General features: G+C 43.4%; 2 protein-coding genes and 1 long non-coding RNA gene across 9 annotated transcripts; 2 read left to right on the top strand and 1 right to left on the bottom strand.

Moving 5' to 3' along the window:
• Positions 1-46,046: 46,046 nt before the first annotated feature.
• Positions 46,047-128,555, top strand: LOC120940144 (ATP-binding cassette sub-family B member 5-like). 4 transcript variants are annotated; one of them, XM_040352812.1, is made up of 28 exons: positions 46,047-46,153; positions 60,237-60,358; positions 63,890-63,947; positions 65,663-65,813; positions 68,920-68,962; positions 69,610-69,801; positions 69,895-70,066; positions 76,513-76,637; positions 76,726-76,900; positions 85,249-85,362; positions 89,661-89,771; positions 92,623-92,748; positions 92,865-93,068; positions 93,522-93,692; positions 99,633-99,794; positions 102,467-102,616; positions 105,528-105,671; positions 105,798-105,902; positions 110,459-110,536; positions 110,629-110,712; positions 112,321-112,524; positions 114,479-114,579; positions 116,153-116,293; positions 120,355-120,511; positions 121,371-121,568; positions 124,027-124,233; positions 126,346-126,492; positions 128,248-128,555. In XM_040352812.1, the coding sequence occupies exons 1-28, from the start codon at positions 46,112-46,114 to the stop codon at positions 128,443-128,445; spliced, it is 3,882 nt and encodes a 1,293-aa protein (XP_040208746.1). In that variant the 5' UTR covers positions 46,047-46,111; the 3' UTR covers positions 128,446-128,555. The 4 variants fall into 4 exon arrangements, with proteins under 4 accessions (XP_040208746.1, XP_040208750.1, XP_040208747.1 ...); XM_040352813.1 differs by lacking the exon at positions 46,047-46,153 and adding an exon at positions 46,167-46,264; XM_040352815.1 differs by lacking the exons at positions 46,047-46,153; positions 60,237-60,358; positions 63,890-63,947; ... (3 more) ...; positions 69,895-70,066; positions 76,726-76,900 and having other exon boundaries at positions 76,552-76,637.
• An 11,232-nt stretch (positions 128,556-139,787) lies between these two features.
• LOC120940141 (ATP-binding cassette sub-family B member 5-like) lies at positions 139,788-265,331 on the top strand. 4 transcript variants are annotated; one of them, XM_040352809.1, is made up of 29 exons: positions 139,788-139,968; positions 140,057-140,102; positions 176,402-176,518; positions 183,346-183,406; positions 183,694-183,844; positions 187,078-187,120; positions 189,100-189,291; positions 189,401-189,572; positions 192,330-192,454; positions 192,544-192,718; positions 193,150-193,263; positions 217,384-217,494; positions 219,996-220,121; positions 222,579-222,782; positions 228,260-228,430; positions 228,519-228,680; positions 228,785-228,934; positions 236,676-236,819; positions 240,636-240,740; positions 242,561-242,638; positions 242,729-242,812; positions 248,426-248,629; positions 250,062-250,162; positions 250,748-250,888; positions 252,959-253,115; positions 253,208-253,405; positions 257,696-257,902; positions 261,083-261,229; positions 264,917-265,331. In XM_040352809.1, the coding sequence occupies exons 3-29, from the start codon at positions 176,436-176,438 to the stop codon at positions 265,112-265,114; spliced, it is 3,804 nt and encodes a 1,267-aa protein (XP_040208743.1). In that variant the 5' UTR covers positions 139,788-139,968; positions 140,057-140,102; positions 176,402-176,435; the 3' UTR covers positions 265,115-265,331. The 4 variants fall into 4 exon arrangements, with proteins under 4 accessions (XP_040208743.1, XP_040208742.1, XP_040208745.1 ...); XM_040352808.1 differs by lacking the exons at positions 139,788-139,968; positions 140,057-140,102 and adding an exon at positions 167,992-168,079; XM_040352811.1 differs by lacking the exons at positions 139,788-139,968; positions 140,057-140,102; positions 189,100-189,291 and adding an exon at positions 167,992-168,079.
• Positions 173,767-181,295, bottom strand: LOC120940143. Its single transcript, XR_005749392.1, has 2 exons — positions 180,943-181,295; positions 173,767-174,117 (listed from the first exon to the last, which is right to left on the bottom strand). It is a non-coding gene; the product is annotated as an uncharacterized LOC120940143 (long non-coding RNA).
• Positions 265,332-283,967: the final 18,636 nt, after the last annotated feature.

Genomic DNA, 283,967 nt, shown 5'->3' with positions numbered 1-283,967 from the left:
CATAGGATTCAACAGAAGTACATCATTTCGATTTATTGATATGTTAGCGGATGATCATGGTCGTTTTCTTTTTGTCAAAGGCTTTATAGGCAACACTAGCTGTACTCTGGCCAATATTTACTGTCCCAATCATAATCAACCTGCTTTTTTTACCCAAACCCTTACAAAGCTTTCTCGTTTTGCTGAGGGAATGGTTGTCCTTGCGGGAGATATAAATATGCCCTTAGATCCTACGATAGACACCTCACTAGGCCGTTCGAATATCCCATTCAAAAGACTAACACAAGTAAAGAAAAAACTTTTAGATCTCCAACTCATGGACGCTTGGCGTCTACTGCACCCTAAAGGCAGAGACTATTCCCATTTCTCTAAATCCCACAACTCTTACTCCAGAATAGATAATATTTTTCTGGATCACTTCCACCTCCCCCTTTTACGTTCAGCCTGCATAGGGACTGCCACTCTCTCTGATCACGCTCCTGTTTCTATCTGCTTGACAATACCCGATTTGCCTCATCGCCCTAATAATTGGAAACTCAATGATTCACTCATTACAAATCCGACAGAGGTCTCCATTCTAACTAAATCTCTCTCTCAATACTTTGAAGAAAACTCTGGTTCAGACACCTCCCCTTCTCTATTGTGGGAAGCGCATAAGGCGCTAATAAGAGGTAATCTTATAGAATTGGGTGCGAGGAAAAAAAGGGAGCATGGTCAGCAGCTTAAACAGGTCTTGCATCAGATTTCTGAGTTAGATAAACAACATAAACTTTCCTTACACACTTCTCATTTGGAAGCTCTCACTCTTAAGAGAGAAGAACTTAAAAACCTCCTTGCCCTCGAAACTAAGCGAAAATTTCACTACGTATCCCAGAAGATATATGAATGGGGTAATAAACCAGGTAAAATGTTAGCTAGATCCCTCACGGCCAGAAAGACCCTTTCTTTCATACCCAAAATAAAACTACCATCGGGAGATTTAGTACACACCACTCCCCAAATCTCGAAGGCTTTCAAGGAATTTTACGCAACCTTATATAATGTTGAAGGTGGTTTGGCCTCTTTACCACTCTCGGAAAAACGTAAACGGATCCTTACTTATCTTAGAGAGGCCAACCTTCCTAAACTGTCTAGGTCAGCCCTTAATGACCTTGAAGCCAACTTCTCCATAGAAGAATTTCAATGTGCACTGAAATCCTCTTCTTCAGGTAAAGCCCCTGGACCTGATGGTTTCACACTCCTATATTATAAAACGTTTGGTGATATTTTACTTCCTCATCTTGTGGCCTACGCGAATTCCGTTTCCCATAAGTCTGCCCTTCGCCCTGAATCCTTATCTGCCCACATCACAGTCATTCCTAAACCAGACAAAGACCCTACCCTATGCAGTAGTTATAGGCCCATTTCCCTTTTAAATACCGATACCAAACTCTTTGCCAAGGTTATAGCGAATAGGTTACTTCCCCTTTTACCCAAATGGGTTTCGGCTGATCAGACTGGTTTTATCCCTAACAGAGAGGCCAGAGATAATTCTCTTCGCACTCTGTCCTTGATCCATTATGTTCGGAGGTGCTCCCAGCCCACCCTCCTTCTTTCCACTGATGCTGAAAAAGCATTTGACAGGGTGGACTGGGACTACCTTAAAACTACTCTCCGTCATTTTGGTCTTGGCCCTAAGATGTTTTATCGCATTTTTTCTCTTTATTCTAACCCCACTGCACAAGTACGTATCAATGGCTCCCTAAGCGACTCCTTTACATTACATAACGGAACTAGACAAGGCTGCCCTTTATCCCCTCTTTTATTTGCTATCTCGCTCGAACCCTTCTTAGCCACAATTAGAAATAATAGGAGCATTAATGGCATTAAGGTTGGCACTAGAGTTCATAAATATGCAGCTTACGCTGATGACATTCTATTCTTTATTCAACAGCCTCGTATCTCTTTGCCAAGTTTGATGTCAGAATTCTCCTTCTTCCAGACTCTTTCTAATTTCAAGATTAATCTTTCTAAATCTGAGATTCTAAATATAACAGTTCCCCAACCTATAGCTGATCAGCTGAAACCCCTATTTCCTTTTCGTTGGGAACCAGCACGCATGAAATACCTTGGCATCTACCTGACCCCTCACCTTCACTCCCTCTTTAGACATAACTATATCCCTCTCCTTAACGCCATTAAAGACGATCTCCGAAAATGGTCCTCTCTTTCACATTCATGGTTAGGTAAAGTTAACATAATCAAGATGAACATACTTCCCCGCGTTCTCTTTATATTGCAAATGATCCCCATAAAAGTTCCTATGGATTTCTTTACTCTTTTACAGACCATGATCACCCGCTTCATTTGGAGAGATGGGCGTCCTAGGGTGTCCAGAGAGACTCTTTTTAGGGCCAAATGCTCCGGGGGACTATCTCTACCCAATTTTAAAATGTACTATCAAGCAGTCATACTTTCACGTTTGGCAGACTGGAAGTATGCTTCTTCCTCCAAACTATGGGTTCAACTGGAGCACTCCCTGAGCGATTCTGATCTCTCTGCGACCCCTTGGATTCCACGCTCTTTTAGAACTTTTTCCCCTAATACCTCGCCTCTTACTCTAATCTCCTTAGAAGTATGGGACGGTCTTCATAAGAAATTCACATGGTCATACGATTCTCCATTAACCCCATTAGTATTCCATAAATACTTTGCACCAGGTTCCATTGACCCAGGTTTTCAAGCATGGTCACCAGGTGGACCTCTCCTTCTACATCATGTTGTCTCTGCCAATTGCCTTAGACCTCTGTCCGAGATTTTAGGTCATGGTTTACCCTCATTCTTGGACAGATGGAGATACAATCAATTGAGTTGTTTCATCCGATCCCTTCCACATCCACTACGGGGTATTCAGGATCTCAATGGTATAGAACAGGTCTTTCTCCACAAAGACCCCCCTATACATTGTATTTCCCAATTTTACAGGGCCCTTATTGATTTGCAATACCCTGTATACCCGGGATACTTGTCCAAATGGGAGGGAGACTTGGGAGCTAGTATCTCGGATAGAGCAAAAGACAAAGTGCTTAAACTTACACATGTCTCCTCTTTGGCTTCTTCCATGGCTGAATCTAACTTCAAGCTCCTAACTAGATGGCACTACACGCCTGTTAAACTCCATCACATGTTCCCTAATAACTCTCCACTTTGTTGGAGGAACTGCGGTCAGAATGCTACCCATGCCCACATCTGGTGGCTCTGCCCTTCCATTCGGCCTTACTGGGTGGAAATATTAGATATGATACACCAGATCACCGAAGTGAAATTGCCCCTTGATCCGTGGATAGTTCTTTTTCATGCCACTTCAAGACCCATAGGTAAATATAAACGTTCACTTGTCCCACACCTCCTTAATGCAGCTAAAGCTGTCATCCCCCGTCTCTGGGGCCAACCCACAATCCCCACCATCAAATCATGGTTACAAAGAATCTCCGAGATTAGACTCATGGAAGAACTCACCCATATTGCCAGAGACACTAGTGAGCAATACTCCAAAACCTGGACCCCCTGGTCCTTATTTATTTCTACTCAACGCTATAAAGATATAATTTCCCTACCCCCTCATGATTCTCAAACTTCATAAAACCTCATACCACTGACTTGGGTCCCTGCTTGTACTAAATGTAGTGGCCCTGCCCTTTCACTGAGGTTTTACTGAATATAATGATTCTGCCAGTTGTCCATTACTATTGCCATGTGTGCCGGCTTCACCCCCCCCCCCCCTCCCACTCCCACTCCCCCTGATACCTCTCTCCTTTATCTCTCTCCTTCTTTCCCTCTCTTACTCTGAATTTAATTTTAATTATTTATTTTTATTTTTATTTTATTTTTATTTTCCTGATAAAAACTGATTTTATATAGATATGAGCCGCTATGGTTCTTTGTAATATTATGTTGATTGCATTTATCAGTATACTTTTTGTATGCTTTATTTCTCTTGTATTTTACTTTGTTGTGGTATTTGAATGTACCTTTCTTTCTCTTTCAATAAAAACATATTAAACAAAAAAAAAAATAAATTAAATGGAATTAGATTAAATAAAATTAAATAACATTTAAAATTAAAATCGGACCCATGTAGTGCAATAAATTAAATTAAATATTTGTTTATTTATGTGCAGACAGATATGTTCAATGTTTGTATAATATAGTCATGCCTATGATGTAATATGGGCAAACCCCTACAAGCATGACGAGTATACATGAAGAGAAATAATTTGTAAACAAAAACATAATATAATAAGTTGCTAAAATTTGTATAAATTAATATACTAAAGTTGTTATAATTACTACCAACAACACTTGTCATATAAACTAATCCATTGCATCTAAAAGAAATATAAAGAACAATGTCATTAACATAAATCTATGGACAGCAAAGGAATACATGGAATAAAATGACAAGTGTGATGTCGGTCGAGCCCTAAACACTGAACGTTAAATATTAAAGGACGTATCTACGTGGTGTAAATATGTATTTCATAACCAAAAAAAAAGGTCTGTTTTGATTTATTTCATCCCAAACAAAGGGAGTATATATAAACCAAATATACGTCCTGAAACTAATCCTGGAACAAGAAAACTTGTGTGCATTCAAAGAAAAGTATAATGCAAACAATATATAATCAATATATGAATGAGGATGGTGGAAATTACTAATAAAAATGTGATACATCCCACTCAAAATTTAATCCTGAGGGGCGTCTATTATTCAAAAGAAATATCCACCGAACCTCTTGGTTACACAATATATTGGACTTATCACCACCGCTCGGTAGTTTTACAATTTTTTCTAGTCCCTGAATAACCAAACTGGAGGTGTCCTTGTGATGGACCTCATTCCAATGCCGTGCCACGTTAGTCATATGATCCTTTTCGATGTCATAAAGATGATCATATAGACGATCCCTAAGGCCGAGTACTCACGACCAAACATGTCCGTTCGAAATGTCCGACGGGCTGTTTCCGGCGTACAAGGCTGTTTTTTCATTTGGCCCGCTGGCTTGTACACACCAGCGGACGATATTTCCCTGCGGACCTGAACGCGTGCACGTAATCCACGTTTGACGTCACTATAAAGGGAAAGGCCAAAGTCAATGGCGACGCCCTCTGTTCCGCTTTTGCTAGTTACGGCTTTGCTCGTGTTAGTGAAGGTTTGGTTAGAGCTGATTCGCGCTTCTCGGTCTCCAGGCTTTAGCAGGTAGTATTTTCTCGTTCAGTGCGTGTGCTTGTGGGTACGTAGTTGGCATTCGGGTACAGGCGTGCAGTTCGTTCTGCTTAGCAGATTCGTACTGTGCGTTCGTATCTGTGTGTCGTGCGTTCTTTGCAGGTACCGCTGGATTTGATTGTGCTTTCTGTTGGAGTGTGTTCTTGACTGACCAGCCGGCCGGTTTGAAGCCATGATGGAGCAGCAGCGTCAATTTTCGCGAGTTGGTGCTGTTTATGGGATGGCTGCTGGATATGTTCATTATTCCAGTACTTTGGCCAGAAACAGGGGGCGGAGGCGTTTCTGGACCAAGAATTGGTTGCGCCAGCGTGACCAGTTCTCACATATGCCTCTGCTTAGGGAACTCCAGGAGAATAATCCTAATGACTATAGGAATTTTCTCCGCATGACGGACCCCGTATTCAACAGTCTGCTGGAACTTCTGTCCCCCTATATCACGAGGCAGGACACTGTGATGCGCCAAGCCATCACGGCCGAGCAGAGGCTTATTGCCACGTTGCGGTACCTGGCGACTGGGAGGAGCCTGCAGGACCTCAAGTTCTCGACAGGCATCTCTCCGCAGGCGCTTGGGGTCATCATACCGGACACGTGTGCTGCCATCATTAAAGTTATGCACGAGGAGTATATGAAGGTAAGTTTCCTCATTTTAACCTCACAATGTGTCTTTAATAATGTGGCAAACTAACTTTTTATTTTATTTCCCAGATATGCTGTGTGTTTAACTAACGTTCCCTTTTCTCACTATGCATGTTGATATCAGCTTTTACATGTTCTTTTTATTTTGGCCTACCTGCATATTTTGATCTTACCCAATATTAACCTGTCCAGCATGCTATCTTCGGGCCAACCCCCACCATGCCACTTTTTATATTTTTTTTGGTTTTCTAAAAACAGTTTAAACACCCCCCACCCCCCCTTCAAAGTGTTTTTGTCCCCATCAGAGGGCTGTGGAGTCTCTTATTAATTAAGTGGGCCTATCTATTTGTGCCCCGAAATTCTCCCTTCATAATTTGCAAATGCTATTTTAAAAATGTAAAGTTTCACAAGGATGCTTGTAGGATTATGTTTGCAATGTTTATGTGCCAAAGTACTAAATCTCTTTTTTTGTTTGTCCCCACAGCTACCCTCCACACCACAGGAATGGCAGTCTGTGGCTTCCCAATTTGCCGAGCGGTGGGATTTTCCTAACTGCGGTGGAGCAATAGATGGGAAACACGTCCGCATTGTGCCCCCACCCCACTCGGGGTCCTTCTATTATAGCTACAAGGGTTATCATAGTATTGTGTTGATGGCGGTGGTGTCGGCACAGTATGAGTTTCTATATGTGGACGTGGGGAAGAACGGCCGGATGTCAGATGGGGGAGTGTTCGCACGGACTGATTTCTATGATCGTCTCCAAACTGGTGGTCTGGCATTGCCACCAGATGAAGATAATGTGGAAGGACTTCCGTTTGTGTTCCTAGCGGACGAGGCTTTCGGCCTTGGACCTCACCTAATGCGGCCTTTTCCCCAGAGGACCCTCACCTTAGAGAGGAAGGTGTTCAATTTTCGGTTGTCCAGGGCTCGGAGGGTAGTCGAGAATGCCTTTGGGATCCTCAGCAACCGGTTCCGCCTGTTCCTGACATCGATACATTTGGCGGAATATAAATTGAACACCATTATATTTGCCTGCTGCATTTTGCACAATTTTCTACGCAGGCACTCCCAGACGTACCTAGCCTCCATGGGCTCTGAGGCAGGACTACCCTCAGAGAACATTCCTGGCCTGGACACTGGTCGCGCTGGCTTGGCCCCCCAATCTGCTCGTGAGGTACGCGACAAATATGTTGAGTACTTCATGGGTCGGGGGGCCATTGCTATGCCAGATCATATTTCTTTCTAATTCGGCCCCCAAAGAAAGGAATATTCTCACAACTAATAAATAATTAGACCATTGGACTTTATACAGTTGTTTGTCATTACTGCTTTTTCTCTATTTTTCTGTCTTCCAGGTTCACTCCAAAAATAGTGCACTTATAGTGCCAGATTTACTTACTCAGATGTATTAACTAACCACATTTGCACATTATTCACTCATCTACTAACTGGGTATTCAGTCTAGAAATAAGAAGCCACTCATTTTTTTGCTTTTGATGTCACATTTTTAATATTTTTTTTTAGTCATTTTTTAACAAGAAATGTGTATTTTTAGGCAGAAAACATTTCCTGCAAATTTTGGTAACAAAATATTGGCTTTGAATTATTTAGTTTTTTGTCTTTATTGACAGTGATTAGCAATAATAATGATCGAAACACAATGTAAGAATAATTTCACTGAAACTATACGCAAGAATTTTTGGGCTTGTCTCCTATATATCTATCTCTAGAGATATATATAGATATATATATAGATATAGATATATATATATATATATATATATATATATATATATATATATATATATATATATATATATATATATATATATATATATATATATATATATATACACACACACTTCTAAACATAATTTTTTTAGACTTTGGTTCAAAATTAAAGTTCTTATTTAGTTTGGTTTTCAATAACCCAGACTAATTTATGTTAAAATTTGTGGGGTTATTTTTTATTTTCTGTTTTTTTTTGGGGTATTTGTTTCGAAGACATTTATTTACATTTAGAAATGTTTGTGTATTGTTTTTATACAAAACATTTTTTGGCTTTGTATTTGTTTGTGTCTAATTTTTTAAACAAGATTTTAAGACAACACAAATTTTTGTATTATTTTTATAAAAATTAGTTAACTTCTTTCTTTAGGTGAGATTTCTTGTTCGTTTTGTGATCTGAAACTGGAAACATTTACAAACCAAAAAAGATCAACACCAAACAAAAAATTAAAAAAAGAACAGCAGTCAGTCATATGGATGGTGTGCTTTCACACTGGAACACGCCAAAATTTCTAAATGCACACATTCAGTGCAAACTCGCCAAATGTCATTGGTTAAACAGACAAATGGCCACATGTGCTATCTGACATCATGGGTGATCAATGTCTGTGTTTTGTGGGAGCAAACCCTTCCTCTCAACTACTTGAGGATCGAGGAGGGGTTTGTACCCACAAAGCACAGACAATGGATAGTCTGTGATGGCAGATAGCACATATTGGCACACTGTGTGTGCATTTAGAAATTTTGGCGTATTATAAAGTACAAAAATTAAAAAGGGTTTTGTGGGCGGGGGATGGGCGGGGGATGGGCTTCTGTGGTTCAGTCTTTGACACGGCCCATCATGTCAATGATATTTTTGTAATTTTGTTCGATGACTAGCATCCTTTGTCGCATGTTCTCCATTTCCGTGCTACACTCTGAAATGACATTTCGCACATTCTGCTCCATGACTAGCATCCTTTCCCGCATAATGTCCATTTCCGTGCTGCACTCCATTAGTTGCTGTACAATTATAGAAGCACTTGCACGTGAAAAATGTGCTACACCATCTTCATCCCCTAAAAAGAAACAAATTGGCATTCAAAATATGTAAATAATTTCCAGCCTATCTGCATATGTTTGGCCCTATTAATATAGGGGTGACACTGACCTGATGGCCTGATAATTTCCACATCCCCAATTTCTTCATCTTCTATCACTCCTCCTTCTTCCACCACCTCCCCATCATCTTCTATCACTCCTCCTTCTTCCACCACCTCCCCATCATCTTCGACTCCTCCTTCATCCATCAATCCACCTTCTTGCAATTCGCCAAATTGTTCTTCCGCCACTTGCCCTTCATCTGCTATAAATTCTAAGTCCAAAATAACTTCTTCCTCCTCTCTTCCTTCCTCCTTTCTTCCTTCCTCTTCTCCTTCCACATCCTCTTCTCCTTCCACATCCTCTTCTCCTTCCACATCCTCTTCTCCTTCCACATCCTCCTCTCTTCCTTCCCCAGCCTCCTCCTGCTCAACATGTGGAGGTGTTTGATTTTGGGGGTGTCTGGCCCTCTCTGCCTCCTCCAATTGCTGGCGTCTTCTTTCCCCTATAAGAAATAATAAAAAACAAAAGGTATACTCATCAGCACACAGATATTGGATATCATAAATCGCACACATTGCATAGACGATACATTTATGATGATTTTTGGTTGTTTATTCTTTCAGAAATCCTCCATTTTTGGAGTAGTTCTAGGCCAAGCTCTGATCCTGCCCCTTTTTTGCAAAGAAGTGACACACATGGATGTCCCCCCAAAACATTAATTCTCGTCGACCCTCCAAATAAATATACTTTGATTTTTGAGACACAGGTGCTTTGCATTTCCAGATGTTAAAACATCAGCTTTATTTGTATTTTGGAGAATGAATCTTGTTTGCCTGTCACATGCACTCAATTTAATTTCTGTGATTTTGCTATTCAACAATGTTTGAAAACCAAGTTTGGGGCCAGTCAGCCATGTCCAGGTGTGTTGTTCGTGGAGTAACGTCACATTTTTGCAAAACAATGTCATATTACGCGTGTTGACTATTTCCCAAAATTTGGTAAGGGTTGTTATTTGACATAAACACAATACAGTATCTACACGTGTTCAAAAGTACAAGCAGGCCAAGGAGGCAGATGTGAAAAAATACATGTCAACACATTCTTGCAGACATTCCCCCCCCCCTTAAATAATATGGACTTACTTTTACGCAGAATTTTGAGTATCTTCTTCATGTGATGTGGCTCCCTCAATTTTAAATCTGACCAACGCTTCCGTAGTTGCTCCTTTGACCTGGTGACACCAAACATTCTCCTCATTCTCCTTGCCACCTTGTCCATTATGTGTGACTTTCTCCGGTTCGGTGTTTTGTAGGGCCCACATTCACCATCATAATCCTTCCTCCTCATGATGTAAACCAACTCCACCATTTCTTCGAACGCCATATTAGTGGCTTTATATCTTTTAGGCCTGGATCGGGACGGTCCTGCCTCTGTCCCTTCACTTGCGCCATGAGAGCTCCGTGCCCGCTCGTGTGACATCGCCATCTTTCCTTCCCACAGAGATTAGGGGCGTGGAAACGAGGAAATGTCCCGTCAGGGGCGGAGATGAGGGCGGGGATTCTTGCATATGCGGAGTGTCGCGAATGCCAACAACGTATTGACGTAGGTTACGCGGAGAATATTCGCGCGATTCCAGAACCTACACAGTTAACGCCATATTTACTTTTTCAATTGATTAGGGGCATGGCAAAGGTGACGAGGGCGGCGTTTCATACATACGCGGAGTGGATAAAAGGCGCTTGACGTGATTACGTAGGTTACGTGTTAATTCAGCGAGCGTAACAAACGAGGATTTTGAGAGAGGCAGGTAAGAAATTTAAACATGGGATCAGCAGCGGGCTCTAAAATGTAGAGCCATGGGATGGGGGTTTGGTCTGTTGGTTGCACAGTTTTATTAAGCTATTATGTCTCTTGGATACCAGAATGTGATTTTCGTACCCAAATGCTTTTGTAGACATCACAAAATAGAGAGGTCCAAAATGCTGTGACTCATTATCAATTATGTAGGGTGTATTCAGATCAGGCCAAGTATTGTTCTGTGTTGGTTGGACAGAGGTCATTAGGAAGTTTCTTTCATGTAATCAATGCTGAGGGGCAGGATATCTACACATGCAATAGTGCCTTGATGAATGCTGTCATTTGTAATAATTGTGTATGGTTGTAGATTTCTATTATTTCCTGCAATGTAACCAAAGGGGCGGCATGTATAAAAAAAATGTTAGCTAAAACAAACCAATGGGGCAGAGCTGGCCAGCATTTTCTAAACAAGAGACACTGTGTTTGTATTTCTATATAGGTACTACTTTTTAAACAACATATTCTATCAATGTAAATGCTGAGGCTTTTTTTAATAGTGTTTTTGGTTTCTTTTTATTTTTTCAATCTAGAAAAAAAAAGAGTAAATCCTAATTTCCCAATGGATCTCCTGCAGAGCCAAGAGATTATCCAGCACTTGCTGGATAAATTTAGGGAAATGCCCATCCTGTGGGATTCAAAGCAGGACCATTACCACAATAAGGACGTACGAGCGGCAGCACTTGAACAGCTAGCAGCATACATGAGGACATGGGTGCCAGAATGCAGTGCCAACATGGTGAAGGATAAACTTGCCAACCTCAGGGGCACATATAGGAGAGCGTACAAAGCTCACCAAAAGCAGCTAAGATCTGGAGCAGCAGCAAGACCACCAAAGGAACCCAAGCTGTGGTATTACAACCAGATGTCATTTTTGCGGGATCAACTGGAAGGCAGGCCATCAATGTCAAGTCTGAATCCCAACCTTTCCTCCACGCTACCTCCCAGCGGGACTTCCCCAGATCACCACAGCCCTGCAGAGTCAGATGAAGAGGGCCTGGCTGACAGAGAGGCAGATCTGCGCCTCTACGATGATGAGGTATAGTAGTTTCATAACTATTTATGTAATAATCTTAATTATTGTTTGATTCTTGACTTGATATTGGTTAATAAAATACAAGCTGGGAAGTAAAAATCTAAAATCCTGGGCAAACAAATAGGTGTCAGGGATGACAACTGCAGGGGTCAGAGGGTGAGTCTGTTTTCAAGTTTAAATTCAAGGCAAAAAATAAGATTCAAGCATGAAAATGTGAGTGATTATATTCCTAAATATATTACAACATGTCCCTTTTTTTTACACAGGAAGAAGAGACCAGCCAGGAGGTGGCAGATCCTCTCCTCACTGTCAGCCAGGACGAAGGGGTCAGTGGCAGCCAGGAGGAGGCCGGGCCCAGTGGCGTTCAGCAGCTCCCCAGGACAAGCACCACCAGCCAGGCTCCTCCCCTTTATATTAGGCCACCAGGCCGTAAGAAGAAATTGGGGGCAGTGGAGGAAGCCAGCCTCAAAATGATTCAGGAGGCGAGTGCCATCATGAGGGCCCCCCTCAACCCCACTGAGGCCTACAGTGCCTCCGTGGCACATGACCTCAATAAAGGCACGGAGGAGCAGAGGCAATTGGCCAAGGGCATCATCAACCAGGCCCTTTGGTGGATGCAGAGGGAGATGCTGACCCCAGACACTGGGCTATGTGACCCGGCCCAGCTTGCTCAACACCATACTCCTGCTGCCACATCATCCCCACCTGCAAGGGCCCAGGGAAGACCCGCTGGAAGGCAGCCTGGAAGGAAGGTTGCAAGGAAGAGGAGACGTTGATGCCCTGCCTTCCATTTGATCCCCCACAAATGGCATCTTGTTTGGACTACCACAGCTTGGGTTCCTTTGGTTATGTGCTGCTGCTTCAGATTTTATTTTGTGTGCTTCCTGAGGTTGGCTAGTTTATCCTTCACCATGTTTGAAATGCAAGTTTGCATGTATTTTGCTAGCTGTTCAAGTGCTGCCATTCTGTTTTTGATCCTTTTTATAATTTGCTCAAATAAAAGCCTTTTTGTTGATTAGAAAAACGTGCCTATTGTTTGTAATACTGTGGGTATTATTTTAGGCATCAAACATTACAAACAAATAAAATGTTTAATCTAAAATATTCACTAACTCATGGGGGGGGGGGGGGCATTTGGTGTGCCAACATGGTAGACAATTTAAACAACCTTCAAAATAATCCAGTTAAATATACAAACAAAAGCAAAATCAAAACTATTTCCTATTAAAATATTCTAAATGGTGACATAACTATAAACACCTAAATAAAGTGGGAAAGATAACCATTAAACATTAAAAGCAAAAAATTTGAAATGTGGAGGACCACTAAAAATATGATACGTCGGGCCAATAAAAGTTTGCAAAAATCTTACTACATCACAGCTAACAAATGTCACTTTTCAGTATGGAACCACTCAGTTGAAATAACATGAGCTAAATAACTGATTAGTTATAGCAAGAGAAGAATGAATAAAACGACGGCATCAAGCGTTGTTTATTGTGTGGTTTGCTTCAGTGTTCTATTGCTAGAATTAATCTTTCTATTGACGAATGTGCCATATCCCAAACAAACGTGAGTTTTACCTGAACGAGCGCTCCCGTGGCCTCATTTAGTCTGAGCATGCGCGGGGTTTTTGTACGTTGGTTTTGTGTACTCACCACCAAACATGTACGTTCGGACAGGATTTGAGCGGACGGTTTTAAAACAAGTTTGGAAATAAATGTCTGCTGAAAAACGGCCCGGCGGGCAAATGTACGGTGAAATTCTGTACGCTCGTAACTACACACGACCAAACATGTCTGCTGAAACTGGTCCGCGGGCCAGTTTCAGCAAACATGTTTGGTCGTGAGTATGGGGCCTAAGACACCATTGTCTCTATGTCCACGAAAAAGACACACAAGCTGCATTATTTTATCAATTGTAACACACGTTACGTTGTATATGCCATTACATGCAGGTTGTGTTCAGTTCAGTATGTAGGTAGAACTACATATTTGTCTGCACATAAATAAATAAACAAATATTTAATTTAATTTATTGCACTACATGGGTCCGATCTTAATTTTAAATTTTATTTAATTTTATTTAATCTTATTACATTTAATTTATTTCACTTAATGTTGGACCATGTTTTTATAACTATATATATATATATACACGGATCAGCACCGTATTTATAAACAACTCCATATATATATTATTATTATTATTATTATTATTATTATTATTATTATAATTAAAAGGGCCAGAGATCCCCAATTCCCCCGGATGGCAACCCCCCCCCCTTTTTTTTTATATTATTGTATTTCTTTTTTTATTTTTATTTCTTTTATATATATATATATATATATATATATATATATATATATATATATATATATATATTATTAAAGGGCTCAGAGGTCCCCAGGGCCCCATGTGGCAAACCCCCCTATTTTTGTTTATATATTTTTTTTATTATTAAAGGGCCCAGAGGTCCCCAGGGCCCTGGATGGCAACCCCCCCTTTTTTTTCTTTATAAATGTTTCTTTTTATATATATATATATATATATATATATATATACATAATATTTATTTATGTATTTTTTATTAAAGGGCCCAGAGTTTTTTTTTATTTTTTTTATTAAAGGGCCCAGAGGTCCCGAATGGCAACCCCCCTTTTTTTGTAATTTCTTAATTTCTTTTTCTTTTATATATATATTTTTTTTGTAAAGGGCCCCCCCCGCTTCTCAATTTCAGGCAGCAGCACCCCCCCCCGGTTCTCCGCTCCAGGGGGCCCATACCTGAAGCTGTGTAAGGGGCCCCATAATTCCTGATGGCGGCCCTGCACATACACATGTGTGTTTTTGTTTTTGATTGTGCAGATGCTGTTCTGACCATGGGTTGTGTCAGTTTCAATCAGGTATCTAATTTTCTAATGCTGTGCAGACCAGCTTTAATTGGTTTGGATGCATTCAAAGTTTTCTATTTAAATCCTTTCAGATCCTCACACAACCCAGCTATGACTAAGCATATATCCATGATGTGAAACATGTTAGCTTTTTTTCCCTCTATGTCCCATTTCTACCTTCTTTGGGATTTATCCTTTGTTCATTTTGTTTCAATAAATCAGAGTGCGGCAGTCCAGGAACATTTCTTTTTTCAACGTTAAAAACATAGTGAAAAATTAGAGCATGTTCTAATTTTTTAATGGCCATTTTTTACATTGTGAAAAATGCTCTGGAGCCCACACACGATCGCTTATAATGACATTAAAAAAAACCTTAATTTTTTACAACCCGAAAACGGTCGTGTGTATGCGGCATAAGGATACAAAGTTAATTACACAATTTAACTATTGTTTCTGGCCTACTGAAAGGGTCATCAATAATAATTGGCATATTATAATATAGGACTCTAAAAAAGCACCACTACTCTAGAATCATCTTTAGGGAAGCTCATAGCATATGCTACAAAATGGCAACTAGTAAAATAATATCTTGCAATATGAAATCTTTAACCAAAAGTTTCCTGAATGATTTTAAAGGAATTCTCCAGTGTCAAAATGGAAAATACCTTAAAGTGTTACTAAACGCAGGACCCTGCATTCACTGTATCTGAGAACAAAAATGTGTAGCGCTACGGTCAGATAAATGAAAAACAATGTGAATTGTGGTTCCTCATGTGAACACAAAAAGTGGTAAAATATAAAAATTCCTGTAAAGAAATTGTGAAACAAATTAAAAAAGTCCAATATGTGCAATGAAATAACATAAAGTCCATATGAACAGAAATCACCACGTGCAAAAAATGGAGCGAATCTTGATTATACTCCAATCATAGATAATCCAAATGTGAATGATCACCGCCACCAATGAGGACAAATAGAGGCTTACCAGAGCTGATGGACTTGAGATGACATACGTCATACAAGTCTAAATAGGCTTATGGTACCAGGCAGGGTACACAAAATCAAAAGTCATCCAAGGCATTTGCTAGAAGCTTGATGTTAACATTTCATGCATATCAATGTAACGGAAAACCTTAGGTCCTTTAAACTCTGCAGTGAGCCGGATGGTTAGAAGAGGCAAGAGAAGAAAAATGGCCACATAGTGTAAACCGGTAAAAAACTATGTAATTTATTTAAAAAATTCACTGTATCTGGTCTCCCACAGAAATCCCATAGAAATGCAATTATTTTAGTAAATATAAACTGATAAGTACCCTTTCTCATTAGCAGTTTTAGCAGTCTTGTGACTTCTATCAGTGTGATCAGTTGCTGAGACAAAGGTCTATGAATTCTTGTATAATAGTGTCTCCCACCACCAGTGAATAAAGTGTTGTGTATACACACACTGCTTATGAACTTCTTCGGTGATACACCTCTGTGTCTGCAATCAGCTCATCTCACTGCTGTAAGATACACAGCAAACGCAGATCACAGGGTGTAGACAAGGATGGTATAAATGACACGATGTGGTAGTCTCCTTTCTGTTGCTGCAGTCACTTGAAAAAGAAGCGCGCAGGTCGGTTCCTTTGCGCATGCTCTGAAACGCGTTGTGGTCCCTCTCGGCCTCCGTCCAAGCTGATGCTACATTCCACCAGATGATTTCCCTGCTGGCAGTGAGACATCCACCACGGACATAGCCGGCTCCCCCCGGCTCTCCTCGGGTTCTAGCAGGTACATTCCATCTGGATACATGGTTTACTGATCGTCAGACTTGTGCCAGCTTCCCTGACTGCAGCATAGTGTATTATGATGTAAGTGCTGGATTATTTTATACATTATATTAAAACACAGTTTACTCAGTGGCGCTTTTGTCCTTACTTTTTTTCTTGCGTATATTGAGCTGACTTCGCTCTTGGACAGCTGCCTTCATTAACTGCTCATCATCTGAACTGGCCGTCCACAGCCTTCTACAACATCCTATTGGTATCTTGCTGGGACTGATCTCATTACATCCTAATATGGACTCATGAACTCTCAGACTACATACGTCGCCGTTGTGGTTTGTCCATTTATGTTAATTTATTTTAATTTATTTTTATAGTTTTAAACTCCTAATTGGTTGCTTGTGCTGACAACCTGATCGCTGTACCCCATTGCCAGCACGGAGAACAGCGCTGATTATGCAGGACACTTCCACATTCCACGCTTGAACACACAGGGCGCCGGGCAATGGCGTCAGTGCGTGGTCGCCGTATGCGCTCCAGCGTGGAACGCAGAATGGCAACGAAGACGTCGCTTACAAGGGGAAACATAAATATGTATAACCCAGCATTATTGGATCCTCTGCAGCATGCAAAGTCATATAACACTGGACTTGGGAACAACCGGGTGAATGCAGAACTATCAGTCTCAACTTAGACTAAATACAGTTAAGCAACACTAAATTTAAATAGTCACTCATGCTTTCGGCAACATAGCTATATATTAAGGCCTTGTGCACACTGGGCATAAAAAATACTGCTTATACAGACGTTTGTCCTTTTTTCTTTCAGCCTGTAGAAGCAATTCTACATTAGCCTATGTGTCGATGCACATTTGGGCATTTACAGGCATATTTGCAGAAGAGAGTTTACGAGCGTTTACGTGGAAAAAAACCCATCATAAGTGTATTTCTGGGTGGAGCTTTTGGGCAGAAAAATTGCTGGATGTGCCTAAATGTACTTAAAGCGGAGTTCCAACCAAAAGTGAAACTTCCGCTCATCTTATTCCTCCCCCCTTTCGGTGCCACAATTGGCACCTTTCGAGGGGGTGGGGGGGGACAGGATACCTGTCTTTGACAGGTATACTTTCCCACTTCCAGGAGTCCCTGCCGCGGAGCCGTGATGTCACTGCGGGTTCCCTCCTCCTCCCCCGGCCGCCGGGCCAATAGGAGAGAGAAGCAGGGTCTCACTCATGCACAGTAGGGTTCCCGGCATGAAGCCGAAAAGGCTACACTGCTGGGTTCCCATACCGGCGGCGGAGCACCCGACAGCTGATGGAAACATCAGCTGCGGGTGCCGACATTGCTGGACTCCAGGACAGGTAAGTGTTCATTTTTTAAAAGCCAGCAGCTGCTGTGAATGGGAAAACTACGAGTAGTGACAGCCTTTGCGGCTGTTGGCTTGTAGTTCTCAATGAACTACAACGACACTATTGATCACTCTAGGTAGTTCATTGAGCTTCCTGTCAGCGTGTAACTGCCTGCCCATATTGGAGGTAGTCTGGCATTACACCCACAATTTGCTGAAAACAGGTGCAATGCTTTAGAGGTTTCTAACAAAAAAAATTATAAATGCATATTTTTTTACATGCAAAAACGTGCATAAGGTGAAGTTATCCTTTAATGCTATAAAATATGCTATTAAATATCCTTCATACTATCAATCATCAATGTGCTACCTTTATTTGGCCACTGGGTGGCACTGATGTCATTTAAAGTAGCCTTTGGTTCTTATATCTTCCAAACACAACAGGGTGTATTGTATTAATAAGGCCATTTGTTTGGTGAGTGATAACAACCAGTCTAATTTCCGTTTATTTTAGGGCTGCAAAGAATGCTTATTTTCATATTTTCATTATTGTTTTGATTAATCGATTAATCAGACAAAAACCTAAAAAAAAAAAAAAAATACCTTTATGTAGTGGTAAATATAAACACCCATCTATACGGTTAGGTAACAAAACATTGAATCCACTCTCAGACAGTGGCGGTTCGTCCATAGAGGGCGCTGGAGCGCCGCCCCCTCTGGCTCCGCACCGCCACTGACTAATAACATAGATTCATTGCATTGCATGAATCAATGTTATTGTCACCGCTGCCGCTGGTCTATTCAGATGGCTGGACCTAGAGCGCCGGCAACCTGAATAACGGCAGCTGGTTGGCTGTACGGAAGTGCCTATCAGAGCTAGCGGCTCTGATATGGCTTTCCGAGTACAGCCCTCAGGCTGTAGTCGGCTTCCGAATGCTTATCCTCGGGACGTACCGGCGGTGCGTTCCTTGGATAAGACTGACAGGCGTCTCAGCCAATCAGGTTCACTGGTTCTGGCTATTGGTAACCTGATTGGCTGAAGCGTCATCGAGGGCGGGAGAAGACATTGAGGGACGTGGATGGCTGACTCCAGTAAAGGTAAGTGTCGGGCGGGGGGGGGGCGGAGGGGAATTTTACAGGGCACAGCAGCAATGAAGGGCACAGTGACATCAATGGGCACAGTGGCGACAATGGGCACAGTGGCGACAATGGGCACAGTGGGGACAATTGGCACAGCGGCGACAATTTGGCACAGTGGGGACAATTGGCACAGCGGCATGAATGGGCACAGTGGTGACAATTTGGCACAGTGGCGACAATTGATGGGACAGTGGCTGCGTTTGATGGCATGGCACAGTGGTGACAATTGATGGTACAGTGGCTGCGTTTGATGGCATGGCACAGTGGCTGCGTTTGATGGCATGGCACAGTGGCTGCGTTTGATGGCATGGCACAGTGGCTGCATTTGATGGCATGACACAGTGGTGTGAATTGATGGCACAGTGGCTGCGTTTGATGGCATGGCACAGTGACTGCATTTAATGGCATGGCACAGTGGTGACAATTGATGGCACAGTGGCTGCGTTTGATGGCATGGCACAGTGGTGACAATTGATGGCACAGTGGCTGCGTTTGATGGCATGGCACAGTGGTGACAATTGATGGCACAGTGGCTGCATTTGATGGGCACAGTGAGGCTGAATTTTTTTTCCTGAAGTTTGGAGATTAAGCTGCAGGGATTTCTAAGCCCCGGACATGTGAGGCGGCTATAGGGGCTGAGGTAAAAAGTCCTTTAAGCTTGTCAAAGGCCCTTTGGGCTTCTGGGTTCCAGCGGAAACGTAGGTTCTGTTTGGTCAGTTGTGTGATGGGAGAGATTATTGCAGAAAACCCCCTGATAAACCTCCTATAGAAGTTCACAAACCCCACAAAGCGTTGCACTCCTTTCTTATCCAGGGGTACCGGCCAGTCGAGTATAGCAGACACCTTTTGGGGATCCATTTTAATTCCTGTAGGGGAGATCACCAGGCCCAGGAACTGGATGGTTTGCTGCTCAAATTCACATTTCTCCGCCTTGGCATACAGTCTGTGTAGACGGAGACGGCTGAGGACTTTACGGACGTGTTCCCGATGTCTGTCTAGTGATCTGGAAAAGACTAAGATGTCATCAAGATAGACAATCACAAAGATGTCGAGGAAGTCTCTGAACACATCGTTGATAAAATGTTGGAAGGTGGCGGGTGCGTTGCACAGACCGAAGGGCATGACCAGGTATTCGTAGTGACCGAATCGGGTACGGAAAGCTATCTTCCACTCATCCCCATCCCTAATACGGACCAGGTTGTAGGCTCCTCTCAGGTCCAACTTGGTGAAGATGATGGCAGATCTTAGCTTTTGGAAGAGCTCAGGTATCAGGGGTAGCGGGTATCGGTTCTTCACCGTGATGTTATTTAACTCGCGATAGTCCACACAAGGACAAAGGGACTGGTCCTTCTTGGTAATGAAAAATATACCAGCGCCCGCTGGAGAGGTAGAGGGCCGAATAAATCCCTTGTCCAAATTTTCATCGATGTATATCTTTAGGGCCTCTTGCTCTTTTTCCAATAATGGGAAAATGTGCCCAAAGGGAATTTCGGCCCCCAGAAGGAGCTCGATAGGACAGTCATAGGGGCGATGTAGCGGAAGGGAGTCAGCCCCCCGTTTACTGAAAACGTCCAGGAACTCGTCATAGGGTTCAGGAACAGACTGAAGCAGATTTGGGTCAGAGTCCATGCATAGCAGGGTAGCAGGCGAGCAAGAGGGCCCGGGCATACAGTGTTGCTGACAGTAGGGGGACGGAAATGACACTTCTCCGGATACCCAGTTAATCAGAGGGTTATGGGCCTGGAGCCAGGGTAGGCCTAGGATCACCGGAAACAGAGGAGAGGAGATGACGTCCAGGATCAGGATCAGCAGTTCCTTGTGTTGAGGGGCGATTATAGCAGGCAGAGGAAGAGTCTCCTGGGTCACCTGCCCTGAACTAATGTGGGAGCCATCGGCCAGAAAAACAGAGAGTCCATGAGCCTTTCTTGTAGGGGGATATTGTGCAAGTTGACGAAGGCAGAGTCAATGAAGCAGCTACATGCGCCGGAGTTGACTGGAACCGTCCTTCCCAGGCACTGTAATGAGAAAGGGAGAGCAAGGTGGGTTGCGTTGGCAGACAGAGCTGAAAAGTTAATGGGAACTGAAGGAAGGCACTTACGCATCTTAACAGGACAGTAGTGACCAGCCTCGCCGCAGTAGAGGCAAAGGTTCAGTTGGCGGCGGCATGCCCGTTCTTCGGGTGGTAGTGTTGGTCGCATAAGACCGAGTTGCATGGGCTCGGAGGTGTCCAGAGTGGTGCTGGGAGGATTAAGGCAGGTGGGAGGCAGGTAGCGAGAAGCAGGCATTGGTACTCTTGTGGTCATCCAGGCGGGGCGACTTGTCTGAGAGAAACGCTCGGCCCGGCGTTCACAGAGCCTGCGGTCAATTTGAATGGCCTTGGTGATCAAATCTTCGAGGGTCTCAGGTACCCCAACTCGAGCGAGCTCATCTTTTAAGCTCTCGGAAAGGCCCAGGCGGAACTGGTGCCGCAGAGCCGCGTCGTTCCAAAGAGTGTCTGCGCTCCAGCGTCTAAAGTCTGTGACGTAGTCCTCGGCCGCTCTGCGACCTTGCTGGAGCGCGAGCAAGGCAGACTCAGCGGTAGCAGCTCGTTGTGGGTCATCATACAGCTGAGCCATGGCCTCAAAGAAGGCGAACAGGGTCTGCGTCTGGTCACCGTTCTCTTCGAGCAGCCGATGGGCCCAGGTCTGGGGTTCACCTTGTAGTAGGGAGATCACAAATCCCACTTTGGTGGCTTCTAAAGAAAAAGTCCGTGGTTGCAAGGTGAAGTAAAACTGGCAGGCATTACGGAAGTCCCGGAATTTAGCTCGGTCTCCCGCAAACCTTTCTGGTACTGGAACTCTTGGTTCAGGTGGAAGCATTACTACCGAGGGAGCAGAGGCGGCAGATGCGGTCCTGGCAGTAGATGTAGGAGCTGTATCGCCGGAAGCGGACAGATTTTGCACTTGTCCCTCTAGTCTTAAATAGCCTTGCTGTAGGTTCTTTACTGCTTCTGTGAGGGATGCCAGATGTTTGCAGATCTCCTCCATGGCAGGGGCTATTCCTGCAGGCTCTGTCATGGCTGTCTGATACTGTTATGTACTGGAACGTACCTTGTAGCCAGAGCCTAGTGTGCAGGAAGAGGCCTCTCTTACAGCCCCGGCTCTGGAGCTGCTGGAGTGGGGACAGCAAGCTCGGGAGCGCGGCGAGGTAGGAGTGCCTGGTGATGACAGCAGCCCGGCACGGTAGGTGGTCCTTCAGGACGGTTGGTGCAGGAGACAACGTCTCTGGAGCTGGCACAGGTACTGGATAGCAACAGCTGGTGGAGCAAGCCAGGTTAGATGCAGAACAATAGCTGGTATCAGGGTCAACAAGCCGGGTAAAGCAGGTAATCATGTGGTTAATGCAAGCGTGGTCAGAGCAAGCCAGGGGTCGGATTGGAGAGGTTCGGATGATGACCATTACAATATCAATCTTCTTGAGTCCCCTGTGCAGTAGCACTCAGATTAAGCCCAGAAGTTAATCAGGCTTTGCTGCATTGCTCATACGCGGGTAGGTAATATTCTGATGGAGGAGGAGAGGACAGAGCCTGACCCTGCTAGGTGTGATCCTTCTCCTTTACTGTCCTATCAGCAAGCTTGGGGTGTGTTTTCACCAAGTTGTACTGTACTGTATTGTCATGGTTTCTCAAACACTGGGCCATGACCCACTGCCTGGCAAAGGCCTCCACCCTCACAGGTCTCCAGTCACATGCAGACCTCTCAACTCCCCACAATGCTTTCCAGCTTCCACAGTACTCCTAAGCTAGGGTGACCAGACATCCCCGGTTTCAGGGCACAGTCCCCGGATTGAGGACACTGTCCCCGGACCAAGTCTGTCCCCAGTTTTGTCCCCCGGATTGGATTTGAACAGGGGCTGGGGCAATTTCAAAGACAGTCAGTGCTCCTACTAGCTTAGGGGGGTGGAGGTTTTTCCATTATCTGTCCCCCTTTCTGATCATGTCGGAGCAGATAGAATATTTCTTCAGTTTCGGGTGCATGCCCATTCCGCTCCGCTTGCATGTTCTTCTGCCTTGGCTCAAGTCCCGGCCAGCCGCCTGCCTGCTTATCTTCTTGCCTTCGATGGCAGAGTGATCTTCCTCTGCTCCCCACCCAGTAGTAGCCAGGGCCCAGAGAGTAAGACTTGATAGGCTGTGAGGCGGGCGGCGACTGTCAGAGAGTCGCTGATTGCCGCTATTACTAGTAAAAAAAAAATATGTCCCCGGATTTCATTTTAAAAATCTGGTCACCTTATCCTAAGCTCCCATTGTGGCCACCAGTGCCCCCAGACCTCCTGAGTTCCTTCAACTTCCACAGTGTCCCCCAACCTCACCAGTGTCCCCCGGCCTCCCACAGTGCCCCCCAGCCTGCTGAAGAGCCTCCAGCCCTCCATAGTGCCCCAAAACTCCAACAGTATCCCACATAACTGTTGGGACATGAAAGATTTTGGAAGAATTTACTGGGCCCTGGTTTCAAAAAGTTTCAGAACCACTGCTGTTGTGAAAAAATGTCAACGAGCTGGCTGTGTTCTATGACAAGGACATCTGGATATTTAAACTGCTTTCCAGTGGCGGCGGGTGGTATATCATTGGGGGGGTGGCAAAGAATGCACACCCCCACCCCCGTCGGTCAGTCAGTCGGTCATCAGCCCCACACTTACCCCATCTTCCTCCGGGTGATGTGCTGGGGCTTCCTCTAGGTCTCCTCTTTCTCTGCATCACGGTGGCATCTCCTTCATCTTCTGCCTAGGCAGCAAATAGGATCACTTCTCCTATTGGCCAATCGGGTGAAGGTACTCACGACCCGCTTCCTGATTGGCCGGGAGGAGAATCAGGAAGACAATAGCGAATATCAATTCGCTATTGTCACACAAGAAGTTGGGCTCGGGGCTCAGTGATCTGCGCCCCGAGCCCACCCTTTTTTGAAGCCTATTAAAGCCTTTGACTCTAATCACATGCTTAAAAAACCTCATTGGAATCCATGCGTCCGGCTCCCCACATGTAGATTAGGGGGTCGGACACATAGTTGGGGGGGTGGCCCCTGTGCCCTACATTATGGGCCACCACTGCTGCTTGCACAGAATTACAAATCCTTTGGTTGGTAAAACAGTTAATAAACATGCATTTAGATGATTATTTAACATCCAGCTTTAAAAGGGACGTATGGTTAAAGCTTTCTTTGTCATACTTCTCTTGTAGGTCAGAGTGCACTTACTTGTGCTCTTCTGTGACCCAGAATCAGCTGACAGTGGGCTAAAGCCTGCTGTTGGCTGATGTCACAGAGCTGATCCAGGCACTGGAAGGATCCTATCATTATTGTCAGGATCCACCTAGCTGAATGATTGACAATTGGTTCTCATTACGCGGCTGAGAGCCAAAGCCAGCTGCACCACCCCTCTCCATCCTGGCGTCCCAGTGAGTACTGGAGAGGCGATGACATCATGAGCTCCACTGTGGTGTGTCCTTCTAAATCCCCTCTGTTGTGTGTCCTCCTGAGTCCCCCTGTTCTGTGTAGTCCTGAGCCCCCCTGTTCTGTGTAGTCCTGAGCCCCCTCGTGGTGTGCCCTCCTGAGTCCACTACCTCCTCTCCCTCCCGAGAGGGAGGCACAGTACTGTGCCCTCCTGACTCCCAGTACCGTACTCTCCTGACCCCCTCCGGGCCAGGCCCTCTTGAGCCCCCTGTACACTGCACTGCTGACCCCCTGTCCTCTGCTTTGCTTTTCCCTGCCCTACCTACTACTGGCCTCTGTATATTGCCCTACATACTATTGACCTCTGTATATAGCCCTACATACTACAGACCTCTATATATTGCCCTATTTACTACTGACCCCTGGACACTGCCTTACATACTATGTACACTGGCCAGAACTAAGAGCAGACAGCCATGCCTGAAACTAGTCAAGCAAGTCAGCCTGCAGCACCAAATGTTCTGCCTTCATGATGGATTCTTTCATCAGACTTTTGGGGGGGACTGATTACTTCACAAACATTAAAAAAAAAATTGTGAATTAAAGAGAATGCTGAGTTTCCTGCTGAAGTTAACTTGAGCTTGAGTTAAGTTGATATTTTAGGCTCGGTTCACACTGATGCAGTGCCTATTGATGCAATTTCACAGTGTGATTTTTGTTTTGACAGGTGCAAATTTATTGCGATTTCTGAGGGGACTGGGCATAGCTGGACATTAAATTTGCACCAAACTCGCACAGGACCCTTTTTTTAACCGAATCAAAATCGCACCGCATCGATGTGAATGGCTTTCTTCCTTGATTTCTGTGACACATATTTATGTTACACATTTCACAGAGCCTGCCTTCTAAACTATAGAGGTGAAGAGAGGAGTTTCAGGTGGCAGAGTCAGTACAGGAATTGCAGCTTGCAGGCAGCAAAATACCATCGGATATACAGTATAGTCCCTAGAAATTAAAAGTAAATAGCAGATGAGAATCTGCAAACAATGCAGGGAATCCAGGAAGTTGTGGAAAGAGATGGCCAGCAGGTAGACAGAACTCACAACATAAAAGGAGATTTTTCAAGTAAGCGTATATTGAATTGTCAAATATAACTATTGTTTGATGTATTGCTATTACAATGCTGATGTTATGGAATGAAGGTGTATGGTGTTAAAGCGGGAGATAGCCAGGAACGATTCCGGGCCATCTTTATGTCACATTGGCCAAAGTGGCAATCAGCCCGACTCATGCCAGAGCCAAAATGCCCCGTCTATAGGTTTTGACAGTATACATATAACTTGCAATAACATCACACATTTCCTGTAAGGCCCCGTACTCACGACCAAACATGTCTGCTGAAACTGGTCCGCGGACCAGTTTCAGCGGACATGTTCGTTCGTGTGTAGGCAGTAACGTACAGGATTCCAGCAAACAATCGTCGGCCAGACCGTTTTCCAACGAACAACTGTTTCCTGGTCTTGCTTTAAAACAGTCTGCTGGAATCGTGTCCGTCAGACATGTTCGGTCGTCTGTACACAAAAGCAGCGTACAAAAACCCCGCGCATGCTCAGTCCAAATGAGGAGACGGGAGCGCTCGTTCAGGTAAAACTCGCGTTTGTTTGGGATATGGCACATTCGTCATTAGAAACCTTTTATTCTAGCAAGAGAACAATGTCTTAAAAAGGCGCACTAAACCACATTTTCTTGCCTCGTTTTATTAATTCTTCACTTGCTAGAATAACCCCGTTCTCTTGCTGATGCAATTCCAATAGAGTTGTCCCATACTGAAATGTCACATTTCTTGCTTGTGATGTAATCCTTTAATAATGTTTTCTATGCCAGACGTGTGTTTTGGTTGGTGGTCCTCCATAATTTATAGTAGTCATTTTTGTAAAGGAATGTGGATCTTTTTTTGTTTTTTGTTGTTTCTAGTTATGTCACCATTTATAAAAAAAAAATTTAACATTTTTTTTTATTTGTATTTTTTTTTTTTTTTTTTTTTTGTGTTTCATTTGAGAATATTAAACCATGTTGGCACACCAAATGTCCCCCCCCCCCAAGGAGTGTGTCCTTTGTAAATGACCCATTGTATATTTATTAAAGGTTTGCTGCCTAATAATCCCCACAGTATAACAAACAATAGACATGTTTTCAAATGAAAGCAAAAAGCCTTTTATTCAGGCAAATGTCATCTCAAAAAATACACAGAACGGCAGCACTAGAATAGATAGCAAACTATATGCAAACTTGCATTTCCAACATGGTGAAGGATAAACTTCCAAGCCTCAGGAGCCAAACCAAAAAATATGAAGCAGCAGCACATAAACAAAGGAACCCAAACTGTGGTAGTCCAAACAAGATGTCCTTTATGTGGAAGGAAATGGAAGGCAGAGAATCAACGTTTCCTCCTCTTTCCAGCCTTCCCTCCAGGCAGCCTTCCAGCGGATCTAACACGGGGTCTTGCAGGTGGGGTCGATGTGGCAGCAGGAGGATGGTGTTCCGCAAGCCGGGCCGGGTCACATAGCCCAGTCTCTGGGGTCAGCAGGCCCCTCTGCATCCACCAAAGGACCTGGTTCATCAGGGCCTTTGCCAGTCTTCTCTGGTCCTCCTCCCCTTCATTTAAATCGTGGGCCAATGAGGCACTGAAGGCCTCTGTGGGGTTGAGGGGGGCCCTCATTATGGCGCTTGCCTCCTGTATCATGCGGAGGCTTGCCTCCTCCACAGGCCTCAACTGCCTCCTTCGGCCTGATGGCCTCACCTGGGGGGGAGAAGACTGGCTGGTGGTGGTTCTCCTGGCCGGGGGGACCTGCTGCAGGCCACTGGGCCCAGCCTCCTCCTGGCTGCCACTGACCCCGGCCTCCTCCTGGCTGCCACTGACCCCGGCCTCCTCCTGGCTGACAGACACCTGAGGATCTGCCACCTCCTGGCTGATCTCTTCTTCCTGTGTGGAAAAAAAAGGACATTTTTTACAATTTCGCTAAATAAAACCACACTCATTTTCATGTTTTTAGTTTAGTATTTTCTGTTCATTATTACTTGAATACACTCTACTTCTGACCCCTGCAGTTGTCATCTCTGACACCTATTTGTCTGTACACCTTTTTTTTTGCTTTTTCCCAGCTTGGCTTTTCTTTTACAATATCAAATCATTAATCCACCAAGAATTATTTACGCCAGAAATATAGAGGAAACTACTATACCTCCTCATCGAAGGGTGGCAGATCTGCATCTCTGTCAGCCAGGCCCTCTTCCTCCGACTCTGCAGGGCTGTGGTCATCTGGGGAAGGTCCGCTGGAAGGTAGCATGGAGGAAAGGTTGGAAGAAAGACTCGACATTGTTTTCCTGCCTTCCATTTCGTCCCGCAAAAAAGCCATCTGTTTGTAATACCACAGTTTGGGTTCCTTTGCTTGTCTTGCTGCTGCTCCCGATTTTTTGCTTTTATTAGCTTTGTATGCTCTCCTGTATGTGCTTCTGAGGTTGGCAAGTTTATCCTTCACCATGTTGGCAGTGCATCCTGGCACCCATGTTTGCATATAGTTTGCTAGCTCTTCTAGTGCTGCCGCTCGTACATCTTTATTGCAATATAATGCGTGTTTTGAATTCCACAGGATGGGCGTGTCCTGATATTTTTGTAGTAAGGCCTCTATAGCTTCCTTGGTTTGTAGTTGGTCCATTTTACTTTTTTAAATATGATATTTTTTTTTGAGTCTAGATTCAAAAAACATAAACCAAAGAAAAATAAATATTCAAAAGGATCAGCGTTGACCTTGATATAATATGTGTCTTCAAATTTATTACCTATATCTAATTACAAACACAGTCTCTCTTGTTTAAACAATGATTGGCAGCTCGGCCGCATTGGTTGTACCAAACATTGATTTGCTAGATGCAGAGCCATTGTTAACATTGCAGTAAATATTTTTAATATAGAAAAATAAACAATGCTTACAAATGACAGTATTCATCTAGGCACTCTTTCATGTGTAAATCTCATGCCCCTGACAATGGATGACATAAAAGACACTTCCTAATGACCTCTGTACAACCAACACTTGAACAATACTTTGCCTGATCTGAATACACCATTCTAAAACTTGTCAATGAGGTACAGCATTGTTCACATCTCTATTTTGTGAGGTGTCCAAAAGCATTTGGATACCAAAATAACATTGTGGTACCCCATAGACAGAATAGCTTAAAAAGGGTGCAACCAACAGCCCAAACCCCCATCCCATGTGTCTACATTTTCAAGGCCTCTGCTGATCACATTTTTAATTTCCTTACCTTCCTGTCTCTCGCTCCTCGTTTCTCACGCTCGCCTAATTACCGCGTAAGATGCGTAATCACGGCGTGCACCTTTTAAACACTCCGCGTATTTATTAAACCCCGCCCTCGTCACCTTTGCGAGGCCCCTAATCAATTAGTTTAGGAAATATGGCGTTAACTGTGTATGTTCTGGATGCGCTCGAAGATTCTCCGCGTAACCGACGTAAACACGTTGTTTGCATTCTCTACACTCCGCGTATGTATTAAACGCCGCCCTCTTCTCCGCCCATGGCGTAAGAATTCATCTTTTCCACGCCCATAATCTCTGTGGGAAAGGGAAGATGGCGATGTCACACGAGCGGGCACGATGCTCTCATGCCACAAGTGAAGGGACAGAGGCAGGGACGTCCCGATCAAGGCCAAGAAGATACAAAGCCACTAATATGCGGTTCCAGGAAATGGTGGAGTTAGTTTACATCATGCGAAAGAAGGACTATGATGGTGAATTAGGGCCATACAAGACCCCTAACCGCCGAAAGGCACATATTATGGACAAGGTGGCGAGGAGAATGCAGAGGATGTTTGGGATCACCAGGTCCAAGGAACAGCTGAGGAAACGATGGTCAGACTTAAAATTGAGGGAGCCACATCAGATGAAGAAAATACTTAAAATTCTGCATAAAAGTAAGTAAATATATATTGGGGCTGGGGGGGGGGTGGGTGATTGTCTGCAATAATGTGTTGCCATGTATATTTCACCATCTGCCTCCTTGGCCTGCTTGTAATTTTAAAGACATGTTGTCATTTATTTTTTATGACATAAATACCTACATATTTACAAATAGTGTTCTTAGTAAACCACGTAACATCACATAGTTTCTCAGAAAGGCTCGGTTATTCCAGGAACAACACACCTGGACATGGCTCACTGGCCAAAAACTTTGTTTGTAAACATTGTGTAAAAGCTAGTTCTAGAAAATAAAATTTTGAGAATGGGAAAGGCAAACAGGATTCATTCTAAAAACAGTGGTAATAAAGCAGATGTTTTCACATCTGCAATGCAGAGCACCTGTGTCTCCCCAAACCAAAAAAGGGTTTTGGTAGGGTCTCCCAGAAATACTGTTTAGGGGGGACATCCATGTGTGTCACTTTGCTAAAAAGGGGCAGGATCAGAGCTTGCCATATAGAAGTAATTGCAAAATGTAGGTTTGGTGAAAGATAAAAGTAACTAAATGAAAGCATTTTCTAAGCAATGTGTGCGATTTATGCTCTCCAATATCTGTGTGCTGATGAGTCTACATTTTTTTTTGTTTATTTCAGGGGAAAGAAGTCGCCAGCATTTGGAGGAGGCAGAGAGGGCCAGACAAGGCCAAAATCTGCCATCTCAACATGTGGAGGAGGAGGAGGATGTGGAAGGAGAAGAGGATGTGGAAGGAGAAGAGGATGTGGAAGGAGAAGAGGATGTGGAAGGAGAAGAGGATGTGGAAGGAGAGGAGGAAGGAAGAGAGGAGGAAGAAGTAATTTTGGACTTAGAATTTATAGCAGATGAAGGGCAAGTGGCGGAAGAACAATTTGGCGAATTGAAAGAAGGTGGATTGATGGATGAAGGAGGAGTCCAAGATGATGGGGAAGTGGTGGAAGAAGGAGGAGTGATAGAAGATGATGGGGAGGTGGTGGAAGAAGGAGGAGTGATAGAAGATGTCGAAGAGGTGGAAAGGAGAAGCCCATCAGGTCAGTGTCACCCTAGCTTGATTAAAAAAAACATATGTAGATAGGCCTCATCGAAAAATAATGTTGTAAATGACAATTTTTTTTTTTTTTTTAGGGGAGGAGGATGGTGTGCCAATATTTTCACGTGCAAGTGCTGCTATAATTATTCAACAGGTAATGGAGTGCAGCACTGAAATGCACAATATGCGTGAAAGGATGGTTGTCATGGAAGAGAATTTAACAAATGTCCTTTTGGAATGCTGCACGGAAATGGACAATATGCGGCAAAGAATGATGGTCATCGAATCTAATTTTAAAAATATTATTGACATGATGGGCCGTGTCAAAGACTGAAACACCCCCCGCCCATCCCCCGCCCCCACAAACATTTTTACTGTTTTAATAATGAATACGCCACAATTTGAAGATACACACACAGTGTGCCAACATGTGCTATCTGCCATCACAGAATATCTAGTGTCTGTGCTTTGTGGGTCCAACCCCCTCCTCCATCCTCAAGTAGTTGAGAGGAAGGGTTTGCTCCCACAGAACACAGACATTGATCACCCATGATGTCAGATAGCACATGTGGCCATTTGTCTGTTGAACCAATGACATTTGGCGAGTTTGCACTGAATGTGTGTATCTTGAAATTTTGGCGTGTTCCAGTGTGAAAGCACACCATGACTGACTGCTGTTGTGAGTTTTTATATTTTTTTAATTGTATTTTGTTACTTTTTGACCACGTTGAACATTTTTGGATACTATAAAGTTTAGACCATAAAGAATAAACAACGCCAAAAAATTAAAAATATATATATATAGAATTATAAATCTCTCTAATCACTGAATTTAGTGAAGTCGAGATTTGACTCCTAAATCTCAACAACAAATTTTCTTATTGAAAAACACACCAAAAAAAAAATAATTGTTAAAAAAATATTGGTTTTTGTGCATAAAAAATATGCCGAAAATAAAAAATACTAAGGCGGTAAACACCCCACCAAAAATATTCTATATATATATATATATGTAAACAATAAATCTAACTATATTTGATAAACAAAAATGTGAACTTGTTAAAAAATTTATAATCTGCATAAGATTTTTGGTTGAATTACCTGAAAAAAAAAAAATATATAAAACATTTTTGTAGACTCCTAAGTACAAAAGCAGGGAGTAATGAAAAAAATATAAAATAATTTTTGGGGTCATGAACAAGCAAAAATTAAAAAACTTGACCTCAAAATTTACAAATGGAGTTGCTTCTTATTTCTAGACTCAATACCCTGTTTGTAGATGAGTGAATACTGTGCAAAATGTGGTTATTTACTAAAAGTGGAGAAATCAATTATGCAGTAAAATTGAAGAAGTTAGTTAGAGAACCAGGAAGACAGATAAAAAGAGAAAAAGCATTAATGACAAACAACTGTATAAAGTCCAATGGTCTAATTATTTTTTATTTGAGAGAATATTCCTTTCTTTGGGGGCCGAATTAGAAAGAAATATGATCTGGCATAGCAATGGCCCCCCGACCCATGAAGTACTCAACATATTTGTCGCGTACCTCACGAGCTGATTGGGGGGCCAAGCCAGCGCGACCAGTGTCCAGCCCGGGAAGGGGATCTGAGGGTAGTCTTGCCTCAGAACCGATGTCGGGTAGGTACGTCTGGGAGTGCCTGCGTAAAAAGTTGTGCAAAATGCAGCAGGCAAATACAACGGTGACCAATTTATATTCCGCCAGATGTATCGATGTCCTGAACAGGCGGAACCGGTTGGTGAGTATCCCAAAGGCATTCTCGACTACCCTCCGAGCCCTGGCCAACCGAAAATTAAACACACTCCTCTCTGAGGTGAGGGTCCTCTGGGGAAAAGGCCGCATGAGGTGAGGACCAAGCCCGAAAGCCTCGTCCGCTAGGAACACAAACGGAAGTCCTTCCACATTATCTTCATCTGGTGGCAATGCCAGACCACCAGCTTGGAGACGATCATAGAAATCAGTCCGTGCGAACACTCCCCCATCAGACATCCGGCCGTTCTTCCCCACGTCCACATATAGAAACTCATACTGTGCCGACACCACCGCCATCAACACAATACTATGATAACCCTTGTAATTATAATAGTAGGACCCCGAGTGGGGTGGGGGCACAATGCGGACGTGTTTCCCATCTATTGCTCCACCGCAGTTTGGAAAATCCCACCGCTGGGCAAATTGGGAAGCCACAGACTGCCATTCCTGTGGTGTGGAGGGTAGCTGTGGGGACAAACAAAAAAAGAGATTTAGTACTTTGGAATAAAAACATCCTACAAGCATCCTTGTGACACTTCAAAGTATTAAAATTGCATTCGAAAAATGTGCATGGAGAATTTGGACTTTGATGATGGCAGCACACGTGTCCGGTATGATGACCCCAAGCGCCCAAGCGCCTGCGGAGAGATGCCTGTCGAGAACTTGAGGTCCTGCAGGCTCCTCCCAGTCGCCAGGTACCGCAACGTGGCAATAAGCCTCTGCTCGGCCGTGATGGCTTGGCGCATCACAGTGTCCTGCCTCGTGATATAGGGGGACAGAAGTTCCAGCAGACTGTTGAATACGGGGTCCATCATGCGGAGAAAATTCCTAAAGTCATTAGGATTATTCTCCTGGAGTTCCCTAAGCAGAGGCATATGTGAGAACTGGTCACGCTGGCGCAACCAATTCTTGGTCCAGAAACGCCTCCGCCCCCTGTTTCTGGCCAAAGTACTGGACAAATGAACATATCCAGCAGCCATCCCATAAACAGCACCAACTCGCGAAAATTGACGCTGCTGCTCCATCATGGCTTCAAACCGGCCGGCTGGTCAGTCAAGAACACACTCAAACAGAAAGCACTCGCAAATCCAGCACTACCTGCGACAAACGCGTGACAAACAGATACGAGCGCACAGGATGCAACTGCTAAAGCAGAAACAACCTGCTAGCCTATAGCCGAATGACAACTACGTTACCGCAAGCACACGCACTGAACCCGTGAATACACGCTGTCAAAGCCTGGAGACCGAGAAGCGCGAATCAGCTCTAACCAAACCTTCACTAACACGAGCAAACCCGTAACTAGCAAAAGAGGAACAGAGGGCGGCGCCATTAAGTTTGGTCTTCCCCTTTATAGTGACGTCGTACGTAGTTTACGTGCACGCGTTCCGGTACGACGGTAATTTGGTCCGCTGGTGTGTACAAGCCAGCGGAACCAAACAAAAATCAGCCTTGTACGCCGGAAACTGTCGGGCAGACAGTTTCCAGCGCACAGATCCGGTCGTGAGTACAAGGCCTTACTTTTGTGGTTTCCTTAAAGCGGGAGTTCACCCGAAATACTATTTTTAACATTAGATTGAGGCTCATTTTGTCAAGGGGAATCAGGTGTTTTTTTTTTAAATCAAAGCAGTACTTACCGTTTTAGAGATAGATCTTCTCCGCCGCTTCCGGGTATGGTCTTCGAAGACTGGGCGTTCCTATTTGATTGACAGGCTTCCGACAGTCGCATACATCGCGTCACGAGTAGCCGAAAGAAGCCGAACGTCGGTGCGGCTCTATACGGCGCCTGCGCACCGACGTTCAGCTACTTTCGGAAAATCGTGACGCGATGTATGCGACCATCGAAAGCCTGTCGGAAGCCTGTCAATCAAATAGGAACGCCCAGTCCCGCAGCCCATACCCAGAAGCGGCGGAGAAGATCTATCTCTTAAACGGTAAGTACTGCTTCGATTTAAGAAAAAACACCCGATTCCCCTTGACAAAATGAGCCTCAATCTAATGTTAAAAATTAAGTTTTTGGGTGAACCTCCACTTTAATTTACATATTTGTCTGCTTTATGCATCAGATAGCGAGGTGAACTTCCTATAATGTGTGGGTGGCTGTCTAGAGACAGGTATTAGTGTTCTCTATATGACCTTACAGATATACATAACGTGTCTGAAAAAATTCTCCACTTTGTTGCAATGTCCATCTTGTCCAAGCTCAGCCATCTTGACCTCACTGGGCCCTACTACAGGCCCTACTACAGTGTGAACCATAGATCACCTTTAAATATTTTTCAAATTCCAGGCTCTGCTATGTTTTTTAAGTGAAGTCAACTGTAAACACTTTTGCTAAATCAGTTTTCAGCATGCTTATTTCAGTGGTCACGAGTCTGGTGACAAGACCTGGGCATAACTAGTATTGAGAAATAATCTACTCTTTTGGCATGCAAATTATTTTTATCCCCTTTGGTATGAAAGGGATTAGTTCGTTTTCTCTAACACATAGCTCACATTTCAGATGAAGTTGATTTCAGGAAAGCTCCAGTGATCCTGCTGAAAATAACAGAAAGTAGAAAACCATCACATGGTTTGGTTTTGTTGCTGTGCAACCTTTAGGTCCTCATGACGTGAGCTGTATATCATGCATGACACGTCATGGTCACTTTTAGCAGTGAATTCCTGCTAAGTGAACAGAGACTGTGTAAGTGCTGCAGTTTCACCTCATTGAGACAAATATAGAGACTGTTAATGATTTCATGTTCCTGTTTGGAAAATACTTTATGTTGGATGGTTCACTGAATGTTATTTCTCCAATACATGGACTTTCAAATACAATGCTGTGTGGAGTTCTGTCTATGTGGAGATATATTTCTCAATTGGGGTTTCACTTTCTATTCCCAAGCCCCAATTGAGTGGAGTCACTGTGCTTGTAAGGCCTCGTACACACAACCGGTTTTCCCGAAAGGAAAACTGCCATGAGAGTATTTGGCCAGGAATCCCGGCCGTGTGTATGCTCCATCGCAGTTTTCCCGACTACTGGAAAACAAAGAGAACATGTTTTATTTTTTCCAGACTTTTTCTCCTCGGGAAAACCGGTCGTGTGTATGCTTTTCCAAGGGGAAAAAACCATGCATGCTCAGAATCAAGTATGAGATGGGAGCGCTCGTTCTGGTAAAACTAGCATTCGTAATGGAGATAGCACATTCGTCACGCTGTAACGGACTGAAAAGCACAAGGCTGAAAAGCGTGAATCGTTTCTCACCAAACTTTTACTAACAGGAGTGTCAGAAAATGCCGCCCAAAGGGCGGCGGCGTTTGGATGGAACTTCCCCTTTATAGTCCCGTCGCCGAGGAAAAACAGTTGTGTGTACAGGGCATTAGAGATCTTATCCTGATCACACAGATTTTGAAGACTCTGCTCCTAAAATACTATACAGGTGGCGCCATCATACCTCAGTAGCTGCAGAGAGAGAAAAGAATAGTGCTACAAAATAAAATTCAGCATAAAACGAAATAGCTAGCGATCCTAATAGATGCAATGACAAAGATCTGCAACTCAGCCCGAATGCTTCCATCTGACAGGCAGGAGACTGCTTGTCAGATATACACACAATCCACAACACATGGATCTGGCAGCTAAAGGGTTAATGGTAAACAGGTGTGAAATTACCCTTACCTAATTACCTAAGGCCCCTTTTACATGTGTTAACCGTATGTCCGTATTTTCATCCATCCGTTGTGGATGAAAACGGGACATACATTGGTCCCTATGTGATTGCGGGTGTCAGCGGATGACACCCGTAATCACCTGCCTCCGCAAAGCTCTGATTTTTCGGACGGAAGAAAATCCTATTTTTCTTCCATCTGGCGGATCGGATCGGGTGAACACGGACATACGGTCCATGTTCATCCGATCCCCCCATAGGGGAGAGCGGAGGAAAGACAGGGCGGTCCCTGCACAGTGTGCGGGGACCGCCCTGTCAGTCGACGGCTCAGCAGGGATTTTACGGAGGATCCCCGCTGAGCTGTATGGACACAAGGAGGCGGATAATTAGTAATTATCCGCCCCGTGTGAAAGGGCCCTAAGAAGGAAGGATAGGGAGGGCACAAGGCTAGCTTATACTGGGAAAAAACAATAGCCGTTGGCCAAGAAAATCAAGTGGACAATCAGTTCTTCTCACTAGAGGATATCTAAAGGAGTCACAAAGTTCTCAAAAAGAATGTAACACTTACCCCGAAAGAGCCAATACTATTTTCGGGTCTCCTTTTCCCAGAACCCATCACTCTGTAAGTAGCACCTGGGCTGAAGATGCACCATTTACTGTGGCTATATATATAGTATATATACAGTATGTAGCACCCAGAGAAATGGAAATGGCAACAACCCCCAAACAACTATATAAAATAGTAGCAAATAGAATATGTAGTTGGATAACCAATATATATATAAACAGCAATTAGGGTATACAGTTGGTAGTAAGCCGGTGATCAAGAGAATGTCTCCTAAACGCTATATTAGGGAGGGTCCTGCCTAAGGGACAATGTTAAAACAACAGGTTGTCAGTTTGCATTAAAATCTTTCCCTGCTGGCCAACATCTTGGGGCCCAAATCTGGCTTTAAGGCGTCAAGATAAATTCCTCCTAGTCTAGGTATAGTCACCTGCATTGTGTCCCAAGCAAATACTGTTCCGCTTTAATAGAATGCAGTGGGGTCTGGCCAGCGGCCTCTCACCTACTCCTGGGGTGGTTTCCCTCTGTTCTCCTGGGGCAGCCCAGCAAAGTCAGTGGCAGTGGCATTCTCCCCAATGATCAGTCAGCAGCATCAGTCTGGGAAATCAGCTTTGTCCCAAATGATCAGACAGCAGCAGCAGTTAGCCACAATGGCATTCTCCCCAACAATCAGGAGGCAGCAACAGTCAGCGACAGTGGTGTTCTCTCAACTGATCTCGTAAAAACAAAGGCTCAGTCTGCCTGGGCACTACATCGCCCACAAGTCATAATTTCTCCCAACATTCTCTGTCCTTCACACATCCACATCAGTCCATATCCTCTCCCTCTGTGTTCTTCTTCAGCCAATCATAATCCGCATACATATTACTCACACAATTTGGCCACCCCCGGGGGTTGAAGACACTCTTTACCCAAGCATTGTTCATAGTCTTCACCAAAATGGTCACTGCAGCTTGGCATTGCAGGCAATACTTTTAATCTACCCTTGTGCCACAGGAAAGGAGCAAAGCTTACAAAGAGGGAAAACATTTGTAACTACTGCAAACCTTGCTACAGATATAATAATCTGCCAATTTAAAGGTGTTGTAAAGGTTTGTTTTTTTATTTTCTAAATAGGTTGCTTTAAAGTGGTTGTAAAGGTAAAAAAAAAATTCCCTAAATAGCTTCCTTTACCTTAGAGCAGTCCTCCTTCACTTACCTCATCCTTCCATTTTGCTTTTAAATGTCCTTATTTCTTCTGATAAATCCTCACTTCCTGTTCTTCTGTCTGTAACTCCACACAGTAATGCAAGGATTTCTCCCTGGTGTGGAGAAAGCCTCTTGAGGGGGGAGGGGGCGAGCAGGAGGGTCAGGATGCTCTCTACTTTGCAGATAGAGAAAGGAGCTGTGTGTTAGTGGGCGTCCTGACACTCCTGCTCGCCCCCTCCCCCCTCAAGAGGCTTTCTCCACACCAGGGAGAAAGCCTCCCATTACTGTGGTGAGTTTCAGACAGAAGAACAGGAAGTGAGCATTTCTCAGAAGAAATAGGGACATTTTAAAGCACAATCGAAGGATGAGGTAAGTGGGACTGCACTAAGGTAAAGGAAGCTATTTAGGGATTTTTTGTTTACCTTTACAACCCCTTTAAGCTAGTGCATTGTTGGTTCACTAACCATTTCCTTCGATTTCCCTTCTAAATGTTTTTTTTCTTTGTTTTCTTTGTCTGAATTTCTCACTTCCTGCTCCTCCTCAGTAAGCTGTTCTGGCTGACTAACCCCCATGGATGATGGGGGCAAGCTTACTGAGGAGAAATAGGAAGTGAGAAATTCAGACAAAGAAAAAAAAACATTTAGAAGGGAAATCGAAGGAAAAGGTAAGTGAACCAACAATGCACTAGCTTAAAGGAACCAATTTAGAAAATAAAAAACAAACCTTTACAACCCCTTTTAACTGTACAACCTGGGGCAATGATCATCTTATGTGTATGAGCCCTTTTACTATCTCCAGTATAATTTGACTTCCTTTGTATACAGATTTCTGCTGTTACCAAGTCCAAAGATAACGAAAATCCTACAATAAAAAAGCAAAGCCTTTTGTGAGCATATCCCAGGAAATGGCATCAAAGCAAAATGACTTTTGGGCAGGATATGAAGAATTCAACAATCAGAACCAAATGTAAATTCTCACTGTGAACAGAAACAATAGGTGTTTCAGCCCAATTAAATACATTCTAGTGCAGTGTTTCTCAACCTTTTCCCTGTCAAGGCACCCTATAAAATTATAGACAATCTTGAGGGACCCCTTCTAAAATATAAAAAAACACACGTCAGACATCTAAAAATTAAAGGTGATTTATTCTTTCAAAGTAAAATCTACTTTTGCACACTGATACTGACTGGTATTGCAGCATTTCTTCTTCCTCATTTTCTCTTCCCCAAGCAGCTAACGTGACCCCATTGCTAAAAGAGAGGGGCGGATCAAACAAGGATGCTGTGCAGTTGCCTTCCTTATCAACCAATGATGTCAGTGGTTGTTAGAATGCTGGAGGCCGGTGATCTGCCGTGCTGGTTCCAGCTATCGTGGAAGTTCCAGCGCATGCGCAAACTGATGTGCTGAGACGGTTCCAGCTATTGGTAAAGATCCTTCAAGGACTGCGCAGGCGCAAACTTGCTGACGGAAATCCCCGAACCGCGGCCGGCATCCAGGGCGACGTGGATTTCGAGGTAAGTGGCCAGTCGGCCTCACGTCCTCGCTGCGCTCAGACGGCTCGCTCCGCTCGCTCGGCCTCCTGGCTCTTTTTTTAACATCCTCCAATCCACGGGGATGTTAAAGAATGAGCCTGGATGCCGGGCGAGGTTCGGAGATTTCCGTCGGGAAGTTTGCGCCTGCGCAGTCAGTGAAGGAACTTTCCCGTTAGGGGAACATTGAGGACAAGTCACCGGCATACACAATGCTCAATGCTGCACAATGGAAACCTGTGGCTTTGTGAAACACAAAAAGCAGGCTTGGTGCCCCCACAGTGCAATTTTTAGGCATTTTTAGGCATTTTGCCAAGGCGCCCCTGAAAAACCCAGAAGGCGCCCTGGTTGAAAAAGGCTGTTCTAGAGATTGTGTACTAGTGTTTTAAAATTGTCAAACATACTGTAACCTGAAACTGAAACTATGGTAAAGGGTCTTTATTTTTAATTTAAAACTAAACTTTAATGACTATTAATAACATATATAGCCAGTGGTACTTTAAATTGATTTTAATGGAATACAAATTACTTTAAAAATAAGAAATATGTTATACTTACCAACTCTGGTTTTGCACAGGTTAGCCCCACTCCTCCTCTTATGGGTTCCCTTGCTGGTGTTCCTGGCTCCTCCCCCATTAAAGTTGCCAAAAATACCAAGCCGCTTGCCAGGGGGTACTTGTGCAGGCTCTATCCTGAGCTGGGCTCTGTATGTCAATGATGCACAGCCCTGCCCCCCACTTCCTCTTCACCCATTTGTGATCCTAGTGAAGACATAGACCAAATATGGTCATATTCATATATGATCAATGATGTGAGCCAGAAGACCCCACCTCTTTGCTTATATTGTGGCAGCCAGAATCAGAAGATAACATTTGGTCGGAGTAAGGAAAGGGGTTTGGGCGTGTCAGAGGACAGCCAGTTGGCAGACATTGGGCATTGTGATTGACGTGGATTTACATAGCGGGACTTTTTTATTATTATTGTGTGCATGTTTACTTACTATGAGTACTCTTTACTCATTTATGTGGGTAGGGGTGGAATCTTGGATTTCCTTTATTTTTAAAGGGAGCTTCCAGATTCTGATGAGGCCCCACCCACAGACTATCACAACCACTAGGCCAGGATGGGGAAGAAGCCCATTCCCCCATCAACATAGGGACAAGGTGCTTTGCCCCCCCCCCCCCCCCATGTTGAGAGCATGTGGCCTGGTATGGTTCAGGAGGGGGTGCTTGCTCTCTCACAACAATGTTTATAATTTAGTAAAAAGCAAAAGAGTACAAGGCTAACTCTTCACAAGCAGAAGCTCTAAATAACAATAACAGCAGTAGGGTCAGGTTTAAACAAGTGGGCAAAGGGCCTCTCACCATTCTCAATGATCTCAATGCTTCTTCTTGAGGCCCGGCAAGTGGATTATGATGGACACTAGGGATGAGCTTCGAGTTCGATTCAAACTCATGTTCGACTCGAACATTGCCTGTTCGCCTGTTCGGCGAACAACGAACAATTAGGGGTGTTCGCGGCAAATTCGAAAAGCTGCGGAACACCCTGTTAAAGTCTATGGGAGAAATCTAAAGTGTTAATTTTAAAGGCTAATATGCAATTTATTGTCCTAAAAAGTGTTTGGGGACCTGGGTCCTGTCCCAGGAAACATGTATCAATGCAAAAAAAAGTTTTAAAAACGGCAATTTTTTCAGGAGCAGTGAATTTAATAATGCTAAAAGGGAAACAATAAAAATGTATTATTACTTTAAATTTTGTACCTAGGGGGGGTGTAAAGTCAGCATGTGAAAAAGCGCATGTTTCCCGTACATAGAACTGTCCCTGCACAAAGTGACATTTCTGAAAGAAAAAAAGGCATTTAAAACCGGCTTTGTGGCTCTAATGAATTGTCGGCTCTGGCAATTCAGAGATGATTCATTCATAAAAAATAAAAATAAAAAAGCTGGGGGTCCCCCCAAATTCCATTAACGGGCCCTTCAGGTCTGATATGGATATTAAGGGGAACCCCGCCGTCAATTAAAAAAAAATGACGTGGGGTTCCCCCCTAAATATCCATACCAGACCCTTCAGGTCTGGTGTGGATTTTAAGGGGAACTCCACCCCAAATTTTAAAAAAAAATGGCATGGAGTTCCCCCAAAAATCCACACCAGACCCTTATCCGAGCACATTAACCTGGCCGGCCGCAGAAAAGAGGGGGGGACAGAGTGCGGCCCCCCCCTCTCCTGAACCGCACCAGGCCACATGCCCTCAACATGGGGAGGATGTCCCCATGTTGATAGGGACAAGGGCCTCATCCCCACAACCCTTGCCCGGTGGTTGTGGGGGTCTGCGGGCGGGGGGCTTATCAGAATCTGGAAGACCCCTTTAACAAAGGGAACCCCCATATCCTGGCCCCCCCCTATGTGAATTGGTAATGGGGTACACTGTACCTCTACCATTTCACAAAAGGAAGTGTAAATAATAAAAAAAAAACACACAGACACCGTAGAAAAAAATCCTTTATTAATAAAAATAAAAAAAATCCAGCGATGTGAATCCACTCTCGGCCCGGCCGTCTTCTATCCAGCGACAGATGATCTCTCCAGCGACGAGTGATCAGCGTCCAGTCCAGCGATGCAGAAGATCCATCCGTAAAAGAGCGCAGCAGGCAAGCTCCTCTCTCCGCTGGACACAGCCCAGCGGAATGACGCGCTGGAGCTGTGACATTTCTTATATAGGGGAAGCGGCCACCCGTCATGTGACTCCGCCCCCTCTGACGCACCCTCGTACGTCACTGGGAAAGACCTGGAAAGACCGGGCTTATATATATATATATATATACCAGGACAGCATATACTGAAGTGCAATAACCTGTAGTTTAGAAATAAGAGAAAATAATGAATAATAAACAAAAAGCAAAAAAACACAAACTACATATCATGCAAGTTTATCAAGAAAAATACTACCAAAGATAGTACTCCCAAAAGGACAACCCTGTTATTCAGCAAATAACAATAATATTAAATAAATATTGAAAAAGACAGAACTCACAAAAATGGTGGTGGTACATTTCAGCAAAAGAGAGGTATTTTGGAGATTCCACTTGAAAACCCGAATTCCACAAGGGCTGAACCACAAATCCACAAATGGGGCATTTCTTATTTTTTAGGAGTAATTATGGTATTACATTTTTTATTTCATAGCTATTATGATTTATATATACATTACCTCACAAAAGTGAGTACACCCCTCACATTTTTGTAATTTTTTTATTATTGTTTCATGTATACAGCTTGTATAACAGTGTAAATTTACTGCCCCCTCAAAATAACTCAACACACAGCCATTAATGTCTAAACCACTGTCAACAAAAGTAAGTACATACCTAAATAAAAATGTCCAAATTGGTCATAAAGTGTCAATATTTTGTGTGGCTACCATTGTTTTCCAGCACTGCCTTAACCCTCTTGGGCATGGAGTTCACCAGAGGTTGCCACTGGAGTCTTCTTCAACTCCTCCATGACGACATCACAGAGCTGGTGGATGTTAGGGACCTTGCCCCTCTCCACCTTCTGTTTGAGGATGACCCACAGACAGGGCTGGACTGGGACAAAAATTTGGCTCTGGACTTCATCCAGACCGGCCCACTTTAATTCAATAAAATGCTGCCCCCCCCCCCCCCCTCGAAAAATCACGCCCACCAAAAGGCCCCTACATCCATTATTGTATATCATGAGAGGGTGAGAGAGAGGGAGGATTGAGGGAAAGGGTTTTTTTAGGCGCTTTTGGGCTGAAAATAGCGCCTGTAAAGCGACTGAAAAACGCTTCCGCTGCAGTCCCAGTGTGAAAGCCTGAGTGCTTTCACACTGGGGCGCTGCCAGGGTGTTAAAAAAAAGTCCTCCAAGCAGCATCTCTGCTTTAAAAAACGGCCCACTGAGCCATCGGCCCACCGGGAAACTCCCTGTAGTCCCTATGGCCAGTCCATCCCTGCCCACAGATGCTCAATAAGGTTTAGGTCTGAAGCAGTGGTGGCTGGTGCTCAAACCTTTTGGGGGGGTCAAAACAAACTGAACAATTCTGAAGAAAAACCCATCAATTGCAGCCTCATTGCGCCCATCAAATGCTGCCACTGTGCCATCAAATGCCGCCACTGTGCCATTGAATTCCGCCACTGTGACCCCCTCCACCCACTCGCCGTCTGCCCGTCACTTACCATGGTGGGGCAGCAGACGTCTCCTCCCATCCTCTCCTCCCATACTCTCCTCCTGATAGGCATCCAATCACAACGCCTGTCGTTTCAGCCAATCAGGTGATGGGTAACAGACTTGAGAACCTGATTGGCGGAGAGGCTGTTTAGAGGCTGTTTAGTGTTAGGAAAGCGAATATTTAACACATCTGGGAGGCCAAGCATGGCCCTCGCAGTTCACCTATTTTAAAGCCTATTAGAGCCTATGGCTCTAATCAGGTGCTTCAAAAACACCCCCTGCCGCTGCAATTCAGGGGCACGGTGCCCGAAAAGGGGCCGGGCGCCTGAATAGGGGGTCGCAGCGGCGGCCATGGATAGATTTATGCTATGCATAAATCCATCCATTGGTCATAGAGGGGGTGGGTGGAGGCTGGAGAGAGGGGCGGCGCACCGCCACGGGCATGCTTGGCCAGTCCATCACCTTTACCCTCAAATTTTCGAGTGGGGACATTACAAAAATAAGGGATAGATTTATGGCATTTTTATTTTTTTAATAGGAATGGCGGCGGACCATTCACATTCATACAGCGATTAGTGTTAAAAAAAACTGCACTGATTACTGTGTAAATGTGACTGGCAGGGAAGGGGTTAACACTAGGGGCGATCAAGGGGTTAAATATGTTCCCTGGGAGTGATTCTAACTGTAGGGGGAGGGGACTCACAAATAAGGGGAGGAGACCGATGTGTGTTCCTCTGGGAACACAACATCGGTCTCCTCAACTCTGACAGGACGTGGATCTGTGTGTTTACACACACAGATCTACGGTCCTGCTGTGATCGCGGGTAATCACGGATGCGCATCTGACGTCCTGCCAACGTCATTTTACAATGACTCAGTAAGGAAGGGGTCAAAATCATATATAAAATGTTTGGGAGCTCTAACTAGTTTTCTAGCAAAAAAAAAAAGATTTTCACATGTAAACAAAAGGTATCAGAAATGCCTGGTGTGTTTAAAGAGGTTGTAAAGGTTTGTTTTTTATTTTCTAAATAGGTTCCTTTAAGCTAATGCATTGTTGGTTCACTTACCTTTTCCTCTGATTTCCCTTCTAAATGTTTTTTTTCTTTGTCTGAATTTCTCACTTCCTGTTCTTCTCAATAAGCTTGCCCCCATCATCCATGGGGGTTAGTCAGCCAGAACAGCTTACCGAGGAGGAACAGGAAGTGAGAAATTCAGACAAAGAAAACAAAGAAAAAAAACATTAATGCTGCGTACACATGACAGTTTTTCGGGTTGTAAAAATTAGTTTTTTTTTTGTAATGTAATTAGAAACGATCGTGTGTGGGCTCCAGAGCACTTTTCACAATGTAAAAAATGGCCATTCAAAATTTAGAACATGCTCTAATTTTTCATGTAGTTTTTAACGTTGTCGTTTTTAATGTCGTAAAAAATGGTCGTGTGTGGGCTTTAACGACGTAAAAAAAATGCGCATGCTCAGAAACAAGTTATGAGACGGGAGCACTCGTTCTGGTAAAACTACCGTTCGTAATGGAGTAAGCACATTCATCATGCTGTAACAGACTGAAAAGTGCGAATCGTCTTTTACTAACACAAAATCAGCAAAAGCAGCCCCAAGGGTGGCGTCATCTGAATAGAACTTCCCCTTTATAGTGCCGTCGTACGTGTTGTACGTCACCGCGCTTTGCTAGAGCATTTTTTTTTTGCACGATCGTGTGTAGGCAAGGCCAGTGTAACGATCGGGTTAAAAAAAACTTAATTTTTTCTAGACCATTAAAACCTCCGGGGCAGATCCTCAAAGAAATTACGCCGGCGTATCTGTTGATACGCCACGTAATTTAAAATTTTGCGCGTCGTATCTTTGTTTTGGTATCCACCAAACAAGATACGACGGCATCTGTGTTAGATCCGACAGGCGTACGCCTTAATACGCCGTCGGATCTAAGATGCAATTTTTCGGCGGCCGCTGGGTGGCGTTCACGTCGTAATCCGGGTCCAGTATGCAAATTAGCTTTTTCCAACGATCCACGAACGTACGAGCGGCCGTCGAATTCTTTTACGTCGTTTCCGTTTGGCTTTTTCCGGCGTATAGTTAAAGCTGCTATCTGGTGGCGTACTCAATGTTAAGTATGGCCGTTGTTCCCACGTATAATTTTGAAAATTTTACGTCGTTTGCGTAAGTCGTCCGTGAATGGGGCTGGACGCCATTTACGTTCACGTCGAAAACAATGACGTCCTTGCGACGTCATTTGGAGCAATGCACCCTGGGAGTTTTGACGGACGTACGGGGCATGCGCAGTTCGTTCGGCGCGGGGACGCGCTTCATTTAAATGAAACACGCCCCCTACTCGCGCATTTAAATTCCGCGCCATTACGCCGCGAGAGATACACTACGCTGCCATAACTTACGGCGCAAATTCTTTCAGGATTCAAAGATTTGCAAGGTAAGTTACAGCGGCGTAGCGTATCTTACATACGCTGCGCCCACGCAAATGTATGTGGATCTGCCCCTTCATTTTTTAAGACCCGAAAAAAGATTGTGTGTACGCGGCATTAGAAGGAAAATCGAAGGAAAAGGTAAGTGAACCAACAATGCACTAGCTTAAAGGAACCTATTTAGAAAATAAAAAACAAACCTTTACAACCACTTTAAGTAAGGAATTGCAGGAGAGTTTTTGCATGCAGAAATCCTTGTTATACTTCTTTTTCTGTATACAGTGGTATACTATATTGAAGTATATTTGGATGTCACACAAGGACAGGGTCTCTTGTTGACACTTGACGCATGTTACCTGTTGCTGGGATGTGACTGATGTCGCAGGTATCTGGACGTACACATTCAGGAAGCAGAGCTCTCTCCAATGAAAAGGATCTACATGAGAAAAGCATCCTGGAGGGCTCCTCCCTTCTCCCCAGCCTGGCAGCGTACAGCTTAATCACTTCTGGGACGTTCATGAGACAGGATGGCAGCGAAGAGAAGGCAAAGAAGTACGGTGCGCCCAGGGGTAAGAAAAATGCAGATTCACGATGCTGGAAATACTAACTGAAATCACAGCAGATAGCTGAAGAGACAGAACCATGGCATGATGCCATCTGGAGAAAGAGGGAGCGTTAAGGTCAGGCGGTTATATTTGTATGATCTATTATTGCAGATTCACTCACATTCAGATTTTAGACGAGTTCCTCAGGGCCTGGGAGAGGACTAGACAAAGAGGAACAATTAACCCCCCCTTAGTAAAAATCATAATTGGCTAATAACTGTAAAGCACACGTATTATATTGCATGTTGTCTGACAGGATTTTTACTTTAAGAATGCGAAGCAGCTAACAGATTTACTATAAAGTGGAACTGAAGCCGGTGGGCAGGGAGGGGGTGTTTGCTGGCAGAAGCACTTGCCTGGAGTACACATGGGACACATGGGAACAAACAGTGCCAATCCTGACCTCCCTGGGGCCCTAAGCAAAATTACATGTCACATTAAAGTTGAGAAGCGCGCGTGGGGGGGCACTGCCGACAGTGGGGTGGATTCAGGTAGGGGCGCGCAAAACTGCGGCGGCGTAACGTATGACATTTACGTTACGCCGCCGCAAGTTTTACGGGCAAGTGCTTGATTCACAAAGCACTTGCCTGTAAACTTGCGGCGGCGTAGCGTAAAAGGGGCCGGCGTAAGCGTGCGTAATTCAAATGATCCCGTAGGGGGCGTGGATCATTTAAATTAGGCGCGCTCCCGCGCCGGACGTACTGCGCATGCGCCGTCCCTAAAATTTCCCGACGTGCATTGCGGTAAATGACGTCGCAAGGACGTCATTGGTTTAGACGTGAACTTAAATGGCGTCCAGCGGCATTCACGGACGACTTACGCAAACGACGTAAAATTTTTAAATCGCGACGCGGAAAACGATGGCTATACTTAACATTGGCTGCGCCTCCAAATAGCAGGAGCAACGTCCTGAAGAAAACGACTTACGCAAACGACGTAAAAAACAACCGCCGGGCGCACGTACGTTCGTGAATCGGCGTAAGTATGTAATTTGCATACTCTACGCTGACAACTATGGGAGCGCCACCTAGCGGCCAGCGTCAGAATGCACTCTAAGATACGACGGCGTAAGAGACTTATGCCAGTCGTATCTTAGGTTAAAGTCGGCGTATCTAGCTTTCTAAATACAGAAAGTAGATACGCCAGCGCAACTTAGCAATTACGCGGCGTATCTATGGATACGCCGGCGTAATTGCTCTCTGAATCTACCCCAGTGACATATCACATTAAAGATTAAAGTTGACAAGCGGGGGGAGGGGGTGTTCTGCTGTCGGAAATTACATCTTACATTAAAGTGAGAAGCGGGGGGGGGTGCTGACTTCTTACCTCTTCTCCCATGCAGCCAGCGGGTTGAGAAGCGGGGTAAGGGGCCAAAAATGACTTCTCACCAGGCGCGGCCTCTAGTAATTTGGGGGGCCCTCCGCAGCTTTGCGGGGCCCTAAGTGTTTTGCATAGTCAGCCTATAGGGCGGATCGGCCCTGGGAACAAATTGCGAGTACACGAGGAAACACCATTTTTCTACCAAACAATTCTGGGTATCAGCAATTTTTAAGATATGACAGCAATAGGCATAATAGTCAGTGGGTTCGGTATCGTAAAAACACATCAATCCCTCCACAGATAACCAGGGAATTAGTTGGAGGTCCAACTAGGTAAGTATTGCTTTAGCTGGCTATAGACAAATCTTTTTTTTTACTTTTTTTATTAGACAGTCGGCTGATCAAAATAACTAACAGATTCCCCCATCCACACATTCGAGGTGGATGGAGGAATCCTCCCCGCTTTGCTATTGTATTCTGACAGCAGGACTCCTCCGCTGTCATAATACACTGATCAGTGCTGCAGCCAGATGACTGCATGCACCGATCAGATGAAAACTTTCCAACATTCTGCTAGAGAGAAATCAGCCTCATACTCACGATCGGATTTTCAGCGGACAAAGCGTAGGACTTTTGTCCGAAGGGTGTTGGCCATGAACTTGTCTTGCATACAAGCGGCAAAGAATTGTCGGCCAACAAACACGAAACTACGTGTTTTTTCAGCTCTTTATAAATAAATGTGTTTCTAAAAAAAATGGATACATTAGTGCAGCGTTCTAAAACTGGTGGACCTCCAGCTGTTGTGAAGTCCAAACTGCGCTGGGTTCCCGTCGTAGGTGGAAGCCATGCTAATGAGGCGTGACTCCATGCAAATGATGGGCCGAGTACCACACAAGTACTTAAAACGAACGACGCATGCGCCGTCCCATGGACGTATCCCAGTGCGCATGCTCAGAATCACGTTGGAACTACTCCCTAAGATACGACGGATCACTGCCTACGACGTGAACGTAACCTACGCCGGGCCCTATTCACGTACTACGTAAACGACGTAAAATACAACGGTTGTGTTCCCTGGTCCATACCTTTGCATGGGTTGCGCCTCATATATGGGGAATAACTTTACGCCGGACTTACGCAAACCGCGTATATTATGCGCCGGGCGCAAGTACGTTCGTGAATCGGCGTATCTCCCTCATATGCATAGAAAATCAATAGGAGCGGCAAATGCGCCCAGCGTAAATATGCGCCCACGATACGACGGCGTAGGCAAGTTAAGACGGTCGTAGGAGGCCTATTTTTAGGCATATCTCAGATTGTGGGCATGGCGCATAGATACGACGGCGCATAGTTACACTTACGCGGCGTATCTCGAGATACGTCGGCGTAAGTGCTTTGTGAATCCGGGCCATAGTGTATATCAACAAAAGTCCATATATAACTATAACATATAAATCATCAAATATGCTCCCTCATATGATCCCACACTCACCAAGTGTTGTTGACTTCAACAAATAAATGTTAGACCTTAGGCCCCTTTCACACGTGCGGACCGTATGTCCGCTTTTTCATCCATCCGTTTGCGGATGAAAAAGGGACATACATTGGTCCCTATGAGATTGCGGGTTTCAGCGGATGAACATTCGCTGACACCTGATCTCGTCCACCTCCGCAATGATCCGATTCTGCAGACGGAGGAAAACTCTATTTTTCCTTTCGTCTGCAGATCGCATCAGATGAACACGGCCATGCGGTCCGTGTTCATCCGATCCCACCATAGGGCAGAGAGGAGAAAAGACAGGGCGCTCCCTGCACAGTGTGCGGGGACCGTCCTGTCATCCGACGGCTCAGCGGAGATCAACGGAGCGATCCCTGCTGAGCATACGGAGGCGGATCATTACTGATCCGCCCCGTGTGAAAGGGACCGTAATTGCACTTTAGATTGCAGACTCCCAGAGCTTGCTGGGATTTACAATCCTCCTTTCTATTATGTTTTCTCAGTTTACTTCTCCAGGCATATAGGATTAAAGAAAACACTGGTGCTTGTGTGCTGCGCAGTATAAACCAGGGGTCTCCAAACTTTCTAAACAAAGGGCCAGATTACTGTCCTCCAGACTTTCAGGGGGCCGGACTGTGGCCATCAGGAGTACAAAATCCCCTATCATTGGTCTCATTGAACCCCATCATTGGTGTCATTGGGGGGAATTCTGCCCTGTCATTGGGAGGAATTCTGCCCCGTCATTGGGAGGAATTCTGCCCCATCATTGGGGTCATTAGGGGGAATTCTGACCCATCATTGGGAGGAATTCTGCCCCATCATTGGTGTCATTGGGAGGAATTCTGCCCCGTCATTGGGAGGAATTCTGCCCCATCATTGGGGTCATTAGGGGGAATTCTGACCCATCATTGGGAGGAATTCTGCCCCATCATTGGTGTAATTGGGAGGAATTCTGCACCATCATTGGGGTCTTTGGGAGGAATTCTGCCCCATCATTGGGGTCATTTGAATGAATTCTGCCCCATCATTGGGAGGAATTCTGCCCCATCATTGGGGTCATTGGGAGGAATTCTGCCCCATCATTGGGGTCATTGGGAGGAATTCTGCCCCATCATTGGAAGGAATTCTGCCCCATCATTGGGGTCATTGGGAGGAATTCTGCCCCATCATTGGGAGGAATTCTGACCCATCATTGGGAGGAATTCTGCCCCATCATTGGGGTCATTGGGAGGAATTCTGCCCCATCATTGGGAGGAATTCTGCCCCATCATTGGGAGGAATTTTGCCCCATCATTGGGGTCATTGGGAGGAATTCTGCCCCATCATTGGTGCAAACGAATAAAAAAGCACCCCAAGGGCCGGATAAAATCAAGCAAAGGGCCACATCTGGCCCCTGGGCCGCAGTTTGGAGACCACTGGTATAAAAAAATTGGAACTGCTGATCTTTGTAGGCACTCCGCCACTTGGTCTCATCTCCTCATTGATCATATATAGAACAAATAGCAAAAAGGACCGACATAGCGTGACTCCATTTACTAAAGTCTTTTACAAAATTGGTTTACACTGACTTAAAAAACGTAATAAGATAAAAAAAATAGCTCTTCCACTCTTCAAACCTTGAAAAATTAGATAAGCTCCCCTCATACAGGGAGTGCAGAATTATTAGGCAAGTTGTATTTTTGAGAATTAATTTTATTATTGAACAACAACCATGTTCTCAATGAACCCAAAAAACTCATTAATATCAAAGCTGAATATTTTTGGAAGTAGTTTTTAGTTTGTTTTTAGTTTTAGCTATTTTAGGGGGATTTCTGTGTGTGCAGGTGACTATTACTGTGCATAATTATTAGGCAACTTAACAAAAAAATATATATATACCCATTTCAATTATTTATTTTTACCAGTGAAACCAATATAACATCTCAACATTCACAAATATACATTTCTGACATTCAAAAACAAAACAAAAACAAATCAGTGACCAATATAGCCACCTTTCTTTGCAAGGACACTCAAAAGCCTGCCATCCATGGATTCTGTCAGTGTTTTGATCTGTTCACCATCAACATTGCGTGCAGCAGCAACCACAGCCTCCCAGACACTGTTCAGAGAGGTGTACTGTTTTCCCTCCTTGTAAATCTCACATTTGATGATGGACCACAGGTTCTCAATGGGGTTCAGATCAGGTGAACAAGGAGGCCATGTCATTAGTTTTTCTTCTTTTATACCCTTTCTTGCCAGCCATGCTGTGGAGTACTTGGACGCGTGTGATGGAGCATTGTCCTGCATGAAAATCATGTTTTTCTTGAAGGATGCAGACTTCTCCCTGTACCACTGCTTGAAGAAGGTGTCTTCCAGAAACTGGCAGTAGGACTGGGAGTTGAGCTTGACTCCATCCTCAACCCGAAAAGGCCCCACAAGCTCATCTTTGATGATACCAGCCCAAACCAGTACTCCACCACCACCTTGCTGGCGTCTGAGTCGGACTGGAGCTCTCTGCCCTTTACCAATCCAGCCACGGGCCCATCCATCTGGCCCATCAAGACTCACTCTCATTTCATCAGTCCATAAAACCTTAGAAAAATCTTTCTTGAGATATTTCTTGGCCCAGTCTTGACGTTTCAGCTTGTGTGTCTTGTTCAGTGGTGGTCGTCTTTCAGCCTTTCTTACCTTGGCCATGTCTGAGTATTGCACACCTTGTGCTTTTGGGCACTCCAGTGATGTTGCAGCTCTGAAATATGGCCAAACTGGTGGCAAGTGGCATCTTGGCAGCTGCACGCTTGACTTTTCTCAGTTCATGGGCAGTTATTTTGCGCCTTGGTTTTTCCACACGCTTCTTGCAACCCTGTTGACTATTTTGAATGAAACGCTTGATTGTTCGATGATCACGCTTCAGAAGCTTTGCAATTTTAAGAGTGCTGCATCCCTCTGCTAGATATCTCACTATTTTTGACTTTTCTGAGCCTGTCAAGTCCTTCTTTTGACCCATTTTGCCAAAGGAAAGGAAGTTGGCTAATAATTATGCACACCTGATATAGAGTGTTGATGTCATTAGACCACACCCCTTCTCATTACAGAGATGCACATCACCTAATATGCTTAATTGGTAGTAGGCTTTCGAGCCTATACAGCTTGAAGTGAGACAACATGCATAAAGAGGATGATGTGGTCAAAATACTCATTTGCCTAATAATTCTGCACTCCCTGTATAGTCCCACACTCACCTAGTGTTGTTGACCCTAACAAATTAATGTTGGAAGTGAGATGTGTTTTAGATTGCAGTACTAGATGTTCTGCCTTCATGATGGACACCGGCATCAGCCTTGTAGGGTGACTAATTATTCCAAAGCCCTGAGAAAATTGTTTTGAAAGGGAATGCCGAGTTTCTCACTGCAGCTAACTTTTAAGTTCATATTTTTACATCAACATTCATATTATTAGCTTTTTTCTGAGATTTCTCCTTTAATTGGGGACTTGTTGGTGGCACTGCACCCTGGCTTACAGGTATCATAGGATCAAAAGAACAGATCCACTGAAATTGGACACTGCATATGCCAGTTGGTTAAAAATAGAAGGCAAAAGCTATTAATATTGATCCAACCCATCCAGTTTATAGTGTATTTGCCTCCTCACTATCTGATTTAAAGGAACACTAAAGGTTCGTTTTTTATTAGATCAATTGATTGCTGTAAGGAAGAGCATTTAAATATCACTTACCTCGTTTTTCCTTTTGACCTCCAAAATACAGTAATCCAGGTTTGAAAATGCCATTTCCTGTCTCTCCTCTTCTTGCTTTCCACCAGAATCTGAGCCGTTTTGCATGGTGGAAAGCAGAATGTGCTCACCCCCTCCCTATGACTACAGCCCTGCGTGAAGATGCTCTCTTATCCCTCACAGGCATGGAGGCTAAGCCTAATGGGTACTGTAGTTCCCATTAGGCCGTGATGTAACAAGAATGAATGCGCACCGCAAACCAGGAAGTCAGTGAGAATAATGATTCAGGAGTGACGGAGGTGAATAAAACAGCTCGATTTCAACAGGTATCAAACTAGTTATAATGCAAAACATTACTTTTTACTTTATCAGCTACTGTCAGACTTTAATTTAAGAGGAAAATATTTTTGTCTTTACAACCCCTTTAAACCCATGATTGCCATGCAATGCATGCAATTGCGACACGGTAGTACAGCAATTAAAGGATTCAATTTGGTGTGAGTAGGGAACACTGTGCCCGGTGATCTCTGACTTCTCCCATGTAGCCTACCCCTAGTTTAGATGGATTAGAATGCCTGTCAGGTTTTTATTGCTGTCTGTTTCCCCATAAGGCCCCTCTCACACCTTGCAGGCCGTATGTCCGCTTTTTCATCCATCCGTTTGCGGATGAAAAAGGGACATACATTGGTCCCTATGAGATCGCGGATGTCAGCGGATGAACATCCGCTGACACCCGATCTCGTCTGCCTCCGCAATGATCCGATTCTGCAGAGACGAAAGAAAACCCTATTTTTCCTTCCGTCATCGGATCAGATGAACACGGATACACAGTCTGGGCCAGATCCACGAAGCAGTTACGCTGGCGTATCTATTGATATGCCGCGTAACTGCTAGGTTGCTCCGGCGTATCTTTGTTTGGTATCCACAAAACAAGATACGCCTGAAGCTGGGCTAGATCCGACTGGCGTACGTCTTAGTACGCCGTCGGATCTAAGGTGCATATTTACGCTGGCAGCTAGGTGGCGCTTCCGTCGATTTCCGCGTCCAGTATTTTAAAATTAGCTAGATACGCGAATCCACAAACGTACGTCCGGCCGGCGCATTTTTTTACGTTGTTTCCGTAAGGCTTTTTTCGGCGTAAATTTACCCCTGCTATATGAGGCGTACTCAATGTTAAGTATGGACGTCATTCCCGCGTCGAATTTTGAAAATTTTACGTTGTTTGCGTAGGTCGTTCGCGAATAGGGCTTTACGTAGAATTACGTTTACGTCGAAAGCATTGGCTTGTTGCGGGTTAATTTGGAGCATACGCACTGGGATACCCCCACGGACGGCGCATGCGCCATTAAAAAAAAACGTCATTTACGTCGGGTCAAGACGTATTAACATAAAACACGCCCCCATCTCATTAATTTGAATTTGCGCGCCCTTACGCCGACAAAGTTACACTACGCCGCCGTAACTTACGGCGCAAATTCTTTCAGGATACAGAAAATACGCTGTAAGTTACGGCGGCGTAGTGTATCAGAGATACGCTACGCCGGACGGAAAGATGCGCTGGGGTACGTGGATCTGGCCCTCTGTGTTCATCCGATCCCCCCATAAAGGAAAGCGGAGAAAAGTTACTATCTCTGGGACTACATTTCCCATAATGCCTTTCTGTTTCTTCCGATTGGCTGCTGTTGTGGGGACATCTCCTCACATGTGCTGCCGAGTCCCGACAAGAGAAGGGGAGGGGGTGAGCGGGGGAAACGTCCTGCCAGCAGCCTGCAGCTCTCCCACTTGCCCCACCGTGCAGACCGTGACATCTTGGCTGTAGGAGGAGGAGGAGCAGTCCCTGGGAGCAGAGGAGCGGAGCTGTTCGTATCGGCTCTGAGGCTGGGCTGTGTGTGTGAGAGACACACAGCTCAGCCGATGCAGCCGAAAGTTCCGCTGAAGGCACAGGCACGGCCGCATAGCGGTATCGGCGAGCGGCGGCCGCGGCCTGTGTTGACCATGTTCAGGCCGCGGTCGGCGCTTACCTACCGCTGTGCAGCCTGAACAGCAACAGGCTACGGCGCGGGTGGCCCTGGCCGGGTCGGCCCACCGGGCATATGCCCGGTCTGCCCTATGGCCAGTCCGGGCCTGGCCTGGACCATTCATACAAGGTAGGATGGATCCATGTTTTCATGTTGTTTACGCCAAATTCTGACCCTACAATCTGAATGTCGCAACTAAAATCGAGACTCATCAGACCAGGCAACGTTTTTTCAATCTTCCATTGTCCAATTTTGATGAGCCTGTGCAAATTGTAGTTACAGGTTTCCTGTTCTTAGCTGATAGGAGTGTTATTTTCTCCGGCTGTAGCCCATCTGCTTCAAGGTTCAATGTTTTGTGCGATCAGAGATTCTGTATACCTTGGTTGTAATGAGTGGTTATTTGAATTACTGTTGCCTTTCTGTCATCTCAAACCAATCTGCCCATTCTCATCATCTGAAATCAACAAGGCATTTTTGTCCACACAATTACTGCTCACTGGATATTTTCTCTTTTTTGGACCATTCTCTGTAAAGCCTAGAAATAATTGTGCTTGAAAATCCCAGTAGATCAGCTTTTTTTGAAATACTCAGACCAACCCTTCTGGCACCAACAACCATGCCATGTTCAAAGTCACTTAAATCCCCTTTAAGGGGATGCTCAGTTTGAACTTCAGCAAGTCGCCTTCGCCACGTCTAGAGACCTAAATGCATGGAGTTGCTGCCATGTGATTGGCTGATTAGCAATTTGTGTAACCAAGCAACAAGAACAGGCGTACCTAATAAAGTGGCCAGTGAGTGTATAGAACTGTCATCATCCAGCCAAGAGTGCATAGGTCTGGATCATATTTTATAAACATTCATAAACATTTTGAAAATCACAGTACAGGTCTATCATGATGCAGTCCGAGGAAAGTGGAAAAATAGCACTTGACCCATAAAGTTATCTTATTGGTTTATCTATCTTAAAGGATTACTGTTGATGTAAATTAATTGGTCCCCGTGCAGACTACACCCCAGAGGATCCTCACAGTCTCTTCTGGCTTGTAGTGTAATGTAACAGAAATGGAAATTTACTAAGATACAACTTTATTCTAGTAAAAGTCAGCAGGACAATCCAAAAAGTATCCAGCTGTAGCGTTACTCCCAAACGGGCTGCTGGTATTAACTCATTCCTGCCCAAAAGTACAAATACTGCCAACCACTGCAAGCACCAATCCATTCACACCAGCTCCAATACCACAGACTAGGAGATGTATTTTTAAGATTTATTGCTTGTGATACTCAAAAAAGATCAGAGGACAATCTTCTCCTTGAATAATCATAAATGTTGGACAGTCTAAGCCTCCACAGCTGAAGTCCATGAGGTAACTTTCTGAACAGGCTAATGGCCCGTACACACGATCCGAATATCGGACGAAAACGATCGTTCGATGAAGGATCGTACGATTTTCGGATCGTGTGTACACTACTTTCGAGAGCCGATCACGACAGTTCATCCGATATTATTTGATTGGACATGCACGAAAATTTTCCTCGTACGATGTCAGATCGTACGATTTTCGTTTAGTCAGTACAGTTGTCGTCCGAAAATACAATACAAATACATTACAACACATGACATCACTTCCAATTATTTTATATTTTATTAACCTATTTCGTTTTACTTGCGACTATTAAGCGAAAAAAGTCGTACGATATTTGGATCGTGTGTACGGGCCATAAGACCTCACAGCTGGGGACCATGAGGCAAATTTCAGAGCAGTCTAATGGCCCATACACACGATCCGAATATCGTACGACGGATCGTACGACTTTTTCGCTTAATAGTCGCAAGAAAAATGAGGTTATTAAAGTCATGAAAATTCTCATACGATCGAAAAAAATCGGAAGTGATGTCATGTGTTGTAATGTATTTGTATTGTATTTTCGGACGACGACTGTACTGACTAAACGAAAATCGTACGATCTGACATTGTACGAGGAAACAATGTCATTGATTGTTTCCTCGTACAGCCTTTCGACCGTCGAATACAGCGCGTCACCAGTTTCCGAAAGTAGCCGAACGTCGGTGCGCAGGCGCCGTATAGAGCCGCACCAACGTTCGGCAACTGGTGACGCTCTGTATGCGACCGTCAGAAGGCTGTCAATCAAATAGGAACGCCCAGTCCCGAAGACCATACCCGGAAGCGGCGGAGAACATCTATCTCTAAAACGGTAAGTACTGCATTGATTTAAAAAAAAACACCCGATTCTGCTTCCCGTAATTAGGCCCAATCTAATGTTAACATTTTTTTTTCGGGTGAACCCCCGCTTTGAGTAAAATGAATAAGATGTGTTTGCTATAAAGAGCACACAAATCTGAAGAGACTTGTAAGTGGGCATTGTTCGACCTCCCTGTATAGGTGGTGCTGTTCGGCAGCCACCATGCAGAGAGAGAGCAGAAGACAAGAGGACCTATGTTCCTCTGAGGTCTCTGTAGGTGTCATCAGGAGAGCAGTTATCCGATTGGACGATGCCACCCCAATTGACCTCTGTGGCCATCTTTGGTGTGGGCAGTGCTAATAAATAGCACTGTTTTCCCTCAGTTGGCACGCATTTTGTGTGGTCAGGTCAGGGATAGAGACCCTGCTGGAAAGAAACAGAGTGCCTAGTGTAGGGAGAGGGAGACTTTCCTCATCCAGGTGCTTTCCAGCCACCTCCTCTGTCAGATGCCGTCGGTGTCAGTAGTGTGTTTAGGTATCCTCTACAAAGTTCTCTATAAGTGCTGTTGGGCCGTTGCGGCTGTGTATACAGACTTTGTACTACTTTCTCTGAACTTTCACATTAATACAAGCCTCTGAACCATCCCCCCCCCCTGTGTGTTCTCTCCTCTCCAGGTACTGAGCCCTTGGTCCTGCCAACAGACTGTCAGTGGGTGTTTTTACTAACTCTATAAGTGATATCTCCTGGAGGGCCAAGTGTGCTGACTAGAGGTGTCCTCCTGTCCAGAGCAATGTTTTTCACAAGCCTGTAAATTGTGAATGTTTTTTTTTATATATTTATTTTATATTTTACAACACAACTGGCATGTCACATTGTGAATGGTGACAACTTGGCTTTTAGTGTGCACATGCTGTTTTGGGTTGTTTCCTGTGTATGGATTGGGGAATGTTTGGTTCATGTGATAATTGATCAACTTGCTGGTAAATTTTCAATTCCCAGCAACTGCCAGTTATACGGGATGTCGTCCAGACTCCCCCATCCCTGTACCTTCTGTAACCCCAGTTCATGACAATGACTATTTAATTATTCATATCGACTGGAAAAAGCATAATTGATTTTAGCAAGAGTGAGCTATTGCAGATTTTTTTTTCTCAACAGTTTCAGGTTTTTAATGCATTTAGAGTGGTTTCTGCTATTTTGAAAGCACATGGAAAATCTACAAGGATCATGTTGCAGTGATACAATGCAAAAGAGCCGAAACCACAAGCAAATTAAATTTGAACTGCAGGCAGATTTAGAAATCAAAGTAATGCAGTTTGTATTTTGAATTTATTTTTTATTCAGCCAGTATACTGTACAGTATGTACCTGAATTTGACTTAAAGGGGTTGTAAAGGTAAAAAAAACATTTCCTAAATAGCATCCTTTACCTTAGTGCAGTCCTCCTTCACTTACCTCATCCTTCGATTTTTGCTTTTAAATGTCCTTATTTCTTCTGAGAAATCCTCACTTCCTGTTCTTCTGTCTGTAACTCCACACAGTAATGCAAGGCTTTCTCCCTGGTGTGGAGTGTTTTGCTCGCCCCTCCCTTGGACAACAGGAGAGTCAGGACACTCTCTACGTTGCAGATAGAGAAAGGAGCTGTGTGTTAGTGGGTGTCCTGACTCTCCTGTTGTCCAAGGGAGGGGGCGAGCACTACACTCCACACCAGTAAAAAAGCCTTGCATTACTGTGTGGAGTTACAGACAGAAGAACAGGAAGTGAGGATTTCTCAGAAGAAATAAGGATTTAAAAGCAAAATCGAAGGATGAGGTAAGTGAAGGAGGACTGCACTAAGGTAAAGAAAGCTATTGAGGATTTTTTTCCCTTTACAACCCCTTTAATATAAACTTATTGCAGCAGAGCTTAAAGGGGAGGTTCACCCTAAAAACGACTTTCTATTATTACATTGGCCCCCCACATTACAATACAATTAGGCCTATTATGTTTTTTTTTTGTACTGTACATACCTTGATACAGCTTATTCACCCGTGGCTCCTGGGTTGCGAGTCCTGCGGGAGTGGGCGTTCCTAACATGCTGTTGATTGACGTGATGACCAAAAACGAGCTCCCCCCGTCGCGTAAGCTGCGTCACGATTGCCGAAAGGAGCCGAACGGCGGTGCGCAGGTGCAGTATATCGCCGACTCGCGGTTCGGCTCCTTTCGCCAATCGTGACGCAGCTTACGCGACGGGGGGAGCTCGCTTTTGGTCATCACGTCAATCAACAGCATGTTAGGAACGCCCACTCCCACGGGACTCGCAACCCGGAAGCCACGGGTTACACCAGCGTAACTGCTTTGTGGATCTGGCCCTAAATGTTTTCTATTTTCTATTGTGAATAATATATGTGTTTGTTTGTTTTTGAGATTTGCAAATGATTGTATTCTGTTTTTATTGAGATTTTACCCAGCGTCCCAACTGTTTTGGAATTGGAGTGGTACATCTGAAGCTGGGGAATCCACTGGTGTTACAGGAATTACCCTTTGTGTGTTGTGCATTGGTTGTGCTCCTTTGAGCCAAGTCCCGTGAAACTGGGTTAAAATTTAGCACTCAAAATGGAGCCTTTAAGGTGGGTGGTGTGGCCGAGGGCAGGGCAAAATATATTGGTGGTTCATCTTGATGTGCTTTCTAAAATCCCCATCAAGTCATGGTTCCTATTTAGGTTTACTTTTTAAATGTTTGATATGGATCCTTTGGTATTTCTTTAAGTGTTGTTTATAAAAGGGCTGCTGTGGTCATCTTTAAAATAATGTCACAAGGTAAGGGTTATTGTGTGGGTTTGAAGAGGGGGTTGTGGGAATATTTGATGAAACCCTCATGCCGCGTACACACGGTAGTTTTTTGTCTTGGAAAAAAAACGTTGTTTTTTATCATGAAAAAAAAACAACGTTTTTCAAACTTCATTTTTAAAAACGACGTTGCCCACACACCATCGTTTTCTGAAAATGCTCTAGCAAAGCGTGGTTACGTACAACACGTACGACGGCACTCTGTTCTATTCAAGCTCGCGTCATAACTTTCTTCTGAACGTTTTTAACGTCGTTTTAGCCCACACACGATCATTTTTTATGACCAAAAAATTTTTTGGGTCGTTTTTTAGAAGACAAAAAACTATGTGAAACTCACACACGATCATTTTAAATTACGTTTTTAAAAACGTTGTTTTATTTCATCACAAAAAACGACCGTGTGTACGCGGCGTAAGACATGTCTGTTGTTTCAATATTTCACTGCTTTTTCCACATTTATTTTCATAGTGGTTTTCGTGGTTTTCCAACTCAAGGAAAAGGAAAGCGGATATCAACGAATCAGATGGAGAGCTTAACAATGCTCACCCTACTACAGAGACTTTACTGGATGAAAAAGAAAGACAAAGGATGTATGTATTCTGATTCTAAGTTCATTTTCTCATATGAAACTTTTTAGAAAATCAGATTAAAAGCAAAATTGTAGCAAACTGGTTTTAAGAAAAATCTTCCAATACAATTTTTTTTTTTTACTGGGATTAATAATAGAAGCTTAAACTGGAAAGTGTCTATCCTGCTGAAGGATTTATTGTAATTGCCGTCGTTCCTCACCTCTCTGGACTGTCTCAAGGAGGAAAGCATTTTCAATCCTGTGAAATCCATAGATGCCCATCACATCTAATGTAATATATGTGGATAAGGGACAGCACAGGGTGTGTCAGCAATCTAACTACACATGCTAGTATGGATAGCTAATACCTCAGGCCAATTATTTGGACTAGAAATTGGCAGCTACCCAGATTAATGGCATACACAAAAAAGAAGGTTGGCAATTTTATGATCTTTGCAGCCAGGATGACTATCAGTGCACAAAGTCTTAAACTCATGGAATCTTGGTGGTTACATAATAGTACAACTTCATGACTAATGCTCAAAATACTGTTCAAAGCAGACGTAACCCTATAGATTACATTTTCACCCCCCCCCCCTGGCTTTCCCTACCTAAGCAGCAGGTGGCTGCCTCACACTGAACCTTACTGGAAATATTGAAGAATCAGTGGCCCAGTAAAACCCAGAGGCAGTGTAATCCAACTGATAGGTTCGTTTTTCAGTGATCTTATGCATATTTTTAAAGCGGGAGTTCACCCGAAAAAAAAACTTAACATTAGATTGATGCTCATTTTGTCTAGGGGAATCGGGTGTTTTTTTTAAATCGAAGCAGTACTTACCGTTTTAAAGATAGATCTTCTCTGCTGCTTCCGGGTATGGGCTGCGGGACTGGGCGTTCCTATTTGATTGACAGGCTTCCGACGGTCGCATACATCGCGTCACGAGTAGCCGAAAGAAGCCGAACGTCGGTGCGGCTCTATACGGCGCCTGCGCACCGACGTTCGGCTACTTTCGGAAAATCGTGACGCGATGTATGCGACCGTCGGAAGACTGTCAATCAAATAGGAACGCCCAGTCCCGCAGCCCATACCCAGAAGCGGCGGAGAAGATCTATCTCTAAAACGGTAAGTACTGCTTCGATTTAAAAAACAACACCCGATTCCCCTTGACAAAACGAGCATCAATCTAATGTTAAAAATTAACTTTTTGGGTGAACCTCCACTTTAAGTAAATCAGCAAAGGACATAGAGGAGGAAAATGTGACAGTTGGGCTTAGTTCCACTTTAAAAGACATACAAGCATGTTAACATACAGTCTCTTAGAATGTACAGAGTTAGACAAATTATCTGCTAAATTAACAGCCTTCCCAGATTTTAATGTTCTGGGTACCAAGCACTAATCAGAAGCCAAACAGACATTACCATCACCTTTCTGTATCATCCACCTAAAGAGACCCTGTCACTAACTTGAAAGATTGCAGCAGTAGTCAGGCACATAGGGTTGTGCAACTGCCTTCAGGACATTGGACATTAGCAAACAAGAGCTGTAAGGACTGTCCAGTAGAACCCCTCCTACTCCCATGCCTCAGAAATATTAGGAGCTGATCATCGGAGACGGAGTGGGGAACATGTGTCCTTTTATGTACCCCAAGAAAAGCATTTTACAGTAAGTCACAAGTATTTATGCACAAATGCAATCCAAAAGCAGTCCAACTGAGGGGTGGGCAACACAGCAAACAAAAGCTAACAGGTAAACAGATGGGGCTCAACAGCTTACTAATCCACCTGAAGAACCCTATGACCAATGCTGGCATCAGCTGAGGCCTAGAGATCCACCTGATACACAATTATACATACAGTAGTGTAAAGTTACACATGTCCATCCAGTTCAACCAATAGAAGGGAAAAAAAATTATACGATCCTTTATACACAATCTTTAGGTGATTGTGCAGGAGCAGCAGTAGTTAGATGAAAATCAGAGGTGGACTGCAGAGAAGGGGATGTGGTTGCTCACTTCTGGCCCCTGCATTCTGAGTCCACCACCTACATAGTTTAAATATTCCCCATAGTAGTAGCACAGATCTCCTCTCTAGATAATCAGGAGGAGGAAACCACCCTTGAAGAGTTAAAGAGGCCCTTTAAGATGGTAACCACTTATATAAAGGGGAGAGATCCAGGCTAAAGATGTCAGAACCACTGGGGGGGTACACTACAAAACCTTCTGAACTATGAGCAGGGCCACCACCATTGCACTTATAATCCACCTTAATATTGCTGCAAGTGAAGGGTTCTCACAAGAGGTGCTCATCATACACTGAGAGAGTAGGAAGGGATAACACTGTCTGTGATTAGTTACTTGGAGTCAGAAGGAAACCTAATCGTGTCCCAGATCAGAATACTGGCGCTGTTGAGCAGATTGCTCGTGAGAGTAAGCCGCTCCGCATGTGTATCTTAAAGGGCACACGCATGATCAGTACGAGCCCTCAGAAAGGAGGGCACACAGAATTAATAAGGGCATCTGGGCAGCGAGCCCAGGAAATTGCGCCAAAATTAAATGTGTTACGGCACAAAACAAAATGTGCTGCAGCGCCTCTCCTGTCACTGGATTTGTGACAAAGTGTCGCAGTCAGTGCTCCTAAAGTTTAAACCCTTAGGAGACTCAGGTCAGCTATCCAGGTTTCCAGAAGGGCCAAAGCCATGACTTATGGCAGTGGTGGTCTTTAGACTCCTGCAAACCCCAACAGGTAGATAAGCGGGATCCAGAGGACATTCCCCATCCTGGTGGACATATACGCTTCACTCTCCTGGTGGGTATACTTTCTAAGGAGCCTTCAGGAACAGAGTTCTCCTAGATGGGTTGACAATGGTCCTTTACCATATAACTCATCATGCTGCATCAAGGGTGCCCAGGTCATCACCTATTGCAGAGTTCAGTGCTCAAAGGCACACGACAGGACAACCATGCTTCTTCTTTCAGGCAGGGTTATGATACAGCTTCCAGGACAAAGCTGATGATTAGTCTATCCGGAAACGGCAAATATAGCCCCAGTGGCTTTTGCACCACCGTGGATCTAAAAAAAAAAAAAAAAAAAAAAATCCGGACGGAGTTTGGTGATTCTGAGTGGCTTTAGATCATCACAAGAGTGAATGGCATTACTGTTTGGTGAGCATAATTCCTAAGGGAGTGAAACTTGCACTGAACACTGTGGTGGAGGATATATGGTGTAAAGCTTCAGATTCTTTTCACAATACACCACTTTTTTTATACTTTATTGGACTTTTATATCTTATGGACTTTTTTGGTTTGCACATAGATTAGAAATTTCACATGGTTTGGGTATGATTTGTTTGCAGTTGGTGTGCGGCTGTGAAGTGTTTGTTGTATTTAATTTCATCTTTATTGTTTAATTTATTTTATGTCAAGTAGCAGCACAGAGAGATTATCTATCATTATTTCAGAAGCGCAGTGCACATATATTAATGCTATTCTTTTTGCTTTTCTGGATTTCTTGCTATAAAGATTCTATATAATGTGTTTTAATTTTTTCTTAAAGAGAGGAAAATGAAAGAGAGAAGAAAGAGAAAACAAAAATGGTTGGTGCAATTAGCATCGTAAGTAATATATATATTTTTTACATTAGGTTTTCCAAAAGTACAGAGAATGGAAATAATATTGTACGACCCTAAAGGGGCTGTAAGAAGAAGTGCAATACCATAATAATTATACACTAATAGTACTATGATAAGGCTCATGACAAATATCAACAGTGTCTTGTCATCTGATGGTAAAATATATTTTTTTTGTGTAAAAATGCAGTTTTTAAGTGGAAAATATTTCAACTGCTTATGGAGTTTTCAATAGATAAAAGAAGTATTCCATTCAACACGACTTTAGATCTTGGTGCTAGGACACACACCTTTGCATTTCTTATTAAGAGATCAGCTGCTAATATGAATCAAACTCTATCCTATCCCCATTTGTAGTTGCCACTCTGACCATGCTCTAATATTTACTTAGTGGAGCTATTCTTTATTTATTCCTATGTTCAGCTCCAATACCTGTTTAATTGAAAACACTTTATGAGTTAAAATGAAAAAGGGAACATTCAAATGTTATTTGACAAACAAATCTATTCTGTTTCCTGTTCCAGTGCTGTTCTGTTATCATGTATCCTTATTGTGTTGGTCATATTTATTATTCTCATAATTTGGCAATAAATCTCCAATGTTGTGTCAAACACATAAATTATATTAATTAAAAACAATTTTGTAAGAGAAATCATAGAAAACAATCAAGGATAAATTCATTTAAAGTGTAATTCCAGCAAAAACTTTTTTTTAATTTTGGAAAGATTTGGAGTGGATGGGAACCTCTGTCAGTTTGTATTGCTGGCTTGATACCCATTGGGAAATGTTACCTTACTTCAGGAGTGCCCAACCTTTTGAAGAGTAAGGGCCACTTGAGCGACTTGGTAACCGATCGCGGGCCACAATGAGCAGAGCGGGTGGACAGGATGTCCATGTCACGTACTCAGCCCACTATACTCTATTATTTTTTAGCGGAACGGATTGGAGGTAGGACACAAGTCGGTTTACGTCTGCCACTCCTTGGAGGTGCATGGAAGGTCGAATTGGGTCAGACTGACTGTGTGAAAGGGGCCCAAGGCTGCTTTTACACTGATGTGCTGCAGTTTTTGCCGCACTGCGGGTGCAACGCAGTGTACCTTTGGCTTTCCTGCACTTTGCAATAGACTTCTATTATATTGTGCAGGTTTGGTGCACTTTCAGAAAGCTCACCAAACTCGCAGGTAATAACAGAAGTCTATGGCTCAGTGCAGGTAACCCACAGGTAAACTGCTCTGCACCTGTGGATCAGTTTGAAAGAAGCCCAGTAACCAGTACAGAAAAGATATGCCTATATATATATATATATATATATATATATATATATATATATTTATATATACTGTGATTTTAGCAATAAAATTACCTTAAATAACAGTATTCTATTCTATTCCGATCCATCCCAAAGGAGGAGGTTGTGGGCCGCATCAGAGGGCTCCGCGGGCCACATGTGGCCCCCGGGCCACGGGTTGGGCACTCCTGCCTTACTTCCTGTCTCAGTGACCACCACCACAGGGGAAGAAAGTGATGGAAAGGCTTCTAACTCTTCCTAATTCCAATCCAAAAAAAAGTTTTAAAAACCACTTTAAAAATACAGAAGAAATGTTAACTAATTGAAATGCAGAATTATATTATTCAGCTTCAATAGCAGGTCTATAGTATATTTTTTGTTTAAGTTTTTTTTTATTTCTGTCTTTATTTAGTTCCGCTATGCAGATGGCCTCGATATTTTCTTCATGATTATAGGTTCCCTTGGAGCACTTGGGAATGGGCTCTGTCTTCCCTTAATGCACATTGTGTTTGGTGAAATGACTGACAGTATTCTATGCCATAACTCATCCCTACAAAATTCATGTAAGTTTACATAATATCAGTTTATGTATTGTGTAATATATCTGACATAGTGATTCTCCAATGGGAGAAGATACTGGGTGTTTCGTCTCAACTACAGGGGGCAATGATGATGCATAGATTAAGGTGGACACCTACCTGGACAGCCTATTTTTTGTAATCCTGCCTGGTTTTCTGATCTTAATCAGGTTTATATTTTAACCTGAACATTATGCTTCTACAGAAAAAGTACCGTATTTATCGGCGTATCACACGCACAGGTGTATAACATGCACAGGCGTATGCACCCCAAGTTTAGGAGGGAAGTATAAGGAAAAAAACTTTTAGGAGGGAAGTTTAAGGAAAAAAAATTACATTTTAAATGTCCATCAATGCAGCCTTATCAGTGTCCACCTGTAGCCTTTCCCATCATTGCAGAATGATCAGTGTCCATCTGCAGCCTTGCCCAAAGGTGTGTCCATCTGAAGACTTGTCCAAAAGTGTGTCCATCTGAAGACTTGCCCAAAAGTGTGTCCATCTGCAGCCTTGCCCAAAAGTGTGTCCATCTGCAGCCTTGCCCTAAAGTGTGTCCATCTGCAGCCTTATCAGTGTTCATCTGCCTACCAAGGAGGGAACGAGCGCTGCCGAGATAGACCGAGCCAGATATCCTGTGTACACGGCTCCTCTTGGCTTGTCTCGCAGTCCTGCCCAGTCCCGCCCCTTGGCCTGGCTCCTATGATGGACATAACACCGGTCCAATGGTGGGACATAAATGCTAGGAGGCGGGACTGGGCGTGACTGCGACTGGAGCCGAGTACACAGTACAATCGGCTCTGTCTTTTTCTGCAGCGCTTGTTCCCTCCTACCCCTCCGAGGCAGCCGTTTGGCATATAACACGCACCCACGATTTTCCTCTGATTTTAAGGGGAAAAGGTGCATGTTATACGCCAAAAAATACAGTATGTACATTAGACACCAAATAAAATTGTTTGTAAGGTACAGATCTAGTTCATCAAGGACCTGATTCATTTATCAGTTTCAGTGCCCATATGATTGAAGTGCTAGCCAACATCCCATGAATTAGTTGACCTAAATATGAAGCCTGTTTATCTTTGTGCCCTTGATATGTTCCCCTTCCTGTATAGTAATAGTAAGCACAGTCTCTAACTTGATAATTCCTGCTTCATAATGCTGTACAAAGTTTAACTTTCTGCGTTAAAGTCACGCTAGGATAATGGATCCCTTAGCTATTGTATATCTGATATATATATGTATATATGATCGGCATACATTATTTCAACCTGTTTAAATCAAATGTCGGAGGGATATAAACATTTACAATAGTATAATATACATCCAAATGACATCATACCAGAATCAACACAGTAGCACTTCTGTAGTAGGAAGAATAAGTTGCATGGAAAGAGGCCTGAGAGGTCTTGAGAGGAGTACTAATGCATGGGCCTATGATCTGTTCAGGAATCTATTTACAATGCCCTTCTGGCCCCTCATACCAGCCATGATTGGTTCCATAGCAAAGCACAACACTTTCTAGTGTGTGCTTGATGTAGTATAGTAAAGACATTTTCCTCAAATTGGGATTTTTAAATGGACCACACACAGGTAGTAATTTATAAAAATTGGTACAAATTCATTAGTGAATATACAACAATTTTAACAAATAATCAGACACAAAAAAAAATATTAAATTGGACAATGATAAAAACAAACACATAAAATTGGGGACAAGTATGAAACCAGCTGAGAAAGAAGCCCAGGAACTATCAACCGACAGAGCGTCCAACGCATTTCAAAAAACACTGAAAGGGCTTGAAACTTCCAAAGTTGGGACTTAAGTCCCAAATGTATCGTTTCATCAACCAATGGACGATAGTTCAAAAATTAGAGAATGAGTAGTTTCTGGATGGGATTCACAGGCAGCTCTGTCAACTATCTGGGGCAAACCCTTTTTCTTACTAGATGTAGGATAGGTTTTTGTAGTGTAAGGTTTGTTAGTGTAGGCAAATTTAGTTAGCTCAGGGTTAAGTCTGAGCTGTGAATCTGGGTCAGGGTTCAGTGAGTCAGGGCTGGATGACTCATCCTGACAGCTCCTCTGGTGCCACCCAATGGTCTAGAAGGTTGTAGAAACTTCTAGAGCTAGTGGAAGGAGGTTAGGAGGGGCTGCCTGGAATATTTATGATGGCCTAGGCCAATCCTCAGTAAAGAGCTGGCAGGGGGCAAGGCTTACCTCATAGACATGAGCCATGCCAGCAGGGGTAGTCAAATGGAAGATTGAGCAGGCTGTTGGTGGCCCTCTGGAGCAGCCCCTAGTCTGGGGGGTGACCTTGGGCTGGAGGTCGGGGGCTGGAAGAATCCTGCCACAAAACATGGAGGAAGCCCTTGCTGGAACCACAGGAGCAAGAGAATGGACAGTGTGAGAGCAACGCTACTGGGGACTCTTAAGGGGGAGATTGACACATGTAGCCAGTTCTCCCTGAACACAGCAGTGTGCCAAGGCTTCTTCCCTTCCCTGGGAGATCTCATGCAGAGGCAGTGCCTGAAAAGGTGGTACTGGGACCAGTAGCCAAAGGAGGGAAAGTACAAGCTGATCACTGTATTCTGCTACACAACAGGGGGCTTCAAGTTCCTGCCTGCAAAGGGTCATTTCTAAATCTGACTGTACCTGTCAGATCCACTAACAGTGATCTAGCTGGAGACTGCAAGCAAGTGAAGTGCAGGATGAGTGTCAAGGAGGCTGTATATAGAATGCATATAGGAAGATGTCTCTGAAGTTGTTGCCAAGGTTTTGTTGCTGAAGTCACGGACTGTTCTCTGTCTCTGAAGTGCTTGTGAAAATTTGGTGTGCCTGGCTGTGCAGGATGGGGGTTCCCAGTTCACCAGCAGTCCCTACAGGGTTGTGCTACATAGACAAGCACAGAGACCCAGGGATTATGTCACGTGGTCTAAAATACAGTACATAATGAAAATGCAAAGGTTGTATTTGCTTTTCCAACCATATCAACATGCTAAAAAAATGGAAGTATAAGCAGATTACAGCTTTAATTATGTGAGCTGGAAATGTTCAGCTGCCTGATTTTCTCTTATTAAATGTTACATTTTATACTTACAGCTGAATGTGCAAAATTTAAACCAATAGAAGAACAGATGGCCGTGTAAGTTACAGTTTGTATGTGTGCAAGTATACTATACAGTTGTATCTTAGAGCTTTCCATTTTCCTCTGCTCATTTAACTACTTATACTAATCCATGTATGCTATTATGCTATTTGCCAGCAAGCACCTTTTGACCCTTTTTGTGAGTGAATGTTATATAACAAGAGTCTGCAACAGCACAGGGTTTCTTTCCTCGTTATCACTGATCATCTCTGGCCCCTATTATGGTCACTTTGTGGTCTGGGTACAATGATGAATGTTCTAAAGTATGTTCTATATATCTGTTTATATCTTTGAGTTACAATAAAGGGTGTTTTTGGTCAAAAAATGTAAAGTCTCTGTTTGTTTTATATGACAGATAGCCCTCTATATACATGTTGAGTTTCCGTGGGGTTAAAATGGGTAGTTATAGTTTTTAAGTGAAGCGCCGTCTGCTGATACAGTCTCTGATGTGTTTTTTTTTTAATTATTATTTTTACTATATTACAGAATAGGTTGATGTTCTATGATTTCATCTTTTCAGAAAGTATTTGTGTAGGTTATCAGTATTAGCCAAGTATTTGGTTTATGATAAATCTATGTTTATATAGTTGAAAATGCTGATTTTCCATGATATTGTGATTAGGTAATTTCTCTTGTTTCCCCAGGTTCTCCTTGTACTATGTTGCTATAGGTGCTGCTGTTTTGGTATGTGGATATGTTCAGGTCTCATTTTGGGTTCTTGCTGCTGCAAGACAGACCCGAAGAATGAGGAAAACCTTCTTCCACTCAGTATTGTCCAAAGAGATTAGTTGGTTTGATGTCACCAAATCAGGAGAACTTAACAGTCGTCTTACAGAGTAGGAAAACAGCATAAGTTTAATCTAACATTATTACACGTCTACAGACCTGATTCATTTTCTAAACATCATTTGTTGAACCTTATTCCCCAGAGACATCAATAAAATTAACGACGGCATTGGAGATAAAGTTGGTCATTTTTTGCAAAACTTCTCAACGTTCGTAGCAGGACTAGTCATTGGCTTGGCGAAAGGGTGGCAGCTTGCCTTAGTGTACATGTCAACCAGTCCGCTCATGGCATTATCATCAGCATTTTGTTCTAAGGTAAATGCCCCATAGTCCACCTATGCAGTGGATGTAGCCCTTTTATATAGTGTTTTGTATCATTGAATGCGAATAATAACTTTTCAAGTAAAGCACATTGATTTCTAGGATTGGCTACACTAAAATATAACTAGCCCAGGTGCACATGCATGTACCGTATGCCTCTCTGTCTATATTTTAGCCGTCTCACTGATATTTTACTTGTTGGCCCGTAGTTAGAAAATAATTGTATTCAATAACCATGCAAATTCTAATATAATATTGGGCTACTACTTGTTTTCATGCTTTTAAAAAAAAAAAATTCACGATATTATTTTCTTTTAAATATGTAAAATGAGTGATTTGGGCTTAGATATAGAAATCACATCTTAATTTTTCAGTAGTGGTATTAATTATTTTGGTAAGAAGTATGGTGGTGGCAGCGGTGGGTTTTACAGACACTCCCAGCGACTGTCTGCTTTCCAATGAAAGTGATCTGACAGCTGTACAGCCGCCCGGTCACTTTTGCCCTTAGTGGAGGGTAGGTGAGATGTCATGGGTCTAAAAGACCCCTGATGTCTCATTAAAGTGGAGTTCCACCCTAAAAAAAAATTACACCAAAAACCTGCAAAAAAAAAAAAATGTTACTTACCAGAAATGCCGGTTGCTATGCAGATGTTCCTAATCTGCCTCTTCATAGTCCGTGGCAGGTCTTCTTCCTCGTCCTCCTCACGGTGTCTTCTGGGGAATGGTGTGCGCTGCCTTCTGGGAACTGTGTGTATCCCAGAAAGCAGATGTCCATTCACAAAAGTGCCGCGAGACTCGGGCATGCGCAGTAGGAAGCACACAGTGAAGCGGCAAGGCTCCACTGCCTGTTTCCCTCAGTAATGATGGCGGCGCCAGGAACTGCCAGGACCAAGGGATCGGCCTCGGGGGGCCGACATCACAGGCGCCTAGGACAGGTAAGTGTCCTTATTAAAAGTCAGCAGCTACAGTGTTTGTAGCTGCTGACTTTAAAAAAAAATTGTGGGTGGAACCCTGCTTTAACGTTGACCTGTTTTAAAAATGGTATATCACATAGGAGACTTTTTCTCTCCTATGTGATATAAATAAAGATTTAGTGAAAGTAAAAAAGTCAAAAACTAAAGCTTAACCCAACCACTTAAAGCCACCCCCCAAAAAAACTGTTTAGCCTGCTCCTACATACGGACACAAACAAATGCGTCAGGTGGCACCTAAATTCAAAAATGTTTCCTGTGATTACCGTATTTATCGGCGTATACCGCGCACTTTTTTCCCCTGAAAATAGGGGGAAAATCACGGGTGCGCGCTATACGCCGATAGCATACCTCGGAGGGGAAGGAGGGGGACGAGCGCACACGGAAATCACCGAGTCGTCATCTCCTCTCGGCTCTCACTCGGCTGTCACGTCACACACGCACAGTCCCGCCTCCGCCACCAGCATTGGACCAGTGTTCTGTCTGTCACAGGAGATGGTCCAATGCTGATGGTGGAGGCGGGACTGTGCATGTGTGCCGTGATAGCCGAGTGAGAGCCGAGTGGAGATGACGGCTCGGTGATTTCCGGCGGGCGCTCGCCCCCCTCCTTCCCCTCCGAGGTAATGGCTGCCTCAGTGGTCAACAGGAATGTGTGTAAGGTGGATGGGGGAGCTCCAGCTTTTACCAGGAAATACCTAAGCGCTACCCAATCAGGAAAGCCTTGCATTTAGGCAAACTGGGAGGACAAAAAGTTCCAGCTCCCTCCCTTCCACCATTGAGTGCTGACAACTAGAAGCCCTAAGGTACTGTGTATCTCCTTGAACATAGGAGCTGCTCTCTGAGTTGCTTGCTGTACATTGCTGCTTATCTTATTTTTAATTGTAACTGCACTTACTAAAAAAAATTGTTTTTCCAGAAAATTCCCTCTTAAAATTGGGGTGCGCGTTATACGCCTGCGCGAGTTATACGCCGATAAATACGGTACATATCCCCACGCACATCGGAATGACATCAGTAATTCTACAGCCAATATTTATGGTTAACGCTAAACTGATGACCTGAAGAGGCCTTTAAAGCGCGGCCTTTGGAAAATATAGAGTACAGAAGTTCATCATTATTTTGTGGACTAGTGCAAATTTAAATTAGATAATATATTCCATTGTGTGCCCTAAAGCTAATTTTGCGCTCGATAAACCATTTTACAAATATTGTGTGACATAAAAAGTTGGAGCTGCCCTCATTTTATTATACAAGGTGTCTGCTTTCAGAAAATATATACAGTTTGGGGGTTTTAACTAATCTCCAGGCCTAAAATGTTTTTTAAACACGTGTGCAAGAAAGAAAAAACGTCACTGGCAGTGAAAGGGTAAATCTGCATGGGAAGTAACTGGGTGTGGTGGTTTAATGGAAGTGAACAGGTGCACGGCAGATGGTATTGCTTGCTTATGAATATCTTCTTTATCTCTTGTGATATAGATGAGTAATGTTGTCACAAAATCATCATTCCTAAAACTCATTACCTATGAAGAGGATTAGGGATGTCATTAGCTAGTCACTAAATGAAATGTTAGTCCAAGCTTGGTTTGAATTGATATTCACTTCATTTGTAGACTTTGTTCACATTAGAGCTGTTCTAACCCCAGCAGTGTGCCTACAAATAATCATACTTACAGCAGTATTAAACCCACAAGCAAACATTTAACATATTGCAGCTTACTATTTCTAAGATGTAACAGCTGCATTTCTTTTCTTTTTTAGGCCAGGTTCATACCTATGCGAATTGAGTGCAGCTTAAACCGCATCCAATTTGCAGAACATTTTAAAATACATTGTTTTCAATGAGGCTGGTTCACATATGTGCAATGCATGCGCACTGCGCATTGCAGTAAAACCGTGTGCGTCTTTTAGGCATTGCGGTGCGGCTCAGGTTGTGAATTCAAGCCCATTATCTTTTATGGGTACGCAGCTGATTCGCAGATGTGTTAAGTTCTCTTCAGGAATTTCTCTCATTCAGCTCAATACACTTCTCCCCCACTCTCCTCTCACCTGTAACTTCTCCCAGGTCTCCAAATTCGCATCTAAAACGTTGCTAATCTGCTGAACACTTCTCGTATCTCTCTGCAGAGATAAGAGAGCTGAAATTCGCACGGCACTAGTGTGATTCCGGCCTTAGGCTTGCTTTCTTCTATTTTCTTCTGGTAATCCAGCCAGTAAGTCTGTTTTTTAAAAGAACAGACCAACCATTTACCACTGCCAGGGGTGCATACAATGATTAGATTTTATCTATTTATGTAAAACCTTTATCCTAAAAGAAAAAAACTGTTTGCTGTAAGACCCCTTTCACACTGCAGAGTTTTTCAGGCGTTTTAGTGCTAAAAATAGCGCCTAAATACCGCCTGAAAAACTCCTGCCATTCAGTCTCAATGTGAAAGCCTGAGGGCTTTCACACTGGATCGGTGCGCTAGCAGGACCGCTCCAAAAGTCCTGCTAGCAGCATCTTTGGAGCGATGTGTTTACCGCTCCTCCACCGCTCCTTCCCATTGAAAGGAATGGGAAACCACGGTAATACCGCCGGCAATGCGCCTCTACAGAGGCGCATTGCCGGCGGTATTTACCCTTTTCGCCCCACTAGCAGGGGTTAAAATCGCACAGCTAGCCCGAATACCACTGCAATTCTGCTGCAATTCCGACGGTATGGCACCGCTAAAAATAGCGCAGCTATACTGTCAGCGCACCTCCCGCCCCAGTGTGAAAGGGGCCTTAGGCCTTGTACACACGGTCGGACCGAACCGATGAGAATGGTCCGACGGACCATTTTCATCGGTTCACCGCAGAAGTGGCCTGATGGTCTGATGTGTGTACACACCATCAGTTCAAAATTCCGAGCGGGTCAGAACGCGGTGACGTAAAACACACGACGTGCTGAAAAAAAACGAAGTTCAATGCTTCCAAGCATGCGTCGACTTGATTCTGAGCATGCGTGGGTTTTGAACCGATGCTTTTCTGTACTAACCATCGGTTTGGTCCGATCGGGCAGCGGTCTATCGGTTCGGTTTTGAAGCATGTTTAGAAATTTTGGACCAAAGGAAACCAGACCGATAGCCTATACACATGGTCAGTTTGGTCTGATGAAAATTAACTTTGGTTCATTCTCATCAGACCAAACCGACCGTGTGTACGAGGGCCTTACTGAGGAGGTGGTGAAGATGTGTTACTGGCCAGATCACCATGTGAAAACAAAGGAAAAAGCCTAAAAAAAAAATAAAACAAATGCAGCCACCACATCTAATGATTGGTAAGCTGCAATATATTATATTTTTGGTCTTGGGTTTAATACTACTTTAAATGTGTGCTATGATCCAGCATGTGCACCCTGATCCGGTGCTCAGCAGTTTGAACATTGCATGTGACAGCCAGACCTTGGCTGCCTATTACTTGTATTGTTTCCCCTGTTGGAGTGTATGGTACCCCAACAACACTTGTACTCTTCTATACCCATTTAAGTGTGAATATAGCCTTACCTTATTTTGTAAACTAGTGTTAGCAAGTGGACACAACAACCCCATTCCCTTTCAGTTTGACAGGGACTGCAATTAAAATAGCCTGTAATAAATTACTGCAATATTCAAGGTGTCTTTCCTTGTAACACCTCGAGACTCTTCCTTCAGTCTCTTTTAACTTACAAAAGAAAAGTATTCATAATGGTAGAAAAACTAGAAGGAAGCCAATTTTTATTCCTGGCTAATGCTAAGTGGAGTAGGAAACTTCCAATGTAATTTTAAACACCTTTAGCTAAGCAGCAGAGTGTGGCATCTTGCCATCCATACTCTCTGCAGATGTATCCTCTCTGCAGTGGATCATTTCTCAGAGAGTGGTATAGCAGTCAAAACAAAATATAGTGTAGCGCAACACCGCACACCCGTACGCGTTACGCTCTCTGATGAGCTTCATCAGCAGCTCACTGAAAGTTGAACAACAGTGGAATTTTGTTATTTTTGGACTTGTTTTATTTGTATTTCTATATGGTTGTGCTACACTATATTTTGTTTTGTTTGATATATTGAGAGTCACATGTGGATACACTCTAATGACCTGTACACACGAGTGGAATTTCCATTGGAAAAAAATTGGATATTTTTTTAGACAGAATTCCGCTCAAGTTTTGAGCGTTAAGAATGCAGTCACTACGATGAGGCGAGAAAAAGAAGTTCAATGCTTCCGAGCATGCCTTGCATTGTTTCCAAGCATGAGTATTTTTTTCACATCGGAATTTCATACAGACGAACGGATTTCCCGATTATTCCATCGGAAAAATTAAGAACCTGCTCTCAATCTTTTGCTGGCGGAAATTTCGACAGCAAAAGTCTGATGGAGCATATACACGGTTGGAATTTCAGATGAAAAGCTAACATCAGACTTTTTCTGGTGGAAATTCTGCTTGTGTGTATGGGCATGGCCGTTTGAAGGAATTTGGGGGCCCCAAGCAAGAAGGAAGCGGGGGAGGGGGTGTTGCTGAGTTTCAAGTTGAGAAGCGGGGGGGTAAGTTGACACATGTATTCTGCTATAAACCATGGAGGGGGGGGGGCTGCTGCTGTCTAACGTCGGCTAGTACTTCTTCTGACTGGCTCCCCCCCATGTTCTTTTTACCCCCCTTACCGCATACCGCATACCACGCTGCAGAAGATTCAGTTTGCTGTTCCCGACGGGACTGAAAGGAAGTGAGCACTGAGTGTGTGCACTTCCTGTCACTCCGGCCGGGAACAGGAAACTGAATCTCCTGTACTACAGGGTTACGGTACCCAGCCGGACTGCAGGAGGAATTAGGAAAGAAGCTCGGCCACGCTACAGGCTGCAGTATTTATAGGAAACGGCTGCGCTATGCTGGGGCCCCAGGCCAGCTCGGGGCCCCAAGCAGTTGCTTGTTTTGCCTGTGCTTTTCCGACGGGCCTGTGTATGGGGCATAAGTGGTGTGGGCAGCAATAACACAAAGCCTATAAGTAGGCTAATTACATTATGTATTGATTTCACATTACTATATTGATTATTGCGCTGATTTTATATTTTTTCACTATTGGTGATATAGCAGCAACTCGCAGGTGTTCAGGAGGCACTACTGCTGCTGTCTGTTTTAAAAAATAAAATAAAAATGTAATTGCTAAATGTCAGTTTTACATTATGGGACCATGCCGTAACTGTGAACCAATCATTCAGCTCGCGACTGCAAGCAGCCCCATTGATCTCAGGTGGAGCTTTGCCTGTAAAAATTGCAGCCCAATTTAAAATTGTCATGACCACAGCACATGTACAACCCTGATAGACTGTAATGTTAGAATTTTAGAGGGGAGGAGGGGGGTAGGTCAGTGGCCTGTCCTTACCACACCCCAGCCACCAGTGTGAAAAAGCCCTACCTTACTTCTTTCTGTGCTGTTAATCCCTTCCCTTTTTTTATGTTTTTTTTGTGATGCTTAGATGCTGGTATCACTAACAAGCAAAGAGCTTACTGCATATGCAAAAGCTGGAGCTGTGGCTGAAGAGGTCCTCTCTTCTATACGGACGGTGGTGGCATTTGGTGGGCAAGAGAAAGAAATCAAAAGGTGCCTTCAAAGCTTTATCTCACTGTGGTTTGCATTTCAAGTTAATATATAATGTACTGTTTATTTTTTTGTTTTTTTGCATGCTTAGATACACAAATAATTTAGGAGAGGCCAAAGAACTTGGAATCAAGAAATCCATTGCATCTCAGCTGGCCCTTGGATTTGTGTACCTCATTGCTTATGCTTCCTATGGGCTAGGCTTTTGGTATGGTACCATCCTGATATTAGGAGACTACGGATATACCATTGGAGATGCATTGGTGGTAAGTTTCCCATTTGAATATACAGAAAAACCTTGGCTTGAGAGCAACTTGGTTTGAGAGCGTTTTGCAAGACAGGCAAAATTGTTAAATACATTTTGACTTGATATACAAGCGATGTCTTGATATACAAGTAGCGTCATGTCACAACTGAGTATAAAAGAGAAGATAGGCACCTCTAAGGCCCCTTTCACACTGAGGAGTTTTTCAGGCGGTACAGCGCTAAAAATAGCGCCTAAATACCGCCTGAAAAACTCCTGCCCAGCCTTCTCAATGTGAAAGCCTGAGGGCTTTCACACTGAGGCGATGGGAGAGGTGCATTTAGCAACTTATTGATACACTACAGAGGCGCCTCTCTTCTCTTTTATACTCTGTAGCTCTTGTTGGATTTTGCTTCTAATCCCCTTGTATAGGCTGCCATTTATGGATGGACATTTTATGGTTACACAATCTACCACATTGCTATAATCCTTTTTTATTGACCATAAACGGAAGGACCTATGAATAAATTGTTGTGGAATGAATCATTTGAGTTTCTATTATTTCTTATGGGGAAATTTGCTTTGATATACAAGTGCTTTGGATTACAAGCATGTTTCTGGAACGAATTATGGTCGCAATCCAAGGTTTTACCGTATTTTAATTAAAGGGTTTAGTTAACTTAAAGCTGTTGTAAATTTTATTCTAACACCTAAAGAGACCTTTGTGTCTTAGTTCTTCGGCCTGAACAAGCTTCATGACAATAGAGGTCTCATTATAGCTGCTGTGTGTATATTTATTTTACACAATGAAGGGTGCAACATCTGTGGGGAGAACCAGGAATTTCTCTGCTTTAGCAGGAGTAAGTTTCCAAGGTGGGCATGGACAGAGCTGGGGGCCATTGTAAAGAGATTTTGAGTTTGAAATACTAAAGGCAAATAGGCTATTCATTTTGCTAGGTGCTTTTTCCCAGAGCTGAGGCTCTGCTGACTTCCATACAATCATGTGCAAGCAAAAATGCTGTTTTTTATTTATTTTCCTTATTTATGATTGGGTATTCTTTCCGAAGTGAAATTCCATTACATTCACTAAACTCTTAAGAAGAGTCAACACAGTTGTTGTTTTTTTTGTACTAATGACCATGGTCTTCAAAACAAAAAGAGGGAAAATACAATTTTTACAGCTGTCCTCAGAACAAAAGGTTAGGGGGAAATAGTCCAATGTGAACACCTGTTTCGGGAACTACAGTCTAAGAGGGGATTTCCCTCACTTTAGGAGATTTCCTCTAACTTCCTGCTCCATCTCTGGTACACAAACTTCAAAAAAAATACTGCTCGATCCAAAACTTTAAAAATAGATTGAGCTACAGCAGGGGTGCCCAACCTTTTGATGGTCGAGGGCCACTTAAGCGACTTGGTAACCGGTTGCGGGCCACAATGAGTGGAGTGGGCGGATGACAGGCATATGCAGAGTGGACACCGACACAGCCCGCTCTACTCTATGGGCCCTCTGATCCACCCAGATGGAAGGGGACGGATCCCCTTCTGTTTTTGTTAGCAGATCAGATTGGTAGAAGGTGGGTGTAAATGGCCACAAGTCTGTTTACCTCTGTGGCTTTATAGAGGTGAATGGAGGGTCCGATTGGGCGGGACTGCTTGTGTCAAAGGGGCCTAAGGCTGCTTTTACACTGATGCCCTGTGGTTTACCCACACCAAGGGTCCAGCGCTGTGCACCTACGGATTTCCTGTGGGTTAGCTGCACTTTGCCATAGACTTCTATTATATGCTGCAGGTGTGGTGCACTTTCTGAAAGAGCACCAAACCCGCAGGCGATAACAGAAGTCTATAACTCAGTGCAGGTAACCCTGGGATGCATCTGCGGATCAGTTTGAAAGCAGCCCAGTAACCACTGCAGAACTGATATGCCTATATATACACTGTGATTTTACTATAAACTTACCTTTTAATAACAGTCTTCCACTCAGGCCTGTGACAGGAAGTGGCGTTTTACAGGAAGCATCTGCTTATGTAGCTCTGCTCTGCAGCCGCTTGCTTCCTCTACCGCTGGCTTCATTCACAACACTAATGCTCTGGGATTGCGGGTCTGGAACCCACAATGTGGGCTTGCCAACCCGCCATCCCAGAGCAGGAGGCCGCGGGCATCATCAGAGTGCTCCGTGGGCCACTGGTTGGGCACCCCTGGGCTACAGATACACTTTAAGGCTGTAGTGGACACCAATCTTATGGTTTAACTTAAAGAGGATCTCCAGGCTCCTTCAGAAAAAAAAGTCAAATAACGTAGCTGCTGACATTTAATATTAGGACACTTACCTGTCCACGAATCCAGTGGTATCTTCACCCCAGCTAATTTTTCAATCAGCCGCCATTTTTTGTAAGGGAAACTGGCAGTGAAGCCTTGCGGCTTCACAGCCAGTTCCCTACTGTGCATGTGTGAAGTATGCTGTGCTTTGTGAATGGCCCAGTGGCCAGAGGTAGGAGGAGGGGGGCTGAATTTCTGGGTGACTTTGCTGTGGCAAGATCAGCTGGAAGGTGCCAAATGTGGCAGTAGAAGGAAGGTGGAGGCAAACAAGCAGAGCTTGCACTTTTGGGTGGAGCTCCACTTTGATCTTGAATCAGTTGTTTGAGATAATGATGCATTAATGAGGGGATATTTAGACCGCAGCAACTGTAAACCAATTTTCAGACCCCTTGTTTTCCTGGGACCAAATGTTGCCATATCAGAATTAGGTTTTAAGTGGTTGTAAACCACAGACATGAAATATGAACAAAGCATATCCCTCTATAGTGTGTACGTGTATCAAACCAGAGCACTGGGTATTATTTCTGTCAGTCGCCTCGTTTGGCTGCTATCAGCATGAGACACTTCTGACAAGTTTTTCAGACACCAAGAGAAAAATGGTGACAGGGGAGAGAGCTCCAGGTGATTGACAGCCTCAACTAGGTTCCTGTGTGCTGTATAAGGGGAGTGTGTCCCTTCGCTCCAATCAGCTCTTATGCCCTGTACACACGATCGGTTCATCCAATGAAAACGGTCTGATGGTGTAACGGAATGACCCGTGACAAACAGAGACTTTGGAAGGATGAGGGGTACTCCTGTGCCAGCGTCACTAATCACTCTTGTGTCTAGGGTCACCCTGTGTCCCTTTTGGGCATAGAGTGACTGAGAAATATTAAGTAGAAATTACATGAGATGGGACATTACTGATAGTTCATATTGCAGGATCTTGAGATATTGCAAGTTGTTGGTTAATGTTGACCCAACCGGTCAATAGTGACTCATCTCTCTGTGTAGACTGTTGACATGCTAAATGAGGCTGGCTCCTGAAAGACCTTTCATTGTGTGATAACACTGTTTAAAGCCTATTGATGATCAGGTGTGAATACCTTTCTGTCGGAGACAGACCGTCTGTCTAAAGATGTGGATTGAGGGGAACTCATTGTGTGATGGTGTTTTGTTTGAATTCTATTGATAAAGGAATGTGACTTCTCAGGTGTAGTAATTAGGTCATGTTAAAAATGTCAGCCCGGCACCGAAATGTCTGGATACCGATTAGTAATTAGCCCATCTGAAGGCGTATTGAAGCCCCAGTGTGTGATGAGGGGGGTGGAGAGTCTCTTTGGTCCTTTCATGCTTGAACTGTATAAAACCCTGAGAGTGTACCATTAAAGATGTCTTTCATTTGAAACCAGAACCCAGAGCTGTGTGTCTCGGTTATTCTGGGAAATGGGATGGATCGGGTCCTGTTGGTTGGAGTGTCAGATAAGCTGTCGTGGTTGATGGATGGGATATCCTAAATGGTGGTGACCGTTACAGATGGATTTTTTCATCAGATATCTGATGAAGCTGACTTTCATCAGTCGTGCCTACACACGGTCAGAACACGGTCACGTAAACCACGTACGACGGCACTATAAAGGGGAAGTTTAAATCCAATGGCGCCACCCTTGGGGCTGCTTTCGCTGATTTTGTGTTACCGCGTGTTAGTATAAGTTTGGTTAGAGCCGATTTGCGCTTTTCAGTCTCCATGCTTTTCAGATCGTTTTCTGGTGTTCAGTTCGTGCTTGTGGGTTCGTATCTGTCTTTCAGTGCTTGCAGTCAGGTTGTATCTGTTTTGCAGTGCGTTCCTGTCCGCTCGTTTTCTGTTTTTCAGGTCGTTCTTTACAGGCTTTGCTGTTCCTAGGTGCGTTCTGTTTTAAGTGCGTTCTGACCAGCCGACCGGTTAGAAGCCATGTTGGAGGTGCGTTCTCATTCTCGAGTTTGTGCTGCGTATGGGCTGTCTTCTGCAGTTCATAATGTTACTGGATCTGTTGCCGTAAACAGGACGAGGAAGAGTTCATTGGCCAAGAATTGGTTGCGCCAGCATGACCAATTTTCTCATATGCCTCTGCTTAGGGAAATCCAGGAGAATAACCCTGATGATTTCAGGAACTTTCTCCATATGACGGACCCGTTGTTCACCGTCTTTTGGATATTCTGTCCCCCTATATCACGAGGCAGGACACTGTGATGCGCCAAGCCATCCCCAATGAGCAGAGGCTCATTGCCACGTTGAGGTACCTGGCGACTGGGAGAAGCCTGTAGGACCTCAAGTTCTCAACAGGTATCTCCCTCCAGGCGCTTGGGATCATCATCCCCGAGACGTGTTCTGCCATCATTCAAGTAATGCAGAAGGACTATATTAAGGTAAGTTTTCTCCTTTAACATCACAATCTATGTCTTTAATGTATGCTAATGTCTTGTATTTATTTTATCATTCTCTGCTTACCATGATTGTAATATGCTGTGAATGTCCCCTTTGTCCCCATGCATGCTGTAAGCTTTGAATGCACCTTTTTTGGCCTACATGCATATTTCCCATCACTAACCTCTGCAACATGCTATCCTAGGCTCAAACACACCTAGCCTAGTCTGTTTCAAACTTGTTTTTTTGTCTGCTCCACTGGAGTTCTGCCCCCCCCTTAAAATGTGTCCCAATGTCTTGTTTCTCATTCCATTTTGGCAGAGTGCTCTTTTTTTTCTGGGCCCGAACTCAGCTAGAACCCCCCCCCTTAAAATGTTTAATGGGCCATCAGAGGGGTGAGGAGTCTGATAAGTGGGCCTTTTTTTGGGGGGGGCTTGAAATACTCAAATGTTATACTGATGTTGGACAAGGATGTCTTTTTTTAATCCTGATTGCAATGTTTATGTGCCAAAGTACTAATATTTTTTTTTGTTTGACTCCACAGTTTCCTTCTACGCCACAGGAATGGCAGACTGTGGCATCCCATTTTGCCCAGCGGTGGGATTTCCCTAACTGCGGAGGGGCAATTGATGGGAAACACGTCCGCATAGTGCCGCCACCCCGTTCGGGGGTCATACTATTTTAACTATAAAGGTTTTCATAGTATAGTGTTGATGGCGGTGGTGTCGGCACAGTACGAGTTTATGTATGTGGACGTGGGGAAGAACGGCCGGATGTCAGATGGCAGAGTATTCACGCAAACCGAGTTTGCCCAATGTCTCCAGACTGGTGGCCTGGCACTGCCACCAGATGAAGATAATGTGGAGGGACTCCCTTTTGTGTTTGTCGAGGATGAAGCTTTCGGGCTTGGACCACATCTGATGAGGCCGTTTCCCCAGAGGACCCCCACCCCGGAGAGGAGGGTTTTTAATTACCGACTGCCAGAGCTCGGAGGGTTGTCGAGAATGCCTTCGGGATAATGGCCAGCCGGTTCCGCCTGTTCCTGACAGCCATCCACATGGCGGAATATAAACTGAACACTATAGTATTTTGCTGCTGCATACTACACAATTATTTGCGCAGGCATTCTGATACCTACCTTTTGAACCGTCGGCCTGAGGCCAGACATTCTGAAATCCTGACTGGCCTGGACACTGGTCGTACTGGCTTGGCCCCCCGAACTGCTCGAGATGTACGAGAAAGATATGTGGAGTACTTCACGGGTAGGGGGCCATCGCTATGACAGAGCATATTTAATTTTTTACAAAAGATAAATAAAAAATAAACACCAAATTTTGATCTTTGAAAAAACAGTTTTGTCATTCTTGCTTGTGTTTCTTTTATCTGTCTCCCTGGTTCTCCTAGTGCACTTGTAGTGCCAAATGTGTTTCTCTGTTTTAGTAAATAACCACAATTGTCACAGTAATCACTCACTTTTAAATGTACAAACTACTATTGAGCATAGAAAGAAGAAGCCACACAATTTTTTTTTTTTGGGGGGGGGGGTTTATTCTGTGCACAACTTGTGTGATCTTTAAAATTTCAGCTCGAAAATTCCCTTTTGGGGGGGGGGGGGCGGTTTATTCTGTGCACAACTTGTGTGTTTTTGAAATTTTCTGGTAGAAAAATAACTATTTTTTTTTTGTTGGGGCCTAAAACAAGGCATTTTTAAAACAAGCACATGTCTATAAAACAATGGAACTTACAAAGTTCAACCTTATTAGATGTGATGGCGTGATGTCACCCCCAAAACAAGCCAAAATTTGAAGATGCACACAGTTTGTGCGGCAAAATGGGGATTTCTATCCTGATCCCATGCCAAATGTCAACATGTGCTATCTGCCATCATGGGGGATCAATGGATTTTTTTTGGGGGTGTAAACCCTTCCTCTCACCTATTTGAGTAGCGAGGAAGGAGTTGCACCTACAAAGCACAGACATAGATATCCTGTGATGGCAATTAGCACATGTTGACACACTGTGTGCATCTTCAAATTTTGGCTTGTGGTTTATCCAATGCAAAATTTGGCGCAAAACACAACATAGAAAAATGTTGGGGGGGGGGGGGGGGTCAGTCTACTATTCGCCCTATCATGTCAATGATGTTTTTATATTTTTGTTCAATGACATTCATCCTATTCCTCATAATGTCCATTTCACTACTGCATTCCATTATTTCTTATATCACGATTTTTGCACTAGCACTTGAGAAAGGAGTACTAGTAGATGCTGAGACACCACCATGTTCATCCCCTAAAAACAAAAAAAAGGGTTTATTAGAAATATGCAGGCCTACATCTCTTTACCTGAAGCTGTGGTGACAGACACTGACCCGACTGATTACGCTGATAATCTACACCTCTCCTTCTTCCACGCCTCCTTCTTCCACGCCTCCTTCTTCCATGCCTCCTTCTTTCACACCTCCTTCTTCCACAATATCGTTTTTTTTAACCATCAGATAATTTTAAAACAAGTTCCTAGTTTTTTACCCGATGGATAAAAAACCGATGGGGCCCACACACGATTGGTTCGTCTGATGAAAACGGTCCATGAAACCATTTTCATCAGACAAACTGATCGTGTGTACGCGGCATTAGAGCTCTCCTCACTGATGTAACTTCAGCTCTCCTCCCCCCTGCTTTTCAGAGTCTGGAGATGTGTAAATTCTGCACTTTGAATGAATGTAATGGAAAGACGGCTGTAGTTAACTCTGTGTTTCATCTATGTGTATCACCAGAGGCCAGTTACTTCACTGGGTATCTGTGAAGGTTTACAACCACTTTAGATTATTTTACTTAGGCCTTCATTAAAAAAAAAAAAATAATTTAAGATATTATTTTATTCTGGATCCGGTTTGGTACTTTTCAACTGTTTAGTCTTTCAAACATGCATGGGGGGTTATTTACTAACGGCAAATCCACTTTGCACTACAAGTGCAAACTACAAGTGCAAAGTGCACTTGAAATTGCACTGAAAGTGCACTTGGAAGTGCAGTCGCTGTAGATCCGAGGGGGACATGCAAGGACAATAAAAAACAGCATTTTAGCTTGATTGGATGATAAAATCAGCAGCGCTTCCCCTAATTTCAGAGCTTCCCCTCAGATCTACAGCGACTGCACTTACAAGTGCACTTTTAGTACAAAGTGGATTTCCCTTTAGTAAATCAACCCCACTGTGTGCTAAAAGGTGTCCCTTCTATCATTTCAGAGAGTTGAGAGATATGCCCATACCCTTCATTTACAGCGACTGCACTTCCAAGTGCACTTTCAGTGCAATTTCAAGTGCACTTGTAGTTTGCACTTGTAGTGCAAAGTGGATTTGCCTTTCGTAAATAACCCCCCTAGTCTACTTTAAGTTGTGAGGAATTGTATTTATCTTTTTGTTTTTCATATCCATAGTACAAAAAGCCGTGGCACACAGTTCCTGGCAAGCAGCTTTCAGCACTGCAGTCTGACCAGTAAAACATGAAGGCCATAATTTAATCACAGTTTTGTTAGTTCAGTATATTTAGTGCCACACAAAGGTTGTATTTCAATTCCTGACACAGTTATAGAGAACTATTATTATATTATTGTTATAATTATTATTATTATAATTATTATTATTATATTATTATTTCTTTCTCCGACAGGTTTTCTTCAGTGTTGTGATGAGCAGCTATTGTATTGGTCAGGCATTTTCCCACCTTGAAGCCTTTTCTATAGCAAGAGGGGCAGCATTTGGTATATATAAAGTAATTGACCAGGTAATGCATAACAAATTGGATAATTCATAATAATTTGATAATTTTAGCAATTTGAAGCAAGTATTTATGTTGTGATAATAACTGGGCTTTGCATGGGATACAGCATGTGATTAGACATGGGGGGGGGGGGGGGGCTGAAAGTTTTTTCAGCATGCTAAATAATCCAGTAACTTGGGTTTTTTCCCTATTCTCTAGCAAAAAGGGAATCTTCTTTCCATTGGTTGCACTAAAATCTCAGAATTTCCATGTCCAGATTCTAATTCATTTGCAGGCATTCTTCCTCTATTTGCTTGAGTTATACTATTTTGCAAGAGGTGAATGTTTGCACATACTGTATATATTTAGCAAGCAGGATCAGATGTGGTTGATTTCCATATGAAAATTAATATAAGGAGAAACAAAGTGGGTGTTCCAAGGATGGCCTGCTGGTATTTACATGATGAAAGATGAAACTTTGGCTTGTGAGGCCATAATATCTGTATCTGAAAATGGTGAGAGTTTGGCTGATCTGACCTTCGGACTTGGAGGGATGTGTTTGTGTAGCAGTTTATACTGTGACTAATATCCATGAGCCCTTTTCACACACAATCATTTGGAGACCCCAGAGCATATAACCAATACATAGAACTTTGGATATATTCATCTATATCTGCCCCACATTTAGTCGCCTATAACTATTCAGCAATACATTTTTTTTTTTTTTTTTTTTATTTGAAAGTAATTTTTATTGGTCAACAAAACAAGGAAAGCAAAAAAGACAAACAAACAAAAACACACACACAAACAACAATAAATTAAAAAAATCAAAATAAACATAGGTTAACCGTCCCAACATCTTCAGAAATATTTTTCAACATAAGGCAGCAGAGACAAATACATCAAATTGAACATCATTTAAAAATAAACAAAAAACATTGGCAAAATAAAAATAAACATGCTCCAAAACACATTTCTGTTTAGCAACAACATTCCTGCCAGCTTGCCCCTCTCAGGGCTCAGCAATACATTTTAAGATGGACTGGCTCCCTCCATTTTTTGGTCTTTGACTGTTTTAATATATGAACTTTGTATTGAATTAAAGGGGTTGTAAAGGTAAAAAAATGTTCCCTAAATAGCTTCCTTTACCTTAGTGCAGTCCTCCTTCACTTACCTCATCCTTCCATTTTGCTATTAAATGTCCTTATTTCTTCTGAGAAATCCTCACTTCCTGTTCTTCTGTCTGTAACTCCACACAGTAATGGGAGGCTTTCTCCCTGGTGTGGAGTGTTGTGCTCGCCCCCTCCATTGGACTACAGGAGAGTCAGGACACCCACTAACACAAGCTCCTTTCTCTATCTGCAACGTAGAGCGCATCCTGACTCTCCTGTAGTCCAAGGGAGGGGGCGAGCAAAACACTCCACAACAGGGAGAAAGCCTTGCATTACTGTGTGGAGTTACAGCCAGAAGAACAGGAAGTGAGGATTTCTCAGAAGAAATAAGGACATTTGAAAGCAAAGTCGAAGGATGAGGTAAGTCAGGCGTGCCCAACCTTTTGAAGAGCGAGGACCACTTAAGCAACTTGGTAACCAATCGAGGGCCACAATGAGCGCAGCGGGTGGATGACAGGTTACGGCTACTCTATAGGCCCTCCGATCCGCCCAGATGGAAGGGGACAAATTCCCTTCTGTTTTTCAGATTGGAGGTAGGCAGGGGTAAACAGACATCTGTCGCTCTATAGAGGTGAATTGAGGGTCCCATTTGGTTGGCCTGATCGTGTGAAAGGGGCCTAAGACTGCTTTCACACTGATGTGCTGCGGTTTACCCACACCACGGGTGCAGTGTAGTGCACCTGTGTCTATCCTGTGGGTTAGCTGAACTTTGCCATAGACTCAACCTGTGGCAAAAGCCGATGCTGTAGAGGAACCATCGGTTTATGGGGCTCTGCTCTGCTCCGCAGCCGCTTTCTTCTTCTGCCACCAGCTTCATTCACAACACTGATACTGTGGTATGGCGGGGTGCAACCTGCGATCTGGGCTTGCCAGCCCACCATTCCAGAGCAGGAGGTCGCGGGCCACATCAGAGGGCTCCGCGGGCCACATGTGGCCCCCGGGCCACTGGTTGGCCACCCCTGAGGTAAGTGAAGGAGGACTGCACTAAGGTAAAGGAGGCTATTTAGGGAAATAAAGTGTTCCTTTACAACTCCTTTAACTGTCACAAGCATATTTGGCAATCTGAAGAAGTGGCATGCTACCGCGAAACACGTAATTGAACCATCGCACTGGACAGCAATTCTTCCTCTTTCTATATGGTTTCATAAGTGGATCCAATTATGTTTTGAAGATTTTTTAAGTATGTATTTTTTATATATAAGATTTTTTTATGTGTGTAATTGGATAATCATGTAAATACCAGCAGGCCACCCTTAGAACACCCACTTTGTTTCTCTTTATATTACTTTTCACTATTTGGTTGGGTTGGTGACCTCCTGGAATATTATCTTCATTACTCCCAGTGTGTGCTAAGGCACCCCACGATTTACTTAATACATCTTGTTGATTTCCATATAATTCAATAGTGAATCGTGGATCAAAATCAACTATTCACCAGCACAAAAGAGGTCAGTGAATAAATGATGGCCCGCATTATGAATATACTTAAAAGAGAATGTTTCAACAACAGAGGAAATAACCCTACAGGATCTAGAAATTTGCATATTTTAGTCTGGTGCACGTGCACCACTGTAAGGTCATTTCCCCATATCAGGCCTCTTTCACATATGCGCTCCTTTGCTTCCATTTTTCATTCTTCTACTGATGGATGAAAAACGGATAGGAATTAATTTCTATGGACAAACAGATGAAGTTCTGTTTAAGAAAAAAAACGGAACTGAATGGACGCAGATGTAAACAGAACAGCCAGCGTTCTGATCTGTTAAAATGGAACAGAAAAGATTTAAACGGATGCTGTCCGTTACGTTTATGTTCGATTTTTACTTTTTTTGTACATTTGTCACCTCTGATTGGTTTCTGCAACAATTAAAAACAAAAAGTGCCAAAACAGATGTAGACTGATGTAAATTGAACTGAACCTATATAAACTGAAGACGGATGTGCAAACTAATGTTAAAGCCCCTTTTACACAAGGGGGACTCCGCTCTGGTCTGTTCTCTGATCTTCGCTGAGCAGGCAGATAACTGGCCAATGTCTGCGCTGCTAGTGCAGAGTGAACACAGACACAGCCCTTTCTCCCCTGTGGGAGGGAGGGACTGCCAGTCCACTTACCCACAGCTGCCATCCAATACGTTAGACCAGGGATCTCTAAACTTTCTAAACAAAGGGCCAGTTTACTGTCCTTCAAGCTTTATGGGGGCCAGACTGTGACTAGTGGGAGTAAAACATGTCCTGGTGTCAGTGGGAGTAAACAATGACCCATTTTTGGTATTAGGGGGAGGAATAGTGCCCTATTGTTGTTGTCAGTGGGAGGAATAGTGCCCCATCATTGGTGTTAGTGGGAGGGTGTGTCAGGCGCAGCACTATAAAGTGCCTCATGCGCTGTGGCATTAGAAGAATTGTGTTATCTCTGACTTTTCAGTCCAACAAGACTGTCTATTACTCTGAAATTCCTCTATTGCCGTTCTATGGAAGCAGTAAGGTTTAAAGAGCACACCAAATGCTTAAATAACTTCTTTATTAACTTCACTTTTCTTCATAGATAACACTGCTGCTAATTTCGCGCAAAGCACGTCGGGAAATTTGCGTCGGGAGCATGCGCAGTACGTCCGGCGCTGGAGCGCGTCTAATTTAAATGGTACCCGCCTCATTTGAATTGGCCCGCCTTGCGCTGGACGGATTTAGGATACACCGCCGCAAATTTCCAGGTAAGTGGTTTGTGGATCGGGCACTTAGACAGAAAATTTGCGCTGGTGTAACCTAAATCGGTTACGTTACGCTGCGCCTGGGCTACGTGAATCTGGCCCTAAGTGCTCTTCTGTGACCCATAGAAGTATGGCCAAAAGAGCTTGACTATTCTTTCCCTTTAAGCTTTAAATAGCCCCACCACACCCACAGTATTCCTTAACCTAACCTAAGTCCTACACTTACCTGTCCACACTCCTTATAAATCTTTACTGTGCTGCCTAATTGGAGCGGCACAGCCTTCTCATGTAAAGTCGCCATCTTCACCATGCATATTCTGTGGAATTCCAATGCCTTTCCATGTAAAGACTGTCCACCACTAGTACCAATTAATGTAAAAATCTGAAAGTACAGTTATTCTTTATAGAAGATGGTTAACAATTTGCCTCTGCCTGATGGTTCCAGACATCTGCAATTGACAGCTTTTCAATGGAAGGATACAGACCAGATATTATGAAGGGGAATGTGGAATTAAGAAATATCCATTTTTGTTATCCATCACGTCCAAATGTTCAGGTAAAGTAATTAAGCCTTTAAAAAAAAATAATAATAAATACTTTGTACCCCGCACTGATTTTTATCTTAGTGAAAGATTTGCAGGCATGAAATATTTTTACATAGTCCCAATTATGCATACCTGACAGATGCCCCTGAAAGCTAGAAATCACTGATGTAGGTGTAGGGACGTACGCCATGTGCTCTAGTCAGTCCTTACCTCATGGCCTTCCAGGCCTGAGGCTCTGCAATTAGTCCCAGAAGCCTGTCTGGGGCCTACTAATCCTGGGGTGGTCCTAGGCTGCCTTGCCTGCGTGGAAGAAGCTGAGCCAAGCTGAGGAGATCAAGGGGAGGACCCTTTGCTGGAGAGAGCCAGGATGAAGGCTGGTCTCTCAGGAGGGCCTGGTGACTCATTTTGAGGATGCACCTAAGCTAAGCTACCCTCACAGTACTGCCGGATGGCTTAAAGGTTCTGGTACTGTGAAGCTGTTCTACAAATCAAATCAAGGTAACTATCTCCTGGTTGCTAAGTCTGTGAGAGAGACTTATCTGTGAGTGCTACTGGCTGCCAAGTCTGTGAGAGAGTCTTGTTCAGAAGTTCTACTGGCTGCTAAGTCCTGTGAGAGAAACTTATCCAGAAACCATACTAGTTGCTAGGTCTGTGTGAGAGACCTATCCAGGTATTCAAGATCTTCTAAAAGAAAGCTGTTTTAGTCCTTTGGATTCAAGGAGTCCGCAAGTGATCTGCTAAAGGTATCTGCAACCTCCCCTAACCCTCTATTCTATTACTGCTTCCAAGTTCTCCATTAAAGCATTGAAAAATACTAAAGTGACTGCAGCCCACATTTGTTCTAACTTCCCATTATAGTCATGGACTCAGCCCTGGGGTGAATGTAAGCTCACTCCCTGTCCCTGGAGGTACCTCTGTGCTCCCAGTATACCCAAGGGTGCGCTACACAGGCACCACTACTCTTTTGATTTCCACTTGCTTCCAGGGCCCTTGCTGGCCAGGCCAGGTGCATTGTAAACACAGGAGGTCAGCTGCTCTGCACAGTAGCCATACAAAGAATGCTTTACATTTTCTAAAAGACTGCAAAAGTGCACTCTGATTGGATGATGTGGTGAGATGGGGAGTGACATTACATTCTCCACCTTGTCCACTTTGCATTCATTCAGGGAAAGTTGCCAGGGAGATCAGCCAGATATGGTAAATACAGTGGGTAAAATAAGTATTGAACACGTCACCATTTTTCGAGGTAAATATATTTCTAAAGGTGCTATTGACATGAAATTTTAACCACATGTCAGTAACAACCCATGAACTCCACCCATACAAATAAACCAAAACGAAAACATTCAGAAATTAAGTTACGCGTAATGAAATGGAATGACACAGGGAAAAAGCATTGAACGCATGAAGAAAGGGAGGTGCAAAAGAGCGTGGAATGCCAAAACACCAGCTAAAATCTATCAGTGATTAGAAAGCAATCCTGCCCCTTGTCAGTGCAAATTAATATCAGCTGGTTCAGTCTCAACTGATGGCACATAAAAAGGTGTCTCATTTCCAAGGTGTCACACAAGAAACATCTTATGATGGGTAAAAGCAAAGAGTTATCTCAAGACCTTTGTAGCCGTTTTGATGAAATCGGTTACAGAAGAACTTCTGAATATTCCAGTGAGTAATGTTGGGGCCATAATCCAGAAGTGGAAGAAACATAATTTAACCATAAACCGGCCACGACCAGGTGCTCCTTGCAAGATTTTTGACAGAGGAGTGAAAAGAATTCTCAGAAGAGTTGTCCAAGAGCCAAGGACCACTTTTGGAGAGCTTCAGAAAGACCTGGAATTACCAGATAAACAACCTCCATGGCCTGTATGCACGCTCACTCTGCAAAACTCCATTTATGAAGAAAAAGCATGTTGAAGCTCGTTTAAAGTTTGCTGCAGAACATTTAGACAAGCCTGTGAAACCCTGGGAGAATTTATTCTGGGCAGATGAGACCAAAATTGAACTCTTTGGATGCCATAATACCCATCATGTTTGGAGGTCTAATGTTAATACACAGCACCCCAAAAACATCCCCATAACAACAGTTACGTTTGGAGGTGGGAACTTCATAGTGTGAGGCTTCTTTCAGCATACGGTACTGGCAAACTTCATATCCTTGAAGAAAGGATGAATGGAAAAATGTACTAAGATATTCTTGATAAAAATCTGCTGCCATCTACCAGGACGATGAAGATGGACATTTCAGCAAGACAATAATGCCAAACACAAAGCCAAGGAAACCTTCAAGATTTGAAGACACACCCAAGCAATGCATGCGACTAGTTTCTCCATACAGGAGGCATCTTGAAGCTGTCATTACCAACAAGGGATTGTGTACACATAACTTAAAGCAAACCTTTTTTTCCATCTATTAAATCTTCTGCCCTTGTTGTTTTAACTTTGGATAGTACATTTTTTTTCTGCCAGTAAATACCTTATACAGCCCACTTTCTGTTTCTTGTCTGGTAAAAAGCCTAGGCTTATGACATCATGCACAGCTCTCTCTCACACTTGTGAGAGTTTGCCAGGAAGGGAGGGGGGTGAGTCATAACGGGGCCAATCAGAGCAGCAGAGCTGTAGGTGTGCCTCTGTGTAAATCCAGAAAGTGAACAGGCAGAAGCTGAAGCTGCCCACAGTTAAAATGGATGCAGCCAGACTTAGAGAGGGAGATTTCTGCAGCATATTTGGCAAGTACAGAATCACGGTATTAATAAAATTATATGCGGTTGGAGGGAAGCCTCAGAATGGAAAAGGGGTATTATTCATGTTGCAATACTTAGATTTTGTTTCAATTGAAAGCATTCAATTTTTTTCATTCTTCAGGTTTTAAAAGGACTTAATTTGATGGTGAAATCTGGCCAAACAGTGGCACTGGTTGGCCAAAGTGGATGTGGCAAAAGTACCATAGTACAGCTGCTGCAGAGACTGTATGATTCACAGGAGGGAGAGGTAAATATACTTGTTTATTTCCGTAAGATTCATGAAAAAAAAACTTTCAATTGGCTGAGGAAATCTCATCTAGTACCATTTATTCTCTGCATATTCTGTTATTTTTTTTCTTTCAGATTTTGGTTGATGGCCATAATATACGGTCTCTAAATGTCAGGCACTACAGAGAGCTAATTGGCGTCGTCAGCCAAGAGCCGGTACTATTTGGAACAAGCATCAAAAACAACATAAGATATGGGCGAGAAAATGTGACTGATGAAGAAATTGAGAAGGCAGCCAAAGAAGCCAATGCCTATGACTTTATCATGGGCCTTCCCGAGGTAAGTATCTCTCAATAAATTAAAATTAATAATTTTTTGGACCATTCCAGCTATGCTTAAAGCAGACTTTAAATCCTCTTTGCAGCAGGCCTTGTCCTCCCCCTTGCTGCTGGCTAGGTAAGGTAAGGAGCATATTAATAGCGTTGAAATGCTTACCTATAACTAGGATCAAGTCCTTCTAAGTACAGATGGCCAACATTTTCCATGCCAATTACTGCTTGCAGTCACTGCTTAGGGCTAAATCTGTGTAACTGATTGGACCTGTTGGAAAATCAATCTCTTCACATTGCTAGTACCACTCATGCATTGTCAGCATCTGGTGATGATCATGCCAGTCCCAGCATTCATGCAAGTCATTTGGGTATGGGCAGATATCTTCCTGTCCATCTATAGTAAAACTGGTGATATAATTGCATTTCCTCGCCTACTACTTTATTTTTTTCCACACTGTAGAAATTTGAAACCCTAGTTGGAGAAAGAGGAGCTCAGCTAAGTGGTGGCCAGAAGCAAAGAGTAGCCATAGCTAGAGCCTTGGTCCGAAATCCTAGAATACTCTTACTGGATGAGGCTACCTCCGCCCTTGATACCGAGAGTGAATCCATCGTACAGTCTGCTCTAGATAAGGTAATGCTGCTTTGTGGGTCAAGAGTCAAGTAGGGTGGTGAATATATATATTTTTTTATTCCAGAAGCTTAGAACTTGTTTAACAACAATATGAAATTACTTCATATTTTAATTACAATTATTGTGATTCAATCTGACTCCTGGGCCACTAGGAACACAACTAAAATACTAAGAGCTCCACTTGCTGGTTGAATTGTCAAGTTGAGCCTACTCAGCTTCCCTGTGGTTAACAAACATACCTTTGGTCTTGGGTTTTTATCCCTTTTGGACATGACAGTTATTATATATGGGAACCTTTTAGTGGGTTCAATTACATAACATTTTTGTCCTGTAATCATAGTTATAAATTTGATCTGATTAAACTCTAAATTAATATCAATTACCATCCAATCTATAATTGTATTTTTATAAACGAATTAACCTACTATGATAATGAATTGAATTCATTTGAATTAATTAAAATGAAATAGAATAATATATTGAATTTTTTATTGTACGCCATTTAATCAGGTGGGTTAAAAGATGGTATAGGACAGTGATGGCGAACCTTTTTAAGCCCGAGTGCCCAAACTGCAACGCAAAATCAACGTATTCATTCCAAAGTGCCAACATATACAGAACTTGATGAGCGTGGGATATGATGTCTGGGGGTGAACATGTGACACATCAGAAATCATTGTGTATTCACTATGTAGTCAGTGTTTTGTACAAGAAGATCTAAAACTAGAACACATTTGACAAAAGTTACATTTTTTGGAAGCTGTCCTAGCATTGTGCAATCAAATTCCAGTATCACTATAATAACTATACATTAATATTCAATACACGCAAGTTGCATGACAGGTGTACTTTAAATTACTAGTTGTTCAGTAGAAGCACTGGCTGAATGATAAACAAATCCTGTTACAGGGGGTGACATGCAACCAGCAACTCTCCAATGCAGCAGAACTTCCCAGTCCCCCCATTCCCTGCTGGCACACATTATGCTCTCTTTGGTTAAGGCATGTTGAGATCTGTAGTTCTACTCCAGCTGAAGACATACTGGTTGCCCTGCATTGCTGTAGCAGAAGACTACTTAGAAAATTTCTCATTCCTGACCATCTTCATAGACCTCAATGTCCAGGAAACATCCTTCTGAAAGTGAACATTCAAAGACAACTGTAGCAATGCTTTACCAATGCTTCACTCACAATGCCTGTGCAGTTCAATGCACGTCAAATGCAAACTTCCAGCAGCATCTCTACACCTCTCTACACCTCTAATGCCAGTGATTCTGGACTGTCTGTCATGTGACTCTGGTATCATGAAATACAGGGGGGTGTCAGGGACAAAAACTATATGTATTTACATCTCACACTGTACTGCAGTGATCTCTGCAAAATCTAGCAGGCATTCCCAGCCAGATAAACCTGAATAGCCAACACAAAGCATGAGACATCTGCTGTAACACAGACAGCATATAAACAACATTATTCTGACCATACAATTCCATATTTTGTGGCAATGTTGGGAACAAGAAGAAAAAAAAAGTCCCCAAGGAATAGATTCTATTTGAAGAGGCACAGTAACAGTGTACACAGCTAAACACATTTATTCCCCACACAGCATGTACACTTACTTTAACGATTGCCACAGCACTCCAATGCATCAGCCGACTCAGTCAGTTCCCGGGCATAAGAACGGCCTGTGATTGGGCAGCTTCAGTAGGCACCACCACGGCCCCCCATTGGCTCAATTCCCACCACATGTTCCGCCTGCCATCCAACCCGGAGCAACCCTTCATCTCGTCCACGCCCCATCCTAGACACAGCCCCCCATTGGCTCAATTCCCACCACATGTTCCGTCTGCCATCCAACCCGGAGCAACCCTTCATCTCGTCCACGCCCATCCTAGACACATCATCCCTGGCTCCAGAGACTTATGGGAGATGTAGTTCTATGTGAAGGGGAGCTGTGGACGCGATATACTGAGTCAGTACAGGATTTTCTCACGTGCCCACAGAGAGGGCTCGGCGTGCCGGCTGTGGCACGCGTGCCACAGGTTCGCCATCACTGGTATAGGAGAACCAAAGTCACAATAAAGATTTACATTTAAATAATAAATGACATCGACAGGAGAATTTTGCTTTGCTCTATTTTTATTTTATTTTTGTTTGATCTTTGCTTGATTTGTGATAGATTTTTGCCTGTTTTTCGTGCTCTTTCATGCTATTCTATTTTATAATTCTACTCTCTCTGCTGGTTCTTTGTAGTGACCCCTGCATCTTTTATGTTTACATGTCCCCATCTGCCTTATTTAGGGAGTCTTTAAACACATCTATCCCTGTGCAGATTTGAGTTCGATATTTTCTCTCATTCAGATTGAGATGTCTTATTCATGGTCCTGTGTTCACAGGGGTATCGGAGTTTTGTAGTTGTAGGTATATGTTTATAATACCATTACATTATTTTAGTGTTAATTGTACAATTTTTCCCCGATAACCCTGTGCTTCAATGAACAAATTCAAGAAAAAGATCATTGTATTGTAATTTTTTATTGATACATATACATTTATAGATATGGGGCCAAATTCAGGTATGAGATACGACGGCGTATCTCCAGATACGCCGTCGTATCTCTGAGTGTGCGGCGTCGTATCTATGCGCCTGATTCTTAGAATCAGTTACGCATAGATTTGACTAAGATCCGACCGGCGTAAGTCTCTTACGCCGTCGTATCTTAGTTGCAATTTTACGCTGGCCGCTAGGTGGCGCTTCCGTATATTTACGCGAGGAATATGCAAATTAGGTAGATACGCCGATTCAGAAACGTACGTCCGCCCGGCGGATTTTTTTACGTAGTTTACGTTAGGCTTTTTCCGGTGTAAAGTTACCCCTGCTATATGAGGCGTATCCTATGTTAAGTATGGATGTCATTCCCGCGTCGAATTTTGTAAATTTTACGCTGTTTGCGTAAGTCGTCCGTGAATGGGGCTGTGCGTAATTTACGTTAACGTCGAAAGCATTGGCTTTTTGCGGGTTAATTTGGAGCATGCGCACTGGGTTGTGAAAGGTGAAACTCCTGCGCTGTCTGTGAATACAAAGGGGGGGGGTGGGGGGAAGGGAGAGTGAAAGGGGCACTGCTGCAAAACCTAGGAAGGTCTACCTTGATAGACAAAGTGATAATGGAACAAGTGAAAGATGTCTGCGCTGTGAAAACACACTATCAATAATATATTGCAAATGTGTGAAAGGGGAGGGGAAGGGGGAAAGGGGGGGGGAGGGACACAAGTGACAGTGAATATGTGAGTATGCGTGGTAATAACTATAGATAGCAAAAAATTTAACAATAACTCAGTAAATATAAAAGATACACATATGCAACTAAAAAAAAAAAAAAAAAAGTCCAAGAAACGAAAGAAACCCCAGGTCTCCAAAAGTCTGGTAAGTCTGATGGTTGAAAAATGAGGACAGATATTCAATAAAGGGAGACCCCACAGCCAACTCTGGTGAAGAAAGGATAGACCGTCACCTTAAAAATCTCCACACACACACCTCTTGTGGTCCCAGCAGCTCACCTTACATCAAGCAAAAAGAGCCTGATAGGAAAACCCTTATGGTCTGGTCTTGATGGTATAGATTGCTCTCACATTCCAAGGCAGTACATGCAAATATAAGGAACATAGAGCAGGATGGTGTAATATTGATAGAGCCGGGGGGGTCTTGCACATAACACACTCAGATGCACTCACATGGAATATAAAATATGAGGCTTATCTCCACGAGCAGCGAGCTCGTCAGTGTCCTGCTTCTCCTCTCTCACCAGTTTCCATGCATGTCAGGCAGTTTCCATTTATGTCAGGCCGGGATGTCAGGCTGGAAACACTATACAGCTCATGCAGCAGTGGAACAATCAAAGCAATAGGGAAGCAAAACACATTGCATAATCCAGTAAAAAAATCAAATTTAATTTAAAACAGCACATAAAACTCACATTTAAGTCGGTATTAATGGCATAAATCCACGAGTAGCGAACTCGTACTACGTCCGTCCAATCCCGACGCGTATCGTCACACATGTGACTTCATCCCCCTTCCCCTCCCCTTTCACACATTTGCAATATATTATTGATAGTGTGTTTTCACAGCGCAGACATCTTTCACTTGTTCTATGCGCACTGGGTTACTTTCACGGACGGTGCATGCGCCGTTAGTCAAAAAAGTAATTTACGTGGGGTCATGTTTTATTTGCATAAAACACGCCCACCTCTTCACAATTTGAATTAGGCGCACTTACGCCGGCAGATTTACGCTGTGCCGCCGTAACTTAGGGCGCAGGTTCTTGGTGAATACAGAACCTGCCTCACTAAGTTACGGCGGCGTAGCGTATCTGAGATACGCTATGCCCGCATAAAAATAAGCCATTCTACCTGAATCTACCCCATAGACTTTGTTTTGGTCTTATGTATATATTTATTAATTTTTAAATGTCTTTTGTTTTGTTTCATGTGTATTTTTGGGCTGTATGGGAATCCTGGTAGTTTTGCGTTGGGATTGTGTGTCTAATTTAGATTGAATTTCCCATGCACCATGTATTACCTCAGCTGCTTCCCATACAGTTCGGAATTTGGACTGACATGCCTATGTGGGTGGCCCCTTACATGTGATTCTTTAATTGATTGATTGATTGATTGATTTTCTCTAACCCCATATATATGGACAGTCAGCCCATCTTCTGGCAGCTACTGTATGATTAAGCACCCTACAGTGGTGTGAAACGCATCAGTATTTTGTCCCTAAGCCTCTGATGTCTCTGTAACCATATGGATTTTATCATCTTCTATAAAGTCGTTACAACGCAGTGCTCCCGTCCAGCTTTTTATTCAATTCCTCAAACCTTGGCCCGGATTCACATACATCAGCGCATATTTATGCCGGCGTAGCGTATCTAATATACGCTACGCCAACGTAGCGCAGAGAGGCAAGCACTGGATTCACACAGCCAGTGCTGCCAAATCTGTGCTGGGTTCCCTCGGCGTAAGCCGTCGTAAGTGGAAGTGGGCGTGAGCCATGCTAATGAGGCGTGACCCCATGCAAATGATGGGCCGAGTGCCATACAAGTACTTAAAACGAACGGCGTTTCCCAGTGCGCTTGCTCAGAATCACGTCGGAACTACTCCCTAAGATACGACGGATCACTGCCTACGACGTGAACGTAACCTACGCCCAGCCCTATTCACGTACTACGTAAACAACGTAAAATACGACGGCTGGGTTCCCTGGTCCATACCTTAGCATGAGTTGCGCCTCATATATGGGGAATAACTTTACGTCGGACGTTCAACTTACGCAAACCGTGTATATTATGCGCCGGGCGCAAGTACGTTCGTGAATCGACGTATCTCCCTCATTTCCATATTTGAATAGGAAATCAATGGGAGCGCCACTTGCGGCCAGTGTAAATATGCGCTCACGATACGCCGGCCTAGCGGAAGTTGCGTCGGTCGGATGAAGCCTATTTTCAGGCGTATATTAGTTCTGTGAGCACGGCGCACAGATACGACGGCGCATATTTACACTTACGCGCCGTACCTCGAGATACGTCGGCATAAGTGCTTTGTGAATCCGGGCCCTTGGGTCTAGAATGCAGCTTAATTCCAGTTTCAGAAAAAAAAGTAGAACATTTTTCCTGCACTGGAATGTACTGGAACGCACCAAACACCTAAATGCACCAAAAATGCACTGGAACACGCGTCCTTATTTAGGGTTAAGAAAAAAGAGGGGAAAAAATGCACTGGACCGCATCAAAAATGCTTTAAAAACACACATGCATAAAAGCATGTGGAACGTATCCAGACTGCGTTTCTTTGGTGTGAACTGGCCCTAAAACATGTTTGAGGGTTCCCAAATCTAAAATGTTGTTACTGTAAAAGATACGAATACTCCAATGTGATTTTTTTAGGCCAGCAAGGGTCGCACAACAATTGTCATTGCTCATCGCCTGAGCACAGTGTGGACAGCAGATCGTATTGTAGTGTTGGAGAATGGGACTATTGCTGAACAGGGAACTCATGTGGAATTAATGGAGAAGAAAGGAATATATCATTCACTAGCAACAGCTCAGGTACAATTATGTGAGACCAAAAATATTTTCTTGTACTGAGATAAAGTGTATATGGCTATTTTAACTACTATAAGACTTTGAACATAATGAGGGAATGTTACCAAGATAGGAGCAGATAGGTCACTCTGCACAGCTGCTGTAGTTTCTGTCTCCTCTGGTTTCAGTAAATTCACCCCTTTTTGTTTAGACCTACGTGAAATGTATTCACCTGATTTAAACTGGAAGTTCAGTTAGGATTTGAAGCAATTGCAAACCACACCCTTTGATGCTGATAGATCTCTGTTTGTCATGCTGTTGCTTTGGCCTCAATACTTTCTGAGTCACTTTCTGGGTCACTGACCTAATGCAAGTACACCTGTTTCACAACAGGTGTCTTTTAGGTGGATTGGCTTTCTATCATTTGTATTTTAGACAACAAAATACAAAGTAGTAGCCTCTTTTCCTATGGGTGACAGGTACCCTTTAAAAGACAAGACTTAATGACAAGGGGCCAAATCCACAAAAGAGATACGCAGGCGGAACTGCTGTTCCGCCTGCGTATCTCTGTGCCTAACTTTGGGAGCGATCCTCAAAAGGATTTTTCCCAAGTTAGGCAGAAGATCCGACATCCATAATTTAGTTACGCTGTTGAATCTTCGGATGCAGTACCGCATCCGCCGCTGGGGGCATTTCGAGTCGAAATCCCTCCTTGCGTATGCAAATTAGTACTTACGGAGATCCACAAAGCTTTAGGCATTGTGTGATTTGCGTAAGTTACGAATTTGCTTGCGCAAAACTAAGGTTGGTTTTATATGGACTAACTTTAGTAGACCATGCAAAACCATACCTTTTTTTCGATCGCCGCGTTTTTTTTTTAAATTTGATTTTTTTTTCCCGTTGCGTAACTTTTTTTTTTCCCGTCGCAACTTTACGAACCCGTCGCTATCCACAAAGCCCGACGTGAACTACGTATGCGCGATGCACGTCGGGAAAAATGACGTCACACGCATGCGCAGTCCGTCCGGCGCGGGAGCGCGCCCTAATTTAAATGGGAATCGCCCATTTTAATTAGGGATCGCTTAAGATGCAAGGAGATCAGCTACACTGGCGCAATTTTAGAGGTAAGTGCTCTGTGGATCGCTGCCTAAAATACTAAAATTGCGCCAGTGTAACTTTTCTGCCTAAAACTAAGATCCGCAATTTCTTTGTGGATTTGGCCCAAGGTTTCCCCCTTCTACTCCTCCCCCCTTTTTTTTTTCTCACTCTAAATTAAAATTTGAGAAGTCACAGGAATTAAAGGATGAGAAGTACACGATGCACTTTAAATATAGTATGGGTGAGAAGCAAGGTTTCCCCCTTCTATCCCCCCTCCCCCTTTTCCTTTTTTTTCCCCCTCTTTCGAGAGAGGCATATAGGTAATGGGGTAAGAGTGTTACTCTTGTCCCCTCATAACAATAGAAAATATAGGGCATGGTCACTAAAGGATAAGAAATAGGAATTGGGCACTTAGCACCCAAATAGGTGGTGGGGGTTGGTGAGAGGGGGAGGGGAAGGGGGGAAGAAAATCCCTCCCCTTTTTTATTTTATTTTTCCTTCCTTCGCCAGCCTCCTTGGGGGGGGGGGGGGGGTGGGAGGGAGAGAGCAGAGGCGGAATAGAGAGAAAGATCAGGAGGATGCAGGATTGACCCATATTGTTGTTTTATATGTAGTTGTTATTGTTGTTATTTATGTGTATGAAATGTGGAATTCATTTTAAATGTGAACTTTTTTTTTGTAAGCTTATTGGCAATGAAATGTAAATTACATCTGTGTTTTAAAAAAATTGAATAAAAACAAATTGAAACAAAAGACAAGACTTAAAGTGGATGCACACCCGATTCATGAAATTTGAGCTGGGCACATACATCTGCAGTTTCCTTTTTTTTCTCACCAAAGCCCTATGTCCCGTGGCTTTCTCCTGCTCTGTTCTTTTGTTATCAGCATGACATCAAGTTCACTGACAACTGCAAAAGCAGCCTGAATTTTGTGACAGGGTGGGTGCTATAAATAGATTAGCAGGGAGCTGGTCTATTCACAGCATAGCTCTGCAAGTCTCTGGCCCTGTACACACGACCAGTTTCCTCGGCAGAATTCAGCTTCCGACCGAGTTTCTGGCTGAATTCTGCCGAGAAACCCGGCCGTGTGTACACTTTCGGCCGAGGAAGCCGACGAGGACCTTGGCGAGGAAATAGAGAACATGTTCTCTATTTCCTCGTTGTTCTATGGGAGAACTCGGCCCGCCGAGGTCCTCGGCGGCTCCAGGACTGAACTGGCCGAGGAACTCGATGTGTTTGGCACGTCGAGTTCCTCGGCCGTGTGTACGGGGCCTAAGCCTATGTGGAGAAGGGGCGTGTGCCTTTCCTCCAATCAGCTGTCTCCCAGTGTATGGCAAAAATCCACACCCACGGGTGAATTAGAAAGAGAACAGTATATAAAGCTGAAGACTGCAGATATACATGTAAAACTTACGTAGGTGGATTTGTTTCATCTCTGTGTATCATCTGAAGCTGTTCACTTCACTGGGTATATGTGATGGTTTACATCCACTTTAAGCTAATAAAAAATAAAAGTATAGCCGGAATATATATCTTAAGTTGATAAAAAAACTCACAGCATGATTTAATATAAATGACTGCTCTTATATTTTTGTCCAGTTTATACAAGTAGAAGAGGATAATGATGAAGAAGACACAATTAATGATGAAACACCTGGAACACCCTCTGACACAAGGTCTCCAAAGCACAAATCCACTCCGAATAACTTCATAGAGGAAAAAAAAGAGGATGAAAATGAAGCTGACGAGGTTTGGTTTTACACTTCTGCTTTTATGGAAACCGGTACTGACAGAAATGCATAGGTTCATCTTTAGTACCTTCTGAGTATCAAGTACGCAGTGGACGCAGTCAGAATTCTTTATATGCAAACTGTATTGTTTAAATTCAGTTGCTTAGAAAATGCCAAAACAGTAGGATGGTAGAAAGTCGACTAGCGTTGTCATAAGGAAGTCAGCAGTGCAAACCCTTTACAACAAGCAGGGCCGCCACAGGGGGGTACAGGCAGTACACCTGTAAGGGGCCCGGAGGTCCCCAGGGGCCCGGATGGCAACCTCCTTTAAAAAATGTTTTTTTTTTTGTTTTGTTTTTTAGGGGTCCGGAGGTCCATAGGGCCCCATATGGCAACTCCACTTCTTTTTATTTATTTTTTATTAAAAAAAAAAAATCTAATATATTTATTAGGGGTACGGGGGACCCGGAGATCCCCAGGGCCCCGGATGCCAACCCCCCTTTTTTTAGAAAAAAAAATATTTTTTTTATATTATTTTATTTCTTTTTTTATATATATATATATATATATATATATATATATATATATATATATATATATATATATATTTATATTTTATTAAAGGGCTCAGAGGTCCCCAGTGCCCCATGTGGCAAACCGCAAACCCCCTTTTTTTATTTGTTATAAATGTTTTTTTGTTTGTTTATATATATTTATTTTTTATGTTTTTATTAAAGGGCCCAGAGGTCCCCAGGGCCCTGGATGGCAACCCCCCCTTTTTTTTTTATAAATGTTTTTTTTTTTTATATATATTTTTTTTTATTAAAGGGCCCAGAGGTTTCTTTTTTTATTATTAAAGGGCCCAGAGGTCCCGGATGGCAACCCCCCTTTTTTGTAATTTTTTTTTTATAAAAAAAATAATAATAATTTGTATATATATATATATATATATATATATATATATATATATATATATATATATATATATATATATATTTATATTTATATTTATTTATTTTTTATTAAAGGGCCCAGAGGTCCCCAGGGCACCGGATGGCTACCCACCTTCTTTATATATATTTTTCTTTATTTCTTCATTTTTTTTGTAAAGGGCCCCCCCCCGCTTCTCAATTCGCAGCAGCCACCCCCAGCCGCTTCTCAATTTCAGGTGGCAGCCCCCCCCCCCCCCCCCCATCAAAATTTATGTCCTTTTTCTTCCCACAAATAGAGCTTTCTTTTGGTGACAATTTTGAAAAAAATTCAATATTTTTTACTTTTTGCTATAATAAATATCCCTAAAAAGTCTATAGTCTTATAGTCTTAGGCCAATATGTATTCTTCTACATATTTTTGGTGCAAAAAATCTCAATAAGCATATATTTATTGGTTTGCGCAAAAGTTATAGTGTCTACAAAATAGGTAATAGTTTTATTTATTTTAAAGTGGAGTTCCACCCATAAATATAACATTACATCAGTAGTTTTAAAAAAAATGTCATTAGTCTTTTTTTTTTAGATGCCTTCAAAGTGTTGTTGCTAGGCAGAATAGTTAATCTTCCCACTTCCTGCACCTAGGAAGTCATACAGTCTGGCTTCATGATGCCCACACTTAAGATGGCCCCAGTCAATTTCTATTTTATAAAGTGTCTAAATGCTGTAACAACCTAACAAAACGGACCTTAGTTTACAGACTAACTTTACTAGAATATATTAAGCTTGTGTATTACAGGGGTATTTATATTTAAAAAGTGAAATTGTGGCCGGAACTCTGCTTTAATGGAGGTGCTCTGCGATTTTTATTGTGACATTGCGACGGACATATCGGACACTTTTGACCAATTTTTTGGACCATTCACATTTATACAGCGATTAGTGCTATAAAACTGCACTGATTACTGCATAAATGTGACTGTCAGGGAAGGGGTTAACACTAGGGGGGCGCTGAAGGGGTTAAATATGTTCCCTAATGTGTGATTCTAACTGTAGGGGGAGGGGACTCACAAGGGGATGAGACCGATGTGTGTTCTTCTGTACTGGGAACACACATCGGTCTCCTCACCTGACAGGAGGGGGGTCTGTGTGTTTAAACACCCCCCCCCCCCAAGCTTTTGACAAAAAAAAAAGAGAGAGTTACAATCCAGATAATTTGTTGCTCTTAGGCTCCATTCACACCTAGGCGTATTTACGCCCGACGCTCGATACGCTGGAGGGGAGAAATACCATTGCCCTCTATGGAGATGGTTCACATCTCCACGCCGAACGCCTGAAGCTCAAAACAAGTCCCGGACCCTTTTTTTCAGGCGGCTTCGGCGTTCGGCATAGGAGATGTGGACCTGGAGGTTAATGGGGATTAAAATCGCGGCGTTTTGTCGCCGCAAATCGCGGTACAAAACGCTGCAATTTGTCCCCGCAATTCGCGGGACAAAACGCCGCGATTAGGTGTGAATGCAGCCTTACTGTATGTGTAACATAGCCAAAGAGGAGAGAGCCAAAAGAGGAAGTGAAAAAAAACTCTGCACATTAAGGGAATTCCATGGAGCCCCCCAGGTCACCAGAACTAATGACCCCATTGAAAATGCCCCCCCCCCCATTACTTTTCTGTAGACAACCCAAAATATGAGGTTTCTTTTACTTTCACGTTTGATGATAATGGTAATCAGAACAAATAAAGAAGGTAAATCTCCCTCGGGAGCACAGACAGCAACAGAAATCTGACAGGTGTTCTAATCCCTTTCCACTCTATCCAAAACTATAAAAAGTTTTTGCCTTTAGTTATGCTTTAACGAAAACTGAATTTTGATAAGCATTCAGTTGTTGCCTGGAAATGCTAATTAACACTAATTACCATGGCTTTTCCCCCTATATTTGCTGCACTATGTCTTAAATGAAGAAAAATTGAATATATAGTAACATTCATGTGTTTTATTTTAGAAGGATCCTCCAAATGTTTCGTTTTTTAAGCTTTTAAAATTAAACCAATCAGAGTGGCCTTACATCTTGGTTGGGACATTGGCGTCATTGATCAACGGAAGCGGTCATCCTATGTTTTGTATTTTTTTTGCCAAAATTATAGCTGTAAGTATTTAAGGAGATTCCATTGCAATGGCACTATATATGGTCATTCTCTTCTGAATGTACCCAAATGTATATGGCTCTGTCTAAAATGACATTATAAATAAATGTAATTTCCTGTTTTGATAGCTCTTTGGGATTGATGATCCTGATACTATAAAACGTGAGTCGGATTTGTACTGCATCGCCTTTTTAATCGTTGGACTTTTAGCCTTTGTCACCAATTTCCTGCAGGTAAGATGCTCTGCTTTTCATGTAGCACTGTTATATTGAATTAAAGTGGATGTAAACCCGATTCATGAAATTTGAGCTGGGCACATATATCTGCAGTGTTTTCTTATCTCTCTTCAAAGCACTATGTCCCGTGGCTTTCTCCTGCTCCGTTCTTCTATTATCAGCCTGATAACTTCTGTCAAATTCTCCGACACAAGATAAAAGCAGGCTGAATTTTGTGTCAGGGATGGAGCTATAAATAGATTAACAGGCAGCTTGCCATGTCACAGAACACCTCTCATGCCCCATACACATGATCGGTATTCCCGGCGGTGAAAAGTCTGCAGGGAATCCCGGGGGGAAAACCGAGAACCTGCTCTGTCACTTTCCCCATGTACACACCAGAGGTTTTCCCATTGGGAAAACTGCGGTTAGAGCTTTGGCCGGGAATCCCAGGCCGCGTGTATGCTCCACCGCAGTGTTTCCCATAGGGAAGCTGCTGGGAAAAAGACAGTCGGGAATCTGCTGTGATTCCCGGCAGTTCTCCTGTCGGGAAAACTGCCATGGAGCATACACACGGACAGTTTTCCCGGCCAAATACTGTCATGGTAGTTTTCCCGATGGGAAAACCTGACGTGTGTACGAGGCATGAGAGTTTTTGCCTATGTGGAGAGGGGGTGTGTGCCTTTCCTCCAATCAGCTGTCTTGGCTGTATGCCCAGACTTCACACTCTTTGTTAAACAGGAAGAGAAAATCTCCTAACACGATCTGAACATTCTAAACAGTATATAGCGTTGAAGACAGCAGATATACAGCCACTGAACAAGTATACTTCTGAAAGTCAGAAATCCTTATTTGCAAACCTGTTAAAGCAAGTGGTTGGCAGTCTTCAATTGGAAGTCTTCATATTTGATGCATAAAAAGTTTACTTTAACCTCTTCATGACCAGGGGTCATTGAAGCCTAGATGCCTAAACTAAATTTAGCAGTTTTAGTATGGTTAACGTTCCAATATTTATATGACTAATCTGACTACCTAAATAATTTTTACACAGTTTTATATGGATATGTATGGTTTTTGGTGCACCCCATTGATGTTTTTTGTTATAAGGTGACAAATCGACAAACAACATTTTATATGCATTTTTTGTTGTTTTACATAGAACAGCTTTTGATCAAAATTTTATTACATTTTATTAAATTGATACATTTTTCTTTGTTTACACACTGTGTGACTTCTAACACTGTACTTCTTTTTGTGCGTGCAGTGAGTGCAGAGGGAAATAGAGGCACAGTGCCATCTGCAGGATGGAGAAATGTAATTTTGTATGTAATCACAATGATTCATTTTTATGGTGATCACAAAATCAGGAACCACACTGATTGGCTTCTGATCTCTCATTTAGTCTCTAATGCCGCATACACACGATCGGGCATTCAGACAACACACCGTCAGAATGTTGGCTCAAACTTGTCTTGCATACACACAGTCACACAAATGTTGTCAGAAATTCCAATTGCCAAGAACGCGGTCACATACAACACTACAACGAACCGAGAAAAATTAAATTCAATGATTCTGAGCATGCGTAGGATTTTTGTGCGTCGGAATTGCAAACAGAAGATCAGAATTTCCGACAAGAACTTTTGTTGTCGGAAAAATTGAGAACCAGCTCTCAAACATTTGTTGTCTGAAATTCCGACAGCAAATGTCCGATGGAGCATACACGCGGTCAGATTTTCAGACAACAAGCTCACATCGAACATTTGTTGTCGGAAATTCCGACCGTGTGTACGCGGCATTAGAGTTCATGAATCTAAAGGCCCATACAAACAATAAGAAAATCTGAAGTAAAATTTAATATATTGTTAGTATAATGCGTTCAACAGCCGATTCTGACTTTTCGAATGACAAAACCTGAAGGTACAGACTCTAAAATTTGTATCGTACGTGAACACAACGTCCGATTTTCGTTTAATTAGTACAATTTTCACCCGAAAAAAATCGTAAGAGCAGGACTATACATGCTCAAAGATGAAAGAATACATTATAAAACAATTCAACATATTACATTACTTCCTGCGTATTCTGTCGTATGAGAATTTTCGGAAGTTGAGTAACCTTTTCACCAGTAATCTGATCATGTGTACCGGGCTTTATGCTGATCACACTGCCTTCAGCTTGCAAACTGAAAGCCTGTACAGAGATATGGGTTGGAAGCTTGAGGGAATGATCTGTTAATCTCAGGTGCAATACTTTGCAGGCTCTTGTTTAAAAATAAAAATAAAAAGTACACTTTTTTTTTCGGGTAGAATGTTTTTATTGATACATACAAAAAGGGAAAGCCAAATAACAAATTCCCACATGGGAATATGGACACGAAGCATAAGATAAAACTCCACACGAAAATACAAAATAAAATATGTTATAAGGATATACATTTTAGACTGATACCTACCCTTAAACGAAGGACGGGGGTCAGTGCACTATGCCCGAGCTTATAGACACAGGGACTAGGGTAGACAAGGGGGAGCGGATAATAATGGAGAGAGAGAAAAAAGAAAAGAAAAGAAATAGATAAAAAAAAAAAAAAGGGGTGGGGGACAAAAAAAAAAAACAGACATACACACACACAACTACAATGGGGTGGGGGGGACAAAGTGGTGGGCAAGAGGCCCATGAACGGAACGAGTAAGAAGTGGGGGCAAAGAGGAAGTTGGAAAGGGAAAGGAAGGTCCCCCAGCCTGGGGATGGGGTCAAATAAATGTTCTTAGTCCTAGACTGGTCGGGTGCAATGTAGGGAATGCATAGGATCACCACAGGGTCCATTCCTTAAAAAATTTGGCATGGGGGTCGTGGAGGACACTGGACATTTTTCATGAATCATGAGGGTCCTCAATGTATTCTTTAGCTCCGGAAATGAAACAGCTGTCTTTTTCCAGGCCCTTGCTATTGTATGTTTAGCTGCGATAAATAGGTATGTGGTTAATTTCTGCTGGTGAGAGAAGAGGCCCGGGGTCAGGCAAAGGTGTAATGCAAATTTGGGGTCCTTGTGGAAGGGTATGTGAAATAGGGAAGATAGGAGGCCAAAGACCCTTGACCAGAAACCTACAAGACATAAATGACAATTGCACGGTCATGCAATGCTGTACCCAATTAAAAATGTTCACACAAATAGATCTTTCTTTTGATGGTATTTAATCACTGCAGAGTTTTAAATAGTTTTCTAAGAAAACAAAAAAAGACTGAAAAAAAAAAAGAAGAAAATTACCAGTTTCAAAGTTTGTAAAAAAAAAATTAAAACAGGTAATGTTTCTCTTTCATTGATGTGCGTTAATGAAGTGGCACTGAGGCACTGATAAGGCGGCACTGATAGGTGGCACTGGTGTCCATTGATAGGTGGCACTGGTATTCAGCACTTAATGCACCTGTAGGAGGCACTGGTGGGCACTGGCCAGTGACACTAATGAGCACTGCAAAGCAGCAGTGACTCTCCCTATTTGGTTTACATCACATGATCAGTTGTCATTGGCTAACAGCTGATCACGTGGTAAGGGGCCGGGACCGTCCCCTTACTCCGACTTACATTGACTCGTGATCACAGAGCGCACCATGTGCGCCTCGCAGGGGGCACGCAGGCAGCTCATGCACGGGGGACGTAGCTGTAATTCGGCTATAGCGTGGCCAGCAAGTGGTTAAATGATTGTAATGGGGTTTGTGTCCTTGAGACTTCAGCTTATGGAACAGCAATCAAAGCTTTTTTTTTATAGTACAAGGAAGGACATTTTTTTAAGAACGCCCCTTCAGCCCCTCCTCCTCCTTCCTACTCTTAAGCATTTGGCCACACCCAATTTGCACGCTACGCGTGCTGCAGGTCACGTCCTCCCTTAAGTGTCCCTCATTCTGAAGTTCAAAAGTTGGGAGGTATGTATAACTTAATGGTTATGGTATTGAGGTATAAACATGCACTACAGACCAGTGTTAATTTTGACGTCAAATTTTAATTTAGTTTTAGTCTTAGTCTTTTGACAACATTTTTATTTTAGTCCCATTTTAGTCTTTTGACTAAAAAGCCATTTTAGTTTTAGTCGTATTTTAGTCATCTCAATTGTTTTAGTTTTAGTTGTATTTTAGTTGACTAAAATGGTATTTAGTTAAGCCTCGTACACACGACCGAGAAACTCGACGGGCAAAACACATCGTTTTGCTCGTCGAGTTCCTTGTTAGGCTGTTGAGGATCTCGGCGAGCCAAATTTTCCCATTGCCATTGAGGAAAAAGAAGACATGCTCTCTTTTTGGCTCGACAAGATCCTCGACAGTTTCCTCGTCGAAAAGTGTACACACGACCTGTTTCCTCGGCAAAAAAAAAATACCAGCAAGTTTCTTGCTGGTTTTTGCCGAGAAACTCGGTTGTGTGTACGAGGCCTAAGTCGACTAAAAGGTTTTAGTCGACAAAGTTAACACTGCACTGATGATGGACAACAACAGCTTCTATATGTATTGAAAGTACTTTCCTTGTTTTATGTTGATCGCTATTGATATTGAAACTTTTTAAATAACAAAACAAATTTATTTAGGGCTTCATGTTTGGAAGATCAGGTGAAGTTTTAACTATGCGGCTGAGACACATGGCATTTAAAGCAATGTTAAGGCAGGTTAGTACCATTTAGGCTTGTATACGTCTGTATGTGTGTATATCATTGTAAAAAACAGTCCTCCAATCTACGACATTTTATTTGTAAAACAGGATGTTGCATGGTTTGATGATAAGAAAAATAGCACTGGAGCTCTGACAACCAGACTTTCTATGGAGGCTTCACAAATCCAGACCGTAACTATCATTATTTGTTTGTTCTGCTAACTATATGCAAAGGGGTTGATTTACTAAAGGCAAATAGGCACTTCGCTTTGCATGGGAATGTGCTCCAGAACTTGAATGAGGTGATTTTCCTCCCTCATCCAATCATGTGCACATGATTGGGTATTCTTTGGGTATTGGGTATTCTTTGCGTATTGGGTATTCTTTGCAAAGTGATACTTCACCGCATTCACTATGCTCTGGGACTAATTCCTTTGCAAAGTGCATTTTCCTTGGCCTTGTTCACAATATTGCATTATGGAAACATAAACGTTACACATGAGGCATCCTATATTACTTGCGATGTGGTTCTGAATGCCACCCCAACGCACCATAGCCCAGCAGTGCTATGCAAGGCAAAACTTTAACATACATTGTCAGGTCCAATTTCTGAGCTGCTGAGGTGCATGTCAGTCCTTTCATTTTGAATGGGCTGCCCAAGGCAACGCATATAAACGTGAGAAATTGTGCATGCTTTAACGCACCATACAGTAAGTACCTCAATGGTTAGGTGTGAACCTATCTGGAAACCGCTTGGTTGATGAACACATTTATGCATCTGTTCAGTAACAGACATCACATGTGTTTAAAGTCTCATTCACATCACAGCGCATGGATTAGAGCTGGCATTATCTATATTTTTTTATATTGCACTGCAATGCCTTTTTTAACACATGTTGCACTGCCTTTTCAATTTTATTTTGCAAATATGCAACATGTTGAATTTTTGTGGCACACAGCCATTCAGCACATTGTTGTGAACTGCATTAAAATTTTTGAAAATACCATACACTATATTGTCAAAAGTATTGGGACACACACATGAACTTTAATGGCATCCCAGTCTTAGTCTGTCAGGCCTCGTACAAACGACCGAGGAACTCAACGGGCGAAACACATAGTTTTGCTCGTCGAGTTCCTTGTTAGGCTGTCGAGGATCTCGGCGAGCCAAATTTCCCCATTTCTGTCGAGGAAAAAGAAGACATGCTCTCTTTTTGGCTCGACAAGATCCTCGACAGTTTCCTCGTCGAAAAGTGTACACGGACATGGATGAGCAAGTTTGGGTTGGAGGAACATGACTGGCCTGCACTGAGTTCTGACCCCAACCCGACAGAACACCTTTGGGATGAATTAAAGTGGAGACTGCGAGCCAGGCCTTCTCGTCCAAGATCAGTACCTGACCTCACAAATGTGCTTCTGGAAGAATGGTTAAACATTCCCATAGACACACTCCTAAACCTTGTGGACAGCTTTCCTAGAAGAGTTGAAGTTGTTATAGCTGCAAAGGGTGGGCCAACTCGAAATTAAACCCTACAGACTAAGACTGGGATGCCATTAAAGTTCCTGTGCGTGTAAAGGCAGACGTTCCAATACTTTTGACAATATAGTATATGTACATATTGGAGAATTGTAGAAAACCTTTTGAGAGGGATACCTAGCATTGCAGTGAATGCATAGTATTCCAGTTGTACAGTCATATGATCATTGTCTCAGGGTAGGGGCAATAGTGTCAGTTTTCATGCATTTCCTGCATTATTTATTGAGTTTCTATATCTTTCTGTTTATTCATTCTTCACTAAGGCAACAGGATCCAGGCTTGGCTTAGTTGCACAGAATTTGGGCAGTATGGGTCTGTCCATCATAATTGCTTTTATTTTTGGTTGGGAGATGTCTCTGCTGATCATGGCAATGACTCCCATTCTTGTGACCACTGGACTACTGGAGACCAGAGCTCTGGCTGGCTTTGCAAATCGAGATAAAAAAGAGCTTCAACAGGCTGGAAAGGTACAATTTTTGTTTTTTCATTTTAACTGTACCATATCTTTACATTTGTATACATATATATATATATATATATATATATATATATATATATATATATATATACACATACATACATACATACATACATGGCTGCTGATAGGGGGGGAACACCAGTCCTCCTGTAGGGGGCCCAAGGGGAAATTACAGGATGCCCTGTGCGGCTCTCTGCAGCAGCTGAAAACCCTCCCACTGACTTTTAGCTGTTGCCGGGCTGAGACACAGACACAACTGCGGGCTTCCTTGTCCTGTTAAAAAAAATAACACATTGTAACCCTGTATTGTTTTAATCCCTTGTAAAAAAAAAAAAAATAGAAAATTGTAAAAAATTATTTGTAAAAATTGTAAAATAAAACATTTAAACTTTTAAAAAAAATCATAAAATGTTTTTGTTCAAAAATGTTAAAAACCATTTAACCGCTTAAGGACCGCCTCCTGCACATATACTTCGGCAGAATGGCACGGCTGGGCACAAGCACGTACAGGTACGTCCTTTTTAAGTGCCCAGCCGTGGGTCGCGGGCGCGCGCTGGAGTTCCGCGATCGGTCCCGGGAGCTGAAGAACGGGAAGAGCTGTGTGTAAACACAGCTTCCCCGTTCTTCACTGTGGCGCCGGCATCGATCGTGTGATCCCTTTTATAGGGAAACACAATCGATGACGTCACACCTACAGCCACACCCTCCTACAGTTAGAAACACAAATGAGGTCACACTTAACACTTTCAGCGCCCCCTTGTGGTTAACTCCCAAACTGCATTTTTAATGCATTTTTTGCTGTGAAAATTACAGTGGTCCCAAAAATGTGTCAAAATTGTCCGAAGTGTCCGCCATAATGTCACAGTCACAAAAAAAAACGCTGATCGCCGCCATTAGTAGTAAAAAAAATAATTATTAATAAAAATGCAATAAAACTATCCCCTATTTTGTAAACGCTATACATTTTGCGCAAACCAATCGATAAACGCTTATTGCGATTTCTTTTTACCAGAAATAGGTAGAAGAATACGTATCGGCCTAAACTAAGGAAACATTTTTTATATATATTTTTGGGGGATATTTATTATAGCAAAAGGTAAAAAATATTGCATTTCTTTCAAAATTGTCGCTCTATTTTTGTTTATAGCGCAAAAAATAAAAACCGCAGAGGTGATCAAATACCACCAAAAGAAAGCTCTATTTGTGGGGAAAAAAGGACGCCAATTTTGTTTGGGAGCCTTGTCGCACGACCGCGCAATTGTCAATTAAAGCGACGCAGTGCCAAATCGCAAAAACTGGCCAGGTCCTTTAGCTGCCTAAAGGTCCGGGTCTTAAGTGGTTAAAAAAGGCCTAATTCACACAGCTTCTCTGTTATCTGCGTGTCCGCTAAGAATGATTTTAGTATATTTATTGTGAAAATGTTGTTTTGATATATTTGAGGGGGCCCTGCCAGGTAGGTTGTACGGGACCCCGTGATTTCTAACAGCGACGATGACGCAGCGACGTGCGCGACGCTGAAAGGTCAATGCTTCCACGCATGCGTCTAAGTCATTCGACGCATGCGAGGGATGGCGGCCGGTCAGACATGTACGGTGAGTCTGTACAGAGGACCGAACATGTCCGACGGACAGGATTCCAGCGGGCATGTTTCTTAGCATGCTAAGAAACATTTGTCCGCTCGAAAACGGTCGGGCAGACAAATGTACGCTGGAAACCTGTCCGATCGGCCGTACACACGACCGAACATGTGTGCTGAAGCTGGTCCGCGGACCAGTTTCAGCAGACATGTTCGGTCGTGTGCACGGGGCCTTACTGGCAAACAGGGAAGGATAGTAACCATAATCTGCATCTGGTACTTGTGTGTTTTATAATAAAAATGTATATTAAAGGCATTATGCATTAATTTCTTGTTTTATATTGTTATTTTCCTTATAAATAAACAGATTGCAACTGAAGCTGTGGATAATATTCGAACTGTTGTATCATTAACAAGGGAGACAACATTTGAGAAGAATTACACTGAAAGCTTACAGAAACCATTTAAGTTAGTATTATTATTATTTTTTTGCAATAAACAAAATGTAATAAAGTTAACCACTTCAGCCCCGAACTATTTGGCTGCCAAATGACCGGGCCACTTTTTGCGATTCGCTTTTTATTTTCCGCGCTATAAACAAAAATAGTTTTTGGCTCTACTTCTCCTTTGCCTAGGTTCACACTGCTGCGAATTCAAAAGATTTCGCGGCTGCGATTTTGCCGCGATTTCGGCCGCAATTTAATGTAATTAGGACAGTGCCATTGCCGACAATTGCCGCCGATTTGAGATGCGATTTGACATGTCAAATCGCATCTCAAATCGTTCCAAATCATACCCAGTGTGAACCAGGGCTTTAGGTCACAGGAGTGCAGTTAGTTCTGCACTCCTGTGACCGGTTTTCAAAATCTGCTGTCGGCTGACGTCACTCAGCTGGTCCAGGATCTGAAAAGATCCTGACCATATGTTTAGGATCTGCCCAGCAGCCTGGACTGGCAGTTGGCTCAGCCCCTCAACAAGTCACTGAGAGCCTGAGTCAGCTGTTCCCACCCCCTCCACAGCCCAGCACTCCAGTGAGCGCTGCAGGGGCAGAGCAGAAAACTGGCAAGTCACAGCTCTCTTCTTTTAAGAATGGAGGGAACTGAGTGGTCAGTGGTGTTTGATTGCTCAGTTCTCACTGTAGAGCTGATGTTTTTTTTTTAAGGTCTATACTTCTCATTTAATGCACACTGCATTGGCTGCAGTGTAACAGAATTTATACAACAGGTCAGTTCAGCATTCAGTACTGCCACCAAACATAACCCATTCATATGTAAGGGGCCATACCACAACCAGGAACCAAACTCTTTTAGTACTTGGTCACTAACCTGAAAAAAGGAAGCAGATGCTTTGACTTTGCATTTCTTGATCTGCATGCTGGTTCTGGGTCAATGACTAAAAGGGGGTTATTTACGAAAGGCAAATCCACTTTGTACTACAAGTGTAAACTACAAGTGCAAAGTGCACTTGAAATTGCACTGAAAGTGCACTTGGAAGTTCAGTCGCTGGGGTAGATCTGAAATGAGGGGAAGCACTGCTGATTTTGTTATCCAATCATGTGCAAGCTAAAAAGCTATTTATTTTCCTTGCATGCCCCCCTCGGATTCTAAATGCACTTTCAGTACAATTTCAAGTGCACTTTGCACTTGTAGTTTGCACTTGTAGTGCAAAGTGGATTTGCCTTTCGTAAAAGTACTGAAGCCAGAGATAACAAGACAATTAGCATTTTCAGAAGAAGGTCAGCAATAGAAAACGTAATCTCTCTCAATACAGAAATCTTTAAAAGCTTTAGTTTACCGATATAGCCCTATCACTGGTCTGTGTAATTTACCAGATTACAAAATCTAGAGCAAATAAAAACTTGTAATGGCCATACCATCCAATAAGGTTCCAACAGTTGTAGTTTGATGCAGATCTGAAAATGAAAGTGATCATATTTGGTACCGTATATTAGTCTGAAAGATTAAGGATAAGTCATTGTTCATCTTTACCAGGACTATTTTCTTTTTAAGTGTATCTCCCTTTTTTTGATTTGTCCCCTCAGGAATTCACAACGTAAAGCTCAGATATATGGCATATGTTTTGCCTTTAGTCAGTCATTCATATATTTTGCCTATGCGACAAGCTATCGTTTTGGGGCTTATTTAATTCAAGAAGGTAGAATGAATGTCGAAGAAGTGCTTCTGTAAGTATGACATGGTAGATTATACAGTGTAAAGATTAAAGTGTGTTTGTGTTGGCCATACCAACTTAACATTATCTAGCATGTGCCTAAAGGGATACTAAAGGTTCATTTAATTATTTGTTTTAAAAACAAACAAGTCATACTTACCTCCACTGTGCAGTTAGTTTTTCACAAAGTGGCCCCGAACATCCTCTTCTGGGGCCCAACGGCGGCTCTTTCGGCTCCTCCCCGCTAGAGCTAACCCCCTCTGAGAAGCTCTCTCCCGAGGGGGTTGCCTTACGGGTGCGCTCCCATGTTATACACTCGGTGTGCATAGCTGCCTAGTGTATGACTCGGCCCGCCTCCCCGGTGGCTGTGTCACTGAATTTGATTGACAGCAGCGGGAGCCAATGGCTGCGCTGTTATCAATCTATCCAAATGAGGAGCCAATCAGCCATGAAGAGAACGATGCGGGATCACAAAGTTTTACAACCCCTTTAAGAGTGAATGTATGGCCATGCTTCCCACCTAAAGTCTAGTACACGGCCGAATGTTGGGCGACATCAGCCGGTTCAATAAAAACTAGCTGACATTTGGCCCGTGTGCATGCCAGCTGGAGAACCAGGAGGTGAACCAGAGCTTCATCGGGTCGTCCCCCTGTCAGAACACAACAGCTCAGCAGGGGAGATCACTGTACTAACGTTGGATCGTTAGTACAGCGGCTCTGACCGGAGCTTTAGGTTTTTTCTTTCAACCTGCTGGGTTGAACAAACAAACAACTAAAGCCTCGTACACACGACTGAAGAACTCGACGGGCGAAACACATCGTTTTCCTCGTCGAGTTCCTTGTTAGGCTGTCGACAAGGCAAGTTTCTCCATTCCCGTCGAAGAAAAAGAAGACATGCTCTCTTTTTGGCTCGACTGGATCCTCGACAGTTTCCTCGTCGAAAAATGTACACACGACCGGTTTCCTCGGCAAAAAAAAAATCCCAGCAAGTTTCTTGCTGGTTTTTGCCGAGAAACTCGGTCGTGTGTACGAGGCCTAAGTGTGTACCAGGCATTACTCTCGATTGTTAAACGAGATGCCTTTATGTAGAGTACTAAAGTAGTAGTAGTACTCATATAACCACTCCTTACTTTATATTACACTGTCACATAGAGTACACAAAGGCTTTATCTATACACTCTACCTAACTTATACTATAGGAATCAGTGAAAAGTTGTAGGATTAGTGATTGCATGTTTATTTAATTCATCCTAATGTTTCATGTGTTGCAAGAATATTGTGTGTGCTGTACAGTTCTTTACTTGTACAGTATTCAGTTTCTCCTTTTCCTAGGTGTCAATTTCACAGGAAGATCCTTGGCACCCTTGAAAATCAACTACACTCATTTAAGGCATGACTTGGCAGGCAGATCTCATGGTAGTAGTATCAAAGACATAGCAGCCAGTGCCATGTCTTAGCCCACCAGTCTAGACCCAAAAATATCTACGTTGGATGGACTGAACCTTTAAGAGTATTAAGAACAAAAGCAATGTGTGCTAACTGGTTGCTAACTGGTTGATATTAGTTACAGTGTACACACATTGCTTTTTATATTATTAAAGTAAAGTTGTGCTTTGCTCATGCATGCCTTATGCTGACCCATGCAGCTGTTTACATTTGACTTTCATTTGCTTAGCCTCTTGGAAGGTACTGTAGGTATAAAAAAAGCAATGTACCTATTGCAGGGTTGATGCCCTGTTGGTCAGTACTTCCTATTTTAATGGCATGGTCCTTGTCACTCAAGTGAGGGAGGAGAAAGGTATTAAAGAGAGGAGAGGTTAAATTGTGGGAGCCCGATGAAGAGATGTAGGACACTGAGTGTGCCCTTTCCCCTTCAGGGGAAAACCTGGACTTTAACCCTCCTGGCGGTATCCCCGAGCGTGACTCGGGGTGGATTTTTTCTGCTATAATCGGTATCCCCGAGTCACGCTCGGGGTAGATATGCAGAGCCTGCAGCGTGCGCTGGCTTACCTTGTCCCTGGATCCAGCGATGCCACCGCGCTGTGTGAGCGAGCGGGAACTCGCTCGATTCACACAGCGTCCTCCTGTGCCGCCGATCTCCGTTCCCTGCGACGTTACGACGCACGGGAGCGGAGATCGGCGCCAAATTCAAAAACGGAAACAAACACTATACATACAGTATACTGTAATCTTATAGATTACAGTACTGTATGTAAAAAATACACCCCCCCCCTTGTCCCTAGTGGTCTGCCCAGTGCCCTACATGTACTTTTATATAATAAAAACGGTTCTTTCTTTATGCAAACTGTAGATTGTCCATAGCAACCAAAAGTGTCCCTTTATGTCAAAAATGGTTTTAGATCAGCTAGAAAACAGCGATCATAAATTATAATCACTTGCAGAATTGTGCGATAGCGATTTGTGGGGAAATTCGTCATAAAAAAAAAAAATAATAAAAATGTCAGTGATTTTGATTTGATTACATTATTGAATAATTTTTATTAGAATTATATTATTATTTGTTATAATTAATTATAATTATTTATTATATTATAATTTATAATTTTGTTTTTAAAAAAATGTCATACCCGGGATGCCTATTAGATTCTTGTTTGGTCAGATTTAAGTGAGTTATTCCTAAAAATTACAGGCCTACAGTATAAAACGCCAAATTTCCTTGCAAATAATTGTACCGCTTTTGGTACGTAATTCCAGACAGAATCATACCGCCAGGGAGGTTAACCACATCCCTAGACAAGGAGGAATTTGAAAATAAGAGCAGGACATGTTTACGCCAGTTTTCTGAGTACCACAGCATCCCTCCTATAAAGCTTGACAATATGACAAACTATACTTGAACTCTAATATACATTCAGCACTATATTCAGTACTATATTTAAAAAAAAAAGACTATGGAACCATTTGACTTTCTGTTAATGTTCTAAACAATGCAAAAAAGTCATTAAATGTTTTAGGCCAATGGTGCGTTTTTTGATGTGTTCAGTAGGGACTATCTGCTAGAGTAAGCCGTTGTAAGGTACAGTTTATGCTAAGAAGTCAACATAAATACAGCCAATACTTGGGGAGTGTGGCCACTACAACAAGGTCGGGAGCAGGTGGTGGCCAGGTGGAGGAGGGTCCACCTGCTTGACAGTGATAGGAAAGGTTTTCTTGAGTTTTTACACCTAGTAATGGGGCCCCCCATGTCTCATGGGCATCTGGTGTTCAGCAGGATCCCCCTGTGGACTAGGCCTAGTATTACTGGAAAAAGAAGAGATGTGTTGTAAGTGTTCAAGAATATGATTCCCAATATTGCCTGAGGCCTCATACACACAACCGACAAACTCGACGGGCGAAACACATCGTTTTGCTCGTCGAGTTCCTTGTGAAGCCGTCGAGAAACTTGACAAGCCAATTTTCTCCATTCCTGTCAAGGAAATAGAGAACATGCTTTCTTTTTGGCTCGTTGAGTTTCTCGACGGTTTCCTCGGCAAAAAAATATCTCCCAGCAAGTTTCTTGCTGGTTTTTGCCGAGAAACTCGTCGTGTGTACGAGGCCTCATGGTCAACTTGGTTGTGGTACATAAAAATATAGTGAACTGCAAGGATAGTTATTAGGGTGTCTGCCTTTTCTGAAAATGTTGCTGTAGGTCGTGTGGGGGAGCTGGCTTATTCACCCACCAAAGGGAAAGGGAGGGGGAGGGTACATAGTCAATCCCTCCTAGTTTTGTGGAGCTCACTTCCCTTCTTCCCATATGACATCAATGGTGTTTGGCAACTAGCCGCTCAGTCACCCAGTACTGTCAAGCAGGGGCAGGTAAAGAGTTCTTGGTGTGCAGCTCATGGCTTCTACAGCTGAATGATACTGTAGAGGAGTGAAAGGCGGGTATGCTTAGGTAGCTTTGGGGGTCAGCTTTAATGTGAACCTGTTGTTTTTTCTTGCTTCAGTGAAAGTCTTCTTTCCAACCACTTGCTAGTCAGCAATTATTATTTTTTTTTTTAAGTTGCCTGAATTTCATTAAGTAATGTCTTTCAATTCATTATTATGAGGCCTCATCGCTCTGCTTTCTCAACAGTGTATTTGTCATTCTAACATATGGCGCTGTGTCAGTAGGACAGACTTTATCATTTGCTCCAGACTACGCCAAAGCCAAATCTGCAGCTTCCCATCTTTTTGCATTGTTTGACAGAGAGCCAACTATTGACAGCTACAGTCTCCATGGTCTGAAACCAGTAAGCTCATTTATGTGACTATTTTTAGGCCTGCTCTCCTCCCTCTGCTATTTTCCATTGCTGACTGTCTCCTCTCAAACATTGTGATTCCAGTAACACTCAGTAGTATTTTACTATAAATATTGGGCCAGATTCACAGTAGAAATACGCCGGCGTATCTACTGATACTCCGGCGTATTTTCAAATTTGCCGCGTCGTATTTTTAGTTTGAATCCTCAAACCAAGATATGACGGCTTTAGGCTTCGATCCGACAGGCGTACGGCTTTGTACGCCTTCGGATCGTAGGTGTAATACTTCGGCGCCCGCTGGGTGCAGTTTGCGTTGTTTTCCGCGTCGGGTATGCTAATTAGCTGTTTACGGCGATCCACGAAGGTACGCGCGTTCGTCGCATTCTCTTACGTCGTCGCTAGTCGGCTTTTCCTGGCGTATAGTTACGGCTGCTATTTCAAGGCTTATATTTAGACTGCCCATGTTAAAGTATGGCCATCTTTCCCGCGCCGAATTTAAAAAAAAAAATTTTTTGCGTCCGTGAATAGGAAAGGACGTAACTCACGTCACCGTTCAAAAGATTACGTGCGACGTCATTTCGCGCAAAGCACTGCGGGAAATTTCAAAACGGAGCATGCGCAGTACGTTCGGCGCGGGAACACGCCTAATTTAAATGATACACGCCCCATTTGAATTAGGCGGGCTTGCGCCAGACGCATTTACGCTACGCCGCCGCAAGTGTGGCGGTGTAACGTAAATGGCATACGTTAGACCGCCGCAAATGTACCTGAATCTGGTCCATTGTCTCTTTATTGATATGACAACTTATTAGAATCAGCAGAATTTCATTATATATCTTTTAATATATAGGGCAACTGCCAAGGAAATTTAGAACTGCGTCAAGTTTCCTTCAATTACCCATCTCGTCCAGATGTGTCAGTACTGCAAGAATTCTCTGTAAGAATATCCAACGGTCAGACTGTGGCATTTGTGGGCAGCAGTGGATGTGGAAAAAGCACTTCTATCCAACTCTTACAGAGGTTTTATGATCCCCTTCAGGGGGCAGTGGTGAGACATGTTTGTACACATCACTGATTGGGTGTAGTCTGCTGTAATTCTACCAATGGTTAGCATATGTTATTCATACAGGCTGTTTGTAGAGTTGTATTGGTTGTTCATCCACAGGCCACATTTGTGTTTTGGCTCACTTAGGCTGCATTCACACCTGAGTGTAGCGTTTTTGATCCTTTTTTCTGGCGCGTATTCACACGTATTTGCGCGTTTGCATACATCGTTGTCCGACGTTTTTGAACTTCGTCCTTTTTTATTTTAGCCAGTAGGAAAAATGATCATCTCTTTCACCATTTGTTGCTATGTTTGTAGATTTTTTTTATCTGCTTCCTGGGTGAATATTCTATTTCACAGAACAGATTAAAGTGACAAAACGCCCGTAGAAACGCTCGTTGTCGCGCTAGACCATAGGTGTCAAACACAAGGCCTGCGGGCCGAATCCCTCCAGGCCATTTCATATGGCCCTCGCAGGAGAGCTCCAGCCCTCCTCTGGTCCTACTCCAGACCCCTACTTTCTGCTTTCAAGCAATGCATTCAGCTTCTTCCCAGCAGCAGCACAAGGAAAGGGGAGTGCACTGTGATTGTAAGGTAGAGTGGGGCACTCAACTTCTGATTGTGGGGTGGCTCTTGACATCTAATGTAAAGGGGAGGGGATGCGCTGGACATCTAATCTTACAGATACAACCGGACCTTTTGAAGGAAATCATAATGCTGATGCGGCCCACGATGTAATTGAGTTTGACACCCGTGCGCTAGACGCTTGAATCAAGCATTTCCATTAGTTTCTATGGGAATACAAATGTTCAAAAACACCCAAATCAGCCAAATTCGAACTTGTTTGAGCTTCAGGCGTTCGGTTTCAGGCATTTTGGAGTGGAGATGTGAACCATCTCCATTGAGAATAATGTAGTTTTTCCCCTCTAGCGTTTTATAGCTTCAGGCTACAAAATGCTCAGGTGTGAATGGGCCCTTAAAGTGGATGTAAACCCGAAATTGTATTTATTTATTTTTGCTGTCACAATGTAGAGTATAAGATTTCCTATTATCTGTTCCCAGTCTTGCCACAAAGAGTTAATCCAGCTCTGAGCAATCCTCTTTTCTTTTTTCAGTGAGATAAACGGACACACAGGAGAAAACTTTTGTCCGTTCTTCCCCCTTGCTGTGAATAACAGGTTATTTACATATCTCATGCACTAGCCTGAGACAGGCATAATTTTTAATTCCCACCCCCACTCCTTTTCTGAAGTCATGTGTTTACTTTTCTGGATTTTGACTGGATGTTAGTGATCATAACAGAATTTAGTGTAAGGAATACACAGGAGAAAATGCATGTTGACAAGGTGAGTGTAGAGGTGGGCGGGAAGTCTACTAACATTACAACTCCACCCACTGAGCTCCAGACAACAGATCCACCCACAGAATCTGCAGTTTTTCAGTTCTTATAACAGACAGAGGAGACATATGACAGGTGAGGATACATACAGGAGGCATCTATATCCTTATAAATCAGCACTATGGCAGTAGTTTAGAAAGGATAAGAGTGGGTTTACATCCACGTTAATACTTTTTTTATAGTTTACCTAAGTCAGGGGATAAAGGAGCAGTCAAAAAATGCACTTACTATTGAACTGAATTTGAAATGCTGGTAAAAGGCTCCTAAAGTTGCAGCCAAGGGGAGATGGAATGTTGCTAACATCATATTATTAAACATTAGCATTCTATCCAGCCAAAGCCAATTCAGTAACCGTTCTTTATCAAAAGATAGGTGTGGCTAGTGGATTCTAAAAAGAGCCCGCTTGCCTAAGGACTAGGTGCAGTAACAGAGTACTGAGCAATTTGGTGATAGATGGCACTCTGAATACAAGAGTGCTAAAGAGTCATGTTGCTCATTGAAAGCATCGTTATGGCATACAGTTGTATATAAGAAGCATGCAGATCTCCAGAGTGGTGTACATTAAGGCTTCATTTCCACTGGCGTTTTTACAGCCACTTTTCTGAGCGTTTTTTACAGCTTAAAAACGCCTGTCCATGTTATTCTATGGCATCATGCCCACATAGGCGTTTTTGAGCTGCAAATGGCATAGGCGTTTTTGAGCTGTAAAAAAAACGCAGGACCAGGGCGTTCTGAAGCTCCAGAGTAGAGCCATAAAAACGCCAGACGTTAAAAAACGCTCAAAAACGCGCGAAAACGCTCAAAAACGCTACCACAAATTTTTTTTTTTTTTTTTTTACAAAATAAACATGGACAGGCATTTTTAAGCTGTAAAAAAGGCTAACACAAGTGGCTGTAAAAAAGCCAGTGGAAATGAAACCTAAGGGTTGTAGTTTGAGATCCATACAGCCCTAGTCAACAGTTAGTTTAACCACTGAGTCTGTTATGATGTACTATGTTTAAATGTTAGCTAAATACAATTCTTTGAATTCCTTCATACTTGTCTTTTTGTTTTATTTACAGCTATTTGATAACATTGATCTAAAATGTTTAAACGTGCAATGGCTGCGTTCCCAAATTGGTATTGTGTCCCAGGAACCTGTACTGTTTGACTGTAGCATTGCTGAGAACATAGCCTATGGGGACAACTCCCGTATGGTCTCCATGGAGGAAATACAGCAGGCCGCCAAAGCAGCCAATATCCATTCTTTTATTGAAGGATTACCCGAGGTAATGATACCTAAGAATGCATAATATTCATGCCTAGCTTGGCAATTCAGGCATTTGTAAAAAGGCTGCTCTGTCTTAATGTCTCGTACACACGGTCAGACTGTTGACCGTGCAAAAGTCCGCCGTGACCCCGTCGGAAGTCCAACGGACAAAAAGAGAACAGGTTCTCTGCGGTCCGTCAGACTTCGGACAAAAAAGTCTGATTGAGGCTACACACGGTCCATCTGACTTTTTATCTCGGAAAGTCCGGCCGTGTGTACGAGGCATAAGAGTATCTGTGGGCTGGTCAGAGTCAGAACTAGAGCTCATTAATCAGCTTGTAAGAAAATGGGGGGTTATTACAAAAATAGCAATGCAGACATTAATAAATAATCACATCCAAACTGTAAAAAGCTTATATTTTACATGGAATTAATCATGAATAACTTATTTACTGATAAATAATTATTATATACAACAATGCACTAAAGACATAAAAAGTGGAGGCAAAGATTAACAGTAGTACCAATAAAACTTTCCACCATTACTACAGAACCAATTCTAACTGGTATATACTTTAACTCAGGGGTCGTCAACCCCCGGGCCGCGGCCTTTCTGCAGTCGGGCCGCAGGTGCAGGCGGGTGGCATGGGAGAGCACGGCCACCAGCATGAGAGATCCCGACGGCCGGCTTATGAGCGCTGGGTGAAAGAGATAATCGAGCTGGCAGGCAAGCAGAGATGACATCATCTCTTTCTTCCCCCCGCATCGCTGCTCTTCCGCCCTGTCAGCCTCAGTGTCGGAGGTGCGGCGGGGAACAGTGAGATTACATCATCTCTCACCACTCTCCTGCCTTCACTCAGCCACCCCTCTGTGCTAAATGGACCAGTGCTGCTGATAGGCAATGTAGCAGGTCACGTGGCAAGTGACATTCCGCATCTTGTGGCAGGCAACGTTGTACGTGATGTGGCAAGTGACATTCCGCATCTGGTGACAGGCAACGTGGCAGGTGATGTGGCAAGTGCCATTTCCCATCTTGTGGCGAGTGACATTCCGCATCTAGTGACAGGTGTCATGGCAAGTGACATTCCGCATCTGGCGGCAGGCAACATGGCAGGTGACAATGGCAAGTAACAATCCACATCTGGTGTCAGGCAACATGGGGCAGGTGATGTGGAAAGTAACATTCCACATCTGGTGGCAAGTGACACACTAAGGGCTCCCACTAATTCATCATTATGGTGATTTGAACTATTTAATTTATTACTACTATGTAATAATAGAAATAATGCGCTGACAAATTGAGCTCCCAAAAAATCGCTTACCCCTGCTTACCCCATCTAGGCAGCGTGCACATTGGGCATCGGCGGGCACATCTGGCAGCCGTGGGGATGAGGCACCGGTGGGTACATCGGGGAATGGCGGGGATCGGGTTTCAACGGGCACATCGGGCAGCGGCGGAATTCCGACATCAGCGGGCACATTGGGCAGCATCGGGCAGCGGATCCTGTGTCTTCTCCTCCTTGCTTCCACCCTGCATCTCCTCCCCTCCAATAGGATCGCCTGTCCTTTCAGCCAATCGGATGATGATTATCAGACCCGATTCCCGATTGTCTGGGAGGAGGATCAGTGTTGCAATAGTGAATATTCATTCGCTGTTGCAACACAGCTGGGTGGGCTCCATGCGCAATGCTCTGCGCCCGAGCCCACCCTATGTTGAAGCCTATTAGAGCCTCTGGCTCTAATCAGGTGCTTAAAAAAACATCCCTGCCAGCCTCATCAGTGCACATCAGTGAAGGAGAAATATTACCCGTTTGCAAAATTTTATAACAAACTATGGAGAAAAAATGTTTTTTCTAAATTTTTGGTCTATTTTGTTTCTTAGGCAAAAAATGTAAAAAAACTGGTGATTAAATATACCAAAATAAAGCTCTATTTCTGTAAGAAAAATTATGCAAATTTTGTTTAGGTACAGTGTTGCTTAAATGCGCAATTGTCATTCAAAGTGCAACAGCGATGAAAGCTGAAAATTGTCCTGGTCAGGAAGGGGATGTAAGTGCTCAGTAGGCAAGTGGTTAAACAAAATATTAAAGATGGTAATACATGCTATTAATAGACGTTTCATTTTGCTTAGAAATATAACACAAAAGTTGGAGATAAAGGAACTCAGCTCTCAGGAGGTCAAAAGCAGAGGATAGCCATAGCCAGGGCACTTATACGCTCCCCAAAACTATTACTGCTGGATGAAGCCACTTCAGCATTGGACAACGAAAGTGAAAAGGTAATCGATAAAATATTACATTTTTTTACCCAAAGTTTGTAGGCCTGAGAAGCTCACATTTCACTGCTGTTACAAATGTATCTTCAGCCAGATTGTTTTTTTAAGTTTCATTTTTAAGTTTTGGATAGACTGGTTACTGGTTAGCAGGGCTTTTTTTCAGGGGGAACTTGGGGGAACTCAGTTCCACCACCTTTGGCTCAGACCCTTTGGTGCCTGCTCACCACAATCACTTGTAAACACAGAAGTCTGGTTTATGTGTTTACAAGTGACAGCTCTGCACTCTGTGTGTAACCCCCCTGAACTCTGCACCCTGTATGTAATTCAATCCTGGTATTTAATGCCCCTTCAATACCCTTCTACTGTTTGTGAAATCTGAACGGGTCATGGTTGAGTTCCTGCACCTATTTTCTGAGAAAAAAAGCTCTGCTGGTTAGACCCTCCCATGTTATGACCACCATTTTGGATATACTGGTTAGAGGTTAAAACTTCCCATGGTATAATCACTTGATTGAATAACTGTAGAACAAAAAATGTGTTTCCCTATTTATACACAAAGGGCCAGATTCACAGAAGAGATACGACGGAGTATCTCCTGATACACCATCGTATCTCTGTGTTACGGCCGTCCTAACTATGCGGCTGATTCATAGAATCAGTTACGCATAGCTAGCCCTAAGATCCGACAGGTGTAATTGACTTACACCGTCGGATCTTAGGCTGCAATTCTAGGCCGGCCGCTAGGTGGCGAGGCCATTGCGGTCGGCGTAGAATATGCAAATGACTAGTTACGGCTATTCCCGAACGTCCGCGCTGCCCGTCGATCTAACTTTCCGTTGTTTCCGTCGAGTTACGCCGTGTAAAATTAGGGCTGAGCCCTAGTTGTTCTAAGCCATGTTAAGTATGGCCGTTGTTCCCGCGTCGAAATTTTAAAAAACACGTTGTTTGCGTAAGTCGTCCGTGAATGGCGCTGGACGCCATTTACGTTAACGTCAAAACAAATGACGTCCGTGCGACGTCATTTAGCGCAATGCACGTCGGGTAAATTACCCAACGGAGCATGCGCAGTACGTTCGGTGCGGGAACGCGCCTAATTTAAATGGTGCCTGCCCCATTTGAATTGGGCGGGCTTGCGCCGAGCGCATTTACGTTACACCACCGCAAGTTTACAGGTAAGAGTTTTGAGAATCAGGCACTTACGCTGTAAACCTGCGGCGGTGTAACGTAAATGGGATACGTTATGCTGCCGTGGAGCAACGTAATTGTATCTGAATCTGGCCCAAAGCTACTACTATTATGACTAAGTAAGCGTCCCCAGTTTGGAGATTTCCCCTGATCTAGGTGACCACTGTCACTGGAGCAGGACATTAAGGAAGTTCAGAAGCATGTATGTATATGAGAAAGGGTTTAATGTTGGATGGAATTTCATTATATGTAATGTCTAGTTTGATCTGATAACATACAGAAGCACAATTCAGGATGAGAAAGCTCACTACATTCTATGGACCCAACATTATGTAAAATATTACCTTATTCGAAACATAAAAAAAATATCAGTACACATAGATGTTTAGTTTGTATATGTAATACTCAATGCAAAAAGCATGATTCTTTCTTTTTTTTAAAGTGTGTTGCCAACAAATAAAAAAAATTGCATATACTGTATATCCCCCCTTTTTTTTTATTTACCGCTCAACTATATATATATTTTTTTTTACTACAGTTAATTTTACTAAAAATACTTTGTCTCATTTTAAGATTGTACAACAAGCTCTCGATGTAGCCAGGAAAGGAAGGACTTGCATCATAATCGCCCACAGACTGTCCACAGTCCAGAATGCTGACCTTATTGTTGTTATGAAGAACGGCAGGATATTAGAACATGGAACCCATCAACAGCTTCTGTCAAACCGAGGGGCATACTACCAATTAGTAAATGCACAGACAATAACTTAGAGAAAGTCATAAAGCAATTAACAAAGAATTTCAGGTTTGCTTATTTTTACTCTGTTCCAAGCTGGACCAATGTAACTATGTGTATACCATACCTGTGGGATCCCTCTAGAAGCTGGAAATCACTGTAGTACCCCCCCCCCCCCCCCCCCCCCTTAATACAGTCATTTCTGCTGCTTTCTGGGTCCCAGGCTGAGCAGCTGCCCTACTGCATTGTGAACACAGGCCGTCAGATTCTTGGAATAGGTGCCACTCAGAGGATGCTTTGCATTTTAATAAAGAATTCAAAGCATTTTGTGAACAAAGTGGAGGGTGACATCACTGTCCTGCCTCTGCCCTTCATCCAATCAGAGGATGCTTTTCATTCATTGAGAAAATGCAAAGCATTCTCGGAATGGCAGTAGCGCTGAGCAACTGACCTCCTGTGTTCAGAGTGCAGCAGGACAGCTCCTCGACAAGGGACCCAGAAGATAGTGGAGATCACTGGTGTAGTGGTGAGTATTACAGTGATTTCCAGCTTCTAGAGAGATTCCACAGGTAGGCTACTTTCACACTGGGGTGGGGCGTTAGCTGTAAAGCGGCGTTAGTTTTAGCAGCGTTTTACCGCTCTTATAGCGCTGCTTTTCGGCCACTTGCGGGGCGCTTTTAACTCCAACTAGTGGGTGAGCAAAGGGTTAAAACCCCCGCTACCGAAGTGCTTTGCAGGCACTGCCCATTGATTTCAATGCCAGGGGTGGTTTAGAAGCGATGTATACACCGCTCCCGCACCACCCTAAAGATGCTGCTTGCAAGACTTTTTTTTCCCGTCCTGCAAGCGCAACGCCCCGATGTGTAAGCACTCAGGCTTTCAGGCACTTTACAGTCACTATTTTTAGCACTACAACACCAGTGTGAAAGGGGCCATATGGTATATGGCTGGTTACATTGGTCCAGGCTAGGTGATTGTAACTATGTAAAAATATACAAACCTGGAATTGTTCTTCGGAGCATAACTTTGCATTTTGAGGGCAATCCAACAGGTTTACTTGATAGCCTTACCCCCTCCGCTATAGATAGTTACCTTCCCTGTACTTACTGGAAAAAGTCCTTAGTAAGCTCCATGGTCATTCTGGGTCAACGTTTACTAATGGCTAAGGACCCTCTCCTCCCCACATGTGACAGTGTATTGGGCTGTTTATAACCTGCTTAGGCACTGTATTGTGGGAGGTAGCAAACAGATTACATTGCTCCTCTGGGTAATTTACTGTTCTCTGGGGGGCAAATGGGGAGGCAAGGACGGAGATATCAAGTTAACCTGCCTGTGTGCCCTTAATAGACAAAATACAGATGCACTTTAAAGCTTGACATATACCCCGGTGCTACCTGTAGCTGACAACAGCATCTACATGATCTTCAAGCATTTTCCAGCTTCTTACATGTTCATCATGCACTAATAGATGTAACACTAACAGTGCCTGTCTATGCAGTAAAACATACTAATAATTTATTCATTATTTATTATGTAATGCACTTTCCTCCCTATTCCCTTTAAGCCCAACTCCTGCCATTTTTTTTTTAAGTTGAATGTAGCAAGGAATGGTTACACTTTAAAGAGACCCTATCACCAGACCATTCATTTTAACAGAAATCTTCAAATAAGGCCCCGTACACACGACCAAACATGTATGCTGAAACTGGTCCGCGGACCAGTTTCAGCATACATGTTCGGTCGTGTGTAGGCGCGAGCGGGCCGAATTCCAGCAAACATTTGCCCGCCGGGCCTTTTCCCAGCAGACAAATATTCCTGGACGTGTTTTAAAACCGTCCGCTGGAATCCTGCCCGCTCGGACATGTACGGTCGTCAGTACAGACCTACCGTACATGTACGAGCGCCCGCCGTCCCTCGCATGCGTCGAATGACTTCGACGCATGCGTGGAAGCCTTTAAATGGCAGGCCCGCCCACGTCGCCGCGTCATCGCGCGTCATCGTCGCGACGACGATGCGGACACGCCCCGCGTAGTGTTTACGCGCGGACTTCTGTACGATGGTTAGTACAACCATCGTACAGAAGCCCTCTGGCAGGCATGTACGGTGAAAACGGTCCGACGTACATGTTTGCTTGTGTGTACCGGGCCTTAGAGTGATGTGTATTTACCCCTTGGCGCCAGCGCCTCCTAGCCTTTTGAAGGGGTTTCAGATGCCGGGAGGCAGGGCGGGGTTTATGATTGTGTGACTGCCGTGATTGGCTGTCACAATGGTCACATGATCTGAAAGATCGTAAGTAGCGATCATGAGCTTTCCGTTGCCCGATGGTAACTGTGACGGTAGAGCGCACAGCTGTTTTTTGCAATGTTGCACACAAATTTGCGCCAAGGCACTTCTGCCATCAGCGCCAAGTGGTTAAGGTATTTTAAGTACAGTATGTTAAATACATATAAGTTTACCATGTGTGGACATGTAAAAGTACCAAGTTGGCTGCTGTTAAGGGCCATCATCATGGATGGGTCAGCAGACTCAGATTTAGGTGACACTCTCTGGTATTTTCCTTAGCTTCTCCGCAAGCAACTATCTAAATGGTAATGTGGGAAGGGGTGGAGAAATCAAGCCAGACACTCGCAGAAGAGGAGAGAACTATGGCAGTGGCGGCTGGTAGTATATTTTCGGGGGGGCAGCAAACAGTGCACCCACAACCACTCCCCCCCCCCCCCCCCCGCTGGTCAGTTGGGTCAGCTGTGCCCACGGTCGGTTACCAGCCCTGCACTTACCCTATCTATGGCACCGGGTAGCGCTTCCCTCCGGGCGATGGGCAGCAGCTTCCCCTGCGTCTCCTCCTCAGCATCACAGCGTTTCCTCCCTCCTCCTCTTAGGCCAATAGGATCGCTTCTCCTTTCAGCCAGTCGAAAAAAGTGTCTCAGGACCCGCTTCTTGATATGCCGGGAGGGGAATCAGTGTGACAATAGCGAACATTCATTCGCTATTGGAAAAGAAGGTGCAGTGAAAAAAGGCCTGCTGCTGCACTTCCGGCGCCAGGTAGCGAATTGACCCTTCAACCAAAGTGATAGTGAGGTGGTGACACACTATCTATAGGTGTAGAGACAATACCAGTATGTGAGTGGTGTTGTTCTAAAAAGCAGCTATTTAAAATAAATGGAGAACCATCTATAAAGTAAATACTAAAAATTATCAAATAAACGTGAACGGTTGTTCAGAGTGATAAAAACAGCGCTATGAACAGGTAAACTCTGTTCAAATGGATATCCTGAATAAGTGATGGTTAGGAAGGTGATCGGTCAATGGTATATAAGCACCTAATACCAAACAAAAAATAATTTGTGAATGCACCATAAAATGTGGATAAGTCACCCAAATAGGAGGGTATAAGCTTACCACTGCAAATCTATAAATGATTTGCTTACAAACCATCAAATGATCCAGGTACTGCACGGGTTAAACCAACTCAGGCGGGGGTACATGAAAAGCAAAGAAACACAAAAATCATAGTGTAATGTGACTGAACAGTGTCCCCTGCAAGGTGTGGAAAAAACCCTTTAGTTAATGCCCGTACAGTGTTGCAAATAGTGAATGCACATAAATGAAATGGTTTCACCGGTATACTCCTGCCCACAGGGGCCGCGCGAGTGCTGCTGCTGGAGCGCGGTGGAACGCACTGTAGACTTCCGTGTAGCGTCTGTCTGTAGCCATGCCCTGACGTGTTTCGTCACTTCCGACTTCGACTGAGGGCGTCACGCCCTCAGTCGAAGTCGGAAGTGACGAAACGCGTCAGGGCATGGCTACAGACAGACGCTACACGGAAGTCTACAGTGCGTTCCACCGCGCTCCACCATCCGCCAACCACAGTGAGAGAACGAGACCAGCTCATCAGCAGCACTCGCGCGGCCCCTGTGGGCAGGAGTATACCGGTGAAACCATTTCATTTATGTGCATTCACTATTTGCAACACTGTACGGGCATTAACTAAAGGGTTTTTTCCACACCTTGCAGGGAACACTGTTCAGTCACATTACACTATGATTTTTGTGTTTCTTTGCTTTTCATGTACCCCCGCCTGAGTTGGTTTAACCCGTGCAGTACCTGGATCATTTGATGGTTTGTAAGCAAATCATTTATAGATTTGCAGTGGTAAGCTTATACCCTCCTATTTGGGTGACTTATCCACATTTTATGGTGCATTCACAAATTAATTTTTGTTTGGTATTAGGTGCTTATATACCATTGACCGATCACCTCCCTCACCATCACTCATTCAGGATATCCATTTGAACAGAGTTTACCTGTTCATAGCGCTATTTTTATCACTCTGAACAACCGTTCACGTTTATTTGATAATTTTTAGTATTCATTCGCTATTGTCACAAAACTGGGTGGGCCCCTTTTTTTGAAGCCTATTAGAGCTTCTGACTCTAATCACATGCTTAAAAAAAAACAATTGGAATCCATGTGTCCGACATTACGGGTCGCCACTGGACTATGGCATGCGAGGAGAGAGGAGTTGTGCTAGTGAACTGACTCAAATTTTCTAGCAAGATCTAAAACACATTGTAAATGAATAAAACATAATTTAAAGAAAGGAAAAACCCAACAAGTAATGCAGAACCATCAGAATTCAATTGCCTGGAGCCAGACCACTATAACATGAATTCTGCTTGCTTGCTGTAGGGTACTGCACTTAGGAATTAACACTAAAATAAAGCTTCGGGGGAAATTCCCCTCTAAAGGCCCATACACACGATCGGATTTTCCGACAACAATGGTCCGACGGACATCTTTTATCGGACATCCGACCATCTGTATGCTCCATCGGACAATTGTTGTCGGAATTTCCGACAACAAATGTTCGCTGTGCATGCTCTCAAATTTTCCGACAACAAATGTGTTACGTCAGATCATCTGATCGTGTGTACTCAAATCCGTCGGACTAAAATCCAAAGTACGAACACGCATGCTCAGAAACAATGCTAAACATCAGACAACATTAGCAGAAGTTGCCCAAGAGCTAAAGAGCTGAAAAACCACGTAGTACGTCTATTACGTCACTATGTTTGTGTTTGTTGGCTGAAAATGTTCTACCGTGTGTATGCATACCACGTTCTCGGCCAACGCCCCTTCAGACAAAAATCCACGGAAAAGTCCACTGCAAGTCCGATTGTGTGTACGAGGCTTTAAGCTCACCACATATGCTACAATCTGATTTTACAATCTTATTTAGATCTGCCAACAGCTATGTAGTGCAAATGCCTGTCTAATTATATACACATTAGTTGGATAGTTTAGGTAGGTCCACATATACAAAGTTTTGATAAACCCTGATGTTGATTGCACAAGATTGTACAGTCAGATTGTAACGTGTATGATGACCCCTTCCTCATTGAAAGATTTCCCATATTTTTATTTTTTTGTGACAACTCAAAAATTTGGAATTTTCTATCACGATCTGTCAAACAGAAAGGACGAATCTACCCAGTGAGGATATAGCAACAGAACTTCCAGGTTTCGATTCCACCCCCTCTATAAAAATTAGGAACTCTGTGTTAATTGAAGCCGTTCATCTGCGGATTTCAGTAATAACAATGGGGAAAGTGTGTTACCAAGAAAATGTGTAGTTGCATAGACCTAAATTAAATATGTTAAATATGTTGGATCTCTACAGAGCAAATGAAAGAACGAATAGTTTTTCAATTTTTTTTTATCTTGCTAAATTATTCAAAATTAAACAGTTATGACTATTAAAGCTTGGAGTGTTTATTTCAGAAGGTAAGTCCACACAAAATGTATCTTTAGGCATCCTATTAGGTTTGGGTGACCAGACATCCCCGGTTTCCAGGGACAGTCCCCGGATTGAGTACACTGTCCCCGGAAAAAGTCTGTCCCTGATTTTGTCCCCGGATTGGATTTGAACAGGGGCTGGGGCAATTTCAAAGACAGTCAGTGCAGAATAAAAAAAAAATCGGAAATGCACCCCCCCCCCCACATGCTCCACCACTCCTACTAGCTTAGGGGGTGTATTTTTTTTCCATTATCTGTGCCCCTTCTGATGATCATGTGCTGGTCGGAGCGGAGGGAATATTTCTTCAGTTTCGGGTGCATGCCCATTCAGCTCCACTCCCGTGTTCTTCTGCCTTGGCTCAAGTCCCGGCCAGCCGCCTGCCTTTTTATCTCCTTGCCTTCCCTGGCGGAGTGATCTTGCTCTGCTCCCCACCCAGTAGTAGCCAGGGTCCCAGAGAGTAAGACTTGATAGGCTGAGAGGTGGGGGGTAGAGAGTCGCTGATTGCCGCCATTACTAGTAAAAAAAGAAAAAAAATCTGATCACCTTATATTAGGCCCTTTCACACGGGTGTCCGTTTACACCCACCTACCTCCAAGTCTGTAAAAATACGAAAAAAAAATGAAAAGTCCATTCATATCTTGATGCCCATCTGCCAGGATCAAACTGAATGATTGGGGATTTATTTTTTCATTTTTTACATCTGTCCTGTTTAGTCCTGTTCAGTCCCGATTCAGCAGGGAATCGGCTAACAAATCCCCTGCTGATTATAGTGGACTCTGCTCCGTGCAAGGGGAATAAATTAAATAAAATACAGAGGGCCAGATCCACAAAGAGCCGCCGTAACGTAAAAATTCCCATTTAAGTTACACTGCCGTAAAATTTCTACCTAAGTGCCCGATCCACAAAGCACTTACCTAGAAATTTTCGGCTGTGTAACTTAAATCCGTCCGGTGCAAGGCGTTCCTATTTTCATGGGGCGAGTCCCATTTAAATTAGGCGCGCTCCCGCGCTGGACGTACTGCGCATGCTCCCGACGTGCATAGCGCGGTTTTACGTTACACTGAGTTTTGTGAATCGCGCCGGGTAAAAAAAGTTGCGTCGGGAAAAAAAAAAGATACGGCGGGAAAAAAAAAGTTTAAAAAGAAAAAATAACAGCGTCGCGGGTAAGAAGGGTCTACTTTTACATGGTGTAAACAGTTTACACTTTGTAAAAGCAGCCCTAATTTTACGATTGCAAACTAAAACTTACGGAGATAAAACAAAGCTGAAAAGCTTCGTGGATCTCCGTAAGTGCTAATTTGCATACCCGAGGCGGCATTTCGACTCGAAATGCCCCCAGCGGCGGATGCGGTACTGCATCCTAAGATCCGGCAGTGTAAGTCCCTTACACATGTCGGATCTTCTGCCTATCTTTTGGAAACTGATTCTGTGGATCAGTTCCAAAGATAGAAACAGGGATACGACGGCGTATCAGTAGATACGCCGGCGTATCCCTTTTGTGGATCTGGCCCAGAGTTCTTGTAGTGACAGGATCTCTGCATTATGTGGTGGTCTATGTGGAATCCAAAGCCGATGGCATTAGAGAAATTTGGTGGCAAATCAGAGGACTGTACATAGAGCCACCAGCATTGCCAATATAGTAGGGGTGAGTCTAAGGATAAAGATTTTAGGTCAGTTGGCTTAATCAGTTCACCACCACAGCCAGACTGATTACACTATATTGTCAAAATTATTGGGACGCTTGCCTTTACACGCAGATTACCTTTAATGGCATCCCAGTCTTAGTCTGTAGGGTTCAATAATAAGTTGACCCACCCTTTGTAGCTATAAGACATTCAACTCTTCTGGGAAGCATGTCCACAAGGTTCAGGAGTGTGTCTATGGGAACGTTTGACCATTCTTCCAGAAGCGCACTTGTGAGGTCAGGCACTGATGTTGGACGAGAAGGCCTGGCTCGTTGTTTCCGCTCTTATTCATCCCAAAGTTGTTCTATCGGGTTGAGGTCAGGACTCTGTGCAGGCCAGTCAAGTTACTCCACCCCAAACTCACACATCCATGTCTTTATGGATCTTGCTTTGTGCACTGGTGCGCAGTCATGTTGGAACAGGAAGGGGCCATCCCCAAACTATTCCCACAAAGTTGGGAACATGAAATTGTCCAAAATGCCTTGGTATGCTGATGCCTTAAGAGTTCCCTTCACTGTAACTAAGAGGCCAGTGCACAAAGCAGGGTCCATAAAGACATGGATGAGCGAGTTTAAGGTGGAGGAACTTGACTGGCCTGCACAGAGTCCTGACCTCAACCTGATAGAACACTTTTGGGATGAATTAGAGTAGAGACTGTGAGCCAGACCTTCTCGTCCAAAATCTGTACCTGACCTCACAAATGCGCTTCTGGAAGAATGGTCAAACATTCCCATAGACACTCCTAAACCTTGCGGACAGCCTTCCCAGAAGAGTTGAAGGGTGATTAAAGGGTTAACTGTATGTGTTAAGACCTGCAGTGGTTATGATACTGCGGCCTTCTTTCCATCCCTCAATCGCTGAGCCTAAGTGATTATTGCTACCATAGGAGGTAGAGGGATAGTGGAGATGAATGCAGTTTCCAGGATGATTCTTCCCAATGGTTATAGTATTCCCCCAAACATGAGCCAAAACTTCATGAAGGGTGTACCAGGCATAGAACATCTTTATTGAGAAGGCAGGCTCTTATATACACAAAAAAGAATACTTGCAGTAATCAAATGGACAATGACACACTCCACCCACAACAGCATACAATGGTTTACTAACGAGCCCCCCTCAATACACCTCTTTTAGTCGACAGACATTCTGTCTCCGAGATAATCTACATTAGCTAATTACTAATCGTTTACCCAGACAAGGTGACTCCGAGATAAGCTCTTCTCACCTGCTATACAATACACATTTATCATCAATAGAAATTCACACAATACAGTGTCAATTAGCATCACACAATGAAAGGTTCTTGAGAGACAGACTACGATTCATTTACATGACAGTAGCAGACGACATTACCACAGCAAGCTTTTATAGTACACCCGCCCTCTCTCTTGCCTGGGAGATATTGAGATCAGGAATAAACCAATTATCTCCAGGCAGAGAGCACACAATTTCCCCAAAAGTTGGAACACCCCTTTCCACACAAGGTATCCCTACAATTACATATCCCCTGATAGCCCCGATCTGGGGGACCAACATATCCAAATTTCACCCAGATCGGTCCAGGGGTTCTTAAAAACAAACCAAACCTATGAGAAAATACAGAATAAAGTCTATTTTCTTCACAGTGTGCCTAACCTGTGCTTGGTTACTGTGTGGGAGGTGCTTGTATTATGGGAAGGCAGAGATTCTTGTTCTTGCTTTGCATAAGCACAGGACCAATACATTCCCTACTGACAGAATGGCAGTCTGCCTTGTTTACATAGGTAGACCACTGTTCTGCTTGTGTCCTAAACGATCGGCGGGTCCTGGCGGATATATACCGCATACGGCCTGCCTCTGAAATCAACTACAAACAAATTCAGACAGGTGTATGTGCCTAGGCTTGCCTGTGCATAATAATGGTTTCCTATAGTTTTCAAGTGGGTAATTTAACGGCTGATGTTGTGTTCACACTTACAAATAACGTCTGTCATACACTCGCCGACCACTTTTCTAGGTACACCTTGCTAGTACTGGTTTGGACCCCCCTTTGCCTTCAGAACTGCCTTAAATCTTCATGGTATAAATTCAACAAGGCGTTGGAAACATTCCTCAGAGATTTTGGTCCATACTGACATGATAGCATCACACTCAATCTATTGGATGAGATGTGGTGAGTGTGGAGGCCATTGGAGTACAGTGACCTCATTGTCTTGTTCAAGAAACCAGAGGTGAGATGATTTGAGCTTTGTGACATGGTGCATTATCCTGCTGGAAGGAGCCATCAGAAGATGGGTACAATGACGTGGGATTCCCCCCAAATATCCATTCCAGACCCTTCAGGTCTGGTGTGAATTTTAAGGGGAACTCCACCCCAAATTTAAAAAAATGGCGTGGAGTTCCCCCAAAAATCCACATCAAACCCCCTATCCGAGCACGTAACCTGGCCAGCCACAGAAAAGAGGGGGGGATGAGAGAGCGCCCCCCCTCCTGAACCGTACCAGGCCACATGCCCTCAACATGGGGAGGATGTCAATGGGGCCTCCAAGGGCCTCATCCCCACAACCCTGGCCGGTGGTTGTGGGGGTCTGCGGGCGGGGGGCTTATCAGAATCTGGAAGACCCCTTTAACAAAGGGGATCCCCAGATCCTGGCCCCCCCCTATGTGAATTGGTAATGGGGTACATTGTTAAATAATTGTAAAAAAACACACACATACCGTGGAAAAAAGTCCTTTATTAAAAAAATAATAATCCACTCTCGATCCCAGGGCTCCAGCGTTGTCGGTATCCAGCGATGGGTGATCTCCTCTCCGCCGGGGTCCAGTGATGAGAAGATCCATCCAGGTCCAGGATCCAGAGCGCAGCATCGCCGGCCTCCTGTCTCCACCGGAGACAGCCCGGTGAAAAACGCGGCTGGAGCTAGTGACATTTCTCATATAGGTGAGGCGGGGCCCCCCGTCACGTGACCCCTTCCCCCTCTGACACACCCTCTGCTACGTCATTGGGGAAGCCCAGGTGTGTATGCAAGGCAGGCTTGAGAGGAATCACATTGAGAAAAACATTGTTTTTTCCATGACATTAAAAACGATTAAAAACAAAAAGTTGTATAGTGTGTATCCAGCTTAACTCACATTCATAATACACATACTAGGGCCAATTTAGACAGCACCCAACTAACCCATACCTCCCAACTTTTTGAGATAGGAATGAGGGACACCTATCAGCAAAAGTATGCAGGCATAGGACACACCCCTTGCCACGGAGGAGGAGAATTGTACAAAAAAAAAACAAGATTGGATAAACCCACAAGTGCTTTTTTTTACCACTACTATTCCTATATATTGGCTTTTGGAATTTACAAATGCAGCAATTTCAAATCAGATGAAAGGTTTAGTGCTGGAAAACACTTTTTGATTGGTAAAAAGTGCATTTTAAATACATCTATATAGATCAGACCAAAATGAGGGACAAATGAGGAACAGGGGGGCATTGCACCAAATCAGGAACAGTCCCTCAAAGTGAGGGACAGTTGGGATCTATGCCAACCTACTAGCATACACCCGGAGGAAACCCACACAGGCACAGGAAGAACATGCAAACTTCATGCAGGTAGTGCCGTGGTTGGGAGTTGAAGCAACAATCCTAGTATCCCAATCATTCAGGAGATGTTACTTTTTTTCTGTATCCTATACAAATTACACTGTCAGAGCCATTCTTACTCTTTTTTCTATCTACACATCCCTGAACCATCTCCTTGTTTGTGATTTAATTTCCCTTTCAGCTGCCTAATAGCTCTGTATTTCACTTCATCATTCTTCCCCCTGATCGTCCTTCTACCCACCCTCCAGCTCTCACGTCACATCCCCTCCCAGCTCTATTTTCCGTTCTCAGATCTGTTGCTGGCAGTACTGTACTGATCACACTGTAATCTGACAATAGTGACGTACACGGGCTCCTCCTCGCTCCCAGAGCCTCTGGATTTCCTCCCCGAGCTCACCTCTAAAGAAGGGTCACAAACCTGACCGATTTCTTATTTTTACCACTGATGATGCACATGCTGCTGTGTCCTGGTCCAGCAAGTAACTTCCTTACATAGGTAGAGAGTCTTCTTTCAACTCACTTATATTGCTGGCTTGCTGGACATTAGAACTTTCACATAATAGCTGTATGTTTGTATCTCCCAGGTTTACACAGGTAACAACTATTTTGAATCCATTCAAGTTTCTAAAGGTATGCATGGGTCACTTTTGTGTCTTCTTTGTTAAACTCTTTTTTCACTTTTAACTCTTTAGCTGCATAGAACTGACAACAGGATTTTCGCACAAAGCAGCCACGGTGTGTTTATCTGAAAAGCCAACTTCTGGCTGTTAGATGGAAACAGTCTGGCACATCTACAGGTGTTATATTACTTCCACACCCCGGTCTTTTAGAACCTGGATGTTTCCTTAAAGCGGATTTCCGCCTGAAAAAAAAATATTAAAAGTCAGCAGCTACAAATACTGCAGCTGCTGACTTTTATAATAAGGACACTTACCATGTCCTCACCCGAAGCCGACCCGTCCCTTAGCTCCAGGTGGAGACTCAGGGAATCAGGAAGTGAAGCTTTGCTACTTCACAGCCTAGTTCCCTACTGCGCATGCGTGAGTCGTGCTGCGTGTTATGAGTGGTCCCTGCCGCCTTCTGGGACCTGTGTGACCTGTGGGGGGACGGAGGAGGGATAGGACATGGCGTAGATCGCCGTGGATACTGAGGCAATCTTTCACTGGAAGTGTATTAGACAGGTATCGGCTTCCCCCACCCCCCAAATGTGGCACTGGAGGGGGGGGGGCAACATTTTTGGGTGGAACTCCGCTTTAAAGCATCATATAGAGGAATTTTAAGTTACACCCTAGCACATAAAATCCCCCAAAATCCCCCAAAAGTATTTTTAAATAAAAAAACAGCATGGGTTCCCTCTCCAAGAGCATACCAGGCCCTTAGGTCTGGAATGGATTTTAAGGGAACCCCCTACGCCAAAAAAACGGAGTAGGGGTTCCGCCATAATCCATACCAGACCCTTATCCGAGCACGCAGCCCGGTCGGTCAGGAAAGGGGGTGGGGACGAGCGAGCACTCCCCCCTCCTGAACCATACTAGGCCGCATTGCCTCAACATGGGGGGGTATGTTGAGGGCATGCGGCCCCCCCACCCCAAAGCACCTTGTCCTCATGTTGATGAGGACAAGGGCCTCTTCCCGACAACCCTGGCCGTTGGTTGTCAGGGTCTGCGGGTGGGGGGCTTATCGGAATCCGGGAGCCCCCTTTAACAAGAGGGCCCCCAGATCCCGGCCCCCCACCCTATGTGAATGAGTATGGGGTACATCGTATCCCTACCCATTCACCTGGGGGAAAGTGTCAAGAAAAAAAAAACACACTTGACAGGTTTTTAAAGTAATTTATTAGGCAGCTCCCGGGGTCTTCTTCCGACTTCAGGAGTCTTCTTCCGACTTCTCCAGTGTTTTCTTCCGCTCTCCGGTGACTTCTGCCGGGCTCCTCTGCTATCTTCTTCCAGCTCTTTTACTAGCGGTGGCCCGGTCTTCTCTGTCGTGTTGTTCCCTCTTCTCCCGCTCTTCGGTGCCTTCTGCTGGGCTCCTCCGCTATCTTCTTCTAGCTCTTTTACTAGCGGCTGCCCGGTCTTCTGCGTCCACTTCTTCCCTCTTCTCTTCTTCCGATGTTGACTCGACGATCTCTCCCGCTGTAATGCTGTGTGCGTGGTGCGCAACAATTTATATAGGCATGGGGCGTGGTTACTATGTGATGTCATCCAGTGACCCCAGCCCGTATGGCGTCACAGTCCCATAATGCCCCGGGACTGTGACACCGTAAGGGGCGGGGTTAAGTTTGTGTACAGTGTCATACGACCGCACAATTGTCAGTTAAAGTGACGCCGTGCCGTATCGGGAAAAAAAAACGCACACCTCCTTCCCACGAGATTCCCACACGTTCCTGTGCAGTTCAATTTTGCAGCCCATTCATTTAAATAGGTTGCAAATCACTCCAGAACAAGGGAAATGTAGTGCATGCCCAACATTTTATAAAATGTGGTGCACCAAACTGCACTGCTGTTCCAATGGTCCCTGGAAATGTACAGCATTTGTATTCTGTGTTTAAAGTGCCAGTAACTATATACTGGAACCTTCAGCAGATCCCAAGGCAGTGCGTTCCAGCACAGTGCAGGAACAACACATGGAACTTGCCTTTCCCGCACCACATTCAGGTGTGAACCGGATCTAGTGCTCTATCCACAATAGCGTGTCTCCAAAGTTGCACATTTTCCAGTGTGATTTTGGAGCGCCGTTTGGTGGGACTTTCATCAACTTTAAATTCTTTGGACCAAAGTTGCATCAAAAGTCACACCAAAGTAGTGCAGTCACCTTTTCAAAATTGCTGCGACTTGAAGTTGCAACAATCTGAACGGGTACAGTTGCAAACAATGGGCTGTGAATGGTCAAGTGACTTCTCATATTCAAAGTCGCATGACAAGTTCTGTAAAGGGTTTTTTGTCTTTTATTTAGATAAAAGAACTATTAATTTATTTAGACAATGATAAAATTGCTGTGGTAAGAAAATAAGTAAATACATAAACAGACCAAGTATTGAAAAAGGTAATGATCTGATTTGACCACTAGATGGGGCTACTTTCTCATTGTATTAAAAAGAACAAAAATGAAAATAAAAATAAAAACACTAGATGGAGCAATAAGCCTGATTGAGCTAAAGTGTATTTATGATCAAAATGTAAAAGGTTCATTTTCACATTTTATATAAATAATTTCTTTCCTAATCCTATTAATCTGAACCATCATGAAGTTTGTAGACTTTGTGAAGACCCCACACACAAGATTGTATCAGTTAACAAGTATATGATAATATAAATCATAAACACACAATGAAGGGAACCTTTAGGTCGTAGTCCTTTTATTAAAAATATAATAATATTTTTGGATGAAATAAACTTTAACCTTTATTACCGAGCCACATCATTAAAGTAAATTAATTTTTGAATTAAGAAAAGGGATGATTATAACCCCTGTGGATTTTTTTCTTTGTCACTTGTGTCCCATTGTGGAAATTTCCCTGTGCTTCCTGACCCATAGCCAAAACAGGAAGTGAAAGGAAATCCCTCCAAAGTGAGGGAATCCTGAGTGATCACCAGAACTAGTGTCCCCATTTGGAAGATTTCCCCTCAATTCCTGGTCTGGTGACAACCCAGAATTTGGGAATGTCTTCCTTATTGATGACATACCTCCCAACTTTCTGAGATGGGAACGACAGACACCTATAAGCAAAAGTATGTAGGCATAGGACACATCTTCTGCCACGCCCCCTTAAAGGAGAATTGTACAAAAAAAAAGATTGGTTAAATACACAAGTGCTTTTTTTACCACTACTGTAGCACTACCCCCGTAGGAGCTGCTGGTTTAAATTTGGGCCTTGCACGTTACCCTAATATTCGTCGTCTAGGGGAAGAAGGTCTGTAAAGAACTCCAATGTCCACACAAAATGTAAAACCTTTAGCTGTTAGGTTTTATTTTTCTTTTGAATTGCAGGAAAGTATAAGCATGAAGGGGGGAAGGGGAAAGTTCAGGTGCACAGTACAGATCACTGAAGAAAATAGTCATTCACCACTTTCTCTCAAGTGGGTATTGCTCACCCGGATAGGCCCCCCCACCTGGCCTAGCAGCCGGAATGATGCACGAACAATGATCAGCAGCAGTCTCTGCCACAGACTGGTTATGAGCAAAACAAACAGTCTGGAATCCTCTGCCACAGGATTTTAACACCCAAAATTCCAGCCATACAGTTAAAGAGCCTTTAAGCCAACCGGGCGAAACTGTAGGGCAGTGTTTCTCAATTCCAGTCCTCAGGCCCCCCCAACAGGTCAGGTTTTCAGGATTTCCATTATTTTGCACAGGTGATTTGATCAGTTTCACTGCCTTAGTAATCACCACAGCCTTTTCATCTGAGGGAAATCCTGAAAACCTGACCTGTTGGGGGGGCCTGAGGACTGGAATTGAGAAACACTGCTGTAGGGTAACTTGAGCTGTAGATCCCCCTTAATAGGGTCACCAGAGACCCGAGACATTAGCCTTCCGCTTGGTCTCCTCCTGGGCAGGTCCTCCCCTGGTTTACTCCATTAAGTAGCTTCCTCTAGTAGACGGACAGCTTGGGATCTCTTTGCACTTGTAGGCCAAAGCCAAAATAGCTGGGCCTACTTGGTAGAAAGGCAGCCTCGGGCCAACGTGGCTCCGAGACTCAAAATCACAACGACACGTACCTCGCGCCAGGAGGGTCACGACGTGAAGGATCCCAAAAATTGTCATCTGTCCCTTAAGTACCCTTCCCCAGCATGCCCAGCGGGGAGACCACTCCCACTCGGCTGTTCCCGGTAAAAAAAGACACTCAATACACCATAGCCTGCCCGTCAGTGCCAATCCTAATCTCCCTGGGGCCCTAAGCAAAATGACATGGCACATTAAAAATGAGAAGCGGGGGGCGCTGATGACAGTGACATGTCACATTAAAGAAAGTTGAGAAGCGGGGGGGAGGGGGTCTTCTGCTGTCTGAAATGACATCTTACATTAAATTGAGAAGCGGGGGGTGCTGACTTCTTACCTCTTCTCCCATGCAGCCAGCGAGTTGAGAAGCGGGGTGAGGGGGTGAAAATGACTTCTCACCAGACGGGGCCTCTAGTAATTTAGGGGACCCTTCGCAGCTTTGCGGGGCCCTAAGCGCCTTGCATAGTGAGCCTATAGGGCAGATCGGCCCTGCTGCCCGTGTTGCAACATTGGCATGTGGTGGTATCGCCACCTACAGGCAACAGTGGGAAAATCCTTTCAGGCACAGCCACAGCCAGAACAGAGGCTGATTTAGAATAAATCATTAAAGTCTGAGCCAACTATCGACCCAGACAGCCACTAAATTTACACTACTAATTTACTAATACACTACTATTTCTTTATATAGGCTTTTGGAATTATCGCAATTAAAAAATTGGATGAAAGGTTTAACACTGGGAAACACTTTTTGAAAGATAAACAGTGCATTTTATATAAAACTATATAGATCAGACCAAAATGAGTGACAAATGAGGAGGAAAGAGGGACAGAGAGACGTTGTTCCAAATCAGGGACAGTTATGTCGATGATAAAGCTAGACAGGACAAATAGAGAGGGTTAATTTCCCTAATGGGGACATAGAGGGCAATAAAAACCTGTTTCTCCATTCTATCCAAAACAGAAAAAAAAATTGCCTTTAGTTATACTTTAGGACTGGAATCTGTATAAATACGCTTCTCGGCCTTTTAGCTAAGACTAAGTGTAGTATCTGTTCTTATCAGTTGCTAGTAGGTGGCGCTATGCTAACTGTCCTTAGTACACAGCGAGGTGGAATGGGATAGCGGTGGCAGATGCCGAACCTGCTGGCGTGGAGGTAGAAGCCTTCTGATCGGGACAGAGAAACATGCGGTCGAAGCTGAGGGGCCGGGATCCTTGGCCTTCTGGCCTGGATTTGTTGCAGTTCCTAACCTTGCCAGTTTCTCGAGAGGGAACATCGACCTCACCCTACCGTTAAGGGGGGTCTAATGAAGGCTTGTACCTCTCGGGTATAATTAGGTAGGGAGCGAAAGAGGCGACGGGGGGAGCACGTATTCTCTCTCTCTCCCTGAGCTTCCGGAGCTCTCGTTCCTTCCTGGTAGGGAAGGGGGCTGTGACTGTCCGGGCTTTTGATCGGGGTACGGTTGAAAAGCCTATGGTGTTGTGCCCCTGGAGTGGCAGTCCAGGGGCACTTAGGTCACGTCACCATATATACTTTTTTCGCACCTGCCTCTAGGGCCAGGCCTTTTGGCTAGGACCATAGGAATCTTTGATTCCTGGCCAGAGGGCTGGCCATCGTACTTCACGATGGCTCACTTTCACTCTCCCTCATCTCTCTTCTCCCCCACTTTCTTCTTATTTATCCCCATATGCATCACTTTATGTCTTTTTTTGTTTATGCACGTTATGTTCACTGTGTGATTAGTAGGGTGCCCGTCCTCGGGCCAGCCCTGAACGTCTTGGGAGTGGGTGGACATGGCCTTCTGGCTGAGTTCGCCTGCTCTCATGGGGTATCCCTTCGGGGGAGCCCCACCTAGTACTGGGAGGGTTCTGTTTCGGCAGACCCTCCAAGGAATGGGGTCTGTGTCGGCTTCGGCTGCTCGGACCATTTGAGTACCTCAGTCCCCGTCTGGAGCCTAACGCCCCAGGGGATCAGGGTCAGGTCCTTCCTCACAGGAGGGCCGCTTGACGTAGCACCCGTTGCACGTTTTTGTGTTTCACTCTTTATGTGTGTGCACATTTTTTCTGCACTGGGTGGAGTTTTTGGGTGTGTTTTGCACGCCATAGGCTTTTCAATAGAAAAATCTGTATAAGTACATTGCGGTTTGCATGTGGTTTACCGTGTCGTGGCTGAAGCTGTCTTAGTGGCTCTTTAGCCACTGCATTACTTTCCAAAAACCACGGGAGAGGACGTGCCCCCATCGCGGCTCGCCCTTGTTTCTCGGGCTTACTATTTCCACTGGCTTGCGCAAGAAACAATCTGAAGGTGCGGTCGGCTGGTCACAGAAGCACTGAGAGACTAGATAGTCTCTGATTGCCTCTATGGCACTGGACATATTTGTAATCCATGGGCACAATCGCCCGTCGTGGTTGCCACGGGTAATGACACATGTCTTACAGTCCCTGAGTTGCAGGTTAAGTAAGTGTCTGCCCCATCACTGGTTGGGGTAACTGGGTAGCGGGGGCAGTTATACTGACAATCCCAGATGGTTGCTATTGACAATGGCACTTGTTAAAGCCGATTTGCAGGCAAACACAGTCTTTTCCCATAGTTGAATCCACTGTCCAACTTTAGTCTCCTGTCACACCATCAGCACATGACTAGGCCTCACTCTGAATAAGTCCCAGTGTCTTTAATGGATAGCCCTTTATAGGCGGGGGTCTGCAGTAGCCCCTTTGTGGTAGCAATCGATTTGATTGAGAAGAATACATGTACTGGATGGACTACTGATCCCAGAAAGTCTGATTGCAAATCCTGCCTGCCCTCCTGGCTGCAGCGACTTGACACAAAACTCCCAGTCTCTCCCTCAGGCTCTTTATCCAGTTCCCTTTGGCATGTCTCTTCCAGAGCTTTCCACTGTGCTTTGCACTCACCGACACCTGTCTTGGATCCTTCCTGAATGACTTTACTCCAGACGTGCTGACCAACTGTCCTTTCCAGCTCCTGTTCCAGGACACCTCTCTATGACCGTGTAAGGAGAGGCTCCCTCCCAGCTGCTGAGCTCCCCACCTCAGGTACACCCCCCCCAGATGGAGGTTTCCTCAGACACGACAGTCTAAACACTCCATCATCCAGTTCACCCAGCCGACAACTCCCCCCTCAGCAGGCTGACCATGGGTATATGTAGGAGGCCTGCCCCCTGCCAATCCTAGTTGGGGATTAGTCAGAACTCCTCACATGTACCCCATGTCACTACCGCTCTCTGCCCTGCCCCTTTTCCAGAACCTTCTATCTGCAAACAGAGGAGGCACCCAAGAACTGAAGTACATGTCAGTCACCTACTCCTATACACATGTCCGCTGACATCTGCCGTGCCATAGAAGAGACTGGAGGGTTCGATCAGGTCCGCCTGAAAAACTAACAGGCGAACCTGATCGGACAGCCCATGTTAAAAGGACCTAATAGAACTATTGACCATATACTCTTGGGGAGATTTCCTCTTCATTTCCTTTCCTGACAAGCAGGGAGGGGTAATCTCCCCAATAGGGAGAATTATAGCAATAAAATCCTGCCTTATCTATCCAAAATAAAAATAAAAAATAAATCGGCAGGGGAGATTAGCAAATATAACTCAGTTCACAGCCTACTTAAGGCATCACCACAGTCAGGTGGTCCTTGTCTCATTCTGCTCACTCATCTCTCTCCAAACCTTCAGTACATGTGCACTGCAGGAGTTACAGGAGGCTGATCATTCTTGACTTAGCAGAACTACTCTTTTGCAACTTGCAAAAGCAGTTATTGCCTTTAATCAGTCGGTAGGATCCAGCAGGTCAGTAAAACATGTCTGAAATGTGGAAATGGTAATGAGGACAGTTGGATGGATGGATGGATGAGTGGAATTAATTGTCTGCTCTTATTACCATAACCGGTGTGAGTGATGTAATGAGGAGTTGCACAATATTTCCTGCAACACGCATTAAACGAGACTAAATATTTACATTTCTAATTTCACAATCCATCACCCTTTTCACAAGGCACCATCTCTTTTTAAGCCGTACATTTGATGCCTTGTCATATGTGTGTGACATTCCTAGGTACATTCTTACTTCTTATCAATAGGACCATCTGCAGTGCTATAATGTCCACAATCACTCTACTGCCCCATATATTGTAAACCCACCCCTCTTCCATTATGCTGTTCAAAAAGACTGGAATATTTTCTAATATCTAAAAAAAACTTTAGTTTTTATGTATACAATGATAAGATCACACCATGATCTTTCATTTATGATATTGCTTGCATTCTGTATTATTATTATTATGTTTTTGTTGTATAGTGTGCGTGTATGTATGTATATGTATGTGTATATGTATGTGTGTGTAAATATATATATATATATATATATATATATATATATATATATATATATATATATATATATATACACAGTATAATATTGTTGTTGTTTTGTGTTATTGCAATGACAATATATTGTATAGTGTGTGTGTGTTGTTTTGTATTGTATATACAATGACAATATATTGTATATTGCGAATATTTGATTTGTATTAATAGCACTATTATTATTATTATTATTATTATTATTATTATTATTGCTTATACAGTGACAATATATTGTGTATATATCATTATTTTATTCTGTATTTTTGTTGTATATACAATGGCAAGATCACAGTATCATCCTTGATTGATAATAATGCTAGCATACTGTATTATTTGTACAATCCTTTTATAAACACATCTGCACTTTGTCCCCTGGGCAGCTTATGGTTTATAACCAGACACACCCTTGCTCACCTCATTTGATCCAGGGTGTGTTGAACGGCATGAACGGCAAAATTATTATATTTTAATCTGAACTTGAATCTGAAGGGAATGTGATAATCCACACTGTGCAGCTATTCATTAAAACATATTTAAAATGGAAGTAAAGGCAAAACCTAACTAACTCTAAACCTACCCATCTAATCTATCTAGCCCTATAGTGAAAAGATTGTTATACTTACCTATTCTGCATGCCACTTCCCAGGCATTGCCTTTCTTCTGCACACAGAAGGCACCGATGGAGACTGGACCGGAGCGGCGTTAGAATAGGTGCGTATCAGGGCTTTTGTTCAGTGGGAACATGGGGGAACGCAGTTCTAGTTCCTCCAGCAATAAATGTATGTAATGGAAAGGAGTGCTGGGTGTGCTGTAGGGTCTATTGATGCTGGCTCCTGGGGGAATCTGTTGTCACTGGTGGGAATACATTTTTACTGGGGGGTTCTACTGTTCAAGGAGAGGTCTATTGTTGCTGGCTGCTGGGGGTCTATTGTTGCTGCTGTGGTATTTTGTTGCGTGGGGACATTGTTACTGGGGGGAAAATCTATCGTTGTTTGGGGGATCTATTGTTGCTGAGGGAAGTCAATTGTTTTTAGGGGTCTACTTTTGCTGGGGTTGGGCCTATTGTTGCCTCACAGCAGGGGTTCTATTTTATTGTCGTTCTTGTTATTATTAACAACTTCCATGTGTAGCGGGGGAAATTTTTGCTATTAAGAATGCTCAGATCTGAAGTGGTAGAATTGATAGTCTTATAATGTAAATAAGCGTCTGATGCCATCTACTGGCGAAGAAATGGAACGGCGTGTTCAAGGTTTGTTTTTTTCAGAACATCCAGAAGGGATATGAATAATTACCCAGGAACACTCAGGGCTGCAAGGCATGCTGGGAAGATATAAAAGACTTTGTGTGGCCATTTTTAGCTGTCTCGGCCTCGGGACCCACATCCTGGAGGAACCCTTTCACAGTGTGTTTGGTGGAGTTCTGGCCTACCTCGTGCGGAAGCAAGCCATCGGTATCCAGGCAAGTGTTGGAGGGTTCCCGATCGTCTCTGAAAGTGGGAACTGGACAACCAGACGAGTGCAGAGACCAGGTGGAGGCCGTGTGTGGTGAGAGCATCCAGTCATCTGGGCCTCGTGTGGTGAGAGGGCTCGGGCCCAAAGCTTTGTACTGTTTACACACACACACACTTAGACTGCCGGGGAGTGCTGCTGGGACCGTTAGTTCCACGCTGCCAGTGTGTTTCCCTAAGCCACATGTGCCAGGACCTGGAAGCCTTAATCAACTGCTTGATGGCCGGCCATTGAATATTGTGTATTAACCAGGAAAGAGTGCGCAGTCACCCTCCACGTTTAATCCGCAGTCCCTGTTTGCATCAAACTACTATTAAAATACCTGTGGATTACAAATTGAGTTCACATTGCTAGCGAAGAAAGAAGATCAAGGACTAATACTACTACATTTTATTGGCAAGGCCTTGCAGCGCTGTTACTGTTAGACAGATACTGTCATAGGGAAGTTACTGAGTGATTACCCCTTACGGTTGTGTTTTATTCTGTTGGGTGTTGCGTGGCGCATACTGTGTGGTTGTGTACTGGAAGTGGGAAGGCGCGCAGCTTGAAGTAAGGCCTGCACGCTAGTCCCACTTGGAGACACCAAAATACCTGCGGCCGTAGGGGGGGTGTAAAGAAATTGTTGCGCACAGCCTTTCGCAATACTGAATGTGCACCACTTATGTTCCAATTGTGTATTACAACAACTGTTTTAGTAAAGTCAATGATTATTTAAGTTTAACTTGTGTCTAAACGGTTCCTTTGTCGCTCATAAACTATTGTGTCAGTTTGCACCACAGCTGTGACCAGGGGAGTGAGACACAGAATACTGGGGGGGGTAATAAAGCAGAGTGCAGGCCCAAAACAATTAGCCGCTCCTTCGGGGGTAAGCGCTACACGTGGGGGCTCGTCCGGGATCCTGTACCTCTGCAAATAAAACCCATCCCTGGTATCAGCATGGATCCTATTACAGTGGCTCGGTGGTGTGGAACTGAAGTCGCCCGTTCCGAAGCGAGCGTAGCCATCGCCCTCCCGGGAGAAACCTGGGATAGTGAGCAGATCAAAAAGGTTGTGAAGGCACTGTCCCCAAATAGAAAGGCCTGGGTGATCGCCATCAGACCAGACTGTGAAACCTCCCACACCTATGCCCTATTGGAGTGGAGGACGGAAGTTCCGGAGAACTTCAGGGGTCCGAGTGTACAGCTAGCTGGAGGAACCAAGTTATACCTGACACATCCAGAAGGGTCTGGTCAGAGCACTGCCAACTCTAGCCTTGTAAAGCCAACGGCGCTGGGATTTGATCAGAAAACAACCCCAGCCCATACCAGTTCAAGACCCCCTCAAGGGAAGGTAAAACCTGTATATGGAAAGTACAGGGGAGGTTCTCAGTCAGAGCAGCAGCTATCTGACCTGAAACGGCAGTGCCGCACCATACAGGAAAGGTTCAAGGAGGCCTCTGGTGTGATCGCAGGACACATTGAAGAGCTAAGTGTCTCGTGCAAAGATTCAAATAACAGTAAGCTAGCTCGAGGTCTGCCTCAGTTCCCTCGAGACGTACCAAAAATCGCCTACCTGAAGTGACGATCCGGAAGGATTTTAAAATCGAAGGACGGATAGGGGAAAAAGACCAAGGGGGAAGCCTGTCCTATACAAATCTCTTACATCAGGTGGAGCTGGGACTTCAGAAGGGCTATCATGAATCTGAGATCACAGAGGCCGTAGTCAACGCCATTAGCCCGGATCTGAGCATCAGAAGGATGTTGGAGATGAAGAATGGGTTAACTCTGACACAGCTCAGGAGGATATTAAAAAGTTACTATAAGGAGGAAGATGCTGCGGAATTGTATCATCAACTAATAAATATGCACAAGACACCCAGGAGACCCCGCAGAATTTCCTGTTCAGGGCCATCGCTCTGAAGGATCGCTTGTTGTCCGCCTCCCGAGAAGAAGACTCGGATGGACATCTTGGGCCAGAAGTCATCCAGAAGAAGTTCTTGAGGTCTGTGGCTACAGGACTGAGGAGTGACTATGTTAAATTCCAGTTGCGACAGTACCTGGATGATCCTTCCACCTCAGATGAGGTGCTCATTGAAGAGACCAATGAGGCGGCCCGGATGGAAACAGAGGGAGAGAAGAAGCAAGGGAAAGCTCAGTCCAGTATCACCGCAAGGATCAGATGGCATAACGCTGATGTCTCACAGAGCTCCCCGGAGACTAGTGTTTTGACAGCAACCGCTGATGATATGCCCCGTTCTGAACTAGGAAAGCTATTTCAAGTGCAGAAGGAAATACTGGAGATGATGACTTTGTTGACCGCTAGGCCAGAGGGCCCACAGAGGCAGAAGGCCCCACCGGACCCCGCAGTCACTCAAATTGAGAGACCGGTGAGGTCAAAGACCTGTTTCAACTGTGGAGGAGTGGGACATTACCGCCAAGTGTGTCCAAGCCCGCCGAAGACAGAAGCAAGGGCCCAGAAGCCGGCGGAAAACTCCAGAGGGCCCCAGTGAAGGAGTCAGCTGGGCGCCTGGTCACAATAGTAAACTCCAAACAACCATACGCCGTCCCGGTCCCTAGTGACCCCCCGGGGGTCGAAGTTGGAAAAACACCCCCGGAAGAAGGGTGTAAAGGTACGAACCACCAAACAGACTAACCTTGCCACCCCACGTGGATTCCCCCCTGAATTAGTGGGGCCCTCTCCCATTGTCCCTATCCAAGTGGAAGGAATCTATACCAAAGCCCTGCTGGATACTGGAGCTCAAGTAACTCTCCTTTACAGGGACTTCTATGAGAAGCACCTCAGGCACCTGCCTCTCCAGAAGCTGGAGGAACTGGAGATATGGGGTCTAGGAACTCAGAATTTCCCATATGACGGTTTCCTGCCTATTAAGCTCACCTTCGACCCAAGCGTGGCCGGGGAGGCTGAAGTCTTCGATGCTCTGGCAGTAGTATGCCCCCGCCCACCAGGGGGGGACAAGAGTTCCATCATTATTGGGACCAACACCAACCTAGTCCGGAGACTCTTGACACCACTTATGCAGAAGCAGGACACTTCAGCCATAAAAATACACCCCATACTGACCCAGGTGTATCAGAACTTACTGCATGAGCAGAGGGCCCCAGCCGAAGGAGTGGGAAGAGTCTGGCGTTTGGATAGACGAGAAAAGGTGATACAGCCTGGTGAGGTGGTCTGCCTGCGAGCTTCTGTCAAGCTCACTTGGGAACAACCAGGACCTTTCATCGTCCTTGAGACGGACAGAACACAGGGGAACAACGAGTTGGAGATAGTCCCCGAATTGCTACCAACTAAATTACTGAAGAGAAAAAGAGGGAAAGTCTCCGTCAGCGTCCGGAACACCACAACATCCCCAGTGAAGATGCCGGCTAGAGTGTTGTTAGGGGAAGTGCAGCCAGCAACCCCAGTTCCTCCGTATGAAATGCTGAAAGAACAAGGAGAGGAGATCCCTCTGGGAGAATTCTTCCCAAAAAACACCCCCCTGTCACCCGAATGGATGGAGAGAGCAAAGACCCAGCTACTAAAATGGAGGATGGCTTTCTCAAAAAACGAGTTCGATGTGGGGCTGGCCAAAAGTGCTGAACACAAGATCCGGCTGGAAGAGGACAAACCTTTCCGGGAAAGGGTCAGGCGGATTCCACTGGGAGACCTGGAAGATTTGCGAGAGCAACTGGCTGAGCTGAAGAGAACAGGCATCATCCGGGAGTCTCGGAGCCCCTATGCCTCCCCGATAGTGGTAGTGAGAAAGAAGAATGGGTCGTTACGGCTGTGCATTGACTACAGGACACTGAATCGGAGGACCATTCCCGACCAATACACCACCCCCAGAATAGAAGATGCCCTACAGAGCTTGTCGGGGGCGAAGTGGTTCAGTGTGCTGGATCTGAAGAGTGGGTACTACCAGATTCCCATGCACCCTGAAGATAGGGAGAAGACAGCTTTCATTACCCCGGTGGGGTTTTTTGAATTTAACCGCATGCCACAAGGCTTGTCGGGGGCCCCGGCCACCTTCCAGAGGTTGATGGAGAAGACTGTAGGTGATATGAATTTAATTGAAGTGCTGGTATACCTGGATGATGTGATAGTGTTCGGCAGAACACTGGAAGAGCACGAAGAGCGCCTGGAGAAAGTCTTGAGTAGACTCCATGAAGAGGGCCTGAAGCTTTCGATGGAAAAGTGCAAATTTTACCAGTCATCAGTGAGTTATCTGGGTCACATAGTGTCCGCGGAAGGAGTGGCCACGGACCCGCAGAAGCTGGATGCTGTCACCTCATGGCCCCGGCCAACAAATGTGACTGAACTCAGGTCTTTTCTGGGATTCTGCTCCTACTATCGCAGATTTGTTGAAGGGTTCGCCAAGATAGCTCACCCACTCACTGAACTATTAAAGAACCAAGAGGGGGCTGGGTCGGACCCTGATGGACCTGGGAAGCCTAAGGAGGGTCCCAGGAAGAAGAAAGAGTCGATTGAAGACCAATGGACCACTCAGTGTGAAGAGGCCTTTGTACAGTTGAAGCGGAGCCTCACTACTGCCCCGGTATTGGCCTACGCAGACCCTGCCAGGCCTTATGAACTGCATGTGGACGCCAGTCGAGATGGACTGGGTGGAGTACTCTACCAGGAGTATGACGGGCACCTACGACCCATTGCCTATGTGAGCCGAAGTTTGACACCCGCTGAAAGGAATTACCCAACTCACAAACTTGAGTTCCTGGCTTTGAAGTGGGCAGTAGTGGACAAACTGAGAGACTACCTATATGGCGCAGAATTTGTGATCAAGACAGATAACAATCCTCTCACCTACCTACTCACCACAGCAAAATTAGATGCTACAGGGCATAGGTGGCTGGCTGCACTCTCTGGATTCACCTTCAGTCTAAAATACCGTCCAGGGGTCAGAAATCGGGACGCTGATGCATTATCCAGAAGGCCCCACTACGATTGGAACTCGCCGGAAGGTTGGACCCAACTTACCCCTGAAGGTGTGAGGGCTCTTTGTGAAGGAGCAGAACAACCAGCGAAGGGTGGAGCCAGGGCTGAGGAGGTAGGAGTGTCTGCTGTGGGAGTGCCTAGGGGCTACTGTAATGTCACTCAAGTGGTGGATGAGGGTTTGCCTAAACTGTCCAGGAAGGACCTCCGAAGAGATCAGCAAGAAGATCCCCTCTGTAGCCTTGTGTCGGAGGCCTTGGAGACTCAACATTCTGATCTACTCCTACAGAGCGCCAAGAAGGAAGCTCGCCTGTTATGCAAGGAGTGGAGTCGGTTACAGCTGAAACAAGGAGTGGTGTACAGGAGGGCCCCCTCTGAAGATCTGGAGGAGAAGTGGCAGTTGTTCCTGCCGGAGAAACATAGGGAAAGAGTTCTGATTGCTCTGCATGACCACCATGGCCACTTGGGATCGGAAAGGACCCTTCAATTAGTGAGAGACAGGTTTTACTGGCCATACATGCGATCTGAAGTGGAGAATTACTGTCGCTCTTGTCTCAGGTGCATACAAAGGAAGTCTTTACCTCAGAGAGCCGCCCCAATGGGCCATATGGAAAGCCACGGACCCATGGATCTAGTATGTATAGACTTCTTGTGTGTGGAATCCGATCTCAGTGGGCAAGGAAATATTTTGGTAGTCACGGACCATTTCACCAGATATGCTCAGGCCTTTCCAGCCAGGGATCAACAAGCGCCTACTGTGGCAAAGATCTTGGTGGAGAAATTCTTCATCCATTACGGCCTGCCTCAGCGGATCCATTCAGATCAAGGAAGGGATTTTGAGAGCACCCTCATTAGGCAGCTACTGGACTTGCTGGATATAAAAAAATCTAGGACTACCCCCTATCACCCACAAGGGGATCCACAACCCGAAAGATTCAATAGAACTCTCCTCAACATGTTAGGAACACTGGCCTCGGAGCAGAAACAACAGTGGAGTAAACACATTGCAGCCATGGTACATGCTTATAACAGCACCGTGAGTGATGCCACAGGATATTCACCCTATCGCCTAATGTTTGGTCGGGAAGCTCGTTTGCCGGTGGATCTGGCGTTTGGTACTTCTTTAGACCACACTTCGGAGGCCTCTCATCGAGGATATGTGGGCAGATTACGGAAGAGTTTGAAGGCCGCATATGAGAAAGTTCGGGCCACCTCAGATGCGAGGGGACGCAGGAATAAGAGGAACTTTGACCTCAGAGTGCGGATCCAAGACCTGCAACCTGGAGACCGAGTGCTATTGAGAAATCTGGGTGTACCAGGAAAACACAAGTTGGCTGATCGCTGGAAGTCACAGCCATTCATCATATGCAGGCGCCTCCCGGGATTACCGGTATACGAAATCAGACCAGAAGGGAGTACTGGACCACTGAAGGTATGGCATCGGAATCACCTTCTGCCCTTAACAGAAGCAGTCAGGAAAACTCCACGACGGGAACTATCGCCTATGGCTGAGCCTCGACCTGTAACTAGGTCTCAGTCAGGATCCCTGGCCACAGAAGGTAGTGAGAAAGAGGATGGGATGGAGATAAGCTGGTTGTGGTCGCCTGAGATGCCGGAAACTGATACTAATTGCTTACCTCATGAGCAGGAGACAGACACTGTGACTTTGAGACCTGAGGCCCCGGAATTTGTGCCGCAAAGTGGGCATTCTGAGGATCACTCACCCGCTGACACTGAGGTGCAAGAGTGTGAGGCAGAAGAAGAGACAGCGCCTACTCCTAAAAGACAAAGAGTCAAGAGGGAAGTTCATGCGCCTAAGAAACTGACTTATGATATTCTGGGCGAATGTTCTGAACAGGCCTGGCTTGCCCCCAAAAGAATTCCTGATATGCCTGGTCTCCTTACTGTAAACCTAGAAGGAGAGAACCCCAACTCACCCCTGGACACATCTGTACCAGACACTGCGGTGTCACCTGAGAGTGCACAGAACAGCCTCCCATCTTATGAAAAGTGGTGGGAGGCTCCTCTGTCTGTATTGAGCAGCCGCATAGAGGCAAAAATGTGCAGTAGAGTTAAAAATGTCTTTGGGGACCAAAGATTCAAAGTGGGGGGAGTATGTAGCGGGGGAAATTTTTGCTATTAAGAATGCTCAGATCTGAAGTGGTAGAATTGATAGTCTTATAATGTAAATAAGCGTCTGATGCCATCTACTGGCGAAGAAATGGAACGGCGTGTTCAAGGTTTGTTTTTTTCAGAACATCCAGAAGGGATATGAATAATTACCCAGGAACACTCAGGGCTGCAAGGCATGCTGGGAAGATATAAAAGACCTTGTGTGGCCATTTTTAGCTGTCTCGGCCTCGGGACCCACATCCTGGAGGAACCCTTTCACAGTGTGTTTGGTGGAGTTCTGGCCTACCTCGTGCGGAAGCAAGCCATCGGTATCCAGGCAAGTGTTGGAGGGTTCCCGATCGTCTCTGAAAGTGGGAACTGGACAACCAGACGAGTGCAGAGACCAGGTGGAGGCCGTGTGTGGTGAGAGCATCCAGTCATCTGGGCCTCGTGTGGTGAGAGGGCTCGGGCCCAAAGCTTTGTACTGTTTACACACACACACACTTAGACTGCCGGGGAGTGCTGCTGGGACCGTTAGTTCCACGCTGCCAGTGTGTTTCCCTAAGCCACATGTGCCAGGACCTGGAAGCCTTAATCAACTGCTTGATGGCCGGCCATTGAATATTGTGTATTAACCAGGAAAGAGTGCGCAGTCACCCTCCACGTTTAATCCGCAGTCCCTGTTTGCATCAAACTACTATTAAAATACCTGTGGATTACAAATTGAGTTCACATTGCTAGCGAAGAAAGAAGATCAAGGACTAATACTACTACATTTTATTGGCAAGGCCTTGCAGCGCTGTTACTGTTAGACAGATACTGTCATAGGGAAGTTACTGAGTGATTACCCCTTACGGTTGTGTTTTATTCTGTTGGGTGTTGCGTGGCGCATACTGTGTGGTTGTGTACTGGAAGTGGGAAGGCGCGCAGCTTGAAGTAAGGCCTGCACGCTAGTCCCACTTGGAGACACCAAAATACCTGCGGCCGTAGGGGGGGTGTAAAGAAATTGTTGCGCACAGCCTTTCGCAATACTGAATGTGCACCACTTATGTTCCAATTGTGTATTACAACAACTGTTTTAGTAAAGTCAATGATTATTTAAGTTTAACTTGTGTCTAAACGGTTCCTTTGTCGCTCATAAACTATTGTGTCAGTTTGCACCACAGCTGTGACCAGGGGAGTGAGACACAGAATACTGGGGGGGGTAATAAAGCAGAGTGCAGGCCCAAAACAATTAGCCGCTCCTTCGGGGGTAAGCGCTACACATGCAAATTACTTAGTAGCACAAAATACTTGGTTGTGTATTCTTTAAAAGGCGGTACTGGTTCGGATCCCGGTCTCGGCTACATGTGAATTGAGTTTGGTGGTCTCAGCCCGGCTCCCGGTGGGTGTGCTATGTGAGGTAAGCCTGCGCTTAGTACGCCCACCCCCCCCCCACAAAAACTACCACACTTACACGCACTCGAAATTGGGTTAACATGCACGCACTTTGACCACGCGGTCTCTAAAAAGAGAGGCAAAGGACTAACGGGGCTGGTTGAGCGGGCTAGATCCTCTCACTCCCTTATAGGGAGTCCCTCTGCCCCGTTGGGCTTCAAAGTGGAGCAGGTAGGGCGGGCTGTGTGGGAGGACCCCCTCACACACCCACCATTGCCACCCGGGGCATGGAGAAAGGTGGCAGATTGCCTCCTCCCAACTCCTGCAGTCCGGCTCCTCTCTTGAGTACACGCACAAAAATACACTTTAAAAAAAAAAAAGGCGGTACTGGGAGGTAGGTAGGAGGGGGAACCAAGGGACAATGCTCAGAGGTGGTTAGGGGGCAGAAACAAATGCTGACTCAGAAGGTGGGAGTTCCCGCACCTTATCCCTAGTAAGTATAGAAATATTTTATTTACAGGGTTAGAAAGATTAGGCTTAGAATGTGGGTGGGAGCAGATTTAGTTAGGTTTTCCCTTTACTTCCACCTTAAAGTGACACTGAACCCTGGTTCAAATGTGTCAAGTGTCCGATCTGTCCGCCGCAACGTTGCAGTCCCAATAAAAATCGCAGATCACTTCATTTGCCGACACGGGATGACGTCACTCCTGCGCAGGGGCTAGTTGTTCCAGCATGCAGGGATCGGGCTGGCCGCTGTAAGCTACATAAGCTATGCTTTCACAGCTCAGTTTACATTCTGGTGCTGTGAGCAGGCAGGTAGGTGGAAGTTGTTGCAGAACAGACAAACAATGCAATAAAAAGCCTACTTGCTTACATTATGTAACAACGTAACTTTAGTCTTTGGTAGGGAAATCCATAATAAATCTTTTTGGTATGGCTTTATGTACATCATTGTATAATTACATACATTACAATTTTCTCTTTTAAAATTATACAATTTTGTTTTGAAAGTTATGTAAGAAAATGGTAAGGTTACACTGAAATATCATTGCCCCTCATTGTACACTTACATCACAGTGTAATGCAATATAGCCTGCTTGGCTCACAGTACCACCTCCATCGTAGTCCCATTTACAGGGGATTAGAAGACATTAACCAAAAGATGTTTCATTCTAAATATATATTTTGAGGAACGCTAAGCTTCAACTCTGCATCTTTAAATGTAAATTCCTAAATAATGCTATCATGTTCTGCTGTGTGTTATTTTGAAAATGTTTAATATCTGAAATAAAATGTCGGAAATATACGTAACTGAAAAATCTTAAAATAAATAACTGTCTGCTTGAAGAGTTAACGATTACTTGATAGTCAGATATGAAAGTGATGTCAGGTCATGATTACAGTACTTATGTAACTAGTCAGGCAAGTTCAGACATCTAGGAGAGTGTGCAACAATCTTATGTAATGAATGACTTTTTATTTCATTTATTAAAGGGACACAGTAATGCCCTGTACACGCGATCGGTTCGTCTGATGAAAACGGACCATTTTCATCGGACGAACCGATCGTGTGTGGGCCCCATCAGTTTTTTTCCCATTGGTGAAAAAAATAGAACCTGTTTTAAAATGTTCGTATTGGTTAAAAAAACGATAGAATAAAACGATTGTCTGTGGGGAAATCCATCGGTGAGAAGTCGATGCATGCTCGGAAGAATTGAACTTCATTTTTCTCAGCACGTCGTTGTGTTTTACGTCACCGCGTTGCACACGATCAGATTTTTAACCAATGGTGTGTAGGTAAGACTGATGAAAGTCAGCTTCATCGGATATCTGATGAAAAAATCCATCGGTTCGTTTTCATCAGATGAACCGATCGTGTGTACAGGGCATTAGTATACATAAAAGGGAACACTTACACATGTTGGTGTAAGTCTAACATTAGTTTTCCATGTTTTTATTTTCATTTTTTAATGTATAGCTTTCATTAAAATAACACCTTATCATCCCACCATGAAGTTCATTGTGCAGGCACTTCCTCTTATAGGGTGACAATGCTCTGTTCCTGTCTTCCAGTTGTGCTCTTGAGTTGTCACTTCCCATTGCCCACCATACCAGAATGACCTTGTAGGTTTAGAGCGCTGCAGCAAATTTTGAATGGTACTGGTATAACATTGGACTAGGCGGTGTGGTATCATGGGGCTTTGCAAAGATTTCCATACTTATACACATATTACCCTACCTCCATAATTAGGAATAAAATCTAGTCCTTGATGGAGTTGGGTGTTGAAAAATTATGGATTTTTGGACAGGTGGTGGCATACTTGGAGGTGAAATTTACCACCATTTCAGCTATATATGGACTATCTAAGATCTACAAGGGTCTCACAATGTTATGCAAAAAAAGGGTTGTACCACTCAGGGAAACTCTAAAGAACAGAGAGTCCCCAGGGATATAGAGGGCTACTATAGGCTGTAAAGGACAATAATTAGGGTATCTATATAAAATACTGTAGTTTATTGTATCAAATACTCAGGTAACAAAATACAAAATTGAGCTATATACTGATACCATGGTTAGGAGTGTCCTTCTACGTATATGCCTCCAGATTGTCCAACACCTGGTATGTGTTTACACAAGATTCACTGATTAGCCAAAAATAGTCCTATATAGGGATTTTGATCATGGCTTAGTTGATATATTGTCTGCTATTGAGTATCGGTACTAATGGCAAGTACCCTCCGGGTCAGTTCATTTTCCTAATATATACATATGTCCATTGAAAATATTCGCTGCGATAAGCATGACAGTTCATGTGCAATTAAGTGACAACCCATTTACGGGAATTGCATTCCCCCTTACCACCTCCGTATGTCATCAAGTCATGCCGTACGATCACCTCCTCTGTATATACCGTTGGGTATGACACCTTCACCGGATACCGTGATGTCTCGGTGTACAGCTAATGGAGGGTAGGTGGGTAGGGGGATTGAAGAGCACTGCGCTATGTTGTCTGTTGCGCTGCTCTGTATGGATGTGATCCTTCCTTCCGTGTGACAGGCAAATTCTTTCGTACAGCGTTCCGTATAGCCAGATCCTCTTCACATCTCCCGCTTAGCAGGGGAATTGCTCCGACGGCGTCATGGGACTGGGTGACGTCAACGCGTTTCGCAAACATGTGTCACGTACCTTTGTCTGGATGGGGAGGGCGGAACGTGCATCGCTCCTTTATATCCTTTACACCCCTCTTTACATCAAGTATTTAAAATAAAATCACGGAGTGTAGCAAGTAAGTTTCTTCTTAGTGTGTTAGTTGTCAAATTCCCTTCTCATATGAAGAATCCGAAACTTAGTATAGACTTATTCTAAAAAGTATTTATTACACTTTGTTGTCATAAAGACAACAGAGATAATAGGTATGAAGTACTGAAATTGGTTACACATCTGTTATTCCCTCATTGGAGGTAATAACTACATATTTGAAGACCAGTTTTTCTTCCCGGGGATATACTGATTATCACCTTTTAACCACCCTAGATTCCTATGCATTACTAAGAGGTCTCACCCATCCTATCTGTACTACATTCCGAGAGATCGGTCACTGTTTGTTACACTGCTATTGTTACCACAGATTCAGTTGACACTTGCACTGTTAGCGAGAGCGCCAAGGAATGAAGTGGAACAGACGTACTACTGCTCTAAAAAAGATTGCATATTTAGTTTCACATTCATTCCTAATGGCGCAAGGGATTTGAGAGTAAAAATCCACCATTTTTCCTTCTGTAAAAGGATTCTATTAAAATCCCCTCTTCTAGCTGGTAACTTAAGGGCATAGATACCTTTTACCTTAAGATTCTAGCCTGGATAGTGGGTAAGTGTGTGCACTGCAGACTGCAGTACACTGTAATCACTGAACTGCATTATCTCCATCCCTTCTCTCCCCCATCTGTCTCCCTCCCCCTCTCCTGTTCTTTGAAAACATTCACAATTTACTTTCACTTTCAGTTAGGCAGATAATAGACTGTGCAAATTTCTTTCTTGCATCCACAGATTGCAGGAAAGAAACTTGCATGATTCCCCCATCAACACAGACAGTGCTGACAGGGTAATATCCATCCTGCCCAGCAATTGTATTCTCCCGACAAACAGTGATTATCACTAGTGGCTATAGCAACCATTAGTGATAATGCTGAACCAGCTGAGATTTAAAATGTCCATAGCTGGTCTTAGTTCTTAGGCAGCCCATACATTGATCACTTTTTTTCATTCAACTATTAGGTTAAATGAAAAAAAAAATAAAGAAATGCTCCAATTCCCCCATCTACACATTATAGGTGGATGGGGGAGTCCTCCCAGTTTGGACCAGTGCTGGAACAACCAGAGTTGCTGTCTTGTCCCGGAGACAGTGCTGGTCTCTGTCTCCATGGCAGGGGCGGCAGCACATAGGAACCCAGTGCTGGTTACTTTATGGGGCTGATGTACAGGAGGGCCAGCACAATTTGTTGTTAGAGATGGGCTGGCCATGTTCAAAATTCCACATGCCAGAGCCTGCCAGGAAGCCCACACTGCACAGCGCTAGTCACAGGCAGTGAGACATTTCCCGGTCCGCAGCTGCACAGATCAAGAAATTTCTCACTGGCTGTGATTAGCACTGTGGAGTGTCAGATTCCTGGTGGGATCGGGCATGTGGGATTTCAAACACACCCAAGCCCATCTCTATTGGTTGTAGACAGTTGAGCTCCCTGCAGGTTGCATAGCAGCAGTGGAGCCTTCTCTGACAAGCTGAACAGGATGCAATCCAGGTGATGCTCCTAGTCAAATCCTAGTGTTAAATATCAGTGATTTAATTGATCAATGCCTGAACTTTACAGGCATAGAGCCCACATGGCTGCTGAACAACGGTTTATTATAAATAAATATATATATATATATATATATATATATATATATATATATATATATATATATATATATATGTAGTTGTACTCTTGATGCTAATAAATACTGTGTTTATTAGATCTGACTGGGAGCATCACCTGGATCACATCCCGATCAGCATATCAACAGAGAAGGTTATACAGCATTACTGCTGTTAGGTGACCAGTTGGGGGCTCGGCTCTCTATAACCATAGTGCCAGCCTCTCCTGCATGCACCCATAATGTCACCAGCACTAGGTCCTAATAGACTGCCGCCCCTGCCAAGGAAACAGATGCCAGACCAGTGCTGTCAATAGCAGGGACAGGACAGCTGGGGAACCCCACAGTGACAGAACACCAGGGCCCGGTGGCAAGACAACCTTTGCAACCCTGATTGTTCTCCCACTACTTTGGACCCTTATATTTTCTTGATGTGCTGGTGACATATATCTCTTGTTTTCTGCCACCCTGGGAGGCCCCAATGTAGCAGGAAGGGAGCTCACTGCAGAACATGTGAAAGGGCCCGTTGTGGGATCGTAGTAAAGAGCCCCAGGATATATATATATATATATATATATATATATATATATATATATAATTGCATTTTATAGCTGACCCCCCTACTTTTGTCTCTGTTCCCCCATGTGCCCCCTCTAAATATGAAATCTGGAGACGCCACTGCATTTTATAGCTGGCCCACCTACTTTTGTCTCTGTTCCCCCATGTACCCCCCATAAATATGAAAGCTGGAGACGCCACTGGTATAGATATTTTAGCACTGTACATTGATACAATGAATCAGGCAGGCATACGAGCTGTGAAACTTTTTTTTGATGACTTGTGATTCTAATTTGCCTTCTGAATATATTTTGTAGGGTTGAGAGGTGATACTGAAAAACATTTTCTTCAGATGCCTCCACAATGAGTTCTGGAAATCTAGTAGCGCAGCCAAGGGCAACTCAGTTGACCCAACTTTTGACAACCTCTTTGTAGAATTCATTGAAGATAATTATATTTACCCCTCAGTATTGTTTCAGAGCTATGTAGACACATGGCTTTGATATATTGATGACATTTTTGTAATCTGGAAGAGGCAGGGTATGAGAATTTTTCCTTTTATTGTATTCAATTCTGAGATTTCTCAATGACAGATATCATTTACTGATGTGTTGGTCACTATCCAAGAGGAAGGGCAATTAAAACCAACCTGTATTATAAACTTGAAAAACTCCCTTTCAATTTACAAGTGTCCACCGTAGGCACATGATTAATAATCTTCCAGTTCCACAGTTATGCAAGTTGTTTTGATCGAAAAATGAATCCAATTCCTAGAATGAGGATATCTTAAGGATGTGTTAGAGCAGGCTTTAAAGTCGTTCTAAAGGTAGAAGGTTTTCATTCTTTGCATTAAGAAAAAAAAACTTCTGTGTGCAGCAGCCTCCCTCTGCCCCTCTAATACTTACCTGAGCCCCATTTTGATCCAGCGATGTTGCATGAGAGCCTCATTGCCCCTCCTTATTGGCTAAGACACAGCAGTGGGCACCATTGGCTCTGCTGTCAATCAATGTCAGTGAGCCAATGAGGGGAGAGGGGGTGGGGTCAAGTCACTACTCTGTGTCTGAATGGACACACAGAGCAGCGCTTTATCCTGGGTGCCCCCATAGCAAGCTTTTTGCTGTGGGGGCAGGAGGAAGGGGCCAAAAAATGCTGGCGAGGGACCCGAGAAGAGGAGCATATGGGCTGCTCTGTGCAAAAGTGCAGAGAGTTCTCACAGCTGTGAAAAAAAAATCCAGGCAGCCTGCCAATTTTTTAACAACAGGCAAAAAAGTATCAAAGGAAAGAACTCCGGTGTCTAAATGAAGAAGGTTTAACCATTTAAAGACCAAACCTTTTCTGACATTTGTTACTTACGAGTAAAAATCATTATTTTATGCTTGAAAATTACTTGGAACACCCCAACATGATATATTTTTTTTAGCAGAGACCCTACAGAATAAAGTGTTGGTTGTTGCAATATTTTATGTCACACCGTATTTGCGCAGAGGTTTTTCAAAGACAGATATTATGAAAAAATACACTTTAATGAATAAAAAAAAACTAAACAGTAAAGTTAGCCCAATTTTTTATATTTTTTTTGTATAATGTGAAAGAAGATGTTACACTGTGAGAATTGTGAGAGAATTGTGATCTTTATTCTAAGAAAAAAAATTGTGATTCTCATTTTAGCCAGAATCGTGCAGCTCTACTGTACATTCTAGATATAAATATGGTATACGTGAATATTTCAACTGTAACACTGACCCCTGTATTTATAGTTTAAAATGTCCTTGTTCCTTTATGTATGTGGGTAAAACTATTGGTCATAAATTATGCTTTCAAAAGCAACACTGTGACATTAGGATGACCCTTAAGACCACCGTCTGCAGAAATCCATCCAGTAGCTGTACATTGTGTACAAACACACTGCCAAACACTTGAGCTTAGAGGTATGAGCGGTGGACTTCAAAACGGTCCATCAGACCGTTCTCATCGGTTTCACTGATCGCGTGTACGCGGCATTACACTCAGTCTTTTATAGTAGGTTAGAGGCAAGTGAGGTTACAGGCATTTTTTTAAAGAATTCAGGACTTTAGTTTACTGGCACTTCAAACGCCAAATGCTCGTAACCGTGATTATCGGTGTTTATGCGCGTTTCAATTTTTAAGCGTTTTTAAAGGGGAAAACATTTCTGATGCTTTTTGAACATATAAACATGTTGAAAAAAACTCAAAATTTCACCAAATGCTGTTGCCTGCTTCAAAAGATGAGTCCAGTAGCTACAAACTCTGGTCCTCTCGCAATTTTCTATGTCTTCGGAGCTTCCACAACAGCAACATCAGGAGCATTTCCTTACACATCCTCATGATGGGATCCATGGTGAAAACACAAAAAATAAGACCACTTTCTACAATCACTCTGCTCCCTCTGCTGCTGCTCTGTATTCTCTCACAGAATGGCTGAAATAGTTAATCATACTTGTTTTTCATGCATTGTGGGCATTTAGGAGGGTCTCCTGAGGTTATCTTTAAAAAACTCTTCTAATGCCGCGTACAGACGGTCGTTTTCTGTGATAGAAAAAAACGATGTTTTATGTGATGAAAAAAAACGTCGTTTTTCAAACTTTTTTTTCAAAAAAGATGTAGCATTCACACCATCGTGTTTTCCAAAAGCTCTAGCAAAGCGCGATTACGTTCAGCATGTACGATGGCACTCTGTTCCATTCAAACTCACGTCCTTACTTGCTTTTGAGCATGCGCGGGTTTAAAAATGTTGTTTTAAACGTCGTTTTAGCCTACATATGAGCATTTGTTATGACACAAAAAACGAAGTTTTGAAAAATGACACAAAAAATTGAAGCATGCTTCAATTTTTTTTGTCGTTTTTCAGAAGACCCACACATGGTCATTTTAAATGACGTTTTTAAAAACGTCGTTTTTTACATCACATAAAGCGACCGTGTGTACGGGGCATAACCTCAAATGCTAATAACTGCTGCTAAATTCCCATAAACTTGGTATGTAAAAGCTGAATAAACTAAAGTTTTTCACTGTTGGTTTCTAGAAAGAGTGGAAACTAAGGGATGGAAGAAGAGACAGATGGATTTGGTTCCAAAAGAGGGACAGTTCCTCTAAATGAGGAACAGTTACACTGTCTACAGTTAGTCTCTCACTTTGTAAAAATACATTGATTTTCTAGTAAACACATAACTGGAATATGTGTAGGGGTTAGGGTGTACGTGGAATAAAGGACTCCGACAGAGGCACCAACCCTAATAGATATGCAAATATGTTTCAGAAAAACGTAGAGTAGCGTGGGACCTTATTTGTGCCTCAGTGGAGTATAAACAAAAGAATACAATACTATGATTATAAACAAAATAGAAAAGTTTTATTTGCCTGCCATACGCAGTGCTACCTTAAAATTCATATCAATTAAAGACAAAATACAGTTTACTATTTCTTAAATTCATGGTGTGCAGATCCCGAAGATATCGGCCTTACCAATTGATATCTTCGGGATACTCCACTGAGGCACAATTAAAGTTCCACCCTACTCCATGTTTTTCTGAAACATATTTTGCACATAGATGGAATAAACAGTATCTTTACAACCGCTTTGACTGTTGCCTACATAGTAAAAAATAAAATGCTTTATCTGTGATACATACTGTACTGCATATCTATAAATATCGGTCACCTACAGTATATACATGGAGTATATAGTTTATATGCATATAACAATCGTGAATCTGCTTAATTTTCAAATTGCTTATTTCTCCTTTTTCTTAGTTCCTGTTTTTAGAGTCAGTCAGCAGATGATATAATACATAAACTGTATGATCAGAAATCAGATGATAAAGTGGACCCCAGTAAAACGTTACAATTCACTTGCTTAGCTTTCCGCGGTGCACGTGTTCATTTGATACTCAGAGAATGGGAACTGACATCATTCACTTATAAATACGCAGAGCTACAATCATTGCTCTGTGCTTGTGTTAAGCTTTCAACTCCGCCTCTTTACATTTTGTGATTCAAAGATGAGTCATAAGATCCGGGACTTTCACAAAAAAAAAAGAAAAAAAGAGCATAATTAACTCCCAGTCATTCCACCGACAAAAAGAACTGCCACGCACAGGTCAGTACATAATACGTTCTATGAAGTCTCAGATAAGTTCAGGCATGTTTTATTTCAAACCGTGCACTTCTTTCAATATCAGATTCAGTAGTTTTTTTTTAACTTTGTACAGATATGTATTATATTGTACGGAATACAGTTAAATAACAGTGAGAAGAGAAAAGACTCCAGTCGCACCAGATGTATTATTTCCCATAGTTTATGTGGCAGCCATGTAATCAACACTAAAAGGAGGATTCTAGTCTAAAAGGTTTTAATTTTGGATTGATTGGGGAAGAGGTAGAACCTCCGTCAGGTTTTTAGTGCTGTCTGTGATCCTGAGGAGAGATCCATTCTCCTTCCATTCTCATTAGGACGGAAAGTGAGGGGGAGACAAAACACAGGTGAGCGAGGATACGTCCTGTCATGTTTCTAGGAATAAGGGGCCAGATTCAGGTACAAATACGTTACGCTGCGGCGGCGTAACGTATCCCATTTACGTTACACCGCTGCAGGTTTACAGCGTAAGTGCCTGATTCACAAAGCTCTTACCTGTAAACTTGCGGCGGTGTAACGTAAATCCGCTTGGCGCAAGCCCACCTAATTCAAATGGGGCAGGCACCATTTAAATTAGGCACGTTCCCGCGCCGAACGTTCTGCGCATGCTCCGTGTGAAAATTTGCCGACGTGCTTTGCACGAAATTACGGCGCCCCAACGTTTTTTTGAACGGCGATGTGCGTTACGTCGTTTCGTATTCCCGGACGTCTTACGCAAAAAAAAAAATTGAAATTCGACGCGGGAACGACGTCCATACTTTAACATGGCTGTTCTAAATATAAGCCATGAAAAAGCAGGCCTAAGTTTGCGACGGGAAAAACCGACTAGCGACGACGTAAGAGATTGCGACGAACGCGCGTATCTTCGTGGATCGCCGTAATCAGCTAATTTGCATACCCGACGCTGGAAAACGACGCAAACTCCACCCAGCGGCCGCCGGAAAATTACACCTAGGATCCGAAGGCGTACGAAGCCGTACGCCTGTCGGATCTTAGCCAAAAGCCGTCGTATCTTTTTTGTGAATTAGAAATAAAGATACAACACGGCAAATTTGAAAATACGCCGGAGTATCAGTAGATACTCCGGCGTATTTCCTCTGTGAATCTGGCCCAAGGTAAGGGGAAAACTCTCCAATGGGCACACAATTAACCCCCTTAGCGGTATCCCCGAGCGTGACTCGGGGTTGTTTTTCTATGCTAAGATCGGTATCCCCGAGTCACGCTCGGGGTAGATGTGCAGAGCGTGCAGCGGCGCGGCTTACCTTCCGCAGCATCCACAGAAAAGTTACTCACCTTGTCCCTGGATCCTGCGATGCATCCCCGCTGTGTGAGCGAGCGGGACCTCGCTCGATTCACAGTGTCCCCGTGTGCCGCCGATCTCCGTTCCCTGTGACGTTACGACGCACGGGGGTGGAGAACGGCGCCAAATTCAAAAAAGTAAACAAACACATTACATACAGTATACTGTAATCTTATAGATTACAGTACTGTATGTAAAAAATGCACACCCCCCTTGTCCCTAGTGGTCTGCCCAGTGCCCTACATGTTCTTTTATATAATAAAAACTGTTCTTTCTGACTGCAAACTGTAGATTGTCCATAGCAACCAAAAGTGTCCCTTTATGTCAAAAATGGTTTTAAAGCAGCTAGAAAACAGCGATAATAAATTATAATCACTTGCAGACTTGTGCGATAGCGATTTGTGGGTAAATTCGTCATAAAAAAATAAAAGTAATGACAGCGACAATCCTGCAACTGAGCAAATTTCAGTGATTTTGAGTTGATTACATTATTGAATAATTTTTATTATAATTATATTATTATTTGTTATAATTATTTATAATTATTTATTATTTTATCATTTATAATTTTGTTTTAAAAAAAAATTCATACCCGGGATGCCTACCAGACTCTTCTTTGGTCAGATTTAAATGAGTTATTCCTAAGAATTGCAGGCCTACAGTATAAAACGCCAAATTTCCTTGCAAAATAATTGTACCGTTTTTGGTACGTAATTCCAGACAGAATCATACCGCCAGGGAGGTTAAAACCCGACAGGCATTATCTTGACAATTGATGTATATCCTTGGGCAACCTATACGTGAGTCCGTTTTTTTTTTTCATTCAATCAGCGGGTTGAACAAAAAAACGGACCTGATTCCCCCATACAGAAATTTGAGGTGGATAGGTGAATCCTCCCACTGAGCTATTGTATTCTAACAGTGGTCAGACATCCAGCTAAAACCTGAAGTGCTAATCAAGCACGGAAAATCCAATAGGACAGTTGTACACAAGTCGATTGATAGTTTGACTTCTATACAACCACAGTGCTCATACAGGGATCGAAATTTGTTTGGTCCCTGCTGAACTGGTCGATTCTTGATCCATGTATGGCCAGTGTAAGTTCAAAAATGGAGGCATGGAACTATCACTATTTTTCTGATGCCGTGCTGACATGCCTTTATTTATCCTGTGCAAAGTTACCATAAGGCCCCGTACACACCATAGAATCCATCCGCAGATAAATCCCAGCAAATGGGTTTCAGCGGATAGATCCTATGGTGTGTACACGCCAGCGGATCTGTTTCCACAGATATATCTCCCCTGGGATGGATTCCAGCAGATTGAATATTCGCTGACATGCAGAACATATCCATCTGCTGGAGTCCATCCCAACGGATGGATCCGCTGGTCTGTATAGACTCACCGGATCCATCCGTCCGAAGGGATCCCCCGCATGCGTCGTAATGATTCGACGCATGCGTGGAATTCCTTATATGACAGCGTCGCGCACGTCGCCGCGTCATAATCGCGGCGACGGCGCGACACGTCATCGCCAGAGGATTTCGGCGCGGATTTCAATGCGATGGTGAGTACACTCCATCGCATTAAAATCTGCTGAAATCCTCGAGAGAATTTATCTGCGGAAACGGTCCGCTGGACCGTATCCGCGGATAAATCCTCCCGTGTGTATGGGGCCTAAGACTTTTGTATATACCAAAATATAATTTTATTGAATAAGCCACATAAAATCAACTCTATATCATTATGTTTTTATGAAATTGTCATTGAAGAGTACACACAGTTACATCATAGGTTGTAATGCTTGTTGTAACTTTTTTATGTAATTTTTTATTTATTTTTTATTCAACAAACAAAAAATAAAAGCAAAAGAATAAAAGTTGGAACGTTAACTTTTCAAAGTTAGTGCCATACCTACAGTACAAAAATGGAAATGCTCATTATTACCCCTAGAAAAACCCTGGGTTCCCATGGCTTTACATGTAAGCAACTAAACATATCAATAAAAAAACAATCTATTGGTTGCTAATGTTAATGAACGATAATATCAATAATTTAATTTAATCTTTGGGCTGCTTCGTTTCCAAAATTTAAGGGGCCTGGAGGTCGAATGACACATCACCCCAAAGAAATTGCTGAGCTATTTTGTGCCTTTTATGATCGCTTATATAACTTTCCTAGTGCCCCTTCTGGGACATGTTTTTAAGCAAAACCTCTGAAAAGTCTCCAACATGGCTTTCCCCACCCTTTCTCCATCAACTGTGAAAGATTTTGACCAACCCTTCTCTGAGGAAGAATAATTGGGAGCCATATCATCCCTGAAGTCTAATAAAAGCCCAGGCCCTGACAGTTTTACTGCCTGATTTTATACGTTGTTCCAGGGTCCTCTCTCTTCTTTCCTTACCAAAACGTATAATGCTGTTTCTGAGGACACAGATTTTCCCACTCAGGCCCTGGAAGCACACATCACTGTTTTGCCAAAAGCTGGTAAGGATGCATTTTTTATATGGCAGCTACCATCCTATCTCCCATACCAATATTGACATTTGTCTATTTTCCAAACTTATCACTAACACTCACAATATGCTCTTGTATTTTCATGCCTCCCTTTTACTTAGGATTCTAGATATTCTGATATCATAGCCTTGACTTTAAATTGTGGACAGTGTTGGAGAATGACCTTATTACACCTTATATCACGTCTTTGCCATGGACGGACACTGGCCTTAGACTGGCCAAAGAAACCATGCTCCTTTTGGTTAATTACATGCTCCATGTATAGGATTCCTATATTGTGAAGGGGCTACTCACATCTTGGCCGAGCCCTTTATCTCCTCTCTTTGGTACCACTGCATATCCACCTACCTTTCATCAGTCTCATTTCTTTATTTGGAAGTGGGTGAAGAGGCTGCTACTATGCCATACTCTGCAAAGAGGATCATTATTTCCCTTTTCACAGCTAATGGCATCCTGCTATAACTCTACTAGTGTTTGGTTGGAATATTCCCAACTTCAACATTACTTTACTACTATCATGTCCACGTCTTCCTTGACCAGGCTGCTCACTGACCTTGAGTGTATGCACTCCCAATCGACCAGGCCAGACCATCCCCTGTCTCATATATACCAAGTTTTGTTGTAGGACTCTCTACTGCATGCTCTTCCTTTTATGACTTAATATTCCCTCTGATGACATTGATTGGGACAAAATGCTGATGTTTACATATAAAACCTGCATATCAAGAGCAGGAGCACAACTACAAAATCCTCACCAGATGGTATCAGTGGCCCACTACTTCGCATACTATAGAGCCATCAATCCCGACACCTGTTGAAGATGTTTATAGGCCCTGGGCACCATGACTCATATATTGAGTACCTGTCTTCTCGTAACTCTACTTTGTAATAAAATACTTTGCCTATACTATGATCTAGTGGGAGACAAATACAAACTCCCCCCTTATCACTTTGCTCTACATGCTGCCTGGGTTCTATAAACCAAATAAAAATAAGTTAATCCTGCACTTTCTCACCTCTGCACGTACTGTGATAGCCAGGGCTTGGCGTTCACCAAATGCCCCATAGTTTACTGAGTGGGCTTGTGAAAAGGATTCTATTTGCCACTTAAAAAACTGGCGATTATACGCTTACATGGTCGGTATGCAATCACTTCCGACATTCCCATAAGTTTTGGTAAAGAAATAACAGCTGCGCTATAAATGAACCTGTAAAGCATGGACTACTACGCATTTTTGTGAATATACTAATAAACCAGTGAAGGCAAAAAATTTGAGAAATTAAGAAAGGTGTATAACACCATTCATCAGATACCAAATGGTCAGTGTAGCTTGTATGATAAAGTATGATAAACACTCAAATCGAAATTACTAACTCCAAGACCAGTGGGTCAAGGTTTGAAAGTAAATGAATAATGAATGAAATCAAATAGACATAAAAAAAAACTCAATCCATGCAAAAATTATTAAATAAAAGTGAAAACAGTAAAAAAACACAGTGAAAAACAGTCCTCCGTGTTCACAATAATAATCAATTAGGATAACATTAAGTCACAGAAGTAAAGTCCATAAATCCACAATCCGTAGTGCAAACTTAATCCACAACTTTGGAAAGGAGTGATAATAAGAAGGAGCCTCCACCTGGGTACACACTGTCGCTTACCGGATGAATGTGATCTCTTATGACAGGAGATCAGTAAACGCATGGTCTAGCAACCCAGCCTGGGATCTCTGTATATTCCAGTAAACACCTCAGCTCACATGAATGTGTATCTCGTCCAGCATACCAAATACAGGATATCACCACATAAGGACAGGATAAACTCACATAGTGTAAAATTCTTTAACAGTTTATTAAAGTAATTAAAAAATGCGCACTTACAGTTATAACATCAAAGTATGGCATAAAAAGCAATCGAGCCGGCCGGCTCTTCGATTAGTAGCCCGTATCTTCTGTGTCTAACGTGCAAGGTGGTGACGTCAGAACGTCGTTCCTCCCAACGTTTTGTCATTAGAGGGACGTGGTCACAGGATACAGGTGGTGTTCTGATTCACCGCTGATAAATACACAATGGATGATGCAGCCTTGCTGTGAGTCCCAAGCGGCCGCAGAAATCGCCATCTTGGATGATGGAAAACATAAACAAAAATGCATATATGCATTACCCAGTAAGGAAGGGCAAATCTATATAAAGAGAAAAGAAACCAAAGCTATATTTCTAGAGCTCATGGAAAGTAACATCTAACAGAGATAATAGATGTCATAAACCTATTAAAAATCAGCCACTAAGACTCATCATCAACTCCAATGAGACATTACTGAAAACACCAAGTATGCCAAATAATAAATGTAGGCAAAACTCCATTAACTCGCACCGGGTCAAATAGTGACCCTCAATACGAATCAACCGTAAATGATTATTAAGAAATGCACAAAAGAGATTATGCGTACTCAATATTCCTGTCATTTAAAAATGAATTCTTTAATACAAAATTAGCACACATGGGTGCATAGATGCACACACATGAGCCAATTAGGAAAAAAAAATGTTTTCCTATGAGGGAAAAAATGTATAAAAAGAAACATGAGAAAAAAATATAAAAATGTAAAATATATTTAATAATCACTGCCACTCAGGACTCATATCAAGTCTACATAACCTTAACAGACTCAATAAACTCAACATAAAATAAATGGATGCTCATATATAGAAATGAATGAAATTAAAATAAACAAACACTCAAAAATGTTTATGATAGAAAATTGTCACTAGGAGTTATCAATGAAGCAATTAATGTCCACGTCTATGAGACTTGAGACCGAATAGTGTATAGCATTTAAGCTTATGTACCCATGCCATCTCCAATCTAGAGATGCTCCTAACAAGGCTACTCCCCCTCCAATAAGGGCTCTATTTGTCAATGCCTAAAAAGATGGTATTGGTGGGGTCCCTATTGTGCACTGCAAGGTAATGTTTTGATGCAGAATGTTTTGTGAAACCTCTCCTAATATTATTGATGTGCTCATTTAAGCTTGGTACTTGCAGTGGGCGCTTGGTCCTGCCCACATACTGTAGGCCGCACGGACATTGGAGCATATACACTACTCCAACCATAGAACAGGTGATAAATGGCTCTATGGTGTAGCTCCTGGAGGTACAGCTAGAACCAAAAGTAATAGTTCTTCTAGTCCTACAACCATTTATGGAACAGACTTGACATTTTCTGCACTGGTAATAGCCAGTAAGGCTCTGAAAGAACATAGGTCTTACAGCTGGAAGATTGAAAATATTGAGGGCTATTTTTTCTTTCAAAAAAGGGGCCCCCATAAAAACCACCGGTGGTCTGTCAGGTAGAATGGTTTTTAGAATCCTATCATTTTTTAGGATATGCCAATGCTTGTTGACAATGTGTTTGATGTTAGTATGTTGACAAGAGTAATTGGTGATAAATGGATTGCGAAAAGAATTTATGCCACAATCATCAATTTTATCTTTTAGTAAATTAGCTCTATCAACATTCTTCACATATTCTAGAGTGTTGGAGAGAGACATAAGTTTGCCTTTTATATTTGATTCACTTAGAACCCTAAATGTCATCCTTAGTCGGATGCTCCAGTTTGGTTATGCCAGAGTGCTCAAATCCATATGCCTCCTTACTTTCGACCTATCACGTTTCTCGCGGTTTCTTCTCCCCCTCCCTTTTACTTCCTTTTTTTCTTCCTTCCTTTGTATTCACTTTGTGCTTCTGTTTACTTATTGCTTCCCATCTATTAACTCGGTTGCCACCATTCTACTGTAACTTTTAGTAATAATGGTATGGATATGGGCACTTACTATATACTTATCAATAAGTTATCATTTGTTGTAATATTGATGTCTTTCATATCCTTTCTTCATTTTGGAGAGTATCTATGTGTTCTATGTTTCAATATGTGACCCATTGTCATTTATATTCTCTATTATGATGGTCGCACATAAATATAACGAACTGTAGTTTTTTTTTCTGTTTTATTTTCGCAATGTATTCGACTAAATAAAAGGAGATTAAACATAATTTTATTTAATCTGAATTATGATTGGTTCTCAGATACATACATGGGTATACTTGTTTGATAAATTCTGCCATGGCCGATTGACTGGGCAGAGTTGAAATTGATGGAAAACTAACTTAATTCGATTGAATAGACCGTTATTGGCCTATGATTTTTTTCTCATTTTGATTGCATTAAATAATAATATTGACAGTTGTGTGGCCACAATTACATAGCTCATAGCTCAATCCTCACCTGATGGCTGCAAGTGACACTTAAATTTGAGGCATCCCTTGCAAGGATCAGGCCATGTATAGGCACAGCAATTGTGTTACCGTCTGCGATCACCAACATTTGTAAGCTCACAGGTCAAAATATATGTCATAATATTGCTGTTTTATGATTTCTTTCTTACATGTTGTTCTTCATTCAACAGTTGGTTTTATATTGGGTGACAGAAAAAAAAAGGGATGACTGACATTAGGGAAAATGATTTGTGGCTCAATAAGGCTCAGCCTACAGAAGAAAATGATCCAATGCTGGAGGACCACAAGTATGTATCAGAAATAAAAAAAACACCCTGTAATGTATAAAGCTGTTTTTAAAGTCTTTTAAAGGGGTTGTAAAGACAAAAATATTTTCCTCTTAAATTAAAGTCTGACAGTAGCTGATAAAGTAAAAAGTAATGTTTTGCATTATAACTAGTTTGATACCTGTTGAAATCAAGCTGTTTTATTCACCTCCGTCACTCCTGAATCATTATTCTCACTGACTTCCTGGTTTGCGGTGCACATTCATTCTTGCTACATCACGGACTAATGGGAACTACAGTTCCCATTAGACTTAGGCCTGTGAGGCCTGTTAGGCCTGCGAGGGCCTGTGAGGGCTAAGAGAGCATCTTCACGCAGGGCTGTAGTAATAGGGAGGGGGTGAGCACATTCTGCTTTCCACCATGCAAAACGGCTCAGATGCTGGTGGAAAGCAAGAAGAGTGACAGGAAATGGCATTTTCAAACCTGGATTACTGTATTTTGGAGGTCAAAAGGAAAAACGAGGTAAGTGATATTTAAATGCTCTAGCTTACAGCAATCAATTGATCTAATAAAAAACAAACCTTTAGTGTTCCTTTAAGTTGCCAAATTTTTGCCCTACTTCACTGCAAAGTATCCCCTGCTTTTTCACTAAAAAGGCTGCAGTGTCAAAAGTTATTATCAGAAATAATAAATCAAAGATTGGAAGAAAAGTACAAAAACTTGTCGGGACTCGGGACATATAATTAGGTTTTCCTGATGGAGCTTGTTGTCTGGATTGTGATACAGAAAATAGAATGTGTCCTTAAATATTCTTGTAATGTACATCTATATGTAAATCCACCAAAATCAATAGAGAGTTTAATTTCAACTATTTTAGTTTAACAGAATTTTTCAAGGGGCTCAGGACCACATATGACGCAGTCCTTTAGTGGTTGCTCATTTCTCAGTTTTCTAATACTAAGCCGTGGAAACATAGGCATGCACACAGGGTGTGCCGGATGTGCCCAGGCACACCCTAATCATCCCATGTGCATTAGTATTATCCCTCTGTATAGCAGCAGGAACATGGGAAAGATCTCCCTCTTACCGGCTCTGCCATAAGAGAAGTGTTTATGCTCTTCTCTTTCACTGTGCTGGCAGGGAAATCAATGTTCCAGGGTCATATATATGTAGACACACACACATGCATGTGTGTTTGAGCTTTAGGGTGCACACCCTAATGCAATAGGCTGTGCACACCTATGCGTGGAAATTTTGCTAAAAAAGACAAGCAGAGGGCAAAAGACTAATCACCAATAATGTCTGAGGTCTCCCTAATGCTCATCTTTTCCCATTTACTGACTTGTATTGATTATTTTCTACTCTGTGTCTCTTTCTGGAGGTGACCATATTGGTAGAGGCAGGGCTTTCTTCCTCATGAACTAGTGGCTGATGACCTGATGATTGGTGGGAAAATATTTAAAACTCAGCAGGAGATAGAAAAAGAACAGATCTACAGAATGGATGATGTAGAAGCACAAGGATCCTTGCATTGCATGATTTCAGGTTCAACTTCCTCTTCAGCAAGGAGAACAGTGGGGAGCACACTAGTGACATCATCAAATCTCACACTAAATCTTCTAGAACAAGCAGTCATGAGCAGCCATGCTATAGATCTCACACTGCAGATGTACAGCTATGGTATGAGGCTCATTTTTCAGAAGTAATTTCATACAAAATGTAAGGTTTTCAGGGTACTGCTTAGGCACAATTAACATTTCCAGATGTTCCCTATAAGATAGAAAATCTTTACTTTTTGGGTTCACTTTAAAGTGGATGTAAACCCACTCTCATCCTTTCTAAACTGCTGCGATAGTGCTGATCTATAGGGATATACATGCCTCCTGCATGTATACTTATCTGTCAAAAGTTTCCCCTCTGTCTGGGGAACTGAAGAACTGAAAAACTGCAGATTCTTTGGGTTGATCTGTTGTCTGGAGCTCTGTGGGTGGAGTCGTGATGTCAGTAGACTTCTGCCCTCCTCTACACTCCCCTTGTCAACATGCATTTTTTCCTGTGTATTCCTTACACTAAATTCTGCTATGATCACTAACATCCAGTCAGAATCCAGAAAAGTAACCACAAGACTTTAGAAAAGGGGTGGGGGTGGGAATTAAAAAATAATGCCTGTCTCCAGGCTAGTGCATGAGATATGCAAATAACCTGGCACTCACAGCAAGGGGGCGGAACGGACTAAGGTTTTTCTCTGTAAGTCCGTTTTATTTCACTGAACAATACGAGAAGATTGCTCAGAGCTGGATTAACTCTGTGTGGCAAGACTGGGCACAGATGATAGGAAATCTTATACTGTACATTGTGACATAAACCCATTTTTTGGGTTTACATCCACTTTAACCGCTTGAACAATTCATTGTACAATGACAACCACAAGGTGGCTCTACAATGCCTGGAGGACGTCCAATGACGTCCTTGGCTCCTCCGGCCACTGGGGGGCGCGCGCACCTGTCGCCTCACTGACATGCCGATGTGCGTGCCCAGCGGCCGCAATGTCCACCAGGTACCCGCAGGTAAACACACAGATCCACGTCCTGTCAGGGAGAGGAGACCGATGCTGTGTCCCTTGTACATAGGGACACAGATCGGTCACCTCCCCCATTCAGTCCCCTCCACCCCACAGTTAGAATCACTAGTAGGGAACACATTTAACCCCTTCCTCGCCCCCTAGTGTTAACCCCTTCCCGGCCAGTCACATTTATACAGTAATCAGTACATATTTATAGCACTAATCGCTGTATAAATGTGAATGGTCCCAAAAATGTGTCAAAAGTGTCCGATGTGTCCACCATAATGTCGTAGTCCCAATAAAAATCGCAGATCACCGCCATTACCTATTTTGTAGGTGCTATTACTTTTGCGCAAACCAATCGCTATACGCTTATTGCGATTTTTTTTTACCAAAAATATGTAGAAGAATACGTATCGGCCTAAACTGAGAAAAAAATTGTAGTTTTTTATTAAAATTGGGATATTATTTATTATAGCAAAAAGTAAAAAATATTGTGTTTTTTTCTAAAAATTTACGCTCTTTTTTTGTTTATAGCGCAAAAAATAAAAACCGCAGAGATGATCAAATATCACCAAAAGAAAGCTCTATTTGTGGGAAAAACTGGATGTCAATTTTGTTTGGTAGCCACGTCGCAGGACCGCGCAATTGTCAGTTAGAGCGACGCAGTGCCGAAAGCTGAAATTTCGCCTGGGCAGGAAGGGGGTATATGTGCCCAGTAAGCAAGTGGTTAATGGAAACCTGTAATGGTATAATATGGAAGTTACAATTGCTAAACTCTCCTTTTTGAAAAAGTTAGCCGTCCCATGCTAATGTAATAGCCTCAGTGCTTTCTGACTTGCAACAAGCATGGAGATCAGGAGTTCTGAATTTCCTATCTGCCTGTTTGTTCTAGGTTACTTTTTAATTATATCCTGGATGGCCATGAGCAAGTTTGCAGTTATAATCTGTATAAAGTTCCAGGGCTATAGCTATAAAGAAATTATACAGTTACAGAGAACATGTTAGTTAAATATAAACTCGTAGGCCACGATTAATAAATAAATTACCTTCTCACATAGTTCTAAAATAAGATGCTTGTTCTAAAAAACTAAAGCAAGTGAATAATTGATAGGTAATAGATGATTCTCCAGTCCTGCACTGAAAGAAATTAATTGAACATATTTTTACCTATTTTATGTTTTAAAATACAACCTACAAACCCTGAGCCATTCGATATTTATTGGTCTCTGAATATTTTCATTGCGTAAACTTTGCAGCAGCAACCTCACGTGTGTGCTCTTACCTGTATAGCAATGCCGGCTTTTTCAATGTGCCCAAAGGTCCTATTTATGTCTTTACTTTTGAGAAGTTGGTGTTCACATAGGCACCAAATTAATTTGCCTTTGTGTTAAAACTCCATCCAAAGTTGAAATATCTTACAGTGATAATATGTAGTCTTTTCTGTCATACATATATTTTAAAACATATTAGTCCATCCAATTGTTTCATTCAAAACAGTATTCATGAAACCGCTCCACCCAAAAATTTAAACTCTGCCCTGTGTTACAGGCAATCTCCCTTCATTGAAAATGTACTCTCACCTTTAGTTTTAGGACCCCCTACAAATGAGATCCACAAATCACCTTTTTTGTCTATCGATACAGAACTGACTTCAGGTTAGCTGGAATCATCCAAACAATTTTCACCACTCTCTTGAATTAGTTCCGTTTCATAATTTCAAGTTTTTTATGCTCAGAAACAAGCATTCTCATAGTGTCCTGTTATCACCTACCTATGAGTAAATATAATTTCACTCACATAGCTCCACCATAAATTGTGCTTCCACAAGTATAAACGTGCTCCAAACTCAATTACACAACACTGTGCTAGGTGTACTCACCCCTTGTAGCTGGGATCCAATCTCCAGTGGGTCCTTGAATTTTTGGGCACACCGAAAATACGGCCCACAGATTTCCTTTTTTTTTATTAAAATGCAGAGCTGACTTCATGGAAAGCACTATGAGGTCTGTCTGTTTGCTTAATGATTTGCCTACATCTGTGAATGAGGGAGAGGAGACACTTGGAGGGAGATCAGAGAAATCTGTGCTGAAATGTGTATTAGGACCTGCCAGGAATAGGGTCTCACACTGTAAGGTGAGAGCACGCTCGGCACTCGGCACAGATTGGGGCTATAGAGTCTGGTGTGGAGGCACACGAGGTGGAGAATATTAACAGTATTGGAAGCGCTGTTTATGGTGGAGTTATGTGAGTAAGATGATAGTTATTTGTAAGCAAGTTGTAACAGATAACACTGTGTGAAATTTGTGATTTATTTTTTGAGGGAACAAAACTTGTAATCATGAAAAGGATGACTCAGTGTAACTTGAAGTCAGCTCTGCATTTACAAATATATACAAAAAATATATATCTATTAGACATGGGCATTTGTTTTCATCCGAATGCATTTTCGTCCGAATTTCTGATATTTTCGTTATTGTTTTAACAAACGATAACAAAAGCGCAGAATCCGAAAACCGAAAGATCCGACATAAACAAATGCTTTATTTTCGTTTTAGTTGCGACAACAGTTCGATATAGATAGGAGATTCAACATGACGCTGACAATAACAATCTGTATCTATCGAACCTGTGGTCAAATGTGCCTAACCTTAACTCTATTAGTCCAAGATTATTCTACATAGAGAGAAAAGATTTGACATTTATAGAGAGAAAAGATTTGACATAGAGAGAAAAGATTCGACATTATAGAGAGAAAAGATTCGACATTATAGAGAGAAAAGATTCGACATTATAGAGAGAAAAGATTCTGTGGGGGAAGTAAAATAAAAATAATGATGATGATGATGAATGTTATTGGCTGATTGTAACCAAAGAGGAGGAGCATTAAAATAACATAGAAGTTTGCACTTAGCGAAACGAATGTGAAAGTTGGCTGACTGTTGGGGTAGACAATTCAACATGAACGATGAAGATTTGACAAAGCAGCGAAAAACATACAAACCTTGAATCTGTCATTGAAGGCTTATGGTGTTGAAAGTTCTAAGAAGATTCGACGGAGAAGCTAAACTGTATGACGCTGCAATCGTACATTTCTGGTCAAATGCATGCGCCGGTAGGCTATAGAAAAATTCTAATGTTGGTTGACTAGTAATAATAATTAATAAATATAATTAGTCATACAACATTAGAATTCTACTATAGCTAGCTTGTAGGCGGAACATTCGACCGGATATGTACGATTGCAGCGTCGAACAGTTTAGCTGCTCCGTTGAATCTTCTTTGAACATTCGACAGACACCATAAGCCTTCAATGACAGATTCTACCAATTAATTTGAATTTTCAGACTAATGCAATTTTTAACGAAAAACAAAATAAATAAAAACGAATTTCGGAGTAACTAAATAAATGTATTTTTCCGACGAAAACGAAATTCCGAAACAAAATATTTCATTGTGCACATGTCTAATATCTATATAGGTATAGCTATAGCTCTATATAGATATAGATCTAAAAAAATCTATATTTATATACAGTATATATGTCCTAATGAACGCTTGGCTTTACAAATTTTTTATTGGCTTTCTGCTAACAAATTAAAGATATACACCAGCAATGGTACTATAGACAGTAATTTACAGTACATTCACTTGGTGGTTTAGTGCAAACAAGATACAGCGGTATCAAACACACCCATATACATATAACTTTAATAGCACATGTAAAGTAAAACTGTTTCAAATGTCGGCTGAAAAGTGAAGAAAAAAAATATTTGATAACTGGCTCATATCCTAAAATACCATTCTGAAAACGTTATCTAATGCCCTGTACACACGATCGGTTCATCTGATGAAAACAAACCGATGTATTTTTTCATCAGATATCCGATGAAGCTGACTTTCATCAGTCTTGCCTACACACCTTTGGTTAAAAATCCGATTGTGTCCAAAGCGGTGACGTAAAACACAACGACGTGCTGAGAAAAATGAAGTACAATGCTTCGGGGCATGTGTCGACTTGATTCTGAGCATGCGTGGATTTTTGACCGATCGTTTTTTTAACCATATGAAAGTTTTAAAACAGGTTCTATTTTTTTTCACCGATGGGAAAAAAAACTGATGGGGCCCACACACGATCGGTTCGTCCGATGAAAACGGTCCATCGGTCCGTTTTCATCAGACGAACCGATCGTGTGTACAGGGCATAAGAGTTGCAAACACAAGAACCTACTACTTGCAAAATGTTGTGTGCTTTTATTAAACATAATCGTTATTGCTTCTCTAGGGATCCAGATGTGAAAAACAAAGAAAAAGAAAAAATTAAGACTGTTGGCCCAATTCAAATTGTAAGTTACTCTAATTGATTCATGAAAGACACAGTGGGGGCCTTTTAATAAAGCTGTGCATAGTAACCAATCAGCATCTAGGTTTTATTGACAAAGCTTCATTGAACAAGCTTAAGTTAGAAACTGGTTGGTTACTATGCACAGCTACACAGAATTGTATGTCCTCCAGTTTTAGTAAATCTCCCCCAGTATATTTTCTTCTTTTTTTATATATTGTACACTAGCTAATGTAAATTGCAGCTTTTGATTTATTTTGTTTTTTTCTGTTTCTCTTTGATGGACGTTAGTTTCGATATGCCAGTGGGCTTGATATCTTTTATATGATTATTGGAATTCTTGGAGCCATTGGTAATGGCCTTGCCCAGCCTTTAATGTTCGTTGTGTTTGGAGATTTGATTGACAGCTTCATGTGTTACAATGCATCCCTAACAAACACAAGTAAGACTTGTTCACATAATTATTAATTTATCATTGAGGAGATAATGATGTTTTCAATGTACAGTATTTCAAAAACAAGGATATAACTAATAAAATTGGTATAATATAAATATAATTGTGATGTGTCAAAAATAGTGAAAAAGTCATGATCTCAAGTGGTTATCAACAAGTGATTACCAACATACAATCCTCATAGGAAAGATGTGCTAAATATTTAACAAATGATATACAATGATGTGAATCCAAAATAGTACTAGAGTAGTACAAATATTTTCCGATCTTCAGTTTCAAAGGAAAAAGATAAACCACAATACGCAAAAAAAAATAAAAAATACAGTGATGTGAGTCTTAAAGCGGGTATGATCTTCGGGACTGGGCGTTCCTATTTGATTGACAGCCTTCCGACGGTCGCATACAGCGCGTCACCAGTTGCCGAAAGAAGCCGAACGTCGGTGCGGCTCTATACGGCGCCTGCGCACCGACATTCGGCTACTTTCGGAAACTCGTGACGCGCTGTATGTGACGGTTGGAAGGCTGTCAATCAAATAGGAACGCCCAGTCCCGCAGCCCATACCCGGAAGCGGCGGGAGAACATCTATCTCTAAAACGGTAAGTACGGCATTGATTTGAAAAAAAATACCCGTTTCTGCTCCCCTTAATTAGTCTCAATCTAATGTTAAAAATAGATTTTTTTGGGTGAACCTCCACTTTAAGTATTAAGTGCTAATAATTTCCAATATTCAGTTGAAAGAATTCACATGGATAGTTCCTTATTCCATGAAAAATATCAAATAGCCTTTACTTGTAACAATAAGTATCCTTAAAAAGGAGATCTAAAAACTGATTGTTTGAAACCAGAATACCGGTGCTGCAAAGTAAGTTATGCTTATCTAGTACTCCACCAGACAGTGAAAGTTAGGGTGGACCCCTTACCTGTATACTAGACCTTTAGCTTGGATCTAGGAGTGCTTGTTTCCCAATTCCATGGGTAATCAGATGTAGCAAACGTCCAGGAAAGATCTTGACTCTTCCCCTCCAATCTTTACTCTCCCTCTATTCCAATAGTCTCAGAGTCATCAACTTCCACATACGTTCTAAAGGCAGGGCTCAAGACCATGGGTAGATTTCCATAGTGTAGTAAGTTTTATTAATATAAAAAATTCACTAACATAACAGATGCTTGTGACATAGCAGTCTAAATAAAAGCAGATCCAAAATGTAACAAAGTAACTCGCCGCTGATCCTTGTACTACATCTGTGATGTCACTTGGCTCCTCCCCATGCCATTCTTAGGGAATGAGGGTGGGGATTTGGGTTGCAAACAGTAAAAATTGGGGTCTTTTTTTACTTTGAGATCTGAAAAAAAGCACATCTCCCCCTCTTTAACCCCATAAGCTAAAGGGGAGCTGTTCTGTGGTCCGCAAAAGAGAACAGTGCATTGTGACAACACTGCTTGGGATCAATGCAGCAAAAGCAGAGAACATGGGAATTTAGTAGTTCACTCAATTTCTGCAGGATCACCAGGTCTGTATGCATATTTACAGTGTTTTTAAACCATTATTTGTTTTGCTCATACATACACTTCTCCTACCCCACATCCCCCTTTACATACCCCTCCCATCCCCCTTTACATACCCCCCATTTTTTTTCTTTTGCTCCAACTTAGGCCCCATACACACGAGAGGATTTATCCCCGAATACGTTCCAGCGGAACGTTTCCGCGGATAAATCCTCTCGAGGATTTCAGCGGATTTCTTTGCGATGGAGTGTACTCACCATCGCATTGAAATCCGCTCCGAAATCCTCTGGCGATGACGTGTCGCGCCGTCGCCGCGATTATGACGCGGCGACGTGCGCGACGCTGTCATATAAGGAATTCCACGCATGCGTCGAATCATTACGACGCATGCGGGGGATCCCTTCGGACGGATGGATCCGGTGAGTCTATACAGACCAGCGGATCCATCCGTTGGGATGGATTCCAGCAGATAGATTTGTTTAGCATGTCAGCGAATATTCGATCTGCTGGAATCCATCCCAGGGGAGATATATCCGCGGAAACAGATCCGCTGGAGTGTACACACCATAGGATCTATCCGCTGAAACCCATTCGCTGGGATTTTTCAGCGGATGGATTCTATTGTGTGTATGGGGCCTTACTGGGAGGTGGGATCTGCACATTTCAACATTTCAGATATTCACCCATATGACAGATACAGGGTTGTCCTGCTCAGATCCTCTCAGGCCCTGCCACTGCTCAGTCTTGTGACGCCATGTTGTTTCTGACGTTATTGAGAGGTCTGCTGGCTCTTTCAGGTTCAGCGAGCAGGCCTCCTGATGATGGGTCCTGGCGATCAGCGATTTTTATCATGACTGCAACATTATGGCAGACACATCGGACACTTTTGATGCTATTTTGGAACCATTGTCATTTATACAGCCATCAGTGCTATAAAAATGCACTGATTACTGTGTAAATGACACAGGGAAGTGATTAACCACTAAGGGGCAAGGAATGGGTTAAGTGTGTCCTAGGTAGTGATTCTAACTGTGTGGGGGCTGGACTACATGTGACACGACACTCTTCACTGCTCCCGATAACAGGGAGCAGAAGATCAGTGTCCTGTCACAAGGCAGAACAGGGAGATGCCTTGTTTACACAGGCATCCCCCAGTTCTGCAGCTCCACGTCACGATCACGGGACACCGGCGGACATCGAGTCCGCGGGCCCCGCGGGCACGGTCACAGATCTCGAGGCATGGGCGCGTGCGCACACATGGCGTCAAATTTAAAGGGACGTACATTTATGCCCATTTGCCTGCTCATGCCATTCTGCCAACATAAATGTTTGTGCGGTGGTCGGCATGTGGTTAAACAAAAAAAAGCTGCTGTACAGGTAGCAGAGCAAGAGGCACTTTTGATTTATGGGTAAAGAATAGTCACAAGAGAAACAGCAAGTTCATTGTGTTAAATACACAATAACCTTGTGTGCTGTGTTGATGGCATGAAAAAAAAAAACTGTAACATTATACAGTTGCCTGATAAAAATTATAAAGATATAACAAAGTCTACACTGACAACTGTGGCATTTACCAGAAGGACAGCTGTTTATGTCAAGGTCTGCTTCCCCTGTCCTTGCTCAGTTTGGTTATCTGAAAATAGTTTTTGCTGTATACAATGCAGAATATCTTTTCCACACAGGAAAAACTTTGTATTTTTTATTTATTTTGCAGCTGAATGTGCTAAATTCAAACCGTTAAGTGACCAGATGACACTGTAAGTTGATTAAAAGAAAAAAGTCCATATTGTCAATTTATGTTAAATATGACCAAATATAGATTGCCAGATAATAGAATAAACTGGATTTTCAGTTATGGGTGGACACCAAAGGGCTGAATCATCTAGTGACTTCGTATAGCTCCAGAGGGCTGTAGAAGTCTCAGCTCTTCCCTACAATGTATATAAATATGAAAATAAATGAAAAATTCAATAAGTAGAGTGAGTCTCTCACAATGCCGATTCCGTGGAGAGTGCAGTGATTGTGAGTGCAAACAATTTGCTGTTGTTATTGATATAAACAAGAGAGTGGTGAGACTCACAGACATCTAAAAATGAAATATCACACTTGCACGTAACACCCCTTCAAAGTGATATTTCAAGTATAGATATGATCTAGAGCAACCTTTTTACAACAGAAGAACTCTTAAAATTATTTCCAGGTTTTTGGGAACCTTTGCTAAAACCAATTCACTGGGACAGTGAGAAAAATGCCCCTTACACCAAAAGTCATGTGGAAGAATGCCCCCCATACCTCAGCGGTCTGATTGCCACCCTTACTGACCGCTAAGGTCTTTGGTATTATGCCACTGGCTCTGCCAAGTGCCGTTGGCTCTGTAACTATACAGGCACAATTAGATAGAAGGCTAATTAATCATAACTCAAAGAACCATTAGCAGCCACTGTAGGAACCCTGGTTAATAATGTGTAGTCTAGAGCAGCCCTCAAAATTTCCACTCGCCTACTAGCATTTGGCGAGTGGATTTAAGCTGGGGGGCGAGTGATGACAGGGCTGCATGACCAATCTCCCTCCAATCTGTGCCTACACCTAGAGTCCCGATGAGATTGGCGGCTGAAGAGGAAAGGTGCATGCTCGGGAAAAGTAGTCTGGTGAGCCGTGCACAGGCAGAGCAGTACACAGGTGCTCTACTTACAATTCTCATTAAGCCATGGGACCCAACAGTATGACCTCTCTGAGCCTGCCCCCCTCCCCCGGGCCCCGACCAATGTAGCTGGAGAGCAGAAAGTAATGAGTGAGGTGGAGGATTGCAAAAATTACCACTCCGGTGCAGCGCTCACTGAAAGTTGCCCTGACATGAGAGCGGCAGCCTTCTAGTTTGTGCAGTTTTCTTCTCCTTGTGCTCCATGTAAGTGTCCAGCAGTTTAGCCTGAGCACTGTGAACAGACTGGTCTCAATGTGTGCTGTGCGCTGTCAGTGTGCGCTGTGCTATGGTGTCAATGGCTGTGCAGTTGTGTGGATCTCAGCGCTGGATTGTACTCCCTCCCGCTGTGCTGCAGCTCCTCTCCTCTCTGCCAGCCTGAATAAAAGGGGGAAGTGGGGACATGCAAGCGTGGAGACGCACACACAGGCTCCTGATGATGAGATGAATGAGAGAGAGAGAGGATGGATGGGAGTTGCAGAGGAGACAGCAAGAGAATGGGGAAGAGACACAGTTCTAGTGCCCTGTCCCTCTGGTCTGCCCCCAGTGCCCTGTCCCTCTGGTCTGCCCCCAGTGCCCTGTCCCTCTGGTCTGCCCCCAGTGCCCTGTCCCTCTGGTCTGCCCCAGTGCCCTGTCCCTCTGGTCTGCCCCCAGTGCCCTGTCCCATTTTGTTAAAGTTGTTGTTGGTAATATTTAATTTTGTAACTTGATTCTGCATAAAACATTGTCATTCCATGAGATAATCTACGAGGGCGTGTTTACGGGTGCAATTAGGCGCAGGGCAGTGTATGAATTAGGTGGGGCAACTGGTGGCGAGTAACTCTTGAGGCCTTGCTAGTAGCTCAGGACTTGAAATTTTGAGCCCTGGTCTAGAGAGACCAGTCATCCACTAGTTTTTTCTTGTGGACCCCAGAAGTTATGTATTCCTCCGGTGGATCTGTTTCTGATAATCTTTAAATTGTGTGTTTATTTAAGAAATATAAGCAAGAATATTTTGCATTGGTATATTCACAGGTAATTTATTTACTTTGTTTTTAGGTTTTCCTTCTACTATGTGGGATTAGGAGCAGGAGTTATAATTTGTGCATACTTTCAGGTCTCCTTTTGGGTTCTAGCTGCTGCAAGACAGACCAGAAGAATGAGACAAAAGTTTTTTCATTCTGTGCTATCAAAAGAAATTGGCTGGTTTGATGTCACTCAATCTGGTGAACTTAACACTCGTCTTACAGAGTAGGAATTTTATTTTTAAATTCATCTTGACTAAAACCTTGACTAAAAACTTTTGAAATCATTTGTGTAAAAATATAATTTTCTTGAATAGTGTTTTTGGTTTTGGCAGAGACATTAACAAAATCAATGATGGAATTGGTGACAAGGTCGGACACCTTCTTCAGAATGTTTCAACCTTTGTATTTGGTTTACTAATTGGATTAATTTATGGATGGAAACTTGCTCTAGTTCTTATAGCAGCCGGTCCTGTTTTGACAATTTCAACAGCCATATCTTCGAAGGTAATGAATAAATTGTGGCATTAAACACTGTGGAGCTTAGAAAGAAAAAGGGAAGTGTTGTTGTTTACAGCAACCAATATGGGAGGAGAATAAACATGTTTTTAAAACCACATAAATGTGCTTGTGTGTAAGATATGTGTTTTTATATGCAATTCAATAGGAGGGGTAACTGTCAGCGCAGCTACAAAGTGCATGTAAAAGTAGGGGTACGGTGATTAGTCCATTAAAAATAATAGTAACAAGTAGTTCAACAGTTAAAAGTACAGGTGATGTGGCTGTTCAATGGCAGCTGCTATCCTCAGAGAGCTGACTCTGTGGTAAACAAAAAAGGGGTAGAGAAAAAGACAAGGGCCGAATCAGCCCTTGTTCTTCCTGTCTGACCCTCCTCCCTGAAGTGTTCACAGGAAGCAATCCCATGACGTCACGTGTGCTCCACGCTGGACCAGGCCTCATCCTGATGGCCACAGGACAATCCTAAAGACTACACACATTCTGCTATCTTCACTTCCAAGTAGCCCATGGATCCGGGACGAGGACTACAGGATGTTATAGATGAGCCTTCTTTCATTGCCTTCTTTTAAGTGTGTTTTGTGTCATTGAAAGAACCTCTTTAATACTGCACTTAGGTGGCGCTTCCTTTCTCTACCCCTTTTTTGTTTATGCAATTCTGTGGAGGCAAAAAAAAAATTAGAAGGTCTTAAAAAGACTCTGTTTTCTTACCCATCTATTTTCTTACCATATACCTATACTTAATCGTCCAGGGCTCCCTTGGCAGTGCTTTCCCCTGCCACAGCCACAGCCACAAACAAAATACTTGGTGTTGGCTGGTGTTGGAGCTTAGAAGGAGTGACCTCTGGGATTCTGAGGAAGTACATATATAAATATTTGGCGAAGGTGGTAATCTGTTTTCATAATGGCAGCCTCAAAGGGGCCAGCGACAGTTTGGTTTACTTTAACACTTTTCAAGGTTTTGTTTTTTACACTGTCATGAGAAAAGTATGGTGGCTGCCCTTGCTGGCTTCCTGTACTTGCCAGGGACAAAACACCCATAACATACATGCTGTAAATAAGTGCCAGAATTAGTTTTCTTCACACTTGTTCAGGGTCCTCCACTAAGTCATAATCCCCTTTAACCACTTCAAAACCGCACGCCGTCATATGACGTCCAAAAAGGGGATCTTTTATCCGGCTGGACGTCATATGACATCCTGTCATTTGTGCGGGGATATCTGAATGATGCCTGCACCTAGAGGCATCATTCAGATATAATTTTCTTCCGGTGGCGATCCTGCACACCGTAAGAACGATCATAGCGGTGGTTTCCACCGCTTGATCGTTCTTATAGGCGGCGGGAGGGGACATCCCCCCTCCCGTCGCCATCCGGTGCTTCTCCAGGCTCTCCCGTGCCATCAGGGGCCCGGAGAAATGATCGCCGTCTGCCGGATGTGAAGCATAGAGATGACTGGTGACCAGATGGTCACTAGTCATCTCTATGACCGTCGGGGGCCTGGGCGCGATGTGATGACGTCACACCCGGGTACTCGTAAGTAAACAAACCGCAATTACGGCTAGTAAGAACGAGATCTGTGAATTTTTTTTCACAATCTCATTCTTTCCAGCCTGGAGGAGAGATGTGGGGTCTTATTGACCCCACATCTCTCCTTAAAGAGGACCTGTCACACACTATTCCTATTTCAAGGGATGTTTACATTCCTTGTAATAGGAATAAAAGCGATCGGGAAAAAAAATGTAAAAAAAGTGTAAAAAATAAATAAATGAGTAAAATAAAAAATAAATAAATAAATTAAAACACCCCTGTCCCCGGTAGCTCGCGCTCAGAAGCGAACACACACGTAAGTCCCGCCCACGTATGTAAACGTAGTTCAAACCACACATGTGAGGTGTCGCCGCGTGCGTTAGAGCATGTGCAACAATTCTAGCACTAGAGCTCCTCTGTAACTCTAAACTGGTAACCTGTAAAAATGTTAAAGCGTCGCCTATGGAGATTTTTAAGTAACAAAGTTTGGCGCCATTCCATGAGTGTGCGCAATTTTAAAGTGTGACATGTTTGGTATATATTTACTTGGCGTAACATAATTTTTCATATTTTACAAAAAAATTGGGCTAACTTTACTGTTTTGTTATTTTTTAATTCATGAAACCATTTTTGTTACAAAAAAAAGGCCTTTGAAAAATGATTGCGCAAATACCGTGCAAGATAAAAAAGTTGCAATGACGCCATTTTATTCCCTATGGTGTCTGCTAAAAAATATATATATAATGTTTGGGTGTTCTGAGTAATTTTGTAGCAAAAGAATGATGATTTGTACATGTAGGAGAGAAGTGCCAGAATAGGCCCGGTATGGAGGTGGGTTTTAAAACCCTGTATTGAAGTGGTTAAAGCCGACCATAGATTGTTTTGATTCTCAGCCAGTTCACCAAGGACAGGCTGAATGTACCCAAGTCAATCCATTGATCAATTTAGGTACAACCAGCATGTCGGATTTTTGGCATGAGGTTATTGCCAGCAGCTATAGCCGCTAAAAATAATCACTGTGTTCTACTAGCAGGGACGGGTCCCTGTATCCTCTCCCCCCACTGTGAGAACACAATAGCTCCACAGGAGGTATTCCCACATTGACACTGACTGTTGATAGGGGAATTGAGAGATTTTCTTTCCTTTGGTTGCAAAAAAAGAAAATCACACCATCTATGGTAACACTCAGCTACCTACTAACTTCTGATGAAATTCTTTAGATGCTGGTAGCACTGACAAGCAAGGAGCTTACGGCATATGCAAAGGCTGGAGCTGTGGCGGAAGAGGTCCTTTCCTCCATACGGACAGTGGTGGCATTTGGAGGACAGGAGAAAGAATTAAAAAGGTTTTTGTCACCTTCATTCATATATAAATACAAGTAGTAGATGCTTGTGTGCATGCTAAAAATATTACTTATTTCTTTTCAATATTCAGATACACAAATAACTTGGGAGAAGCTAAAAAAATTGGTATAAAAAAGGCTATCACTTCCCAATTGGCTGTTGGATTTATGTTCTTTATCATCTATGCTACCCATGCACTTGGGTTTTGGTATGGAGCAACGTTGGTGTTGAGTGAAAATGACTATACAATTGGTAGAGTTATGTCGGTAAGTTCTACATTTCGACTTTAGAGAATTTATAATTGTTTAGTTCTTTATTTATAACCTTTATATGGTTTTATATTTGTTTTTTCTCTCATGAAATGTATTACACATGAATATTAAACACAGTGTGCACAGAAATTTAAAGAGCACTTTGGGTTTTCTGAAAAGGGAGCACAGCAGAAGCTGCTTTTTTTAAGTCTGTCTTTATGATTGAAACCTTGTACCAAATGTATCTACAGAAAGCAGAAGGAGGGAAGGGAAGAGGCAGGGGGGAATGAGTCACTCTTCAAAGTCAGCTCTAGCTATTGAGCCCTGTAGACATTTCGTGTGTGAAAGCAGATACAGATAGCTTAGAAAATCTATAAAATAGAAGCAAGATTGTAAATGTGTAAATAATTATTTTATTTATATTTAGTTGCCTATTTAATCTACAGGTCTTCTTCTGTGTGATCTTCAGCAGCTATTGTCTTGGTCAGGCGGCTTCTCATTTTGAAGCTTTTTCTGTGGCAAGAGGTGCTGCTTATAAGATCTTCAACATCATTGACCAGGTAGGAAACCAAGCATTATACACGAAAAATACAATTTTATGAAAAAATCCAGACTAGTCCTGTCAAGGCAGACCCCCTAGCAAGTAAAAGATTAGTCTGCTTCCGAACACCTGCTTCCTTTTAAAATCACTTAATGAAAGAGTTACACTAAACAAATTATGTAGCCACAAGTACACTAAAACTGATCAGCCATAACATGAGCACCCACCTTTTGCCACCAAAACAGCCCTGACCCAATGAGGCATGGACTTCACTAGACCTCTGAAGGTATACTGAGGTATCTGGCACCAAGCCATCAATTAGCAGATTGTTTAAGGTTGTGAGGTTGGGCCTCCATGAATCAGATTTGTTTTTCAGCACATCCCACATACGTTCGATTTAATTGAGATCTGGGTAATTTGGAGGACAGGTCAACCCCTGTTGTGTTCCTCACACCTTCTTCAACCATTATTGCTGTGTGGCAGGGCACTTTATCCTGCTGAAAGAGGCCTCTGCCATCAGGGAATAACATTTTCATGACGGGTGTACTTGGTTAACAAAAATGTTTAGGTAGGTGGTGGGTGTCAAAGCAATAGCCACATGAATGGCAGAACCCAAGGTTACCAGCCGGAACATTGCCCAAAGCATAACACTGCCTCCGCCACCTTGCCTTCTTCCCATGATGCATTCTGTTGCCATCTTATCTCCAGGTAAGTGATGCACACAAACCTGGCCATCCACATGGTGTCAAAGAAAATGTGATTCATCAGACCAGGTAACCTTCTTCCATTGCTCTTAGATTCAGTTTTGATGCTATGTGCCCATTATAGTTGCTTTTGGCTGTGGACACGGGTCAGAATGAGCACCCTGACCAGTCTGCAGCTACGCAGTCCCATACAAAACAAACTGCAGTGTTCTGACACCTTTTTATCAGAACCAGCATTAAAGCGGAGTTCCGGCCAAAATTTCATTTTTTAAATATAAATACCCCTGTAATACACAAGCTTAATGTATTCTAGTAAAGTTAGTCTGTAAACTAAGGTCTGTTTTGTTAGGTTGTTACAGCATTTAGACACTTTATAAAATAGAAATTGACTGGGGCCATCTTAAGTGTGGGCATCATGAAGCCAGACTGTATGACTTCCTGGATTTCAGCCTTGCAGATCTCGCACATGCTCAGTGCTGCACAGGCAGTGTAATAGGTTTCAGATCAGGTTTCAGCACCTGTACTGTCCAAGTCACATGATTCTTCGAGACTGGGGAGTGCACAGACTCCTGGAAAGTTAGAACCCACTACATTCCCAGGAGTCTGTGCGGTGTAAGTTAGTAAGCTTAAGCACCTAGGTGCAGGAAGAGGGAAAATTAATTATTCTGCCTAGCAACAACACTTTGAAGGCATCTAAAAAACATTTTTTTTCCTTAAAGGACTAATGAATTTTTTTTAAAACTACTGATGTAATGTTATATTTATGGGTGGAACTCCACTTTAACTAGCTTTTCCAGCAATTTGAGCTGAAGAAGCTAGTTTTCCTCCCTTGAACAACTTTTGGTAGATCCTGGCCCCTGCTGACAAGGAACATCCCACAAGAGCTGCAGTTTTGGAGTTGCTCTGACACAACCATCTAGCCATTACAATTTAGATTTCATTCAAATCCTTACATCCTTACTCCATTTTTTTTACCCTGAAAGAAAAACACATATAGCCGGATTTAGGTAGAGCGGCGTATGTTTAAGCAGGCGTAGCACAGCTCATATGCGCTACGCCGACATAAAATAGAGAGGCAAGGCCAGTATTCACAAAGCATTTGCTCGCTAAGTTACGGCGGCGTAGCGTAAATGGACCGGCGTAAGCCCGCCTAATTCAAAGTAGGCAGGTAGTGGGCGTGTTGTATTGAAATGAATTGTGACCCCATGTAAATGAAGTGCCGAACGAACGGCGCATGCGCGCGCATGCTCAGAATCATGTCGAATTTACGCCCTAAGATACGACGGCTCAATGGCAACGACGTGAACGTAACCTACGCCCAGCCCCATTCACGTACGACTTACGTAAATGACGTAAAATCCGACGGCAGTTCTGACGTCCATACCCTAATAGCCGGATTCAGGTAGAGCGGCGTATATTTAAGGGGGCGTAGCGCAGCTCATATGCGCTATGCCAACGTAAAATAGAGAGGCGTAGGAGACTTACGTCGGTCGTAGGATGCCAAAATTCAGGTGTAGCTTAGTACAAGAATACGGCACATAGATACGACGGCGCATCCATGGACTTACGCAGAGTATCATTAGATAAGTCTTTCTGAATCCGGCTATAAATGACTTAGACCAGCTTTTTGGTGGTTTATCTTTACGCCAGACGTACGCCTTACGCAAAGGGCGTAGATTACAGCGACGGGCGGCAGTACGTTCATGAATCCGCGTATCTCGCTCATTTACATATTTGACGCGTAAATCAATGGAAGCGCCCCTAGCGGCCAGCGTAAATATGCACTCAAGATACGACAGCGTAGGAGACTTACGTCGGTTGTAGGATGCCAAAATTCAGGCGTATCTTAGTACAAGAATACGGCGCATAGATGCAACAGCGCATCCATGGACTTACGCGGCGTATCATTAGATACGCCGGCGTAAGTCTTTCTGAATCCGGCTAATTATGTGCTGGATTTGCTCCAGCTAACCAATGAGGAAACAAAAAAGAAAATATTTGGACAGCCGCACTCCTGGAAAAGATTCCTGAATTGTCCTTTGATGGTAAAATGGAATACACTACAATCCACAGCAAAAAGGTGAAAACGGGATACACAGTTGACGTTTCGCACTGATACTCAGTGCTTACTCATAGCTTATGAGGAAACCAGAAAATACAGACAATGTTAATAATGACACCATGTTCCATCCCAATGGGGGAGAGGGACCTCGTTAAAATGACCTAGGGTCATACGTTTACAAAACTATACATGTAAAAGAAGAGGGAGTACACTTACCTTTCCAGCATACAGTATAAAAAACAGGTATTCTACCTGCACCGGAAAGGTAATTCTTATACCATTTGTATGTTTTTTGATACAAACAATCTTGTGGTGTCAGGGTCATTATATGCACTACGGCCCCTTCTATTTGTATACACAGCGATAACTGATTACCTGACTTACTGCTCTGACAATGAACTCTGTGCCATGTACCAGCAGATGTGTTGTTTGTTGTCACAGACTTACTGGTGATGCCAAGTATCACAAAATTCAGGCACAACTGCGCCAGTGTCAGTTAACACATCAACAGGAGACAAAGGAACAAACTTTTTCTAATAAAAAGTTGTTATTCTTCAGTGCTAATTAAGTTCAGTAACCAAACAGAATGCACTCTTTTGAAGTCTGTTGTTATAAGTAGCTACACTTTAAAATTGGCATTTAAAAATATTTTTTATTATCTAATGCTGAACCTTTCACATTGGCTTTAGTTTGTAAAAGCTAGTTACATAGTTACATAGTAGTCAAGGTTGAAAAAAGACACAAGTCCATTAAGTCCAACCTAGTTTGAACAGTGTAATACAGTATAGAGTGAGTATTTTTTCTGATCTTTCATAAAGCCCCCACACAGCTCAAGTATAGGAATGCTGAATACGGATCAGTTGTTATGTGTAAAAATGTAGTGCTGGTGATTGAAGAGAGACAATGATATCTCGCTAAAATATGAAAATATGAAAATATAACCACTATACTGTAAACAGTGATAATATAAACAAAAGTACCAAGAATATGTGAAATAAATGTGCTAATAAGTCCACATGTGAAAAGGAAACAAAAAAAAAATCATCATCAATGGAACTTGTGGATCAACGAGGAAAGGATTACAATTGCAGCCACGTAGATCATCCTGGGAAACAATATTCCTTCTGACTAAATAAATAGTTGAATTGCGCTTACCAGAACCAATGGATCTACCTGTCAGCAACAGCAGATGATGTAGGCATGGGAAATATCTAAGGCCCTGTACACACGATCAGTCTAAACCAATGAGAACGGACTGAAGTTCAGTTTCATCGGTCCAAACCGACCGTGTGTGGGCCCCATCAGTCAGTTATCCTTCGGTCCAAAAATTTAGAACATGTTTAGTACGTAAAGGCATCGATTCAAAACCCAGGTATGCTCAGAATCAAGCCAACGCATGCTTGGAAGCTTTGAACTTTGTTTTTTTCAGCATGTAGTTGTGTTTTACGTCACCACGTTGGACTCGATCATTTTTTTAACTGATGGTGTGTCGGCACATCAGACCATCAGTCTGCTTCTTCGGTGAACCGATGAAACTGAACTTCAGTCCGTTCTCATCGGTTTAGACTGATCGTGTGTACAGGGCCTAAGTGAATCAGCTTAATTTGGTTGGAGACCCTGTGCAGTTAAAACTACAAACTTGATAGTTGCAACACAATAATCCTCAACGGAAGATCCTGGATGGATGGTGTCCTGGATCGATGGAACAAACCAGAGCTCCCAGGGTAACCACTCTGTTCCAAATGACTACTTGAGGTGGTTGAAGATGAGAAAAGCCCCTAAAAGGGATTTGGAGGACACAATGGAACTGCTCCAAAAAACGTACTCAAAAAACATGCAGGGAGAAAGAAAAAGACAGTGCTCCGATTGTGCAGGTCAAAAACATACAAAAGGTTTTATTGTAATAAAACCAACAAAAAAAACATTAAAAGTGATCACTAATTGCAATAAAAAGAGGCAATATGGGGAGTAGCGTACCAAGGCCTACACGTTTCGTCCGACAGAACTTCTACTGGGGCATTCTACTGGGGCATTCTGGGGCATTCAGTTGAGCTGATTCACTTTGAGATTTCCCATGCCTACATGATCTGCTGTCGCTGAAAAAAACAAAGTTCAATGCTTCCAAGCATGCGTTGGCTTGATTCTGAGCATACCTGGGTTTTGAATCGATGCCTTTACGTACTAAACATGTTCTAAATTTTTGGACCGAAGGATAACTGACTGATGGGGCCCACACACGGTCGGTTTGGACCGATGAAACTGAACTTCAGTCCGTTCTCATTGGTTTAGACTGATCGTGTGTACAGGGCCTTAGATATTTCCCATGCCTACATCATCTGCTGTCGCTGACAGGTAGATTCATTGGTTCTGGTAAGCGCAATTGAACTATTTATTTAGTCAGAAGGAATATTGTTTGCCAGTAGTGTTGCTCACGAATATTCGCATTGCGAATATTCGACTCGAATATAGCATATTCGAGAAATCGCGCTATATTTCGAATTTCGCGGTGAATATTCGCAATTCCGAATATTCGATTTTTTACAATTTTTTTTTTAAAACAGATCACATCCTAGATATCTCCATCGACGTCTAAAAGCATTGCTGGTATGATTAGAGACCCTGGGCCGAGTAGCTGAAGCGTTCATTGAATTTTCCCGAAAAATCGCAATGCGATTATTCGGCAAACGCAATATCGCGCGATTATTTTCTTCGCCCCTATCTTCCGCATCAGAGCGATTTTTACAGTTTCATTTTTAAAACAGATCACATCCTAGTGATCTCCATAGACGTCTAAAAGCATTGCTGGTATGATTAGAGACCTTGGGCCGAGTAGCTGAAGCGATCATTTTATATTGCCGAATATTCGCAATGCGAATATTCGGCAATAGGAATATTGCGCGATTATTTTCTCCGCCCTTTTCCATCAGAGCCAATCAGAGTTCTCCTTCCACACTCGTCAGAGGTTAGCAACCAATAGGAACCTGCCTGCACGGACATTATATAAGCTCACTCCCAGCACCATTTCATTGCAGATTCAGAAGCTGGCTAGAGAGTGTGGAGGCTGTTTCTGTGTTCCTGTGTCTGTTCCTGATTGATTTATATGATCACCAGCATAGTGCTGCATTGCTATTTAGTGATTCCAGTGCATCTTTTCCAGTATATCAACTGCTTTTTTCAAAGCAATAGACCCAAGAGCTTTTTTCAAAGCTACGTTTTGTGCTGTTTTGTGCTGTTTTGTTCATCTTGTGTTACTGTTTGATCTTGCATCTTTGCTGTTCAGTGATATTTGCTAGTGATTTCAGTGCACATTTTGCTGAGCTTTCTAAAAGAGCTTTTTTCAAAGCTAAGTTTTGTTCATCTTGTGTTACTGTTTGATCTTGCAGCTTCGCTGTTCAGTGATATTTGCTAGTCATTTCAGTGCACATTTTGCTTAGTTTTTCCTAAAGAGCTTTTCTAAAAGCTAAGTTTTGTGTTCAGTTTAGTTAAATTTTGTGTAGTAAGTGTACACACTGTTAGTGTACATTTATTTCATCTAGCTTAGCTTAGTGTGTGTTTAGTGTCTGTGTTTTGTGTTTAAAAAAAAAAAAAAAAAAGTTAGTGTTTGTTTAGTGCTTTTTTTTTTTTCTTTAATTTTGTAGTCCTTGTCTTTGGTGTACTACTTTTCTTATAGTTTAGTAGCTGTCTGTGTACGTCTTTGTCTGCGTGCCTGTCTTGTAAAAAAAACACAAAAACACATTTTCCTCACATTTCCCCCCCCCCAATAAAGTTGACCCCCCCCCCCCCACACACATATCAGCAATTATGAGCGGCATCCGTGGCCGTGGCAGCAGGGGTAGGGGAGTTACTCCCAGTGCTGGGTCGCTGCCAGCACGGGGTACCTCTCGTGCCCCTACTAGTGGTAGAGGATCGGGTGCAAGGGGAGTCCGCCTGATCCGGGAGTTCTTCCCATCGGGCAGCCGCCCGATATTGCCATCTCAGGCTGAAGTAGTGGTGGACTACATGGGGCACAGCAGTGCCACTGAGTCGTCGGTCCCGACTCACAGTAGTACCACCATTACACCGGTGCCTGTAGTACCCCCCCAGCCCCCAAGAGTCCAGCATCTTACTGTTCGACAGCGACAGTGAGAGGGATATCTTGGGGGAGGCCATGCATCAGGCAGACCTTCAGCTCTGTCCTGATGGTCAGGACCTTTTTGAAGGGATGGATGAGGAGGATGGGATACCTGCTGGCAGTATCCCAGAGACATCCCTTCAAACTGGTGCTGCTGTTTTGGTGCAGGAAACAGCAGCACCTAGTCAGACCCAGGCGTGGGTGAGGGGACAGCGGAGCCAGGCTAGAGGCTCCATGTCAGTTGGTTCCCTCAGACCAACACATCTCAGCCCTTGGTCTGACATCTCTGGGGGCGAAGAGGGTGACCCATCATGGTTGCCATCTGACGCGTCGGCTCACTACGTCAGTGACGACGGGGAAGGTAGGCACCCTGGTGAAACGGTGCGCCAGGTCACCACCAGGGAGACCATCGTCAGGGTCTCCACTGGTGATGGAAGCAGGAGGTGTCAGGAGGAGCAGCAGCAGCAGCAGGCAGCTCCACCTGTGCGCACCGAGTCCCAGCAGGTGCAAGTAAGCGTCACCCCATCTGACAGGAGGGCGGTGCTGAAGTCACCTGTCTGGAACTACTTTACCCTGGTGGCAGACAACCCTACCGTGGCCATCTGCCGGATTTGTAAAGTGAGGGTGAAGAGAGGGAAGTGTTTGGCTCGGGTGGGTACCACAGCCCTGAACCAGCACCTGAGGATAAACCACTGGGCGGTGTTTGACGAGATGAAGCGTGGTGGTGGTAGCACCGCCACCACCACAAGTGAGCAGGGTACAGCAGCCCCTGCCACATCTTCATCTCTTTCCAGCAGGTCATGCCCCCCCGCTCCCTCTAGTAGAGGTACTGGTACCGGCAGCCAGACCTCTACTTCCACAGCACCCTCCGCGTCTGTGTCCCGCACTGCCGTCCGGCGCCAGGCGTCAATTTCAGACGCCTTTGACCGCACCACTCCCTTCCCCCCTGGAGACCGACGTGTGCGTTCCCTCAATGGGCTCCTGGCAAGGGTTATTGCCCAACATCTGCTGCCCTTCAACATAGTTGACAGCAACCCCTTCAGGCAGATGTTGGAGCAGGCCCAACCCCAATGGCGTGTCCCCAGCCGCCATTTCTTTGCCAGGACTGGTGTCCCTGCCCTACACCAGCACATTGTGCAGAATGTAACCCTGTCGCTGGATCACGCTGTCAGCGACAGGGTTCATCTGACAATGGATGGCTGGACCAGCAGGCAGGGGCGCTACATCAGCTTCACGGCCCATTGGGTTTCCCTCCGAGGCGTCGGTGAGGGATCGGCGGCAACCGATCTTGTGGTGCCGCCCTGGGGTGTCCAGGGGAGAACTGCTGGTCTCCCTCAAGCCACTGTCTCCGCAGCTGCTGAGCCTCCCAGCAAGCGCCCCCGTAGCTACTCAAGTGTGGGGCACGTGCGCTGTCAGGCCGTGCTCCAGCTTGTTAGTTTAGGGGACCGGAGACACACTGGAGAAGAAGTGCTGAAAGCACTTCAGGCTCAGGTCCAGAAGTGGCTGACACCCCGAAGGCTCCAGGCAGGTATGGTTGTCTGCGATAACGGCAGCAACCTACTCGCCGCCCTCAGTGCTGGCAGTCTGACCCACGTGCCCTGTCTGGCACATGTCCTCAACCTGGTGGTGCAGAAGTTCCTGCGCACTTATCCCGGGTTGAGTGACATTGTGGCAAAGGCGCGTAGGATTGCCAGCCACTTCAGGCGCTCCCCAACCGCTACCGCGTCCCTGTCCGAGTTGCAGCGGAAGTACAGTCTGCCCCTTCACAGGCTGATTGTGGACAGTGTGACGCGGTGGAACTCCACCCTCCACATGCTGAAGAGGTTGTGGGAGCAGCAAAGGGCGGTGAGGGAGTACCTGATGGAACTACGCACTGAGAGGGCTTCACCACAACTCCCTTTCATCGCCTGTGCGGAGTGGGGGCAGATAAAGCAGGTCTGCCAAGTGTTGTCCTCCTTCGAGCAGGCGACCAAGATGGTCAGCAGTGAGCACGTCGGCCTCAATAGCGTGCTGCCAATAGTGTTCATGCTGGAGAGGACACTAGATCGCCTGCTCGAAGCTGGGGAGAGTGCCTTGGTGGAGCAGGAGGAGTCAGCAATGCTCCACCGAGACCAGGGCCAGGACGAGGAGGAGGAGGAGGATGATGATGATGAGGAGGAGGTGGTTGCTGGTGTCGTCCCGGAGTCAGGGCCTGGTCAGGAGGGAGAGCCGGTGTTGGGGGCACCGATAGTCCGGGGGTTGGGCATCTCTGAGCGTGACCAGCAGCGCCTCAGGGATGAAGAGTCGGACCTCATTCACCTGGCCAGCAGTGAGGAGTCACAGCGGGCTGTGCTCTTCCCCATGGCTGCCCACATGCTGAGATGCCTCAGGAGGGACCCCCGGGTTAAGACCATCAAGGCGAGGGATGATTTCTGGATGGCCACCCTTTTGGATCCCAGGTGCAAGGGGAAACTGGAGCAGTTCATCCCAGCCAGCCGGAGGCAGCACCGGATGGAGGAACTGCAGGCAGGCATTGTCAGACGGTTGGAGCAGGCAACTCCCCGGCCTCCAGTTGTCCCCCCTCATCTCACCCAGCAGGTGGCTGCACCCAGCAGCAGCCGAGCAGGGGACCTAATGGATGAGATGAGGATGTTCTTCCAAACCGAGCGACCCAGTACCAGCACCAGCAGCAGCAGCAGTCACCACCAGCGGCTGGCCCACATGGTGGCAGACTACATGGCGTCCGTCGGTGCTTCTGACAGTATGAGCACCGACGACCCCATGGAGTACTGGGTTGCCAGATTGGACACCTGCCGCGAGCTCGCTCAGTATGCGCTGGAGTTATTGTCTTGCCCCCCCTCCAGCGTACTATCTGAGCGGACATTCAGCGCGGCAGGTGGGGTGGTCACGGACAAGAGGACCCGTCTGTCCACAGACTCCGTGGACAGACTCACATTCATAAAGATGAATGAGTCCTGGATCGGCGGTGACTTTCTGGCACCCGTCGTCGGTTCAGGGCGCTGAAGGGTCCCTTGTCATGCATTCCCTGATGGAGCCCCGGACCTGATGTATTTACAGTGCTGAATATAACTATTTTAACATCTGAGAAAATCAATGTTAATATTTGGTACAGTAGGCTTTCTTTGCAATTACAGCGGTCAAACCTTTCTTGTAGTTTTACACCAGCTTTGCACACACTGGAGGAGGGATTTTGGCCCACTCCTCCACACAGATCTTCTCTACATCAGTCAGGTTTCTGGGCTCTCGCTGAGAAACACGGAGTTTGAGCTCCCTCCAAAGATTCTCTATTGGGTTTAGGTCTGGAGACTGGCTAGGCCACGCCAGAACCTTGATATGCTCCTTACAGAGCCAATCCTTGGTTATCCTGGCTGTGTGCTTTGGGTCATTGTCATGTTGGAAGACCCAGCCTCGACCCATCTTCAAAGCTCTAACTCAGGGAAGGAGGTTGTTGCCCAAAATCTCGCAATACATGGCCACGGTCATCCTCTCCTTAATACAGTGCAGTCACCCTGTCCCATGTGCAGAAAGACACCACCAAAGCATGATGCTACCACCACCATGCTTCACATTAGGGATGGCGTTCTTGGCATGGTACTCATCATTATTCTTCCTCCGAACACGGTTAGTGAAATTATGATCAAAAAGTTATATTATGGTCTCATCTGACCACATGATTTTCTCCCATGACTCCTCTGGATCAGTCAAGACACCTATGTCAGCAGTTATTTCACACTCTATATACTCTTATTAACACTGCTGTTCATCATGGCACCTCCTGCCCAAGTGATATGACTCTGTATCAACTACTACTGTTAATACTACTACTGCTGCTGCTCAGTCAAGACACCTATGTCAGCAGTTATTTCACACTCTATATACTCTTATTACCACTGCTGTTCATCATGGCACCTCCTGCCCAAGTGATATGACTCTGTATCAACTACTACTGCTAATACTACTACTGCTGCTTCTGCTGCTGCTGCCCAGTCAAGACACCTATGTCAGCAGTTATTTCACACCCTATATACTCTTATTAACACTGCTGTTCATCATGGCACCTCCTGCCCAAGTGATATGACTCTGTATCAACTACTACTGCTAATACTACTACTGCTGCTACTGCTGCTGCTGCCCAGTCAATACACCTATGTCAGCAGTTATTTCACACTCTATATACTCCTATTACCACTGCTGTTCATCATGGCACCTCCTGCCCAAGTGATATGACTCTGTATCAACTACTACTGCTAATACTACTACTGCTGCTTCTGCTGCTGCTGCCCAGTCAATACACCTATGTCAGCAGTTATTTCACACTCTATATACTCCTATTACCACTGCTGTTCATCATGGCACCTCCTGCCCAAGTGATATGACTCTGTATCAACTACTACTGCTAATACTACTACTGCTGCTTCTGCTGCTGCTGCCCAGTCAATACACCTATGTCAGCAGTTATTTCACACTCTATATACTCCTATTCCTACTGCTGTTCATCATGGCACCTCCTGCCCAAGTGATATGACTCTGTATCAACTACTACTGCTAATACTACTACTGCTGCTTCTGCTGCTGCTGCTGCTGCCCAGTCAAGACACCTATGTCAGCAGTTATTTCACACCCTATATACTCTTATTAACACTGCTGTTCATCATGGCACCTCCTGCCCAAGTGATATGACTCTGTATCAACTACTACTGGTAATACTACTACTGCTGCTTCTGCTGCCCAGTCAAGACATCTATGTCAGCAGTTATTTCACACCCTATATACTCTTATTAACACTGCTGTTCATCATGGCACCTCCTGCCCAAGTGATATGACTCTGTATCAACTACTACTGGTAATACTACTACTGCTGCTTCTGCTGCCCAGTCAAGACATCTATGTCAGCAGTTATTTCACACCCTATATACTCTTATTAACACTGCTGTTCATCATGGCACCTCCTGCCCAAGTGATATGACTCTGTATCAACTACTACTGTTAATACTACTACTGCTGCTGCTCAGTCAAGACACCTATGTCAGCAGTTATTTCACACTCTATATACTCTTATTACCACTGCTGTTCATCATGGCACCTCCTGCCCAAGTGATATAACTCTGTATCAACTACTACTGCTAATACTACTACTGCTGCTTCTGCTGCTCAGTCAATACACCTATGTCAGCAGTTAATTCACACTCTATATACTCCTATTACCACTGCTGTTCATCATGGCACCTCCTGCCCAAGTGATATGACTCTGTATTGTCAATGTCTACTACTACTACTACTGCTCAATCAAGACACCTATGTCACTAGTTATTTGCCACTCTATACTACTATTACCACTACTGATGCTGCTGCTGCTGTTCATCATGGCACCTCTTGCCCAAGTGATTTGACACTGTATTGTCAATGTCTACTACTACTATTACAGCTCTGTCAAGACACCTGTGTCCCAATTTTTTGGTACACTATTGACTACTATGACCACTACTGATGCTGTAAAGTATTCCCCAAGTGTTTTTATGCTATCTAGTACTATTACCACTACTGCTTGTAAATCCTGCCTGTGTGATACTTAGTGGGAATGCTTTAATAAGCATTCCCAGTATGGATACCCGTAAATGTATTAATCTTAATTAGTGTGAATGCTTTAATAAACATTTCCAGTATTGATATCCGTAAATTTAGTAATCTTATTATTCCTTACGTTTTTTGGTTCTGCGTAACTTCAGGATACTTTCAGCTATTGAGACCATTCAACTGTAAAAATGTTCGTCTCGTTCAGCTAATGATGGGACTTCTTCAAGTTTTTTTCGACTATTTACACTTTTATAAATTTTAAGCTTTTAGACCCTTTTTTTAACATTGAAGTCAATGAGAACATCCTTTTCCCCTTTGAATTCACATGCCCTGCCAAAAGTTTCAGCTACTTCATACTTTCACTTACAGACACTAAACAAACTTTAAAGCGGTCACAAAATATTTAGCTATCCGGCTATGACTTTTCAGATCGTTATCGTTTACAATTTTTTGGTGAAAACGCAATTTACGTTTGGCGAATTTTTTACAAAAATGCAATCGGTTATAATGTAATCCTATGGAGGGGATTTAGGGCCAGATCCACAAAAACCTGGCGTAACTTAAAAAATCCCATTTAAGTTACACTGCCTTAAAGTTTCTACCTAAGTGCCTGATCCACAAAGCACTTATCTAGAAATTTAAGGCTGTGTAACTAAAATTCCGCCGGCGCAAGGCGTTCCTATTCAAATGGGGCGAGTCCCATTTAAACGAGGCGCGCTCCCGCGCCGGCCGTACTGCGCATGCGCGAAGTTACGTTACGCCGAGTTTTGAGGATCGCGACGGCTTAAAAAAGTTGCGTCGGGGAAAAAAAATAAAAAATTACAGCGTCGCTCGGCATGCATTCCTGAGAGGGAGAACTCCATGCCAGTTTTCAAAGAAAAAACCGGCATGGGTTCACCCCCCAGGAGCATACCAGGCCCTTAGGTCTGGTATGGGTTGTAAGGGGACCCCCCCTACGCCGCAAAATCGACGTAGGGGGTCCCCCTACAATCCATACCAGACCCGTATCCAAAGCACGCTACCCGGCCGGTCAGGAATGGGAGTGGGGACGAGCGAGCGCCCCCCCCTCCTGAGCCGTGCCAGGCCGCATGCCCTCAACATGGGGGGGTTGGGTGCTCTGGGGCAGGGGGGCGCACTACGGGCCCCCCCACCTCAGAGCACCCTGTCCCCATGTTGATGAGGACAGGACCTCTTCCCGACAACCCTTGCCATTGGTTGTCGGGGTCTGCGGGCGGAGGCTTATCGGAATCTGGGAGCCCCCTTTAATAAGGGGGCCCCCAGATACCGGCCCCCCACCCTAAGTGAAAGTAAAAGTTAATAAACACACAACACAAGGGTTTTTAAAATATTTTATTATTCTGCTCCGGAGGCCCCCCCTGTCTTCGTTATTAGCTCAATTACCAGGGGGGGCTTCTTCTTCCGCTCTCCGGGGGTCTTCCACTCTCCGGGGGTCTTCTCCGCTCTCCGGGGGTCTTCTCCGCTCTCCGGGGGGGCTTCTCCGGACTCCGGGGGGCTTCTTCCATCTTCTCCCCTCTTCCGCTGTTGACTCGGCGAACCCCGGTTCTTCTGCAGATGTCCGGTGCCTTCTTCTTCAGCGCTGGCTGCCTGCTATGTTTGTGTGTTAGCTCGATTAGTAACAGGCAGCCAGCGCGGTCTTCTGTGACGTCAGGGTCTCCTCTTCTGTTCTTCTCCCCTCTTCCGATGTTGCCTCGTCGCCTGTTGTCGCTGTAATGATGGAAGCGCGCCTTGCATCCCATTTATATAGGCATCACCGTCCCATCATGCTACGGTAGGTACCCACGTGGTGGGTGCCTACCCACGTACACCCACCACGTGGGTACCTGCCGGAGCATGATGGGACGGTGATGCCTATATAAATGGGATGCAAGGCGTGCTTCCATCATTACAGCGACAACAGGCGACGAGGCAACATCGGAAGAAAGGAAGAGAAGACCCTGACGCCACAGAAGACCGCGCTGGCTGCCTGTTACTAATCGAGCTAACACACAAACATAGCAGGCAGCCAGCACTGAAGAAGAAGGCACCGGACATCTGCAGAAGAACCGGGGTTCGCCGAGTCAACAGCGGAAGAGGGGAGAAGATGGAAGAAGCCCCCCGGAGTCCGGAGAAGCCCCCCCGGAGAGCGGAGAAGACCCCCGGAGAGTGGAAGACCCCCGGAGAGCGGAAGAAGAAGCCCCCCCTGGTAATTGAGCTAATAACGAAGACAGGGGGGCCTCCGGAGCAGAATAATAAAATATTTTAAAAACCCTTGTGTTGTGTGTTTATTAACTTTTACTTTTTGCCTCCAGGTGAATGGATAGGGGTACGATGTACCCCATATCCATTCACTTAGGGTGGGGGGCCGGTATCTGGGGGCCCCCTTATTAAAGGGGGCTCCCAGATTCCGATAAGCCTCCGCCCGCAGACCCCGACAACCAATGGCAAGGGTTGTCGGGAAGAGGTCCTGTCCTCATCAACATGGGGACAGGGTGCTCTGAGGTGGGGGGGCCCGTAGTGCGCCCCCCTGCCCCAGAGCACCCAACCCCCCCATGTTGAGGGCATGCGGCCTGGCACGGCTCAGGAGGGGGGGGGGGCGCTCGCTCGTCCCCACTCCCATTCCTGACCGGCCGGGTAGCGTGCTTTGGATACGGGTCTGGTATGGATTGTAGGGGGACCCCCTACGTCGATTTTGCGGCGTAGGGGGGGTCCCCTTACAACCCATACCAGACCTAAGGGCCTGGTATGCTCCTGGGGGGGAACCCATGCCGGTTTTGTTTTTACAAATTGCCGTGGAGTTCTCCCTCGGGAAAGCATACCAAATGCCGTCGCTGGAATGGGCCTTTACAAGGTGTGACTAGTTTACACTTTGTAGAACCAGCCCTAATTTTACACTTGCAAAATAACACTTACGGCGCAAAAACGAAGCTGGAAAGCTTTGTGGATCGCCTTAAGTGCTAATTTGCATACTAGAAACGGCATTTCGACTCGAAATGCCCCCAGCGGCGGATGCGGTACTGCATCCTAAGATTCGGCAGTGTAATTCAATTACACATGCCGGATCTTCTGCCTAACTTTGGAAAAAGCCTTTTGAGGATCGTTTCCAAAGTTACACACAGACTGAACAGCAGTTAAGTCGGAGTATCTCTTTTGTGGATCTGGCCCTTAGAGTCTGTCATGTGACCTTAACATTGGAGATCTTTGTAATTAAAAATATCTTTAGAAAAAGGGGAAACAAATTGCTCTCACGCCCACAAGATCTACTTTTCATACACAATTTTTATATCAACACGTAGCTATGCTTGTCTGGTTTCTGGCAATGTGATCAATTCTGCGATACGTATTTTAGTTTTAGTTATTGGAGCAACAGCCAGAAATTATGTCTCATAGACTCTCATGTTAAATTATCTAAAAAATGTTGCTGCAGAACTCACAAAGACGCTCTTTTCTAAATCGCAGACATGGCCACATTTTTTAGTTTATCAACATAAATTTCATATCGATGCGTTTACAAGGGCTGTGTATTTCAAATGGTGTAGTCGTTGTATCGATCGCATGTACGGTTGAGGATTTATTAAGCTTTGTTTGGAGGCTTAAATCATGTATTAGATCTGTGAATTAAAAGCGTTTGTAATGTTATTTCTTTCCATAAATAACTTTCCTGACCTCAGTGCAATATTCCTCCTCACTGACCTGGGGGGGAGGGGAAACCTATTGAGGGGGGAGGGGCGACCAGGAAGTCAGCATACTCTATACTTTGCAGATAGAGAAAGAAGCTGTGTGTCCTAAAGATAGTGTAGTGGTTATGGTGAATGTCTTTGGCAAGGGGCTCAGCAATTAAGCTATTCAGCATTCCCACTCGCATTTTCCTCAGGAAATGCATTGTCTAGTTATATTATATTTTAATACTACTGCTGCTGCCTCCATGCTGAGTAAAGCTTCATGACCTCTCTGGCACAGCGGATCCACCAACAGCCTCCGCTACAAGCTACCAGACCGGATCTAAACAGCAAGTGTAACTATAACAATGAACCTTATGTTAAACCCTGTTTTGCGGCATTTATACTGCAACCATTGGGCTGTCTGCAAGAGCTCATCTGCATTCTCTCTCTCTTTCTTGCTCTCCCTCTCTCTCTCTTTGTATATATATATATATTGTTGCTTTTGTTATGTTCATTTTTCAACAGTTTATTTTGTGTTCGTCGTGTCTGTGTCGTGTGCTTTAGTTTGTCCTAGGTTACTGTTAAATAAAATAATAGTATAAAATGTTTTTGCTTATTATGAAGTTAAATGTGTTGATGTTGATTTGTTTGATGTGAAGTTAGATGTGTTGAAAAACCTACAAATCTATCTCAAAAAGAAATGATACATTTCCAAAAAATAAGATTTTTTAATAAAAAAATAAATTCAGATATAACTCTGATTGCGTTTATGAATCCGTTCCATTTCCGCAATATTTTCGGATTGCTGCTGCTCTAGCAGAGCATTTTGTTGCGTCAGGTAGCGGATCTTGCGTTGGTTTTGCAGGATCCTCTGGTGGTTTTTTTTGATGAGTCTGTTCTGCCTTATCATCTCTCTTGATGCTGTTAGGATATAATAAAAAAACATTTGGATTTCAAAGAACGTTACCAAATAAATAAAATATTTTTTTGCTTATTAATCAATCATTATCATGTGTATACACTTGTTATGTGTCTAACACATCCCGGGAGTGCAGAATTATTAGGCAAATCAGTATTTGGACCACATCATCCTCTTTATGCATGTTGTCTTACTCCAAGCTGTATAGGCTCGAAAGCCTACTACCGATTAGGCATATTAGGTAATGTACATCTCTGTAATGAGAAGGTGTGTGGTCTAATGACATCAACACTCTATATCAGGTGTGCATAATTATTAGTCAATTTTCTTTTCTTTGGCAAAATGGGCCAAAAGAAGGACTTGACAGACTCTGAAAAGTCCAAAATAGAGAGATATCTAGCAGAGGGATGCAGCACTCTTAAAATTGCAAAGCTTCTGAAGCGTGATCATCAAACAAAAGAAGCGTGTGGAAAAACAAAGGTGAAAAATAACTGCCCATGAACTGAGAAAAGTTAAGCGTGCAGCTGCCAAGATGCCACTTGCCACCAGATTGGCCATATTTCAGAGCTGCAACATCACTGGGGTGCCCAAAAGCACAAGGTGTGCAATACCCAGAGACATGGCCAAGGTAAGAAAAGCTGAAAGACGACGACCACTGAACAAGACACACAAGCTGCAACGTCAAGACTGTGCCAATAAATATCTCAAGAAAGATTTTTCTAAGGTTTTATGGACTGCTGAAATGAGAGTGAGTCTTGATGGGCCAGATGGAAGAGCCCGTGGCTGGATTGGTAAAGGGCAGGGAGCTCCAGTCCGACTCAGACGCCAGCAAGGTGGTGGTGGAGTACTGGTTTGGGCTGGTATCATCAAAGATGAGCTTGTGGGGCCTTTTCGGATTGAGGATGGAGTCAAGCTCAACTCCCAGTCCTACTGCCAGATTATGGAAGAGACCTTCTTCAAGCAGTGGTACAGGAAGAAGTCACCATCCTTCAAGAAAAACATGATTTTCATGCAGGACAATGCTCCATCACACGTGTCAAAGTACTCCACAGCGTGGCTGGCAAGAAAGGGTATTAAATAAAAAAAAGGAATGACATGGCCTCCTTGTTCACCTGATCTGAACCCCATTGAGAACCTGTGGTCCATCATCAAATGTGGGATTTACAAGGAGGGAAAACAGTACACCTCTCTGAACAGTGTCTGGGAGGCTGTGGTTGCTGCTGCACGCAATGTTGATGGTGAACAGATCAAAACACTGACAGAATCCATGGATGTCAGGCTTTTGAGTGTCCTTGCAAAGAAAGGTGGCTATATTGGTCACTGATTTGTTTTTGTTTTGTTTTTAAATGTCAAAAATGTGTATTTGTGAATGTTGAGATGTTATATTGGTTTCACTGTTAAAAATAAATCATTGAAATGGGTATCTATTTATTTTTTTGTTAAGTTGCCTAATAATTCTGCACAGTAATAGTAGTCACCTGCACACACAGATATCCCTGAAAATAGCTAACATTAAAAACAAACTAAAAACTACTTCCAAAAATATTCAGCTTTGATATTAATGAGTTTTTGGGGTTCATTGAGAACATGGTTGTTGTTCAATAATAAAATGAATCCTCAAAAATACAACTTGCCTAATAATTATGCACTACCTGTATACTTCTAGCATAAATACCATATTATGGTTCTACAATCTGACAGGTGCGCTTTATATGTTGTCCATTTTTATATCTACATTTTATTGTTGAAATGTTATTAATCATTGTGCACATATTTACCTTCCTGAGCGAGGCTCACAGGACCGCTGTCTTCCTCCTGCTCGTCTGCTTGAGAAGCTGGGGTGGGGGGGGAAGCTCCTCAGCTTGCTCCTCAACAGGAGCTGGGTTTGGGGAGTGGGAGGGCCCTGGCTGCTCCTCCTCATCCATCTCCTCCTCTGCCGCATCCTCCTCTGCCGCATCCTCCTCCTCCTCATCGGCCTGGCGCCTTCTGCGCTTGGCGCGCACAACTGGTATTGGAGCTCCTATAATAACACAATGTTCATATATTATAAAAATGTTTTCTAATGACGTATGCAAATTCTGTGTACTCTGCTGTATTGTATATGAATACAAATTGATTTATATAGACAGTTAACCAATGGGACAATGTTATATTAAAGGGTCTTGTGGGCACTACAGGGGACTGAGCGTGAGCTGGGATGCCACCATGTTAAAATGAGCTGTTTTTGTCTCCTTTGTTTTGTTCAGACGATCTCATGTTAAAAAAAGGGCCTGATGGAGCACACGGGATTACTATAACAACCCCACGCCTAACACAGGAATTTAGTGGGAATCTATATATATAAAACTCAACGTGTGTGTGCATGTATGTATGTATGTTCCAGCATCACGTACAAACGGCTAAAGATATTTACATGAAACTTGGCACACAGGTTACTTATATGTCAGCCACAAACATAGGATAGGTGGTTTAACCCTTACCCACCCCCATTTGCCATGGTCGGGGTTTTTCTTTAAAGTCCCATGCAAAGCAATGGGAAAAGTATGTTCCCACATAACTTCTGTGTTCCTGTCTGCTGTCCCATGTCTTTTTTCAACAGTACTATGAATACCTTGGCTGGTGGTGATATATGTTAGCACAACATGGCATGTTGGTTAACAACATCTGACCTTACATGAATTACATATGACCTTACATAACTGTCACCAAAGGAGCTGCGGTGGCTCCACGCGATTGCCACTGCGCTGACAAGCGATTCACCTCTGCAGCTAGGGGTTCGGATCCCGCTCTCGGCTACATGTGAATTGAGTTTGGTGGTCTCAGCCCCGCCCCCGGTGGGTGTGCTATGCGAGGTTGGGTTGGGAGGACCCCCTCACACCTGCCATTGCCACCCGGGGCATGGAGAAAGGTGGCAGATTGCCTCTGGGGGAGGCCTCCCAACTCCTGCAGGCCGGCTCCTCTCTCTTTCGAGTTCACGCACAAAATACACTTTTGAAAAAAAAAACATAACTGTCAACAATAACTTACCAGGATGATATCTATCCCGAAGACGTCTGACCTGATCCATGTGGCGCCTCTTCAGGTCAGACCACTTCTTGACTATTGCCTGGTGATCGTGTTGGCCGCCGAAGTCAGTGATTAGGGCGCTGACCACAGCCCTTTTGTCTGGCTGCCTGCGGAGCTGGTCGTACCCTGTTTCCAGGAACTTCTGCAAGATGAAGAACAAAGTATATTGTAATACTTCTGTTGACAGCCTTATGGATATATGACGTAAATGTATGCTATTCAACAATTGGAAGCATTCTCGCCTTATTAATCAATGACAGGGGTAACATGACAGATTTTATATCCTGCCATTTCGGTCGCCACCTTTTTTGCATAAATATAGCAGCCATTATCATTTGCATAATTATGAATATATTATTAACAACACAGGATACACGTATAGGGGAGATATGCGTTGCTAACTCTTTTCCCTATCAGGAGCCTAACGCCCCGGGGGGTCAGAGACGGGACCTTTTCGGAGGACCACTGACGTATGTACCCGTCGCAGTTTTTTGTGATGTCACTCTTTAGGTGTGTGCACATTTTTCACTGCACCGGGTGGAGTTTTTGGGTTGTGTTTTGCACGCCACAGGCTTTTCAACAGAAAAAAAACAGCTGGAGGCAGAATGGTTGCAAAACACTACGGGTTTGTTACCTAACTCAGGGTTTCAAGACCAGTCCACCTCCAGCTGTTGCAAAACTACTACTCCCATCAGCCACGGTCTGTCAGTGCATGCTAAGAATTTTATTTTTGCTGCATCTAGGGTGCCACAGTTTAGAGACCCGTGCATAAAGGCCTGAAAAATGTGGGCCTGCAGAACTTACAATACTAGAAGTGCCAGCATTCCCAGGCATGCTGGAAGTTGTAGTTCTGCAACATCTAAAGGGCAATATGTATTCGAACGTCCTTGGGCCTTGAGGACACTGAAGTCAGAACGTTCGCATACGTCCTATGTCCAAAAAAATGTTAAATTCATTATGCTAAATAACAAGGAAAAGTGCCTAAATACACATTTGCCAACCAGGGTGTCTGCAGCTGTCCAGGCATGCTGGGACTTGTAGTTTTGTAAAAGCAGGAGACACATTGTTTGTGAAATACTAATATCTGATCATATATACTAACTTTTAAACTAGACTAAAATGCAGTTGAAGATAATGAAATAACAGTGGTCAAAATACTTACACAAATCAGCATCTTTTCCTCAGATACAGTGAAATTACTTCCAACCATCTTGCTCTGCGATTGCGTTGCGATCATAAAGTTGGAAACTGGCAAGGGTCCAGGAAATGGTCGCGTGTTGTTCGCGTGTTGTTCGCGCGATTGCGCTGCTTGGACCGAGATGACTCCATATGGCTTCGGCTGTATGGACCACAGTAACTCTTTTCCCTGTCAGGAGCCTAACGCCCCGGGGGGTCAGAGACGGGACCTTTTCGGAGGACCACTGACGTATGCAACCGTCGCAGTTTTTTGTGATGTCACTCTTTCGGTGTGTGCAAATTTTTCCTTGCACCGGGTGGAGTTTTTGGGTTGTGTTTTGCACGCCACAGGCTTTTCAACAGAAAAAAAACAGCTGGAGGCAGAATGGTTGCAAAACACTACGGGTTTGTTACCTAACTCAGGGTTTCAAGACCAGTCCACCTCCAGCTGTTGCAAAACTACTACTCCCATCAGCCACGGTCTGTCAGTGCATGCTAAGAATTTTATTTTTGCTGCATCTAGGGTGCCACAGTTTAGAGACCCGTGCATAAAGGCCTGAAAAATGTGGGCCTGCAGAACTTACAATACTAGAAGTGCCAGCATTCCCAGGCATGCTGGAAGTTGTAGTTCTGCAACATCTAAAGGGCAATATGTATTCGAACGTCCTTGGGCCTTGAGGACACTGAAGTCAGGACGTTCGCATACGTCCTATGTCCAAAAACATGTTAAATTCATTATGCTAAATAACAAGGAAAAGTGCCTAAATACACATTTGCCAACCAGGGTGTCTGCAGCTATCCAGGCATGCTGGGACTTGTAGTTTTGTAAAAGCAGGAGACACATTGTTTGTGAAATACTAATATCTGATCATATATACTAACTTTTAAACTAGACTAAAATGCAGTTGAAGATAATGAAATAACAGTGGTCAAAATACTTACACAAATCATCATCTTTTCCTCAGATGCAGTGAAATTGCTTCCAACCATCTTGCTCTGCGATTGCGTTGCGATCATAAGTTGGAAACTGGCAAGGCTCCAGGAAATGGTCGCGTGTTGTTCGCGCGATTGCGCATGCGCGATCGAAAAATCGCAATCGCAATATGTTTTTTGGCTAAAATATCATAAATATTCGATTTCAGAGTGCTGCTACAGCAGTTTTAGAAATATCTGCAATCAATTTCGCATTCGCATTTTGTGAAATTGCGTTAAAATATCTCGAATATTCGATTTCAGAGTGAGCCAATCAGAGCGCTCCTACAGCATTTCTCGAAATTGCGCAATAAATATCGCATTCGCATGTTGCGATATTTCAATAAAATATAACGAATATTCTGAGCCAATCGGAGTGCTCCTACAGCATTTCTCGAAATTGCGCAATAAATATCGCATTCGCATGTTGCGATATTTCGATAAAATATCACGAATATTCTGAGCCAATCAGAGCGCTCCTCCAGCATTTCTCGAAATTGCGCAATAAATATCGCATTCGCATGTTGCGATATTTCGATAAAATATCACGAATATTCTGAGCCAATCAGAGCGCTCCTCCAGCATTTCTCGAAATTGCGCAATAAATATCGCATTCGCATGTTGCGATATTTCGATAAAATATCACAAATATTCTGAGCCAATCAGAGCGCTCCTCCAGCATTTCTCGAAATTGCGCAATAAATATCGCATTCGCATGTTGCGATATTTCGATAAAATATCACGAATATTCTGAGCCAATCAGAGTGCTCCTACCGCAGTTATCCAAAAATCGCAATTATTTTCGCATTCGCAATAGCGAAAAATCGCAATCATTTAATTTCGATAAAATATCACGAATATTCGAATTTAGCGAATATATCTCGAATATTCGAATATATATTCGAGATATATCGCGAAATCGAATATGGCATATTCTGCTCAACACTATTTGCCAGGATGATCTACGTGGCTGCACGTTTAATCCTTTACTCGTTGATCCACAAGTTCCATTGATGGACATTTTTTTTTCTTTTTTCCTTTTCACATGGACTTATTAGCACATTTATTTCACATATTCTTGGCTGTTTTGTTTATATTATCACTGTTTACAGTATAGTGGTTATATTTCCACTTAGCGAGATATCATTGTCTCTCTTCAATCACCAGCGCTACATTTTTACACATACCACTTTATAATCTTTGTCACATTGTTGTGTAGCAGCTTCCCCTTTTTTTGTTTTTCATTCTTAGACAAGCGCAATATTTTTTCTTTTTTACATGGATCAGTTGTTGGTTGTGGCTTTAAACAAGCATTATTAGGCTTTAATCAAGCTTTGGAAGGTCTTACACCTTGTTGAAAACACTGTTAAAGCTTGTTTAAAGCCACAGCCAGAAGCCCTTCTGAATGCAACACTTCTAAACTGGAGACTAATGCCCCGTACACACGTGCAGGATTTCCGATGGGAAAAATTCCCGTCGGAAATCCTGAGGGGAAAGCCGAGAACCTGCTCGGTTAGTCTTTCCCCCTACATGTGTCTGGTTTTCCCAACAGGAAAGCTGTGGGAATCCTGGCCATGAGTATGCTCTTTAAGGATGGTTTTAGAGATTTACGACGAGAGCTGTGAGGTGTTTGCAGAAAGCTTTTTTAAATAGTTACAGTACACATTATTATTCAGACTGGTGTTAACAAGCTAACATGTGCGTGTAACAAGCCTTAGAGTCATATGACAATTGGCTCATTATTAGTTCTTCCAAGGCCAAGAAATGAAGAAAAACAAGTAATAGTTAGATCCTTTATTGGAGCTTACAGTATATGTAAATTATCATTGTAGAGAAAAATTCATCTTGAGACTGATTTTTCAGTGATAAAATGTATTTTCCTTATTATAATTCTAGCCATCCAAAATTGACAGCTTTTCAAGAGAAGGATACAAACCGGACAATATAATAGGAAACATCGAATTTAGAAATGTGCATTTCTCCTATCCATCAAGAATGACTGTTCAGGTAAGGGATATTTAAGTCAAAGTGTTCATTGGTCATGTTTCATCATAATAGTATTTTATTGGGCAGTTACTGGCTACTTATTTTTTTTTTTCATTATTATTTTATATTTAAACAAAGTTTGTCTGTCCTGTCCTTATGATCGAGACAGATGTAGAAATGTATTTGGGAAAATGGGTAAAACAATCTGTGGGCCCCTATAGTATGCTTCTCTTGATAACTCTGTATTGAGGCACCTTGTGTTTGTCAAGGGCAGTGCTTTTCAGCAATCTAAGGCTGGGTTTACACGTATGTGAATTGGATGTGTGTTGGTGCTTCCAAGGGTCCTAGTTCTGAGAAAGTGGCAGATGACAGCACCCTTTGCCATACAGCTCTGAGAATTTTATGAGCACAATATCCTTCTATATTGCTCTCCTGTGAGCAACCTTTCATTGACTAGTTTCAAGGGAACAGGAGAGACCATGAAAATGATAATAGGATATAAATGAAGTCTTGTATGTATATACAGTACAATGTACAAAACGTTCAAAATAAATGTTAACTATTTTATCATGTGCCCGTGAGAGTAGTATACTGCCCCTTGAATTACATCCTTGAGGACATTTATTGGAGGACCTCAGAACTATATGTGCTATGCCACAGACAAACAAGTGCCGTCTCTTCAAAATGTTATGTATTATTATTATTATTAGAACCTTTTATATAGTAGGTCTACTCATTGGGTGTCAAGCAAGGGTCATCTGAGAGGCCTACCCCAGGGTGGGTTCCTTCTGGCTACACTAGCCACCTGTAACAGGATCACTTTATTACTTATAGGGTACCTTTTACTTCTGTGCTGGTTTCATCAAGGGGACAAGGCTGAGGCTGCTATTGGGAAATACTCAAATTTTAGGCGGGCCTCTGCATTTAGAGATTAACAAACACTGTGTACAATTGCACCGTAACTGTTCTCCAGTTAACTCTCAGGTTCCTTGGGACAATATTCCCGTTCTATGTAATTTGCATTTAGGAGGGACACTCTGAGCCTTGCCCATTTCCACCTGTCCAGTGCATCACCGCTACCTCAATCCCAGTAACAGTATGGTGTCCCGCCATGCACATAGGGCAGACTCAACGCATGCACTTTACTTCACTTGACTGCTCTGTACCTGGGTACAGGCAGGGGACCTCTGCAGTGAGAGTCTGCTCCCATTGCTATGGGAGATTGACCGCTCACGGAGAGAATGCCAATAACAACTCCCTCCAGCAAGAGGCTATCCCACCTATCGCAGACCTACGTTTAATGATAAGCTACTTGTAACTTCTGTTACTCTTGGTAACCCTTGTGTCTCACACCGTATTACTCTTGTACTGTTGTTGATTTCATACCCCAAAGAACTTTAGTGACCTGAACTCTGGGATGATGTCGGTTACTTGCATTACACCTCTTTAAGAAACTTCAGACTAGGCAGAAACAAGGTTTCAAATCTTTACTTGAAAAAGTGTAAAAGGCATTACGAAGTCCAACATGCGAAAACATTATTCCTTCCTACCTCCCTAACGCTAACTCTATGTGCTGCCCCAGCATACCTGCAAAGGTAGCCTCCATGTATAATATAGAGTTCGTCAGTGGCATTCTCCAGCAGCTGGTGTCTTCGGGACAAACCCCAAGTTCTGATGACTTTTTCGGTAGTAGTAAGTCGCAGGCTTCTGCTACTCACTGGTGTTCTTTGACTATTTCCCTTATGGGCACTGGGCCCCAGGTCTCCCAAGGTTTCCGTCTCTATTCACACAGGTGCCCTCCAGATCTCTCTCTCACTCCAGACCACTGTCCCACTTTTATAATACAGGATCAATGGGTCGGACCCAGAGAAAAACTGGCTACAGTCAAAGAACCAGGAAAGTATTAACTCTTAGGCCTCGTACACACGATTGGTTAACCAGAGGACAACGGTCTGAAGGACCGTTGTCATAGGTTAACCGATGAAGCTAAATGATGGTCCGTCGTGCCTACACATCATCAGTTAAAAAAACGATCGTGTCAGAACGCGGTGACGTAAAACACAATGACGTGCTGAAAAAAACGAAGTTCAATGCTTCCAAGCATGCGTCGACTTGATTCTGAGCATGCGTGTATTTTTAACCGATGGTCGTGCCTACTAACGATTGTTTTTTTCCCATCGGTTAGGAATACATAGGTTAATTTTAAAGCAAGTTGGCTTTCTTTAACCTATGGTTAAATAACCTATGGGGCCTACACACGATCGGTTTGGACCGATGAAAATGGTCCATCAGACTGGTGTCCTCTGGTTAAACTATCGTGTGTACGAGGCCTTATTCTTCCGTCTAGGACAGCAACTAACTGGCTATTTCCAACTTGCTTACATGTTGTCTAAAGTTTTTTGAAATACAGAATCATATTCTTACTTTGTACAATGAGATGCAGAGTATGAAAAAAACACGAGTCTTGTGTGTTCATAAAGTAAGGGGAAAATGCTTAAAATTTTAATTTCTATTCTGTGAAGGTACTGAAAGGACTTAATTTGACAGTGAAATCTGGTCAGACAGTGGCACTGGTAGGACAAAGTGGGTGTGGTAAAAGTACAACGGTGCAACTGCTACAGAGACTGTACGATCCACAAGATGGAGAGGTAACTATGTTTTATCCATTCCAAAAGGAACCTTATTTGTACAAGTTATTAATTTAACAAGTGTAAAGCTAAAAAGCTCCAGGCAAAGTAACGACCACTTCCCAAGCTCGCCTCCAAGCAGCTTATATTTATCTCCACCATGCTCGCAAACCACTAACTGCCAAGCCAGAACACTGAGGCCCCATACACACCATAGAATCTATCCGCAGATAAATCCCATCAAATGGGTTTCTGCGGATAGATCCTATGGTGTGTACACTCCGTCGGATATTTATCCGCAGATAAATCTCCCCTGGGATGGATTTCCAGCAGATGGATATTTGCTGACATGCTCAACAAATCCATCTGCTGGAATCCATTCCAACGGATGGATCCGCTCGTCTGTACAGACTTACCGGATCCATCCGCCCAAAGGGATTCCCCGCACGCGTCGTAATGATTTGACGCATGCGTGGAATTCCTTATATGACAGCGTCGCGCCCGTCGCCGTGTCATAATAGCGGCGACGGCGCGACACGTCATCGGCAGAGGATTTCAGCGCGGATTTCAATGCGATGGTGTGTACACGCCATCGCATAGAAATCTTCTGAAATCCTCGAGAGGATTTATCCGCGGATACGGTCCGCTGGACCGTATCTGCGGATAAATCCTCTCGTGTGTATGGGGCCTAACATGTGAGAGAGTGACATCTCCTGATATGGAGCTTACAAATAGGTTGTCTAAAAAAGAGGGGTGAGGGAAGCATGGGTAAAGGTTAGTAGTGGATTTAGAGGTGTGGTAGCAAGAGACTCCTTTGGACAAAGAGACAGGATCTCTTCGAAGCCCAAACAAAACTTTTCTTTTTAAGGGCTAATTTACACCAGCGGAATCACTGCAGTGCGGATGCGCCAATCTTGGTGCATCATATTGTTCACTTTTTTATTGAACTTTATTGAAATATCACAGAGGCATTTCACTGAGTTCAGTGGCCGGCCATGGATTGCCTCACACTACACTATGCTGGAAAAAAGTATTGCATGCAGTATTTTTTCAGCACACACTACCTGAACACCATGGCAATGCAATGATGTGATCTGTGCATATTGGAGACAAGGAATATTGCCTTCTCGTGTGGTGGGACTGCACTATAAAAGCCGCCCAACGCAGTCCCACTGCATCTGATCTGAATATACCCTACATAGTTTAATAATGATTTTTTTTAGGAGAAGAATAAATGCTCTGTCATGTTTTATTTGCATTTATTAGCATTTTTTTACATAGTTACAGTCATCCAGCTTGGATCAATGTAAGTATGCATGTGAACTTGGAATATCTCCCCCTAGAAGATGAAATATACTGTAGAAGGCACACTTTCTACAGTGATTGCTGCTAGCTTCAGGGTCCCAGAGAAGTTACCCTACTTCTTAGTAGACATGTGCGATTCCGTTCGTAACAAATGGATTTTCGTACAAATCTGTTAGTATTCGTATATTCGGATCAATTCGAACATCTGAATAGCTGAAAGTACTAAAATACGAAAATTACAGAATTGCGAATAAGCAAAATAACGAACAAGCGAAAATACAAATGTACGATTGGAAAAATTTACTAAAATACAAAACACCGAAACAGCAAAAGAACGAAAATGACATCTATAACGAACGATTTGCATTCCGTATTTTAAATCCTTTGTCTGTTCGTAATTTTGTATATTCATATTTTCATTCGTATGTTGGTATTTTCATTCGTGTGTTTTGTAAATTTGTTTCTTTGTCTGTTGGTAAATTTGTGTATTCGAATCGTTCTTTCGAATGGGCACTGGGCAGTGTAGTTAGTTAGTGATGTATCTTACTTAATATCTTAGCCAATCAGCTTTCTGTCTTTTGTGCTGAGTCACATTGGACAGTGTAAGGGAAAGTCTATCTTAATATGGATTAGCCGCGTGTTGAAAATTAAACTAAAATACGAGATTGCGAATGACCACGCAGCAATGTATTTACGAAAGTACAAAATTACGAATCCATTAAACGAAAATTATGATCTAACAAAATTACGAATTTCGAATCAACGAAAATAAATTAGACAGAATTACGAATCAATCAGTATGAACGAAAATAAAACTGTTACGAAAATACGAACGGGTCCAAATAGGAAAATTGCGTCTTACGAAATTACAAACGGGTCCGAATAGGAAAACTTGCGTCTTACGAAATTATGAATCTTTACGAATCTACGTAACGAGACGAAACTAAAACAATAAAAAAAACTAGCTGGGCACAGGTGCCATTCAGAGAACACTTGCATTTTTCAATTACAGCAATACATTATCTGATTGGATGAGGCAGAGATAAGTTCTTTCCTATAATATGAATATTATGACTATTATATGTCATATTGGCTAAATATTAAATGGTATTTATCGATACTTGTTATTTTTCCCTGTATTACGTATGTGTTTTATCTTGTCTGTTTTATCAGATATTGGTTGATGGTCATGACATACGGTCTCTGAATATCAGAAAATACAGAGAATTAATTGGTGTGGTCAGCCAAGAGCCTGTACTTTTTGGAACAACAATTAAAAACAACATTACATATGGAAGAATAGATGTGACAGATGAAGAAATTGAGAGGGCTTCTAAAGAAGCCAATGCCTATAACTTCATCATGGAGCTTCCTGATGTAAGTATATGTAGACTTAAACAATTGCAAATGTAAAACTTGTTTTACAGACATTCTCTAACTGAAGGTTGGCCATAAATATATCCATAGAAGCAAATCCTATTGAATGTGGCTATTGGTTGTGATTATGGGGATATTATCAATATCCTAGAGGGTGATAGTCATAAAAGTTTGGCACCAGCACCATCAGTGAGGATTTTCGCAGGTGTCTTTTGCAGAAGCCTTCTCTGAAAATGAGTAGATACTGCATGTCCCTAATCCTTATATATACAACTGGGACAAGGAATACCTTCAATCTATAGTACTAATATATATGCAAAATGAGCATCTAAATGTCGATGAGTCCTTTCCATATAAGAGATTTAAAGTGATACTAAGCACACACTGTTTAATTTACAGTATCCCTTCTCTTTCTGTATGTGGATGATGGCACTGTAATTATTTTAATTAAAACAAAAAATCAAAGTATGTTTTTTCCTAATTAATATACAGCTGTCACATGACTTAGCTCTTTCCCAGCCTGTTTGTAGGGAACCAGTGGCAGGAGGAGCTCCTGGTCGACTGCTGCTGGTCACATGTTTAAAAAAAAATACAGCCTTTGAAATACAGAGTCGAAATAAATAAATAATATAAACAGTTTAAGTCATACAAATATATATTTTAAATTAGATCTTTATTATGTTTTAACAATAACATGGTGTGGGTTGATTTCTGCCAGTCACAGGTTGTATCACACCCCTTCAGCCTGTGTCTTAGAATAAGAGGGAGGTGAAGCCCCCATCAATCTACATATATCCTGCCCCCATTGTGTTTAGCTGGTTAGTGGGCATTGAGGAGAAGAGAGGGGGTGGGCTGTCATTTAACTACTACTGTGTATAGGCTGACATGTTTAACTCTATAGTCACAGAGGCTGCTCAGATGTGATCAGGGAGTAAATGCTCAGGGTAGAAAATACACTGTAAATATACTGGAAACTGAGCATGTGCACTAATTGCCAACACTGCTGTGCAAAATCCCCTATATCACTACAGTGGGGACATGGGCAGGAAGGGGAGACATAGAACAGCCGGATCAACCAGACGTTTTGCAGAATACAGAAAATTAATCCCTTAGTGACTGAGTGAGTATGAACAGCATGTAATACACCATTTATTGATAGTTTTGCATGATGTGGGTTTAATGACAATTTAAGGAAACTGCTTATAGGGCGCTATGGTCAACAGAGAATTTTTCACTCAAACTCTGACATTGATCTTGTAAAGAGGTAGAGAGTTTACTTAGGATATAAGGTAAAACATTTTTTTTTTTTACTTAAACATTTTTAGTGGGCAGACAAAGCAGTCCAATCAACCTGTTGATATGAATTAATAGGAGACTTAGATCTGCCGGCACACGAGTACTGAGCAGAAGGAAGAAAGTTTGTTGCTTGGAGAGAAAGTTAAAATCTCGATTTTTCCCAATGAATTAGTCAAGTTCGCCCAGTAGTTGGAACTCCTGCGAGGGATCAGAAAGGTTTGAAACCGGGTAAGCTTTAGCAATACAAAGACGACACCTGGGTCAAACCAACTTCTCTTCAGCATGCAAAAGCGCCATACTCCAAACTTTGTGGAAACATAGGGTTGCCATGTATAGGAATATATACAAAATATAGGGGGAAAGGCCCAGGAGCCACCATATCTCCTGCCAAACTATGATCATGTTCTGTATAAGGAGATTCTGTTTACTATGGAGTACATCAGACAGATTACATGGTAATACCATTTCAAACTCAAAAATAAAGTTGAAGTTTGTGGCTCTCATTACATAGAATCTAGAGAATACATGATTGTACATATTTATCTCAAGGTAACATCCATAGTAATAAGTCTTAGATATGTGAACCAACTTTGTAGTGGTAACATACTGTATAAACAAGAGGGTAATAATATATTGGTTCACTAAACTAGAATATTAAAATGCAGATATTGAACATATACACTGTGACAGATCATCATAGAGAGGCTCTACGTGTTCCGTGTCCACTTTAACACTTGTCAGGAGCAGATACACAGTATGAAGGTATCTATAATAGAATAGAAAATGCCATAGTAATAAAGTAGTAAGGGTTATAGAGAGCATAGAAGAAAGAGGGGAAGCAAATAAGGTCCCAATCACTCTCACATCTTTGTAATATATGGGTAAGATAGTAGGATGATATTGAAGGTAGGGGGCAGCTATAGAAAACATCATCCCCAGGAGCTGAGACAGTAACACCTGAGGCACGGCAGTAGCAACAGCAGCCAGTGGTAAGTATAAAAATCGGATAACCAGTATCAGCTATAGTGAGTATAGTTGTATATAATACATTATACGATAAAACCCAAAGATATCTGTGGAAGTAAGTAAATTAATAATGAGTTAAACTGGGTGAAATTTTAAGTAATGTGAATAAAAAATGACATGTGAGCAAAAAACGTGTATTGGCATATAGAGTTGAGCGGACACCTGGATGTTTGGGTTCGGACCCGAACCCGGACTTTGAAAAAAAAGTTCGGGTTCGGGACCAAACCCGAACCCGGACTTTGACCCGAACCCGAACCCCATTGAAGTCAATGGGGACCCGGACTTTTGACTACAAAAATGTCTCTAAAAAACTAAGGGAAAGGGCTGGAGTGCTGCAAATGGCAGCAAAATGTCGGGAAGAGCATGGCAAGTACTCTGGAAATAAATGTGGATAGGGAAATAACTTAAAATAACATTAAAAAAATAAAATAAAAAATAATGATTTTTGACCTTTGAGGACGAGGTCCATACAGTTTTGTTCAAAATTATTGAACCCCCCAAGAAACACAGTATATCACAGGTGCACAGGTATTGTGGCAGGTGTAGTGCTGTTGAAATACTCAGTCACCTGTAGAGTGCTGACTGCCCCTATAGGAAAAATATTTCAGGAACCTCTCCCTGACTATGTACTTGACAGAAACACAGTATATCACAGGTGCACAGGTGGTGTGGCAGGTGTACTGCTGTTGAAATACTCAGTCACCTATAGAGTGCTGACTGCCCCTATAGGAAAAATATTTCAGGAACCTGTCCCTGACTATGTACTTTACAGAAACACAGTATATCACAGGTGCACAGGTGGTGTGGCAGGTGTACTGCTGTTGAAATACTCAGTCACCTGTAGAGTGCTGACTGCCCCTATAGGAAAAATATTTCAGGAACCTGTCCCTGACTATGTACTTGACAGAAACACAGTATATCACAGGTGCACAGGTGGTGTGGCAGGTGTACTGCTGTTGAAATACTCAGTCACCTGTAGAGTGCTGACTGCCCCTATAGGAAAAATATTTCAGGAACCTCTCCCTGACTATGTACTTGACAGAAACACAGTATATCACAGGTGCACAGGTGGTGTGGCAGGTGTACTGCTGTTGAAATACTCAGTCACCTATAGAGTGCTGACTGCCCCTATAGCTGAACAAAATTCCTAAACTATATGAAGCACAGCAGATGTCACAGGAATAGAGAGTGTGTTGATATTTCTGGAGCAGCATACACCTAAAACTGTCCCTAAGCAGATTCAGCAGCCTTTCCCTCACATAAGTGAAGCAGTGACACCGAGCCAGATGCCATAAGATGATGCAGATATCAAAGAAATAAAGTGTGCTTCTTGATATTTCTGGAGCAGCATAGCAGCATAGACCTAACACTGTCCCTGAGCAGATTCAGCAGCCTTTCCCTCACATAAGTGAAGCACAGTGACAACGAGCCAGATACACCTAAGACTTTCCCTAAGCAGCAGATTCCAGCAGCCTTTCCCTATCATGAGTGAAGCAGAGTGACGATCTGTGCTGTGTGCCTCTATCTAATATAGAGACTGGTCACATGATGGGTCACATGCTGCACTGGCCAATCACAGCCATGCCATAAGTAGGCATGGCTGTGATCAGTTCCCAGTCACAGTAGTAACACGAATGGCGATTGGCTGCCGTGCAGCGCTCCAAAAAATACCCGAACTCCGAACCCGAACCCAGACTTTTTCCAATTGTTCGGGTTCGGGCCCGGGTTCGGGAAAAGCCCAAAGTCCGTACCGAACCCGAACTTTACAGTTCGGGTTCGCTCAACCCTATTGGCATATCAAGAGGAACATAAATAAAGCCAAGGTGGGAGTATAAACATAATTATATAAAGATTAGACCATAAGTACCTGCAAGGATATATAAGAGGAATTGTTCCAGGAGATGCAAAGTGTCATGGAAGTAAACCAACAAAGAGTGTTGGCACAGTGCAGGTGAGGTATATATAACAGCCGTAAGCCAATGATGACCATCAACGCCACACTGCGTCATAAAGGGAGGGCGGTGTCACCTTCTAAGCAACATAGCGTGTTTTCTATAGCTGCCCCCTACCTTCAATATCATCCTTCTATCTCACCCATATATTACAAAGAGGTAAGAGTGATTGGGACCTTTTTTCTCCCCCTCTTTCTTATATGCTCTCTATAACCCTTACTACTTTATTACTATGGCATTTTCTATTCTATTATATATACCTTCATACTGTGTATCTGCTCCTGACGAGTGTTAAAGTGAACACGAAACGCGTAGAGCCTCTCTATGATGATCTGTCACAGTGTATATGTTCAATATCTGCATTTTAATATTCTATTTTAATAAACCAATATATTATTACCCTCTTGTTTATATGTTACCACTACAAAGTCGGTTCACATATCTAAGACTTATTACTATGGATGTTACCTTGAGATAAATATGTACAATCATGTATTCTCTAGATTCTATGTACTGAGAGCCACAATCACTATGCATTACCATGTGTGTTATGTTGGATTGTTCATGTACTATTATGTAATATCTAGATTGTAATTATTGAGACCCATTAGGATTACCATACTGTTTTATTATGTATATGTCATGCCCTCTTTGTTTTAATAAAACAATTTTCATTATATTTGGTTCATATAATTCAGTAGTGTGCTTCAATCAAAGTCCCACCTTTTAGTCTCTTCATTCAGGATATTGTATTATGATTTATGAATCTTTTAAATAAATTTCTACAATAAATATCTATAGAATTTTACAATTTATTACCCATGTGCCACCTAAAGTCCATCTTTCTAGTCTAAATTTCCTGCTCCCCATTCACACCTGAGACCTTGTACACTAACGAGTCACATGACACCAGGGAGGGAAAATGGCTAATTGGGTGTACTCACTTTTGTTGCCAGCGGTTTAAACATGAATGGCTGTGTGTTGAGTTATTTTGAGGGGACAGCAAAATTACACTTTTATATAAACTGTACACTCACAACTTTACATTGTAGCAAAGTGTTATTTCTTCAGTGTTGTCATATGAAAAGATATAATAAAATATTTACAAAAATGTGAGGGGTGTACCCACTTTTGTGAGATACTGTATAAAATAAATGAGCAGTAGGTGGTTAATGTTAACTTTTTTTGTTTTGTTTTTTTTAGAAATTTGAAACCCTAGTTGGAGAAAGAGGAGCCCAGCTTAGTGGTGGTCAGAAGCAAAGAATAGCTATAGCTAGAGCCTTGGTTCGAAATCCTAAGATACTCTTACTGGATGAGGCTACTTCAGCTCTGGATACAGAGAGTGAATCGGTTGTACAAGCTGCCCTAGACAAGGTAGAGTTTTCTAACTGTGTCACTGTGATCTTCTACAGAGTCACATCCATCATTCTTTACAGTCAATAAATGTGATCATCTCTTTCAGGCCAGTGAGGGGCGTACCACAATTGTCATTGCTCATCGTTTAAGCACTGTGTGGGAGGCAGATCTCATTGTTGTGTTGGAGAATGGTGCTTTGGCTGAAAAGGGAACTCATTCTGAATTAATGGAGAATAAAGGAATGTATCATTCCCTTGTAACAGCTCAGGTACTGTTAATTATTAGCATAAGAACCCTGAGTGGAGGAAATGGTGGGCAATCCCTTTTTTCCAATGTAGTTGTAATTTCTCCACTTCTGTAATTATTTTTCAGGCCATACAGACAACAGTAGAAAGTGAAGCAGGACAGGGGACGCTGGAGAAGCCATCTTTAGTACAGAGGATAAACTCCAATATGTCAACTGGAAAATTCTCCATGTCTGAAAATGGGGAGGATGTTGATTTTTCAGAGGATGAAGAGGAGGTAATATGTTTTTTTTTTTACATAGAAATTGAAAGTGATTGTTTGTAAATAACAAATATGTCATACATACCTGTTCAGTGCAATGGTCTTGCACAGAGCAGCCCCGATCCCCCTTTTCTGAGGTTCCCCACTGGCAATCCTGGCTCACTCCCAAGCTGGTTGTGTGCATCCATAGACACATAGAGCACAGCTCGGCCCCACCCCCTGATCCCTCCTCACTGGCTGTGAATTTACAGCAGTGGGAGCCCAGAGCATTGACCACCCCCCTCCCCCCATGCTATTTTCTTACACCCCCTTGCCTATTATCCCAGAAAATGTTGCATTTTTATTTTTTACAAATTTGGCCCAGTGATATAAATGGGGTTCATCTCATCACTTTTCCTAGATACCTGTCAGGACCTGGATTCGAACCTGGGACCTCAGCTGTGTCTGGCAGTGAAACTTCTCACTGAGCTATCTGGGATGCTGGATAGCTCCCTGTCTGATCTGCTGGACAAACCCATCTGATCCATTGAACATTCCTGCCTTGTGTCTTGATTGTCTTGAACCTTGAACCCCTTGCTCCTCCCACCAACTTCCTGATATAAGCCATGTCTCTGCACTTCCTCCTTGCCAGAATATTGTGCTATCTCCAGCCTGTATCTCGCTCCTGTCTTCTCTGCTGCCGTCCATATTTGCTACTGCTCGTTATCGACCCTTGGCTTGTTATCGACTACGCTTCTGCCTGATCCCAACCTACAAATACTCGTTATCGACCCTTGGCTTGTTATCGACTACGCTTCTGCCTGATCCCAATCTACAAATACTCATTACCGACCTTTTGGCTTGTTTACAGACCACGCTTCTGTTTGATCCTTACCTGCTTATCTGCTATTGTACCCTGGCTTTCTCACCTCCTGGTGGGGCAATCCTGAGGACCGCGACCTGGCGCTAACACGCAGCAAAATCCATCTCCACCTTCAGGAGCTCTGGTGAATACCGGTTAGCGCTTAGATTCCGCACCTCAGGTGACCCCGTGTCATCAGCCAGGGTGACCTGCTCAGCTGCTATAGCTACTGGCCTCTGAGCCTGACCCCAGACTGTGACAGAATATTCTGGCCCAAAACATGGAGGCCGTTGTAGCAGCTGCTGTAGCCCCTCTCAGAATGCAAATCGGTGAGTTGCAGACGTATGCTGTTAACTCCCAGGAGAAGATTTCCGAGTTACAAATTGAACTGAAAGCGCTACAGGAGGAAATCCTTGATCTGAATAAACAATTGCGTGACTTTCATGCCCGAGATACTGCTGCTGTAGATTCTAATGCACGAATGCCCCTACCACTTAAGTTTAACGGAGACCGCCGCAATTATAGAGGGTTCCTTAATCAATGTCGTATATACTTTCAGATGCAACCTGCTGCATTTACTTCTGAAAGGAAAAAGGTGCTGTTTATTATCAACCTCCTGACTGAGGAAGCTTTAGCCTGGGCCTCCCCTTATGTGGAGAAAGATGATGTCGTCTTGGATGATTTCAATTCTTTTGTGACTGCGATGAACCAAGTTTTTGATGATCCTAACCGCTGCGCTACTGCTGAGGCTAAATTGCACAATTTACGGCAGGGTAGACGCTCTGTTGCAGAGTACACAACTGAATTTCGACGCTGGATCTCAGATACCAATTGGAATCCAGCAGCACAAAAGAGTCAGTTCCGTCAAGGACTCTCAGAACAAGTAAAAGATGAGCTTGCCAGAGTAGAAAGTCCTGACGACCTCGAGGCTTTCATTAAATTATGTATTCGAATTGATCAGAGACTTACTGAAAGGAGAAAGGAGAGACTGGGAATCTTAGGCAGTAATGGTGGCATGCGTTTTTCTACTACTCAGTATTCGCCTAAGGGTCCAAGAGTTTTTCCTGATTCTGACGCTCCTGAACCTATGCAGGTGGATGCTATTAAAAGGTCTATTACTACTCAGGAGAAAGATAGACGACGTTCAGAGAACTTATGTCTGTATTGTGGAGACTCCGGACATTATGCAGTTAATTGTCCCAATAAATTTAAAAGAACAATTGCAGCAACGGATGTTACAGTATCTGAACAAATAAACTTAATTTCTCAGTCCGTCTCACCTTTGATTCAGGAAGCAAATAAAGTTAATTCCGTATCAACTCATTTTGTTATCCCAATAAGGCTTATCGTTGAAAGCAATGAAATACCTTGCTCTGCTATGCTGGACTCAGGGGCCGGGGGAAACTTCATGGACATAGAATTTGCCCAAAGTAATAACATTCTAATAAGAAATAAACTCGCCCCTATTAATATGGAAACTGTGGATGGCTCACCTTTGTCTTCAGGACCAGTTACCCACGAGACCATCCCACTGAAGCTCTTAATTGAGACTGACCATCAGGAGACCATCAGGTTTGAGCTGATCACATCACCCAAATTCCCTATTATCCTAGGCATTCCTTGGTTCTCTATCCATAATCCCTCCATCAACTGGGAGACACGTTCTTTAAGCTTTACATCTGACCACTGCAAAAGACATTGCAAAGAATCTTATCAAATAAGCCCTTCACCAACCCAGGATTTACAAGCAGCTTTGGCAACCATTAAGTCATACGACAAGCTACCTCCACAATATCTTGAGTTTCGGGACGTTTGTGATAAAAAGGGTGCAGATCAGCTGCCTCCTCATCGCTCTTATGATTGTCCCATTGAATTGCTTCCAGGGGCAGAAATACCATTTGGGCGCCTTTATTCTTTATCAGAACCTGAACTGAAAGTGCTTAAAGAGTGGATTAATGAGAATCTAGAGAAGGGTTTTATCAGACACTCAACCTCTCCTGCTGGGGCAGCCTTATTCTTTGTGGTAAAGAAGGACTCCACCCTGCGTCTGTGTATTGACTACAGAGATTTAAATAGGATCACAATTAAGAATCGCTATCCACTCCCGCTCATTCCAGAAATGCTTGAGAGACTCCGCTCCGCCAAACTCTTTACCAAATTAGATTTACGGGGGGCATACAACCTTGTCCGCATTCGTCCCGGGGATGAATATAAAACTGCTTTCAGAACCAGATATGGACATTTTGAGTCTTTGGTCATGCCCTTTGGGCTTTGCAATGCTCCCGCAACTTTTCAACATTTTATTAATGATGTTTTTCGAGATTTGCTTGATCAGTTTGTAATAGCATACTTGGATGACATTCTCATTTTCTCTGATACTTTGGAAGAACACCGCAAACATGTCTGTATTGTTTTCGAGAGATTAAGGCGGAATAAACTTTACATCAAACTAGAAAAGTGCAAGTTTGAACAAACTCAAATCCAGTTCTTGGGATACATAATCTCTTCTGAAGGGGTAAGCATGGATCCTGATAAGATCAAAGCAGTGGTGGATTGGCCTGTCCCTAGAACTGTTAAGGAGATACAGCGATTTGTTGGATTTGCCAACTTTTACAGAAGATTCATAAGGAATTTCTCCAAGGTAATTGCTCCAATTACACAGCTGACAAAGAAATGGAATGCCCTTTTTGTGGTCACCTGAGGCACAGACTGCCTTTAATAAACTTAAAACTCTCTTCACTTCTGCGCCAATCCTGGTACATCCAGATCCAGAACTACCTTTCATCGTAGAAGTTGATGCTTCTAATTCTGCTGTGGGAGCTATCCTTTCTCAGCGAATTGGAGAAAAAATGCAGCTTCATCCTTGCGCTTATTTCTCTCGACTGATGTCTCCTGCCGAGAGGAATTATGACATTGGAAACAAGGAGCTGCTGGCAATTAAGGAAGCATTTTCTGAGTGGAGGCATCTGTTGGAAGGGGCTAAGCATCCTGTAACCGTTCTCACCGATCATAGAAATTTAGAATTTATTAGGTCTGCTAAAAGGTTGTCATCTAGACAAGCACGTTGGACCCTTTTCTTCTCTAGGTTCAATTTTGTTATCTCGTACCGCCCAGGGTCAAGGAATGGTAAGGCTGATGCCCTATCACGGATGTTGCCTGGGCCCCTCCAGGAAAGAAACTCTGAATGTACAATCCTGCCTCAAAAGAACTTTCTAGGGGCCACAAGTTCAAAGACATTTCTTAATCTCCTCAAGGAGGGGTATGAGAATGACCAACTTCTTAATAATCCTCCTAAAGACATTAACCTCAAGTACAACAATGGTTTTTGGACTCATTCACATTGCCTCTATGTACCTGAATCAGTTCGGGTAGAAGCCCTCAGGTTGGTACACGACTCTAAACTTGCTGGTCATTTTGGGGTTTCTAAGACAGAAGAACTCTTATCACGTTCCTTTTGGTGGCCTGGGTACAAGAAAGATGTAAAGAGATATGTGGCTTCATGTCTAACCTGTGCTCGCAATAAGACACCCCGATCTTCTCCTCTGGGGTTACTTCTACCACTGCCTGTTCCATCAAGACCATGGGGGTCAATTTCTATGGACTTTGTGGTTGACCTTCCTCTTTCGAAAGGAATGACCACCATTCTAGTAGTCGTTGACCGTCTCACTAAGATGGCTCATTTTATTCCAGTGAAGGGGGTACCCTCTGCCGAACATACTGCTGAGGTAATGGTTAGAGAAGTTTTTAAACTTCATGGAATTCCTGATGATGTGGTGTCTGACAGAGGGGTACAGTTTACCTCAAAATTTTGGAAAAGTTTTTGCTCAGCTTTGGGTGTAACAATTAATCTGTCCTCAGCTTTTCATCCACAGTCTAATGGTCAAACCGAGAGGACCAATCAAACTCTGGAGCAATACCTTCGATGTTTCGTGAGTTATCTCCGGGACGACTGGGTGGACTACCTTCCTACGGCTGAGTTTGCTTATAATAATTCTAAACATAGCTCCACTTCCCAAAGCCCTTTTTTCCTAAACACCGGGTATCATCCAGTTTTTATTCCTGATCTCCCTATCCCAACTTCAATTCCTGCTGTTACCAACAGACTAACTTCATTACATGAGATCCAGGAGAAATTGACCGATACATTGAAGGAGGCGCAGGAATATTACAAGAAGGCTGCTGACAGACACCGTAGGTCTATTCCCACCTTTCAGGTAGGTGACAAGGTTTGGTTATCTACCAAAAATTTAAAGGTTCAGGTTCCATGTGCTAAGTTGGGTCAAAAGTTTATTGGACCTTTTGAGATTTCTGCTTAAATCAACCCTGTCACTTTTCGCCTAAAACTTCCTGACAATATGAAGATTCACCCTGTTTTTCATATATCACTACTCAAACAGTTTCATGAAAATGCCTTTTCTGGAAGAATTCATCCTCCTCCTCCACCTGTTGAGGTACAGGGTGAAGAAGAATTTGTAGTGGGAAAATTCTTGACTCCAGGATCTCTAGGAACAAACTGCAATATTTGGTTCAATGGGAAGGCTATGGGCCAGAAGAAAATTCTTGGGAGCCTGCAAAGAATGTCCATGCCCCTAGATTAACAAGGGAATTTCACCAGAGGTTCCCTCAGAAACCTGGCCCTAAGACGTCCTGGGAGGAGGGGAGTACTGTCAGGACCTGGATTCGAACCTGGGACCTCAGCTGTGTCTGGCAGTGAAACTTCTCACTGAGCTATCTGGGATGCTGGATAGCTCCCTGTCTGATCTGCTGGACAAACCCATCTGATCCATTGAACATTCCTGCCTTGTGTCTTGATTGTCTTGAACCTTGAACCCCTTGCTCCTCCCACCAACTTCCTGATATAAGCCATGTCTCTGCACTTCCTCCTTGCCAGAATATTGTGCTATCTCCAGCCTGTATCTCGCTCCTGTCTTCTCTGCTGCCGTCCATATTTGCTACTGCTCGTTATCGACCCTTGGCTTGTTATCGACTACGCTTCTGCCTGATCCCAACCTACAAATACTCGTTATCGACCCTTGGCTTGTTATCGACTACGCTTCTGCCTGATCCCAATCTACAAATACTCATTACCGACCTTTTGGCTTGTTTACAGACCACGCTTCTGTTTGATCCTTACCTGCTTATCTGCTATTGTACCCTGGCTTTCTCACCTCCTGGTGGGGCAATCCTGAGGACCGCGACCTGGCGCTAACACGCAGCAAAATCCATCTCCACCTTCAGGAGCTCTGGTGAATACCGGTTAGCGCTTAGATTCCGCACCGCAGGTGACCCCGTGTCATCAGCCAGGGTGACCTGCTCAGCTGCTATAGCTACTGGCCTCTGAGCCTGACCCCAGACCGTGACAATACCATTACATTCTAGGACAATGAAGGTCAGAAACCACAACTGCAGTGCTTATCTCCCTCCAGAGTTTCCTGGTGGTGCAAGCTTCCTTCTAGCTGTGCAGTCTCCAAAGCCACTTCTCTTTGATGGACCATCAGTCACATGCACGACGACATCACCACATACAATTTAGGACAAGTAGTCCTGCATTGTAAATGAGGATACTGAGGGCCCACCCAACCCAGAGCCTGGGAGAAAATAGGAGAGTGGCAGCTGCTGGAGAAATGAGAGATAAGAGAAATAAAACTGCTTTTAATTTTCCTCTAGACAAAAATGAGCATTTGGACCTTGCACTGCACGAGAGCCCAACTGCAAGGGTAAATATGTATTTTATTTGGAGTTCAGCTTTAAACTTGAATAGACACATCTTCAGATAGCAATCCTTATTTACTTTACTCATTCATACAGAGCTGACATAATTCCACTGAATGTGTAGAGGAGGGTTCCTCAACTAGGGTTCCTCCAAAGGTTGCTAGGAGTTCCCTTGAGAAATTAGCTGCCTTTTAGATAAGTTCCCACTGACACCATTGATCTTTTTAGCAATTTTAAGGGGGACTTCTTCCCAATAACCACAAGTGTAAGGAGCATTCTTCCCACTGACCATCACACTAATGTATCATGAGTTGTAGATATAGTAATTTTTAGTTCCCTGAGACCAGAAAGTTATTTCAAGGGTTTCTCTGTGTTGAAAAGGTTGAAAAAGCTGGTATAGAGTATATATCTATTTACATCAGTCCCTGTTGCTTAATAGAGTCTTTAGGCTTCCTTTTCCGCTGCACATATTCATGCATACAGACTCAATTTTGTGATGATTTTTTAACTTACCTTTTTTTATGAAAAAAAAAAAATCGCATGCACTGCATACCTTGGTGGTAATCCAACCTGTGTCCCCAACCAGTGGCGGCTGGTGTGTTTTTCTTTTGGTGGGGCGGCAAACAACCATCACCCCCCGGGCGGCTGGTGGCACGGCACTACCACCCCCCCAAATCCGGGCGGCTGGTGGTCTGGCACCTACCCGATCTAGGTGATGGGATGTGGTGTCCTACAGCACGGTCTGCCCACTGTGTGTGCGGCAGGGTGCGGGCAGCAGCGCCGGTGTCCGCTCCTCCAGCTGCTTCCTACCCCGTGTGTCTCCTCTCTCTTGCACATAGGCGCTAGGCATCCAATAGGATCGCCTGACACTTTGGCCAATCAGGAAACAAGTCTCACGACCTGCCTCCAGATTGGCAGGGAAGAACTTTAGAGTGAAAATAGCGAAAATGAATTTGCTATTGTCACACAACTGGGTGGCCTCTGGCTCTTATCACATGCTTCAAAAAAACACCCACCTCACATTGGAATCCATAATCTGGGGCCCTGATATGTACATCAGGGGGCTGGATGCATGAATGGGAGAGCGGCACTCATGCACCCTCTATGCACGGGCTGCCACTGTGCCCAACACTGCCAGACCATAATTCTAACCATTAACTCTATGCATTTAGTTTATTTTTGCTCTTTTCCCTTTTCTTCTAGAAAAAGCTTCCAAATATTTCATTTTTCAGACTACTTAAACTGAATAAATCAGAGTGGCCTTATATCTTAATTGGAACCCTTGCAGCGGCCATAAATGGAGGGGCCCATCCAAGTTTCTGCATTTTATTTGCCAAAGTCATAACGGTAAGTATTTTTACATCAAAAGTATATTAAATGGAGTTGAACCCTGTCTGCAGGCCTCCATAAAAATGTCTGCAGTAGCCTAAAGTACAAGCCCTGGAACATTATTTTAAATCACCCACATATACTTTGTTGGCCAGAGTTTGTTTTATCAAATGCTATCAGGGTGGGGGGAGACTCCAATTGCCACTATGCTGCAGAGCTGATACTGTAAGCAGCATCCTGAGGATTTGGACCATTACATGATGAAATTACCAAGGTTCAGTGCAGGACTGCTAAAAATCATGGGGCCCTGTAGAGCCTCCCCGACAGGCCCCAGACCACCCCCCACCACAGAAAATATCAAAGCGACCTTTCGCTAAAAATACAATAACATCATTATTAACTGACACAGACACAACCTACAGGATAGTCTGATGAGATGAAAAATATAGGAGTGAAGCACTGCAGAGAGACTAACCAGAGCACAACCAATGGGGCTGAGAAAGGAGAACGATCGGAGCATAGTTGCAGGGATTGATGGGGGGATAACTGTGAGGAAAGTAAGTTGGGCAGGAATTTGGAATGAGAAAGGGGAATGAGAAACAGAATTACAGAGGTGATAATAAGGTGAACCTAAAAAAGATGAGACTGAGCACAGCCAACAGCAGAGCACTGAGAGAATGTAGAGGCTGCAATTATAGCAGAAAGGCAAAGTGACAGGGGGTGAGAGCTGATTGTTCTCTGCCTGCCCCCCCCCCCCCCAATAGAACTAATGGGACCTGTGGTTCCTCCTTATCAGCGACCCTGTTTCAGTGTATTGAATAGACTACAAGCCCAAAACTGAGGGAAAGACTGCTTATGGAGCCAAATACACTTACCTTACTAAGATTTGGGGGGGGGGGGGGTGCCAGATAAAAATAACTTTACAGGAAGTCAGTAAAATGTTACGCCCAGGTAGAGAGTTTAAAGAAGCTCATATTCAAGTACAAAATCTCACTGACAGCTCACTGAATATACAATGTTTTAACTGTGGGAGTATTCTCCATAAGGGAGGCATAAAGTTACGCCCTACACAAGGCAAATGCTGCAGGCGCTGTAATAAACTGTACCACGTTGCTAAATGTTGCTTTTCTTCCCCATGTACATCTGTTTATAGCTTAAAGCAGGAGGATCAGGAGCCTGATGAACTGCAGATTAATGCAGTGGATTGGACAGATGCTAAAATACGCTTTATAGACATAGAAATATGCTTTATATGAAAAAAGGATACCCACAGGCCTTTACTAGACTATGTCACATTCACAAATGTTACCATAAACCTGTGCTGAAGCCTTCAGTGATACTGCACATGTGCAGACCCCCCTTAAGAGGCCACAGTCAAGGAAGAGCTGAAAAAACCCTGCAAAAGGATATTGTAGAACCTATTGACCCCTCCCCATGGTTTTCTAACCTAGTCATAGCCAACAAGAAAGGAGGAAAAATATGACTGTGTGTGTGTTGACCTTTGCCTGGTAGACAAAACAATAACACTGGACTGTTACACATTGCCAACTACAGAAGATTTCATTTCCCAATGCAATGGGTCACAATTCTTCACTAAACTAGACCTCCATAGGCATTTTTTTAATCCTGCTTGCATTGCAGGCCAGGAACCTAAAAGCTTTCATTACACATCTGGGACTTTTCCCCATTAAAAGCTTGCCTTTTGGACCGTGCTCAGCTCTATAAGCGGTTTCCAAAAAAAAATGTCACTGTTTTTGAGAAATACCTGATGTAATAATTGACTTGGATGATATCCTTATCCATGAACCTTCTCTGGAGTCTTAAGCAAGTTTTTCAAAGATTGATGGAATACAACATCGCTCTAAACAAAGAAAAATATGTTTTGTGCTGTATTCACTACGCCCTTTCGCACCTTACTCAAAATGGATGCAGAATGGCAGTATAAACAAGCCTGCACCAAGGTTGTACATAACTTAAAACACTGTATAGTATCTGTGCCAACACTTGCCCTTTTTTCAGCAAATGCACCAACGTTTGTCTCTTGTGATGCTTCTACTGTTTTACGTGCAGGTTTATCACAAATTCATCAGGGAGAGCAACATTCTGTTGCTTTTGCTTTTCAGGCTCTTTCCCAGCTGAGAAAAAATATTCTACAGGAGAACAGAGGCATTGGACTGCATATGGGTATGCAGGTGGCATCACTTTTTCGATGGTAGAAGGTTTGCCCTAAGGTCTGATCACCAAGCTCTAACTTCCTTGCTGTCAGGGTGTGACCACCATTCGTTCATATGCATAGATGGTCAGACAGGTTGTTTCAGTACAACTTTGACAGTTGCTGTAGACCAGGAAAGTTAAATCAAGAAGCAGATCATTTGCCCCATGTTGTCCTTAATCCAGAAGTGGGACATGAAGACCAAGAAGAAGAGCAACCCCTTGAGATATCCAATTCACTAGTCTTCATGTTTATACCATAGGACTTGATGACTGCATCTTGTAATAATCCAGAGATTCAAGAAATACTAACCTACTTACATTGTGAGTGGCCATCTGCCTTACCATTCTGAAAGGGCATTCAGTGCTGCTGGAGGTTTTGCTACTGATCATAGAACGTGTCTGTCCACAGACTTGGTGGACCGTCTGACTTTTTTCAAAATAATTCAGTCCTGGATTTCCAGCAGCTATGGAGCCCCTGATGCAGATGTCGCAGATGAAGTGTTTTTGGGATGTGGAATCTCTGCAGGACTCGTAGGCTGCCTAGTGCTGTGGGAGTTGATTTAATCTGTAAGAATGTTTTTGCTGTACATTTTATGGACACAATTAACACGCAAAGACCAATTTTTCCACACCTGTTTGACAGGTGCATATGATTACAATTTTTGACAGCAAGGTTAATTCTTGTTTTCATCAAGAGTACCTCTATAGGGTTACGGTGTGAAGGCGCCACCGAAAACCCCAAGAATAATCTTTCCGCGCCCATTACAGAAAAAAAAAATCAAAAGTCTGTGCTAGAGACACCAGAATGTATACAACAAATCTCTAATCTTTTCCCCCGTGCACTACATTGTGACCACATCATACAGACTGGCTCCCCAAGCAGTTACCTAAAAAAAAAAAAAAAAATTGTTGGGCTTTATAAATGAAATTATTGTTGTAGTAGCTTATATACACAGTACAGATGTGCCACTTGACTGGTGTACTAAGGGGAACCCCCAGGCACTATATTGAAATGAATTTTTAATTTTTATACTTTCACTTTAAGCATCAATAAATCACTGCTCATTTAAAAAATATATTTTTTACAAACTTTTTTTTCATTGGTACCCAGGGTAGTACCCGACCCCCATAACAATTTTATGCCCAATTACTTGCATATAAGCCTTCAAAATGGGCACTTTTGATTTTTCATGTTCTTCTCACATAACTTCAATAGGGTTTGTTATTTGGTTCCGAACTTTCCTGATGTTCGAAAGTTCTGGTGCGAACCAAACGGGGTCATTCGTCCCATCCCCAATGCTCACCATACATTTATGTTTGTTATTGTTAGATTATTTTAGCAGTTAATTGTAATGGGCTTTTAATCTAAGTTATAAAGTATTGAAGCCATTGGCTCAGAAATGGCAGCCTTAATTATTTTTTTCAGTATAGGTTCTTCTAAATTGCAATAATTTAGTAAACATGCCTTAATTGAGTATACAATTGGTCAGAAACAAAGTGCTTGGAAATAATTTTAGAATGATCGTATGAGTGAATTAATTGTGTAACTGTTCTCTGTTTTGCAGTTGGTTATCTCATTTTGGTTGACAAGTTCTATATTACTTATTTTAACTTTTACAGATATTTGAAATAAATGATGCTGTACTGATCCAGCATGAAATTAACATTTACTGCATCATATTTGCTATGATTGGTGTGGCATCGTTCTTTACATATTTTACACAGGTAAACATATTTTTCATCAGAAGCAAATGTGGTAAATGTGAGTGAATGTTTAGGAATAGTTGTGTGCAGTCTTAGTGGGGATTCAATTATATAGGATGGATGATTCTCAAATGGAAAGGAAGTCCACACTTTCTCCATGATGTGTACTTCTTCAGGATATGAGGTTGTAACATCACAATGACCTCACTTCGTCTTCCACAAAGTTAGACAGGATTGTTTATGTAACAGAAATAGGATTATGCCTCGTACACTCAAGTTTTTCCCGAGGGGATTCCTTTCAAGCCTGCCTTGCATACACATATTCAGGCCAAATACCGCCCGTCCAAACAACGGGACTATAAAGGGGAAGTTCCAGTCAAACGGCGCCACCCTTTGGGCTACTTTCGCTGATCCTCGTGTTAGTAAAAGTTTGGTGATAGACGATTCGCACTTTTCAGTCTTTGTGCTTTTCAGTCCGTTACAGCGTGACGAATGTGATATCTCCAGTACGAACGTTATTTTTACCAGAACGAGCGCTCCCATCTCATACTTGATTCTGAGCATGTGCGTTTTTTTCCCCCTCGGAAAAGCATACCCACGATGGGAAAAAGACCGTAGGGAATTCCGGCGGGAAAAAAAAGAATAAGTTCTCTTTTTTTTCCCTGCAGTTTTCTCGTCAGGAAAACTGCTATGGATCATACACATGGCCGGTTTTGCCGGCCAAAAGATGTCATGGCAGTTTTCCCGAAAGGAAAATCGGTCGTGTGTACGAGGCATTAGATGGTGTATGCTGTGTATGGGGGGACTCACCTCCCTCTCACATTACTGAGGGTGTTGATCCCTCAGAAAAGGATAGGTTTTCAAACTTCAGAAATGTAAGTGGTAAAGATAAATAGACAAGCTAAAATCTCAAGCTAGCCCAGATTGGTATACTTACTACTTACAGTATTATCTACCCAAGCTTAAAATGTTATATAATAGCAGAGCCTGTCCCCAAAAAATCTAAAACGTTTGGCAACCATGGCTAAGTAAAGTGAGGGATCCCCAGCTGGCAGACTCTCCTCCTTCAATCTTATTTTTGGACAGCTAAAGGGGAGGACTGCTCCCAATTCTGGAGGAATTGCTCTCCCATCAGGTTGTTATTGCATTGCTTACTATTTCTTAATTGCTTGCATTATTTCTTTGACTAAATAGAGAAAGCTTTGGTATTGTAGTGTGTGTGTGTGTGTGTGAGTGACGTATGCATGTGCTATGTTTTATTTCTTATATTCTTGTAAATGTAACGTAAAAATGTTAATCAAAATCTTTTAGACTCTGTAATATAGTGTGGTGACCTGCATTTTACAGCACAGGATGAAGGCAGTTTACTTTTTTTTCTGTGTCCTGTTCACACCGCAATGCAGCCGGGAAGTGAGCTGCCATAAAAGGCAGACATGCTGAATTTTATTGCAGCGTACAGGAAGGGTATTGCATGTCACTGCTGTACAGTGACATGAATAAAGTGTCACTTTATGCATTTCAAATAAAGTTGAAACAAAAAAATGAAACGTGCATCAAACCACCCCTACCACTGTCTGACTGCAGCTGATATGGTAAGCTGCTCAACCACTGCAGTTTAGTGTGCAAACAGGCACTCAAAAAAAAATTCAAGCTGACAATAGGAGCGACAGAAATGTTAGATGGGAGAGAGATAAGCTGTAGGTCAAGAGTGACTTGAACAAATTAAAAAAACATTTCTCCTATCAGTACCTATAATATTAAAGTGGGAAGAGGGGGTATTTAGAAAAAATCAATGACTTCATCTCTCATATTATATTGTGTACATCTATCTGCATTTCCAGGGATTTATGTTTGGAAGATCAGGGGAAGTCCTCACTATGCGCCTGAGACAGATGGCATTCAAAGCAATGTTACGCCAGGTTAGTGTGGAATTAATAGAAGCTTTACCTGCACAAGTAAACTATCTGTTTATATAGGTGATACTATACTTGTTTTCTTTCTCTCCAAAGGAAATATCCTGGTTCGATAACAAGAAAAATAATACAGGAGCTTTAACAACCCGACTTGCCACTGATGCTTCTCAGATACAAACTGTAAGATTGCTATGTCTGATTTTTTATTAAAAATAATAATATAAGCTTTGAGATGAACGCATTGCACTATTGATTGTCCTTTCATTGTTTAAACTTTAGTAGATTTATAAGTAAATATGAACAAGGTTACAAGACACTCACAGGTCATACAACAAGGACAGCTCATCAAAGTGAGGTTCACTTTGTTGTATATGTTTGACTCCAGTAGTATACACCTATTGGTGTGCAGGTATAGATTATAAACACATGGAAAAAAAAAATATTGTACAGATTATTGTACTACAATATTGCAAATCCTATAATAATAAAAGGTTGTATGTAGTAAATAGCTAATACACTCTATAATACATTTTGTCATTTTTATAATGTATGTTTTGGTTTCAAAAAGGTAAATGGTAAAGCAATTAAACATTTACAGATCAGTAGGGAGTTAAATGCAAGCACAAGACAGCATGACTGGTGTATAGCTGATGTCCCGACTAAACCTAGTACCCATACCCAAACTTAACACCTAAAGTAAAGACAAAACGGCTTCTTGGTTAAGAGGCCAGCCGGCCACTTTATTTTTCAAATAACAAAACAGTAAAAAATATTAAATATATAAATATATATATATATAAAACAAGAACCTATATATATATATACACAATAACAAACCCACAATTTTTTGACTGCTGTCTTATTTAAGGTAAGTGAAGGAATATCAAAACTACCCCATTGGCTGCACTATCACCACCCTGGCCCCTAGCCGTGGTCCCACAAGCTCAGGGACGAGCTGTTGCTTCGTGCCACTGCAGCCCAATGTTATCTTGTAGCCCACTATTTACGACTAGAGAGGGTACCCATACCTAGATAGGTCCATCCCATCCCATATCATAAACAGTCTTCCTTCACTCTACCACCAAGACCCATGCCAAACAACCACCTGGACCTCCTCAACCTGAAACCACCACAAAATGGGCGGGCGGGCGGGAAATTCTCCCTGCTGGTGCCCACTATCCTGCCCTGCTGCCCGGGAATGAGCTGGGCCCACCCCCTACCCGGGATAACTATACTCTACCCCCTCCCCCTTACCTAACTCACACCCCATCACCAGATTTCCTGACCCCTCCTTAAACTGCTCACTGGTGTTCTCCCCCCAGCTTCCCCAGTCATGCCGGCCCTCCACCTAGGTTCCCTTCTTTTCCGGGCCTATCCTTGACTAGTGTATAGCTGATGTCCCGACTAAACCTAGTACCCATACCCAAACTTAACACCTAAAGTAAAGACAAAACGGCTTCTTGGTTAAGAGGCCATCCGGCCACTTTATTTTTCAAATAACAAAACAGTAAAAAATATTAAATATATAAATATATATATATATAAAACAAGAACCTATATATATATATATATATATATATATATATATATATATATATATATATACACACACAATAACAAACCCACAACTTTTTGACTGCTGTCTTATTTAAGGTAAGTAAAGGAATATCAAAACTACCCCATCGGCTGCACTATCACCACCCTGGCCCCTAGCCGTGGTCCCACAAGCTCAGGGACGAGCTGTTGCTTCGTGCCACTGCAGCCCAATGTTATCTTGTAGTCCACTATTTACGACTAGGGAGGGTACCCATACCTAGATAGGTCCAACCCATCCCATATCATAAACAGTCTTCCTTCACTCTACCACCAAGACCCATGCCACAGACTCCCACTAGTGACACCTCACGCGTGGGAAGCCCGCCACAAACGCAAGGCCCGCTGCAACCCTTCCTGGAGCCCCAGGAACCACATGTCTGTCCCTACAGCTGACAGATGGACGCCATCCGCCCTCAAGTACAGGCCGGCGTCCTCCTCCAGCTCACGGTGACGAATCACCAAACCGACATTCCGCACCACAAACTTAGCCACTGCTCTGTTGACCTTTATCCTGGTCTTGTTGACCCGCTCCACCAACCGTGCCCCTCTCCAAGCCGTTCTACCCACGATATCAGACCACAGCACTATCATGTCAGGGAAGGCAGATCTCAACCGCATGAAGTCCCACTTAATGTCCCTAACCAACTCCCTAGAAGCCCTGAGACACAAGTCGTTCCCCCCGACATGCAAAAGAAGCACGTCCGGGGGCCTGTGCAGCCTGGCATACCTCTGCACCTCGGGAAGGACCCGAAACCACAACATGCCCGGAATCCCGATCCAATGCACCGAAGCCTCCTCCAAACTGAAACCCAGCTGCCTCCCGTTCCTCCTAACCATGGCCCGCTTCGCCCCCCCAATGGACGTATGAATGGCCCAGGATCCACATCAAACACGGCGGACCTGTAAGACAAAACAAAAGAAAGGGGGGGGGACATAGACACGTATCCATAACAGAAACACCCCCACCCCCAACAGGACACCCCAGAACATTAAACAAACACCAACAGCAGAATACAAGCACCCAGGCGACCCGCCCCCAAACCCTTAAATTAAATGGGGCAAACGTAGAGCCGGAACCTCTGCGACTCCCAGCGACCAATTCGTTGCAGAATCTGGTCACTGACCCCCCACTTCGCCGCCTCCGTGGCCGCCCCAATCCTGAAGGAATGCGAGAAATAATCCCACTCCTAGAAACCGCCCCAAGACAAGCACCTCCGAAACACGGACACGAACTGAAATCGCGATAAAGGCGACCCATCACCGTGTACCAAGAGCGCAATCCCCCAGGCGGCCGAATACCCAGCCAATCCCGTAGGACCGAGACCAGACACAAGTCCAACCCAGCCACGGACTCCAAAACTACTTTCACCCCTCTGCCCAGCTGATCCGTCTTGGACCTGCGGATGGTCAACTCAGCCGAGTCCGACCCCACCGCCACATCCGCCAGGGCAAGGCCCCCGGCCACTAACTTAGATGGACTAACCAGCTCACCGATCCGAAGCGCCCCGAAAAAGGCCAGCACAAAAGCAGCCCGGAACAATCGTGCCTTGAACGCAGAAGAACAGACCCGAGGTAACGAACCAACCAAAACCCCCAACATACTCAACGACACGGGCCGTCGCAAATCCGGCACGCACCTCCCCCTCCTGTAACCCCTCAGAGCCTTACGCACCATAAAGGCCTTAGTCACATCCCGTACCCCCTAAAGCTGAAACAAGAAAGCAAGCCCCGACATCTTCTTATTCACCGAGGCCACCGACACCCCTTCCTCGTAGTTCTTCCCCACAAAATACAACAACAGATGGAGCCTGTCGTCGTCGGTGGAACAACCCCCGACGCTACTCACCATCTCAGACCACTCCCACCACACCAGCTCATATGACCTCCACGTGGAATTCGCCACCGAGCGACGTACCAGCGATATCACGGTGTCAAGACGAGATCCCACAAGTGCCCGGGGCACGCGACGCCCGTCTGATCCGCTCCCGGAGCCAACTGCCGAAACCTCTCCCACTGCAAACGAGAAAGCGCGTCAGCCACCTCGTTCTCCACCCCAGGAATGTGAACAGCAGACACAAAAACATTTAAACGCAGACACAGCAACACCAGGTACCGCAACAAACGTACAACCGGCAAAGAGGACGCCGTCAGGGAATTGACGGCCTAAACCACCCCCAGATTGTCACAGTGAAAACGAACCCTCCGGTTCATGAGCTCCCCACCCCACAGCTCCAGGGCATGCACTATCGGAAACAATTCCAACAACATCAAGTTACGAATGAGGGGTGACTCAGCCAGTTCCGCCGGCCACCGATCTGCGCACCACCGCCCGCCGAAAAAGGCCGCAAATCCCACAGACCCGGCAGCATCCGTGAACAACTCAAGTTCGGCAGCGCAAATCGCAGGACGCAACCAAAAGGACCTGCCATTATAGTGTTCCAAAAAAGAATCCCAGACCTGCAAGTCCGCCCGATGGTCCAGGCTCAATCAAGCGAAATGGTGCGGAGCCTTCACCCCCACAGTCGCGGCAGCCAGCCGCCTGCAAAAAACTCTCCCCATAGGCATAATTCTGCAGGCAAAATTCAGCTTGCCCAACAGCGATTGTAAATCACGTAACTGGATCTTGGACCGGCGAGCAGCCGAAGCCACGGCCGCCCGAAGGTCCACCAGCTTGTCACTGGGCAAACGGCATTCCATCCGATCAGAGTCGATGACAATGCCCAAAAATGTCAGCACCGTGACAGGCCCTTCCGTCTTATCCGGAGCCAATGGAACCCCAAAAAGAACATAAAGTGTAGCGCTAAATATAGGTGAATATGAGATTGGAGGCTTACCAGAAGCAGTGGACCCAAAATAGGCATATACCTATGGGACAGAGACAGGGACAGAGACAGACACAGGCATAGACTTACCACGCGGCCCAGTGGGGTCCGAACGACCAGCCGTGGCACCAGCTCCAAGACGCGATCCCAGCCTCAGCGACTCCCCGACCGGGACGTCCGAATCCAAGTCCGAAATCTCCCCCTCCGAACGGTGGTCCCCCTGGTCGGCAGGAGACATTGCAGGCGCCGATGGTCCCGCTTGCGTCGTCATGACGTCATCAGACCGCGACTCCCTCACACCGCGGCGGGATCTGACAGGCCTCCCACGTCGAGCGCCCTGCCGTCCTGCAGGCACCGCTCCAGCACCGCCGACATTCACCGGAACATCCGACCGTCTTCCCGCTGTAGCCGCGGCCGCACGAATGGAGGAGCCCGCGCCAGATGCCACCTTCCGACCTCGCCGAGCGCTACCAGGTAAGCCGACTCCAGCTCCCTCGAAGCAGGCCTGGAGGGCGACACCGAAGCCACCCTCCCGGCCAGGCCCCGCCTATGATGGGGATTCCTCCCAGCTCCACCAGCCAGTGCAGGACGCTTGGCCACAGGACCTGGAGGGTCCGAAACCGGGCTCCCAGAGTGGCGGCTCGCCCCAGGGGTCACATCAGGGCTGTAGCGCACCGGAGGCCTAGACCTCCGCGCATGTGGAGTAGGTCAGGCAGGCGAAGCAGAGCTCTGCCCCGACCCCTGTAGAAGCACAGAAAGCTGAGAGTTCAGCCACTGCGTCCCATTAGCCTCAGCAGCCGAACGCAGCTGCTCTACCAGGCCCTCAAAAGTGTCCATGACTGGAAAGGCAAAAGTCCAAATAAATTCTCCCTGCTGGTGCCCACTATCCTGCCCTGCTGCCCGGGAATGAGCTGGGCCCACCCCCTACCCGGGATAACTATACTCTACCCCCTCCCCCTTACCTAACTCACACCCCATCACCAGATTTCCTGACCCCCTCCTTAAACTGCCCACTGGTGTTCTCCCCCCAGCTTCCCCAGTCATGCCGACCCACCACCTAGGTTCCCTTCTTTTCCGGGCCTATCCTTTCCCGTAGCCCTATCAATGTACAGTAGTGATTTGGTACAGTTGTGTAAGTTATGGGATTCAACTGTAAATATAAATTGTCTCTATAAGAGAGTAGACTATGTTATAAGTTTGAAATATCTAAACAGTAGGTAGCAAAATTTGTAAGATTTATCATATTTTCTTTTTTTCCCTTCACAATATCAAATTTTCTATAACTATTTTATATATAACATGCCAACATACTCATGATACTTAAGAAATATAAGATTTTATATTTTAAATATGTATGCTATTGCTTTTTTCTTAGGCAACTGGCTCCAGACTTGGTTTGATTGCAGAAAACTTTGCTTGCATCGTGCTCTGCATTGTAATTTCTCTAGTTTATGGCTGGGAGTTGGCCTTGCTGATTCTAGCATTTACACCTGTCCTCATTGCTTCTGGATTTCTTGAGCTCAGTGCACTGGTTGGCTTTGCTAATCGAGATAAAAAACAGCTTCAGCAAGCTGGGAAGGTAATGGTATACATCTTTTATTGTCATGCATAGACAGCAAGCCTCAAATTTGATCACACATGTATTAAATTAGCCATGTTGCAGTGTAGTATTTGCTTTTATAGTTTAGGGTTCTAGTAATGCTGTCATTAAATCTTACAATTTCAAATGAGCTAAAATAATAGCTGCTGAATAATAAAATATAGAGGGTAGCTTTCACCCAGCTAAAAAGTGAATGGTGTAGTTCACAAACGTGGGCAGTTAAAAATAAGTATGTTTAAAAAAAAAATCATTTGGAAGGGTTTACATATGTGCATCTATAGATGATTGTTACAGGTGAGGACTGGGAACCTTTGGCCTTGGGTGGCAAACACAACTAAGTGACCCTTTCATGGTAGGGACAGATTTATGTGGAGTAAAGGACATGATTTATTGTGATACGCAATTTCACATCTTCTAGCATCAGCTTCCATTGAAGTTATCGGCACTCAGATAACATTTCAGATTTGCAAAGGTAGTCGGTACTGCTGTGATAGTCTGAATAGGATGCAGATAGCTATATATTGCCTAGTATGCAGGGTCGCCATTACAAATCATGGGGCTCCATATAGCTTACCTGACAGGACCCCCTCTTCTAACAGGGACATAAAAATTTGGAGACATCCTTGGGCACTCAGAGGAGTGGAATAATTGCACTAATGGTTAGAGAGGGTTAAAACCTGAGTCTACATAACGTGTGCAGGGGTGAAAAGTATGAAACGCACAATGTGTGCAGGGGTCAGGTGCATGTAATGATTAGGAACTTTTTAAAAAACAATCAACAGTGACAGCTTTTGGATTTCTCTCTTGGGATGAGGGCATACCTCTTGCAACCCTATGTTCCTCCAGAGGATGTTAGGGTTTCCTTGTTCTGTGGCTAATCAGCCTCCCATTTGATGGTGCCTGCATAGTTCCAGGGGCAATGCCACAATGCCAAATGGAAGAGTGACAGCACGACACCAGTGGTCTTTATAGCTGTCTGTAAAGGTGACAGTTTGCCCCTCCCTGTAAGAAAATATATTTATTCTTTCCATTGACTAACAAGGTTCCTCAGTGGTAAAAAGGTTGGGAAAGAATGCTCTAATAACTAACCCCAGCTAGCACTCTTATTCTTTTTTTTTTTTTTTTTTTACCTTGATGTGAATAAAATAATTTTGATATATTTGGCCTTTTACCATACACAGGAAGATTTAACTGACACTAAAAAAAATATGTGTTGATATGTGCTGTCATAGGCCACAGTTTACGTTGGTTGGAAACTCAACCCTACCCATAGCCAGACATCTATTAAGCTGTGCAAGCCCACCTACTAGAAAATATTTATGAGCAACATGTTCGTGTTTTCTAATAAAACAATACAACCTAATTAGCCAATAGCTTCAACAATTTAAACTATTTTTGATTGAATATTCAGATTGCAACAGAAGCAGTGGATAACATCCGAACTGTTGTGTCACTGACTAGAGAGAGAACCTTTGAAGAGATGTACTCCGAAAGCCTACAAAAGCCCTACAGGTCAGATTTTTATAATTATTATATAATTGTAAGTATTACAGTGAGCATTTTACCATCTAAAATACATCTCCTCATTCTTGAAGTGCCTCATTGGCAGGTCACGTTTCCTGTGCCACCCCATGACTGCAGATTTTGAAATAATTAGTGAGCTCTTTATAAACGGGAGGTAAAGTCATCATGTTGTTGTCATTTGCCTCTTTTCATCCAGTGGTTCTTTACTTTCGTGCATGGTTGCAGTCTATGCTCTTTATAAATTTCTTCTGCTGTTCAAATTTCAAGAGAGTCGCAGATTTACATTCTGACCGGGGACAATCCTCTTGTTCCTAAAGTGTTTCTTTATATTAGAAACTTCACAAAAAGAAGAAACCCCCAGGTAAGCAGATTTGATGAACATCCACTGCGCAATGCGCGATCAATTGCAGCAGACTTTTTGCAAACCCACTATGCTACTGAATACTTGGTATTCCAGATATGTGACTATTAAAGCAATTTGACATTTCCTTGAAAAAGGTGACTGATTTTTAATTCCTTTTTTTGTTTTTTCCAATCAAATTTTTATGGTAACTTTTTCAACTGATATTTTAGGAACGCTCAGCGTAAAGCTCAAGTGTATGGCATCTGTTTTGCATTCAGTCAGTCATTCATATATTTCACCTACGCAGTATGTTACCGCTTTGGAGCATATTTGATTGAAGCTGGTAGGATGAATTCAGAAGAAGTATTTCTGTAAGTATGTTGTGTTTTTTAATTTCAACTATAATTTTTTTTCTATGCTACATTTTATCTGCATGAATGTAAACAATGTACAGTAAGTCCTTGCATAAACAGAGGCAGTACAACTTGTAAAAGATGCATGTGAAAGTGTATCAGTTCATTTAGAATTTATGTGCCAGATCAGTATGTTTGTTTGGCTTGTTAACCACTTGACTTGTCTTTTTTCTGACACTTTTTTAAGAAAATCTGTATTTTTTGCTTAAAAAATTACTTAAAACCCCAAACATTTTATATATATATATATATATATATATATATATATATATATATATATATATATATATATATATATATATATATATATATATATATATATATTTAAGCAGAAGTCCTTATTATTTTATGTCATGCAGTATTTGTGCCGTGGTTTTTCGAACACAAATATTTTGTAAAAAATTTACTTTAATGAATTTTAATACACACAAACACAATATTGTAACCAAAGTTTTGATAAAATATAAAAGATGCTATTATGCTGAGTTAATAGATACTCGACATGTCACTCTTTAAAATTGCGCACGCTCGTGGAATGGTGACAAACTATGTCACTATAGGCAGTGTTTTAAAAGCCTTTACAGGTTACCAGTTTAGAGTTACAGAGGAGGTATCTCGCTCTGATGTTCATGGCAATGCCTCACATGTGTGGTGCGATTGCCTTTTTGCACAAGCACTGGGGGACGGGGGGCACTTTATTTATTTTTTACAATTTTTGATCACTTTAATTGCTGTTAAAAGGAATGTAAACATCCCTTGTAACAACAATAGGCGGCGACAGGTAATCTTTATGGAGAGATCTGGGGTATATTATGCCGTGTACACACGATCTGGCTTTTGTCCGCCCAAAAGCACATCAGAATCCCGACGGAATTCCATCGGAGTAAAATAGAACATGTTCTATATTTAAACTCCAATGGAATTCATCGGAATTCTGATGGAATCTTTCTGATGGGGCATACACACGGTCGGAATTTCCGATGGAAAGAGTCCATCTGACTTTTTCCATCGGAAATTCCGATCGTTGGTAAGCGGCATTAGACCTCAGATGTCTCCTCTACCCTTAAAGTATCTGCTCACACGAAGACTGATGTGTTCAGGTGCTTAACTAATTTCAAAATGGCACCATTAACGTCTGGAAACCCAGAAGGGACGTTGCTTCCTGTTTCCTATATCACAGATACACTATATTACCAAAAGTATAAGTACATCTGCCTTTACACACACACACACACACACAAACTTTAATGGCATCCCAGTTTTAGTCCGTAGGGTTCAATATTGAGTTGGCCCACCTTTAGCAGCTATAACACTTCTGAATAGACTGTCCACAAGGTTTCGGAGTGTGTCTATGGGAATGTTTGACAATTCTGAGTGAAATGAACTGCTCTTAGACAATGTTAGTGCTTCTGCTGGTAAATTTGAAGATGAATTGCTTCACAGCACTGCACCTAGCGAGGCCTTGTTTTAAAGCACATTTACTGCATGTTTAGAATATGTTAATACTTGAATCCATATCCTGGCCACAGTTTAGGGAAATTGAGTCAATGCAAAGGTACTGTATTTAGCAAGTGTTAGTAGTGGGTAAGAAATAACATGGCCTCTAGTAATGTGCCACATGATTTTAATTGCTGTGACCGACGAAGATCAAAACAGATATTTCACATACCAATAATATTTATACCAAAAATTTTAAAATAGAGATAATATCAATGGACAGAACATGAGGGTAATTGTTTCCAAATTTAGTTCAGGGAAATTTCCCCTTACTGCCTGCTCTGTCTGACACTGATTAAATAGATACTAAGTAGGGTGAAAGCTACCACAGGTTGTATTTAACAGTTGCCAAAGGTTCTAACTGAACTTTGTAAGAAACAAGAGTATTGCTTGGAGCAAGGTTTCCACTATATACCATCAAGATTCAGAACCTGATCCATTACTGGTCAACTTTCATTTTAAGGTATATCCTTTACTGTTCTGTCCATTATTCCCTTAAATTTAACAATGCATACTAATCCTTTTTTACAGTGTATTTTCTCTCTTGGCGCATGGTGCAGAAACCATAGGACAGTCCATATCATTTACCCCTGACTATGCTAATGCCAAGTCAGCAGCTTCCCATCTGTTTGCATTGTTCAGTATTCAGCCAGCCATTGACAGCTATAGTGAACAAGGGCGAAGACTGGTAAGCTATGTAGCTGAAAAAGGAAAAATAATAAACATTTATGACTGTTCTACAGAACATTGTCTTACAATTAATTTTTTTGTTACCAATAGGAAAAATGGCAAGGAAACGTAGAATTCAATATGGTCACCTTTAATTATCCATCACGTCCAGATGTTCCAGTGCTCCAAGAATTGTCGATCAAAATATCCAATGGAAAAACTGTGGCATTTGTGGGTAGCAGTGGATGTGGGAAAAGTACTTCTATTCAGCTCCTACAGAGGTTCTATGATCCCCTTCAGGGAGCAGTGGTGAGACTTGTGACTACTATTGTTTTCTGAAATTCAGATTCAGAATATTTTATTAATCTCAAAGGGAAATTATTGCAACACATGCCACACTCCACAAAGACATTACAATCAACAGAACAAGACACAAGGACACAACAAATTCCCAATAGCAGCTATTACCACTAAATACAACAAATTAAAACTACACTTTAATAAACCATCCATACAATTAAAATACAGCATAGAACAAATAACAGAGATTAAAAAATAACAGAAAATCAAACTACCAAATTGCAAATAATACACAACTTTCTCTAGCTGTTTCTCTAGAAACACACCTGTCTGGCAGGTTTAGATTTGTATTCTAGAAATTCTGACTTTCCTTTTGGCCCTTTCATGTTCTACACCTAGACCTGACACAACTAATTCACTTATATAGAAAAGCATTGTGGTGTATCTCATATACCATACTGTATACCAGGGCTCAAAATTTGTGCTTGCCTCCTCGCATTTGGTGAGGAGATTTATGTGCAGTGCGAGTGCCGCTCAGACACACACATTGCGGTCAGTAACTCAACTAAGCTGCCGCGCCGTCCCTTCACAGGCTAGAACAGGCTAGCAGCAGATTGGATACGAGCGCGCGCCGCCCGGGACCGCCCCTATCCACCTCCCATAGGCCAGTAGTACAGTTGAAATGTACCTAGAACTGCCGCCCGGATCCGCCCCTCCCTGCCTCTTACACTAGTCTCACAGTCACAGGCAGCACGCCACTACTATACCAGACGCCGCCCGGGACCACCCCTTTTCGCCTCGGACCACCCCTCTCCACCTCCCAGGCTCCCACACATCCAAGGAGTGCACCGTGCCCGCAGTAAAACGGTATGTTAAGACAGATGTGTGATGTGTGTTCTGGAGGCACTGGGAGTTTGCTGGGAGGGGGATTGAAGGACCATGTGCTGGATTGGGGGTTAATTGCAGATTTAGGGCCGGATTCAGATACATTGGTGTATCTCCCTGCCTGGCGTAACGTATCTCAGATACGTTACGCCGCCGTAATTTAGGGCGCAAGTTCTGTATTCAGAAAGAACTTGCGCCCTATGTTACGGCGGCGTAACGTATGTTGTCCGGCGTAAGCCCGCGTAATTCAAATGTGGATGGTGTGGGCGTGTTTTATATAAATTTACTGTGACCCCGCGTACTTGACATATTTTACGAACGGCGCATGCGCCGTTCGTGAAAAAATCCCAGTGCGCATGCTCGAAATTCCGCCGCAAATTGTCATTGCTTTCGACGTGAACATAAATTACGTCCAGCCCTATTCGCGAACGACTTACGCAAACGGCGTAAAATTTTCAAAACTCGACGCGGGAACGACGTCCATACTTAACACAGGATACGCCTCATATAGCAGGGGTAACTATACGCTGGAAAATGCCTAACGTAAACGACGTAAAAAAATGCTCCGGGCAAACGGCGTATCTACCTAATTTGCAAATTCGACGCGTAAATATACGGAAGCGCCACCTAGCGGCCAGCGTAAAATTGCAACTAAGATACGATGGCTTACGCTGGTCGGATCTTAGTCAAATCTATGCGTAACTGATTCTATGAATCAGGCGCATAGATACGACGCCGCAGACTCAGAGATACGATGGCGTATCTGGAGATACGCCGTCGTATCTCCTACATGAATCTACCCCTTTGACTTTAAAATCATCTCCCCAATCCATTATACCTATGCCCCCAATTTTGCCCCCCTCCCCACATTTGGCTGTAATGTGGGGACATTTGGCTGCAATGTGGGGACATCTGGCTGCAATGTGGGGACATCTGGCTGCAATGTGGGGACATTTGGCTGCAATGTGGGGACATTTGGCTGCAATGTGTGGACATTTGGCTGCAATGTGGGGACATCTGGCTGCAATGTGGGGACTCTGGCTGCAATGTGGGGACATTTGGCTGCAATGTGGGGACATCTGGCTGCATGGTGGGGACATTTGGCTGCATGGTGGGGACATTTGGCTGCAATATGGGGACATCTGGCTGCAATGTGGGGACATTTGGCTGCAATGTGGGGACATTTTGCTGCATTGGGGACATTTTGCTGCACTGGGGACACGTGCTGCATTGGTAGACATGGGCAGGCTGCATTTTTGGGCACGGATAAAGCTGTAGTTAATATTTATTTTTATAACTCAATTCTGCATAAGACATTTAAGTGTCATTTCATGAGATAATTTATGAGGGCGTGTCTAGGGGTGGGATTAGGGGGTGGGACATGGTAGGGGTTGGGCGGGGCAACTGGTGGCGAGTACGCCTTGAGGCCTGGCTAGTAGCTCAGGACTTGAAATTTTGAGCAATGCTGTATACCATAGCTGAGTTTTTCTCTTTATATTTTACAGTTCCCTGGGCAATCTCTTACTTTCCCGGGCTGCACTGCAGCCATTCACACAGTGTGTCTGTATCCTGGGTGGTGGTCTCCCCTCCAGCCATGGCTGCAAGAGCAGCCAGCCACAGTTTCCAGGCAGATCTCTTCCCCTCCCTGTAATGCCATACTGCAGATTCACTGCCAAGGATGAAGAGATGATCACAGCTGCAGCCAGGATGGCTGTGTGCGAGTGGCTGCGTAAACTGTCACAGCCCAGTCTGGGCAGCTGTGCCTGGGGAACACTGTGGACCGGTCTACAGGTGGTAAAAAAAATAAGAAATTAAATCTTGTTATATTAGTCTTCAGTTTCCAGATTCCAACATTGGTAGTTTTGGGTACTGAAAACAAGATGAAATTCCAAAGTGCCACTTAATAAGCCTAATCCAAAGCATGTCTCTAATGGTAAAGTTTCACCTTAATACTTAAAGGCACTCTCTTTTCCAGGGGTAGCCAACCAGTGGCCCGCGGAGCCCTCTGATGTGGCCCGCGACCTCCTGCTCTGGAATGGTGGGTTGGCAAGCCCAGATTGCAGGTTGCAACCAGCCATACCACAGCATCAGTGTTGTGAATAAAGCTGGTGGACGGTGGTAGAGGAAGAAAGCGGCTGCGGAGCAGAGCCCCATAAACTGATGCTTCCTCTACAACGTCAGCTTTTGCCAGAGGTGGAGTCTATGGCAAAGTTCAGCTTACCCGCAGGATAGACACAGGTGCACTACGCTGCACCTGTGGTGTGGGTAAACCGTAGCACATCAATGTGAAAGCAATTTTAGGCCCTTTTCACACAATCAGCCCAACCAAATGGGACCCTCAATTCACCTCTATAGTGCGACAGATGTCTGTCTACGCCTGCCTACTTCCAATCCGAAAAACAGGGAATTTTTCCCCTTTCATCTGGGTGGATCGAGGGGCTATAGAGTAGCTGTGACCTGTCATCCGCTCGCTCCGCTCATTGTGGCCCTCGACTGGTTACTAAGTTGCTTAAGTGGCCCTCGCTCTTCAAAAGGTTGGGCACCCCTGCTCTATTCCAATCTGCTAAGACCTTGCGATCTTCCATTGTTGCATAGCTGTACTGCATCAGTCAATGCCACTACCTTTTGTTAATATGGCGTAACTGAAACTCACCTGCTTGTGATTCTGGAACACACACTAATGCTTATACAAAGAAGTTGCTCATGGCCATGGAAGTTGAATTTTATTAGTGAACAGTAGTTATACAGCATAGTCTTCAGAGCCTATTCTCCTACTGACCCTTATGGAGCAGTGTGTTCTAGTGCATGCAGTAGATTACAAAAGAAAACTAATTAAAGCAAAGCTTTTCACCTGGTGCCCCCTCCCTTATTTTTTATTGCTTCAAAAATAAAACATCCATGAAAAATAAGTTTGAAAATATACTTTTTTTACCCGATAGATTTAGCCCATAATGCCTAGATGAAAGCAAGTTAAAAATACCCCCGTCTTACCCCAGCTTAAGCCTATAGCGCACAAAATCCCAGGATCTTATCAGAAGGATTGTGATGTCACCCTCTATAGTGAGAAGCCATGGTAAGGTAAACATATTTTATAACTTTCCCACAGGTGTTTTATTTTTACAGCATTAATGCAGCTATTTTAGTTGGAGGGAGGGGGCCTATGTAGTCTTTTCTTTTATGGAAAGTCCTCTTTAAGGAAAATTCTGAACTTCCTAGGGGTGCTCATGGACACCACATCACTGAAGGGGAGTATAGTTCTGCTTTAAAAATTGATCCCAACAGCTGTTTAAACTTAATTAGTACACTATATAGTTGATTATTAACTTTTATCAGCCTAATTAATGTAATTTTTAACAATTAATCAATATTAATCAATAGTTTTAATAGCATACAATTTTCCTTTACATTTTCTAGATTTTTGATAATGTTGATGCGAAAAAATTAAATGTACAATGGCTCCGATCTCAAATAGGCATTGTGTCTCAAGAACCTGTGCTGTTTGACTGCAGCATTGCTGAGAACATCGCTTATGGGGACAACTCTCGGGTGGTCTCCATGGAGGAAATACAGGAGGCCGCCAAAACAGCCAATATTCACTCATTCATAGAACAGCTACCAGAGGTAAATATTCGTGATCAGAATTGTGATAATAGTTATGAAATCTTTATTTTATTCAAGTAAGTCAGGAATGTAAAACTCTGTGCTTCAAATGTAAATGGCAGTCTGGATTTTAAAGCAGTGCCTGCCCATAGCCTACATAGGTTGCAAAGGGCCTCGTGCACAAACTCACTCCTTAATGATATGCAACATATACAAATGCACTGTCAAGAAATAGTCCCTGGTCGGATTGTAAAGTACCGTATATTGCTCTCCATGCATGTTTCCTAGAACATCCCATCAATCACTTTCCTATTTGTTCCATCCTCACACTAGTGTCACTAGAAACACAGACATGACTATCTATGACACCATCAGCAATGTTGGGCTGAAGCTCATGACAAACAGTTGTGCTCATAAGTTTACATGGCAGAATTTATGATTTCTTGGTCATTTTTCAGAGAATATGAATGATAACACAAAAACCTTTTCTTTTACTCATGGTTAGTGTTTGGCTGAAACCATTTATTATCAATCAACTGTGTTTACTCTTCTTAAATCACAATGGCAACAGAAACTACCCAAATTACCCTAATCAAAAGTTTACATACCCCAGTTCCTAATACCGTGTATTGCTCCCTTTAACATCAATGACAGCTCTTTATCTTCTCAGATGGTAAAGCTGCCCATTCCTCTTGGCAAAAAGCCTCCAGTACCTGTAAATTCTTGGGCTGTCTTGCATGAACTGCACGTTTGAGATCTCCCCAGAGAGGCTCAATGATATTAAGGTCAGGAGACTGAAGCCTCGTACACACGACCGAGGAACTCGATGGGCGAAACACATCGTTTTGCTCGTCGAGTTCCTTGTGAAGCCGTCGAGAAACTCGACAAGCCAATTTTCTCCATTCCTGTCAAGGAAATAGAGAACATGCTCTCTTTTTGGCTCGTCGAGTTTCTCGACAGTTTCCTCGAGGAAAATGTACACACGACCGGTTTCCTCGGCAAAAAATATCTCCTTTTGCCGAGAAACTCGGTCGTGTGTACGAGGCCTCAGATGGCCACTCCAGAACCTTCCCTTTATTCTGCTGTAACCAATGAAAGGTCGACCTGGCCTTGTGTTTTGGATCGATGTCATGTTGGAATGTTCAAGTACGTCCCATGCACAGCTTCCTGGCTGATGAATGCAAATGTTCCTCCAGTATTTTTTGATAACATACTGCATTCATCTTGTCATCAATTTTGACCAAATTTCCTGTGCCGTTGTAGCTCACACATCCCCAAAACATCAGCGATCCACCTGGATTCACAGTAGGAATGGTGTACCTTTCATCTTAGGTCTCATCACTCCAAATGACTTTGTGCCAGAACATTTGAGGCTTGTCTCTGTGCTTGTGCTGTTCTCCTCATAGTTATTTGTACATTGCATTATCAAGCTTTCTTTCACCATGTTGTTTTCATGCATCTTTTGTACTGCTGCCATCATCTGGCCAGAATTTGCATGCCGCACACCTCTGTTTTTTGTTAGTAAAGTTTTTTCCATCGGGGGCGTGGACTCAAGCAGGGCTGGCCTTATCACCTGGCTGTGTGACTAGACACTGCACATTTTTTGGGCTTGAGAAGGCATCAGTTTTTGACCAGCAGTTAGCCTCAGGATAGATACCAACAAGACAGAATTGATACCACTACTACAGAACATCATTGTATCACCGTTTATTGCTTTGGCTGGATTGAATAAACCCACATTGATTTCATCCTCATGTCTAAGTCTGGATCCATCTAACCCGAGCATCTGCCTGTCCGGTCTTCCCCACTGCTTGGATACGAAGGTAGGAAGTCTCACAGCTATTATCAGTTATACCTTCATTCGCCTTCATGTGGGAACAGAACAGTGCTGTTTGGCATATTGTAAGCGGGATACATTGTGTCATTTGCATAGTAATTGGCTTTCTTCTGGTGACTCGACCATGCAGCCCATCTTTCTTCAAGTGCCTCCTTATTATGCATCTTGAAACAGCCACACCACATGTTTTCAGAGAGTCCTGTATTTCATCTGAAGTTATTTGTAGGTTTTTCTTTGCATCCTGAACAGTTTTCCTGGCAGTTGTGGCTGAAATTGTAGTTGGTCAACCTGACTGTCGTTTGGTTTCAACAGAATCTCTTATTTTCCACTTCTTGATTAGAGTTTGAACACTGCTGATTGGCATTCTCAATTCCTTCTATCTTTTTATATCCCTTTCCTGTTTTATACAGTTCAACTACCTTTTCCCGCAGATCCTTTGACAATTCTTTTGAATTCCCCATGACTCAGAATCCAGAAAAGTCAGTGCAGCACTGGATGAAAGATGCAAGGGTCTGTCAGGAGTCCAGAAACTCATTGACCTTTTATACACACACACTAATTACAAGCAAACAGATAACAGGTGAGGATGGTTACATTTAAAAGCCATTTAAACCCCTTTGTGTCAACTTTGTGTGCATGGTAGTGCAGCCCCACTGCAAGGGATTAAAGAAAAATTCTGCTGTCGGCTGTCAGTGAACTTAAACACACAAGATGCAAGTTATAACCGATCAGTGGTCATTTGGAAAATAAAGTAATCACTGCAATTTTTACTCACAACAGACAAAACATGTACAAACCTTTATTTTTCATTTTTTTTATCTCTTCCTTCTTTATACTTTCACCACCACCCCTATTTAGTCACCACCCAAGGCTAGCACTGCCTCCCTCCAGATCATTCCTGCACCCCTCCAAGGGGCAGTACCGCTCACTTTGGAAAGCACTGGCCTAGACAAAGTAAGCATTCTTTTAGAGGATTGTGCTTCTGTTATAGTAAATAGAAAGTCAGTAGTGGAGAAGAGAACCTTCCTCTGCGCTGTCCACTTGGCTTTCCATCAAGTTTTGTGTGTCTCTGTGCATTACAACATGCAGTATGTCCATCCCTGATGCCCTAGCAATCATCTGTGTGACTGTAGACCTGAATCTAGGAGATATACTATTGATGGGCTAGATTGTTTTGTATTGGGTTGGAAAGCCTACTACTAATAGCCTGATGTCCATGTTTGTGGAAGTGGTGGGGAAAAAATTCTTTCCTAACCTCTGAAAGACATCTCAAATCTATGTGTCATTTTATTGTAGGAGAATAAATATACCACACTGTAGCCATAAAACAAATTCCTAATACACAATTCTTATACTGTCTCCAGAAATATAACACACCAGTTGGTGGCAAGGGAACTCAGCTGTCGGGAGGTCAGAAGCAAAGAATTGCCATAGCCCGGGCACTTATACGAGCTCCAAAACTATTACTGCTTGATGAAGCCACCTCTGCACTGGACAACGAAAGTGAAAAGGTGAGAATAAAACTTGGCAATCTTCTTTTTTTAAATGATAGTACTTTACTGACAAAATGTAATTAAACTATCTTAAGCATACAGTACAGGACACATTCAACTTATTCATACACCATGCATCTTGGCTTGTATGGCTTGTATCTTCAGGTAATTGGACACTGGCAAGCCTTTGAGGACATGCCCCCCTGAAGTGCCTCCTCCATAACCATACCCCACTCTGTGAGTCCTCAGTTTTTGCTAGTGTCTGTAGGTAATGGATGTCTTCTTTCGGGAGAAACTATGTTCTCCCCTTCCCAATGACTGTCTTCTCTAATTCTTGATCCCTGTTTTCTCCCCTTCCTATTCAAAGACTTCTCCCCTTCCCAGTCACTGGTTTCCCCCCTTCCAGTCACTGTTTTCTCCCCTTCCCTGACTTCTCCCCTTCCCAGTCACTGTTTTCTCCCCTTCACTGACTTCTCCCCTTCCCAGTCACTGTTTTCTCCCCTTCGCTGACTTCTCCCCTTCCCAGTCACTGTTTCTCCCCTCTTGTACAGACCTCAGATCAGAGCGGGTTCATGCACAGTGGTGTCACTCCTCCCCGGCTCCTCCTGCTGCCCTGAGTATATGTAGTTGTCAGAGCCAGGGAGGAGGCAGCTTTTGCAGTGGGTGTATTTACAGCAGCCAGTGTACAAAATGCCACTGCCACTGAGGGGTTGAGCACGTGGGGCAAGAGAGGCGGGGTAGGCAAGGCTGGTGCAAGGAATTTTGACACCTTAGGAGAAACCTCATTTTGCCACCCCTTTGGCTTCGCCCCTGACCCCACCCCCTTTGCCCTGCCTATGTATATGGTGGAGGTGGCAGAGGTCAGGAGTGAGTAATGCACAGATTGCAGAGTTGCAGGGTGCGCTACATACTGAGTGCAGGGTTGTGGGGTGGCTACGCACTGAGTTCATGGTTGCGGGGTGCAGGGCAGCACCTGATTAGTCAGTCTGCCTCTGGGCCACGGAGTGCTATGGAGGGAGGCAGAGTCATCAGCACTGAGCACTGACAGGGAGCTGCAGGGAGAAATGTGCAGTGCCGCCGCAAGCTGAAAAAAATCCCCACTGGTGCTCGCACCATTTTAGCCAAGTGCTGGAATAGCCGGGGGTTGGGGGTGCCATAGCAGTGCCCTGGGGGTAGGGCTGCCAGCGCTAGCATGCCCATGTTTGAAGGGTTAGTGGAGCCGAGCAGTGAGCTTCAGGATTATTTAGCCTGGACTCGCAGGACGCCAGGATTTAAATCAAATCTTGGTACGGTTCCGGCGAACCCGGGACGGTTGGAAGACATGTTAGACTGTTGTTGGAATGGGTAAAGTGATTGGGCTGCCAAATTGCACTGCAGGGGAAAGCAGACTGTGTCCCTGTGCAATTCTTATATGAATTGGGCCTTAGGGAGCTCAGTTATTTCTGGTTTTCAACAAACATTTCTTTCTCAGACTTGGAGTACTTTTGTATTCCAGTCTTGAAATTTCACTGTTTCCTATATGGGGGGATTTGAATGATGTGCTGCACTTTAATGGATATAGTTAAAGACAGGCATATAAGAAGATGCTGATGCCAGCGAGGGACCATTGGACAGGTAAGAATTCACCCTTTAGCTCCACTTGGTTCTTTTGAGCAGGCTGGAGAATGGTAAAAACAGGCAGCTGAGCTGCCAACCCGAACTGTAACATAATATTACTGTATACATGCTGAGGCTGAGACACGCAGCTGTAGCATTTTTAACTCAGGGGACAGAGTTTTACATACAGTATTACCTATTAAACTCACATATTGAGCTTACTGGAGCCACGTCACAACAATGAGCCGGACGCTTGGCTCACAGTTGCTGCACAATCCCATAACGTAATATTGCTAATTTGGCAATTAGAAAAAAAGATACAAAAAAAACAGGTGTTCAGGAGGCTGCAGTACCTCCTGAACAACTGTCAGCCACTGCTATACTACCCTCTGCAAAGTGATCTACCAAGAGTCACTTTTCAGAGGGATTAATCAGTGTTGCAAGTCTGGAAGAGCACTAAAAAGAAAAAAAAAAGGGACATTCCTTACCGTATTACTGCTGCCTGAATGTGTGTCCCCCATCTGTTAAGAGGGCCCCCAGCAGCTCCCTCCTTAAATCTTGTGCGTCCCCAGTGGCACTGGGCCCAGTAGCGGTGACACCACGGGCATCGTGCAAAAGTAGGTCCCGCCCACCTTCTCCACGTCTTCTTTCTCCCCTTCCTGGAAAGGAGGTGTTTGTGGTGTCAACTTGCCTTAATCTCTTCCTCCCATTTTAGACGGTTGCTGGAGGAAGGAGAAAGCATAATCCTCTCCTCCAGCAGCTGTTCCTGCTATGCGCAGTCAAAAATGGTCTTTGTGTTTCTTGTTTTTTTTCTTTGCACACTCTCTTTTTCTGGTGAATGAGTGGGGGGGGCGGTATCTGGGGGCCACCTTGTTAAAGTGAGCTCCAAGATTCTGGTAAGTAACCATCCCACACCCTCACAACCACCGGGCCAGGGTTGTGGGGAAGACGCCCTATGTTAAGGGCATATGGCCTGGTATGGTTCAGGAGGGGGAGCGCTCGATTATTTCCCCCCCCATTTCCTGGTCAGCCGGCTGCATGCCTAGATAAGGGTCTGACATGGACTTTGGGGGCCCCCACGCCATTTTCTTTTTTTTATTTTGTCGTGGAGTTCCCCTCAAAATCCACACCAGACCCAAATGGCCTGGTATGGATTGGGGACAATTTTAATGCCATCACTTCTGTTCTTTACATTCTGCTGTCAGCGGGGAACCCCGCTGACAGCAGATGAATCATGGTTGTTAAGGACGCGGTGGCTGCCTGTTACTTAACATCCAGCTATTTACTGGTTGTAAAGGAAGAGGTGACCGCCCACTCCTTAACAACTAGCTGTTTACTGGTTGTTAAGGATGCTGGCTACCACCGATATTAACATACCACTAGCTTTCAATACTAAAATACTATTTCACTTCAAAAATAAATAAATGCGGTATTTTAGTATTGCTTTTTCACTAATTGCAAAAAAAAAACTTGATATGCGCTAAGAGGTATTTTACCACGGATCCTAAAGCAGTAGATACCACTTTGTGAATGAAGCCCCATTGTCTCTTTTGTAACACAAACACCAATCATTTGTATCAAAAACTGTGTACTGTAATGGCTGATTCTGCATTAGTGGTTAGGGAATATAGCTTAGTGTAGCATCGCCTCAAGCAGTCCCTATTCCTATAAGCCAAGAAAGTCTAGCTTACTGGTACATGTATGCCCCCAGGCATGCCATGTTCATTGGCCAGGAGGTACCAATCTATATTCTAACCTTAACTACACAATTATTCATTTTTAATTATACATTTTTCTGGATGCTATTCACAAGATCCTCTATTAGCCTTTGTGTTTTTCTTCAGTGTAGTTATGTCATACATTTTATATTTCTGATGTTGTTGTATTGTATCTGTCAGTTGTCAATTATCAAACACATCACTCAGTGAAGTGAGCATTTGCTGTTTATCAAGTATGTATTTCTACTGTTTGGTAATATAAGAGGTACCACGAAAAGGCAGGAAATAGGGTGGGGTTATCTTTGTTTTTTAAATGGGTCTCATTTTTATGTCTCGAACGGTTGAAAGCTTTTACTATGTATTACTTACACATAACTTCTATCTTATTCAGGTTGTACAACAAGCTCTTGATGTAGCCAGGATAGGAAGGACCTGCATTATGATCGCCCACAGACTGTCTACAGTCCAGAATGCTGATCTTATTGTCGTCATGAAGAATGGGAAGATAATTGAACATGGAACACATCAACAACTTCTGTCACATCGAGGAGCATATTTTGATCTTGTAAATGCACAAACGATAACTTAGAAAAAAAAACGGCATAGTGGATATAATTTAATGGTCCACTCTACAGGAGTGAAAAGCCACGAAAAGGTCTTTTTAAGAACGACTGGTGCAAACCAATTCAAAGCATGGAAGTTCGATATTGTTATATGGATATAGCTCTGGAATGAAGGGTTACAGAATTCAGGATCTGTCCTGAGTTGAGCTCAGCTCATACCTGATGCTGGAAAGCCTAAAAAAATAAAGATGAGCCATGTGTCTGCTCAGCTATTATATCAAAAAGGCCATCACTGGATCTAGAAATGTACAAAGATACAATCTGAAATTGTTTGCTAATAGATCTATGCAATTTATCAAGGTGTACAAAATAGCATTGAACTTGATTTACTAAAACTGGTGAATGCAAATTCTAGTGAAGCTCTGCAAGTAAACCAATCAACTAACTTTTTTTTTTGTCAAAGCTTAATTGAACAAGCGGATGTTAAAAGCTGATTCTCTACCATGCAAAGCTGCACCAGATTTTGCACTCTCCAGTCTTAGTAAATCAGCCCCATTGTTTTCACTTTGCTGCCTACTGTCATATGTAAACATTAGCAGTAGCTGAAGTTCTCTGTGTAGCAGCTGTAAATGGACAGTCTTCAGACAGTTAGCGTTGAAGCTCAGTTGTATCATTGGTGTACATAATAATAGTCCCAGTCAAGACTGCAGGCAGCAATCAGACTACTAGATGGCTGTATGGTCAGTTCCTTAACCACTTACCCCCCGGACCATATTGCTGCCCAAAGAGCACTTTTTGCGATTCGGGACTGCGCCGCTTTAACTGACAATTGCGCGGCCGTGCGACGTGGCTCCCGTACAAAATTGGCGTCCTTTTTTTCCCCACAAATAAAGCTTTCTTTTGGTGGTATTTGATCGCCTCTGCGGTTTTTATTTTTTGCGCTATAAACAAAAATAGAGCGACAATTTTGAAAAAAATGAATATTTTTTACTTTTTGCTGTAATAAATATCCCCCAAAAATATATAAAAAAACATTTTTTTTCCTCAGTTTAGGCCGATACGTATTCTTCTACCTATTTTTCATTAAAAAAAATTGCAATAAGCGTTTATTGATTGGTTTGCGCAAAAGTTATAGCGTTTACAAAATAGGGGGTATTTTTATGGCATTTTTATTAATATATTTTTTTACTAGTAATGGCGGCGATCAGCGATTTTTTTCGGTACTGCGACATTATGGCGGACACTTCGGACACTTTTGACACATTTTTGGGACCATTGGCATTTTTATAGCGATCAGTGCTATAAAAATGCATTGGGTTACTATAAAAATGCCACTGGCAGTGAAGGGGTTAACACTAGGGGGCGGGAAAGGGGTTAAGTATGTCCCTGTGTGTTATCTTACTGTGGGGGGGGGGGTGGCCTCACTAGGGGAAACACTGATACATTGTATGAACAGAAGATCAGCATTTCCCCCGCTGACAGGACCGAGAGCTGTGTGTTTACACACACAGCACCCGGTCCCCTCTCTGTAACGAGCGATCGCGTGTGCCCGGCGGCGATCGAGCCCGCGGGGCACACGCACGGGAGTCGGGGGCGAGCGGGGGGCGCGCGCGCGCTCTCGCCCAGGAGAGCCGACCTGCCGCCGTATAATGACAGTGCGCGGTCGGCTAGTAGTTAAAAGCTCTGTCTCTCTCTAGTAGCAAAGAGTAAATCCCCACAGCAGCAGCTCATTAGTCACAGCAATACAGCAAATTGCATACTGTATGGCAAGCTTTTCTTTAACCGCCGCCCTGCACACGTCTTTTTAACTTTGCACTGTGTGATGTCATTAGTAGGGGGTGTTTCGATCGGGTCTCCGTTGTAAAATTCGGGAAGCAATATCACAGCTTTACTTCTGCTTTACTCGGCTGCCAATGGCACCGATTTAAAAAAAAAAATCAGTGTTCAGAATCGCCTATTTTGGCAATCTGGAGGGATTTTAGACCCCACTGCCTATTACTGTAACAAGGAATGTTTACATTTAGTTGTGACAGCAATACAAGTGATCAGTGTTTTTAAAAGTGTTAAAAAATAAATTAATAATTTTTTATTTATTTTTTATAAAAATGGGCATCCGTCCCCGCGTGGTCGCACAACAAAGAAAATGCATATGTGTCGCGCCCGCAAATATAAACGGTGTTCAAATCACACATGTGAGGTATCGCCATGATCATCAGAACGAGAGCAATAATTCTAGTACTAGACCTCCTCTGTAACTCTAACCTGGTAACCGTTAAAAAATATTTAAAGCCTCACCTATGCAGTGTGCGCAATTTTCATTCGTAAAATGTTAGATATCTATTTACTCGGCGTAACATTCTCTTTCACAATATACAAAAAAACTGGGCTAACTTTACTGTTTCTTATTTTAAAAAAAGTGTATTTTTTCCCCCAAAAATTGTGTCTGAAAGACCGCTGCGCAAATACCGTGTGATATAAAATATTGCAACAACCATCATTTTATTCTCCAGAATCTTTGCTGAAAAAAATATATAATGATTTTAACTTGTGTCAAAAATGGTCTCGGCCTTTAAGTGGTTAAAATGCTAAAGCAATAGATTTACTTCTGCTTTCTTTAATGAAATGGGTTATCTCAATCATGCAAACTGCAGTCACCTTAAATGACCTAACTATCATCAACCACTAGGAATGCGTAGAGCAAATAGAGAGTCTGGTAATATCGGGAGAAGGCTTTCACTGCCATCTAGTGGTTAAATACTGCGACTTCTATGAAGAATCAAAGCAAGGCCACACAAGTATTTGATATTTCCCTTACTTGTGTGGCCTTGCTGTAGGAAAAAAAACTAAAGTAATCCTGTAATAGAGTATTACCAGTTCAGCTCTCAGTCTTGTACACTCCTTATGTAACAGAGTATTTTTCACATTTATGCTATAAGCCTGTTGATTTTGCAATAACTCAAAAAACGTTTCCTAAAGGGTAGATCTATTTTCATGAAAAAAAAGTCTGTATAGCAAATAAAATAAAAACAATAATAAAGAAATTGCTATACAAGCCATGTTGTAATTAAATGTTATTAAAAATGATCTTTTGTTTTATATGTAATTTTCGGTAAAATATAACAGTCTGGGGGTATTCTGTACACAGTTCAAGTACAGAACACCCCCCAGTAATGTAATTTCCTGCTGGTATGATTGGCTCACTGATTTTCCCAAAAGTCTGCATTATAGTATAACTAAAGGCAAAACTTTTTTTAGTTTTGGATAGAGTAGAGCCGGATTAGAACACCTGTCAGTAGCTGCAGGCATCATTCAGATATCCCTGCACAAAGTCAAGGACGTCATATGAAGTGGTTAAAACGCATTTTTTTCCCAGAGTATTTTCCAGGTATTACAGAGTATTGGTCGGGTATTGCAGAGTATTGTGCGGGGTATTGCAGAGTATTGTGCGGGGGTATTGCAGAGTATTGGCCGGGTATTGCAGAGTATTGTGCGGGGTATTGCAGAGTATTGTGCGGGGGTATTGCAGAGTATTGTGCAGGGGTATTGCAGAGTATTGAGCGGGGGTATTGCAGAGTATTGTGCAGGGGTATTGCAGAGTATTGTGTGGGGGTATTTCAGAGTATTGTGCGGGGGTATTGCAGAGTACTGGCAGGGGTATTGCAGAGTACTGACAGGGGTATTGCAGAGTATTGTGCGGGGGTATTACAGAGTATTGTGCGGGGGTATTACAGAGTATTGTAAGGGGGTATTACAGAGTATTGTAAGGGGGTATTACAGAGTATTGTAAGGGGGTATTACAGAGTATTGTGCAGGGGTATTACAGAGTATTGTGCGGGGTATTACAGAGTATTGTGCGGGGTATTGCAGAGTACTGGAAGGGGTATTGCAGAGTATTGTGCGGGGGTATTGCAGAGTTCTGCGCAGGGGGTATTGCAGAGTTCTGCGCAGGGGGTATTGCAGAGTATTGCGCGGGGGTATTGCAGAGTATTGCGCGGGGGTATTGCAGAGTATTGCGCGGGGGTATTGCAGAGTATTGCGCGGGAGTATTGCAGATTATTGAGCGGGGGTATTGCAGAGTATTGCGCGGGGGTATTGCAGAGTATTGCGCAGGGGTATTGCAGAGTATTGCGCAGGGGTCTTGCAGAGTATTGCACAGGGTATTGCAGGGATGGCTGAGCAGGGATGGCGCCGGTTTGTTTACATGTGATCGCTCCGTCATTGTACGGAGCAATCACGTGGTAAACGGCCTATATCAGAGGCAATTTACTCCCCAAGGGTTAAATACTTCTTAAAGGATGCAGACCCTGATTCTTTCTCATCAGTAAACTGAGAGTGCACCAGGTAATTATAATAAACCAGTCCCTCCGTTTCAGAATCAATCTGCAAAGGACAAACTAAGAGCAACAAAAGTTAGGAGTTTGCTACAGAGTTTGATAAATTCGCTGCAATGTACATTGATCACCCAGGGGGGATTTTTTTTTTTCAAGGGGATTTAAAAAAAAAAAAAAGTGGAGATACTCGCTAAGATAAAAAAGTAAAAATATTTTTTTTTGAGTGGGGAGAATAAACAAATAAGCAGACCTATATCTTTTTATTTTATTTTTTTTGGGTGAGGGGAGCAAACAACACTTTTTATCTATAGTAACATCAGTTGTTTATTAACTAACTCCTGTTAAAATGCAAAAAGTGCATTTTATTTTAATTCAGTATTATGCATATTTGTCTATAGATTGTGTAGAAAATGTAAATAATTTTGCAAGACAATCAACAAAAATCTTTTTGGTTATCATCATTATCCCTTGATGATTTTGTCTTGCTAAAATTATTACATTTTTTTTATACAATTTATAGATGAAATGCATACTAAAACTAAAATACAAAATGCACTGTTTGTACTTTGACCACAGTTTGTTTTAAATTAACTGTAAAAGAAAAAAAAAAGTATAGCTTTTATTCTATGTATATATATTTTTTGTCTTTGTAATGACACTAAAATGTAAATTTTGGTATGAAGCATTGAGAAGTTATTTACAAATGAAATATATACTGTATAAGTTTTTCTTAGCTGTGACACAAAGAAATTACCCAAAAAGAATGAAAATGTAAAAAGCCCAACTCCAGTTTTTCTTTAAATCGTTTGTTTGGGAAAAGCTGGTCCAAAAAAACTTTTGCCACTAACATATGCGCCCGCTGTCTGTGCTGTATAAAAAGTATAAATCATCAGCTACATACAGTATACAATGCTGTGTTCTGGCATTTCTCTGTTCCTGGAATAAAATTGAGTTGGGCTGAGCACTGCACAGCTTTCACTTGTATTTTATGACTTAATACAAGGTTTCCTCTGATTGGATGAGGCGATGATAGTGACATCAACCACCTACTTCTTCACTTCAGCCAAAAGGGTTGATGAAACTATTTAACACTGACGGGGGTGTTTACAAAGGCCAGATTTTATTTATTTGTGCAAAGCCGTTATCTCAGGAGGAAAAAAAATAGCTGTATCTGCTTAAAAACGTTAGCTGGAGTTTAATACCGCTTTGATGTTTAACCATTTCAACCCTTAATGACCAGTCCATTTTTTTGCGATACGGCACTGCGTCGCTTTAACTGACAATTGCACGGTCATGTGACGTTGTACCCAAACAAAATTTATATCCTTTTTTTCCCACAAATAGAGCTTTCTTTTGGTGGTATTTGACCACCTCTGTGGTTTTTATTTATTGCACTATAAACAAAAAAAGACAGACAATTTTGAAAAAAATATATAAATATTTTTTACTTTTTGCTATAATAAATATCCCCACAAAATAAAGTAAAAAAAATAATTTCTTTATCAGTTTAGGCCAATATGTATTCTGCTACATATTTTTGGTAAAAAAAAGTGTATGTTGATTGGTTTGTGCAAATTGTATAGCATTTACAAAATGGGGGACAAATTTATGGCATTTTTATTATTATAATTTTTTTACTAGTAATTGTGGTGATCAGTGATGTTTAGTGGGACTGCGACATTGTGGCGGACAGATAGGACACTTTTGACACTTTTGTGGGACCAGTGACATCTATACAGCGATCAGTGCTATAAAAATGCACAGATTACTGTATAAATGACACTGGCAGGGAAGATGTTTACACTAGGGGCAATCAAGGGGTTAAGTGTGTCATAGGGAGGTGTTTCTAACTGTGTGGGGGAGTGGACTGCCTGGGAGTACAGAAAGATTACTATTCCTAATCACTAGGAACAGACAATCACACTATACTCCCCTGACAGAACGGGGAGCTGCTTTGTTTACAAAGGCAGATCCCCACGTTCTGCCTCTCTGTAGAGTGATCGCGGGTGGCTGGCAGACATCGTGGCCGCCAACCACATGCATCGGCGCAGGCGCGTCCGATGTATCTATTAAACAAAGCACCATACCAGTATGGGGATTCACGCAATAGAGCCGCCCTGCTGCAGTATAACTGCGGTGGCTGGTAGGCAAGTGGTTAAAAATAATACAATTAAAAATCAGAAAACAAATAGCTAAGGGTATCGTAGAGTTAATTAGGGTGAATTGTGGTTACCTAAGGGGCTTTTCACACTGGCTTTGAGCTTCTGATCAGGTCCGCCTGAAAAATTGACAGACCTGATCAGAAGCTCAAAACAAATCTATGGACAGTCTGCCCAGGTCCAGAAAAAAACTGAAAAGTACTGTGTCATTTTCAATTTTTCCAGACCTAAATGTGACAGAATGGAGGTAACCTGATCTAAACAGACAAGTACATCAGGCAACCCATAGATCCAACACAGGTCCACAACAAACACGAACTGTCAGGGGCGTACCTACAGGGGTCGCAAATGCTACCCGGCCGCATGCTCCTGAATAGGAGGGGCGGCATGGGTGGTGACATATAGAGGAACTGATGCCTTTCATTTGGCTGTATGCCCGTTCGCCGAACAGCGAACAAATTGGGGTGTTCGCGGCAAATTCAAAAAGCCGCGAAACACCCTTTAAAAGTTTATGGGAGAAATCAAATGTGCTAATTTTAAAGGTTAATATGAGTCAAACAATAAAAGTGAAATATTCCTTTAAATTTCGTACCTGGGGGTGTCTATAGTATGTCTGTAAAGTAGCACATGTTTCCCGTGCTCAGAAAAGTCCCTGCACAAAATGACATTTCTAAAGCAAAAAAAAGTAATTTAAAACTACTTGCGGCTATAATGAATTGTCGGGTCCCGGCAACCCCACGCCATTTAAAAAAAAAATGGTGCAGGGTTCCCCTTAATATCCATACCAGACCTGAAGGGCCTGATATGGAATTTGGAGGGGTTCCCCTTAATATTCATATCAGACCCAAAGGGCTTGGCAATGGACTAAGAGGGGAACCCATGCTGGTTTTTTTTTCAATGACTTTTATCTGTATTGCCGGGACCTGACAATTCATTATAGCTGCCAGTAGATTACTTTTTTTCCTTTAGAAATGTCATTTTGTGCAGGGACTTTTCTAAGCACGGGAAACATGCGCTACTTTACAGGCATACTATAGACACCCCCCAGGTGCAAAATCTAAAGGAATATTTCACTTTTATTGTTTCACATTAAGCATTATTAAAATCACTGCTCCTGAAAAAACGGCCATTTTTAAAACTTTTTTTTGCATTGATACATGTCCCCTGGGGCAGGACCCGGGTCCCCAAACACTTTTATGACAATAACTTGCATATTAGCCTTTAAAATTAGCACTTTTGATTTTTTCATGTTCATGTCCCATAGACTTTAACAGTGTTTGCGTGTTTGAACAAATCTTTTGCCTGTTTGCATGTTCTGCTGCGAACCGAACCGGGGGGTGTTAGGCTCATCCCTGATCATCCAATCATGAAGGTCATTGTGCAGGTACTTCCTGTTTTAGAGTGACAATGCTTTGTTCCTATTTCCCAATGGAGATCCTGTGTTTCACTCAATCAATATATTCTCATCACACACCCTACCAGAATTAACCCTGTAGAGTGCTGTACCAACTGCTGACTGGTATTGGCATGAAACATATTGCCAGCACACCTTGAATCTTAGATGCAAAGTCCAATTACTTGACAGATCCCATCGCAGTGCGAGTCAGTGCAATGTTTTGGAGTCGCACAAGACCCCTTCTTCAGGCATGTGACAGAAGGGTATGTAGCACCCTCTTAGTCTGCTAGGCAAGTTTAGTTCTTGGCTTTTGCACTAATCACAGGAACAGTTATTGATTTGGTCTGCTCAGGCTTCACAGGCTGAGAGTTTGATCCCCCTGCCTCTAGAAGAAGTTTCTAGAGCTTATGGGGGGGGGGGTTTAAATGTCCAGCCTGAATACTTAGCAGGGCTTAGCCAATCCCTAGGGAGATGTGCTCAGATGGTGGATGAGCTTTTGTTAAAATAGTCTGGAGCTCTGTGGAGATTGCCTTTTTCCCATGTGTGGATGGATCTAGAAGCTGAGAGGAAGGGGGGGCTGCTTCCCCCTGGAGCCCTTTGGATTGAATGCTGGACTACATTGCAAAAGGCTGCGCTAATGGGCTGATCGCTAGGATTCAGTGAGTAGAGCCTCGTTTTTGCACTTATACTGCTTCATGGCTGCGAACTGTGGACTGTTCCAGTCTCCCTTTACATGTGCTCATATTACTTCATATTCCCCAGCCATGAACCATGGAGTGTTCCAGTCTGCCCACAATAGTGCTATTGCTACTGCAAGGGATGTGACCTTTGCCAACAATATCAGACATTTGGAGTATCCCGTCTCACCCCAATCCCCTGCCAAGTTCTACAAGTTCTACTAGCAAATAAAAGTCTAGACTGATCAATGAGCTGGATTGAATGAACTGTTGTTGCTGTGTGCCTGGCTGTCTCTGCACTATTTGGGAAAGAATCTGTCTAGACTACAGTGGCCCCTCTGGGGGTAGTGTTAGGCCCCGTACACACGGTCGGACAAAACCGATGAGAATGGACCGCGGTTCAGTTTCATCAGTCCAAACCGACTGTGTGTATAGCCCATCGGTCTGTTTTCCTTCGGTCCAAAACTTGAAAACATGCTTCAAAACCGAACCGATGGACCGCTGCCCGATCAGTCCAAACCGATGGTTAGTACAGAAAAGCATTGGTTCAAAACCCGCGCATGCTCAGAATCAAGTCGACGCATGCTTGGAAGCATTGAACTTCGTTTTTTCAGCACGTCGTGTGTTTTACGTCACCGCGTTCTGACCCGATCGGATTTTGAACTGATGGTGTGTACACACATCAGACCATCAGGCTACTTCAGCGGTGAACCGATGAAAACGGTCCGTCGGACCATTCTCATCGGTTTTGTCCGACCGTGTGTACAGGGCCTCACAGGTTACAGCAGCCCATATATTATACAATTTTATTTGATTTTCCCATCAACACAGTCAGTGGTCTCCTTTTTGTGGCGGGGGGACATGGGAGCCTTCCCTGCCGGAAGGACACTATGATCACTGCTAGAAGCAATAGCCATCGGCAGAGATTGCATGCAAAAAATGTGATAGATCTACTTCAGTACAACCAGCCTGCCCATACATAGATCGAATCTCAGCTCCTCCACCACCCCAAACTCGCTCATCCAAGTCTTTATGGACCTTGCTTTGTGCACTGGTGTGAAGTCATGTTGAAACAGGAAGGGGCCATTCTCAAACTGTTCCCACAAAGGTGGGAGCATGAAATTGTCCAGAATGTCTTGGTATGCTGACGCCTTAAGAGTTCCCTCTTAAGGCGTCAGCATACCAAGACAATGAACTAAGGGGCCAAGCCAAACCCGTGAAAAAATACACCCCACACCAAATGATTTGGAGGAGTGGCCCAATAGTTTTGGCAATATATTGGGGATGAGCGAGTTCGGGGTGGAGGATCTTGACTGACCTGTCCTGACCTCAACCCAATAGAACACCTTTGGGATGAATTAGACCTATAGAGTTTGAGCCAGGCCTTCTCGTACAACATCAGTGCCTGACCTCACAAATGTGCTTCTGGAAGAAAAGTCAAACATTCCCATGGACACTGACATGGACTCTCACTGTATTGTTCATTTAAGCACAAGAGACTTAATTTTGTTCGTGCTGTTGAAACGTGTTCTGTAACCTTCACCTAACACACAGACACATCTTCTGCTAGAAGCTCTCTCTGTCTCTACTCCCCCCTCCCCTCTCAAGGTTTTACTTTTGCAATTGAACTATTCGCTATCTTTTAATAACATTGTTCTATTTGTTAGTTTTTAATAACATCTCACACCACCCTTTCTTATCTATGTATAAAATAACATGTAATAATACATTTTGTCATGAACCAACATTTTAAACACAGTGATTGCGTCCTGTGAATCTCTTCCTGCAATTGCAGTATTAACTTTTGTTTTTAGAGTCACAATCAGAAATATTCTCATAACAGTTGGCGAGTCATATCAGGAATTTGGCAGAGTCTCCAGAAGGAACCGCGCTTTGATCGGGATCATCGGGAACGCAGACCTCTAAATGCTGGCTAGGTAAGCTGTCCTTAAGCTTGTTATATTTTCTGCCTTTCCTATGTAGCCTATCTGTCAGTTTCTTAAGTAAACCAGACCACTGTCGCTGTCGGACCTTTCTGGTTGGGTAACGCATGTGTGTGAATGTGTTTGTGTCCCCCTTCACGGGTTGGACTGTGTGTGTATATGGAGAATCCTCTGCATTTCCCTGCGTTGACTGCTTGTGAGTGACCTGGGTCAGAGGTGCATGGTAGGGTCAGAAAAAACCCACAGAGAAGAGAAGAGACGAGAAGGGTCTCTTAGTAAGTGTTTTGTCTAATGTCATAAACCCCTTCTATCCAAGTAGATAAGTGGAGACTATTCTTGTAAATCTGCAGATTTGCTGTACCATTTGTTTTAGAGGCAAGAGGGTATAGGCACAAGTAGAGAAGAGAAAAGACTGGCCAGTCATTATGGGCATTAAATTAAATAAGAGAATGAAGGGTGAGAGACCCTTGGAAAATGCCCAATGCAAGATGAGGGCTAGAGAACATATGAACCGAAGGTACGGTTCCACCTATACTGAGCCCCTAGATAAATGGATAGAATGGACAAAAGTAACAGCTAAACCTTTAAAATCTGAAGGGAATTTTGATTTACAAGTATGGCAAACATGCACATGAAAGACAGAAGCTAAAGTATCAGATCAACCTGGCTTGACGGAGATGTTTAATAAAAGTACTGCCCAAATTGACTACATTTGGCCAGTAGACTTTGTAGAGGAGGACCCCCCACCTTATGTGGCTACCAGTTTGGCTTTAAGAGGTCCATCCACAAAAGCACAAGAATTAGATTACATGAGACGCACAAAAGATGAGCTGGGTAATATAGTAGAGAGCAGAGGTTTAACATATCAACCTACAAAAAGGGACTTGGCTTGTATCTTAGAAACAGATAATTAGCATAAATCAAAAGGCACATATGCAAAACTAGATCTCTTGAACATAAAAGGGGTTGTAAACCTTCCTGTTTTTTCACCCTAATGCATCCTATGCATTAACCTCCCTGGCGGAATGATTCTTTCAGAAAAAAGGTGCTGAAAGCGGTACCATTATTTGCAAGGAAATTTGGCGTTTTATACTGTAGGTCTGTAATTCTTAGGAATAACTCACTTAAATCTGACCAAACAAGAGTATTGTAGGGATCCCTGGTATGAATTTTTTTTTAAAACAAAATTATAAATTATAATATAATAAATAATTATAACAAACAATAATATAATTATAATAAAATTATTCAATAATGTAATCAACTCAAAATCACTGAAATTTGCTCAGTTGCAGAATTGTCGCTGTCATTACTTTTATTTTTTTATGACGAATTTCCCCACAAATCGCTATCGCACAATTCTGCAAGTGATTATAATTTATTATCGCTGTTTTCTAGCTGCTCTAAAACCATTTTTGACATAAAGGGACACTTTTGGTTGCTATGGACAATCTACAGTTTGCAGGCAGAAAGAACAGTTTTTATTATATAAAAGTACATGCAGGACACTGGGCAGACCACTAGGGACAAGGGGGGGGGTGTATTTTTTACATACAGTACTGTAATCTATAAGATATACTGTATGTAATGTGTTTGTTTACGTTTTTGAATTTGGCGCCGTTCTCCGCTCCCTTGCGTCATAACGTTGCAGGGAACGGAGATCGGCGGCACAGGAGGACACTGTGTGAATCGAGCGAGGTCCCGCTCGCTCACACAGCGCGGTGGCATCGCTGGATCCAGGAACAAGGTAAGAAAACACTGCCTGTGGATCCAGCGAGGCGAGCCAGAGTCTGACTCGGGGTTACCGATCCTAGCACAAAAATCTAACCCCGAGTCAGACTCGGGAATACCGCCAGGGGGGTTAAGGCAGGGGTGCCCAACCAGTGGCCCGGGGGCCTCCTGCTCTGGGATGGAATAGAATAGAATACTGTTATTAAAGGTAAGTTTAGTACTAAAATCACAGGGCCAGAGCCACAAAGAGTTACGTTGGCGTATCTATTGATACGCCGCGTAAGTTCCATCGATGCGCCGTCGTATCTTTGTTTTGTATCCACAAAACAAGATACGCCTGAATGTGGGCAAGATCCGACTGACGTACGTCTTAGTACGCCGTTGGATCTTAGGTGCATATTTACGCTGGCCGCTAGGTGGCGCTTCCGTTGATTTCCGCGTTGAGTATGCAAATCAGCTAGATACGCCGATCCTCAAATGTACGTCTGCCCGGCGCACTTTTTTACGTCGTTTACGTAAGGCTTTTTCCGGCGTAAAGTTACCCCTGGCTCTATGAGGCGTACGCAATGTTAAGTATGGACGTTGGGACAGCGTCGAATTTTACGTAGTTTACGTCGTTTGCGTAAATCGTTCGCGAATAGGGCTTTGCGTAAGTTACGTTCACGTCAAAAGCATTGACTATTTGCGACGTGATTTTGCGCATGCGCACCGGGATACGTTCCACGGGCGGCGCATGCGCCGTTCGTAAAAAAGCGTCAATTACGTGGGGTCATACTAGATTAGCATACAACACGCCCACTCCAAGCCTACTTTGAATTACTCGGCCTTACGCCGGTAGATTTACGTTACGCCGGCGCATATATGGGAGCAAGTTCTTTGTGGATACCCTACGAGCCACTCAGATTTACGCCGCCGTAGCGCATATGAGATGCGCTACGCCCGCCTAAATATACGCCCGTTTTTGTGGATCTGGCCCACAGTGTATATATGGGCATATCTGTTCTGCAGTGGTTACTGGGCTGCTTTAAACTGATCCACAGGTGCAGAGAAGTGTACCTGTGGGTTACCTGCACTGAGCCATAGACTTCTATTACCTGTTAGTTTGCTGTGCTGAGAGTAGTGTGGGCTCTATAGAGCTGAGTGGGCTGCCATCTACCCGCTCTGCTCATTGTGGCCCGAGACCGGTTACCAAGTCGCTTAAGTGGCCCTTGCTCTTCAAAAGGTTGGGCACCCCTGCATTAAGGTGAAAAAACTTCTGTCAGTCAGTGGCTCCCCGTTTTATTCACTTGAGCCCTGGAATGTCCCATGTCGAGGACGCGCAGTCTCTACCCAGGTTCTCTGCTCTTCATTGGATAGATTGATAGCAACGCAGCCATTGGCTTCCATTGCTGTCAATCAAATCCAATGACGCAGCCGCCGGGGGGCAGGGTTTGATTCCTGCATTCGGCAGCTATGGACACCAAATGATGGACTTGGGAGCGCTCCCGCAAGGTAACCCCCTTGGGAGAGTGCTTCTTCTTTGGGGTTATCTAATGCGGGGAGGAGCTGCGAGAGCCGCCGAGGGACCCCAGAAGAGGATGATTAGGGCCACACTGTGCAAAACAAACTGCACAGTGGAGGTAAGTATGACATGTTTGTTATTTAAAAGAAAAAAAATTGAGCCTACATTATCACTTTGGCCAGAGAAGAGTCAGAACTTCCGAAGCAAACCATAATTTTAAATTGTGGCAGCAAGATGAAGAGAGAAGGAAGGAGAAACCACCCCTTCTGCCCCTGTCACAGAGCAATCTGTTGCAGTTTATCCTGTTATGCCCCGTACACACCATCACTTTATGTGATGAAAAAAAATGACGTTTTTAAAAACGTCACTTTAATTGACCGTGTGTGGGGGAAAACGTCGTTTTATGTCTTCTAAAAAACGACCAAAAAAAATTGAAGCATGCTTCAATTTTATGTGTCGTTTTTCAAAACGTCAACTTTTACTTCACAGAAATTGACCGTGTGTAGCAAAAAACGTCGTTTTCTAAGACGTTTTTTCATCCGCGCATGCCCAGAAGCTACTTATGAAGCAAGCTTCAATGGAAAAACGTGGTGGAACGTAACCTCACTTTGCAAGAACATTGTGAGAAAAACGATGGTGTGTAGGCAACTTCGTCTTTGAAAATTGAAGTTTCAAAAACGTCATTTTTTACTTCACAGAAAGTGTCGTTTTTTTTTTCATCACATAAAGTGATGGTGTGTACGCGGCATAAGAACCCAATTACTGTCGTTTTTGAAGGTAATGCTGTAGACAGAAAGGCTCAAATTAAATGTCATGTACCTTTTAGAAAGATCATATATAACATGAACCGAAAATAAATGACGTTCACGGTTAAATATGAATATGTGAACAAACAAGGTAAAATAATTAATTAATTGATAAGTCATGTAAAAGTGCGTGACCACAAATACAATTCATAAGTGAAAAAGTCCCATATATATGTGTGGGGGTGGTTCCTTATGATACATTCATAGTTTGTGACTACGTTCAGATATTCCCCTCAGTTGCAAAACAACACCTCTTCACACGGAAAGGCAAAAACCTCTTCTCATGGACATTCCTTGGTAAGTTAAAAGATAAATACTCTTACCGACTCCCGTTGACCCACATCTCACCGTACGGTGGGTAGGTCTCCAAGGCTTATATGGGCTCAGATACCCTCCAACAGCACCGATAAAGGAAGAAATCCTGGTTCTGATGTTCCTGAAGGAGATGGAAGTACTGGCCCCAGGAGCGTCCGTGAGATGGTGTGGAATGAACACTCCAAGTTTCAGAGGAAAAAAAGGGGAAAAGAACACCTCCTCATAGTGTAGAAAATTTAATAAAATCTCTTCAAAAGATATAAAAATATTCCACAGCAGGGAGAGAATCCAAACAGTACAAATGTATATATAAAAATCCCGAAAGATAAAAAGTTCCACACTTAGATCACCACAGCAGGTCACATCACCACAATAAATCAAGAAAATCAAGATCAATAGCGTAGTGGAAATGATAGGAGTCCAGTGTAGCCGACCGGTTTCGTCCTCATAGACTTCTACTAGGGCTTAGAACTGGACTTCCTCACCTCCCCACGCCTATAAATAGCCCCCATAATTGCCTACCTGTTGTCCATGCATGCCACGCCATTCCCATCCGGCGTGCGTTCCACAGCCTATGTGTTCCCCTTCTTGCGCTCCACGCAGCGGAAGTATGTCACAATGGTCCGACAGATTGTAAAATTGTAAGTCCCCTCTTCCTGTTTCACGTGTGTTCCTCTGTCCAATGTGAGGGAGTGTGAATGGATAGCCCCGCCTTGCACCCGCTGTCCAATCGGAGTCTCAGCACAAGGCTCAGCACAATGCTGTCCATCACTGAACTCGTCATCCCAAGGGGCGGCGATGATAGGAGCGCCGGTATCATGTGACCGCTTCATGCGCGTCACCCACGTCAAAACATGCTGACGCCGTGCGCTCCATCTCGATGACGGAAGTGCCGGTACCATGTGACCGCTTCATGCGTGTCACCAACGTTAAAACTTGGTGACGCCATGCGCTCCATCGTGAGCATCCCAGGATTCATTGGGAAAAAAAGGGGGTAGCGCAGTAGCGTTAACCCTTAGCTGCGGGACGAATACATTAAATCCTATGGGGACAATTACTGTGTATACAGTGTCCCATAGGTAGAAGGGCCCTTCTACCTATGGGACACTGTATACACAGTAATTGTCCCCATAGGATTTAATGTATTCGTCCCGCAGCTAAGGGTTAACGCTACTGCGCTACCCCCTTTTTTTCCCAATGAATCCTGGGATGCTCACGATGGAGCGCATGGCGTCACCAAGTTTTAACGTTGGTGACACGCATGAAGCGGTCACATGGTACCGGCACTTCCGTCATCGAGATGGAGCGCACGGCGTCAGTATGTTTTGACGTGGGTGACGCGCATGAAGCGGTCACATGATACCGGCGCTCCTATCATCGCCGCCCCTTGGGATGACGAGTTCAGTGATGGACAGCATTGTGCTGAGCCTTGTGCTGAGACTCCGATTGGACAGCGGGTGCAAGGCGGGGCTATCCATTCACACTCCCTCACATTGGACAGAGGAACACACGTGAAACAGGAAGAGGGGACTTACAATTTTACAATCTGTCGGACCATTGTGACATACTTCCGCTGCGTGGAGCGCAAGAAGGGGAACACATAGGCTGTGGAACGCACGCCGGATGGGAATGGCGTGGCATGCATGGACAACAGGTAGGCAATTATGGGGGTTATTTATAGGCGTGGGGAGGTGAGGAAGTCCAGTTCTAAGCCCTAGTAGAAGTCTATGAGGACGAAACCGGTCGGCTACACTGGACTCCTATCATTTCCACTACGCTATTGATCTTGATTTTCTTGATTTATTGTGGTGATGTGACCTGCTGTGGTGATCTAAGTGTGGAACTTTTTATCTTTCGGGATTTTTATATATACATTTGTACTGTTTGGATTCTCTCCCTGCTGTGGAATATTTTTATATCTTTTGAAGAGATTTTATTAAATTTTCTACACTATGAGGAGGTGTTCTTTTCCCCTTTTTTTCCTCTGAAACTTGGAGTGTTCATTCCACACCATCTCACGGACGCTCCCGGGGCCAGTACTTCCATCTCCTTCAGGAACATCAGAACCAGGATTTCTTCCTTTATCGGTGCTGTTGGAGGGTATCTGAGCCCATATAAGCCTTGGAGACCTACCCACCGTACGGTGAGATGTGGGTCAACGGGAGTCGGTAAGAGTATTTATCTTTTAACTTACCAAGGAATGTCCATGAGAAGAGGTTTTTGCCTTTCCGTGTGAAGAGGTGTTGTTTTGCAACTGAGGGGAATATCTGAACGTAGTCACAAACTATGAATGTATCATAAGGAACCACCCCCACACATATATATGGGACTTTTTCACTTATGAATTGTATTTGTGGTCACGCACTTTTACATGACTTATCAATTAATTAATTATTTTACCTTGTTTGTTCACATATTCATATTTAACCGTGAACGTCATTTATTTTCGGTTCATGTTATATATGATCTTTCTTCCCATCGTGTACCCAGTGCAGTTTTTGGACTTATTTCCCTATAGGGTGTCTGTCCATTTGGGGCCACTTTGTGGACACAATTTTCTCACATAGGTTGGCGCTACATTTTTTACTTTTTACTCTTGCACAATTATCCATTGGTATGTTGGCCGCCTACAACCACTGATTTATTTATTTATTTTTTGAGTAGCGCAATATTTTTTGTATATATTTTACATGTACCTTTTAGTCTCCAAGAAATGACATCCATATTAGAGGTATTGGGAGATCCTATAAAGAATCCAATTGGGTTTGCAAACAAACTTAGGGCCAGATCCACAAAAGGGATACGCCGTCGTATCCCTGTTTCTATCTATGGAACTGATCCACAGAATCAGTTTCTCATAGATAGGCAGAAGATCCGACATGTGTAAGGGACTTACACTGTCGCATCTTAGGATGCAGTACCTCGGCCGCCGCTGGGGGCATTTCTCGTCGAAATGCCGTGTCGGGTATGCAAATTAGCACTTACGGAGATCCACGAAGCGGTTTCCCTTCGTGAAGTCTCCGTAAGTTGTTAGTTTGCAAACGCAAAATTAGGGCTACTTTTACATAGTGTAAAGTTAGTACACCATGTAAAAGTATACCCTTCTTTCCCGCGACGCTGTCAAATTAAAAAAAAAAAAAAAAATTTCCCGCCGCATCTCTTTTTTTTCCCGACGCAACTTTTTTTACCTGGCACGATTCACAAAACACGGCGTAACGTAATTTCGCGCAATGCACGTCGGGAAAATCGCGTCGGGAGCATGCGCAGTACGTCCGGCGGGAGCGCGCCTAATTTAGATGGGACTCGCCCCATTAGATTGGGCCCGCTTTGCGCCGGACGAATTTAAGTTACACCGCTGAAAATTTCTAGGTAAGTGCTTTGTGGATCGGGCACTTAGGTAGAGATTTTGCGGCAGTGTAACTTAAATAGGAAGATTTAAGTTAAGCCCGCTCGTTGTGGATCTGGCCCTTAGTGCTGCACAGGAAACATGTGAAGCTTCTGCTACTGACATTCATCAGCTTCTTATTTAAGCAGTGGGAAGCAACATGTCTGGGTATATACTTAAAGAATGTGGTGTAGACGTCACAATCAGAAATATTACCATAACAGACACACTCCTAAACCTTGTGGACACCCTCCCCAGAAGAGCTGAAGCTGTTATAGCTGCAAAGAGTGGGCCAATTCAATATTGAAACCCTACAGACTAAGACTAAGGTGTCCTAATACTTTTGACAATATAGGCCCGGATTCACAGACATCGGCGCATATTTATGCCGGCGTAGCGTATCTCTTTTAGGCTACGCAGCGCACAGAGTCAAGCACTGGATTCACAAGGCACTCGCCCCCACTCGCTCTTAAAGATACGCTGGGTTTCCTCGGCGTAAACCAGCGTAGGTGGAAGTGGGCGTGAGCCATGCTAATGAGTCGTGACCCCATGTAAATGATGGACTGAGCGTCATAAAGATACGACTAAGGTACGGCGCATGCGCCGTCCTGTGGACGCATCCCAGTGCGCATGCT

This window comes from Rana temporaria, chromosome 5 (assembly GCF_905171775.1).
Source record: "Rana temporaria chromosome 5, aRanTem1.1, whole genome shotgun sequence".
Taxonomy (NCBI): domain Eukaryota; kingdom Metazoa; phylum Chordata; class Amphibia; order Anura; family Ranidae; genus Rana; species Rana temporaria.
The sequence above is the reverse complement of the archived record's forward strand: the minus strand, read 5'-3'. Positions and strand labels throughout refer to the sequence as shown.

What these genes read in the sequence shown, in the direction of transcription:
- LOC120940141 (XM_040352809.1), top strand. Translation starts at nt 176,436, where the DNA reads ATGACTGACATTAGGGAAAATGATTTGTGGCTCAATAAGGCTCAGCCT. An exon ending in ATGCTTCTCAGATACAAACT is followed by an intron (nt 242,813 to 248,425) that starts GTAAGATTGCTA and finishes CTTTTTTCTTAG; the next exon opens with GCAACTGGCTCCAGACTTGG. An exon ending in TCATAGAACAGCTACCAGAG is followed by an intron (nt 257,903 to 261,082) that starts GTAAATATTCGT and finishes TACTGTCTCCAG; the next exon opens with AAATATAACACACCAGTTGG.
- LOC120940144 (XM_040352812.1), top strand. Translation starts at nt 46,112, where the DNA reads ATGGCAGCGAAGAGAAGGCAAAGAAGTACGGTGCGCCCAGGG. An exon ending in GAAGTACGGTGCGCCCAGGG is followed by an intron (nt 46,154 to 60,236) that starts GTAAGAAAAATG and finishes TTATTTTCATAG; the next exon opens with TGGTTTTCGTGGTTTTCCAA. An exon ending in TTGTCACCAATTTCCTGCAG is followed by an intron (nt 105,903 to 110,458) that starts GTAAGATGCTCT and finishes AAATTTATTTAG; the next exon opens with GGCTTCATGTTTGGAAGATC.